A 288,358-nucleotide genomic window follows, 5' to 3' on the forward strand; every position below is an offset into this window, starting at 1 on the left:
AAGTAATTGAAATATAAACTGAAATTGGTATTACCAGTAGGGTTCATGATGCTCTGTGGGCTGTTATTTCTTCGGCTCTTTTCAACATCATGTTTGATGACTTAAATGCGGTCTATAGAAATGAATTTAATTTCTGCACTCGACCCCTTCAAGGTCATCAAAGTTATAATATCCTTTTCTTTTCCTTCATACCTCTTCAAACAACTGTATCGGAGAATTTTATAACTACGATTTTTTAAAGATTGGAAGAAATCGGCATTTACAAGCCATACATAAAACGATCGATACAGTGAACGATCATAAAATTTTAAACAGAATTTCACTTCTTAAATTTTTGTATTTATTTCCTGCTCTCATCAAAATGGCGCAAGAAATTCCTTGCATTGACAATTCAAAGTAAATTCAATTTCAAAGAAAAAGAATACGCATATTGTTTTAGTTTAAATTCTCTAAAACTGGCTCATTGATCTAAAAAACGTCAGAACTCTCACTGTTTGAAGAGAAATGTTATTTTTTACTGTTTACAAAGAGAAATCTTACCATAAAAAGTCGACCCTCGAAATTACAAGGAAAACAACCATTCTTTTCAAAATCCAGGAAAACTCAAATAAAATCGAGCAATTAGAAGATGATAAACCTTATTTGAACACACAATCCTTCTGCAATATAGGTAGATGGTCCATTTTTAGCGCTTTTTCTTGTAGAAAAAAAAATTGTGCGCAAAATTGCTCATTGCACGGTTTTACCCTTTTCTCCCTTATTGATTTTCATTCATCGATGCCTTTCTAATGCATTAATGGAAAATGTCACTCCAAGTATATTTTTTCCTACTTGAAATTCAAATCGCCTAAAAAATATTTGTCTTCTAAAATAAATTATCTCTTTATAATATGAGCAGAAACAATTTTTCTCATTTATTTTACAGGAAAGATGCTTACCCACAAGTGGATTTAAACATCAGGCCAGAACCTTTTTTTATTATTTATTTATATTATTAGTTATGTAGAATTTAAGTTAAGTTTATAAGTTTCAAAATTTTATTGCTGCATTGTTTTCGGCTGCTAGATTATTTTTACATATTACTGCAGCAAATATTCGGCGAAAAAAAGAAACAACAAAATTTAGTAAATTCGGACTGTAGATTTAAGTATATTTAGCTTTTAAGTAGTTTTATTCTTAGCTTTTAAGTAATGTTAGCATATTCAGCATGTAAGAACTTTCAGATTTTAACTTATGGTAATTTTCAAAATATTTTTATTCATTATTCTTATTAACAAATCTTATTTGAAAATTTCAGACTCCTCTTCATCTCATGCATCAATATTTTTAAACAGATCCAGATATTTCAGCTTTTCATATCTTAATTCCTCTTCCATTGTCTCACTTCATGTCTCCTATTCTTCTGACTGTTCTTCGAATTCAATTATGTTATTTCTCCCACTGATTCTGCTTCCGTCACTTCACACTGGTTTATTTCTTGCTCCAATTCTGCTTCGCTCACTTCACATCTTCCTCATGCTCCAGCTGCTCCTCGACTGCAATTGGTTTCTTTCTTCTCGAATTCTGCTTCCATCACTTCTCCCTTGCTTCTCCATGCTCCAAGTGGTCTTCTTGTAGAATCATTTGAAATCTTGTGCTGCTCTGTTCTTTCTTCTCTAACTGCTTTACATCTTTTACCAATAATACCTCTACAGCTTGTCATCTTTTTGTAAATGCCACTTTCAGATCCCTCTCTTAGCAATGCCAAATTGCCATCAGCATGAAACATCTGCAGGGCCAAACTCTCAACAGCATTTTACATCAGCAGGGCCAAAATGTCATCAGCATTTTCCTTCAGCAGGGTCAAAATGTCATCAGCATAAAACATCAGCAAAGTCAAAATGCCATCCGCATACAACATCAGCAGGGCCAAAATGTCATCAGCATAAAATAAATATTAGCATGGTCAATATTCTCATGAACTATTTCAGACTGATATCCCGCATATTTCAATAAATTAAGTGACACACTTTCAAAAAAAAAAAAAAAAAAAAAAAAAAAGGTTAAGAGGAGAGACCGCGTTTTGCATAACATTTGAATGCATCGCTAGATCGGTCGTGGAGGGTGAAAAGATTCTTTAGGTGACTTTGTATTTTCAAAATAGAAAGTCACCTTATAGAGTGTTATTTACCAAAAAGAAATACTAGGATTAGATAGCTGTTTGCAAAGGAAGCATGGTATCCTGAATTAATTATAACTTGAACGGGTTTCTCCGAAAATTATATAAATAATAATAATAAAAAAGAAATTGATGAATATTTTTTATAACTAAGAAAAGTAAATCATATAATTAAATTTGGTCTTAAATTCCTACCGTTTATTCAAAATGATTTTTAACTGTATTAAATGATTTTCATTATGGTCATTCAAATTTGGTCTTAAATTCCTACGGTTTATCTATATACTTATAATGAAGCTCAATGTGTGTGTGTGTGTGTGTGTGTGTGTTGGCGCTCTGTAGGCCAGGTCATTTCATACCTTAGAGGTCGGGAATGTGCACCTGGGGTCCCTTCTTTTGAAATTTTAATTATTAATTAAAAACTAACTTTCCCGCGAAAAAAAATCTTCCATTTTCCCCACCGCCAAATGAGTAAGGCTTCAGTTTTTTTTTTCTCTCAATAGTAATGAGGCTAGGGTTAAAATTATTCGGCGGATTATTTCAAACAATTCTGTTTATTTTCTTAATGTTTTGTGCATTTAAAATTAAACATTGTTAATTAATCCATGTTTCAGATTCATTCTGAAATACTTTTGAATTAAAATAACACAGAATAAAGGAAATTAAAAATGTCTAATCTGCATAGCGTTACCCCAGCTGGCGTAGAAAAATTCACGTATTTGCGTTAACGTAACTAGCGAAGAAAATTCACGCGTGCACATTGTGTTCTGATTGTTGACATGGCAACCAACTTATGATTTAAATTATTTTTAGGTTAGTTGCATATCACGCTATGACTGAAGGCCTTTATAATATTATGAGTGAATTATATGACTATCAAAATTTAAAGTTTTAAAATATTTTGCTGAAGAATCTATTGAAGTTGGAATTGCGTAAAATATTTAATGGTACGACCGGAGTTTAACCCCCTGCTTGGCAAATTTTTAAAAATCGTCATCAACTGTCTTGCGAAATGTTCAAAAGCAAAGGAGCAGATGTTCAATTATAGTGCATAATAAATATTACCAGCTTTGGCGCGTTATCGCAACTTGGCGAAGCAGGGGGTTAAACTCCGGTCCAACCTATTTAATTATTAAAATTTAAACGAACATTAAGATTGGCGAACCGGCTAGTCGCCAAAGGCGGCTAGTTTAAAATAATTTTTGACTTTATTAAATGATTCTTTAATTCTGTTAGAAAACAGTCTGTGGATGTTTTCATAAAAATTAAAAACCTTTAAATAATTCATTGCATTGCTCATCTTATCGAAGAAATGTCAGAATTTTTTCGTTTGGTTCAATTTCGTTGATTTTCTTTATCACATTACATTAATTCAATAAAATATCTACATTTAAACATTCGCACTTAAAACTAACTAAACTCTTATTAATTTAAAATGAATTAGTTTTAAAAGAAAATCCATTAATCTAAATCAGTTTTTTAAATGAAGTGCCTTGCGTTCACCTCAAAAGCTCTCTCTTAGTCCAGTCGAATTGTCGTGAAAAATATGAAAAATACAACAAATAAAAAAATTTCAAATTTGTTGAATTTAAGGTGTTTGATTGGCCATCCAAAACCAAAAGTGACTACTTTGTTCTGCACCGAATATCGGTTGAAAAACCGTGACATCGGTTTTTCGCTGTTAAATGAAAGCTGTTAATCCGGTAAGAAAAGTAAGTCCGGTAAGATAAATAATTTTACCACGATTTCTTTTCGTCTAACGATATTTATAGGAATTACAAAATTTCACTCAAACTGAAACCAACAATAATGATAATTTTCTAAATATACGTTTCGTATAAAATTTACTTATTTCTTCTTAAAACTATTTTAATGATTTTAGGTTTACTTTAAAAGTTTTTTCAATACCTATAACAGTTCCAGTTAAACTTTTCTTACCAAATTAATAGCCAATTTTTCAAAAATAAAATTATTATAGTAATAGTTTTATCCCTTATAGAGAAGACATTTTGTCTTAACTAATGCTTGTAATCTTGTTTTAAACAACCTAGAAAAGAATATTCAAGAAATATTAGAATACAAAATTATTTTAAGAAATGAAATATTAGCTTTACCACGAAAAGTATTTACATTTACTAGTTACAACTTTCCCTTTAATTATTAGTAAAGTAGTAGATGGTAAATACTTCAACCACTCCTCTCTTATCCAATCAAATATCCGGCAACAAGTACCACTTTAACACTAATCCAGCAAATTAAACCAATAAGCTTATGTATTGTTTCTAGGACAAAGAATAATTCGTTTGGTTTATTAGATACTAGCCGCCTTTGGCGACCAGCCGGTTCGCCAATCTTAATGTTCGTTTAAATTTTAATAATTAAATAGGTTGAACCGGAGTTTAACCCCCTGCTTCGCCAAGTTGCGATAACGCGCCAAAGCTGGCAATCTATATTATGCACTATAATTGAACATCTGCTCCTTTGCTTTTAAACATTTCGCAAGACCGTTGTTGACGATTTTTAAAAATTTGCCAAGCAGGGGTTTAAACTCCGGTCGTACCATTAAATATTTTACGTAATTCCAACTTTAATAGATTCTTCAGAAAATATTTTAAAACTTTAAATTTTGATAGTCATATAATTCACTCATAATATTATAAAGGCCTTCAGTCATAGCGTGATATGCAACTAACCTAAAAATAATTTAAATCATAAGTTGGTTGCCATGTCAACAATCAGAACACAATGTGCACGCGTGAATTTTCTTCGCCAGTTACGTTAACGCAAATACATGAATTTTTCTACGCCAGTTGGGGTAACGCTATGCAGATTAGACATTTTTAATTTCCTTTATTCTGTGTTATTTTAATTCAAAAGTACTTCAGAATGAATCTGAAACATGGATTAATTAACAATGTTTAATTTTAAATGCATAAAACATTAAGAAAATAAACAGAATTGTTTGAAATAATCCGCCGAAAAATTTTAACCCTAGCCTCATTACTATTGAGAGAGAAAAAACTGAAGCCTTACTCATTTGGCGGTGGGGAAAATAGAAGATTTTTTTTGGCCGGAAAGTTAGTTTTTAATTAATAATTAAAATTTCAAAAAAAGGGACCCCAGGTGCACATTCTCGACCTCTAAGGTATACATATACCAAATTTGATAGCTGTATGTCAAATGACCTGGCCTGTAGAGCGCCAACACACACACACACACACACACACACACACACACACACACACACACACACACACACACACACACACACACACACACACACACACACACACACACACACACATTGAGCTTTATTATAAGTATACAGATGTGCAAAGAATTCTAAAACAGTTTTCTTTTTAATATTAAAAAAAAATTTCTCGAAATTTTTAAAAATAAAAACACTAGTATCTATTATAAGACTAAAACTAATGTTTATTAACAACCCACCAAGTTCCCACCTCAGGTCAATGCTGGTCACCAAGTTTCCTCTGCAGGGATTGTAAAAGGGGGGAGGGAGGGCGAGGAACGATGATAGCCCACCTCCTCGTGGTGTTCCTCGGGCAACACTCTGGCTTATGTCAGAAGTGGCAAAGAGGCTACCAAGAATCCATTCTTCAAATCATATTTATACCCATTTTATTTTCTTGAATAGAAATCATAAAAAGGGGCAATATTGTAATTCTAAAAAAAAAAAAAAATTGTTTGGGATATTGATGAATTCTTAAAATCTAAAATACGCCTTTTTGGAATTAAGATTGTCTAATTTTATAAACTAGGGCGTAAAGTTAAAGGGAGGGAATATTTCCTTATGCGTTAATTATTGTTTTGGTCTAAGTACTGGTGATATTTCGCATATTCATATCGAGATTTATTTATTTTCCACTTTGTTTCTTATAGTTTATTTAAATTACCTCTTTGTATTTAGCATAAGATGTTTTTTTCAAATAAAATTATTATAGTAGAATTTGTTGGGAAGTGTTTGTGGTGGTAACATTATAAGCCAGTTAACAACTTCCGGAGAAGAGTGTACACTTTTGTCTAGTGGATATGTTACTCGGCTACGAACCCTAACGTTGCGAGTTCGAACCTCAACCTGCACATGTTTGTCAATGCTAGGACCGTAGGTAGCACAACCTGTAATATATAATATTATTCAATATTAAACAATACTATACTATATTGCGAATGTTGTTTTATATCATAAAATATTGTACATTATATGTGTGTTACTAGGAGCTATAATCTTTACTAGAAAATAATCAAGCATCTGGTGTCAAGTTATACAGCAAAAGATTTTATTCAATTGGAAAGTAAATGCAGGAATTTCGAAAAATACTGGATTATTTGATTGTGAGAAAAAAGTTATCGATTTTGATCGGAAAAGGTGTATTAACCGAAAAGTTGTGATTATTATATAGGAAATAAAGAAACAGAAATTCTAAATGGAATCTAGCTTTAGCATGGGTTAAGTTATCGGATATGCTATATAAAGTTTGCAAATCCGCTTTGGATGTTAATTTTACTATTCATTTTTGAAATCAGAAACACTTTTGCGCATGCGGAGTTTGCCGTTTATTTCGCCAAAAAAGGGGTAAGAGGAAAGACGAATGGAAGAGATGTATGCATTTACCAGAAAAGAAGACTAAGATTATTTGCAGAATTAGGAGTCTTAAGAATCGCTCTTCTTTCTGTGTATTATCTCCTAAGGAAATAGAATTGTGGAGAAGTCCTGAAACTGACATTACTCATCCAGGAAAGAAATTTGTTGGTATCGTTGAAGAGGTTTATTGTAATGCCAACCGTTGTATTGAATGATTTTATGCAAGTAGGGAATTCTATTACAACTTCAAAAACAAAGCAGAACGATGTTAGAAAGAGGTCTTTAGTAGACCTTTAGATATAGATATAAGATAAATAAGCGGAGAAATGAGTTGAGGTGCACCAGAACAGAAACATAATCTCAAGAAATTTCGCGGTTAGTTTCAAATTTCGGGAGAAAAAAAAAAATTGGACACATTTTTATAACAAAGACTATTTCTCATTCAATTTTTGCCAGGGTGGAGTGCAATTTATTTTAAAATTGTTGTACAGTATTATTTTAAAACATAATAAATGGACAACCTGGACATTAAAAATGATATTAAAAATGACATTAAACATGATAAAAGTGATATTAAAAATATTGTGTCCTTGAAGGGAACAGAATCCTCCCTTACTTATACATTAATTTTTTTTTAATTTTTTGCAAAGTGTGACAAATCAACCCAAATATTTTTAATTTGGTTTGGTGGGATTTGTAAAAATGTTACATACCAAAAATCAATAGTACAATTATTAATTTTTTTTGTAGATTAAAATCCATATGAATTTTTTCAGGAAATGATACATTCTTTTAAACAATAAATTTATAAAATCCAAATATGATTTTCAACGTAACTTTTAATGTTGCAACAATGTTTTAGAGAATAGCATACAATTTTTTTTTTCAAAGATATTTCATATATTTTCTTCTTAAAAATATTTAAGTCACATCACAATTTATTAAAGGGATTTCTTTCCATTTATTTGCTATATTTTATAATAAAAGTGCATTAGATTTAAGTGTTTTTATTAGTGCTTGAGAAAAAAATTAAACATTTGATAAATTAATATTTTATTTTAAATCATTGATTCCAAGAACAATTTTGATATGGAAATAAACCTACTCTGGAGTCTTTTGGCAATGCTATTTTTTTCAATGCTTATAAGAAAATTAAAATTTCTTCCTTATAATGTATTGCCAAATTTTAAGTATTCTGTTACACTCATTCTAAATTAGTTATCTTATATATCCTCACACACTGTGTTTGAAAGGTGCTGTAATTAGTAGTAATTGCACCATATTCATACATTTCTGCATAACTCAAAATTTAATCTTGTCCAAAAATGAATTTTAAACAATTTTATTAGTTTAAAAAAATGTCAGATTTTCCCCCTGTTGTTGTTTTAATTTTCATTAAAAATTTCATTTTGTAATAAATGCTTTCAATTATTTTCCTTGCATTTCTTATTTTTGTCTGTAAAAATTTGCATATGTAAAGATGAGCAATGACATATAAGGTTAAAATAAATTTAAGGAAATTATTATGGCGAATAACATACAGAAAGTCTTATAATATTTTTTTAATTTAACATTAATCATCCTTTATTTATTCTGAATTTTTTTTAATGTAAATTTTTCCGAGTGGAGAAACAATCTAATTCTCTTTTGTGCAATCTTTGGGATTGCACTTTTCTATAGTATTTGTTTTTCTTCACATTATCTAAATGAAGGAAATTGTGTCTTATATATATATGTGCACCATAAGAAAAATGGAAATTTAGGGAATTACAGTCTTCAATTTGAGTAAAGAGAAACATCCCTTTTTTTCATGGAGGTAAAAAGTAAAATTGCAGATAGGTATAGATATTCCGTGGATATTTTAAAATGTTACTGACTATAAATTTACACATTTAAATTCTAATTTTTTTCAAATATTCTCATAATTGGAAAAGTCTCATCTCTGTTAAGAATGAAGAATATATATGTGTGTATGTGTATGTGTTTTTGCTCCATAAGCCATACTATAATATGAAGGACTTCTAAATATGACACATATATAGTTTGTAGTGTGGAAATGTGTACCTTGTAATGATTTTTTGAAAATAGAATTTGGTGTAATTGTTAATAAGGAAAAATGAAGCCAAATATGGTCAGTTTGATCATTACTGTCAAAAATATAGCATAAAAAATTTTATAGCTTAAAATTCCAAAATTTTATCTTCTTAATTATACCAGTTTAATTGTTATTGAATTTATTGTTTTTAATTAATTTTTAGAAAAATTTCAAAGCTTATTTAAAAAATATTTCTATTATTTTATGTTGTCGAAGAAATTTTGAAGATCAGTTTATTTTTCAATTTTTAGTAGGTTTTTATATGCTTTTAATAAAATCTTTTAAATTTTTACTAAAATCATAATGTTTAACTTTACAAGTAAACAATTGTGAATTTTTTTTTAATGCATCCACTTTTAAACATTTCTTTTGTTTCCTTTTATATAAATGCAAGTAGAAAAATACTTGTATATTATTATTATTACAGTTTGACAATTGCTTTCTTAGGATAGTATATATTGCCAATTCTTATTTATTTGTTTTGAATGACAGAAATTATTATTGAATAATCCACTGAACTATTATTCAAATTGCTAATCATATTCTTTAATTCACATAAAATTACAATGGAAAACAATTCTATTTTCTTCAGTAAGTCATGTCTGCTTGAAATTTTAGGTGAGATATCCAGAAAATCAGGGAGATGTACAATATTCTATTCATTATGCTATACAACTCCTAAAATAATATGAATCACATGTTTATCAAACTTTGAAATTTAAAAATGCTTTGTTAAGGAAATTATTAAGAGAAAGTTACAAATTTTTTTAAATTAAAATATTAAGAAGCCATGAATCCTAATAAATTAACTGGTTATCAAAAGCTGGTTGTGAATTGTAAATGGTTTTTGAAAATTACAAGAAAGACTAAACATATGAAAACAAAATATTGAAATAAATTTGAAATAAAAAAAAAAAAATTCAAACAAAAATCTGAAAATTGCTAACTTTGCCTTTTGCCCAAGTTCTTTTGAATATTCTTATACTGTTCAAATATTTATACATTCCTTTGCAGATACAATTTAATCAAATATAGTTTTTAAAAACTAAAAATGATACATTCTCTTAATACTAGACAACATTATCTATAAATTTCAAATTTCTTTTTATTTGACTTAGTGTATTTTTATTCCTACAGAAAATAGTTTCATTTTATCTAATTATTAACCTGAAGTTTTTCAAGTGCTTACTATACATAATCTCAAAAATTCCATTTGTATGGTATTGTTATTTGACATAAGCTGATGGTTTGCTAAATGATACAAAAAATTCTAACTACAGGATGTTTTGTATAAATCATAATTAATCAAGTTAAAACTCTCAAAATCTGTCAGAAGCTTTAAGTGTTACCTTATTTAGTAAGAAGTAACATTAATTTATGAAAATCTTTCTTCTTATTTAAGATCAGTTGCATTTCATTTCTATCCTTAAACCAAATGCATTCATTGTTCTTTTTTTCCCCCTTTTGTTTTCACAATCAATTGAAATTTATATTTAATGCTATAATAAAATGATTGAGTTAAAACAATTTGTAACGGAGGCGGCAAGTTTTAAACTACATGCATTTTTATCTTATTATGGCCCAATTTAGAAAGAAACTTATTATTAGCCTAAGGTGACCATTCGTACTGATTTTACCAGTACAGTACTGCTTTTCAGGGCATAAGTCCTGGTTAGTCATTAAACAAAACCAGTACACGAAAAGTACTGGTTTTAGATTAGAAAACATTAAAACAAAAAAAGTAATAAAATAAAAATAATAAAATTAAAACTGGCAACCCTGATAATTCCATGTGATATCGTCAGGTGTCACATGAGCAGGACCACCACGAGATAGGTGGATTGAAATTTTTAAAGCCTTTAAAGAAAATGATGTGTCCAGTAATATTGGCAAATTGGTAGAGTATTGCCTCTGTATGCCAGGAACTAATGCACCGACCGAACGGGATTTTTCTTTATTAAACAACATCTGGACTAGCGAGAAAACCCAATTGAAAGTGGAAACTTTGAAATCCTTGTTGATTGTCAAAAATAATTTAAATGCAACCTGTATGGAATTCTATGAAATTATACAGGAAAACAAAAATTTGTTAAAAGCAATTCATTCCTCAGAAAAATATAAAAAAACAAACTAAATTAAATAACTCCGTATGTTTTATTATGTTATTATATTAGGTATGGCTTATCATGTTATGTTTATTATGTTTTATTTTTATATTGTAAAATCATATTTTAGTTTTCACATTTCTTGTGTTTAAATAAACGCAGCATTTTTTGATATCTAAAACTTTTTTATTTACTTTGGTATACAGGTTGGCCGTTGGGTGAATTTTTGATAAAAATTTATAAAATCTGGGCGTGACTGGTCAAAATTCATGTTGTCCTGGTTTCAGATTTTAAAAAAATGGTCACCTTATATTAGCCCAATGAACAAATATTTTTATTTTGACATTTTAAGCAAAGTATCCGAGCATTTTAGAAATTTTCTATTATAAACTGTGTCATGACAGTAATTTGAAGAATACCGTTATTTGCTGTTGTAAGTTCTCTATCACTGCAAAGATGTGATTGCTGTCCAGGTTAGATTAAAGCACAATTTAAACCTTAATCCCTTTGAAAATGACGTCGACGCTCATAAAAGAACTCTCATAAAATAAAAGCTCATTTAGTGGACTGTAATTCACTTTTAATCACAACAGATAAATGGATAACAGCCGATGATACAAACATGTCTTCCCAGCTGCTCGCCGCTGCTACACACTGTTTTAACAACAAAACTTTTTTTTACCCCTACAGATGGCGCAATGGTTGTGAGCAGATACAGAAACGTTGTGGTAATTCGATGTAAGTCAAATTGATTCAGTATCGTTATTATACCTTGATGAAGTCTAAAATTTTATGAGAATGTCTGATAGGTATCAGAAATTATTGTGTGGATCTCAAAAATGTGCAATAAACCAAAATGTTTATTTTTTTTATAAGCGATGTCAGATGCTATCGCCACCTATTTAAATACTATTTGTAACCGAATATAGATGACGCACTGAATCCATTAAATGAGGTCTGGACAGTAAAAAAAATGTATAGAATGCTAATTTCGCTATTTATCAAGGTAATAAGATTATATGGAGATTTCTAGCACTGATTTCTTAACAATAAAACATTCTTTTCATAAGAAAATGTCTGAAATTACTGTAGATTTTTTTTTTTTTTTTTGCTTGTCTCATTATCTATCAACCTTAATGGATACTCTCACTTCATTAAAGAGATCTGCCCAGGTTTTAAGGATTGATAAATATGCACCCTCCTTCTTTCAGCAAATGCTGTCATCTGTCCGAGATTGAAAGATAGCCAACCAGTATTTATTTTCTGTGTGTGTAAAGTTTCTGTCGCATGAACGAAGGAATTAAGTTGCAGAATCAGATTTGACTCAAACTTTTCAAATATTTGACTTGGTAGCGCAATAAAAATGTTCAGATAGTTTTTATCTATTTTACTTTATTTATACAAAATTAAATATTGTAAATAATAAACATATAGATCAAATTGAAATAACTTAGTAGTAACTGATGTATCTTTAATTGGCGAAGTGTTCGTAAAAAAAATCCATAAATTAAATAACTTTTTAAAACAAAAACAGGCACAAATTTAATGGGAATTTTTTTTAATTACTACTCAGTATTAATTATTACTTAATAAATAATTGTAATTGTTTTCTTAAAACCTTTTTGAAAGCTAGGAATACAGTAGCATTCAAAATTTATTCTGAACTTACTGTTGTTTATATTCATTAAAAGATTTCAAAAATAATTACAGATAATATGAAAATAATGTTAAAAAAATTTCATGTCTCATCTCAAACTTATATAGGTAAAACAGTATAATAATAATAATCCCTCTTTATTTTCCATCAACAATGTAAATAAACGCATAATCCTCTAACCAATCACCATCCAGGAAGCAAGAAACCACACAAACGGAGAAGCCAAAGCCTTTGATTGGACTCAAAAAGGTTGACATTAGATTGTGTTTCGTTCCACCATTGCAATGGCTAATTCCCAAGTTGGATTATTAGATAGATGCTGGACTGAGAGAGGGCTATAAGCAAGGCGATTAAAAACTTTACTTCCTTAATTGCCTAATAAATAAGCTTGTAAAAATTATAAATTCTATGAATGATACGATATTATTACAATATTAACACTTTATCACATATATAATTGGTCAGATTCCTATATGTTTCAATATGTTTATTTATATTTATTCGAATATTTATACAACCGAATATCTGCTTCAATAATATTAATATTAATATTGTGTATAAACGTGAATGCAGGGCAATCTCAAGAATCATTTTGAAGCTTTGAAGGGGAATGGGCTGGGGTGGGAGGTTCTATAAGGATTTTTGGAGACTACTCTGCAGAGTAGAAAATATACGGCTATCTAAGGAAGATCAAGTGACCATAATGAACAGTGGTAAATAATTGTTCTGCCCATTATCCAGACAACTCTGTCTCACCTGGGAGGGTGATAAACAGCAAAGAGACAACTATTGCGCGCAACAGTTGGCCTTAGGTAAATGCCTGTTGCAGGAATAGCTCTGACGTCATCTTTAGTTTATACCCGGATTTTTTAAAATAATGTCCGTGCGTTTCTTTTCAATTGCATAAATTAACTAAAATAATATTTTTCATAAAATTAGCCTTAGTTTCATTAGAAGTTTCCGTGCTTTTCTGTCGAAGTCTTAAAATTAAGGTGCGTAATATAAATATATATGTAAACCTACCGATTCTATGCGCCAATAAAGGGGAGGGGGAGTCAACCTGTGATGACGGAGGAGGCGAAATATTGATCGTTTTGCCGCATCCTCAGAGAAGGAGACCCATCTTCTCCATCTTTGCGGTTGAATCATTGTCCTGTTGTAAGTATCGAAATAATCTATATATTCGTGGTTTGATACGAGAAATTATTTATTTAATGGATTTCACTTTTAGTTGTTATCAATTATTTCTTGGTTTTTATGCGTGAAATTCTTATTCAGTAAAAATGGTTAAGTTAGAAGGTGTTGAAAAGTGTCAGCCATGTCGGGGACTGGACACTTTGCTAGAAAATACAGTAGCGTCCATTAAATCATTTAGCAATATGTTTAATTCGGTGTCAAAAGTAAATCTACCAGTCTCGGCAAATGCCAGGAAAGGTGCTGGATTATGGGGTTTTGAGAAATTAAGAGAACCGGAAGATTTCGAAGTGTTCTTTAGAAATTCTGTTAGCAAAATTGAAGTTGTAATGGATGAAATAAAGTACTTGAATCCTGATTGCGATCTAGCCATGGTATGTGATGAATTATTTGACACATTGTATAAAGTTAGAAATTCAGCAAAGCTTGTTATGTTAATTCATCCGCAAAAGGAATTTGTCGATGTTGCTAAACGGGTTTATTATGATGCCAACCAGTATACTATCAAATTTTATACGAATCACGACTACTACTCTTGCTTGAAAAGGGCAGCAGAAACTAAACGTGATGTAGCAAGAGAACCAGTTGATGATTTTGTTATTGAAAAGTTCCTCCGTGCTTTTGAAAAAGGCGAAAAGAAAATGATTGTAAAAAATGTGCTCTTAAAATCTTGCAGAAAAAGACAGTGGTTGCAAAGATTATTTTGTAAAAGACCAAATGAGTGCTATACAGTTCTTCGCAAAAGATTAGAATTGGCCCGTTTATATGGTTTTGATACATATGCTGAATTTGCTTTGTCAAAGAGTATTCCTGGCACACCTGATTTTGTCATGAGATTTTTGCACAATTTGTGTGAAAAGATGAAGCCTGAGATTGATAAAGATATAAAAGAAATTGCACAAGACAATCATTTATGCCCTATGTCAGTACTTCAGTCTGGCGACATTGCATCTTTAATTTCAAAATCCAAGAAAGATATTTTGGATGTTGAATCCAGTGTGAAAAATTATTTTTCATTAGATGCCTGCATTGATGGACTCAAACTGATTTTGAAATGTTTATTTGATATTGATTTGGAACTTGTAGAAGACCATGACATAGTCATAGAAGAACTGTGGCATGATGATGTTAAAAAATTTTGTATTCAAGAAGGGAATGAAATTCTCGGTTACATATATTTGGATGTTTATGCACGACGTAATAAAAAACCTTCTGGAATTTATTTGATTCAGTTTGGCAGGATGTTTGAAAATGTCATTTACCAAAGACCAGTCTTGGTTGTTACATCATCCCTTTCAAAGCCATCCAATTCTAAACCTACATTATTAAATATACTCCATGTCGATACTTTCTTTCATAAAATGGGCAAAGCCATTCATTGCATTTTGGGTCAAAATAAGTTTCGAATGATTTCTGGAACTAGATGTTCCGATGATCTGTATCATATTCCAGGTACTCTTATGGAATATTTTGCTTCAGATGCTAGAGTATTGCAGAAATTTGCTAAGCATTATGAAACCAAAGAAGTCATACCTGATGATCTTATTGAGAAACTTGTAAAGTATAAGAAGAAGTTTTCTGCTTATAAGACTCAAATTAAGATATTTAATGCTGCATTTGACCAGGTATGCCATAGCCAACAATTTCTGTATTTCTCTGTATCTGAAATATTTAATACAACATGGAGGATGCATTTTGGTTCATATAGCAAGCCTAGTAAGGATGCAGAGTATAAATTTCAACCCATAAATCAATTTCTTCGTGAACAGAGGGCATTTGCTTATTCTCGTCTGTTGTCAAAAGCCATAACATCAATGATTTGGTCTAAATATTTTAAGGATGATCCTTTCAACCAGATTGCTGGTAACCAATTCAGAAATGAGTTTTTGGTTCCAACTGCTGTGAAGCCTCCTCGAGACTTGGTAGAGGATTATCTACAAGTGAAGTTAACTCCTGACTGCTTAACAAAGGCTTTTTTTGAATAATTTTAAAGACCAATATAATTTTAATGAAAACTGAATGATGAATCATCAGCATTTAACGTTTTAAAATGTTCATTGCTTATTTTCTTTTGATGTATTATTTTAAAATTAATTCTTATGCATTATTTTGATTGCAAACAAACAATAGTTTGATGGATACGTACTGATATATAGCATGCTTTTTTCTGAAATTTTTTCTTGGAATACAAAATATGCAAAATAAGTTTGATTTCAAAATATATAATTTAAGTTTGATTTCAGATATAAAAAGCTTATTGAAACATTTTCAAGCATGTTATTTAAATACAATTACTGATTTTATTTATGGATTAAAATTCATATGAAAATATTTTAGCAAATGTTGCATTTGTTCTTTTATGCAATGAATTTACAAAATTTCAAATTTGGCTTTCAATGTAATCTTTAATGTTGTGCTATTATCTTATAGAACAGTGTAAAAATATTTTATTTTCACCCCCAAAAAATCTGAGGTACGATCCTTTAAAATATTCATGTTTCATTATATTTTATTAATATAAAAATTGCTATTTGTTTGCTGTATTTTATGATAAAGTGCATTGGGTGTCTTTTGATAACGTTTGAGGGGAAAAAAATGAAAAACTGCATAGATTATATTTCTGTTACAAAATCACTATTACAAGAATCAGCCTTGAACAGTGAATGTGTATTCAAAAATATTATTATTAATATTTTGCATCTTAATTAATTATTATTGAAAATCTTTTCTGCTGAATAATAGTTATAAGAGTAATAGAAAGTTAATTTTATGCAATATTTATAGAATTATCATCTGTCAATATGTGCTTTTTGAAAAAAGTTGTTTTATGATGTCTCTAGATTATATAAGCTCATTCTGAATATAATTTCTAATATAACTTCAGCTGACTTGTAGCAGATGCTCTTGATTTGCAATTGTGGTAATTCTGTATTTATTAATATTGCATTATATTGTGGCATTTCTCTGTTCAATTTTAATTTCATCATTTTTAAGCTTAATTCTTAATAATTAATTAGTAAATTAAAAAATGGCAATTTTTAAAATTTGATATAAAGAAATTTTAATGATGCAATAACTAATTTAATAACTGATTTTTATTTTAAATCTAAATTTTTAATTCTTTTTCTTCTATTTTTGCTTTTATTTATAGAGATTAACTCTAATGTGGATGAATGATAAGAAAATGATATGTGAGATTTAAGATAAATGTAGGGAAATTATTACATTTTATTAAAAAAAAATCTTAAAATACAATATATTTTTGTAAATTTTATTATAAATTATCTATCTTTTTTACTTATTTTCAAATTTTGTTCTTGCCAAACATTTCCCTATCTCCTAATCATGTGCTTGTAATTAAATTGTGCATTACTATTGTGTGTGATCAACTAAAGGTAATGATAACCAAAGAAGACTGTAAATCTTCAATTTCTTTCTTTCTTTCTTTCTTTCTTTTTTTTTTTTTTTTTTAAATTTTATTGAAGAACTTTGAGAATTTCTACCCAGAATTACAGTATACTATTTTCTCCTGCATTTCCCCATGAGAAGTGCCAAAAGGAAAATTGCAGTTATTGGTGATGAATTATAATATTATATGCTGAATATAATAAACTAGTAATTAAATATCTGCATTGACTTTTTTTTTTTTAAAGAATATTTTCATTTTTGGGAAAACAAATCTTAAGTGTAATTGAAGAATTAAACAAGTCTTTCAAAATTTGGACAGTGTTTTCAGTTAAAGATTTAAGTTTTGGTTATGGGACTGTCGAGTAATGTGGTTATTTTTTTGTATATTAAAGATACTTAGCTGGGAATATTCTAAATTCCTTTTAGTTGATTGATTGTATTTTAACATTTATATTTTTAAGTTTTTTCTTCTTTTCTACATATGCCATTAAATCAAATTTATAAAACATGATTTTTTTAAAAGCTTAAATATTGTCAACTTAATGCTCTGTAACATTTATGTATAAAATCCTTTTTCTTTTTTTTTTTTTTCAGATTATAACAATTTTATCTGTTTTAGAAGTATTTTTACTATTTCTGTTTTCCATTATTTCATTTTATTTAATTATAAATGGGAAAAGAGTTATAACTTTTTGATATTGCATAGTTCATCAATTTTCAAATGCATAATTTATATGTTCTGAAGGGTTCAATTTTTTAATGCATCATTATTTCAAATAAAACTGGATTTGATATATGAAAAGATGTGCATCATTCTAAATACAGAATGCTGTATAACACTGCATAATTATTAAATTTAAAACATGTAATATTTTGCATTAAAAACCACTTAAAAAATTTTTTTTTCACTCTTGAATAGATTGTTTTTCACTTATTCTAATCTTTATTTCTTTGTATTGTATTATAAAAGTTATTTTTTATATTTTTTTCTCTAATTTATTTTTCTCTAAGATTTAACTAATTTTATTGATTATTGTAATTGTAAATCAAAATCATTTACTTTTTCTAAAATTATATTCCTGCATCATTTTTTGTATATATTGGGTTTAATAAATTTATTGTTTCATAGATATGTTTTAATTATTATTATTGGTTTTCTGATTTTAATCAATTGATCTGATCTTAAATATTTTAATTGTCGTCTTCTTTTCTGTGGGTTATATTAACATTCCTTTACTAGACTATTTTTTAAATTTCTCATCCAGATCGAGCATTTGAAATGTGTCAACAATACCTTTTCAGCATAATTGTAGGGAATAACCGAGATTCAATTTCTCTATTTCCTGATACAAAAAGATGTATGATTCAGCTGCCAGTCATAAATATCCCATATGTCACATAAAAGACTTTAATTTCTGTTAGTTCAGGTAGTATTTTTTTTTTTTTTTCTTTTCTCATTCATGAAATATTTTTTAAGGTTTAAAACAAGTAAGAAAACTTCAGCATTAAAGTAAATAATTGTTCTAAAAAATATTTGTAAACAGGTTTTGTATAAAGTTTATCTGATTATTTATCTAAATATATCTTTACCAAAATTTTTAATTTTAAAATATATCTTATTCTGTTTTAATTTTCTTTATTTAAATGAACGAATAAGCAATGGTTTGTATTTTTTATTCTGAAAATTGTTGCTAAAGACAACAGAAAATTAGAGGCTATTGGAGTACTATGGTTTGATGTGACCTTTTATACATTGGAAAAGTATCATAAAGTTATTCATTATCTGATATTTGCAAATAACATTCTTAGTCGTTGTTTTATCATTTCAAAACTTATTGATATTTTGTTGAATTGAATTAAAATTCTAATTATTATTTCTAAATTATATTGCTTATTTCCAAATTAGAATTTTTCCTGTATATATCCTGTTATACTGTAATCCTGTTATAATGTATCTGTTATATCAGATATTCTGTTATACTGTAATATAATTAATAATAATTTACTTTGATAAATGTTATGGGTCTATTTAAATTTATCAAAAGTAATGAGTAACATGGGGCATTTTGATAATTTTTGTTTCTTGAATATTTATTTTTACAAACATTATATTTTATTTGTTGGAATTTGACAAATAATCTGTTAAGTGAAACAACTCTTATCTGGCATTTAACTTTCTTATGGATATATGAAAATTTTCATGTTGGGAATTTAGTTTCCTTATCTAAAAAGATAGTTTGCATAGGAATATTTTAAACTTTACTCATTGTGATTGCAAAGATATGCCACAATTTCATTTAGACGGAAACATTTTTTTTTAATTTTAAATGTCTGTATCAGTAAGAAAGTAATTAAATAAAAAGTACATGCTTTGTAATTAAAAAATATATATATCCCTGGAAATGTTTTCTTCTTTTGTTTTATCTCGTTAATTAAGGAAAATATCTATCTGTATATCTTGATACTCTACTGAAAGACTACTACACCAGTGCTATAAAATTTGGCACAAATGTGTTTTAGAAAGTAAGAATATATATACCTTCTCATCATAATGCAACTGAAATGTAATAAGTTCCAAATAACTTATTTACTAATACTTTAAAAATCAACATTTGCATGACAATATGAAATAAGAGTGTTATTGACATGTTTTATTTCCAGTGTTTCTCCCTTCTAATTGTTATAAATATATGAAACATATATAAATGTTACATATATAATGACATAAAAGTATTGTATAAAGATACAGTTGACTCTCTAATATGATACATGTGAGACTGCAACCTGTCTGATTACATAGAGTGTCCAGACTGTATAGAAGCATACAGGCACTACTGAGTTATAGAATAATGCATTTTTCTATGTGCTGGGAACAAGCTAGCATTAAGGAGTTGAATAGGAAAATTTAAACAGATAAATTGTATCTATCAACAAGGAGGAAGGTTTCAAGTTTTAATAGGAAAGACTGACTTATTATTAAGCACTGTCTTCCTACAGTTAACAGGAGTGTTGGAGTATAAAGAATGATAGACTGGAGAAAGTCTGCTATAATTTCTTTTTCTTCAAATGTGTTTCAATGTAATTGTGTGTATGTGCATTTGTGCATGCAGTAATTTTTAACAATTTTCTATTCTTGAAAAGATAAATGTGCAAGCAAGGACTGTGTTCCTGCAGTTAATAGGAGTGTCAGAGTATAAAGTGACAGACTGGAGAAAGTCTGCTGTAATTTCTGTTTCTTCAAATGTGTTTCAATGAATTCATGTGTATATGTACATTTATGCATGCAGTACTTTTCGACAATTTTCAATTCTTGAAAAGATAAATATGTAAGCAAAGACTGTGTTCCTACAGTTAATAGGAGTGTCAGAGTATAAAGTGACAGACTGGAGAAAGTCTGCTGTAATTTCTGTTTCTTCAAATGTGTTTCAATGAATTCATATGTATATGTACATTTATGCATGCAGTACTTTTCGACAATTTTCAATTCTTGAATAGATAAATATGTAAGCAAAGACTGTGTTCCTACAGTTAACAGGAGTGTCAGAGTATAAAGTGACAGATTGGAGAAAGTCTGCTGTAATTTCTGTTTCTTCAAATGTGTTTCAATAAATTCATGTGTATATGTGCATTTATGCATGCAGTACTTTTTAATAATTTTCAATTCTTGAAAAGATAAACGTGCAAGCAAACACTGTGTTTCAATGTATTCATGTGTATATGTGCATTTATGCATGCAGTACTTTTTAACATTTTTCAATTCTTGAAAAGATAAATGTTACTATGATGTGTCATTAACTTGTGATGTTTTATAATGTAAAATAACTAACATTTTTTAAAAGATGTTTGCAATGATATTTTGTCTCTTTTGATAATTTTTTTAAAAAGTTCCTAAAATATCTTTTATTGAGAAGATAAGAGATAAGCAAAGAATAAAATTCAAATGCTTGGAAATTAAAACATAAGTCAGTTAAAATATGTAATGATGAATTATTGTGTGATAAACATATAAATTCAGCAAATTCAATTCATCAATTAGTTGGAACTACTTTTTTCTATTTTCAAGTACTTATTCTCGATTGACGCTGTTTTCTGTATTTATAATGCAAGCTATAGAAAATGGATCATTTGTCATTGATTAAAAATTGAAGTTTTTTTTTTTATTTAAACTTCAGGAGGACTATGGTCTGATTAAAAGAAATTTCAGTTTATGAATATAATATAATACAATATGATTAATCGGTAGAAAAAATGTTAGGTTTCTTAGAGTTTCTTTTTAAACTTATTAACTGTATTTGGTAAAAAATCACAACAACACTTTGTCCCTTGAAAAAACTGCTTTTATTTTTAATCGTTTTGACAAATCTGAAATCTTCTCTCTGTTGTTTCTTTATTAATTACTTAGCTAAAAAAAATTATGGGTTATATTTCTTGAAAAAAAAATAGATATTGGTATCTTTATTTATATCTTAAAATATTTTCAATAGATGTTAGACAGAAATTAATTTTGTGCATTTTATTATTTTTTATGTTAATGTCGATATTATGCTAGATTGTAGAACACCCGCCCCATTAAAAAAATGTCTGCAATTTCAATAATAACTGGTATATTATATTCGTGTTCGTAATGTGTTTAATGTTTGTTCCGAATTCTTATGTCTTTGTATTCGTGTTTACTTGTGCTTTACTATATCAATGATCTTCAATGGATAATGTCTATTTAATGTGAAAAAAAGTGTCTGGTGAAATAAGAATGTGTTGTTATTTGCTGTTTGCTATGTGTTGAGCTTACCTTTGTTGCAAATATTGTACATCGTAGTTACAGTCATAATAACAAGCTGTTTAATTAGCTGAGAAATTGTTTTATGGACTGTATTTCTTAAAAAAAAAAATATTTTTTGGTATCTTTATTTATATTTTAACATATCATCAGTAGATGCTAAAGGCTGAAGTTAATTATGTGTCTGTATTCGTGTTAATTGTACTTTACTTGCCTCATTGATAATCTTCAATGGAAAAAAATGTTGACTTAATGTGATTTAATGTTTATTTATTGTGAAAATTACTTTATTTACATCATCTTCAATGGGGAAAGTGTTGACTTAATGTGGAAAAAAAAAAAAAGTGTTAGTTGACAACTAAGAAAATTTTGTGAATTGTTGTTTGCTATTTTTTGAGTTTAACTTTGTTGCAAATGTTATACACTGTCGTCGTAGTCATAATAGCTGGTTAATTAGCTGGCTGAAAAATTATTTCATGGACTATATTTCTTCAAAAAATATATTGGTATCTTTATTTATAACTTCATCATTATTTTTTTATATGAATGTCAATATCAATCTGGACTGTAGAACATCCCCTGCCTGGCATAAAAAAAATGGCTGCATTTATGTGTTTCTATATTCTTATTCATGATTCAGTTAATGTTTGTTGCAAATTCTTATATGTCTTTGTATTCGTGTTTAAGTAATTCTTTACTTGCATCATTGATAATCTTCAGTGGGAAAAAATGTTGATTTCATGTGTACTTAATGTGAAAATTTATTTATTTACATCAATAATCATCTTCAATGGAAAAAGTGTTGACTTAATGTGACTCAATGTATACTTGATGTGAAAATAAAAAAAAAAAGTGTTTTGGTTTACAACCAAAAAAACGTTGTTAATTGTTATTTGCTGTTTATTTTAGTTTGTTGCAAATATAATCCACCCTAGTTACAATCATAAGTTAGGATTTCTACTATTGCACGAGTTGTATTAATTGAATTAGTTCTAATTATAAAAGTGTGAACATACATTTACTGATTATTTTTTGAAATTTTAAACAGTTAAAAAAAAGACCACATGTCGGGAAGAATATATTAATTTTATCATTTTTGCTACCTTTTGTATTTATCTTCGAAATAAGTCCATGTTCTTTTAAAAGTTTTCCCATCCACATAAATATAGGTTTTATTTCTTTAGCCTGTATTAGCACTCAAGTTTGATATCCTTCATTTTTCATTAAAGTAGAGCCCGTTCCCTACTGCATATTTAAGGATGGTAAAAGGAGATGTTTATTTATTAGTTATTTTTGTTTTGTTTTAATGTTTCCTGGAAGAGCAAAATGAATGAAATGGAGAATTCTTGTAACAGTAGTTTTTATTTTCATAGTTAACAAGAAACCGACAACAGTTGGTTAACTCTTCTCAGTAAACATTTGCAAGGTTAAACATAAAAATTAAAATGATGCTTGCAGTATGATAGTAAGAAAAATCTTTGGGAAGGTATGGACCCAAAACCATCGGTTTGAAACAGTTGTTAGATATACAATACATTGAAAGGCTGGTTTTGTTGCTCTCTGATAGAAAGCATTGTTGGGGTGGCCAAAATTGACTTGTCCGAGACGGTGCATTGGAGAAAACTAAATAATGCGAGAAGCACTCTTTTTAGGAATGTTCCACAAACTACTTTACCTTTTAAAAAGTAAACATTTTAAATTACTTATGTATAATTCTGACATGTTTTTATAATAGAACTGCTTTTAGTTAACATGACAGGCTATTGTCTAGAAAAGGGGGTTCTCAAACTATGAAACATAACGACCAAATTTCCGGTTCCTTTATTCAGAAACTGAATTACCCTTTCTTCGTTACTTTTTTGCAATCAAATCTGTAACTAACACCCTTCATCGATTTTTTTTTAATTTAAAAAAACAAAAGAGCAGTTTGCTTTTTTTTTCTGGAAGTATTATAGATTGAAAAGGAATTTTTAGTAAGAAAAAGAACCTTTATTATTGAATATAATAAATTTTAAACCAATGATTACGTACTGTTTAGAAATTAATGTGTACACAATTTGAACTAAATATTTATTGTGAAAAGTAGATTTTAATGAACTGGGTAGGATTTGTCCTTTCAGGAGACTAAAGTCGTTTGAAAAAAGTCGTGGAAAGGTATGTATATATTCATTCAAGAGTCTCTCGCAGTTTGCACTCACAGTTTCAGAACTTCAATATAGAGTTTTGTTTGATAAAATATCTGGCGTTGTTAATGAGACCACTTTAATAAGAAGAGCTGAAGATGATTAATCCATCTGAGTGAAATCATTTTTCGCCATTTCAAACAAAACTGCAGTGCTTTGGGCTATTTTCATACCCAGGTAGGACATCCTGTTGCACAATATTATACATTATTGTGCGATGTTATATTATGTAATTTAAAATGTAACAATACTATACAATATTGTACAATATATATGTGCTACTAGGGTATTCATACACCTGGCTGTGGTATAAATTGAAGTATTAGTAGTATAAATAATTTTGTAGCAAACCATAAGAATCTTAGCATGTTGAATGCTGTTATTTAAAAATGATGCAAATAGAGCCTAAAGCATTAGTAATTATAACATAAGAGATTATACATGTTTGCTTTTATTTGCAAAAGAGTAAAAGTAATATACCAAAAGTAAAAGATCTTTAATCTTAGCATTTGATTGGATTTTTTTTAAAGGGGATGGGGCGAGGGCATTTATATAAAAATAACAAAAATAGAATACTTGTAATGCATTTTATGCTGGTTTTAAAATTAATTCAAACTATGTTTTTTAATTCCCAGATATACAAATAATTGGCTAGTGTAGTGGTAAGGAAATTTTCCCGCCCTCTAATAAAGTATATAAGCTTAGGAATTTTCTCGTAATACTCTTAGGGAAAAAAAAAAAAATGGATTGATTATGCATAGTTATGAAGTGATTCAAATCAAAGTGGAAAATTTGTAATTAGTTTCTTTTTAATCAATGTTGAGGAATTGAATAGCAGCATAAATTTTAAAAAATGTAACGATTACGTCATTTTCTATGCAGTTCGATTTTCGACTATTTATAGTTTGAAATAAGAATCTTTTGATTAGTAACTGCAAAGTAAGCAATTCTTTTTGAGATGAAAGAGAATGTTCTGTTATCCAAACCAATAATCTAAATTCTTCCTTTCTTTTTTTTAAATGCGTGCTTTCAAAACTATATACGTAGGATTATCAGCCGTAATGAGTCCATATAAAGAAAGTGGCAACAAGTAAAAATGACCTAACCGTTTACAAAATTGCTGTAAAATTATTATTTGAAACCGAGTATACATTGCTTATTTGCATGGATGCGTAAATTTCGGGTAGCTCTTTATTCCCATTATGAAATCCGTAATTCTTTTTTGTTTGTTTGTTTGATTTAATTTCAAACAGAAGGCTTGAAATTATTCAAATTTTTCAGTTTTTGTAAGTTTACCTACGTATAAACTAATGACCAATTGCTTGCGAAGGTGTACCTTGGTAGCCAGGGCCGCCGCGTGGGGATGGCAAAATTGACACCGCACAAGGGCGCCTGGGCCAGGGGGACGCCAAAATTTATAGTACTTATAGTTTTTTAATTTAATGTTACTTTAAATAAAGTTGTTAATTATACGCTTGCAATTGTGCATGTTTTATATTTTCTAAGCAATAAAATGAGATTTTATTTTATATTTTAATATTATTTTATTTTTGTTTCCCTTTCTGTGGGTTGTTTTCTTTTGTGTAAAACAAAATTTGATTGCCAATACGAACAATAAAAACTCTTTCCGTGTGGAGTTCGCGCTACCACACGGAACGTGTTAAAATCTAAGAATGTGTAACATGTAACAACAGGAATTGGGAATGTTTTGTATCGGCATATATTTATTCTTTATGTGCTGTGAAGCTGTTGCGGCTCAACGTCGTTGTTTAGTTTGCTTTCTTTTTATGATGGTGACGGCGCCACCGTGAGTGTGCCCTTGAATTAACAGGGAATATCTTTATTTTTAATCATATGCGTAGTCGCTGCTCATAAAGTGCGTACATTCTGTGAATTGCTTTGGATGCAAAGTAGTGTGATTAATTGTTTTCAAATCGTTTTTTGTTTATAATTGCTAAAAAAAATAGGATTATTATTTAGAGGTAAATGAACAATATAAATATATTATTAGTATTACTTTCATAGCAGTAAAAATTCATAAAAAGAAACAATTCATTAAGAAAAACTTTTATCTTTGAAATTAACAAAATAATTCAAAAAGCAACTTTTTATTTATCTCTATAAAACCCAGATAAATCTTACCCTTAATTGGGCAGAATTTGATTTATCTATTTCTGATATACAATTACAATTTCCAAATAATCGAAAAAAAATTCTAAAAAAATTACTAATAATTATAGCTTTTTTTCATTAAAAGTTTATAATGTACCTGAGATATTTTCAATATTTCAATTCTTATAACAAATGCTTTTTAGTAATTTGTATTAATATTGGTTTAATTTACTTAAATATTTTGAATCAGCAGAAAGAAGAAAAAATTTCACATTAAATTCTCAGAAATAAATTTTCCCGCAAAAAAAAAAAAAAAAAAAAAAAAAAAAAAAAAAAAAAATGTTTCTAAAATTTTAGTTAAATTAGTTTTGTTATCTGAATCTTTATTTAGTAGCAAAGGACATAAATGGGCTTTCAACATTCAAATAGTATATTGAGAGAAAATCATATGATTCAGCACATATAATTTGCAGCAGTGCAACAGAACCCCATAAAGGGGTGCCAAATTTCCATTTGAACAAGGGCGCCTAATACCCACGCGGCAGCCCTGTTGGTAGCACAACCTGTTGCACAATATTATGCGATATTATATTTTATTATTCAATATTTAATAATATTATACAATATTGTCTAATATATGTGTACTATTTAGAGTAAGCTGTTAAATTTGTAGCATCAATTCAACCGATAACGATAAAATTAAGTATTGTGTGATGGTACGAATTTTCGTAAAATTATTTATCCAGTGAAAGCCCCCATTAAAAAGAAATCAGATTTACTCAGTTAACATTGTTAAGATTGGAGGTGAAAGTGCTGCATCTATATTACAGTGTACTTATACATAATTTTTTTTTCTTTGAATAAATATTTTCAAAAAGTATTTAAAAATTCTTGCGAAAAAATATACTGTAAAGTTTTCGCATTTTCAACAAAATATGCTATTAAGCTGACTTTAAAAACAACAATTCATCAAGGAAATTTTAAGGTTCAGATTAATTTCTTTATTAATCTTATACAAATTAATATTGGAAATTTGTCTATTATATTCAAGATAAGAAAGGTCAACTAGTTCATACCGGATATGTGAGTAACTGGTCTATTATATAATGAAAGTGCATGAATAATATTTAATTAAATGAATTTTATGTAATTGTTTGAAACCTTGCCCATATTAAATTCATAATTAATATCATTTCACATGTAATACAACTGATGTGGGGAAGCCTTATAACTTATTGAAGCCTATCTTCTCTTCGAAAGTAAGTGTTAATAATTTGGCTTAAAGTATATCGTTTTACTCTTAATACTGAATGATCTATTATGCTTGGATTTATTCAGTGATTGCAAAATTATTTAGGGGCATTGTTATATTTTCATTAAAAATTAATGGAAATCTATAGATTATATTTTCAGAATAAAATTGGAAATCCATAGATTATATTTTCATTTCAGAATGAAAATGGAAATCCACAGATTATATTTTCAATTCAGAATGAAAATGAAAATCCATAGATTATATTTTCAATTCAGAATGAAAATGAAAATCCATAGATCATATTTTCAATTCAACCTCTCAGTTAATAGCAAAAGAGTGCTCTAAGTATCAGTTTTGAGATAGAGCAGAGTGAAGATAAAATATTAGTTTAATGCTTTCATTTTTCGAACTTAAATGCAGTCGGCTGCGATGGAGGGTTAAAATGTGCGGTTACAACCTATCCTTGCTTTGCCTTGAAGAAGGAGAACTTATAACACAGGAGGATAAAGAGGGTGGGGTGGGGGTAAGGACAAAGTATTTAAAGAAATACTTATTGAACACAAAATAAGAGAAAAAAAGCCTATGTTAATACAAAAAAAAATAAAAAAAATGAAATTCATATTTAAAAATAACTAATTAGATATAAATAATAGAAAATATATTTTGACATTAAATTACGAGACCTTAGTAGCACACATATATTATACAATATTGTGTAATATTATACAATATTGTACAATATTATACAACATTGTGTAATATTGTTGAATACTGAAAAATATATAATATTGAACAATATTGTACAATATTGTTTCACAAGTTGTGCTATTTATGGAATTGTTTAATTTAAGATTACATCGTATGTAGTGAAAGACAGAGAAATCTACTATAATGAAAAATTAGTTTGGATTTTTTTTTCATTTTGTGTTATATTTAGAAAACTTCCTATATATATATATATATATATATATATATATATATATATATATATATATATATATATATATATATATATATATATATATATATATATAATCTTCTTGTACACCTTTTTCCGATCTTTCCTAGAGACCTTAAAATTTGGAAATAGTAGTTTTGTTCTTGTTTTTGCAAACATCCTATCTTGTGTGGGGTTTTCCCATTCTCGTGCAGTTTCGTTGTTGTCCAACTTTACTGCCATCTTGTGTTCTCCAACTCATCCCGGACAAGTTTTGAAAACTCTGGACTTTAAACATGAGTTACAGGCTAATGCAAAACTAATCAGCATTTTATAAACAGGATTCTTTATTCATTTTGCACAGGTATAAGACATAACAGGCTAAGCTCAACTTTGCTAGAGCAGTTTCTCTTATAGAATAATCTTTTCTAAGTATATACTCTACTTAGCGTTGGCTGCTAGAGTTCCTCTAAATATATACACTAAATATTGCGTTTGAATATAGTTAAAAATTGAAAGCATTGGTATATATATATACTTAATTGATTTCTGCAACAACCAGAACTTAGCAGAGAAAATCCTTTTGGTTTGTACTCTTGGCACATGTGAGCACTAAGCGGTAGTTTGCTTTTAAAGCTTAAGAAAGACAAATTTAAAAAAACCAGACTTTGTAACTTAAAACATTTTGGTTGAAATTTGTCATTTCTATTAGTGTAATCTTATAATACATGAATTACAAATTCGACCCGAGAAATACAAAGTTTATTCTGAGGACGAATCAACTCTTTATTCACACTAAGTTTCAATATATTTCATTTATTTTATTTTGAATGCAAAATTTAAGAGATTACTTATAAAACATTTCGAAAAGTTTATATTTTAAAAGAGATTTTAGTCTCTATTTTATTGCTCTTTAATTAAAGCAATTAAAATTATTGATCTCAAAGTGAGAATTAAGAAAAAAATGATATGATCACGTCTTATGCAGTGAACTTTCAATTAATACAAAAATACTCTGTGGAAAGATAAAGTGAATACAAATTCATTAATAAAATTAGATCTTTTAGTATTTAATAAAAATCGAAATTGCTGTTGAACAAATCGTTCTTTGAAAATGATGGAACAATGAAAATTATATGTTATTGAAAAGCAGTCTCATCTCCGATTTGCAGCTTAAAAACTTTTACAAACTGCCATGTGCTCATATTCGTTGTATATTGACCTCGATGTTTTCAGGAATTCCATATATCGTATATCTGTTTATTTTATAACCTTGCTCTCATAAAAATGTAGTTAATTTTACGATAAATTTAACGATATGCATTGTCATTTTGATTTTCGTTTAAGAGTTTTTAAATTCGAAACTTAAAGACAAATCTAAATAAATGTTAACACAGTGTTTGAAATAGCTCAGAATCATTAGGTAATAACCATAGTTTATAATGCAATGCAGTATTTTGATGAAATTCAACACACAAGAAGCCTGGATAACTTACAAGATACTGAGAGAGGAAAAATTAATTGCACGGTACTCAAATGATCGAGTTCTGTAATAAAAAAATATGATCTCATGTATTAGATTTCAAAATATATCTTCTGTTTCGTATATTGAAATGATATTATAAAGCAGCAGATTTGAGCAACTTGCAAAAAATGTTTCGTTAGCATACCGAAAAAAGAGGAAGTTTTGGCATGTAGCCAAAAACTGTCCCGTTCATCGTTGTCGAATAGTACAGGCAGACGGAATGGTAAAGGTTTGCCGAGCAAGTTCTGGTTTTGCACTTAGCTGATACAATGCAATACTCGAACCTAAATGATCACCGATCAACTACAACGAACATTGGTTGGATATCAATCCATCTCTAGGCACTCATTATTCGTGTTTATATTATAACAATTGTGTTACCTCTCGTTATAATATAGGCTTCATATATAATATATCTTTTATATATTCTTTTATATATATTTTATATACCAACCATCTAGCGATTTCGACTTCTAAACTTTTTTCCTAGGGCGCGAGAAATACAAAAGGTGTATGTAGCAAGGAAAGCATCTCGTTGTGATTGGGTTCCTCAGGGGCCCGTGTGTTGGTTGATTGGATTCTCGACGATGTGGACTTCCTGCCTGTGGATGTAGGTCGTCGTCGGGTTGGCAGTTGGGCTTGGTAATTGGTTTGCTTCGTAGTCGAAAGATTTGCGGTAAGCTTGAAGTACTTTGAAAGCTAAATGGAGAAGAGAAAAAACAACCTCAATAACACACATTTATTGTACAATATTTAATGATATAAAACAATATTGTATAATATTGTTTAATATTGAATAATATTATATAATATCGTACAATATTGTGCTACAGGCTATGCTAGATAAGAATATAAATAAGTTATCTAGTTTACAAAAAGAAGGTTTGAAAGTAAACGTATCAATTATCTTAGTATATTTCACAAGAAATATTTCGTTTCTGAAGTGAAATTTCCAGAACGAGAGCTGTAATTATGAAGGAAACCGAAGTAAAACATTAAACATCAATATCACGATGAATTTTCTTATTTTGCCACAAATTATGATATAATTTCACGCTAGTTTAAATGAGAGGAATTTTTTGGATTAATGAAAATCAGAAAAATATCTGTAAATATTTATAAGGTGCGTTTTAATTAAAAGAAATTGGATTGAAACTGTCAGATTAAGCAATTCTATTTGAAGACAATTTTGAAATATGAATTTGTTAAATCTACTCGAATCAAAATCTAAGACAATTTTCAAATACAGTTTGAGTATGAATCTATCCCTCCCCCCCTTTTTATGTGAATGCGAAATTGAAGAAAGAGGACCCCAAACTTTTGACATGAACTTTTGTGACTTGAAAATTTAAAGCAAATTTGGACCTCTAATCCAAAAATTTGCAAAATGATAAAATATTAGATTTGATACGTTTGTTGCGACATAAATTATAAATATTTCATTTAAAAATAATTCACGAGTAGTTTAATAATTATAAATATTATTTTGTAAATAGTTGTTGTTTCTAAAGATACACCAATTGTTGCATTCCTGTCAACAAAATGGAACGCATACAAATTTCTTATTAAACGAAATCTTACTATATTAAAAATAATATTACCAAATTAACATCAACTTATTCTTTATTCAAATTTTTAAAAAATTCACTTACATGTAACTGTTGCCAATCTGAATTAACAACTATTTACAAAATAATATTTATAATTAATAAACTACTCGTGAATTACTTTTAAATGAAACATTTATAATTTATATCGCAACACGTTTATATTTATTTTATTTTTCAAAATTTATTTGATATAAAATAGTTATATTCACGTGATAGGAAATTCTAGCAGCAAAACATTGGCTGCATTAACCCCTTCGCATATACTGGTGTGTCTGACACACGCATCTCATTACTGAGTTTTTAATTTTAAATCTGCAAGGTGAAAATATTAAAAAATTTAAAATTCAAAAATTCCTCAGAAACGCTTCAATATTATTATAGGAATTAAAATGGCAATAAATGTCTCAGAATATGTCATCTTATTAGGAAGTTAAAAGAATTCGTATGTCAGGAGTTTAATACCAGTATTTTTTCTGGTCTCCTTTCTAACGAGCTGTAAAATACTTATCTCTGACTCGTTTATATTGGAAATAATATTAAAAAATTAAATTATCTCTACTTTATGTTATTTTTAATGACTTTTAAATTCCATTCTAGAATTATAGATGCATGTTGATGCCATTTCTTCTTAAAAATTGAGATTATAAGATCCTGTGTAGAATTTTTTAAAGATAAATTTTGGGAAGAATATTAAAAAGGAGAATATAATAAAAATTTACCATCGTTGGTTGTGGAGGCTGCCGAAGACCGTCTTCGATATTGATTTACAGCTGTGAAATAGAAAAACGAATTATTTAATTCTCTGTTTGATATAAAAATGAAAAGTCAGTTTCACAATAGTATTAAGGAAGTATAATGATAATATCTTTTGTATTATACGTAGATGATAGTGTACGATTTCTTCCAACAAACGTAAAAAAGAAAGAGAAAACGCTTACCATAACCTAATCCTTGCAAGAAGAGATATAACGCTTCACGCACTTTGTTTGGCCTTTCTTCCAAGGGCATACCGCAATCGGAAACCTTGAAATAATAAATTACACATTACTGGAAAATCACACATGAGATTCGACATTTCTTTAAAGCTTACTCTTAGTATATTTTCAATTATAGTTTATATTCTCTATTAGCAGAAAAAAAGTGCCGAACAATATTGTTTCGATATCTTCCCGACATTGGCCGACATACAAAACGTTGACAAAACATGTTGGAAATACTGTTCAATATCTTGTGCTAATAGTGTTCGTAATATGATTGCATAGTCCAATTTTTGTAGCAATGCAGTTACTTATTACCGAAGAGTCGTTCTCAAATTCAGGTAGGCTACAGATTTATTCTGAGCAGATAATGTTTTGTAATCTTAAATATTTAAGGCTCAAGAAACACAAAGGCAATAACTGTGTAAGGTGGATTTAGAGGAAGTAATTATAAAATGTATTTTAAGTATAAAATATCAGTAGTGTCAGCAAGAATCTATGATTTAAACAAAAAATAAAACAAAAAACCCCATTTTTTTAAGACTACCAGATCAACGAAAGAAAGATCATATATACTCTTATAAAAGTGATTCACTAATTCAGAAATAATGCAGAAATAATATTATGCATATTATTCAATAATGCAGAAATTCATAACTTCGGTATTTGTTTGAAGGATATACAAACGATACTACTTTTCTCTGTTAGCACCTGCTGCATTGATTAAGGTTTTAACCCTCATTCAGCTAAGCTTTTCACTAAGCCTAAATCGTCATTTTCTTTGCACACAAGTTATATAGTATAATGACCTATGAATTGGCCCAAAAATATAAGAATTTTTTTTTAAATATATATATAAATTCGGGGGGGGGGGGTATGTATAACTATGTTTTTTTCCCAATAGTTTACTGAATTTTGATATAAATGTCTATAAATAAATAAAAAAAATACTTTACGAACTGCATTTTGCCTCAGTTCAGTTTGTCCCATATTATTTGAAATCTATACTGTAATTTTCAGGCAATTACCCTAATTTGGATTTGATTTATCGTGTTAATGGTGAGGGATTTTTTAAAAATACGAAGTGTTAAGAAAATTACAGTTAAAGATTTCCTTTAAATTAAAAACGTGATTAATGTAATCACAGGAGCTTAAAATTTACCACACGAATCAATTTCAATTAATTTGTCAAAGAATCTGACCTTTCTTATTTTAGAAATATTACTTTTTTAATGGATAAAAATATTTTTGGTTGTGTGTTTGCTTTTGGGGAGAATGTTTTTATGAATCATTAATAGCTTGTTTTAAATTAATCTCAATCTTCTTAACATATAACTTTAAATTTTTAATTTTAAACTGATTAAAACTGCCCTAATAAAACTTAACTAGCTTTATAACCTTACTTAAACTAAAACACATGTATAAATGACCCTAACTGTATAGTTTTTAACTTCACAAAATATTGCTTTGGAGTTCCATAAAGTTTTAGTTAAAATATTCAATTTTATTTTAATTTCTTTTTTTAGATACACTTATACAGTAATTTTTTATAGTAAATTTCTAAAAAATAGGCCTTTTTACATCCATTATATACTATAGGGAGGGGGAAGGTCTTCTTGACGAACACCTTGCTCATTGCACCAACCCTCAACATCTTTCGAACACTGGCAATGAAACAATGAAGAAACATTGCAAAAACAGCACTTTGAATATCTTGTAAGTTGCGGTTGTTCTTACGAATTATAATCGGTAGTAATTTTGCAATTTGTCAATGTAGCGAAAGGTCAGTGTTCATTTCCACTTTATCTTTATGTATATTTTTCTAGATTTTGTAGGAGAGTTCCAAACCTTTGCTATATAAACCCAATGTATTCTGAATTTTTCCCAAAATTCACACCATAAATGTCCTTTACTGCATTATATGCAAACACGCAGAAAAATTGAAAAATATTACATGTTTAAGGCCCTTTTCTGTTTCGGAATGCTACTTCTGGTTTGATTTTGATTCATATAAAGCCTATAATAATTCATCATTACTTCATTAAAAATATACTCAGGACAAAAAGGCAAGCAATTTTGGAAAAAGAAGAATGTGATCAACAACTAAAAAGTTCTCGCCAAAGTAATCGAAAATCCGTATTTTCAATGTAGTCAGATACCTTAAAGATATCAAATTTAGCATGTGATTTTGTGACTACAAGTATCATTTTGCGTCCATTTTTGTTTCAATCAATTGGGAAAATTTCGGTCTTTGAATGCTATTAACCGCATGTCAGGGATTAATCGCCAAAAAATTCACCAAGGATGACAAGATGGATTCAGTAAAAATGTTAATTTTACGCCAAAGGTTAATATTTCGTAACATTAAACCTTGCAAGGCATTCTTTGGGATAACCTCTGTATTAGAAGATGCGAGAGAAAGTTTTGGGAAATGCCTGCTAGTTTTTAAGTAAATTGTGTTTTATTATTATTCTGATTGAAAGCAATGTTTTTAAATGCTTCCCAATGATGTATTCTACCACATATACCCATCATTGGGCAGTCTGGCTCGGTGAGGTTTAAAAAGAAAGTTTCTGGCCTACAATTACCTACATAATGCCCTGCTCCGAGGTGAGTGTGCTAACGGAATATTTGGAAGACACAGAGGTGAGATTATGGGACGTTAAATGGAATGGAATAGAGGGAAAGAGGATACCAGAGAGAAAGAGAATACCAAAGAGGATTTTCCTAGAGGGAAAAATCCTCTTTGCAGAAAGAAATGGATCATTTCCAATGAGAATTTCTCTTGGTAAGGATAGTTTTATGAAGGTAACCTCACCAATTTCATACAATATCTTCTTGGTGTAGGATCTCTTTTCTACCTCCAATATATATACTTCAATCTTATTACACTCACTTCCACCGTTAATATATATACTTCACCGCTACTCACACATCTTGTGACTAGTTTCTTGAAAATTTACTTTCTGCAGTCTTATTTTTAATTCATTCCTTTTTGCAAGAATATGATGACCATAAACTATCTGCCAAATTTTCAATTTGCATAAAATCTTAATTAGAAGAAGAATTATAATTAAAAATTTATAGTCAAAAATATTTTTAAAAATTCAGTAAATCCTGTTATATTGTGGTAACATCTCAACTGATAAAATGGAAGATGACTAATTGAAGTAGAAAATTATTTTACAGAACCTTTTACCCAGAGTTTCAATGAATTAGTTGGTTAGTTAATTGAAAAGTATTATTGAAAAGTTAAAATTCATGTCGACCCTGATTGATATGTTCACGCACACGCACACGCACACATACGTTACCAAGGAAACTGTTGAACGGCTACGCCTCCAATTTTCAACCCTATGGCTCATATATATAAATCATTGTTAAAACCTTATGGATATGCACCTCTAAAGTTTGTTTACTTATATCTATACCTTCACAATGACTTCCTGGTGTAGGATCCCTCTACCACAGCCAATATATATATTTCAATGCTTATTAAATCTTAATTAGGAGAATTTCAATTAAAACTTTGAAATTCATCTCGACTCTGTCTGGTATGTTCATATACACACAAAATGAATCGGTAATTAAAGGTTTCAATTTTAGACTTATTGTTTGCTGTTTCCAAGTTTTAATCCTATGATTCATACATAAACCTTATGAGCCTTAAACCCTTGATAGTTAAAACCTTAGGAACGTGAACTTCTCAAGTTTTCTTACCTTCATCCATGTGGAGTTGGATGGATCTAGCCTGCCGTTCATCGTGACGGTATCCTCTAAATGAGGAGAGAAGGCACCACACATTACCAAGACGTGGCATCTGAAACGAGATTTAAAAAAATCATCACTGGGACGTTACATTCACACAATGCTGATAATCGATGGTCCTAGTATTCGGATTCAGAACAATGTAGAAAAATAATCTTCATTAGGACCCGAAATCTCGACAGTATGTATTTAGTCATGTATTAATATGCATTCAGCATACACGATAGCATGCATTGAGCATACAATGATGAGTTTGAATCTCACATCGAATTACAATTAATTTTTACTTTTAAATCTGCAATTCAGTGAAAGTATAAAGCAATTTAAAATGCAAAATTGCTTAGCAATGCTTCAGTATATCAAAAACACTTATATTATTACAGGAATTAAAATAATAATAAATGCCCCAAATAGGATGTGTCATCTAATTAGGAAGTTAAATAAATTCGTAGATCAAGGAATTAAGAAAGAATGGAGTGAATAAAGAAACAAAAACACAATTCTTAGCATGAACGGGATTTAATGGTTAGCGTGCAATTCAGTGAGGTTTGGTTGATACGAAGCTGACGAGCTATAATAAGAATTTGATTGATTAAAAAATTCGAATTAAAAAGAAATTGTGTTTTAACAGGAGCAAATCAAAGAAATGTGATAGTTTTTAAGTTAAAATTAGCAGTAAAGATTTATTTTTAAACTGTAGCAGTTTTAACATAGTGTATAATGAATAAGCATTGATTAATTTCAAATAAATAAAATAATTATAATTATTATTTCAAATTCCGATATTTTAAAAATATTTTCAACATAAGTAGGTAATTGTGATAATTAAGCATTATATTACATCATTTAGAATACAGCAATTATACAGCAATTCGATAATAAAGAATGCATGTAATTTCTAAAAGATTAAAAAATCTAAAAAAAAAGTTTTTATCGATTTTTTAAAAATTTTATTAAATGCTTCATCATTTAATATGTCTATTCGTATTCTTCGAAGTAGATATGGACTATACAAAGCATGGATGTATATAAATAATTCAGTTTTTTGCTAATAAAAACCAGAAGTTTTATGAACGTGGGATTATGATGCTGCCTGAAAGATGGCAAAATGTCATTGATCAAAATGGGCAATACATTACAGAATAAAGTTATTTAGTTCCATGAAAAAATTGTCTTTGATTTTCTAAAAAAAATCCGCAATTACTTAGTTGCCAACCCAATATTTGACTTCGAATTAAAAATAAGGTAATAAATTCAAAATATAGATGATGTTATAAAATCATTTTCATATCAATTATGAATTGTAAGTGACAAATGAGTGAAATAGATACTAGCAAATATCAACAATACTGAAATCTCAAGTTAATAGATAAGACAAATGTTTCCCAAAGGAACAGATAAGGTTTCATCTTCTAGAATGAGCTCAGCAATGAAATTTGCGAATCTACTCCTGAAATGAACATTTCAAATGAGATTTTGCCATTGTAAAGGGATTTATTTCTTCTAGCGATACTATCCATAGACCTTCTGATCATCTGGTAAATACAACCGGTGTTAATCTTGTAGGTTCTACTGCCTCGAGCTCAATAGGAAGCTTTCCAATCCTTATGAGTCAAATTGACTCTATGTATGAATCACAATGAACCAAAGAAAAAGATTTTGCGTTCCTAAGAATAGTCAGCAGAAGTTTTTGTTAAATAATTGGTTGACGCATCAAAGAATACAAATAAAACCTTTTAAAGTTATTTTTGACCTCTTTTGTCTTTTTTATTGATGTAGTTTCCTATTTTTATGACGAGAGATATATCTTGAAAATGATAAACTAAATAAACTACGTAAAATTTATATGAAAAATCATTTAAAAAATTAAAAAAAATCTTTCGTGTTTCTAAATTTATCGAATACTCAAAACGCTTTCATATTGGATTAATTCAGAAATGGTGTCAAATTGACCACGATTGCATCAAACAATCAAAATAATGATGTTAGTATTCCATAGTTGTTTTCGCATTCGGAGAAAAGCATTGTACTATACATAACGGTGACTGGATGTAATATTTCTTCACCTTCCCCTTGTCGGTGTTATCGACTTAAAAAGTAAAAAGCGCAAAATTATTTTGTTTTCGAATCGGTATCTTCTTTGCTACGCCACTTTCTACACTTTTTTTTTTATTCCTTATAGTGAATCAATATCAAAAAGACACGCTTTTCTTTTACTAACGTCGAATGGGTTGTAACTATAAGACTTTTGGCAAATGTTTTTTGTTTAGAAATGTAAATACCTCTCTTCTATTGTCAGAATTCACCAACATCTTATAAATTGAAAAAGGTATATATTTAGTGTCATTTTAAGCTTGATGGAATAGAATAGTTTTTTTTTTTTTTTCAATACCCACCTGAAGTTTCGTACACATCTCTTCTTTGAGGGATCAGTTTCTCGAACGATCTGTAGGTCAGTACGGCTGCAAAAGGAGAAGAAAAAAAAATACAGATTTGATGAAAAAAGTAGCATTATCTTAGATCTTAAAATTTTATTTTTCCTGCCATGAAAGAATTATAATAAACAAGCTTTGTCATTTTTTAATTTTAAGGTTAAATGTTCACCATTTCTTAATTCTAGAAATGTTTAATTTTTTTTAGATTGACTGTATAAATATACTAAACGCCTAATATATTGTTTAATGTTTTTATCATTCACTATTTAATTCTAAAGTGCATGACTTTTTATTTTTTAATAAAAAAATGTGTTTGAATTGCCGATATAATTCAAGAAATTATTTTAAAAATTACAAATTATTTTTATTTTGTAATATTTTTTTTTTAATTAAAATGTTCCAAATAGTTACATTATAAATTAAACAATATCCCTGTGACACACATCACATTATAAAAATTCTGCTATAAAAAGAAAAGTCAATTTTTACCAATATATTTTTTAAGAAGCAAAAAAAAAAAAAAAGATGTTTTAATTGTAATTTTAATGGTAGAATTATTCATACAACAGCCATCCTAGTAATTTTCCAATTTTTCAGTTTGAATATAATTCTAGTACCACTACTATAATATGTAGGTCTTTTCCACAAATTTTTATCAAAAAGGATTTAAAAAAGGATTTCGAAGCATTCATTGCTACCCTTGGAACAATCATGGGAAGTTTATAAATGGAAATAAAAACATGTAGCTTCATGGGTACATAAGGGCTAAAGCCTGTTGCTTGTTTGATACTCATTTTGTATTTGTAGGGGTTTTTTTTATTGGTGTTTTTTTAAATGAATGAATAAAGAAGGAAAGTTTAATATTTTTTCGGCTTTGTTAAATTAATATGTATAACCTTCTTTCATATAGAATATGATTTGACTTAAAAAGTTGCGTTTTTTCTTTTTCATGCATTCTTTTCTACATAAGTCTAACTACCTAAAGGTGCAGTTAGAGTTTCCATGATTTTTGAAATCTGATCAATTCATTCATTGATATATATATATATATATATATATATATATATATATATATATATATATATATATATATATATATATATATATATATATATATATAATATTAAATTAAGGTGTTTCCTAATGTACTGGTATCTTATAACTTCAATAAGAGATAAATTATATGAGACAGAAATCCAGTTTTTTGATCAATTTCTAATTGTCATTTAAAAATATATATCATTGATTCAATTTATATTTAAAAACAATGGTTTATCCACACTTGGGGTAATTATATCCTCTCTCCAAACAGAACTCAGGCACAAAAGAATAAAAAAAATAAAGCTTCTATGTTGTGTGTACAAGGTTCTAATCGTCCTCATAATGGAGCATTTCTAAATTATTAGACATAGGCATATAGATAAGTAGTACATCGCTAAATGGCATAATGACTGTTGTTTGAGTCAATAAAAGAAGTGCTCAAAAATAACGATGTATACATTCTTATTCAATTTACCTATTAGTCATATTTAGTAAAATAATTTTAACATAGCAATATTTAAAAAAATAAACATCTTTTGTGATTAAAATTTATTGAATTTTTCTTACAATATTTTAAGAAAATCAGTGGTCATCTCGAACAAATGCTATCCACTGATAGGCTTATTTTCCTCAAAGTGACCCTTGAAAATGATTCAAAATCGTCTAAAAACATTGAAATTCAAACCTCAAAGTATTTTCAGTTTTTGTTGTATAAAAGGTTTTTATTGTTTAAAATAATGTTCAAAATATTTTACTACATATGGATTAATAAAATCGTAGAAGCTATAAAAATTTATATTTTGGAATTTTTTTCAGAAACGCATTTATCGACTCCAAGAGCATAAAATTTTTTAAAAACATATAACCCGAAAAAATATCCCTATCTCTACAGATATAGAAACAAACTATTGGAGCCAGGTTAGAAAGGACACACTGTAAGTTTATTTAATATAATTTTCTGACTTTTTCAAATTGAAAGAGATTCTTTTATGATTTACAGTTCTAATTTGGAATATGATTTATTATTTTATTTATTAAGATTATTTTAACTTTAGCTGAAAGAATCTCAGTTAAATTTTATTTATTTAATTTAATTTGAAACTAATTTGTCATTTAGACTTGGAAATAAAAAAAAAAACAACTCTAAACTTATTTGTCGATAAGCAATGATATGATTTGTAGGTGCAATTCCTAATTAAATATTATAAGTATATTCAGCAATTTAGTCACTGTATGTAATTATATTTGAATTTATATTTGATTTTTTTATATTTCAATTTTTTAGTTGTCATCTTAAGTAATATCATAACTACTTTTAAAAAATCATAATTACTTATTATGATTTTTTAGTAGTCATAATAAGTAGTCTTAACCATATTAAGTTAAAGTAATCAGCAGAAAGTAATTACTTTAACTTAATATGGAAGACGCCAAATACATGTATTTAATTTCTGAAATGATTAAAAATGAGTTATAAATTAAATAAATATAAATTATAAATAATAAATTAAATGAGTTATAAATGATTTAGTTTAGTTTGAATGAGTATGAATGATGACTTTAAAATTATTTATTCGCTATAAAACAAAATGTCTACTTACCGAATAAAAGAATCTATAAAAAGGCCAAGGTTAGCGGGATTGACAGATTTCTTGAAATAGTGCCGGAACAACTGTATCAAATCATAACTACGAGTGGGCAGATTCTAAAAGGAACCAATAAGTGAAACGTCATTAAAGAGTTTTTAGATGCAGAAAACTTACATACAATGAAATTATCAACGCAAACAAATTAAGAAGATATTAGAAAGAAAAATCAAAAGTCAAATTCAAAAATTACTTGCTTGCCCAAAAAGAATTTTTTTTTTCTCTTTGAAACGTTGCTAAATATGGAGAATTCAAAACAATACTACTACTACTTATAATACATCTTCGATTGAAGCAAAGTTTTCGCAAGAAATGGTGAAGCACATTTTCAAAAATACTTTCTTCATTTCTATAGCTTACAGCTGTAAATAAAATTTGACAGTCGTAATGAAGAAAATTTGTGATATTCGTTAATTAACACGGTTAATCATTTTTTTCGATTGGAATATATTTGTTCATTGGAATTATTTTCATTGATATCTAGTTTATGAAAATGTAATAATAAATAACAAAATTACAGAGGTTTCACTTTTTTTTGACAAATGTACCTAATAACAGAAATTTATTGATTAAATGAGCTTTGGCGTTCTGTCGTTACAAGCTGCAATAGCGCATTTCCTATTACAGTTGCTAGATTCAGGGAGAAAGTCAATTAAAAATATATTAATCATGAGTTGCTAAATGAATAAATTTATAAAAAGTACAAACTGTATGAAGTATAACATATTAGAACAATATCAATTTTTATCGGTCAGTCCCTATTTATTTCTTTACATTCTTTTATAGACACCAAAATTCTACGTAAATAATTTTGGATATCACCTGATTATGATTCATATCATAACTAAATAAAAACATATGCATTTTCATAAATTTACTAAAATAAAAAGAAATCTAAACTAAATTATTAATTTGATATTAAGTTAAAAAAATGTGTTAAAATGTGAAACGAAATTGATCATTTTGTTAAAATAAGGACCCTTTAATGTGCACTGAACTGGACACAAAATGCCTGAATCCCAATTAGAAGGTTGCATCATTCATTCATGAGGACCCAAATCCGGCGAGAAATTCTCAAAATACTCAAATCCGTTCCAAAAGTACCCGAAACCGAAGACCCGAGAGATTCGAAAATCTAATTAATTTGCACAGTAACTGGGAAAGGGTCCTTTTGTGAGTATAGTTGTTAGAATTTAACTACATAAGCATCTGATTTGGTATCCCTGAAGTTTGATATTAGATTTAAATACTGTTCCAGTCTATCTATACAATTTTGTACATGCCTAGATACAACTAACCCGCACTTTCCATTTTTTTTGCTGAGATATTTTGTTATTGATTAATATGGAGAGAACCGATCTGATAAAAATTTGTAGTTAAGTAACACCCTATTGGTTTACATAGAAATCACAGAAAGAAGGGAAATGAAAATAATACAAAATACAATACAGCTTTGACTGACTGATTTAAATTTTCTCTCTCCACTTAGAATATTTTTTATTTTGGAATATAATACCAAAGAAAAATTCAGAAATATAAAGAAAATTTTATACTTTTTTTTTTCTAAAAGGGGATTTGAACTTTTCTTTCAAAACATTGTAATAAGAAAATTTAATGCTTTGCTCTCCGAAAAGTAATTAGATCCATAATTGTACATATCTTAGTACAAAGATACTTTTCAGTGCTGAGGAAGCTCAAAAATAAAGTTATAAATTGGTTATCATTCCTAAAATTTAATGAAAGAGTTTTTGCTATTTTATACCTTTCATAATAAGCATTATCTAAGAAGAATGAAAACCATGTATATTTCAGAATCACGAATGAGATTCGATATAGGAGTGCAAAAAGCGAAGAATTGATTCATTGTGAAATAAGTACATAAGAAAAGGCATCAAAGACCGCCATCCTAGACATGATTCATCTATCTGCATTTTATTTTTAAGATTTATTCTCAATTATATAGCAGCAATAGCATGCAAAGAAAAAAGTGCTTTTAACTCATTAACTACTAAATGTTTTACAAGATAAGTGATATATATATGTATATTCACGAACAAATATTTGAGTAACAGTATAATGATATTCAAATTATGTTTTGTTTTAGAAATATTTGATAAGGGTATGGTTGAAAAATGGTTGGTTATAAAGAGACGAATAAAATAATTTCAATAAAAAAACAAAAGATTGAGAAATTGACAAATCATTTATATATCCTCAAAATTATATATTTATGCACGGTATTTCATTATAACATAAGAACTAAACTAAAAAAATATAAGGCTTTAAAAAATGACAATTCTGTTCCGTTCAACTTACAGACGAATTTTAATTTTGTTCGGTTGTTGTAAAGAAACAAAGCTCAGATCACTCACTCACTCACACTCACACTCACACACACACACACACACACACACACACACACACACACACACACACACACACACACACACACACACACACACACACACACACACACACACACACACACAATGAAACTAAACTGTCAAGTGTATCAAATATTTTTGGGCGCCGAGTGGTGCATGTAAAATTCTATAATCCCTAATTCTAATCCCTAAAAGTCTAAAATAGCATAAATGCATTAATGAAAAGCGTTGATGTAAAATATATTGAAATATATTTTTTTAAATTAGGAAAACTCGAATGGAAATAAATTTCATTTAACTGGAAAGTTGATTTTTTTTTTAAATTTTAAAGCGTAGTAAAAACGGTTTTCTGCTTTTCTGCTAAGAAAATTTTTAAAATTTTAATTAATTTTTTATTAATAATTTAATTAAAATTTTGGAAAATCCTGTCATACTGAGAACTTACTAGGTAAAAAAGCAATAACGTACAAAATTTAATATGTCTAGAACAAATAGTCTGCACTATAGAGTATTTTGAGTATCAGAAAAAATGCCAGTTTATAGAAATTATCAAATTAATATGAGCCAGAATCAAAGAAAGGTGAAGTTGCTCAATTAAGAGAAGTATTCAATTTCAATGTTTTGTATTTGAAATAATGTAACATAAGAATGTCATAAAGTTGCTTAACGTGTATAACAAAGAGTTGAAAGTAGATGAGTTCATAGAACTGCATGACGAAATTTCAAGCAAATATTCACTTGAGAGCTTGACAGAAGATTTTGGCACACTTGGAGAATATTTATATTTTAGAGACAATAGGATTTAACGAAGAACGTATTCTGGCTATAAGGCAAAGAATAAAAATGTGGTAGCTAGTTACAAGAAAATTTCATGTGGCACATCAGAGAAGTTAAATAGATTTTTGAAGCCAACGGCTTTATAATCAAATACGACTTCATGCTTCAAAATAATTGCATGTATTTATATACATAATTAGTAAATATCATATTAATAGGCGTCAAAATAACATCTGAAAAAATTAATATAGAAAATTATTCTCTTTTTTAATTTTCTTTGTAAATTATAATAATACAATGCTGAATAACAATTCTCTGATGGTATACTAAAATGGTAGCTCATTATTTTCACGTGAAATAACCTTCAATAATTCTTCGTTCTTCTAGTTTATTAATCGGCGTTTTATGATCCAAGTTTCAAATCTGAGCAAACCTCTGTCATGTAACTCATTTACATCTTAAAAAATAAGCCGTGTGTCAGTATAAGATATTTAAATGAATCACAAAATGTTTTAGGAAAATGAAACACTCAAATCATAAAGAATATGTTGAATTAATAAGAGAGGATATATACCAAGAAATGTTCTAATTTTGAATGAGTAATACCGCAGTACTTAATTCTACAATTATTAAAATTGGAATTAAATTCTAAATATTTTCATAAATGTTCATCTTTGTTTCATGAAACATATGCAGCTAGTGGTATAATATAAGTGTGAAAATTTATGCATATACATAAGAAAACCAAGACTTTCTGGACTAGCTTGTAAAAGTGCCAATAAATCACAGTGTATGATTATGTACAATATGGACCTCAAATCTTTATAAAATCTTGTGCTAAATTTCATAATTATTTTGCATATTCGATTTATTACAAAAGAGGCTTTTGTGTTGTGTTATATTCTATTTAAAGTAACACTTTATATTGAAATTTGCTTACATTCTATGGTCATTGAAGTTTTTGATACACGTGCATTATTTTTAGGCTATCTTTTTTTCGTCTAATTAGATTTTTTTTGTCTCATGTGAAAGCTAAATAAGGTAAGCTTTCCAAACAGTCTTTCAGAAAAAGCAATTGAAAAAAATGCTTTACTTTTCCAAAATGATGCCACATGAGATACTCCTCCGTCGACTGTGTCATCCCAGAGCTTCTCAGGTACATAGCGTTGAGCTTCTGGTATCCCCACTCGGTCCAGCCGGCGGCCGTGGACGTGCAGTTGATCAAGAACAGACCGTCCACACAGTGAGGGTACATCAACTGGAAGAAATAAAAATAAAAATAACTGCGCCAAAAAACTTCAGAGCCAAAAATGACACAATAATTACTAATACAATGTTGTGTTCTTCTAAGATTTCTATGGGAGGCAATTAAAAGGCTTGGGCAAATTTTGTATCAAGTATATAAATCATTTTGTTGATTTGTAAGTGTGCATCTTATTTTCACTGATGCCATTCATAAATGTGGGTGGTATCTACAAACGAGAAATGAAGGGATGCAAGCGTTGTTTAATTTTGTTATATTAATCCTTCGTTCCTTCGCCATCCCAGAATTTATTGGATGTTTATAACGCTTTAATGGTTGCATTTGCCGTTAAATTCCCTAAAAGACAAAAGTGCACTTTGACGTGCAATATAAATTAGAAGTAGAGATGTCAGTAAAGGTCTGCCTATATTATAAAAATTTAAAAAAATGCATAAATGTGTTTTAAACTTGAAGTATACATGCAATCCTGGTGGGGGTATCTATCCTAGCGGTGCAGGGTAGTGCTTAAGTTTAACGATTAGAAGCTATACGAAGAAACTGATTAGATTTCGTTCGATTACTTACAAATTAACGCTGTGGATTGTAAGGTTTTCTTTTTCACTAATACAAAGGAATCTAATATAAAGGATAAATGTGAATCTAATCAGTTCACTAATATAAAGGATAAATGTGAGGTTTTGGGGATTCGTAAGATGTAAAACCGAAAACATCTGAACGTGAACAGCTCCACCAGTAACGAATTTTGGAATAAATGTAAGAGTTCTTGTGATTCATAACAAGTTATACAACATATAGCAAACTTCCGGAAATATCCGAACATGAATGGCTCGATCAATCCCAGATTACAGAATGAATGTGAGTTCTTCTGGGTTCATAAAATACCGTATAACTTCTAATGAACATTTAGGTTACAGAATGTATGTGAGTTCTTGTGGATTCATAAAGTACTGCATAACTTCTTATGAAAATTTAGTTACAGAATGAATGTGTGTTCTTGTGTGTCCATAAAATTCCATATAACTTCTAACAAACATTTAGGTTACAGAATGTATATGAGTTCTTGTGGATTCATAAAGTACTGTATAACTTCTAATGAACATTTAGGTTACAGAATGAATATGAGTTCTTGAGGGTTTATAAAATACTGTATAAACTTCTTATGAAAATTTAGGTTAAGGAATGAATGGGAGTTCTTGTGGCTTCATAAAATACTGTAAAACTTCTAATAAACATTTAGGTTACAGAACGAATGTGAGTTCTTGTGGGTTCATAAGACGTTTTGTAATCGAAAACATCCGAACTTGAACGCTTCAGCCAATGTTAAATTATCAAATAAATGCTAGTGTCTGTGAGTTCATAACATGGTGCATAACCTATTAAAAAGTATCCGAAAAACTTTCAACATTTACCTCTTTATCATTACCGAATTACGGAACATGCCAAAAAGAAGAATGCCGGATTGAAAAGTGTCAACTGATTCCATTATATTTCGGCATTTTATGGAACTGGTCATATATATTGTTCCAATATTTAACAGTCAGTTCCTTAAAGTTTCAAAAACGAAAGTCATCGATAAATCACTGCAGTGGGTGAAAAATAGAAGTTTATTTTGCTGCCCTTATCATTTTTTGAAGACCCATGTATTGAATTTCAAATGCTGAAGCTTTTTACCAGTAGAATTCATAAATTCGTAAACAGACTCGAAAGAAAGTTACTTTTCTTCATATAAAAAAATATTCTAAAATTGGAAATGGTTTCTTTACTAGAAAATATATTTAACAGAAATCCAACTTAAAATTAACTTGCATGCTGATCTGTATTTTACTAATAATGGAATCAAATATGGGGAAAAATTTTCCTGAACTTTTTCATGCCGTTAAAATAAAACATATTTTATGCTGTTTCAGTTTAAAAAACATATTCTGCTTCTAGAATTTAGATTTTATAAAATCAGATAGCTCAAATCAAGTAAAAGCAAAGGCAGTGAGATAGATAGTAATTAAAAAATGATATAACAAGAATCAAAATCCGCCGTTTTAATTTAGAGAGTTATTAAGAATTAGTCGAATTCTCGGGAACCGCCAAAATATGCCACACCGCCAAATTTCATGGTGCGTCAGCAAGAAATGTGGCGGCTATTTCATTTTGCAACTAAGCTGATAATCGTGTTTTCAGCATAGATTAAAAATTCCACAATAAAGTAAACTCTATTATTGAATGGTTGCCACCGCAAAGAAGTTTGTCTCTTCCTTTTTCACCAATTATTGTAATTATGAATAGATAACAAATTTTTGCAAATTTTCTGAAAATTATATCAATTATATTTTCTGTACATATTTTTCATTTTTGACAAACATTGTATATATATATAATATGATTGAAGAACATTTCAGTCTTATTTTTCTTATTTTTTAAATTTAAAATTCAGGAGATCATGAATTGCACTCTTTGATTATTAATAAACATTTTCGAATTCTTTGAAAATCATTTTGAATTTAAAAGAATAACTGAATGTATTTAGTACTTTTAAATAATAATAAAAACTTACCGCAAAACGACTGAGAATATTAGCTCCAGCACCAACACCAAATCCAATAAAATGTTTTAACCTGAAAATAAATAACGATTTAAACATTTTTTAAAATTATTTATGAAGTAAAAATTTAATCAATATTTTATTAGTGGATTTGCTGATAAAATAACTTTTATAATTATGTATTAATAAGGTTCTTAAAAAATTTCTTAAATAAAAAAATAACTTAAGTGAATTTTTATTATTATTATTGAAATGGATAAAAGGTTAATTTTAACAACAAAGTTTGTCGTCCCTAGTGCTGGTCACTCGGAGTTTATAAATATGAAAAAAACTTCAGCGAACGAAGAAAAATTTGAAGAAGGCGTTTATGAAAAACAGTTTTATTAAAATTTTTAGAGACGAAATTTCTTGGTGATTAAAAGTAGGCTTGTTCCAAAGATACGTTCTTTGAGTTGAGTACTTCAAACAGTGCACGATAATATATCAATGTCATTCTCTTGGCTTCAGGAGAGACAGTCAGAGTTATTATAAAGTCCAAATTTGTACAGTAAAACTGGGATGATGATTACCCACGTAATTCATTAGACGTATATCTTCTCTTCTATTTCTAAGCCATATAGAAAGAATGTATTGAATATCACCTAGAGTGTTTTGATACTTGCTATTTTGACGATAATCTGATGCATATTATAAAGTCCAAATTTGTACAGTAAAACTGGGATGATGATTACCCACGTAATTCATTAGACGTATATCTTCTCTTCTATTTCTAAGCCATATAGAAAGAATGTATTGAATATCACCTAGAGTGTTTTGATACTTTCTATTTTGACGATAATCTGATGCATATTTTGAATCGAGGTGTTTTGAAAACAAGAGATTAAATCTAGATTAAATCTTCAACAGCTATCTACTGAAAGTATGGATACAACACTGGGACCATTCTTGTGAGATAATCGGCCTTTTCATTTAAGTAATGTTTGAATGTCATGGAATCCATATTTTGATTTGATTTTGATAACAGTGTATATTATTTATATGACTTTAGAATTTTCATATTATACAGGCTCAACACATCTATGCTTTTCTTTTATCAATGTTTCGTTTTCTCATGCACAGTAAAATATCGTTGTCCATTATAGAGCGTATTGGATTTACTGCTTACCACCGGATGGGTATTTGGTAACATTGCTATCGGGATTGGGAAGTGCGCAGTATATAGTATTAATAAGATCTTAATCGAAGATGGCTGAAAATGGTGATCTGATAGCTTGGATTAAACATATGGGAGATAATTTAAAGAAATCTATGCAAGCAAAAATACAAATTAAAATGGAAACTGGGAAAGAGAAAAAAATGCAAGAATAAATACATACAATATATACATTGCATATTATCATCAGTGATGAATTTTCTTAAAGATAAAGGAAATTTCATTCTTTAACAAAGAATTGAGTTCAGTCCTCTACATTTTGATTCCAGATATTTAAAGATTTTCTTTTAAAATAATTTTAAAAAATTAAATTAAATAAGTTCATATTTGTAAGTGTTTGAAATAGTTAAAATGTTAAATAAAAGCAATATAAAGAAAAGCAACTCTTCCTTTTCTTTCTCTAAGCGTCGGTGTTATACCTATGTGTAGTTGTTACAGAGACATTCAATTATTCAGAGACATTCTATTCATTTCAATTGTTATATATATATAAAAAAACACTATGTTAGATCATGTTTTATTCCATAAATAGAAAATGGTGCAGATCTAGAGGGGCTGTTATACTATTAACCAGTTAAATGTTTTGACCTCTTCGGAAAATACATATTTAAATTGTGCTGCACAAATTTAGCGATGTCAATACTTATTACTCCTGATGAATAAACTCATCATAACTCAAAATGGACTTTCTCTATGCCGAGTATACTCGTTAAAAACAGTTAACTGGTTAAAAATACACTAATTGCACTAATTCACTAAGTGATTGTAAACAATCTCAATGGCAAAGTGCTTAAGAAGTTTAAAGAAAATGTCGTTTGCATTGCACTTTAAAGGTAAATATAAAATAACATTAGAAGTAAACAATAAAGGCCCGGAATTTTATGAACTAAAAATCCGCCTGGATACTCAAATCATAATTAATCACTAAAAAAAAAAGATCAAAATAAATAATGATATCTACTAACAGAAAAAAAATGCAATGCCAAATATAAAATAAAAAAGCGCAGAAAGAAAATATTAGCAATTACTCTAAATTGTCCGTGAGCGGAGAATACAATGAATCAGTATAAATACAAAATAATAAAAATTGCAGATCTCATCTCATTAATATTTGTTATAATCCAGCATGCAACAATATAAATAAAATGTGAAATTAAGATCTCATAACTAATTTTAATTCACACTTAGTTTTTTAGCACAACAATAAATAAGTCATTTGAAACATAAAGAAAACTCAAATATCTCTCAGAGTTGCTTGATGCCAAAATAGAGGTTTGGATTGGCGTCTCTATTGATGACTGAGATAAAAGAGGTCGGGAAAAATTTTAATTCCATCCGATCTTTTAGACGGTGCTAGAGAATTATGCTATAATATTCATTATGATCACCAAAAACTAGAAATGGTGAAATACTGTTTTGCTATCATAAATTACCCGTAATGTTCCAGAACTGCAAGTACCATTTCAGCAAGCGTATCCATAGTAGGAAAAGTGTACCTGCAAAATAAAAGGCATTTGAGAGTATCTGTAAAATGGTTGAAACAAAGTGAAGTTTTTATAAGGCTTCAAGTTATACTGTTAAAGATTAAAGTGCTAAAGTATCTATACATCATTCTAACAATCGAACTCGCAACTTTTAAACCTTTTCCCATGGTTGAAAAAACTATATCCCACTATAATCCAAAGGAAAAATTTAGAGTAATGATTTGATCATTATCTTAAATGATAAGTTTATTCATAATTCTTTACAATGAATATTTTATTAACCTCTTTTACGTGCTGACATCTCTTATTTTCGTATTTGGGTTTATGGTTTCCCCCCCCCCCCCCATCTGAATGTTTCATTGAGATGGGGGAAAAACCGGTCGATGGATGGGGGAAAATAGCGGTCGATGCAAGAGCCAAAATCAAATTAAAATAAAAAGACTAATTTTCAACAATTTCTGTACACGATGAAAAATTAAGGATTTTCGAAATGTAGTGAAAATGTAACGTTAGAAGTTATATTAATTAAAATTCAAGTATCTTTTTTGTTTTCATTCACTTTTTTTAGACTGGATTTGTTTCCTTTTGTGGAGAAGGAATTTTTGCAATCGACTTCTTTGTACTAAAGTTATTGTACATTTTGTACACTTATGTTTGCACATAATGCTGTTCTTGAATTAAAGAACAAGTGATGAATTCATTTATAAATATTTTATAGTTGTTTTAATGCTTACTACTGCGAAAGCTTATTTCTAAGTTCAGGAACTAGGGAAATATATTTCTCAAGCCATCTGCAAAATTTTAGCAAATCATTTCGCAAACCTCGAAATTAAAAGACTTTTGCTGCATACCTCTTTAGAGCACATTTTTTATACCTTTTTTTTGTGCATTTTTCCAGTTTAAAAATCTGTTGTTATTTAACTAATACACTAATTTATTGCATTTTATGCATTTTCAATGTTTCACAACTTAATATGTAATGTAAAATGTAATTTTTAATTTAATTTTAAAAATGTTTTTTTTATTTTTTTTCTGTACCAATAAGCGTTTTCTCTAGAAGGTTCTTTATTTTTTGCAAGGATCCAATGTCATCGAGTGTAGTTTGTTCCTTCGTGCTATGTGGGGTTGTTCTTCGGCGGCCCCATTAAGTTTCCCGCATGGTTTCTGGCTAGGTCGGAGTATCGCACAGATATTTCGGTTCAGTTTTTAAATATTTTTATGCAAAATTCAAAAGTATGAATATTTTACAGAATTTTTCAAAAAAAAAAAAAAATTCATTTCAAACATAATCACATATCTTGATGAAATTTATTTTGAAAAAAATAAGCAAGATATTATTTATTTATTATTTTAATATGAGTCATGACGGCATGACGTCGACTTTATCCAGAATTATATTTCGAGCTAATGCTTGCTTTTTGTAAATATTGTAATAACTTAATGAGCATAATGAAACAAACAAGAACCTGAGCAATTATACATGACAGTGTTAACATTATCGTAATAATTTATAATTAATATTCATAATTTCCATTTTTTTTTACAATTTATTTATTTAGGATCCAGTCATTTAACATTTATGTATTGGTATTTCTGCTACCTCTCTCTGCTCCGCTACCTTATGCAATTGCCTAGTCTCCATAAAATGCGGGAATTTCTTTTAGGTAGAGATAATTCATCATTTCAAAGTTTGAATCTACAGATTCAAACTTTGAAACAAAAGATAATACCGTCCCGGAATGACACTCAGAATTTTTAGAATTGTTTATACCAATCTTTACAAGATAAATGGAAATTCTTACAAGATCTGTGGAAGACATTTAAGGTATTTGAAAAGTAATGACAGTACTAACCAGCGGGAGTAGTCTTCACAAAACTTTCTCGCATACTCTCTAATAGAGGCGTTATCCCAGAGAATGCCTTGCATGGCACTAATGTACAACAGTTATGAACTATTTACCTTTGGCGTGAATTTGGCATTTTTACTGAATCAATCCTGTCATCCTTGGCGAGTTATTCGGCGATTAATCCCTGGCATGCGGTTAATAGTATCCAAAAATCAAATTTATGTTTTAGATGCGTTTTTTTGCAACCGATTCAAACAAAAATATGACACATAACTACACTGCCGAAGTCCTGGCATAGAAGTAGCGCATCTTCCCCGTGATCTGTGCGTCCCGGTTCTTCTCTGTTCTATCTGTGATGTGTTTGAGTGTGCCCCCCCCCTGTAAAAATGAGTTGTGCAAGCGAATCTAATGCATGAAATAGCTTAGTCGTATTCTTGGCCCTAGTTGACACTACTGAAAAAATAAGAGACGCTCATTCGGCTTAAATCGCTGACAGAAAACTGTCAGCGGGCTTGTAAAGTGCCATAAGTCACACCACCACCAACAGAACTATACTTGTAGTCACAAAATCTCATACCAAATTTGATATATTTAAGTCATTGCATTTTGAGCTCTCGAGATTACTTGTTTCTGAAAGTACAAACCACCAGATGGTTAACCTCTCATTAGATTTGACTACAATTATGATAAGTATCTATACTGTAGATTTTAAATATGTATTCTGAATTAAATCTATCTAGTTATTTTCGTTTTGTAGTTACTGTGAAGTCATCTGCAAGAAGTAAAATTGAACATAAGAATGAACAATCATATATTTCATTTATCAAATTCCATTTCTTTATTCCAAATTGATAAGTATCGTGATCAAAATGCGAAAAAAAAACGTTAAGTATCGTTTGTAGGGTGGCACTTACCCTTGTGGCAGAGTGGAGGCATCTTCTTCCTGGCCGGGGGCATTGATGTGGTAGACGCAGAAACTCTGCATCAGGACTTTCGTGTCGAGGTGATTGAAGAATGCAAGGAAGTTAGTGACGTCTGGATAAAAAAAAAATACATACGACTATATTAAGTAAAAAAGTACTACTTCCAGCAATACACCATGAAATATTAGAAAGGTTTCATGCCGAAACTGTTGTTTGAAAGCAATTTTTTAAAATGAGAAATCATATATAAAACAATAGTGCAACTTCGTCTATAATTAAAATAACAGAGGTCTTAAAAAATAGACTTTTCAATCATAAAGATACATTTGCTTTTCTCTTGACGGAAGAACAGAAGAAAAACTGTTTTTTCGCCAACTATATTTAACAGAAGAAAAGGCGAGTTCGCAAATTGTACAGACTAAGTCTATGGCAAAGGATACCGACGTGCTCTGATTGGTTTAAGCCTTGGCATCTTTTTGGCAATGTTTTGCACTCATAATAGTGTATTTTTCGCTTATTTCACTCACACCTTGTACCTTTCATTAGTTTTATGGAAGATACGAGTGAATATCAACACGATCTAATTTTTATTAATATAACTGTTTTCTCTAAATATTACTAGTAATACTACTAATACTAATTAATAATAATAATGATAAATATTACTAATAATACTACTAATACTAATTAATAATAATAATAAATATTACCAATAATACTAGTAATACAAGTAACTAATGTTGTTTATGCACAGAAGTATAAAAACTATATGAAAGTAATTACCCAACATATGATGCAGCAATTAAATAATTCTTATTTTTCTATGATTTTCGTGCCTTTATTTGATAATTTATGTAGTCATTGAAACTTGTTGCTGAACATTTGTTACTTTCCCATCAACTACATATGGGGAGATGATTACTTAATTCCCAAAACGTATAAATATGTAAGTAATTCCCAAAACGTAAATAACGGAATATGTGATTTCGTAGTTTTTTTTTAGTTATATTAAAATAATATTAAGAAGAAACACATAAAAAATATTTTTAATAAATTGTAATTTTTATATTTCCTGAATTTAGGTTTCAGGATTTGATCTTTCCTGCTCTATATGTGTTCCAGATTAATATTACATATAAACCGTAAAAAATAGGGGGGGGGGGAGGGATAAATTTACAGATTTTATTTATTTTTATAAAAATATATTTCGGCATGGCATCTTTTTGGCAAAACATTACCAAAAAGATGCCAAGGCTTAAACCAATCAGAGCACGTCGGTATCCTTTGCCATAGACTTAGTCTGTACAATTTGCGAACTCGCGAAGAAAAGTACCTAAAGTTTGACAAACGTTTCCATGACATAACATATTTCAAGCATGAAATTGTACTTTTGAGATCGAAAAAACTGTTGGCATTCATAGAGGAAAGATGATGAAGTGCTAAACTAAACTAAAGATAAGCTAAAGTAAATAAAATAAAATAAAATCTCATCCAAGTACTCGTACAGTCAAAATATTCACAATGAAATTTGTTTGCCATTCGAGCAAGAGATGCGAATTATCGAATTTTAACACTATAATTAATCCAACTATAAAGCAAAATAGTTAAGGAAAGATTAACTAATGGCAATTCATCTGAATTGTCACCCATATTCTTAATCTAAACCAAAATAAAGAAAAATTAACCTTCTCCCTTTCCCTTCCAAAAATTCTCTAAATAGAATGACTTAATGGCTAAGCAAATTCGTACTTCAAGAAGATAATTAGATTCAAAACCTCACATCTCCATAATTCTTTACGTTCAAACATTCAATTTCTCTTTAGTAAATTAGAAAGGAAAACGCGTAAACAAAGTTCCGATAAAACAGAAATTACATAAAAACAATTTCAGTTCTGTTTCTTTCTGCACTAAAACTCTTACACTTTATTTTCCTTTTCTATCATAAAAATAATTATGTGATTATAACATTAAACAAAACACCTTTTTGCAACTACAAACACCGTGTGGATGTTAATGATTAATTTTATAATATTCAGATATTTTTAACGTACTCAACGTCGTTTACAACTGGAAAATTGAAGTACTCATATACAACCATATTTTGACCCTTTCACGAACATTTTTATCAGTCACGGGATCCTGTAGCTGTGCCTCTGCTATAGATGGTATTATTTCGGCACCGATGGTTTGAAGTTTAAGTACTACAACATAGTAAAGTGGGGATTGTCCTAGTTGCCCTTAACGCTCCAGCTGCGTATCCCGCGATTTCCGTGGGTTGGCAATCTGTCCATTTTCTGTTGCATCCCGTGTTTTTTGCAGTTTAAAGTGCTTATTTTTAGGATTACATTAATTTTATTATATTGTATTATTATCATTTTCTTTGAAAAATATTTGAACCTATTTGCAAACATCGCATCTAAATAGTGTTTTGAAAGAATGACGCAGTCAGAAGGTTAATCAATTTTTGAAAATGGGACAAATGAACACCCCTTTATAATATATTTATGCTTAATAACAGCAACAAAAAAATTGGAATCCGATAGAAATTGAAGATATTTAGTATAATTTTTAAAGTGATTCAGATATTTTTATTGTAATTACAAAATTGAACTAATCAGACTTGCTTGAATTCAAGTAATGTTTCAAATTGTAAGTAGTAAAATTTCTTTAAAAAAAGTTTCCACGGTGTAAAGATGAAATGCTCCGTTAGAGTAAAAATAGACAAATCCTAAATTCTAATCTGATTTAATTTCGAATGTTTTCTGCATGTTTTAATAATCTTATTGAAAGCAATGATATAAACATTCTGAATTGTATAAGTTACCCACAACTTATTTTTTTTCTGTATTAAAGCAGTTTATTCTACCTGAATGGAAGGTGAAAGGCACGTGAGTCTACATGCCCCCCTCCATGCCCCTCGGGGGGGCACCTCGAAATGAGGATGAGATGCTTCCGGCATGGTGGTTGGATCTCGCCACCCTGGAGGGTACACTAATAGGTGGGGGATCTGGCTCCCCCCATCGATGACGGGACGTACTTCCTTCGGGGAGGGTTGTACCGTGGCCGGTGACGGCCCTTAGGACTCAACCACAGTTCCCGCCAATTGCTGTTGCGGCGGTCCGGTCATTCAGTTCTATGGTTTAAATCCGTGTGCCTTAGGGCGGGTCGGAGAGTTAGATGGTTGACTTGCCCCCCTCCATTATGAATATTTTCCTTTTATGAATATTTCCTCTAATCAAAAGTGACAAGCGATCTGATGTTTATTTACATTTTAGAAGGAAAGGCAAAATCGGTGTTGCTAATGCGTAGTTTGAAAATACGTGAATCTATTTGTCCTGCATTTATATTATATTCAAGAAAAACTGAAGGGAACATTTCTGTTATACTTTTTACGAAAAGACATTTAGAACTTTTCATAACATAGAATACAATTTCTCTACATTCCCTCTGGAATGAACAAAAAAAAGACGAGAATTACTGATGTTTGACCTCAAAATCAAGGACTTTGTCCTTTATATTCATAATGCGTGAGTTCCAAGCTAAAAAGCAAAGGTTTGGTTACCAAGGTGACATCAAAGAAATCGGAAAAACTCTTTGAGGGTTTCTGAGGCGAGCAGAGTGAGCATGAAACTATCTTAATTTCAGTGACCCTTTTCATGCATAAAAAAAGAATCAAGAGAGAATGAGGAAAGAGTTGAGGAAAGACTCACGGTTGAGGCCAATGTCGTGGTAGGTGAATATAGCTGGCTTGTTCTTATCACCATGGACGGCTACCACCATTGTGCCTGTATCTGTCATTATTCTGTCTTCCTGTGAAAGAAAATATGAGATTCGTATAATCAGTGGCAATGTGTGCGCCTAAGGATACATGTTATAGACTATAACATTAGCGTATAGTATATAAATTTGTTTTAAGGAGAAAAAAAAAATATTTCAGAGTCGAGTTAATAATTTGTCGAGACTTAAAACTAAATGAAAATGTTGAGGTTAGTATAAAAAGTGCGTTGCTAAATTTAACTCTTTGCACTCGGAAAAGCAATTCGATGCATAATTAATTATCTAATGCAAGAACAAATATGTATCTCAAAACAAATATATATATAAAGTATTTTAAGTTGAATTTCTCCGAAAAATAAATCAAGATCTTCTTACCACTCTGTAAATATTTTTAACAATCCAAATTAAAAAAAAAAATAATAATAATACATAAAAATGATGCACCTTCTTGAATGGTGCCTAAGAGGAGATGTCTGAGTTTAAAAGTTTAAAATGTGCATTTGTATTGGAGGAAGGTATTAATTAAATACCTTCAAATATACGTTTATGGTTCAGAAAGTAAGGTACCAAATCTCTCGCTGGTGCACAAATTATCGGTGTGAATTAATTTTCTTTAAATAAAATAGACAATTTCAGCATTCAGACACCATCGGTAGATAAATCGTGCCGTAGCGCTCTAAAATTTCTGTTAGAAAGTGGAGTTGACAGTTGGAGTGGTCGGAGATTGAAATGCAAAATGTAATAAATCAACTCCCAGGAAAACGCCCGGGACTATTCTTAAAAAGAGTCCTGTTATTGCACCACAACGTCCAAATATAAATAACCTCGGTTAATAGTAATTTGTTGTTTCCGATGTAATGTATTGGAACTTCACTGCAGTTTATATCTCGCACCATGCAATTTTCCTCTTTTTTGGACCATTGAAGAAGCACATGGAAGATTACTATTTCAGAACCAATGTTGAAGTTGAGGTAACCGTCGTTATATGGAACCGCGACCTGAACCCTGAATTCTTCTATGCCGTTGCGATAGATTGATTTAACTATGGTAGAAAGGATTCAACAACCATGGTGACTATGGGACAAAGGAATATATATCAGTGTTTTTTACTTTTATCAATTTTTTTGATTTTATGAATAAACCTTTATTGTGAAAGGATCAAAGGACTTGTTATCTTACTTTCTGAACCATCTACTAAATGTATTATAATAAAGAGTCTTCTCGGACAAGTTCTGCATATGTACAAAAAAAGTATCATTAAGTGTGCTTGCAGAGTTATTGATCTAGATAAAACTCACAAGTAAGACAATAACTATCTCTATTATAATCAGAAAAGTAGTTCTAATGAGAAATTTGATTACCGCGAGCGCATGCTTATAGTTTGTAAGCATGCGCTCGCAGCCTATTGTGGCCTCGTGAGTGAAGTTTGATCATGATAATATCATTTCTTTTATTCTTTTGAAGAGTAAACATGGCAGCACTGCACGCAGTATGTACCAAGTAGAGTAGCCGTTTGTTTATTCCAGTTGGAAGTTGCTACAGTGATTTTCAAATGGGACGGGGCTTTTCGCATCTTGAGATGTGGAATTTCGTACTCTCTACCATGAAAACTTCACGTCTCAAAGATGAGGACATCGCTTTTCGTTACGGAACAGTATATGAAAGATAAAGCACTTAAGTGGATAGCCAATCAATTAAACACTTTTTTCCCAAAGAATTTGCAATGTTATATACCTCTGGAATAAATGCATCAGAAAGGTAAGAGATTATGTCAAGAAATTTTGTCTTTACCCAATATCTAACTTTGCTTGTTCAAAAATAACTAATCAACTATTGTTAAAAAACAAAGAATGGGTAAGTTTTGATTTGCATTCATAATATACCAATTGCCACTGCAATATTTACAGTGGAAAATTTTAAGATCATTTTTATATAAGTGGTAGTCTATGATTGTACAAATGTATCAGAAAGCTCCAGAATTAACACTGTATAGAATCAGCAAGTAAAAGCAAGAAATTATGCTTTTGGTGATAGTGACTTGCAATTTCAATAACAGAATATCCAAATAATATTATTTTAAGATTTCAAACTTCAAGAATTATTGAACAGCCATCAAGAAAATGCAAGCAATTATACACAAATTATCTTTACACTTGGACACTGCTTTATCTAGATTTCCAAGTCACTATATCAGAAATAAAAATTATTATGCTTTTATTGATGCTATCGAGATAGCCCAGGAAATTTTTTGATATACTTTTAATAAGAAAACGAACACTTCAATGGAAAAATACTTCTCACCTACTGCGAATAGGAATATACAATCCTACTACTACATAGTAATCTATACAAATCGAAGTGAATTCTTTTCCCAAAAAATGATGCACATTTTAATGCTTTTTTTTAACAGAATTGTTCTTTTAATATTGTTTTATTATGGTTTTATTTTTGGATGGCAGAATGCATGCATTTATATGGAGTTTGCAATTGCCGACTTGCCATTTATTACACCCAATTAAAAGTAGAGTCATTTTAAGGAGGGAGGGGGCTATGTTTAGTAATGTAATGTATTTACATGTACAAGAAATGCCACCTGTTTAGTGACTTTGAAGAATGCCTGCAATTTATGAACAGGCGGCAGATGATGAAAGAGAGAGAGAGAGAGCTTACCTGTGTGTAGCTGGGATCGCTTTTGGACATTCCCCGCATGAGCGGGAACTGGAGGTCCACATTTCGGAGCTCCGTGTCCTCCGAAGTCATCTTGAGCTCGCTCGCCTGGAATGCAAGAAACGCTCATCAGATTTTTTTTCCTCAAAATTTTTTTTCATTATATGCAATACAAATAAATTAAAACTTAATTAATTGACAATAACAGGAATGCTCGTTTTGTAATGAGTGGAACTTATTGGTTTAGTTTAGTTATATTAACGTCCCGTTGGAAAGCAACACGAGGGCTATTTTGGGACGGACCTCGTAATTTTGAACCAATGATGACGATATGACGTCAGATGACGAGAATGACACCTGAGCTGCCCCCCCCTCTTTACACCACACCATCGGAAGAACTTTGGTATGACGGATTTAACGTGCAACAGACCCCCTTACACGACGGTTCTTCGGTGGAATCGGGTCTCGAACTTTAAACCGTACGGTTCACAAGCCGAAGCCTTACCACCAGACCACCGCAGTCCATGGAACTTATTGGATCGTTAGCACTTCACACACACACACACACACACACACACACACACACACACACACACACACACACACACACACACACACACACACACACACACACACACACACACACACACACACACACACACACACACACACACAACGTTTATAAAACAAAAACAGTCCCTATTATCATAATATGCCCAACAACATTGTTGGAGATCTTTATGATATTGGCCGGCATTCAGAATATTAACATCGTGGAAATATCGTATAATATCTTGTGCTAAAAGGGACGAGTGGTAAATGAGGTTTTGATAGGTTTGAGGATAGCATCAGAGTTCTCAAAAGAATATTTGTTGTTCATATTGTCTTTCGATCGTGCCGTATGGAGAAAGAATTTAGAGTGCCATTCGGTATGTGAATATTCAAATAGTTCTTTTAAAGAACAGGAAACTGTGACGTAACAGAAAAAGATAGGAGGGAATGAGAAGTAGGAATGTTTTAAAAATTTTGATCCTCGAAACATGGAATTACTGCCTTTTATTTTAGGCTGTTTTAATGATGCCATCGAGTAGATGGCATTTACGAATAAAAACTTTGTTACCTTCAAGCTTGTTATTGTTCGAGCAATTCAGTTACTGAGCTACTCTGCATCTCTCAATACTTTAAGAAAAAACAATAATCTTCCATTTCACATTCACTCCGGAGTCCCAACCGCTAAAGATTTATTCGTTGTGTTATAAGATTATTTTTGTAAAGGAAGTTTCAAAAAATGAGAGATACAAATATTTATTACAACAAGGGGAAAAAGAACTACAGATATACCGAGAGAAGTAACTTGAATATAATATAAATACACTGTGTGAGATCTGTTTTGAATGCGCATTAGCACACTGGAATGTGATTCTATCACACATCCAAAAAGGGAAAGATCGACCTTAATGTTAAGAGCTTTCCTAGTGCGACTATCATTCGTTTAAGCATCTTTCAACACAAAATCCGAATGTATCTATGTATGTATGTCTCTACTTTAAACCGAAAGTTTCTGCTCTACTTATGTATCTGGGAAATTGCTAGAACACAATCCACTTTTCTTATAAGTCAATCTATTCATTTTCCCACCCAGCTGGCGTGAATTATTCCCACGCGTACTTTGTTTTGGATAAATGGGATAAACTGAATCATCGGAGCAGTTTATTCGCACCACTATTACCACTGCGTGCTGCAGATATGCAAATTTATCATACACAATCCAATTGTGCAAAACGATTGAATCCAGCGAAACACTCTGTGATAATCAAGGATTCGAAATATTGTATTGCCCGCAGAAAAGACAATGATAACTAACAACAGAATAGTTATTATTAAAACTATCGAAGATATTCTTCTTTGATCTTCTCGAGTATTTAAATAGTATGATAGGTTTTGTGTTCATTTTACGTCATATGGTAAGATGTATTTCATTGTAGTAATTCTATCTTTGCTCTATTAAAAAACTAAGTTTCATATAGATATTGTATATAGATATATTTTATATAGAGCTCAAATTTAATTGATATATTTTAGATAGAATTTGATATAGATAAATCATGTGAAAGCTGCTTATCCGATTACATTTTTGTAGATCAATGCATTCATGTTAACATGGTCGCATACAGACTGACAAACCGGGGGATAGCCAAATAGTTTGAGATTAATGATCGAATTTGACGTAGATCCATAATTATTGCGATAAAACGATGTTTTAAATTCTATCCTTCTAACTTGTTCCTTTTTTCAGCTATCTTGCTCCCTTGCATAGGTAAATAGATTTCGTTCAAAATCGTTTTTTCGTTTCACCATATTTCAATTGTATAAACCCTGTTATTTTTGAGTCGTCATGTTTGCATGCAAACATATTTCCAAAAATATCCCCTCCTCCCTCTTTTGGACTGCCGATATTTTAAAATGTGAAGATTCGTCGAAATCTCGTGCGTTAATATCTTGAAGATTTTCGTACTTTATCTTTGTATTTTCCGTACCTATTAAAACTGTGTGAAAAACCTTGTTCAAATACTAAAACTCTGTTCCTCACGTAATACTAGACCCCATTTGCTTATACAGAACTTGTTGAATACCTTATAAGAGGCATGTGATGGTAGCTCGTTTCTCTTCCCTTCTAGTTCTAGAAAATGCGACCGTCTAGATGGCTATTATCCTGTTTACAATATTACACATCTGATTTTCATAAATTAATTAACGAAAGCTTTAATTGAAATCCCATGCTCATTGACAATATGCTTAAAAAAGAAATATATAACCAATCTTAAGTAAGAAAAAGTTTGAAAATGAAACTAAAATGAAAACGAAACAAAAACAGTTTCGAAAACGCAACTAAAATTTATAACCTATTTAAACTAAAACCAAAGAAAAGAACTTCATAGTATTTAGAGAGCGCAATTGCAGCTACTTCTAAAACACAGATGAATTAATACAAAAGTATTAGAACCAAGCTAATAGGAAAAACAAAAATCAAAAAAATTAAACCAAAAAAATTATAAAAAATATAAAAAAAGAATCCGGCCTGAAGACTTTTTCAAGGGTCACCCTCAGGCAGGGATTCAAAGAAAGGGATTTTTTCTGTGAGGAAAAACAGACATTGTCTAAAAATGATTCCTCGTGACCCGATAATCCCCTGAAATTATGCTCAAGAGATATACGATTTTAACAGAAAGGAAATATAAAACAACAAATAAGAAGAAATTAACCACAACAAAGTAAAAATACAATAACAAAAATAACAATAAAAACAAACAATAGCACAAAATTAAAAATTAAAAACGAAAAGGCCAGTACATACCATTAACAGTCAAGAAAACTTTAAACTATTGATTGTGATTCCCTGTTTTTAAAAAACTAGCGGTAAATTATGTAAACAGATGTAGGCTCCCAGCGCCATCTATTGAGTAATCCAATATGCAAGGAAAGTTCTATTTTTATTTAAGCCAAAGGATTAATCCCAAACCATACCTTGTTTAATTAAAAAATTGACATTACAGTAATTTCTAGGAAATTCATTTTTAATTAAATTTTTAAGGAGGTTGTTTGATGCTTCAATATAAGAATTTTTATTATTGCAAACCCTTTTGATCCTGTTAACTTGTGAGAAAATTAGATTTTTGAAAATTTTAGAGTTTAGATTGGAATGGTAGTTACATAGTTTTGTTATTTTAAAGTTGAAATCATCCCTTTTATCGTATATACCAACTATTGTTTTATCATTAGCAATTTCGATTTTTAAATCCAGAAAGGTAGCCTCAAGTTGATTTTTATTTGTATCTTTTAGAATTAAATCTTTTGGATAGCAATTAGTAATAATATTAGTATTGTCGAAGTTAATCAAAAGTAGGTCATCAATATATCTCCACCCGTTTATTAAATTATATTTAATTATTTTTTTCTCATAGTAATGCAGGAAAATAATAGCTAAAGCACTTGAGAAAGCTGTTCCCATTGGAATGCCCTTGACTTGTTTATAAAAATTAATACCATTAAACACGTAATTTTCAGTAATATTAAAATTACATAACTGAAGCCAGTTATTTTTAGGAATGATATTTTCATTTAAATATTCGTCATATATAAAAGTGCAGACCTTTATTAATTTTTCATGAGGTAGGTTAGTGTATAGATTTTCGAAATCAAAAGTATTAAGTTTATTAATGTTGTTATCTTTAAGAAAATCCAATACTTCTTTGTTACTAGAAATAATAAAGTTGTCTTCATTTTTTATTTTGTCCAGGATAATTTTTAAGTATTTAAAGAAATGTTTACCCGTATAGTAATTATAACTGCCAGTGCTACAGGTTACGAATCTGAATTTTAATGGATTTTTATGAAATTTAACTGTTGGGAATAAATAAGGATAGTTAAACCAAAACTAAGACTTGCTCTCTTTTTTTGCGAAAGCTAGCATTCTTTTATCTAATTCCTTTTTCCCGGTGTTCTTTAACATATAAGTTGCATTAGAATTATATTCATTAATTAAAAGTTCTTTATAATAATATTTACAAATTAAACAGAAATTATTTGCTGATTTATCTATTACTGTAATAACAAATTTTTCTTTTAAATTTTTTATTTCGTTTTTTAATGTTTTACTAAAATAAATCCCACGTTCTTTAGATCTGTCAAAATCAGTATTCATTTTTAGTTTAATTTCCTTTAGAATTCTCACTTTCCATTCCCCGAAACCTTCCGCAGGCCAATGGTATTTTCTAGATAATTTGGCAATAAAAACATCCAAATCATTACCAATAGAAATCAAAATTTTGTTATGTTTTATTTTTTCTCTTAATCTAAATTTTGTTCCTCTTCCCATCAAATCTCTTAAAGAGTTGGATTCAATAATTTTTAAATTACCTGTAATAATATGACCTTTATCAATATCTATAAAATCTTTATATTTTTCTTTGTTACAGTAACAATCTGTTTTATTTATTTTATCTAAATTTTTGCTATAGTAATTATAATTACAAATTTTTTTCTTTAAAGTTGAAGTGTAACTAAACGCTATTGATACAGTTGTTTTATCTGCAAGAGGAAAAAATATATTATTATTATGTATAATTTTGGGTAATTTTAGATATTCGAAGTAAATATCCAAGAATTTAATCACACAGTATTCTTTGAAAACATTATTTTTATTATTAAAAAGTAAATCGTTTTTTCCAATGTTAAGTTTACATTTAATAATTTTCCTGCATTACTATGAGAAAAAAATAATTAAATATAATTTAATAAACGGGTGGAGATATATTGATGACCTACTTTTGATTAACTTCGACAATACTAATATTATTACTAATTGCTATCCAAAAGATTTAATTCTAAAAGATACAAATAAAAATCAACTTGAGGCTACCTTTCTGGATTTAAAAATCGAAATTGCTAATGATAAAACAATAGTTGGTATATACGATAAAAGGGATGATTTCAACTTTAAAATAACAAAACTATGTAACTACCATTCCAATCTAAACTCTAAAATTTTCAAAAATCTAATTTTCTCACAAGTTAACAGGATCAAAAGGGTTTGCAATAATAAAAATTCTTATATTGAAGCATCAAACAACCTCCTTAAAAATTTAATTAAAAATGAATTTCCTAGAAATTACTGTAATGTCAATTTTTTAATTAAACAAGGTATGGTTTGGGATTAATCCTTTGGCTTAAATAAAAATAGAACTTTCCTTGCATATTGGATTACTCAATAGATGGCGCTGGGAGCCTACATCTGTTTACATAATTTACCGCTAGTTTTTTAAAAACAGGGAATCACAATCAATAGTTTAAAGTTTTCTTGACTGTTAATGGTATGTACTGGCCTTTTCGTTTTTAATTTTTAATTTTGTGCTATTGTTTGTTTTTATTGTTATTTTTGTTATTGTATTTTTACTTTGTTGTGGTTAATTTCTTCTTATTTGTTGTTTTATATTTCCTTTCTGTTAAAATCGTATATCTCTTGAGCATAATTTCAGGGGATTATCGGGTCACGAGGAATCATTTTTAGACAATGTCTGTTTTTCCTCACAGAAAAAATCCCTTTCTTTGAATCCCTGCCTGAGGGTGACCCTTGAAAAAGTCTTCAGGCCGGATTCTTTTTTTATATTTTTTATAATTTTTTTGGTTTAATTTTTTTGATTTTTGTTTTTCCTATTAACTTGATTCTAATACTTTTGTATATATATATATATATATAATATAATTTATAATGATAGATATAAATCTATATTAGCATTAAAAGTAAACAAGAAAGACACGGAATTCAATGAACTAAAAAAAAATTTCGCGTACATTTAAATGAATATCAAGCAGTAGAAAAGTATATTGAAATAAACAGAAAAAAAATGCATTGCCAAACGCTAAATAATAAAAAAAACCCTGCTAGAATTAAATAATAGAAATAACTTTCAACTGCCCTGTGAATTGATAATGAAGTGCGTTAGCAACAATAATAATTGCAGACCTCAGTTCATTGATCTTTTCTATAGTCTACAAATAATATAAATAAAATGTGAAGCTTACAATCTCATAATTAATTTTTATTCGTACTTAGCTTTATTTACGCGTTGATATATTAATCAATTTAACAATTAAAAATCTTTCTCGATGGCTGCATTCTAAAACAGAAAAGATGGAATTTCGCATTTGATAATGACGCAGATCAAAGGGGCGGGGGTATTTTTTAATTCCCTCTAGTGTTACAGAAGGTGGTGAACGATTATATAAACCGATTCGTTTGAAAACGTTATCTTTTTAAGCTATTCCCCGAAAAAAAACATTTATACTATACTTAAAAATTTATAAATATTGATTTTTTAAAGGTAAAATGACAACCATTATTGTTCCTTTGACCATTGATAATTACCACTACTGCTCTCCGAAAACCCCCACTTCGAAATTCTACTTTAAAAATTGTAGGACGGCTAGGTTAGATTCATCTGGTTAAAATGAACCAGTCTTTGAATTCTGTGCATCAAACAGTTTACAAGAAAGAAAGCGTATCCGAATTATTTATCTGTTCGTCTATTTCATAGAAATTTTTTAGTATAACGATTTCTTTTCAAGTAGAAATGCACGCCTAAAAGTCGTGACTATTCTGCCTATGGCATTTTGTTGGCATAATCCTTTTTTTTTTTGGTGGGATCAAAAGGTCTGCGGTTCAAGAACCGATTCCATCAAAAGACCTATTTCACCATGAAAGTTATTTCCCCCGAGCAACCGATCACCCGATGATGTGGTGCAGAAATTTATAGAAAGGGAAAGTCGATTGAGGCACCCTCCTTTTCACTCAGAATTATGACCCCCCCGCCCTCCTCCCTAGCTCCAAAAGAGACCTCGAGCAGTTTTTAAAGTGGCAGGTAATTTATCTAAACTAAGCTTTTAAAACTAAGTTCTAAAGAACTTTAATTAACATTGTTTTATGGACCGTCCTAACGTAATTCGAATATAATGGAGCAAAATTTTTATTTAAATTAAATTGAAACTTTATTCCATTATCTTGAAAATTAATTTGAACTTTTATTCGCACACCCAAATTACCAAAGTTTTATTTTTAGACCAACTTTTTTTTTCCTTCAAAGAGATATTAGCAATTTTTTTCTTTCCTTGTCATCAGAAAAAATGATTAATTTGAACACAAAATATACAATTTCTTTTCCCTGTTCTTAGTTTCAAGAAATAAAAATAAAAACGTCTTCTTTCTAATTCTTTTCTCGCAGACGATGAGCAAACTCATGGAGACGGCGCCGCCTCTGCTTTTCGATTAATACTCTTAAGAAAGTTTCTCTTGTGAAAACTGTTGAATTAGCAGAACTTTTTCTCTTTTTATCGCTGACAGAAATGGTAATGAATTTTATTTGAAACTCAGTCGATTTTACCTAACAATTATACAATGTTTTTGCATTTTGCATATACGAAAGTAAAGTAAAATATTCTAATTAAATTGAATTAGTCTTTATATAGATTTTCATTATTTTTTTTACGAGTGCATTACATAATTAAACTAGTTGATTCCATTTCCTTAACTCTTTAAAGGGTCATTTTTTTCTAATCATATTATGTTAAAATATTTTTAGACTTGAAATTAGAACAAGAAAAGGGATTCATTTAGCTTACTTATAAATTAAATTAAATTATTTAATTAATATGGTTAATTAATAATTAAGTAACAAATCATGGCACATCATTTTGTGTGAGATAAAGAACTGAAGCCTCTACGTTTCTGTCTTTCTAAAAAAGCGTGTCAGAACTTATGCAAACCTACATCATTTCATACAAAGATTGATAAATTTGGTGGAAAGCATACTTCCCACGGCCCTAGAAAGGGTTAACTTATTTGCGACGATAACTTAAAATCTAATAATTTCTCGGAAATTTAATATATAGCAGATTGGTAGAATCACTGAATGTCGAATTTTTTAAGAAGCTGTGTTATAAACCTTGGTACTTCAATAAAAGCATTAATAATCGTGCATTCAATTATGAAATTTCTTCATTTAAGTACCATTGTTTTAGGATTTTATATTTACTTACTACAGTGATGATCTCATATATAGTGATCAAAATAGTCAAATTCGAATCTGGCATCGAAAATTCAGGACATTTCAGAATTCGCTGAGTCCGACAAACATAATTTTGGAACTTTATTTGATTATCTATTGCTCTGCATGTGAAATCGATAACTCAAAAACCACTTATATTTTTATTTATTTTAATTACAACCAGTCACCCCCTTTACCACAAAACTAAACAGTATAAACAGGGATTATTGTGATTTGATGTTATACTTTTTAACTATCCAAATTTTTGCATAAGAAAACAATGGCGAACTAACGTTCAAAGAATCTTCAAACTGGTGGTAAAAGGCCTAACATTTTTTCCTTCAGTTTTTTAAATATTTTTTCCAGGGTAGGCTCAAAAAAAACCCCTTTGAGTTAAGAGAATGAAAATGGATATATGCTCATTACACCAACTGTGTAGATTTCTCTTAAATTTTAAATGAACATCATTTAGAGGGACTCTGTCTGTTCGGCTGTCCAAGTACAAGTACAAGTGATGCAAAATGTTAATACCTGGATAAATAAAATGTGATGCACAGGTTTAAGATTTCAAATGTAGTTCCGCATTACGTTTTAAACCAAATCTGTCCAAAGCATGATTGTCTATCGGATGTACTTTCGCGTATATGTAAATGTAATGACTTAAATAAAATTAGGTATGTTATATTGTGACTACAATTGTGGTTCCGTGTTAAATTTTGGTTTCATTTGGGCAGAAAAAATGATGTCCAAAATATATATTCAAATTACGGTGACTTTTTTACTAACAGAAGGTCGGGAATTAATCGCCAAAGATCACACTGGATTCGTAAAAATTCTGGATTCACGCCAAAGATCAATATTATAGAACTATTGTTAGACAGTGCCATGTAAGACATTTGTAATTTCATGGTACTTACACAAGCTCCTAAAATTAATGCGGCAGACCAATTTAACAAGGGATAACACTTTTATTCGATAGCAAATGGGAAAGTTTTGTCGCGCCTACTGCCTACTACTCTTTTAAATTAATTGCTATTTCTGCAGGCGTCCTGGTATAGGGGTAGCGCCTCTTTCCCTTGATCTGGGCGTCCCGGGTTCGAATCCCGGTTCGGGCATGGTTGTTCTTAATATGTGTTCTATCTGTGAGGTGTGTAAATGTGTCCTCCTGTAAAAAGGGGTTGTGCAAGCGAATATGTGCGTTTCATCTTCATATGAGCTAGAAGTCAGACTTCTGCCCTCGGGTGCTCAGGGGTCTTTACCCTCAGAAGCTACTACACCCCCTTTCCGTGGTAAGGCGGACACGACATCATCATTAATCTATTTTTACACAAATGCAGAATTAATTAAAAAAAATTCTGTAATGCTTTCCACGAATCTGAGCCTTCACTTTTTACCAAATGTCACCTGTCTAGTTCAAAGCTTTTTTGAAGTATCTTGTTCATAGATAAACATACAAATTCCAAAATTAATTCTAGTCTACAAAAATCATAAACGTGATGATTCGTTAAAATATTTCATATTTTAATCATTTATTTATTACAAATGCCCAGAAGATATGCTATGACGCCATTAGATCTCTTGCCTTCCAATATTTCTGAACTCTACAGTTTAAGAACAAAAGAGCAGAGCACGATTCGATATCATACTTTAAATATCAATATCATGTAAAATGTCTTTAAATGCCAATACAATATAATATTTTAATCATACTTTAAAATTTATGCAATTAAAATTGGATGCTGATGGAATTAGAAGTGCTTTAAATGAAGGGAAAAAAGAAAACAAACATAAATATGTCAAACAATTTTTCAAAAGCATACTGTTTGTCAGAAGTTTGCTAAACTATCTCATGAATATTCAAAAAATGCTTCCTTTGAAGATAAATCTAAATGGTTTTTACTTAGCAAAAATTTTTTTGAATGGCTGCACATTTAGAACCGTAACTGAAGAATGTAGAGTTGACAGTTCAGCCTGATGGATGTTTTCAAATGATTCTGTAATTCACGGAGGCTTGAAGAAAGAGATAAATTTACCTTTGCGGACTCAAACACTGATCTTTCTCTGTATTCCAAAAAACAGTGTCAGCAAGAATGCTTTGAAAATGGATACATAAAATTCTCGAATATGTCAGCTGGCCGGACTGCAATCCAGATCCATTTGGCATCATTACTCATGTATTCTGAGAGGAGTTTGATTCCCAGAAAATCGTCCAGTTTTACCAGGAACTGCTCAAAGTTCTTACCATTAGTATTTATGTATGTTTCATAGTAACTATAAGTTTTTGAGTGTCCTATAAAATTTTTAATTAATTAAAAATTAAATGAGATTTTGGCATTTTTTCCTCGATAATTTCCAAAAATATTATCACACAAAATTAATTGTTACAAAATTTAAGATTTAAAAAAATCAACCATGCGGTTTTCCCCTGAAGTTCGACAGTTTTTTTAAACTTTTTGTTGCATAGTTTTCAATAATATTTTCATAGCTGTAACGAAATTTAAATGTTTTCATCATTCCCTCACAACATTTAATCGTGCGAATTTCTTTTAATAATAAGCTAAAGTAGAGATGATGATGTTGTGTCCGCGTTACCACGGAAAGGGAGTGCAGTAGCTTCTGAGGGTAAAGACCCCTGAGCACCCGAGGGCAGAAGTCTGACTTCCAGCTCATGAAACTCACACACATTCGCTTGCACAACCCCTTTTTACAGGGGGGAGGCGCATACACACCTCACAGATAGAACACAGATGAAGAACAACCATGCCCGAACAGGGATTCGAACCCGGGACGCCCAGATCACGTGGAAGATGCGCTACCCCTATGCCAGGACGCCGGCAGAGATTCATTTAATTTAATTGATAAAGTGGTTAGTATCTAATAATTATAAATGCATAAATATAAATGTTGTGTTTTCATTTTTGCTTTTGCTTTTTTATCTACGAAGTGTAGACATAGTTTTGTAGTCGTCGAAAACATAGAACTCGAGATTTCGACGGATCTCTCCGTTTTAGATCTTTCTGATTTTGAAAAAAAAAAAAAAAACATATATGGCATTACATCTATCTCTAACAAAGATTACTCAAAAACGCGTTTAGCTAGATTGGTGAAATTTGTTATATGATCTTTACACAAAATTTGTAGATTTCAAGTTTTGAGGGACATTCTTTCAGAGGAAGTCTGTATATCCGGCTGTCTGAACATAAATTTACCAATTAATTACAAAACGAAAAGAGCTAGATGGGTAAAATTTAGTATACAGATTTAACATATAAAATGTAAATATCTATCAAATTTGGAACCAATTCTGTTAAGGAATGGACTTTCTGTAGTCTGTACTTTCACAAGAATGTAAACACGAAACTTAAAAACGCATTGACTTAAAAAAGTAGTAGCAGTACTTAATTGGTAGTAGTTTCGTGGCTACAATTATAGCTTTATGTCAAAACAACGCAACTAAAACTTTCCAACTAAATATTTGGAAACAACGTATCTAAAGCACAAAGTTGAATTTCATATACTTTCATATGCCAGGGATTAATCGCCAAAAACCTCGCCAAAGATGACACGATGGATTCAATAAAATTGCTAAATTCGCATCAAAGTTTAATATTTTCTAACTACTGTTCACTAATGTCATGTAATGCATTTTTGATATTATGTAATTTCCACAACCTTATGTGGAGGAAGTTGATAACACCTTTATTAATGAGTATGCGAAAAAGTTTCCATCCCTGCTGGTTTATAATACATTTACGCCAGTTCTCCTGAGTGTTTAATGCATAAATGAATTTGTTTAAATAAAATGAATCAATACGTTGAAAAATATGAATCTTACAGACGACATCTAAATCGGAGTAGAACTCAGTTGTAAGAAGAATACTAAACTTATAAGTGCAGCAACATATAGAGAATACTATGATAGATTCGGTACAAAATTTAATATAAATCGTCCATTTTAGTGATAAAAAATATGTCCATACAGTTAATTTAGCCTTGGAATTAACGTCTTTACATGCAAAACAGACGGATACATGAAAAGCATTGAAAATAACACGTATGGCTTTAATGTCTCTTTATATCATAAAAGAAAATCAACCCGTTTGGAGCACAACTGCAAGAAAAACTTTGCCAACCTTAAAGATCTTCAGTACCAAACTACAGGCAGAGCACTAATGTTTGCACAGAAATGTCTTCCGGTTTGTCCTTAGGGAACAACAGCAAGATCGTCGCCAATGATTCGAGTCTCGTAGCTTCAGCACGACATTAATTCGACAACATACAATCGATATCATCAAAGACGGCCAGATCAATAAAGCTGATTGTGTCTCTTTCAAGAGATAACTTTTGGATCCCTTTTTTGGTCCCAACTTTGATAAGGAAACGAATTTTTTTTTTCTGTTATCACCCCTTTTAGCCTTTCTAACCTCGCCGTCTCGGAATGGGTTCCAAAGCTTCTAGCCTAAATTATTTTTCCAAGCCACATAACTTACTTTAGCTTCTATATCTTCATCTATATATCTAGCGTCTGCGATGTGCTTTCCGTTTGAGTTAGGATTTTATCGACATTGGGATCTTGCATTGTATGAGAAAATTTCTATTTTATCTCGGAGCGAAGACCTGAATATGTAAGATAACTTTAATGATAAAATCTAGCACTGGAATTTTTAAAGTTAACTAATATCTTTAAATTGTCGTCCAGGTTGATTTGAAAAATGAGAATTTTTCTCTCTATCTAAAAATTGCTTATTAACTCAAGCAGCAGGAGTAATTTCCCTAAAAATTTCTGGCATGTCTTCTAATAAAGGTGCTATCTCCCCACGTTCTTGAGTAAAATTTGAGAAATGGGAAAAAGCCTTAGAAGCCAAGAGTGCTCAGATTTCAATTTTCAAACTTCCGTAAGTGAGAGCTGGGTACTTCGAAGTAGTACTGTAAGTCATATCACTGACTCTCCGATCCATCCGAAGGCACACGAATAAAGAAAACTGAATGACTCTGCCGCCACAACAGCAACACTGGCGGGAACTGTGGTTGAGTCCTAAGGGGCATCACCGACCACGGTACAACTCTTCCCGAAGGAAGTAAGCCCTATCATCAATGGAAGGAGACAGACCCCCCCCCCACCTTTTTTTGTACCCTCCAGGTTGGAGAGATCCAATCACCATACCGGAAGCATCTCATCCTCTTTTCGAGGTGCCCGCCCCGGGGGTGAAGTATTATTGTAAAGAAAACCGATACTTACGTACTTTTAACCACGTGTCTTTAGCGTTAGCAAATAATCGGTCTGAAGGAGTCTATTAACGCGCGTTCTTTGGCAATATTTTTTGGCGATTAATTGTTGGAATGCACTTAATATATAAGTATTAGAAAACTCGAATGTGTATTTCGATGCTTTTCTCCGACTGATTGAAATGAAAACTTTACACAGAGCTATAACTGAAGAAAGGATACATGGTAATTTCCATTTATTAAAGCTAATTTGTTTTTGAATTACCATGCATGAGAAGGTACAAGTCGATGCATAGTCAACCTTTTGAAGGATTTGGCTCGAAATTGGATCTGGATTTACATTGTAGGTACTTAATTTATGTATTAAATTTTATTCATATAGCCTTGAAACTTGTAATACAGTGTGTCCGCTGAACACTCTATACACTTTCAATGGGTCCCCTCACATGTTGGCTTAAATGGTAATGAGATAGCGGATAACGTAGCCAAGACTGCCTCAGCTGACATATTTCATGGTGATGCAACACTAACATATTCTGAAATCTCCTCTATAAAAAAGATGAAGTCTAGTGCACTTTGGGGAGTCCCACCTGCTCACCCTTGGTAGTTTGGTATGAGTCCTGGTTGGTGTCACCACCTGAATATCTCCAGAAAACAGCAAACGGCTCTCTCTCGTTTTTTGAGTGAACACACCAAATCTCTTACCTTCCAACACGGACGGAGGATCTTTGCTGAATGTCCTTGGTGCAAAGCAGATCAAGCCTCCCCCAATCACATTCTTAAATGTTTAAATTTTGTGACTTTTGAGATTTTAATGGATCCGCTATTGTTTTTGGACTTTTTAGAAATCTTTGGTTTTGTGAAGGTGGTATAGCGCAGCTATAACACCTGGGATTAGAAACAACAACAACAACTTGTAGTACAGTGGTCGGTAAAGCCTCTTAGGTATCAACCTCAATTTCTGCGGTCAGGTCTTTCATATTTATCCATGTGCCTCAGGGCTGGTCGGAACAATCAACTTGTGATTATTCGAATAGGCTGTGGTGAATAGCTTATAAGCCAGTTAACAGCTACGCTACACGGGCAATTGCTTTTGTATTGTGGTCATGTTACTCGGCTGCGAACCATAAGGTCCCAGGTACTATCTTCGCGCGTCACAATCCGCTACATTGGTGACCTCGGATGATGAACCTTCAACCTTCGTACAGCTGTTGTGACGCCATCTACCCACAGCAAACCAAAGTCGTCAGATTCACTTGATGCAGCAACCCAAAGTCGTCAGACTCACTTGACGCAGCAACAGAATCATCTACAGCAACCCCTCACCCACACACGCTCGCCATAATGCTTGACGCTACTCAAATGGGTACATGCGCATTAGACTCGACAGCTAATACATCACCACTCAACACCCATATCGTTCGTCTCACATCCGACTCACTGGAGGGAGAGTCTGTGGTGAATAGCTTATAAGCCAGTTAACAGCTACGCTACACAGGCAATTGCTTTTGTATTGTGGTAATGTTACTGGGATGCGAACCACAAAGTCCCAGGTTCCATCCTCGCTCATACCAATCCTCCACAAGGCGATCAAACAGATTTACTTTGAGTAAAATTTGTTCACAACTTGAAAGAAAGAAATCTGTAAATTTGGCATAAAGTGCACATATCGAACTTCATCCTCCATCTCAAAGTGTTTTTGAGTTATCTCTTTCACAGACAGGCAGACAGAAAGGCCTCATTCCAATAAGCGGGATTGGTCTTCCTCAATAACCTTTTTGGGTATCAAAACTCTCTAATAAAGGTCTATCCCCCCTCCCCCATGGAAAATGCCTACGCTGTAGATGTTAAACCTGTGTACTTGATCATTCATGTGATACTTGATCATCCATCTAGCTATCTTTGTTTTTGCAGTTAACGTGTTAACTTATATTCTAACAGCGAGATAAATAGACTATTTCTGAATGGACTTTCTCCAAGATTTGATATGAAATTAAAAATGTGATATGAATTTAGTGTAAATTATAAAATATAACAAATTTCATCTGCTTGTCTCAAATAATTTTTTAAAAATATTTTTGTTGCATACAGGCACGATATAACTACAAAGAAAAGATGTGTTTTTCAAGCCCAGGGACGTCAGAAACGTGGAGATTCGAATCTCGAATTCGAATTTCTTGATGATGCAATACTTTATATTTCGTATACGAGAAAGTGAAAAAGGTATTCCTTGGAATGGGACTCAAGGAAGTTCTGAAACATGGGGATTCTTCAAATACGAATACCAAACTCTCAGCTACCAAATTTGGTACATACATACCTTTAAAGATGAGAATATGCATATCGGAGAGATTTTTAAAAAATTTTAATTGGTATTTTAATAGCTTAAAAATGAAGCTGAATGTTGGTGTTCTCCTCTATTACATTCGAAAATAATATCACACAAAAATGAATTTTTTTTCTCCTTTTATGATATTAATTTATTTCTCCTTTTTATGATATTAATTTAATAGTTGTGCGATTTTTCATTAAATTTTGACAATTAAAAAAAAACTTTATTTTTCTTAATTTCGAACAACACATTACATTGTTGCCCTAAAGTTCAAACCATTTATATTGTTTCATCAATTAATTGATCGCGTGATTTTCTCCCATTATTTAAAGTTAAAGAAGAAAGGTTTTGTTTGATAGCTCTACGAGACAGATAAAAAAGTTAAGTTTCAATACTGAAAAATTTACAAGACAGATAAATGAATCAGACATTTACCTTTTTAATAGCATTATGATATCATGGGATCTATGTTAGAAAGGGCCATGTACAAAATAAACAGAACATTTGTAAGACAATTAAAATAACGTAACTTTAATGTCCAGCAATTTCACAACATTTGACAGATATTAATGAAGAACAATATCCCTTTGGCAAAGCTCTCTAGCATATAATATTGCATAGCTTATTCTAAATGCATTACTGAAAGGTTTCATTTCGGACAATTTAACTAGTTGCTTAAAGTTTGCAGGAATTTAGCCATTTATTGATAATTTTAGAAACATTGATTTCAAGCCCTCATCAGTAAACGATTTGACAAATTTCAATGATGAATAAATATCCTTCTAATAGAGAAAAGGCAGTTACTCCAGTACAGTCAAGGAAATAGCCAATAGTTCGTCCATAATCCCAGGTTTCAAACTTCTAAAGCCATTTTCTGTTCATTCTGAAGATATCCTATCGTATTCAAAAGCAAGATAGGAAAAACAGACCTCGTCAACAGAAAACGCAATGCTGACTTCCATGTTTTTCCTGTTTCTGGTGATTGTTATTGACATACCAAACAAAAATCAAATTAGAAAAGAAAAGAAAAAAGGGTTGTGAAGAGCTAACCAGTAGAAGCGAGAAATTGAAGGTTAAAAGAGTTAATTTTCTTTATTTGTTCCACATAATAGATAATAAAAGCTGAGAAAATAGAAAACTGTCGAAAATGGAATTGCAGGTGTTAGAGTCAGATTTTGACTACTCCCCGAAATAAAAGATATGTATTATTTTCTCTTAAATAATCCAAGAGAATATGACTTGAAATTTTCTGTGTTTAGTCAAACTTTTTGTATTTTAACTGAACTTTACAAGAGGTTATAATATTGAAATTTTAGCCACAATTTTCCTATCAAGAGGTAAAGTGTTCCTATACTTTGATTACCTTCTCTAAACCTTGGGTCAAGTTTCCTTTTTTCTAGATATATTTGATTTTAACTTATATCATAAAATAAGTTTAATTTATCTATAAGTGAGTTATTAATTTACGATGAATAAACTTTTTATTTTTCTAAGAGTTTTATATTGCTAATGACCAAAACGTTCAAAAAATATTTAGAAGTAATTAAATTTATATCCAAGATCTTACATTGCGCTCGTAGGAAGACAAAGAACCTTTAGCGTTATACTAAAATCTCTCTCATTTTGCTATATTAGGGCAAGTAAGTCTGATATAGTTTATGGAAGAAGTGTCTTTAGATTAGGGATGACGAATATTTTAAGAGCGGTTATTACGTAACCAATATCAAAAAGTCACAAATACAAGTGATCAATACTTTTCAAAGAGGGGTGTGATTCAAATCCTTCATACGATCTTACTGATGATATTTCGATTACAAGTTTTAGATCACGATAGGAAGTAACAATCGATACGATATCACTGAAATTTGCCGGAGTGGTGACTTTACTGGAAAGTAACAATCGATACGATCTGTCCAATGGAAGCTCTCGAAAGAAATCTGTGATTGGATTGAAAAGTGAACGGACCGGTTATTGGAATTATCGTATCGTATCATTGAATTGCATATCACTGAAATTTATCGGAGTGGTGATTTCACCGGAAACTGCGAAGTCACCGCTCCACTTTACGGGAGTGACCGATATTCGTATTTGATGATGCGCTATTCCATACAGATCATTTTAATTGCTCGTGACATGATTGACTTTGATTACATGTACTCTGTTTACTGCTGGCGCCATCTATTGGTAGAATATAGGACTAAAGTAAACATTTTAAAGAAATGACATATATTTTTAACTCATCTTTTCCAGAAAATGGTTTACTCTAATAAATAAATAGTTTTGAGAAAAAAATAAAATTTAAGGAGTAAGCTGAAACAGATCAATTAATTCAATCACACGTTAATTAAATTAGTAAATGAAGTATTAATTACAATTAATAAATTTTATATTTAATATTAAGTAATAATTTTTAATTAATAATATGATTGAAATAACAGATATTTGGAACAAATATTTAAAAATAACAATAGCAATATTATTTGTTATTCAAAAAATCGTGGATTATTCATCTCTACTTTAGATTCTGAATCTCTTCTTAATTTTACAGATGAAAATGAAGATTTACTTCCATACATAGGTAAAAAAGAATAGTTTGTTTATAATTGGAAGATGAATCTAAAAATGGAGTCCAGAATGATATATAATAGTGTAACTGCAAATAACTAAAAAATAAATAGGATTTAGTGAAAAAAAACCATTCCATTTCAAATATTCTTCATTCTGTAATTCGTTTCAATGCGCCATGTATGTAGACGCCAAATCCGCCTTTATAATAACATATTCTTTCCATTAACATTAATAGTACGGATATATAGGGTGTTCATTAATTATTGTCGGGGTTTCCGTACCTCATAACTTTCGAATAAAAAATATTACGCAAAAACCGATTACGTATTCGTAAATTACAACTCAAAGAATTTTATTAATGATATTAAAGTGTAAAGCTTGCACAATTTGCACTTTGTAGGCATTCAGCTGAAGACGATTATGTATTCGTAAATTCGCTGAGCAAATTTTGACTTTTGATAATCGTGCGGGTTCTCCGAGCCCCATATTCTACAGTTATGTTTATTCACTTTTTCTGACACATGAAAAGTGGATTCGTCACTGAAGAACCATTTCCGAAGGTAATTTTCATCATCCTCAATTCGAGTCAAAATTTGTTCAGCGAATTTACGAATACATAATCGCCTTCAGCTGAATGCCTACAAAGTGCAAATTGTGCAAGCTTTACACTTTAATATCATTAATAAAATTCTTTGAGTTGTAATTTACGAATACGTAATCGGTTTTTGCGTAATATTTTTTATTCGAAAGTTATGAGGTACGGAAACCCCGACAATAATTAATGAACACCCTGTATTATTTTTATGCTATTCTGTAGTTAAACATCTAAACGTTATTACAATATCATTGTATTATTACATATTGTTATTACAATATGAATTTTATAATAATAAAATTAAATTAAAATCATTGTTTAATAAGAGGATAAATTGTTTAATAAATCATTCTTCTTACACTTCGAGAATTATTTTATATTCGAAAACATACTGATATACATAATTAAATTTCACCTATTCATATATGTCTATATCTGAGATCATCAGAAAGTTGTGAAATTTGGAATACATCATAATGAAAGGATAGTTAAAATATTTAATCAAAAAATATTATAAATGTGGCCATTAGATGGCGCTTCATGGTAAAACTTAGAATATGTATGTAGCGAATTGAATTGAGCGAGGGTAGAACCTGGAACCTTGTGGTTTGCAGCCGAGTAACATGACCACAATACAAAAACAATTGCTCGTGTAGCGTAGCTGTTAACTGGCTTATAAGCTTTCACCACAAATCCATGGAAATTTTAGTAATCTCATAGTATATATATTGGAGCATAAAGAAAAGATGGCAGAAAAAAAAATCATATTACAAATTTTTTTTATTCTAATGCATTTTTCACGAAAAATGATGTTCAGCTCACAAGATCTTGTGTTTTCATATTGGGCATCATATAATAACGAACGCATTTCAGGAAATATTTTTTTTGGAAGACGACAGAGAAATAAATTTAAATTCCCTTTATTCAGTCAAGGAAGTAAGTTATAGATTTAGTCATCAACGAGTCTCATACATATTTGAACAAGCTTGCATGGATATATTCAAATGTATGGGAATGTTATGAAGGTTTTCAACCAATGTGACGTTCAGATCGCCAAGCAATCGACATATACCCGCAAAATGATCGTATTTCGTATATATGGTGGAGCTTTGCAATCTTGGCTTAATCCTAAGGTTGCCAAGAAACCCCGGAGTCCCTAAAGTGCGTAAATACCGTTAACTCAAAAACAGTAACTTAACATGAGGTCATGATAAAAAAAAATATTTTCTTCTAATATGCTTTAAAATTATTTTATTGAATTCATAATTTATTATATTAAAAGACTATTGGAAAATTATCGGTGAACAAATGAAATTGGACCGTGGTGAAATAACGAGTGCGACACTTAAAATAATAACTCTGTCTTCAAAACCCTATATTTCATCAGAGAGTGAAAATTTACATCATCATATTTTCTGTGACATGAAGACCAGTCAGATTTTAATCGATTCTAGTGATAAGACGAAAACTTATGAGGTACCAGGTCTGGAACAGGTTATCTTATAGAACTGAAATTTAGATTATACAAGGATGCAGTTAAGATCATGTCAAAAGAGTTGTAGACTTGTAAATAAGAGTCATAGAATGAATGTAAATATATTAATTTGGAATTGCTGATTTCGTTTATTTGTTTGACAGAAATAACATTTTGAAAGGTTCCTTTAGGCGAATGGTATAATTTTGAGCCGTGGTAAAATGACGAGAAAGCAGTTGACCTGGCACTGTGCAGCTCAGATTTATGTCCGTCATGAAGTTGAAGGTGAGTTTTTAGGGGTATCGAATTTGCAGCCATCTGACCTGGAATTTAGAATCTAAATATACGAATATGCATGAATAAAAGCATCTTTATAACCCTATTAGTGCAAAATATTGTACGATATCTCCATTATGTTCTTCTGTATTCGAAATGTTGGTCAATATCGTGAAAGTAACAAAGCAATGTCGTTGGGCATTTGGTGCTAAAAGGGAATATTATCAAATTTGCGTGTTTCTGTATTGATAATATTTACACTCGAGTTATAATGGTTAAATTTGTTTCGAAACAAAGCAATACTACAAAAAATATTTATTTTCCCTTTATGTCCGTGAGTATTGCAACATTTCATTATTAGTATTATTATTCTGTCCGATGCATGCTAAAAAGGAATTACTGGACCGAAAAGTAATCTCAATGTCTGCTTTTGACATAGTTCTTGGGAGTGACATCTCCACGTGATACTTAGATATACGATCGATGGGTGTTGCCAGGTGCAGTAGCTTTATTTTGCCACGCTCAGTGAGGGGTGCCACGGAATCACGTGATCCAGGAGAAAAGTGATTTCGGTGAATCATTAAATGGGCAGCACGCGCGGGCCAAGGACATTTTCGTAAAAATTTTTCGCCGTGCAGCAAAATTCCAATGGCTTGAGGAATGTGCATATTTATAGATGCAGGCACAGGAATGCTGGCGAAATGAGCATTTTGCCGCCAGCGAATGAAAATCGTTTTTCTCTCATTTCCTTCCCTCTCCTCTCCGGAAAAAGGTAATTTTCCCGTTTCGAAAATTCCCCTCAATAAACATTCTAATATGTGGTTGTGTATGTATTCATTCACTTCTCTTCTGTGTTTTAATGCCACGCAGATTAAATGGAGGTTGCGTTTGTTTTCTGGCGGAAATATCTGCATTCAGTCCACGAAGCGAATGACAATTCTCTGAATGGTTATGGCAGTTTAAGAAGAGGAGAGGCTGAAAGCATAAAAAGAAATTGAAATTTGTGGTAATAATGAATGCGAAGAATTTTTCACAAAATTTTTAGCATATTAAATAATTTCTATAAAGGAAAAAAAAACTGCTGTAGTGAATTCAGGAAAATAAATGATTGATCTTCTGTCCACATGGCAGTTAATTTAATCATTAATACCTCGTAATAAAGCAAACAAAACGTGATGCGAGTTCATTTGGTACAGTATTACACCCATTTATGCATAAAATCTAAGATTTATTAGTTAGAGAAAAAAAATGGAAGATTAATATGGAGAAAAAAAATATAATCCAAAAGAACATTGATTCTTCCTGTTTGGACAAAAATACATTTGGTTTATTGGATTGTTGATTTAGCAAACGTCATCCATCCAAAATTCCAAGAAAGAAAAACTGAAGTTAGAACGATTCATTGTGCAGCCCATCAAAGCCCATTGTGCATACATCTCATTGATTAACTTGAAAGAACTCAGCAGTTTTCATCTCTATTTGACTGTTTATGAGCATAAGATTCGATTATTCCTGTTTGGACAAAAATACATTTGGTTTATTAGATGTTTAACGTTGATTTAGGAAACGCCATCCATCCAAAATACCACAAAGTGATCAACAAGAAAGAAACACGTAAGTCGAAACGATTCGTCGTGCAACTCATGAAAGCCCACTGTGCACACAGCTCATGGACTGATTTGAAAGAAAAAACTACTCCTTTCTTCGTTTGAATTTAGAGAGTTGGATTAAGATTGCTATTCTTATTGCCTTGAAAAAAATACACCTGCATTGTTGATTAGTCATTTTCTTTCGTTAGAACTCATACTTCGAAAAAACGCATGTAGATAATTTTCTAAAATATAAAACTTTTATAAATAGGTATTAATTATCATTAATTATTGCCAGCTCAGGTGTCGTCCTCGTCATCTGACCGCGGTTCAAAATGACGAGGTCCGTCCCAAAATAGCCCTTGTGTTGTTTCAAACCGGATGTTAATATAACTAAACTAAACCTAATTCCTATGTTGAAGAGCCGTCACTGCTGTCTAGCACACTCTTATGTTACTTACATTTCAAAATGAATATGAATATTTTTTCGTTTCATATTCAATATATATGTGTTTCAACATATATATATTCAAACATATATGAATATATATGTTTCAATAACCTGTCGCTTATTTTGGGATTATCTTTCATTAGATGTGTTTCCATGCTACAGAAATATGGTGTTTTCATTACTTGTTTCATATTCTACTGCGTAGTGAATAGAGATGCTTTAATTTTAAATAGGCGATTTATTTTTAAATTTCATTTATGTAAAATTTGTATAGTAGAAGCGAAGAGACTTTTTATAGATTAGATATTTTTTTATTGATGTTTTTATAGATGTTATAGAAATAAACTATTACCATATAGAAATTCTGTTGAAATGTGAAACTAAACTTCATTAAAAAAGGAGCCTCCCAATGTGCAATGCCTAGGGACGCAAAAATTAATCTTGCATCAAACAAGATGGAAAAACACATCTAAATGATTTTGAGAAATTATAATTTCATGAAATATCCCCGAAGACTATTGAACTGTAATAATTCACCATTTTATTGCATCATTCAAAAATAACGTAGATTTTAAGAACTACTCCAAATTTTTTTAGATAGTTTCAATGTTAAAAATATATGTTTTAAGACATTGGTTAGAAAAAGTTGCTGAATTAGGTGTAAGGGAACTTTATTTGTTGAAGCCATTGATGATTATTAATTATAATAAATTTATTGAGAATATCTGCGTTTTAGCTGAGTAGATAAGCTTATTTTATGTATAAAAGTCACACTAACTGGCTTATGATCAAAATGTCTTTTCATAAATCTCATCTGTCGATGAGTTTACTCATATTCGGACATTTTGCCTCATCTGAAATATTTCGACGGCGCACAAATTTACATAAATGCTCATATGCTTGGAATATTTTTATTGGAATTTTCAGTTTTTATGTATAAATTTTGGATTCAACTTTATATCAGCAAAACAGTTTAAGCGTTAGCTAGATTTATGATCTGGTTTGAAGATATACGAGGGTTATTTTGCGAAGGACTTCATGCATTTAAATGGGATTAGAAAACTCCTGGACTATCAAAAAATTATAGAAGGTTTGAAATAGCTACTGTATTCCAATTTCCTATATATATAATTTTCAAATTCTGAAACATATACATTGTTAGAATGCTTATATCTCAGAAAATAATGATTTCAATAGTCTTACAAATAATAATTGAAAGTCATAGAACTGTTTGATGTTTTAATTTAACTTTTTTTACTTTCACATATAAGTTCACATTTGAGTTCGAGAAATACATTTTAGGAATAATGTCTGTCTGCCTGTCTAAACTATTCTCTCATAACTGTAATACCTTGCAGAACCAATGAATAAAGCTCTCACAAAGTAAAAAAGAAACCAAAACCACAAGACCCAGACAGAAGCTATAGATTTCTGATTTAACAATGTTTATTTATATGTTTGTGCATGTCATATAGATGTTTGCAATGTCATTTGTTAATTTTTCCTTCTTTTTCTTTTTTCTTCAATTAGTAATCGCTATATAGTTTACCCACAGCTAATGATCTCAAAAATATAAAGAAATTGCGTCTGTAACTATCAACATTTCTCTGTAAGTGCAACCCATTGTCACCATTTGTTTTTAACTATTCTTGTTCTCTTTATTTAATTATTACTTTTTTCATAACAATAAATATAACCGTGTAGGATTTGACAACGATGGTAGATCACTGACTGATCTCTGTGGAGAAACCATCCACTGATCTCTGTGGAGATCAGTGGATAGTTTCTTTCTTTCTTTGTAGTTTCTTTCTTTCTTTTCTCCTCTTTTTTCCCTCCTATCTTGGGCTCATCCAACTGGTTAACTCAGTGCTATCGGCAACAGGACCACAGAGTAGCGCTATTTTATGTGAACACGATGAATCAAACGCTTTAATCTAGATGGATGAAATGTGTATACGGTCATTATATCAAATTTGTAGAACACTTGCAGAAAGTAAAAAAAAGTGTAACGTGTATTTTTCGGTTGAAAAAAAAAGATACTAATATATTTACAACATAGATTACACGTTTGCGAAATTAAATATTCTATATAGGCATATATTAATTTTGATTAACATATGCCTATATTAAATTTAGATTTAGAAAAAAAATTGTAGCTGTATCTATATTATATAATTATATAAACCACGATGCATCAGAACTTGTTACAATGCAAACAACCAGTGCAGTTAAATTCTGTGTTTAAACGGTATTTTCAGTTACTTTCATCAAATGGTTTTGATGCCAACTTTGAATAATTGATCAGAATGCATGCATGAAACACAAACACTAAATTTCAGTTTCAACAAATTCCAACAAAATGAAACTCCCCGCGTTTCTTTGAATATTTCAGCGAATTCCAGAATAATTTAATTCTGTGCTTACAAATTGCTGTTCAGACTTCCATTGCTTTTATTACGCAGAACAGAAACAAGTTGTAGAATAACCATTAAAAATGCAACGCAACTCGCAACACAAAAGGACTGAGCTGCATTTCCAAAGTTTTCTACTCAAACCTCTTATTAAAGTGCCATAAAACAGCTTTTATAGTTTCGGCTGTGGGGTAAATGGAGATCTTGACCAAGAAGAAAACATTTTCTGCCTCCTTCAATCTAAACGCGAGTTTGCCGATACTCTCTCTGAAAGAGAGAGAGAGTCAAAAAAGTGAATTCTAACCATTACTCAACAAAGGAAAAGAACATGACTTCCCACCATGGCTCCCAGCCAGAACTAGACAATAAATTCTGCTTTGCACATTAGAAGAGGTGGAAATACAATATCATAAATTTGTGCTTATCTTCCCACTTTTCGGGGTAGAATTTCCCACTTCTTTTTCGTTTTCTTCTTCTTCTTTTTTTATTTGTTCTAAAATAACTCCCGATTTGCCATTTTGAATCGACATTAAATCGACCTAAAAAGTTGAAATCTATTTTATTAGTGTAAAAGCGATACCTGGAATTGTTCCTGGAAGTAGTAAGCTTCGAAAATATAATAGCTTTAAAAGTATTTAGTCCTCTATTGATTTTTATTTTAGTTTGAAACTAATAGTTTTTTTTATATCATTACTTTGGTCAAATATTTAATCTTTCTTTTGATAAACTATTTATGAATTTAAAAAAGAATTCAAATGCTAATAAGAAAAAGTTCACTATCTGCAATTTCAAAGCAATTAAATTAAAGACGTGTTTTTTTTTTTTTTTTTTTTTTGGATTTTCAAAAATTATTAAATTAAAGGGACTGTGGAATTTGAAATAAGCAAAAAAGGGACGAAAATAGGAAATTTTATTTTTATTGTTTCGTCACCAAAATATGTTTATATTCAACTAAAATAGCGTTATAAAATGCATAGTTAAACAAAACAAATATTTGAAGGGTCCAAATATTTTTATGAATGACTATAACATGAAAAAAACATTTTTATGACATTTCTCAAAATGAGATTTCAGTTAAATTTGAAATGATTCAGGTGTCTTAATTGAAGGAAATGAAGTAGAATTGAGGCTTTTAATCTGAGGAAATTAAATGGAATTGATAATAAAGATTTTGACTGAACATTAAAAGAAAACGGTACATGAATTTTATGTTTTGCGTTTTTTTAGATAGTTAAAAGTTAATTTGAATTCAGAAAAACATAAAATATTTAAGAAAATTTAGTTAATATGGATAAAAATATTTCTAAAAATTTAGCATTTAATTGGAATTTCAAAATCATATACAATTTTGTTCCAAATATATATTGGGCAACGAGGATAAAATAATAGAAAAAAATTAGACACCTAGAGTAATTTTAAATTGTTAAAAATTATGTCTTAATTATATAGTTTTTTCAAAGATTTTTTATAAGTTATAAAAAAGTTCACTTAGGGTTATAAAAAATTTTATAGTCCTGGGTGTATAATTCTCGAAAGTGTATAATAGAGTCTACCTTTCCCGTAATAATCGATCTTTTGATAAAATTATCATGCATTAGAAAAATTGATTTTAATAATAAACAATAAAAAATGAAATTAAGTTATCATATGGAAATATGAATATTTATTGTTATTAATGGATATTTTATTTGGATTCGAAGTTGATCATGTGTTTTTGTTCATCTATCTGTTCATTTTAATCGTGCACCATGACTCGAAATCCGTGATTATTCGATTGCGATAGAATCAAGATTTATTTCTTAGAATCTATCAATAAAAATAGTCAAGGATATTCTCTTTTTCCAACTTCTGAATTTAACTGAAAGAGAAAAAACGAACTCTAAAAAAAATAGCTTTTTTATTGATTCCTGCTACTCATTTCGACACTCTCGCAGTTAGTATTCTTTTTAAGTGTATTGTATATTAAAATCAGTTACATATAACAAAAGATATCTTTTCCCCCAGACGTCTGCTTGGTAGGGACTACAAAGTTCGGTTGTTTGAATACCTTATTTATTGTAACATGTTTTCTCTATTATCATTTCTAAATGACTTAATTTAGGCATTACTATAATTAAGAATAATAAACCTTTCCGTGAAAAGCGGAACATATTTTCATTAATGAATAGTTTATAATAAGGATATTTTTATCATTTCCCCGAGTAAATCTATCATAAAATCATGCAGACTAAAATTAATTAAAGTAGTTTTGTCCAGATTTCCATTAATTTATTACAGGAAAAAAATATCTTACGAAAATAAAAATTTTGCTCTCCGTGTTATATTTGTATTGTTGATTGGCATGTTACGATAATTTAACTGCCCAAAGTATTGTTGATCCTTTCCAGGGAGAATAAAAATGATTAAGTATCTGAATTATTAACCATTTGCATTCGATTTTTTTCTGTATTAATAAATGACTCATTTCCTTTGTTCAAAATAAATATAAAATTTATAATTAATCTAAAAGAAGCACACACAGAACAGCAAACAATTACACATAAATGTTTTTTAAAAAATACACTCAAAAGAAATAAACTTTTTTTGGCATCATTTAATATTTCGTTTTCCATCAGTCATTGCAATAATAGTTCGGATACTGATTTATGTTGTTGCCTTTGCAATAATTCCAGATGCACTATATTGCTCCATATCGATAATTTACTGGGGCCATTTGGTTCCCTTCATTACGTACTCTAAAGGTAACCAGTAGCCAATTCCATGAAGAACGGAAATCCTCGCACATAAATAAATATGAAAGCTTTTGCGCTCACTATTTCTTAGCATAGCTATTTCTAAGAATGCTGTGTTGTTTCAAAATTGCGCTTTTATTTACCCCTGTATGTATTTTGCAGATCCAATTTTGGGTAACAATATTATTGAAAAGTGTTTCTTTTTTTATAATCCTATTGATTCATATCTTTGGGCAAATATTTATTTGCTAAGCAAAATGTTTCTTTTTTATTATAAAAACAGGGATATTATTTTGCTCATTTGGTCTCTGGATTCACATAAAATTTAACGGTAGATCATATAGCTGATATTATATTAAAATGTCGTATGTTAATTTTCCCCAAACACTTGTGTTACTTGTATATCACCTGAACTTGTTTTCTTGTGTATCTACACTTGTATATCACCTGAACTTGTTATCTTGTGTATCTACACTTGTATATCACCTGAACTTGTTTTCTTGTGTATCTACACTTGTATATCACCTGAACTTGTTTTCTTGTGTATCTACACTTGTATATCCCCTGAATTAATGATGTGGTGTTGCAGCTTGAAGACGGGGTACCAGCTCAGGTTTTGTTATAGTCATCTGATTCCGATTCAAAATTACGAGACAAATTCCCAAATAGCCCTAGAATTAATTTAAAAATGAGCTTAAATATAGCTAACATATACACATTTATAGAAGTATATGGATTAATGCTCATCCGATTCGTTAAGTTTGTTTCTTACTCTTTTTTCCATTCGTATCTGGCACAAAACTATTAGTATTTTTTGGAATGATTACTACGTTTTATAATGTTCATATTTCATTGTGTAAAAGAATTTAAAGTTAACTCTGCTCTAAATAAAGAGAGGAAATTCTAAAAAAGAAGACAAAAAGTCTAAAATGAATAAGGATATTTATGAATATTCATTGTAAGGACAAATCCCATATTAGAATTTCATATCATGTAATAAAAACCATGCATGTGACGTACAGCTAAAACGGCTTAGTGATGTTTTGTTCTAAAATTTTAAAAGAATAAAACCCATTAGATTACGCTGTATACTCGCTATAGATTTAAATGCAAAATAATAAATGTGTTTTCTTGAACTGTGGCACCATCCCACCGATAAAACCTGATTTGTTTCTGGAGGAGAAATCATCATCCTGCCTTTCATTTTCTGTTATCCTCTACCCTAAAATACAAAAATTTCTGCTGCGTGTGATTGAGGATAGCCACCCTTTTTATTTCACATGTCCGCTTAGGTCTTCCGACTTAATCAGGCTTGAAAAGAACTCTAAATTTGTATATTCTATAAATTTTAGGAAATTATTCCTTCAAGTATTTTCGTAATAACTTCTCAGAAATGATACCACATTCTATTAAAGTTAATGGATTCACTATATTTTTGGTCGCAGATTTATTGGTGTGGATTAAAAGTTTTTGGCAATCGCAATTTTTGCTTCGTTTTACTGCAATTTTCGAGGTGAAGTTTTTGTCAAACAATTTGGTTGGAATTTGAATAGTTTATCTCACCTCTATTTAAAAGGAGGACTACACAGCATCTACAGTTCAAATAAAGGGTATATTTTTATACAAACTAAGAGTTTTAAAATTTATCATCGTCAGAAGTAATGCACAAAGAGAGGCATGTTGGATGGACAGGTACTTAAAATGTCTAGACAAAGAATTACTAGTCGCTTTGTTCCGGAAGAATACTGACTGCTGCGCTTTGAAAACTTTTCAATTCAGAATAACTTTTCCAGAAATGTACTATATAATAGGAAAAGCAAGTTCAAAAAAATGGATGGCAGAGAAATGGAACGAAAGTTAAGTAAGTATATTCAATGTAAATTCCCAAAGTTTTCAGTTATTTTCTTTCAAACCCTTAGTTATTTTTTATAATATCATATGCGAAGGAAAAATATTGTAATTTTTCAAAAAGTCAAATTCAAGATTTGACAAATCTCTTTCTCCATCTATCTGTGTCTGAAAAACATATTTTTGGAATCTTATTCTCTCTGTCAGTCTGTGAACACAGTAATTCAGAAAAGTTTTGAGATAGATGCATGGAATTTAATGTACGTTCTTTACATGTAATTTGAAGATTTCTATTAAATTTTATACAATTTAAGAAGTTTTAAATTAATGAAAATTAATAAAAAATAAAATTTAATCAGTCCGGTTGTCCGATTATTTGTGAACACGATAATTAGAAAATGAAAAGAGCTAGATACATAAAATTCGATATGAAGGTTAGAATCTAAAATATGGATCCATATCAGGTTTTGAGCCAATGCCAACAAAGGGTTAACCATCTGTCTTTCTGTACTTTTAGAAACATGTAAACGCGATAACTCAAAAATACAATGACTTAAATATATCAAATTTGGTATGAGATTTATAACTACAAGTGCAGCTTTGAATCAAATTTTTGATCCAATCGGTTGAGGAAACGCGTCTACAACACAAATTAGATTTTCGAATACCATTAACCGCGTGTCAGGGATTACTCGCCAAATAAGTCGCCAAGTATCACACGATAGGTTCAATAAAAATGCTAAAATCATTTGCCTAAATACACGCCAAAAGTAAATATTTGTAATTATTGCACAACAATGTTTTGCAAGGTGTTCTCTAATCTAACACTTTTATTAGAGAATATGCGAAAAAGTTTAAGGAAGAAAACTTCCGCATGTTTATTAGAATCGTACCCTAATTTAAGAGTTTGAGCGAAATAAACTACTGATGATTATCTGTCGATAAGTTTGTTTATATATAAGTGAAAGCAAAAAAGATAAAAGAGTATATTTAACATTATATTAAAAGTAAAGATATATGTCTAATTTTAGATTATATCTCTCAGCGGTTAAAATAACTTTTTCTGTCTGAGTTTTTGTGAAGAAAATATCTCAGAAACACAACAAGTAAAATAATTTAAACTAGGAATGTGGTTTTGATACAAATAGTTTAGAGCTCTCTCTATATATATGAAAGTTTAGGGAAAAAATCCAAAATGAATATTCGATTTTCTTTAGTGTACTACGAAGCAAAACACAAAAACTTATCATACTGTGTGGGCATTAGAAAGTGGAAGAAAGAACAACTCTGCTGGCTCAAACGAAGAAGAGTTACACTGATATAATGCACTGAAATAATTTTTTAAAGTTTATTAATTTATTATTTTATTTATTTTTAAAGTTTAAAATAATTTTTTATAGTTTGCAGTCAAAGCTTGACTGTAAACTATAGCAATTAATCATCATTTAATAAATTTGTATAAATTGCAGTGATTATTTTATTCGCACTTAAAGAATTCAATTTATCTTGATACTAAATTATGAGTAGAAAAGGGTGCAAAATGTTAGAAGTGTTCGTTTTAATTCTTATAATTTATATAAAATTTTAGAGAAGAGTTATATGTATTAGAGTATATATATATTAGATAGTAGTATAGTAGTTATATTTATTAGAGTTATATATAAGTTTCATAATTCTTCATAAATTTTTAGACTATAATTTCAGTCTGAAATCGCCTGTTAAGTTTAGTTTGGAATAAATTCATTTTCCAAGGTGACACATACGAAATGCCGGATGAACCATTATGATAAATTGCTACAGGAAAACATTAATCATGATGTTAACGATTACAACTGATTTTTTTTTTTCATTTTGTCTGACTTGCTTAAAATACTTAAGAATTTTCCAGTCTGTTATAGAACAAATATTTGTATCATTTTAATAGTGGATACATTTTTTATAAAATTCTATTAGATGGCTTTTAGATTGTTTAAATCTCAAAATGGATTATCTAATGCATTAAAACACTGTTAACAATTTTTAGTTAGTTTTAAAAAGGTTTTAAACTTTTAATAATTAGCTAAAATTAACTATTCAATGTATTAATGTTGTTTTAATACATTTTAAATTATTTTAATTGCTGTTTTATTTAGTGGCCATTGCGTTCAATGTAACCATTTAGCTTTTCCATTAAAAATTCTTCTAAACATTTAAGATTATTATTGAAGATTTCTTTTAGGTTTCAAATATAATAGCTTGAATAAAAAGGACTTTTAACCCAATTTTAAACTTCACATCATTTTAAATAACATAGCAATCAGATGTAATTTTACAGTATTTGATTTTTAACTGATTTTTTTTTTCATTTAATAAAAATATAGTGAATTATTGAATCATAAACAAAACTTTTTGGTATCTGTAAGGCGGAATGCTCATAAAATTTGAGTTAAACAGTTTTAATTTTGTAATTATTTGTAAAAAATATAATTAAATTGGACGCATTCTCTTTTTTACTTTATTTATAGACATTTAGCTTAAAGATTACAGAGTTATTATGACTCAAGATCTCTCTGCAACCGAGATTAAATTGTTTTATTTAGATGGCTTCTCCCTCTGCATATAAAACTGTGACCCCCGAGAGTGCTCAGAATTTTATTTTCAGAGTATCACACAGGAGAGTTATGTACTTTGTAGCATAATAAATAAAACGGTACTTGTATATGACTTGTATGGTATTTTTTGGCAAATAATTACGAAATATCGATCGTTCAGGGAATCTAGAATGAGATCATCGAAATTTTTTTGGTGATTAATCACTGACATGCAGTCAATGTACAAATACCCGGAAACCAAATAGTATTTTGGACAATTTCTTTGGACCGAATGAAACCAAAATTTGATATAGAACTACATTTGTAAATACAAAATCACATATCAAATTTCGTTTTTTAAGTCATTATGTTTTTGTGTTAATGCGTTTAAAAGCATGAGGGAGTACAGACAGACAACCTTAGACGATATATGTCCAAATTTGATATAAATATACATTTTAAATAGTAAGTCAATGAACAAAATTGTATTTATCCCAGCTTAGTACTTTGAACGCCAGATAGGCAGACAGACTTGGTACGAATTTAATTACAGTTTTGATGAAAATTTGCAATTTACTATGTTTTTTAGTTTATGCTATGTTTTTATTTTAATAATTTTTAAAAAAATATCTTTAAATATCTTTTACAATACATTCCATTGTTACAGCCACTCATACGCGCTGCGACCATGTTAAATATTTTTTTTTCTGCTTGTACTTCTCTGTTACTTTAATTACGAGAAAATTCGAAAATAATATAAAGAGATATTAATCAAATTCAAAAATTATCACATTACAGGATTTTCGGACCATCTGTTCGAATAACTTTTAAATTTTTTACTTTAAAAGCATCTTCTTTACACTAAAGAAAAGCGTAAAGTAAACTTATTTTCTTAACTAAGAAGTCAATGCATTTTTATAAAGAAACAATTAATAACATGCTTTTTTCTTTAAGAAAAGAAGAAATTATTTTCTTTTTTATAATTTCTCTGAATTCACAAGTTGTGAAGAATATACTAAGAAAATTTCTTAAAAAATTATGTACCTACGCAGTAGAATTTAAGACTACTTTGTAAAATCCAAGTAACTGTCAGGCTTAGATGTATTACAATGAATTTCCTTATCATTTTTCAAAGTTCTCAACTTCACAGAAAGAAAATTCGCTTTATAAATAGAAAATTCTTATTTAGAAATAAAGAAGGAAACAAAAAAGAAATCTATTCATCAGGTAAATTATTTTCCTACTTCCTAGTTTACTCACGGGATTTGTAAAATCTGTGCTTCCAACATCAGGAAAATTATTCATCAGTTTCAGTATCATGTGATAGAATTTATTTTAGGTGCTTTTGTTCGAAGATGCACTTCTTGATCTTGTAGCAAAAAATTAATTTCATGAAAAGATTACTAAAAATCGCATTTGTACAAATGTTTGAACAAAAAAAAATATATTGATCAGAATTTAAAAAAATAGTAATAGTCAGAAATAATTTTATTACAGTGGACTCTGTTAGACACTTTTGGGAATTATTTAGTAAGGGTTATGGAATTTTTTATGCATATGTTATTAAGATATAAATGCGTCAAATTTCTTTAAAAAACATTTTAAAACAAAATATATTATTTTCAAAATAATTAAATAATATAATTTTTTTTAAAATTTAAAATATTCCAGGCGACTTAATTTTTATTTTTTTTCTTATTACCCAATGTAAATTTATTTAGAACAAAATTACTTATAATTTTGTAATTAAAATTAAAAATGCTAATTTTTTAGAAATATTTTTATACACATTTACTGACTTTTCATAGGAATGTTATGTTTTTCTGAACTAAAAATGACTTTTAACTATCTAAAAAAACCTCGAAACAAAAAAATGCAAACCTCTTTTCTTTTAATGTTTGATCGAAATCTTAATTATCAATTTAATTTAATTTCTTCAAAAATGAAGACACCTGGAACGTTTCAAAGATATTTAAGTCCAATTGCAATATCATTTTGCGAAAAGTCCTTAAGATTCATTTTTTCCCTCTTAACCCTTCAAATATTTATTTTATTGAACATTCATTTTATAACACTATTTTAATTGAATATAACCATATATTTTGGTGACGAAATGATTAAAGTAAAATTGCGCGTTTTCTTACATTTTTCTTACTACAAAGTCCACTCCCCGCTTAAAAAGAATAACAGAACGATAGCCTAAATAATAATAAAACTTGATTCCATTTAGAGAGAGAAAGATGAAAAAATGTGATTTAATCTTAACTTTATTTTTTATTTTTCATCCATTTCAGTTTTTACTTTTTTAGAAAAAAAGTAAATTCGTCAGTTTATGCAAGCCATTTTGACATTATGTGTTAAGAGAAACTCCGTTTCTGATATAGAAACCTAAAACTAGACTATTATAAAGTTAAATAGAAAGTGAATTGTGATCTCTTTGTTGTGAAGGACTGCGCTGAAGTACGAGAAATTCAGATTTATAACAAGTGGGAGTTGTGTTAAATTAACCATTTTGACTCAGAACTCCTTCTTTATCACGGTGAGGTGTGGATATTTGAAAACTGAATGAGGCAACGTTTTTAAAGAATCATGGGTTTTAAACGTCGACCATCATCTGACCACGTATCAAAATTTCGACATCTGTCTCAAAATAGCTTTAATAAGTGAAAGTACTCAAATTTTAACAAATCATCTGCAGTCAGATCTATATTTCAATATTGTTAATATCGGATGAATTTTTTAAAATATGTAATATTTAAATGTTTATTATCATGTGTGAACATGATGTTGTTTTGGTTAGGGGGCTTTGAAGCTCGAAATCAAATAGGCAATGAATAATGAAGCTCGAAATTGCGTAGGCAATGAATAAAGCATAAATGGCAATTTTCATCATCTTTTAATCGCATATATTTTTTTTACCTGCTTTTACCAGTATTGCTTTATTATTATGTATACTTCTTTGACAGCAGATGCGTTTTTAAAAGGTTGACTTAGAACTATGACATCATAGCTGTTATTTCATCTCTAAATCGCTCGAACTCATATATATATATATATATATATATATATATATATATATATATATATATATATATATATATAGAGAGAGAGAGAGAGAGAGAGAGAAGTCTCGTGATTGTTTCAAACCGGTTTAAACTGGTTAATGACTTAAATTAATTAAGACAGATAATGACTTAAAAATAATAATATTCTCACATGATAATTTGAAATTTGCGATCGTAGATTTCATTTTCATTTTTATTTATGTTGTGATGTTATGTTTAGAGTCCCTTTTTTTACTTTCTCGTAAATGAAGGATGCAAAGAGAAAGTATTGCAATTGTCGAAAAATTCAAACTCGGGATTTTGAGGAATGTCCACGTTTCGGATTTCCGTGAGTATGAAAAACATATTTTTGGAATCATGTCCTAATATGATATTTACAAATTTCTAACAGATTTTGAGCGAAATCCATTCTGAAGAATTCTTGCCCGGTTGACCGATAATTGCCAAACGAAAAGAACAAGTTGGATACAATTTGATATCTAAAATATAAAGAAGAATCATATTTGAAACCAAATCTGTCAAAGAATACATTTGCACGAATATATAACGGCGATTCAAAAACGCAATGATTTAAATAAATGAAATTTGGGTCGTAATCGAGAGACTACAATTGCAGTTCTATGCTAAATTTTGGTTTCAATCGGTCGGATAAAGATGTCCAAAATACAAATTCAGCTTTCTGTTGCCTGTAAATTAATTGAATTCCAGCGACGTAACGCCAAAATAAAAGTCGCCAAAGATCATATGTTAGTAGATTCTTTCGCAGCCATTATTCGACAATGTCATACAATTAATAATACACAAATACCATTTTTCTTTATTATAATACCAAAATTCATACACTTCTCATGTACGAGACTCTGAAAATAAAAATCTGAGTACTTATGGCAATCACGGTCTTGTTCAAAATCTGTTATTTTGTATTGGGACTGTGAGGCGGAAAGAATCTTTATTGGTGAGTCTGCGAGAAAGTTTCATTGACACTATTCAATATGATTTTCTTAAGGATAAGTTATATTAGGTACATAAACCTCTTGCTCATGGAAAATTCAATTTCTCATGAAATCTTCGATTCAACAGAAATCGCACAGAACGATATTTTCAGTTAAAATCTGATTTATTGTCAGAATTTGGCTTATCCTTTTATTATTCCATTCACACACAAAGCAAAATCGTTCACATTTAATTGAAATGATTCATTTTACCATACAATCAAAATACAAGAGCATTTATACAGTTTTTCTTCTCATGAATAATTATTCAAGTAATTTCCAAATGAGCTTTGCATCCGATCTTTCCAAATCATCAACTTCATTCACAAAAGGCTTTTACAGTTTCTGCTATTCATAAAAATTGTAACTACATGACGAATTTCCATTAAATCTATTCGACGCTACTTAAACATTTAACTGCAGAGTGCTTTCATCTTAATTGCAGGATTTCTCCTGTTTCATTTCATGCTCTGAATCATCTTACTCCCCGCGGAAAAATAATGAACTCGTCTGGTTAGTATTAAATGCCCGGAATAAAAGACATAATGGCTCAGCTAAAACTTTGGTTAAGTGGGTCTATTATTCTTTTATTTTGCGGAAATACTTCAACTTTTGCATGAATAGATTATATCAAAGACTAGAATATATCAATATATATATTCCATACATACACACACTTATATATATATAATATGTAATGACATTTTAGTCTAACTTAAAACTTAATTAATTCTTAATTTAATCATAATTTAGCCCATATTTACTATATTCTAAAATGTTCTCTTATTTTCTGGTCCAATTCTCGCTTTTTAATTTAATTAATTCTATACGCGTTCTAGAAAACTGTTCACTTCAGCATTTTCTCGCACAACGAGTGAAGGGATACAAATCCTTAATGTTTACAACATTCTTTTAAAGATACCTAAAATTACCTTATTCCACCGAGTATCAAAGAAACCCTTATCAAAATCTCTAGTAAAACCACTGAAGGGAAAAATTTTGCTCTCTTCTGCTCTTGTATGGCGATGTAGACTGACGTATTTCTTACCACCTTATTCTTTGTACGTAAATTATGCCTCCCGTGGTGAAATAAATCTAAATTTTTAAAACTTCGTTTATAGTGTATAATTTTTTTAAATATCATTTTGAAATAACATAATTATTTTTTATAATAATAATGATAATAATAATAATTTTTTATATATATTTTAGCCTTTAATTTAAATTTTATCATTATAAATGTATAAATGATAAATGGAATCATGACGTAATTTTTTTTCTGACTTTTAATAATGGTGGAACTTTTCCGATGTCTAAATTTAATTAAATTAATCATTTAATTGATAATTAAGTTTTTAAGATATTAAAATTTTGTATTATCATGGAGAACACACATTTGTATAAAATTCTAGAACAAACAAATGCCAAATTCTATTTTGGTAGACATGAAAAAAAGTGAAATTAAAAAAGGCATGAGAAAATAATTCCATTTTATACATTATTGAGCAAAACTTCGTTGAAAATTACCAGTTAGGTATGAAATTTACAGTAAAGTTACCTTCCAGTAATCATCATCAGAAATATTGATGAAAAAGAGTGAAACATCGATTGCAGCATTCAGTTTTAAGAAACACGAAGCAAGCGATGTAAACTAAAATAGTGTAATTACATTTCAGACCACGTGGCATTTTCTTAATCGTTTTTCTTTTGAGTGGTAAATAAAAAAGAATTGTAAAAGAGACTTCCCGGAATTTCAAGGGTAAAAAACCATTTCACAAATTGATGAAACTTCTCCGAAGTTACTGGGAGGTTTAGCAATTAGTTCAGTCACTGAGCCAGATCCGCAAACATTTTAGTAAAGGATCCCTGGAGCTACAGAAACCAACTTTGTAACATAGGGATTTGTAAGAAGGAATATAAATGGTCCGGATATTGTAGTATTTATCGTTTCTTGCTTTTTCTTATCTACATATAATAATAAAAAAATTCTCTAATTGTTCATTCCTGCAGAATAGACATCCCTCTAAACGGCTAATGCTATTAGGTGCTTGCATGTATTTTAATCAGCGACATCTATTGGCAAACATGCGAAGTATATATATATAAACGATAATTATTTGGAGTTTTACCAATTTACTGTTATTTATTCTTATCATTTGAAAGGTATCTATTTAGCATTATTGAGTTATTCAGTGTGTAAAGACACCAAACATGGAACGCTCCAAATTGTATTTTCGACATTCATTGTTTTTTATTTGTTTGATTTGAAGAAATCTTCTGCCGAAGCCCCTTAGACATATTTTAGAAACTTATGGTGAGGCTGTTTTACATATCCCAATTGTAGTTTTGGTTTCAAGGATTTAAGAGTGGTGATTTCGATGTCAGTAACAAAGAATGGCCTGGAAGACCAAAAGAATTCGAAGACAATCATTTGCAAAACGTATTAGATTAAAATGGTAAAAAGTTATAGAAAATGATGGAAAATATTTTGATTGATATATATTGTACCAATTTTTCTCAATAAATGCCTTTTTAAAGAGAAAAAAATGATCAAAATACATGCAGGCATCTAATACATTTGTTTATCTCGAAATATTTGGTCCACAGATATTATGTCAAAATAAATTTTACGAATACTACTCGAATCCTCCTAAGAAGCAAGGATAAACATTTGTTCAACAAAATTCACTCTTTCGTTTATTTGGTATTGAGCTTTTCATTAATAGAAAAGGGAGAAAAAAAATGGAATTATAAGGTAGATGCATACAAAAACAACTCTAGAATTAAAATCGAAATTAATCGTACATTTCCTAGCAATAATCCGGGCAATAATTTCAGGAAAAAACAATAATCCCGGGCCTCTGTAAAGAACGCAGATTCAGGTGATTACTGTGTACGAAATGAGAAATCGTTTTCGCCGAAGTTTCTCTCTCTCTCTCTTTTTTTATTCTGAATGATACATAGTAATTTTTTCTTCTTTTATCATCTATGTCAGGTAAAAAATGTTATGTTAATGCGATAACAAGAAGTTGGAAAAAAATTAGATGGAACTTTTGATGTAGGAGAACGCATATAACCAAAATCAATAGCTCAACACTATTTAGAGGGAAATGACGCTATTGACCATTTTTCAACAATTACCTACAAATCAAATAAGAATTTATTTTTCCATTGAAAACGAAACTGACAGAAAAAAAACTATCATAGAAAAGAACTGAAAAAACCAAGTAAACACAAATTGCATCTTTTTTTCTTTTTTTTTCAAAAAATATTAAGAAATCATAGAATAAAGAACTTTTTCCTTTTTATTTGTTTCAAAATTCAGAGCATCAGAATTAATGAATTAAGGCTGGCATTAATATTTCACTTTCTTAAAAAGAAAAAAAAAAACCTTTAAGGCATCTGATTCGCATGGAATGGGAGTTGATTGCTATGGAGTGGCTTCCTTACAGAGCATTTATATTTAAATTATGGGTGGAAATATTAAATCAGTCTTTTAAAACACGAATAGAAAAAAGAAAAATGCTTTTCCATCTTTCGAGCTATTGAAGGATAAAATTCTTTGCTCCTTGAATCCTGATTTATTTATTTCTTAATAGAATAAATTAAAACTACACAAGATGATGCGATCGAAGAGAGAAGTGAAATCAACACAAGTTGATTAGAGGACAAGTCTATTAGTTCTAGAGTTGGAGTGAATTTTAGTAGTTTAATTGAACATTATTTTTTCCAGCTCGGACGTGGAGGCAAAATTACATTGATACAATATCCGTACCTTCCATAATGAAAAATTCATTGATAGCTAATTTATTTTTGCCTGATTTACTGACAAATTATTTTTTAATTAATAAGATTAATTAATTAAAATTAATAAGTTTAATTATTTTTTAACTAATAAGAAGCCGAAAATGTATCTGTTGTTTTATAAGAATCAAGGAACCGAATTTAATTTTTTTAAAACATTTAGAGCTTAATTTTCTAAACAATTTTGCAAGCTAACATTTAGAGTTAATTTTGTTCTTTTCGATATTTTAAAGAATTAGAAAATTATATGAGAAAAATGAAAGCCCGCCGTTAAAAAAAATCTATCCAATATCTCTCTTTTATCTAAGTATATATTGAAAGCGGAGAAATGCCACGATTGTATTGTTAGCTGAATTATTAATGTACTTATTGTACCCATTTCACTTCTTGTTCTTCAGTCACCCAAGATTAATTTCTTTTTTTGGATTCACTTCATTTTCTAATGATACTAAATGTGTACAATGTGATATTGTTGTAATTTTGAAGAAGAAATTCCTTATTTTCAATATTAAACGAGTATAATTTAATTAAAATTAAAATTCTGTTTAATATTTCAAATCAATTGCTATAATTTTTACGTCTTAAAAAGTTCTATTTGCATTTCCATAGTGTTAAAGTGTACGTTGCCATTTTTAATAACAAATAAAGCCTAACATTTCATTGAAATTTTAAAAAATGAATCTGAATATCTTAGTTGAATTGGTTTCAATATTAGATATAAAAACTTTGCTCTCTCTTTTCTAATGAAATTAATCCCATTTAAAAAAATAGTAAGACATATATTACATTTTTTTTATTGAGAAAGCATATGTATCTTTATATGTCTCTCATATAAAGCTCTTCGGATTGACCAACACTGAATTTGCATTACAATATAAAGATATTCAAAAAATACTAAAATAGAAGCGAGTAAATAAAAAAGTTGTTATATTCTTCAAATATTAATTTTATTTCGCATCAATATAATTAGATTTGAAAATTAGGTGTTATTGTACACGCGCAAATAACCGCAAGCTGATTTCTCTCAAAATGAATAGGGCATTTTCGAAAAAAAAAATTATTGGAAGATTTGACACAGCAATTTAATTGTGAGAACACAATGAGAATATTTAAGCAGAAATTATAAAGCGAATAACTATTCTATGCATACTGTGAAAGCCTGTCTATTTAACATGTGCACCAACTCTCATCGATCTTTACTTCACTTCAAGTCATAACAGATATTCATTGATATATATATATATATAAATATATTAAAGAACAGTTACTTTTTTCATAATTGTAAATGTCAAAGAATTCTTGTGTATAGACATTGTGGAATTACAATATTCCCAAATTGCCTTAAATTATAAATTCCATTATTGATTCATTTCAGTATGCACGCAACATTCAAATTCATCACCAGCAAAATAATATAACTAAAGAATCGTTTTTGAGGCTCTCACTGGCAAAAATAAAAAACTGTTAATGGAGTTGTTTTCGCCATAGCTTTCTTTTTTACGCGTGGCGCATGCGCAGTAAAAAAAAAAAACAGCCGATTTTTAAATATTTTTTTTCTTTGAATCATTCTTTTCTCGGCAGCAAATTAAAATTGATAAGCTTCAATATTTGCCTGAAAAATTTCTTTCCGGTATAGATATTATTAGGAAAAATTTAAATTTTTGCCTTCGCGAGAAATTATTCCCTAGTTCAAAATTTTAAAATAAAAAAAAAAGAATTTTTAATCCAGAGCAAATAAAATATTAATATAAAATGTTTTTTTTTATCCTAGTCTAATTTAAATGAACTTTTTAATAATGCAAGAGATTCCACGATTTTTTTATTTCTCACTAATTTCAAAAAAATTGAACGAATATGATTTGAAAATTGGACCCAATTTTATACTGTACGAATTCATTTGAGATTGGGATTAATTTAAGACGTACTGCGTGGAATAAAACTCAAAAAGTTTCAACGAAAGTAACTATTTAAAGAATATTAACAAATGTTTTCAAAATTAAGCCTATTATAGAACATCTGTAGATAGGTATAATGGAATAAATTAATAATTCTTTCGTCTACCCAACACCTATGCCTGTACCGGAGTCTACTTTTCAACATTGAAAAGAATTAAACATTCTCTTAGAGACATAATATTTTTCAAGAAGGAACATTTTTCACACCATCTGAATCTCAGCAACTACCTAGTTTTCCTAATTAGAAATTCGTCACTGATATCATTATATTTTCTAAATACAGACAAAATTATGAGTAGTTACTAAAAGAGGGTTCTTATAATGTTCATTGCCTCGTGGCGCAATATGTTGCATCCATCATTCGTCTCTAACCTGCTACCTAGTCTTGGCAAATAATCTCTAATTTCATCATAATTTCTTAAAATAGACGGAATTACGACCAGTTATTAAAAGAAGGGCTTCACAATGTACATACAAAATGCTGGAATCCACCATTTGTCTCTAGACTACTACCAAGTTTTTTTACGTGGTAATTCGTCCCTGATTTCATTATTTTTTTTAAATACAGACAAAATTATGAGTAGTTACTAAAAGAGGGTCCTTATAATGTTCATTGCCTCGTGGCGCAATATGTTGCATCCATCATTCGTCTCTAACCTGCTACCTAGTCTTGGCAAATAATCTCTAATTTCATCATAATTTCTTAAAATAGACGGAATTACGACCAGTTATTAAAAGAAGGGCTTCACAATGTACATACAAAATGCTGGAATCCACCATTTGTCTCTAGACTACTACCAAGTTTTTTTACGTGGTAATTCGTCCCTGATTTCATTATTTTTTTTAAATACAGACAAAATTATGACCAGGTATTAAAAGAGGGCCTCATAATATTCATCGTCTAATAGCGCAATAAGTCGTCGCAATAGCGCAATCAGCGTCTCTAAGCAGATACTGAGTCTGCCTATTTATAAATTTGTCCTCATTTCATCTTATTTTCTAAATACAGATAAAACTATGACTAGCTATTAAAAGAATAGTATCATAAAGTTCATTGCCTAGTGGCGCAAATTGCTATATCCATCATTCGTCTCAAGGCAGCTACCTAGTCTGCCTAGCTAAAAAATCATAACTGATTTCACCATATTTTCTAAATATAGACAAATTTATGACCAAATATTAAAAGAGGGACCTCGCATTGTTCATTGCCTATTCACTTTGGTACAAAATGCCGAAGTCCGCCATTTGTCTCTAGGCAGCTACCTAGTCTGCCTACCTAAAAATTCGTCAGTGATTGCATCATATTTTCTAAATACAGACAAAACTATCACCTGTTATTAAAAGAGGGCTCATAATGTTCGTTCCCCACTGCAGCAATATTCCGAAATTCACCATTCGAGTCTAGGCAGCTACCTAGTCTTCCTAGTTAGAAATTCGCCCCTGATTTCATCATATCTTCTAAATATAGACGAAACTATGACAAGTTATTAAAAGAAGAGCCGCATGATATTCATTGCTTAGTAGCGCAACATGCCTAAATCCACCATTCGTCTCCAGGCAGCAACCTAGTCTACCCACTTGGAAATTTATTCCTGATTTCATCATATTTTCTAAATATAGACAAACCTATGATTAGTTATTAAAAGAGAGGCTTCATAGTATTCATTGCCTAGGCAATATGCTGAAATTACCAATTATTTCTAGGCAGCTACCTAGTTTGTTTTCTTGGTAATTGGTCTCTGATTTTATCATATTTTCTAAATACAGACAAAAGTTATAAAAAGAGGTGCCTAATAATGTCCATTGCCTAGAGGCGCAATAGGCCGAAATCCACTATTCTTCTCTAGACAGTCACTTAGTCTGCCTATTTGGATATTTCTCACTCATTTCATCATTTTCTAAATACAGGCAAAACTACGACCAGTTATTATAAAAGCTATCTCATAATGTTCATTGCCTAATGGCACAATACTCCTAATTCCACAATTCGTCTCTAGGCAGCTACTTAGTCTGCCTATTTGGATATTTGTCTGATTTCATCATATTTTCTAAATATAGACAAAACTATGACTAGTTATTAAAAAAGGGTAATCATAATTTTTCTTGTCTAGTGGCGCAAAATGCCGAAATCCGCCATTCGAGTAGAGGCAACTATGTAGTCTTCCTAGTTAGAAATTCGTCACTGGTTTCATCAAATTTTCTAAATATAGACAAAACTATGAGAAATTATAAAAGAAATGGTCTCATAATGCTCATTGCCTAGTGATACAAAATGCTTAAATCCACCATTCATCTCTAGGGAGTTGCTTAATCTGCTTACTTGAAAATCATACTGACTAAATATGGACAAAACTATGGATTTTATCATTGCCTCATCTTGAAACTAAGTCATATTATCCCTTACATTTTTAGAGCTCACTTTAGTCTTCTTTGAAACATTTAAGCAAGGAGCACTGGAAAGAAAAAATCCATCCAAATTGAATCAGGGGAACAGATGCAGCACTTCTCAACCCCCGCCATAAAGTCAGGCGTCTCCAATGAATTGCTTCCGAACCAGAAACATCTTTTTCCCGGGAGCATGCAAATGAATTCGCTGAAAGTCGTTATTCTTGGGAGAGCTGTGAGCAGCGACTGATGTTAATTTATCAAGTTTTATGAATGTTTGGAAAATGACCGGAGCTAAATCGATTGTAATGTATTTCTTGGAAGCAAGGATCCGTCTGAGCGTCGCTCGGGAGAATGATTTATGGTCTCAAATTAACCGGAAGCAAAGGATTAAAAATAAGATTTCAATTACACAAATAGTTTGCCCCCGGACCAAATCTTTAATAGATATTATAATTTAGTATTTTCCCATTTGATTTCGAGTTTTGAGTGGTAGACTATTACAGGTCCAAAAAGAAGTTTTGCATTAAAGTTCCATTCTTAAGATTCGCATTCCAGCTTAGAATGGTAACTTAATTTAGCGAAATAATTTAGGTTTGCCTTAGGTTTGAGAACATATAGAGTAACTAATCTTGGCTACGATTTGTTAATAACTACGATTTCTGAAGAATGTCTATGATTTCTATGATAAAGAAATACCCATGATTTCTATGATGAAGAAATAGCTATGATTTCTATGATGAAGAAATAGCCATGATTTCTATGATAAAGAAGTACCCATGATTTCTATGATGAAGAAATAGCTATGATTTCTATGATGAAGAAATAGCCATGATTTCTATGATAAAGAAATACCCATGATTTCTATGATGAAGAAATAGCTATGATTTCTATGATGAAGAAATAGCCATGATTTCTATGATGAAGAAATTGCTTATATTTCTATAATGAAGGAATAACCATGATTTCTATGATGAAGAAATAGTTATGATTTCTATGATGAAGAAATAGCCATGATTTCTATGATGAAGAAATAGCCATGATTTCTATGATGAAGAAATAGCTAAGATTTCTATGTGGAAATAGCTATGATTTCTATGATGAAGAAATAGCCATGATTTCTATGATAAAGAAATACCCATGATTTCTATGATGAAGAAATAGCTGTGATTTCTATGATGAAGAAATAGCCATGATTTCTATGATAAAGAAATACCCAAGATTTCTATGATGAAGAAATAGCTAAGATTTCTATGATGAAGAAATAGCCATGATTTCTATGATGAAGAAATAGTCATGATTTCTATGATAAAGGAATAACTACGATTTCTTAATCTATGCTATTTCTTCACTTACAAAGGTAAGAGCATACTTCTTATTGAAAAAAATACTAGCCCTATTAGCACAAATACGGTTTCTCCATGACGGTGTCCGACATTCTGAAGGCCGATCAATATTGTGTAGATATCGTAATAGTATTATTGGGTAATTTTGCTAATAGGGATAGCTGCCAGAAAGAATTAAAATTTTGCCAGCCTCTTTTGGCGACCAGCTTGTTCACTCAGATTATTGACTTTTTAAACTGTTAAAATTAATGTGGATTGCACATTTTGTAAAAAAAATATAACTCACCTTGTTTTTAAATAATACCGAAAAGCATGAACTTAACTGAAAATAAATTAAAACAAATTTAAGTCACGTGCAAATTAAAAAGCATATAAACGAAATAAAAGAGGAAGTAAAAATCTTGCTTTGGAATAATATCCAATGAAAGAATTATTTTTTAAAATATGGATTTTAATATTGACAAAAAGCACGCGATTGAATATTTTGTTGGATGGCATAACATTAAAAATTAATTCTTACAAATTGTGTATTACATTAGACTCATTCATAAATTTTATGGCTTTAAACTTGTTACTATTGCTTTCTTTATAAATTTTGCTCTCTTATCAGTACAGCTGCAATAAAGAGATGCATGAATGACGCAGTATTTTTTTCTGAAAAAATCCGAAAATATTATTTCTTCTTCTTTTATATTTGAACTATTTCATATCCTGTCCCCTAAAATTTTGCTTTGGCTAGATTCTATGTTTTAGGCACAATTATTTTTTTGCTAATAATGTAAATTATAAAATGATAAAAATAAATTAGATTTATTATATGCAGACTTGTAGTAATCGCGTACCTAAATAAGTTTTCATAGCAATTCGGGGGCTTATAATAAATTTCATTTTAAATCTTAATATCCGTTTATAAAACATATTCAATTAAACGTTAATTCAATAAACTACGCAGCACGTGAGAATACAGTTGTTATTCTTCAAGTTTTACTACACACCAGAAAAGGAAAAAGACATCGTTAAAAAATTCAGTATGTTGATATTCGTTCCGCATCAAATCAAAGAATTAAGGCAGGATCACGTCAAATCTTTCCTTGCATTGCACAATATTTTAAGGCGCGACTCGGTTAATCCCAAATTCAAGGCAATTACGTGTTTAAAAATACGTTATTCTGTAATACTTTTAAGATGCCTTATTCATATATTGTCTACATAAGTATCTTTTTTCGCTGATTTCGCGTGTCTTGATTATCTATTTCCTGAGCAAAATTTGGTGCCTTAATTAAAGGAAATGAGATATGTAGGTATAAGGAAAACTTGTAAGTTTACATGTCAAAAATTTGTATGTGGGATGGAGGGGGGGGGGTGACATCTCTGCAGGAGGTTAAGGAGCATGTAAAAAAGTTCCCAGTTAGATCACACCAGCTAGTTAACACTGATTCCATATACCTTGAATATCATTTAAATTGCTGATTCAGCGATTCTCTTATTTACTTTTTCTGCAATATTTTCTGTTCCAAATTAGAGAATCTCCCTCCTCAAATAAAAGCATATTCCAATATTTCCTGCCAATACCAACTGTCTTCCGTCCACGTTTTATGATATCCGTTCGCTGGTATGCACGCACGCTGCTTCTCCTGAAGACGATTGTGACTCAGATCCATTTTAAATAGCTGGGTTTAAAATTTATTTTTAATTATTTACAGAAATATGTTCAGAGATTGAAATGAAGTGATTGATTGTTTTCAATTTCTTTCGCTATATTTAATTCTATCAATACTGAATGGCCCCAAAAGCTCGTTCAATGTGATTACGGTGAACGCCCGAGAGACTTGGATATCAGTGCTGATTCTCCCTATTTCGTTAAATAGGATTGATCGAATACTTATCACAGACACTTTGTTCATTAGAGATACTTGCCCAGATGGGTTTGGAAGACAGAGAAATCTGACAATTCTCAATAGATGTTCTAGCATTTATTTACTTAATAGCCATTAATTAATCGGTATCCTATTTTGTATATCAATTCCTTAAGAACACGGGATTCATTACAGTTTCTGAGGGGGTAGGGAATTTTCTTATCTTTGAAAGAGAAAGCGCAGTTGGCTACTCCAACCCGCCACTAAGACAGGCGGAAAATTTTAAATGACCGAACCGCCGCGACAACATTGGCAGGAACTAAGGTTCAGCCTTAAGGCCCATCACCGACAACGGTACAACCCTTCCCGCAGGAAGCACATTCTCTCCTCGGTAGGCAATATCAGACCCCATACCATTTCTGTACCCACCTGGGTCAAGAGAACCAATCACCATGCCGGAAGCTCTTCAAACTGAAATCTGAGTGGTCCCCGATGGGATCTTTGAAAAATAAGAACGGGCATTCCAGTATTCTGATGTGTTGAATTCGAATTCTCTTAGAGAAGAGAGGGTTAAAAAAAGTTGAGCTATAAAAGCTATTGCAATAGTTAGTATTCCTAAAAGGAATTTACCAAAAACTACGTATCCATCATCTATATCCTGACCATAGTTCATGCGCTTCCCTAAATTGTTTCCGCTTTTCAGAAGAGATGGTACCCAAAACCAAACACTTCCTATCTGCACACCATTTTCGGGCGAAAAGAAATCTGACGTCAAAGGGAGGCCGTGAGTCACGAGACACCATTCCGCTAAGAGCAATTACTGATTTCCTTTCTCCTCATCTTTCCAGATGGGAAAAGAACAATTATCATTAGATCAGGAATATTTGTTTCTTTTATTGATCAGGGATTTTTTTTTCTTCCGGTCTTTCTTCATTTGATTTGGATAATGCTGGGATGGTTTTGACTATTTCCCATGGATTTCTTTGGACTAAACCAAATTAATTCAGTGCATCAATTGATGCAGATGGAAACGGGAATATTTATGCTGTAAGAAAGTTGAGATGTCCTACGTTTTCTGGAATAAACTTGAAACAATTAATCTGTAATCATAAAATACAAAAAAAGTAATTAGTTTATCATGAGTTTAATTCATTTATATTTTTAACTTCGAATTTTATTTGAATTTATTTTTTAAGAGTCATTTTGAAAATAGTATAATTATATTTATATCTGAAGTAACACGAAGGACTATTTGGAAAGGGAATCTTCTAATTTCAAACTATATATATATATATAGTGGAAAGGAATTGCCTTTCTGGAGATTCAAAAGCCACTGTTCCCTTGTTATATTTTGTTTGAACTTAGCTGTCTTACACTCCTCTCGGTCCTAATAACTAATTCATTGCTAAAGCTCACATCAGTTTACCAGTTTTTAAATAGTGTTTATTAAGAGCATAGTTTGTTATGAGAATACCAATTTTTCTTCCTCTAATTTTTGTCTCTAGATAAAATTTTTAGGTTTCACTGGAGGTTCTGCTATAATGTAGAAATTTGGACAGAAGGTATCAAATGAAGTGTTATCATCGGCAACTGATCACAATTCATGATATCCTTTGCTAACTAGGCATCATGTAATTGAAAAAGAAGATTAATTTTAGAAATAAATCACACAATTAATTAACCTATGTTTGTTGCTGACACTGCAAGCACTTGGATGTGTTGTTTTGACAGTAATGCAACGGTTTTCGTGTCATATGCTCGTAAAGCTTTCAGCCAATCAATCAACCCATTAAGCACTTGAAATGTTAAATGAATTTTATAACAAATCTCATGTTTATAAAACATCTGTCTCTCAGTGCGAAGGCGCGATTTTAACCTTTTGTTGTTGCGTTGCGTTTAACTCTTAAGGTCCATTCATCAGACACATTCAGCGAAGGGTGTCAAGGCATGAGACATCTGTGAATCGATAATCATCTATATATGGAACAAATCAAAGAACCGTTTTATTGATCATATTATACGGATCAATGGTCACTAAATCTTTTCTCATCCGCGTTCTTCATTAGGGTCAGAATCTCCTCTGCTTGTTTTTTATCCATTATCTGAAAATAGATTCCGATCGATCTGGGCGATGTTTGCATTTACGATGACATCATTTATCTTTGTGGGGTCGAATTAAGACGTTTAGTGCCTCGTACAACGCACTTGACAGAATGGCGTCCAGGGCAGAATTACGTGTTATTAGAACAAGTAAAACAACATCAGTTTGCTCTACTGGATTGGAAAGTCCTGGTTTGCTATCTAATGGCACGAGTGATGAATATGGCACGTCATAGGAAGTGAAGAAAAACGCGTCATCGCTCTTAATTAAGCGTTATTGGAGAAACCGATTTCAGAAAAGAAAGCTGTAAGTGTAGATTTGTACTATTTGAGGGCTGTTTGCGGATTTCAGCATTTTTTTCATATATCTTAAATAATAAGTATTTTTAAAATATATGTGCAATCTTGTCTTTATTAAGGTACTAAAATAATGAAATCATTTTTTAAATAGAAAATCAGTAATTAGGAGCAAAAATCATAAAACTGTGAAAGTATGTTCTAAATAACATAAATTAAAATTTTAATTGTATTCACTACGTATTTCTTGAATTAACAAGAATTTTCTCTTTTTTTTTTTTGTTTTTATTGTGATTTAATTTTGTATCGTAGTTAACAACACATTCTGCTTTCCCTTATTTTTACAATTTTGTATTAGATCAAAACTAAATGAAATTAAGTAATTAATTGATGAACAAAATGTGGAAATATTAAATATTGAATTATCACCGGAAGCATACAACTGAATATATTTAATTATACCAGAAAGTGAGTGAAGAATCAATAATAAATTTCCAGCATTTTTCATTATTTTTATTTTTTCTTATTTTATAAATAATAAATATTTTTAAAATATATCTGTAAGAATGCCATTCTTAAGATACTACAATAATGGATTTTTTAAAATAGAAAATTGGGAAGTCGGAGCAAAAATCGTATATCTATGAGGGTCTGTTCTAAATAACATAAAATGAAATTTTAATTGTATTGATAATATATTTCATGAATTACTAAGAACTTTCTATTTTATTTTCATTGCGATTTACATTTTTTATCGCAGTTTGCACCGCTCTCTGCTTTCCCTACTTTTGATTTACAATTTTGTATTAAATCAAAACAAAATGAAATCAAGTTATTAATTGATGAATAAATTGTGAAAATATCAAATGTTGAATTGTTATCGGGAACATACACTATGTACTTTTAGCATACCAGGAAATAAGTGAAAGATCAATAATAAAATTCCATTTTTATAGAAATGAGACAAGATAAATATGATTGTAAAATCAATTATTTTAATTATAAAAGTTCTTATTTTATTTCTTTGTTTCCAAGGATTTATCAAACCATTTTATTGTTGCCTAATAAGAGAATAGTCCTATATTTAAGATTAAAAAACACATTAATGTTTGCTTTAGAAAAGAACTATGACAATTCCTAATAATTTTGATATGCTGATTTCAGAAATGACAACGAATACCTCAGATTAGCTCGGATTTACCAGCTATATAAACTACAAGGGGGGGGGGGCTACTAAATAATGTTACAAATATTGAGTCATTTTATTCTGCAGGTATAAAATAGAAAATGATAATTATACCAAAATGATGTGCATCATAATTGAAAATTTAACTTCAACTGATATTATACGAATTAGTCGCTGCAATTATAGAAGACTAAAGACAATCTCTTGTATCACTGCTCCCATACAATACGAATCATTTTAAAAGATGATTTATCCCATTCACACAGTAGGGAAGATTTAAGAAAAACCAGATTCTGTTCCATTTAGTATTTCAGCATCTAGCGGATTTAGGTTCGATGAAGAAGGTACTCTAAGTTTTTCTCAATAAATTCTGGACAACTGAAATAGCGGCAAATCTATGTTGATTTCACCGTGGCGATAGAGCAGAATTTTATTGAAACATCCAGTTCTTTCTGGGATGCAATTAATCAGAAATTGATAATAAATGCGTAAGTTAAATAACCACTTTCTAAAATTAAACTCTTTATTCTTATAAATAAATTTCGGCGGGAAAATTCCATTGTTTGAAATTACCGCTTAAATACCAAAGAATTCATGCTATGAGAGATATTAATAGTTCGAAAGTTCCGGGTGTTTCTTAGAAATTTGCTGAATATATCTTTTTATGACATTATGACATTTTTCAGCTCGACATAGCCTCTCATCGGAAAGTATTATTCTGTCAACTCTTTGCTGCCATGCTTGTTCAGCAGTTGAAGAATAGGCAGGATAGCAAAATTGTTGACAGGATCAAGGATCTTTGCGTTTTTTTATTATTTGTGTGGCAATCAAATCTTGAAATTTTTTTTTTCGATAAGGCCAAAAACCCACGTCTTCATTTATAATAGCTTGCTTAGTTCTATTACTTACATTGTCCTCTTAATCGTTTTATTTGTAGGATGTTGAGAATTTCACCATAATTTTTCAGAATATTTTTGTTGTGTTTTTTGATATGGAATCAGCTTGAATGTCATGCCTATAGGTTGATACTTAAATTAATATTTAAATATTTAATATTAGGTATTAATTATAGATAAATATTTAAATTATTACATTTTCATATAATTATGTATTTTACTTAAGTATTCGATAATTCCTTTATAGTTTTATAACATAAATATACTATTAAAATTAAGACAATTAAGACATTTAATTGCTTAAACATTTTACTAGCAGAAAATCCACGATTATAAAGTTCTTTGACCATTATTATTTTGAATTTCATTTTTTAAAACAATTTATGTTTACGGAAAAAAAATCGTCTGCATTTATAGAATATTGCAAGTTGCACAAGTAGAGAAAAAATGTTTTATTAAAAAAATTAAATTAAATTTTTATTTCTTAGATTGTTACAATATTTAATAGAGTATTATTAAAATGAAAATACAAAGACATATTTTATGTAATACATGCACTTGCATCATAGGAAATGTCAATATATTTTTCTAATTATGAAGATACAATGTATCTTTTAAAAATACAGTATTATAAGATAATATAGGCATGGTTTATGCTAATCAGCGAGTTTAGAACCAAAGCGGCTCTTACTTGAGAAGTAATATTTCGTTTTTGCGAGAAAAAAAATTGAACTCTCAAAATGTAATAAAAATTATCGAAATAATTGATAAGAGTGCTCAACAAAGCAAAAACTAGAACAGTTTAAGAAGTGAATATTTTCATATTTTATTAAAAACATCTTCCTGTTAGCTTAGGCTTAAGTTGCAATCATAAAATTACCAGTTTTCAAATGAATGTAAAGTTCTTTTAATACACATAAAATCTTATTTTCCTTAAAATCTTTTCAAAATAAGAAAATCTTATGGAAAATATTAGAAGTAAATAATAAAAACTAATTTACTTTCGCTCTTAAATTTCATAAATTAAATCGAATATTAATGACTACTCTATACTTTCATCTGCAATAATAATCTGTAAAAGTTTTAAAAATTTAAACAATTATAAGGATAAAAAAAATCGCATTCTCAAAACATTTCCTTTTATAAAAGTTATATAAAATTTAATTTTTTGCTAATTTATTATATATCCCTTCCTTTTAAATTTCATATATTAAATCAAATGTAAAAGTCTCCTCTGTATTATCGTTTCGATAACAAGTTATAATTTTTTTCAAAATTTAAATAATCAGAAGGATAAAAAAGAAAATCACATTCTCAAAATATTTCCTTTCATAAAACTCTTCAATGATATGTTGAAGAGGTTTTGGAACCCTCGTATTAAATTTTCCCTAGAAGAATATATTCAACAATTAACCCTATCCTAGTTTCGAGCTAAAAATTGCTCTTCAGATAGTCTAGTAGGTTCACACGCTAACTAGTCATTTGTTATGACAGGGTTAATGCCTCTCTAACTATCGATTATGATTTTTTTCCTTCTTTGAATTGTATCGATTACTTTTTACAGTATCCAACTAGAAGCAGACCAGGGAGCTTTTAGCTAGATTGTTTAGTGGAAAGATGGACACTTCATTCAAGGACACTCGAATGCTTTATCACACTTGCTTTTATTTTTATGTTTTACTTATTAACATAGTTAGAGCCCCAAATGGCTAGCCGAAGAGATTAATCATTTGAAAAGGAAATTATATAGGTAGAAAGCTTTTCGAGTGAAAGTGTGACGTATTTTGTGAAAGTAGAATAGCGGTGCATATAAGCATTTTGCTGCTAATGCAGTAAGCATTATGTTGTACTTCTTTTTATAAAAAAATAAAATAGTAAACTTAATTTTACATTTAAACGTATTTTTAACTTAATCAAAATATTAGTAGTGCATTTATTTTAGAATTTTTTTTTATCTAGCAACTTTGGAATACATAAATAAATGAAAACGTTCGAAATTGCCTTACATATGTTCGGTTAAGTGTGCACATGAACCTTTCTGATGCAGACCAATCGTATGACATTATTAAGCTAATTAATGTAAATTGAATAATCTACCGTTTAATTGTCACCATATTGTAACTTCAGGTTTCCACTCGCCGTGTAAACTACACAAATATTAAATAGAATCTGACTTCTTCAACTTTACAGTGGAAGAAAATCAGGTGATTAAATATCCGATGAAACAACGAAAATAGTCTTAATTTCAGCGAAGCAAAAAAAATCTATTAATGGAAATTAGGCAAAACAATATCTTTAGAAAATTACCAAATTCGGAATTATTATATTGGTATTATTGAAAAAACAATTTTTAAAATTATCTTGAACGGTGTAAAAATTATTTTTGTGTGGCGATATTTTTGGGAGCACTATTTTTTAAAACCGCTAAAATCTAGTTTAAATTTAATTAATCAAAATTCTAATTAAATTTTTTTTAAATTCGAGATGCAAATTCTACTCTCTAAGGTGCCGAATTTGGTAGTTATAAGTTTAAAAGTTTAACTGTCTGCCATGTACAGTTCCAACATAAACGCATGCACCTTCATCTGTATTATTGGTAAAGAAGACAAGTGTGTCTGTGTATATTTGCTTGTATCTCTAGTTAGTGGACCACAAAATATTTATCAAATAACGATTAAGATTGAGAAACAAAATTATGTTTCCTTCCATACACTGTTCTGATTTTTTTTTTTCATTTTGTTTATAAAAAAAGTTACCGCCATTTGTAATTTGTGCAATTCTTTTGAGGAAGGCAATCGAAATTCAGTTGAAATATAGTGATGATTTGATTGCTGGCTCTGAAAAATAATAAAATACTGAACTGCCATCGAAATCACACAATTGTATATATATATATATATATATATATATATATATATATATATATATATATATATATATATATATATATAACAAAAAGTGTTCAAAAATTTTCATACATTAAAGGGTTTTTTTTCAACTTATATTGAAATTAGTCGGGAAAATTGTAGATTTAAACAAATTTGGATTTTTATTAAAATTAATTTTTTCAGATAAAATTATGAAATTTCTATAAATAAGACATATTTATTTTTTTAGATGAATGAGTTTAGTAAGTTTTCTTTGATTCATTTTCTTCTTTCTAGGAGTTAAAAACGTAGACTATATTCAAAAGTTGCATTTACTCAACAAAAAATAGAGATATTGAAAACATAAATTTCATGTCTTATTAATGTTATTTTGAAAGTACATGTCTAAATTTTTCGACAATCATTCTTTTCAATAAAATCAAGGAAAAAATAACCTACTTTGACAATTTGTTTATTTGTTGTCAGAAATAATAACATAAATAACTTTACATTCATCAAAAAATTCAAATATATAATTTAGATTGCTTTCCTTTGGATTCCTTTGGAAATTGATTTATCTAGTTCGTTCTATTTTTATGTTAACATGCTGACATACACATGAACAGGCAAATGATATATCCAAAAGAGATAGGTCAAAATTTGACATATATCTGCAATGTTGGTATAAGGATCACGTACTAAAATCCATTCATCTGGCTTATTGAGTTTTCGAATTTTCTCGCTCATTTTATATATATATATAGTGAATTTGATAGACAGCCGAAACTTTGACGAATTTCGTTCAAACATTCATAGAAAACTACGATTCTGAGAATAAAAATAAGAACCAAATTACATCCATCTAGTTCATTTTATGTGTTTTGGAATTATCATAATCACATGAAAGGCACTGGATTCGAAATACCATGTTCATATGAAGCAGACAATTTATCTTCATTTAGTCTTTTGGAAAATCTATCTTTTCACACACTGAGAATGAAACTGTAAAACATGTTTTCCTGCACACGAACTTCGCAGGTCATGAAAAAAAACATTCCATGTTAAATTTCGTGATCAATGATTTTATTGTGTTAAAGGACTGTAGTTCATTCGTTCTATTATTTCAGCCCTCCTCAAAATAGACATTGATTGCACCAGGGATACTCTTTATTCCGATAAAGCTGAAGATGTGGCCAGAGCTGTCCTGCGTGCTTTCAGCCCAATCTAATTGTCCCCCTCTCTCCCTTTCCCCCCTTATTTTTTATTGCACTTGTCATACGAAAACAACAGCAACAACTGTAGTCCATTGTAAAAACCAAGAATTTTCAAATTAAAGTTTTGATTTTTCTATCAGGATTTTTTTTAAATCTTTCTTATGAATTCAAATATTTTTAGAGAATGAAAACAAGAAACGAATAATGAAAATCGTATAATTTCAATAAATAACTGTGACTAACTTAATAATGAATATTTTAAATATTTTCTTCTAATTTTCATAAAAATTCAAAAATAAAATGTTACTAATATGATAATTTATTTTATTAAAGGGCTGTAGTTAGTTCATTGTAAAAAAAACACACCTTGAGATTTTAAATTAAAATTTTGATTTTTCTATTCGAATTTTTTAATCTTGCTTGTGAATTTTAAAATTTTTAGAGAAGGAAAACAAAACACGCACGATGAAATTCGAGCCATTTCAATAAATAACTGTGACTAACTTAATAATGAATATTTTAATTTTTTTCTTCTAATTTTCTTAAAAATGCAACCATAAAATATTAGTGAGATTGTAATTTTTGCAATTTTAACTTTTAATATGATGAATAGATCCAGGCAAAGAAAATTATATTCAGATTATGTGGCCTATTCCCACTTGTTATTTCGCCTAAATAAATACTTATTTATTTAGACATAAAAAATAGATAAAAATTGCAAACGATTTTTGTAAAAAAAAGTGCAAATAATAATTCGTTTTATTATTCTAAATTAATTAAATCTAATACAGCTATTTTTTTAACATTTCCTTACTACAAAATCAATGGCTATTTTTAATCCGTATCAAAAATAATAATGATACTATATGTAATTTAAATGTACTATGCGTAATTTAATTCTGTGAATACTGAATTTAACTAAAATAATTCATTATTCACAGAATTATTTTGGTTTGAGGACGTAGTTACAAATTAATTGTTTGAAATGATTACAAAAAATAGCCTTTCAATAGTGAAATTATAAGGTCCCAAATAAATAGTTAGTGTTTACATATAATATAGTTTATGAAGAATCAAACTGTATATATAAAAAAAGAGTAATTCGGAGCTGCAATCCCAAACAACGTAACATTAAAATAATTCTGGCTAGGCATTTAGTTCAAATGTATCAGTCGAAAAAAAACTGATGCAATTTTTGGAAAGGAAAGCAGTCTAAAACATTATTGAATTAAAAATATGAAATTAACATTCTTAGAAAACACTATTTTTTATTTATAATCTTACCATTGAAAAAATGAAATTAAAATAAATTTCATTATAATAATAAAAAGCACAATTACGTATCGATTTTTAAATTAGTTTCTTAAGTATATAAAACTAAAAGAGAATCATTTCACGGAAGTAGAATTGACATTGTTTAAAAATTAATTTTCTAACGGCGTAAAAGTGGTTTATATGCTTCCAAATAATATAGTTGAAACTAACTTTTTGTTTAAGTAATTAAAATTTAATCTTTCCTTTCGTAGACATATTTAAGTAACCACGTAACAAATGCAGCAGTTCCTCGTCTAACTGTTTAGCTTATAATGTGTTGCATTTTTTATATTACGATTTCATATCATGCAATTTACAGGAAGAATGCCGGCCTAAAAACAAATAAACTAAACAGAAAATTTTCTTTTTAGAATTATGTTTTTATTAAAAAACAACAACCTGGGATTCAAAACAGCCATTTTTGAATATACATATGCTGATTGTTCAAGTTCAAAATTAGGAAATAAGAAATGAAAATAAAATTGAGCTATGATTTGTAACTGAAAAATAATATTATAAAAACTAGAGGTAATAGAAATAATGTTATAGAAACTATTTTAGAGGCACATTATTTACTATTGAAAAAGAGATGAAAATGGCGTATGTACATCATGAATTCTTATTTTTTTTAAATCCCATTTAAATTATTTGTAAGCTTTCCCAAATGTTTTGAGAAAATACTGTTATATATGAATGTATATTATAATAATATATTGATTCTTTCTATTGTCTCCTTTGTTAAATTCTTGACAATTGACATTATACTCTTCTATAAATGTAGAAAATAATTTCCATATTTCTGGACTGAAATAGATGACGAAAAACAGTGCCATAAATAAATGTCGTCGTTTTGTTAGGATGAGGTCTTTCCTATGAATCATGGGCAACTTAAAGGTCACCACCATCATAAAGATTGCGGAAAAACAGTGAAAGAGCCAGAAAGCATCGTTAAGGCAACAGTAAAAGATTAGCTAATGGCTGCACTGCATCGGATATTCAGGAACAAGTATGGATTTTGGGTATTTTGAGGCGTTTTAGTGGCAGTTTATATATGCTTATTGATCCATTTTTTGGGTAATTTTATGTAAGAAAATGAGGGCAAAACCAATCTCTTAGGATTTATTAACCCCTATTTCTTTGTTTTATTTACAAATTGTTGGTTCCAAAATCTGAAATATTTCGAACATTCATTGTAAACTAATTTATAACTGCAACATATATATATATATATATATATATATATATATATATATATATATATATATATATATATATATATATATATATATATATATATTTACTTCGGTATAATTTTTATTTAAAATAAAAGTTTAGTTCGTAAAAGTTTAAAATAATGTAATAATGTAATTTTTAATAATGATTTATTCATTATTTTTTAAAGAAAAACTCTTCCATTATAAAATTTACATGAGTTAAAAGAAATATTTGATTAAAAATTGGAATTTATTTAATGATTTATTTAAAAGCTCATGTCTTCTTTTCCTTTTAGGAAATCCAACGGAATAGTAAAGAAAAGGAAAAAAAAGGATATGTACCAAAATAATCCGTTTACAGATAAAAAAAATATATTCATTTAAAAATTCCGAATTCATACCACAACTGTATAATTTAGAAATGATATAAAAAATGTGTGAACCATAAAACAAACAATATTATTATGTATTTTTAGATATCAGAATATCTAGAAAATGTTAGACATTGAAATTGTTTATCTATTAAAAAAAAAGGATTCTGAAATTATTGATGGAAAGCAATTTATTTTTTGCTATTCAAATGCAGCAAAATTGCGTTTTTTTAAATCTGTGCATAGTCCATCAGTGGTAGATTTCCGACTAGGTAGACTAGACAACTGCCTAGAGTCTCTGACCTAGAATAGGGCTGCAGGCTGGTGGATTAAAAATATTATTACCCAAGTTGCCAAATAAAAAGGTATGTAAAAAATCCCAATTCCTTTAATTATAATAGAATAACATTAGCATTTTATCCAATATAACTGGTAATGTTCCTATTTGTTTTAGAGCATTTATTTATTTGAGTGTTTACAAACACAAAATGTCTACTTAAATATATTGTATATAATCGTAGATGCCACAGGATCATGAGGTGTAATAAAAAAATAAATATCTTCATTGGTTTACTTATATGTAATATCAACTTAAAATAAATCAACTTCATGCTGGTTAAATTAAAAATGTGTTGAAATGTAAAAATAAATTGATCAGTTTAATGTGCACTGACATCCCCAAAATATCTGATTCCAACACAATATTTCTCGATTCATTTTTAACCATTATAATGATAAAATACTTTGTTTAAATGACGCAAAAAAGCAAAGTTTAGATTATAATGCTTCCATTCTAAAACTCACAAATGTTCCGCATGAATCATTTTTTCTCTGCCCCTATTAACTCTTTGACTACTAATAGGACATATATATTACACTCACCTTCTAAAAATTACATCAAAAATGAAAGCTACTTTGAAGTTCATTAAAAAGTATCAGAATTATAGATGAAGGACAAGTTTACTTATTTCATGCTTAATCACTCTTTTTTCTCTGCTTATTTTCCAACCAACAGTCATTGTTTATTGAAATTTTGTGGTCTACTTATTTCTCACCGTTTTTTCTTAATCTATTTATTAGCACCGTACATTTTCTTGGTCTAAATCTTGATTAGATATTATAAAAATATTAAGAAAACGTGACTTCTTAACAATTAGTTATAATCAAATTTTATTCTTAAAAAGTATTTGTTCTCTTTATGGGACATTTATGTGCCGAAACCAAAAAAAAAAAAAAAAAAAAAAAAAAAAAGGGACTCTTTTAATTATAAGTTTCGAGGTCAAATTTAAAAACTGCAATTTATTATTTATTATTCTTGCCTTCATATCTGTATAAATTAGATTATTCTTGAAACTTTTGTGCACTTTGAAATTTTTTAATAACAAATAAAATCTAAAAAAATTAAAACTTTTTTTAAACATTTATACATTTCATATTGATGCTATTCATATGTTCTTCTAATACATTATGTAACAATAATCAAGTGTCGTTATTAATATTCTGAAAATATATATTGGAAACTTCAACGAAATATAATTAAAATTTGTGGAGGTATTTTTTTACGACTATTGAAAAGTATTCACGAATCTTAAACAGATAAGCGTATTTACATTTTAGAAGAAAAAGAATCTTATTACTTTCTCTTAAATAAAACGCTTTTAATGTTAGCTATAAGAGCGTGGGAGGAAAAGTCAAACAAATGCAAAATGTGGAAATCCTTTTTCCATCTCATTAAATTATATTTCTGATTGACATTTTGGAAGAAATGAGCTAAATTGAAACTTCTCTCAATTTGACAGTATTTTAATGTTTTCTACTATTGTTATGCCATATTGCAATACCAAGGTGTCTAATGGTATATTAAACACATTGATATTCATTTTTATTTTTCTTATACAAGTACATAAAATAAAGTATTATAATAATTAAAAAAAATTCGAACTCGAGATTTTGACGAATCTATATTTAAAAACATATTTTTTAAAAAAAAATGTCCGCCGGTCTATCTGTGACAAAAATAACTTAAAAATGCTTTGAGCTAAATGGATGAAATTTTTATATATAGTTTTTATACCGAATTTGAAAATTTCTATCAAATATTGAACAAAATCTATTCAGAAGAAATCTGTCTCTCCGACTGTATAAATATACATTAGTAGGATAAATAAAAAATGATGAGAACTATATCGATAAAATTCGAGAGATAGATTTATCTTCTATAATATAGAAAAATATCAAATTTTGAGTCAAATCTAAAAGGGGTTGAGCGTCTATCGAACATCTAGGAGTATGCAATAAAATTTCAGGGAGACGACTTCTGTATTAACTTTCTCGTAGACGAAGTATGGAAGAAATATTGTAATCGTCAAAAAAATTCGAACAATGGATTTTGACGATTTTTCGTATTTCTGACCTTTATGAGTCCCTCCCCTCCATAAAAAGCCATTTACCTGTTTGTCTATGAAGATGAGAACTTAAAAATGCCTAGAGCTAGACAGATAAAATTTGGTGTGTGGATTTCTGACCAAATTTGTAGATTTTGAACGGAATCCATTCACAGAAAACTTGTCTGTCAGCTGTCCGAGCACAAGGGAATTCGATAACTACAAAATGTAGAAATGTTAAATAAAATTTGGTACACAAGTTTAACATAAAAATTATAGAATGTTAACAAAATTTGAATAAAATTTGTCAAAGAGTTGTCCGTCTGTTTGTCTGTACTTTCGCATGTATGCAAAAGCAATAATTCATAAATGCAATGTCTTTAATATGTGAAATACTGCATATATCTTGTGACTACTACTGTAGGTTCATGCCAAACTTTGGTGTCAGTCGGTCTATAAGAAGGCATTCAAAATGCATATTAGCAAGATAAATCTGTAGGAATGTTAGTTTCATGCAAAACATGTATATTTCGTAACTACTTTTCACCAATGTCATGCAAGGTATTCGTGGATTTTTCCTAGTTTCACAATTATATGGGGAGGGGGGGGGGTAAAAATTTATTGAAGAGTATGCGAGAGAGTTTCGGGAAGACTACTCCTGCTGGTTTTAACCTTAATATATCCTCTCCGCTTAGTTACAAAAGCCTTATTTGTGAAATTTTTCGAAAACAATTTTCACTCATTCCGAGATATTTATTCCATTTAATATGTTTAAGGGCTTGCGAATGCGTCGAGCGTCTTGCAAGAAGAACATTATATACGCAGAATCCAAATCGTGTAACAATGGGTGGCGATAAACATTCCCATTCGAGTGAGTGAGAGAGGAGGGTTAATGATTTTCTCCCGGCCCTTCCGGGGAAAAACTAACGAAGTCGAAAACGAGCTCCAATTAAGTCCCCTCTCCTAATTAAGACCTCGAAATGAAGGATTTATAAGTTTGTTGTTGATCGGAAAGCAAAGTCAAAAAGGTCGTTTTAATTGTCGCGTTCCGGTGGGTCTAAACGCATGAATTCTGAGAGGTCGGGATTTAATTTATATTGAAGTATAAATAAATACTGGAAATGAAATTCCTGTGGGAAAAAATTATCATTATCGTCTTTTTTTGTTTGTTTGGTAATTTGCTAATTCCCTTTTTAAATAACAAATTTTAAAGGGAATCTTTCAGTTATAAGAAAATAACAATTACTACATAAAATTTTTAAATGAATAATAACAGTATTTAAATTTATTAATTTAAACAATTTAGTAAATTATTCGTTACAGCTGACTAATATTTCTTAGATAAATGAATACTTCATAATCATCTAGCAACATTTTTTTTCCAAAGTTATGTAGTAATTGTGATCTATATCTGCTGATCTATAAAGAAATTATAGATGTTAAAAATATAATAATCAATAACTTTATTCGAATTACAAATAAAAAATATTCTGGCATTAACTGTTTGGAATCAAAATTATTTCCATGAATATTTGATTGATTATTGAATTGATTTTGATATGAATATTTCGATGATTATTTTTTATTGAAGCTTTTATGTTTAAGAAAAACACATTTAAATATTTTTCTTGCCTAAAATAATAAAACTGGTAATCACTAAATAAATAAGTACTCATTTTAGTTAGTAATAATTACTTTCTTTCTATTTAATTATATGGGAATTATTTAATAAAGGATCCCAAGAACGACTTGTAAATTTACATTTATGTTCAATGCCTGAATTGGAATATGTATCCTAAATAAGGCGATTAAAATAATAATTCATTTTTAAGGACATGTTTCTTAACACCCATAAATCCAAAATGCACAATTAGACATTATTTATTAAAATTGAATTTATTTAGCTGATGGGTCACAAAATTCTAGATAAAGCACATGATACATTATAAAGACGAAAATGCTTGAAAACATATAAAACAAATAAAGAAATCAAAGCTCATGTATTTTTCCTTTAAAATCCTAAGATTGTATAGTTGCAGTTGGGATAAAATACAATTATTTAAATATTATTTAAATTGGAATTTCAAAGAAATATTTCATTAGATATTAATTTTTCCATGAAAAAAAAACAGCAACAATTTCTATGCCAAAGGTTGAAATTATTAACAACATTAACAGTTCATTATATTTTTGTGATAAAAATAATTTGTTTCTTTATTTTATCTATTTCAAACTTTTCATGATTATTTTGTGAATGACAAATCCCTTTTAATGAAAAAATATTTTTCTGGTACTTTGGCAAAATCTTTTTCATTTAAAAATTAAAGATACAAAAATCTAAGGATTGTGTCATTAAAAAAGAATTTTGCATAAAACTCAATAATATCTAAGTGAAAATGAATTTTTTATTTCGAATTTAATGCTCCGAAAATACAAAGCCATTTCTAATGAACAGATCATATTCTTTACATTTAGGATGAATGTTTGGTTTTGTATGAAACAATGAGCAAAATGATAGAACTATTTACAAAAAAACATTAGTAAATCATGATTTCTAACTCTGTCAGTTAATCATTCAAAAGTTTTGTTTATTGTAGTTACATTTTAATGAGAAATGGAAAAATATAAATAATAAGTACGTATTTTATGAAATTTTATAGCGAAATTTATCCAACATTCTAATTTAATATGATTAAATATACGAGTAACCTATTGCTTAATATGTAAAACAAATAAACGTTAAATAAAACCGTATATAGAAATAAGTAAAATAAAGTATATAGAAATAAGTAAAATAAAGTATATAGACATAAGTAAAATAAAGTATATAGACATAAGTAAAATAAAGTATATAGACATAAGTAAAATAAAGTATATAGAAATAAGTAAAATAAAGTATATAGACATAAGTAAAATGGTACTTAAAATAGAAAAATAAAAAAATATTTAAAATGAGAAAAAAAAATTAATGCAAATTCTTTTTTTCAGTTTCAAATTTCGCAGAATTTTATACTCTACAAATAAATTTCGACACAGTTTATACCTAACTAAAGGCTGCCAAAAGAATTTGACTTCTATTGAAATTTTTGCCCCCTCTTTTATCGATCATGTAAATATTGGTTATAGTGACACAGCTCAGAAGCTTAGTGCTTTGTAAATAAAAGCGTCGTGAAAATCCTAAATCTTTACTTCTCAACTTGGAACGAATATTTGCCTTGTGAATAAGTACACAATACAGATTTTAGGATACCTACAGAAACTCAAAAAGTATGAGACTTAACTTATAGTACATGCAAAGTTAATGCTTATATCAATTATCCCCTATTTTTATCTAATAAATATCTAATATATATATATATATATATATATTTACTGATATTCCACAACAACATTTGCCAAACGATTTTCGCCCATTGCCATAACATTGAAAATTACGTATATAACAATAAGTTATTATTTATATCATTTAATCGTATAGTTTGGCACTAATGAAATATTATTTTTATAAGCTGAATTATAGCAGAAAATGTAAAAATATTGCACGGGAAGCATTCTATTTAAAAATAAAGAGCTTTAATTTGAAAATAAGTTTAAGGTTACTAATATTATTAAGTGCAAATAAAAATATAAACAAGATGTCGGCAAATGGAATTTTTTACAAAAACAATTTGGGTCGAAATTCAAAAGCTATTGAAGAGTATAATTTCTAATAACATCATTGAAAAATCATATTATATGAAATAGAATTTAATTATAAAGTTAGGGAACATTATCAAATACAATAAATAAAATATTAAAAGCTCCAATAAAATGTAAGGTTATTAAAATGAAATCTCTCAAAAGTAGATCAAAATTACTCCAAACTAACATCTTAAACAAGAGTAGTTTCAAATTTTATAACATAAATTCCCTATTTTCCCAATTATAAAAATTTAGCCCTTACTGAATAGATAATTCTTTCAATTTTGTCTTAATTACTTACATATTCAATTACTAGTGATTAGTTCCAAATACAATTAAATGCGAATTAAATTAATCAAATTTCAAATGTGAAACCTTCATTCTTAGAATTTATATTTTCCTATATTATTTAACTCAAAAGCTTTATTTTTCTGCAAGATTAAGTGCTTAAATAATATTATTTTGTATTCAAATTTTGATTGTTATATTAAATTGAAATGCTGTCCTTTTCTAAAATTATATTTTCAATTAAAGTTAGATAAATCATTTTAACTTGAGTTCAAAGAAATTCGTTCATTTTTAGTATTTTAAATAATTTATAAATATTCATAGTGCTTTATGAATAAATTTCTCAACATCCATATTAAAAATCTCATCTAAACATTCAGAATATCATCCAAAAATTAGCAGGAGTAAAATAAACAGAAAGATCATAATTTCATAATTTTGCAAAAATTTCAAAGTGAAATAAAGTTGCATCTCTTTCCGGGAACTAATTACCCAATGTTTTAGTATACAAACTAATTATTAGGAATTTTACAATTATTTTTTAGATTCAATAAAAAGATTTGATTTGAAGACATTTTTGAAAACAAAAGAATTAACAAAGTGTAATTAAAACATTTTTTAATTTCAAAATTATTACCAAATTATTTTCGTAAGCTTAAAAGATTGGATGGAAACGAAGATACAACCAGTTTCATAGGAATCAGGAAATATCGAACCCAATTTCCTTATATACAGCTTTTGATTTCATTTTTTAATTTTTGTAAATAGCATATTGCGATATTGGCTGTACAAAAAAAAAAAAAAAAAAAAAAAAGGCATGTTTTATGTTTCTAGAGATAAAATTTTATGATCTTTTTTTTTTCGCTTTTTGAAATTTTCGCTTTTTTTAAAAAATTATGTATTTTTATGGTTTTAATTGAAAGGCATTTATTTAATAATTTTAAAACTTTCTTATAACTATTACTTTTAAGCAAGTTGGATTTTTTTCATTTAGATAGTGTAATGATATATTCAAAGGTATCACATTTGACAAAAAATTTAATTCCACGTTCCTTTTATATTTAAAATAAAGATTGAATAGGTAAAGAAGAAATATTTCAAATAAAAGAAATCTGCACTTGTTACACTCACTAAAAGTGTTTATAATTATCTATATTTTCTGTCAAAAACTTTAAATAAAATAGAAGCTTAGTAATAAGTTAAAGATTCAGAATTTTAGCAGGAAAATAGCCGAACTAACAATTGTAATACTTTTTATACAATATGGTGTTGTATAAAATTATTTATAGAGAATAAGAAGCATAGAATTTGTCGAATATTGTGGCTTTTTTGCAGTTTCTCGGTTTTAAAACCAGCGGTTCTCGAGTCTGAGATCTGATTCCAGGAAAAATTTATGCGATCGAATCTGTGTAGTTACATATTAAATCTATTTGTGTCGACTGCTTCACAGGTATCGTTGAGTGAAAAGCTGCAGATGGAGATGCAGATATTTCTGAGTAGATAAGGTACACTCATAGAAAAATTCATTGAGGAAAAAATGTGTAACGACTGCTTCCATTTTTCTAACTCCATTTTAAACTATCCTTTATGAACTAAAAACTCTTTTTTTAAGCCTGATTATTTTCGGAAATATAGAACTAGTGAATCATGCATATGAAAACTCGTAAGAGTTTACGAAAGCTCAGAAACATTTAATGAAACTGCATGATTATTCTTATATAGTATAAGGAAGTTAAAAATTCATAATCCTTTATGGAATTAAAAAAACAACTATAGTTAAGACAATAGTCAATAGTTATTCTTGAACAATCAAGAATAATTTCTCTTGCAATTATAAAATGCACATTCGTCTAAAGAAAATTATTTCACTTTCTTTTTCGATCTAGAAGAAAACTAATAATATTTTACAAATTTCTTAAAATTAATTTATAATCTTGAATAAATTCGAAGAAAATGTTAACGTTATTGTGTTAAATTTTGTAAAACTGTTTGCATCGAACTATTTGTAGCTATACATTTATGTATCATACATAATTTATATATATAACATTTTAAAATAAATAATATTAATAACACATAAGGGCAAAGGTTTCGATCCATGTAATGCTCAATATCTGCTGTATTATAGATAAATTAATGCAAAAAAGCTAATTTTATACTTTAAAATAATAAATTATGCTTAAATTAAATTAAAATAAAATTAATAAACACTTTTGTTATATTAAAAATGATTTATAATATAGCAAACTTATAAATTCTTAGTTAGAACAAAATTGCAATCAATTTTCAGAGCTTTCAGTCTGAAACACTTCACTTCTTTGCTCTTTTTAAATATTCTTTTTGAATCTTGTTTATTCTGTGTTTCAAGTTTAACCCTCCAAAGCCGAATGAAAATTCTTATTCTTGAATGCATTTTGATTATCTCTTCTGACAAGCTTCGAAAACTTTTCTTTAAGTTTTATAAAAAGATTTGCAATTACATTTTTCTCAGTAGATAGATGGATAGTGCTTTGCATTTCGAGAAAAAATCTGATTAAATTTTTAATCTAGACAAATCATTTGTCATTTAGAATGAGATGCCCACCTCTAGAAAAGATTTCAATGGAATTTTTTTCGAGGATTTGATTATGAGAATTTGATTGGATGGAATGACTAGGTATCCATCATTATTTCTGCATCTACGTGCAAAACTATTTCAATCCTTCAGTACTGAATCAGACGAAAAATCATCAGAAGACTGTTCTGAAAAATTAACGAAGACAGATCAGCCGAAAAAACTTCATTTGAAGTTATTTCTAGGACTTTGGACTTGTTGTATTATCCAATGAAATTTTAACATATGAGTAAGGAATTAAGCTGAAAGAAAAGTCTTATGATGCAGTTGCTAAATTAGAAATCAGAATATCATTAGCATTTTTCTCAAACAAAAACATTCGAATTCGGTGCTTTACTTTAGATGGAAATGGATCATTATAAAAGTGGCCAATTTCAGGAATTTTGGAAAGGAAATATTTATAGCTAATCTTAATTTGGATATTAAAATGAATTTAATATTAAAGGATTTTTAAAATCCTCATATGAGCCATGAAATGATGTAATTCATTAAAAAAATCTTTCTGGAAAAGTAAATAATTTGTCTTTTTCTTTTCGTTGTCTTTTATCTTTTCCCCATTTCCAAAAAAATTTGAAACATTAAAATTTCAAGAAATTTTTTTAATGTATTTATTATTGTTATATGATTCTCCAGATAATTTATATAATATCGAACTAAAGATCTGTCACTTTTGAAACCTCTAGCATTTAAAATGCCAAATGTGTCATTCATTAAAGATAAAATAATTTCCCATTTTATTTCGACACAAATATTAGATGGCTTTTATAAAATGATTGAAAAATTTAGGTTGCTTAAAGCAGTCTTTAACTGTGATGTCCTTGATTGGTATATAATGGATTTTCGGAAATAACTTAATTTCATTTAAATCCAACTTCAAAAATATTTCTATTTATTTTTTTTTGAAATTCTATTCCCATTCAAAATAAAAAAATTATCAAGAAAATGATTCCTCATTAATTTATAAAGATCTGAACATCGACAAACATCCAAATCTCTTTAAAAGAATAAAAAAGATTAGGTATGAATTTAGATACTTTCATCTTATTTCAAATTGAGCAATTCTTTCCACCTTGATACGAAACAGCAGCAAAAACTTTAAATACAGAATTTTCTATTGGAAGCCATTAATTTTGGATTGATTTAACAATTCTGCTATCACATGAACTCGAAATAAAAATTAATTATTTGTTTTTACGAGAAGAACAAACACTGAACCATCGAAATTTGAACATTCGAATAAAGGCCATCTTCTTGATCATAAGAAATCCTGCTATCTTATTTTGTTTCAAAACAGAAGACACGATTAGTTAACAAAAAGTCTTTTTATACTTGGCTCAACATTTACATTTCATAATCAAAATAATTTTGCAATATGGAAAAGAAACATAAAATGCATTATATAAAACTTCTATCGAATGAAGCAATTTTTTAAAAAAGAAACTCAGTTATAATATTAAACGTTAAATCTTTGAAAACGAAACAATAAATTTTTTTTTTATTAATTCAATAACCTGTAGAATATTAAACTATTTTAATAAAATCATTGACTAAAATTTGCCATAAAAATTAAGAACGAATTTTATAGTTTTAATATCGTTAAAATAATACCATATTTAATTAAAAAAATGAAGACTTTTCTTGATTTTCAAGTAATTCAAAGAATATCAATACTTATGAAGTCTTAATAGAGCAGGAAAATGATATTTCATAAATTTAATTTAAAAAGGGGATTTATCAAACGTTAAAATGATTCCAATCAGAATTTAGAATTATTGTAGTAATAAATATTAATATAAAAAGCAGATCAAGGCAAAATTTTGTAATAAGAATGGGATATTTTAAAAAATACTTACTTTCCTCAAAAGTTATGTCACATTCGAAATTTTTATTATGCTTGATTAAACTTCAAATCAAAGCAATTAATAATTAAAGAAACAGCAAGTTAAATCAATAATAGTTGATTTATGAATGTGTGGAATTCTTTCAAGAAAATTTATTTTTTTTTGTAAGTAATATTGTTTATTTTAATGGTATTATAGATTTAATTTATAAAAATACACAGATTTCCAATTGAAAATAAATTATACTATCTAGAAACAATACTCTGCAATATGCTATACAAAGTTAGCTCTTTTGGTCATATTCCAAATAGCTCTCTTTGGATTTTTTTTTCTTTTTCAATGCATTATACAAATATTTTTGAAAAAAAATCTGGGGAAAAAAGTTAATTTTGAATATTAACCATTATTTAAATTTGTAGTAAAAGTTGTATTTATTACAAGAGTATAATTATATCAGATCACCTTTTCTAACTTTTTTCGAATGATTCGTATAATTTTTGTAAAAACTAACCACGAATATTTTTTAATAAATAAGTTCATTTTTATTTGGAATTATATTTAAAAAAATACTTATCCCTAGAATTTTTGAAAGTAATCATTGCTGTTTTAAAAAAACTAAATAAACTTAGCAAACTTATTGAAAATGATTAGTTGATATCGATTTACTAATTGTATTAATAAAAAGGCATAATATAATTTTCTTTTTGTATTTAATTAATACTGCTAGAATATTAGCTAATGTGAAGAGTTTAAATTAGTTGATGTAACTTTAAACTAATTCAGCTTATTATTAGAAATTATTCCGTTATATATTTATATTTTTTAAAATCTGAGATGAAAATGTTTTAAATGAATGTAGAATTATGTTAGAATTTCATAAAATTAAATTAAAGTTTTTTTTTATAATTTGCTATTATTATTTACAGGCATTAGCATTTGCTTTAAGAATACCAAAAAAGTGTCTTTCTTTTGCAAAACTTTTATGTTAAAGTCTAAAATTTTATGGATTTGTTTTTTAGTTTTAATTTGCTCGGTAAGAGAATTCTATAAGGAAATTTCGTAACGGAAAATACAGAAAATGCTAAATACATAATTCACGTTATTATTATTATTATTATTACCTTTGTTTCCCGCCATTATAATGCAAAGCCTTGCATAATATTAATTGTGATAAAAATGTAAAATACCTTTAAAATCGTGATAATCACGAATGAGAGTACATATAATTAAGATAATTTATCAAGATAATTCGAATAAAAAAACTAAAATTTTTTAGTGATCGAAGTGGATTATAATATGGTAGATTAAAAACGAGTTTAATCGATTAATTGTTTCAGATATTTTGAACGTAATATGAAGTTCTATGAAGTGTTTTGAAAATTTGGTAATCTGTAATTCACTTAGCCAAATACAATAGTAGATAAACAAATTTATTCATGGGCGAACGAAAAGCCATTTCGAAAGAACTATTTCTAAGTGATAGAACCTTTAAATTAAAAATACTTTAACTACTTTTACATCACTTGATTTAAACATAAGGTCATGAGTATAAAAATATTTCTTTTATTTACACTTTGAGAAGAATTTAGGACGATTTCCCTTGGTGAATTTTGATTAATTCACATCTGTTCCTCTCGATTTTTATTCTATTCTTCATTACAATTTTAAATCGTCAGTAAAATAGTAATTAAAGAACATTATATACACATTAAGAATCTTGATTAAAGTTCTGCATATTTGTACAATGAATGATACTTTTATAATTCATTTTCAAAGCATATCAAACTCTTTTACTTGCATGCAAATGAGAAAAATGGTATATTGTATATAAACATCTTTTCGGAAGTTAGAAATAATATCGATTCTGAACAGCTGATAAACCGAAATAGATCATAAAAGTTAATAAAAATTTTCAAAAAAAGAATACTGAAACTATATAAATAACGTATTTCCGTACAAATTCTTTTTCTTTCACTTAATATGATTTTATTCCATAAATATCGAAATTTTTAGAAAAAAATCAAAAGATATAATGTTTTTAGAGAAAATAAATATAAAAATGCATTATTTTAAATAAAAAAATATGCTTTATATTTATTTTCCTATATGAATAAAGGAAAAAACCTGTATGTGTGTAAATATAAACCAGATCAAAATCTATCTGAATCGTGGATAGTTTTAACTGACATCATTCAGTAATTCGATTCTTGATAGTTTCTACATGTTTTCAACATCTCAAATTGAATCTTTTAATGATCACAAAATATCCGAATGTAGCTAATTTTTTTTCTTAATGTCTGTCATTACTAAACAGAAATAATCGACACATGAGCAATTTGAATGTGTTTTTCTAAGAATAGATACTCATAATTTCAGCTAATTATTTTGCTGTGATAATATTTTTAGGCTGACACATTATCGGTAAATCACACAATGCAAAACACTCAAAGGAGCAGAAAGTGTAACTCAAAGTTACTAACTTTGAGATGTAATTACTTCTTGAATAATAGATGCTCAACAAGAAGAGTTTTTCAACATCCCTATTAAATTTATAATTAATTAAAAAAAATTCGTTATTTTAGAGCGTTTTTCACAATATCGTTGAGGCATATTGCTAAACAAAAACCATTTTTATAACGACATTTAAATAAATAATTATTAAGCAAAAATTTTTATTTTCATGAAATTTTTTTTTTAATTTCACTATTTTTTTTTTTTTTTTTCTTATTCTGCGTCGTCTAATGCAATAGAGTTTCAGTATTCATACACTATTGAAATGCTATGAATCTCTTTAATTGTGAAATAGTCTTTCAAAATGCAAACTTCAATTCAGGAAATGGATGAACTTCGATTCAAGAAACTGTTTCAAAAATATTTAATTTTCAAAACTTTCTATCATATTTTTATTTCAAATTTGATGGATGCGTCTCCATTTTGTATCATTTTAGAATAATTTTATGAATTTGAAGAAACGATGGTGAAATTAAAATTATAAAAGGGCAGACGATAAAATAAATAATGCTTTTCTGTATGATATTGTTTTAGAGTGGCATTATTTCTGTAAATTGCGTGATGTAAAACTTTTAACTCGTAAAAAGTAAGACTGATGAATTAAGCGGAAAAACATCTATGATGTTTCGAATCTTTACTTATGAATTTATTTTGCTGATAACTCCATATCTATTGTTTCTAGCTCAATTAAGCTCAATTTTTTAAACTCTAATAATTTTTAAAGTCTTTTGTTGACGAATGATTCTTCTGAATTGTTATCAAAATCGAGAAGGCAGCAATGTATTTTAAAATTTCAATGTCAAATTGCCATTTTTAAAACAGTTTTTAAATTCAATGTGCATTATTAAAAACGTATACAGTATTTTTACATTGTACAAATGTTTAAGTAATAGCTACATAAATAATGGCCCATTGAACTTCCATGGAATGATTCCAATTCTAAGTATGGTGTGTACGCTAAAAATTTAATATGCGGTTGTTGTTGTTTTTTTGTTATTAATAATAAAAATGAGAGAAGACGTCTTCAGAACAGACCATTAACTTCCCTATATCTTTTTAGGCCAATAGAATGTAAATATTACAGACTCTTACAGAAATTTATGTGAATATGAATAATGTTGATTGAAAAAAGATATTTATCAAAAATAATTTAATTTAAAAAACTTATTTACAATATTTTAAAAATAAGAGTTATATATTGAAATTGAAAAAGAATTGCTATAAATATAAAACCTATCCCACTCAAAATATGCAGACAAAATATAATTATATTAAATTATATAAGCGAAATTAATTTAATTATTAACTTGAATTAAAAAATAGAAAATGGTGGAAAGGACTATACAGAGACTAAATTAGAATAAAGAAATTTTTATCTCCATTTTTATTCCTATTTATGCGTGAATGGACATAAAATTATTTTTAAAATATCATAATATGTTGATTTTCAAATTAATTTTTAGTTTGTGACGATATTACTGGTACTAAAGAAAATACGCCGTAGGCTATATGTATCGAATGAGTGTTACTGTATGCACAGGTTAAATACAACTCATAAGATTTATTATTAATTAAAATGCTTTTTAGCGATTTTCTATGATTGAAGACATATTTAATTTTGCGCTTGAGTTAACAGTATTGGTTCGCATTTTTATTAGAATAAAATGATAAAATATTCATCAAAATTTCTACTATGCTTTCGAACATTTTCCGATTAAAACAAATTTTCAAATTAACTATGAAAGAGATAATATTAGTTTTCTAATAAGATTTAATGCATGTAGCAAAGTTATAATTTCAAATAATTTTATAGAAGATACAATTACGATAATTATGATACCTAAATAATTATTTGTATTCTGAGATATTTAATAAATAATCAAAATAATATATTTGCTTGAGGGTGGGAACCGATATACATAAAAAAAAAACAGTTTATCATCTTGTCGGAACTGCATTGTAATAGTTTGAAGGAAATGGGTTAAAAATGATGAGAGTCCATTTTTGTAATCTCTGCATTTTCCTCCGATTTTGTTAAAGTACCAAAAACATTTTATAAACAATAATTTTAACAATATCTTAAAAAAAAACTTTTATAAACAATAATTATAAACAAAAACAATATCGTAGAAACATTCTATAAAAAGCTGAAAGGACATAATTTTTAATTTGTTTTGTTTTTCACGGTTTTTTTTTTTTTTTAAATTCCTATTTGATGGGAAAAATTACATGAATATGATATTTGCAATGAGTCTTTTTCTGTGTTTTTCTAAGTCGACTTTTTGTTAATATTTTTAGGATTTTAAATTTTTTCTTTTAGAGTAAAAATAAAAGAAAATTATTTTAGAATACTTTAAGTCCAGAAATGTAAGGCATTTTTGCAAGAAAAATCACCGTGTTAGGATGAATATGAATTTAATAAAATACAAAAAAATCTTAATCTTAAATTCTTTTTCTTAGAGAAAATGTATTAAATACAAAAAGGAATATATTAAAAAAGCTGTAACATGGGTTTTAAAAATATCTTTGAACTTTAAAGAATTTTATAGAATATTAAAATTCATATTTAAATCATTTTCTTAATTCTTTGTCATTCATTTTCTAACCTTAAAATGTAAAAGCTAAAAAGATTGGAATTTATTTCAGATAAAGACTTTCAAGAAAAAAAAGCAGCATAAAAATGAATACAAACTAAATTTTAAAATAACACAAAAATTTCTTCTTTAATTTTTGGCAGCATTCAAATTCACATGTTCTTCTGACCTCCTGACCCACTGTCCTGTGAATTCCAATTTCCCTACTCATTCGAGAACTTATGCACACACCGAAATGAAAACACCTTTGAAACACGTTAAAAAAATTCACACAATCCCGTAACAGAATACCCCCTAAATTTATATTTGTTCCCTGGCCCACGATACACCTCAATGTCAAAAGGTGAACTTACAATTCCAATGCAGGACGAAGATATTTAAAACAATCTTTAATTTTTTCTCCGAGGTCGTGCAACATCACTGAAATAAGATCTGTTCTAAGAGACAACAAAAATAAAAGCAGCGAATGCGAATCAAAAGGGAGAAGAAAAAAACGCAACCGCATGACTTACCTTCGACGGCTAAGTGCAGGGAAAATGATTTTTCCTAGGCGCTGTCCCTCCTGAACAGTTTTCGGACCCTTCAGCCGTTCGCTTTTGACCGTTTGCCACTGAATGTGAGAGGTTCTTCGGAGGTTTTAGCCTTTCGTTTCCGCGCATGCCCACTGCCTCCGCCCTGCATCCAAGCGGTTACCAAGACGACCGAATCAACATTCGGGAAAGGTTTTACTGGAAGATTGACTGATTGCCCAAACGTGGTTACAGCTACCGGACGATACGGTTCCCGCACGGGCCGGTCCGGATTTCGAATTTCTATTTTCATGACAGCAATATATCTGTTCCAACTAACATAAAAATTGGTCCTAAATTGGGTTCCATACTTTCTATTTAAAGCAAAATTCCTTTTAAAAGTGGTTGGTTCAACCCTATATACATAATTTAAACGCATAAGAGATTAGTCTTTACTTGCTAACGTTCTGTCTATAGAACATTTGCATTTCATGTTTGTGACTAAACCAATTAGATTTTTTTTTTACAATTCAATATGTTTTCAAACTCCTGAATAGTTTTTAGGAAGCCTGTTCTGGTCATTAGTAAGATTTTGAATCCAGGATGTCATCATTTGGAAGATTTTCTTCCTTTTCATTTATTTTTAAAACAGTGCTAAATAAATGGAAAATTTTTTCTATATATTTTACTATATTTTAGAAGTATATATATATATATATATATATATATATATATATATATATATATATATATATATATATATATATATATATATGAAGATTTTTAAAAGGGGACAACTCCTACTATAATTCATACAAAAAAACCGAACAACAAGATATCCAGTTAATGGCATTTTACTCCGTAGTGATCTTCTTAACCTTGTTATTTTCAACTGCATTTAAAAGTTTTTTATTAAAATTTTTGCATTAAGTCTAGGAAATCATACTTATTTGAATTGTGTCATAATTAATTTACGTCATTATCTTTAAAAAACAATTTATTAAGAAATAATGTATACAATGTAGAAAAAATAATATTACATACATAATGTAGTAAACACATCTACAATGTTTTGCTTTGTTAAAATAGCGATAATCGGAATTAACCCTCTGAAATTAAATAGGATTGTTTTTGGTTAATTCTTTTATGAATTAATTCTACGTTGGTTTAAAAAAACGAAAGAGACGATGTTCTCATTGAAATTCATTCATAATATAAGAAAACATCTTTTATTTTATTATCTTAACACATTAATGTTTGAATGCTTGGAATCAATTTTTTTTTAAATTATCTCTTTAGATTTGTCTATTTATATTTTAAACTGTCGATTCTCAACAAGATGGAAGATTAATTGATTTTAATACGTTTTTCAAGAAAAATTACTAACAAAAAAATGAATAAAGAAATGCAGAGTAAAATGCCAATCTGAAGCTAAAGAACTTATTAAAAAAATAAACATTTCTTTATTCTTCTTCGTTCTCTTTTCCTTACATTAAACGACAATGATTAAATAAATTTAATACTAAAAATAATTATTATCATTAGTAAAAATTTAATTAACTGTTAAAAACAAATTTAATTAAATTACTATTAAGACAAGCAAATCATTAAGAGTTTTTAATTTGGGAAACAAAATGAAGAGAAAAAGATATTCCATTTTATTAAGAGAGAAACAGAAAGAAATCAAATTATGTTCCTATTTCCTGTTTGTACTAGATTTTAAACACAAAACAAATAAACAATACTAAATCAAATGCTGAAAATCTTATACGTAGTCATTCATTTTCATCTTGATCAAATCAGCAGCAAATTTCCAATTAGGCAGATTAGGCAGCTGCCTAAAGCCGCTATAGCTAAAGGATACCGCAAATAAATCTAATAAAAAGATGATATTATCCTGGTTCTCAAATAATTACATTTATAGAAAAATAAAACTCGTACGAGTCTTAAAACTTTCAAATTATTGTAAAATTTTGTCAAATATATATGATAAAGTTTCCCTCTGTTTTCATTACGTTTATTTATTTATTATTATAGTATTTAAAAACAGCCAGAGTCTACTTATAAAAAAATATCATACGCAAACAGGGATGGATTCTGTGTAGTCACGAACATAATAACTATGCAAGTAAAAACATATGCATTGCTCAAAGATATCAAAATAAAAAAAAATTAACTTAAAATAGATAATATGCATGTTGGTCAAGATTCATGTTGAAATGTCAATGTAAATTGACCAGATTATTAAAAGAATGATTTCATAATATGCACTAAATAGGGATGCAAAATTCCTAAATTCAACACTGTATTATCTATAAATCTTTTACTTATTTCCGGTAATTTTGAAATAAAATTGACTCATTCATTTAAAAACAGTATGAAGTTTTGTTATGACTTTTACATACAATGTTGGATTTCCAATTAATTATTTCATAAAACGTAGTAATTTATTTTCTGAATTCATTTTCATCAGTTTATTTTTAATAATGTAATGAAATATCTTCTCAGAATTTGTAAAGCAATATGGATATGCAAGATTTAAAATTATCTCAACACTGTTAAAAAAAAAAAAAAAAACTTTTGTGACATGGCTCTCATATTGCAATATTCATATTTGATTTATTGCAGCAATAAATTATGTCTCCGTTTCCCTTTCTTGTATATTTTACAACACAGACCGTTTCAAGTTGTGCTTCGTCGCATAATAAAGATAATCGAAAATTCATTTTGTATTAATTAACTCTGACCCAATGATATATAAGATTTGATTCAGATGTACAATTCTGCTGTCAAAGTGACATACCAAATTTCATGTCTCTAGATTGTTGCATATTTGGTGTTCATAAACACACTAAAAGACACACTAGCAGACAATTCAAAATTATTCAAAGTATACAATTTGGTGTGTAACGATCATGTACTACAATCACTCATCTAACTTGTTGCCATTTTGAAGTAACGAGTTCATATATCACTAAATAACACGTCAAAACATTGATGGATTAAAAATTAAAAATTGATACTTCTTTATGATGCGAAATTACGAACACATAAACAATGTTGAAGACTACCGCTAATTTCATCTAGAATTTAATAGAATTCTTCATTTTTTTTTCATATTTAAATCAGCATACCAGATTTCATTGTTCTAGTTCTTTGCATTTTTCAAGTTATCGCGTATTCAAACAGATGAATTTCCAACCATGTTTTATTCAAAGTTATAAAATCTTCCGAAAATATTGATTTTTAATTCTTTTATGGAAATCTTATTCTTACTCAAGAAAAATTTTGATTTTTTTTTTTTGACGATTATTGTATTTTCTCTTACTACACGTCATAAATAATAAATGAAAATCTAATATGGAATAATTTATTTAGTATTAACGGGAAATTAATAGCCAATAACTTTTCTTGATTAAATAAGACCATTATTTTTTGTCTGGTAAACTTCAATCTCCATCAAGTGAAAAATAATGAAAGCTCAAAGTATAATATTGAACGGTCTACTATTATTTATATCATCCTATTGATTTAAATAGCATCCATTAATCTGAGTTTAAACTAAAAATTATAAATAGAAATCCTTACTTAGTCAAGAGTGATTCGGATTAAATGTCAAAAATTAGATGTTGAAAAACAAGAATGATGTGAAAAAACTCTGTTATTTTAATTCCGTATATGAGAAAAATAAACTATTATGAGATAAAGTAAAGAAATGTAATCTCGTTTCTTAGAAATTATTCCCCAAAGTACTATTATTTAGCGTTGGAAGACATTAGATAGAACGATGTTATATTAAATAATGCGATATTTTAGATAAAATGTGTATTTCAAAGGTTTATTTAATCATTACAAAAGTCATTCTGTGCTTCTTACCGTTTTCGGGTCTAATTTTTCTAAACTTTTTTCAGTCGTGTAGTTTCAATAATTATTTCTTTCTGGAACCAGTTGCTAATATTAGAAATAGAAATATATTGTGATCATCTCTCCTCAAGTTTTTAAATAAAGTAATTGTGCCTCATAAATTTATTTGTCTCTGTCATTTTTAACGAATTTTTACTAAACGGTGCTTTGTATAAAGTTTTAAATAAAACTGAAGAAATGTAAACCTTTCAGATTTGATTAATCTATCTCATTCAACACTAGTAATAAAAATGAATGGATTAGCTCCAAATATGATGGATTGTTATATCTATTCAAGATTCTAATTAAAAATTAAGTGACATTTTTTGGCATTTTCCCCTTATTATAACGTTCTATTATAACCCCCAAAATTATTATAATAGAAAACTTGTTTTTACTACAGTTTAAAATTAAAAAAAAAAAATAATGATATCAATCTAATTGCCCGGCAAATTTTTTCAGGACAATTCTTTTTTGAATTTAGCTTTAAATCGTTTTCATTGTTTCTTAAAATATTTAATCATGTGATTTTTTTTTCACTTTTGAAAGTTAAGAAAGAATAATTCTGTTTAATAGCTGTATGATTCGCATAGGAAATGAGAATATAAAATTGCTATAGTCCCGAAAACGTTAGATGAACTGATAGTTACGTCTTTAATAGCACTTTGATGTCATGAAACTAGAATACATTAGTTGATGATGATTAGTTAGGATGAGATGCTTCCGGCATGGTGGTTGGATCTCGCCACCCTGGAGGGTACACAAATATGTGGGGGATCTGACTCCTTCCATCGATGACGGGACGTACTTCCTTCGGGAAAAGTTGTACCGTGACCGGTGATGGCCCTTAGGACTCAACCACAGTTCCCGACAGTGTTGCTGTTGTGGCGGCAGAGTCATTCAGATTTCTTTACCCGTGTCGGCGGTCCGGTCATTCAGCCTTATGGTTTAAATCCGTGTGCCTTCGTGGCGTGTCGGAGAGTCAGTTGGTTGACTTACACAATGAATAGAGTAAGTATAAGGCTATCAAAATAACACAATTTCACTCTTTGCTGACCTGTCAATATCTGAAATTTATTTCTTGAAGGAATCATAAACATCAAGCTACGCATAAGACATTTAATTGATAGTAAATAAATCAGTATTTCCTGCGAATCAATCGACTCCCAAAGGTGGCTAGTTAAACTCTTCTTTGTTGGGGGGAATTATGTCTCTTCGTGGACAAGATCAATCAAAAACTCTTTTTGATAGACTGGTGAAATTAAATATGCGATCTTTGCGCCAAAGTTATATGTTTTTGTCAAATGTTGCATTCCCGTATCCATTCACATGCATTCCAAGTATCCACTTGGCGCAGTTTAGCCAAGGTTGGCTCTTGCGCCACTAAAACTCGTAACCAACCAACCAACCAACCAAGTATCCACTCACATTTTTTGTGTTCCATACTTCTTGTATCCTTTCATAGGAAGTATGTCTATCTGTCTGAGAGCAAGTGGATACGATAACTACAAAACATATTAAATGTGTAAAATTTGATGCACAGTTTTAACATCTAAAGTATAGATGTGTATTAAACTGTCAACTATTGAGAGGACGATCGTCTTTTAATCTGTACATCTGCATGCATGTAAAAGCGATAACTCAAAAATGCAATGATTTAGATAGATAAAATTTGGTGAATGATCTTGTTACTAGAATTGTAGCTTGGTGTATCAAATATACGCTTAAATTTATAGGGGGAAAAGGCACTGAAAATGCCTACTGGCTTCTTTGTTTATATTACGAACCACTAAACGCTCATGAACGAGGATATGGAAAAAAATCTGATTACTCTTGACGGTTACAACTTATCCAAGTCTTCAATTTTATTGCAGGAGAAAGATGGGATAATGGAGAGTATGCATCTCAAGGTTATTTTTTTCGCATAAATATTAATAAACAATGCATAATAAAAGTGTTAAGGTATTTTATATATATTATTATATTAAGGTATATATTAATATATATTATTATTAAGGTATATATTAAGGCAAGCTCTTAGGTAATATATTTTTTTATCTTCATTCAGTTCTTATGTCAATTACCATTTAATTTTAGTACAAGTGGAGGATGAAAGACCTTCGAGTCTAATGCTTTATTGCCTCTCAAGACCCCGCCTCCCTCGAACTTCCACCCCTATTGACCAGTACTAGGGAGTTTCCTATCTCTTTGTGGAAACCCATGCTCTAATTTCGTGGCAACTCTGCATCTGTTTTGGATTGTCATAATGTACGGGGTAATTAAGAAATAAATAAAAGTCAACAGCTTTTATTTTATTTAAATCCACCTATTAAGTATCAATTGCTGATGGCTATGTAATTTCAATGTCATACGTGCAAAAGTAAAATGTATTTAAAATTAGGCATCTAAGGAATGATAACTGAAACTAAATAAATGTATTTCGTAAAACATAAAAAACAATTCATTACTTTTAATGTAAAGTATTCAAAACCATAGTCGGCTAAAACTTAATTTTTAATTAAAATAAAAATATCATTACCACTAAATGAGTTTAACAGCTAGCGACTTCTCAAAATAACTAACTTGTAACAAATTATTTTGTTAACTACCAGAACCCATTTTTTTCTGCATTTATAAATGTTTTAATGAATGATACATTTTAATAAATGTAGCGAATAGCATTTCGGAGGCGAATGAAGTAATTTGAAAAAAATAATATTTTCATTCGATAGGAAGGGCAGCACGAAAGATAAAATAGTACTTTTTAAACATATATACGCATAGTTTTTGATTAATAATAAAAAACTAATTAATCTCCACAAAACTGTCATTAATATCCAACTTTTGTTTCAAAATATTTTGCAAACATGAAAAATAGTTTCTAGCAATTGAATTTGGTTTAAGCTTTAAAAAAAATCACTTTTTGTTTTTTGTTTTTATTTTTTTCTAATAGAGTTACTGACATAGTTATTCGACCATTTAGGCACCTCAATCGGTAAGGAGAAGTAAGATGGTACTCTGAAATATGATCGATATTTAAAGAATTCTTTTACCAAATTAGAGAAAATAATGCTGTTTTGTTTATTTTTCACAAGAAATTCTGTATCTGTAAAGATCTCATAATACATCGGTGGAACTCAAAATAGAAATACAATAGTGATACAAATACAACATGATATATCCATTGTTTTGTGGCCGTATTGTTTGATTGTATTATCTGAGAAGATAAATTATAATCCTGGTAGAGATCCCATTAGTTAGGCACGTTGTAAACTAATGTTATCTGTAATGGTACTAATGATAAACTGTGAGGCTTGAATTTCTCTCAGTTCATAACTCTCTATTGCCATATATCATGGAGGACGTTTCAGTTTTGCATAAAGTGCTGCAATATGTCCTGAATTCGAAAATTAAAGCTGCTATGGAAATGCAAAGAGAGGAATACCTAATTTGTCTTCTTAATTCTGTTAAATTTCATCTTCATTCATTACTATATAATGTAGAAAAATTAAACAAAATTAAATCGACTTCTTCATGATGTATTTTGAATATTAAGAATATAATTATAGTCAAATATTTCTCATACCCATAAGAATTTTCTTTAGAATTTTCACAAGTCATAATTTTAATGACTTGGGATTCTTAAAAGGGAATTATCTTCAGATTTTCATTTTTCAATTTTCCGTCAATTTTTAAGATTTAACATCCAAATAACGACATATTCTACCCTGAAGTTTAAACAGAATGTAATAAGTAAATTTCATATCATATTGTTACGGATCTGTGATGCTGTTTCCCAGCATAGTTGGTTCCATCATCAGAAAGACCGTTTTACAGTCATCTGTATTGGACGGGGTCCGGGTGTTGCGTCGGAAATTCCAGAGCTTGGCGACAAACTTGGCGACCATTTGGCGACTTGGCGACGAATTTAGCGACTTTGGCGCCAAAATAGATTATACCCGAAATATTGAGAATTTTCAAGATCCGTTCATTAGGAACCGAGATACGCCTCGAACGTTCCTGGTTGGTTGAGAGGCTTCTAGCCCCGCCTCCTGAGACCTATAAAAGGAGGCAGTCTGCAGCTGCCAGAGTAGAGTAGTCGGATTCGACGGTGAAGAACGAGTCTTCCAGAAATTAGCAGAGAAGCGACGGAGTCAAGCTAGTGTTGAACTAAGCTGTGCGCTACTGTCTGCAGTAAAGTCTTATTGTGAGCACGTCTCGGCTGAAAATAATTGTCTTTCCTATGCTGCATATAGTTGTCGTCTTTGTGCTGTCCTGTGTGTCTTCGTGTAAATAAACGTCGTTTTTTTGCTACTGCTGATTGGGCGTTCTCTACACCATTTAACTTCCACTATCCAAACGAACCCGGAAATTTCGTAACAATATTGTTAAAAAAAAAAGAGAGCAGACGTATGCATATTTTATCCAAGTGCAACACTTTTGATTATATACACAGTTGCATGTATCAGAAATGTAAATGGAATTGATTCCATTCTATTTTAAAATCGAATGTTTTTTTTTTTAAATTGATTGCAATTTATTTTGTTGCAATTACTTCAAATGAAATAGCAGAATTATTTTGGGAAAACTCATTTATAATATTTAAATAAACACATTCATTTTTTTTTCAAATAAATATTTTTGAATAGTTTATTAATTTTTTTCGGCAAAAATGAAGAAATTTAGATAGAAAATATGCAATTTTTGATAAACTGACAATAACCGGGAAACGCTACATGATTCCTTTAATTCAATATGTTGGTATTGAAATCGATTTTTTTGTCGAATAAATTAAACGGATATATTTCTATTTACAATTTTTTTTTTCGGTGGAGAGCATTTAAAAGAAGAAAACTAATGCCATAAATTGCATCTTCCCATAAAAATGCATATAACACTAGTATATTAATCATAATCATTTCAAAAATTGGCAGTGATAAATTTAATATAAGTTAAATTTAGATTATATGAATTTTTTTAATTAATTAACTTTCTAATTAAAATTTTAAAAAATCGTTCCTAGATATACGCTCCCAATTACTCGCTCGTTATTTAATGTTACTCTAAAGATTAGATTACTTCCTCTTCCATTAATTAATTTTTAGAATCAGTTTAAAAAATTTTGAAATCAGTGAAGAATTTTTAAATTTCAGTGACAAAAGTTTCAAAATTGGCGTTGTGTTGAAGTTTAAAAATAAAAACGAATTAATAATAAATAAAAAAAAATAACGAAAGGAAAGTGTCCAAAAACAAAAATGATAAATTATTTGGGAAAACAATGCTAGTATAAGGACATGTTGAAGACAAATGTCATTTTTAATTTCTTCGAAATTCTTAAAACACTTGATTGATCAGTCAGTTTAGTTCCTTTTACTGGTAAAAAAATGGCATTAAAAACGAATTATTTTTGAAAAGTTTTTATTGCTGGCATTTGCTAGAGTTGCCAAGCCATGGATACTTCCATTAAACAGAATAATAAAAATTCACTTCGTAGAACTTTTTTCTACATATTATGATAAGAAATATTGAGATTGAATGCTTCTATTTCATTTTTATCACTGTAAGAATATCTAATGAATGCTGTTATTTTTTTTTAATTGATGTTATTCGAAAACATAAAAAACGAGGAATATAGTAAATAAAGATTGAAAATATAGAGTTAATTTTTTTATTTCTGACTCTCTCAGGATTACTGTTTATAATAAAAGCTGAATCAAAAAATGTTATTAAAAAACAGAAATCTAAAAACATCCTTTTTTGCAATCCACCTTTTAGTGCACCGAAAATGTAGATTAATTAATTATTTTCTTTTTAAAAAATTATCAATCATTATTGTAAGTTTTCTATAAGTATTAAATAATGTTTTTTTCTCAAAATCACTGTTAATTGGCACCAACATCGAGGAATTAAAATTTATTTAAATTGAAGATTAAGTGAAAATGACGTTCTGAAGATCTTAAAATAATGTTTTTCCTTTGAGGTTAGACAAAAGTATAGAATTTTCAGGAAGTGGATGAAATATCTATTATAAATATCTAAATATCTATTTTGTTGGGAAAACTCGGAAACCGTTCAATTTACTTACTATGTGATATTTCAAAGCATTTTTTTAAAGAATTTTAGTCACTCATAGAGAAAGTATATGAAAGGAGATTATTGAAATGATCAAAAAATTTTGACATCGATATTTTAATGATTTTTTCCAATTTGAGTTACATAGACGATTTTTAGAAATATATATCTCTGTCGTCTTATTTATGAACATAATAGCTCAAAAACGAAATAAGCTAAATTAAAAAAATTTGATAAAAAAAACCTTTGCTCTAAAATCACAGATCAGCATAAAGTTATCGGCGAAGTCCGATAACTTTAAATCAGAACAACCATTGTGGTGGTAGCTTCATAAGCCAGTTAACAGTCTTTGCACAAGGGTGATCACTTTTATCTAGTGGTTATGTTATGCTACTACGGACCCTAACGTCGCTGGTTCTGTCCTCGGGAATACAATCTCTAAACCATAAGCATTTGAACAAGATAGCTCAAAAACACAATATGCTAGATGGAAAAAATTAAGTAATCATATTTTGATATAAATCCATCAATGATCTGTTTGTCTGGTAATTTATCTATTCAAGCGTGTGTGAATGCTACGACTCAAAAATGCAACAGGTTGGAAAGAGGAATTTTGGTGCATAATCATTTATGTATCTGTGTCTGATTTTGGACGCTTTATCAACGAATAAAATATCTTTGGCATGTAAACTTGATAATTAAAAACCATAATAAAGTAGATATAACGAAGCTCGTGTATATTGTCTATAATTATAACACTGTTTATATTTCCCTTAGGTCCTATTGAATATCTTATTTATTCAATGTATTTTGAACATATAATGTTTTATTTTATTTTATATTTATTTATTTATTATTTTTATTTATTTATTTATTATTTTTATTTATTTATTTACTTTTATTTTTATTTATTCATTTATTTACTTTTATTTTTTATTTTTATTTATTTATTTACTTTTATTTTTATTTATTTATTTATTTATTCCTTTGCAAAACGAGATCACATTATTCGGAAAGTGAAATGTGAGATAATAAATGATTGATGTTTGTCTCCGTGTCTAAGTGCTGACTTTTTCCTTTCTTGGACCCTTTTGTAGCAAAGGGATTGGGAAAGGAGCAATGATTGGAATGTGTACAGATGTTTGTTGCCTATGTATTGTAACAAATCAACCACAGACTACCAGACTTCTTAAAATATCAGCTATTTGTAATTTTCCTCTGTTGTTATTCGGTTTCTATTTCCTCCCTGGAATTACAGGGAAGTAAACCGAGTATGAATTTTCGATACTTTTCCATCTACCATTGAAATAATGTTGGTTTTAAGATCACATATCAAATTTTATTTAATTCAGTTATTTCAGCTATGGCGTTTGCTTATATGCTAAAGAACAGACTTTACAACGATCAGTTTGACAGATTTAGATCAAAATCTAACAAGAATCTGCATTTTAAATGCTAAATCTGTGTACCGTATTTTATCCATCTAGTTGTTTCCGTTTTGTAGTTATCGCAAACTCGGGCAGCCAAACCGGAAAGCTTCCTCTGAATGGATTTCACTCAAAATTTCATATTAATCTCAAAATGTTGGTGTAAAGAACATGTAACATATTTCATACGTCTATTCCACAGGGATTTCTAGTCATCATTTTTTCAGGCATATATACTTCCAAAAATGTGTTTTTCGGACTAAGAGAGGTCTGGAATATCCAGATTCCTTAAGACCACGAATTCGAATTTTTCCTCGTTTAGTATATTTTCTCTCTGCACATTCTTATGTATGAGAGATATAAGAAAATTGTTGTATTGAAGCATTTGAGGCTGCGGCTGGGGAACGAAATCTAACTTTCTAGAATGAATCAAGCCATTGAAATCAAAACACATGATTAACGAGAGTCATAAATACGATACGTGTCTTCATAGTTGCGATGCGTTGATTCTCCCGATGCAATGCTTTGGTATCACGTTCTTTCCTTCGTGCAGAAGGTGCCATAGTTTTTTCTTTTTTTAATAAATAAATAAAAGCAAAAGAAACGCAATCAATTCTTCCGAGCTATTGTCCAAAGAGGTAGTCCTAATTTCACAAATATAGAAGTTAATAATAGGAAATCCAATGTCGATAACATATGACTATTAGACCAGAATTTTTACCGGTAATTCTAAGTTGGCTTTATCGGTAATTCGATAAATATAGTCATTGTGGAATTGATTGAACTTATATGTATATGCAGCAAGAAACGATGCACATACTATGGTCAGCTGGGTTGCAAATAGAATTTAAAAAAAAAATTGCAGATTCCCAAAATTCGGTAGTGCAATACTTCGACATATATAATTATTTTAATCGTATGCAAAACAGTTATTGTCAAAATTTAAATACAACACAATAAGCTAGCTATGACACAAAAAAAGTGATTTAAAAAAGAACTGGGGCATCTACAGAAAAAAATAAAATGAAATTTTTTTTAATCCGTCTTGTGGGTTCACAATACAAGAAGTTCAGCAAGCTCAGTAACTCCTTCCACAACTGAAAATGAAATGCTGATAATAAAGCACAAACGCAGCATACACAAAGACAGCACTTGCAAAAAATCAGCAACGCACATGCAAGCAGTAAATTGTTGATTAAACAACAGAATTAAGGTCGGCATTCCTACTCGCGATGCTTTCACTTTAAAGTGGAGAATTCACAGAACAGCATCTTGTATTTATAAAAGTTTTTTTATACGAAATTGAATTTTCTAGAAAGATCTTTTGATCTCGTCTTATAATTGAGATATCGCCATGACTCGTATTTATCCCAATCTTTACTTTTGTCGGTCGAAAATCACTACCAGACATTAAAAATAACTGTATATCCTCAAATAACGAATCAAACCTAAAATATCATGATCTGATATTTTAGATTAGAGGCTCTGTTCTCTTTATTCCTTTATTCCTTAATTATTCCTTTTTTTAAAAAAAGAATTGCTGGAATAAACTGAAACTAGTTATAACAAATATAGTGCAAAATTTTTCGAAGTTAATTATAGAATAGTACAGGCAGAATCAAGTTCATACGGTCATCATTTAAGAAAATTTCAAAATGCATCCACTATTCTATGATTTTTAAAAAAGAATTTTTTTTTCTGTGAAAATATCGTCGTTATACTGTAATCTGGATACCGTACATTGAGTTTTTAAAGCAAGTTTTATTGCTATTTTAGCCTTTTAAGATAAATCTTCTTACCATAAGAGGTAAAAAAAGCTTGCTAACTAAATAAAATCTTTATATAAAAAAACAACATATTTCATGAGCAAATTATATTAAGTGGAAAATACCTTGTATCAAATTAAACTCAAAATTATTCTAAGATGAAATTAAAAATATCTTTGTGCAGTAGGAATAACAAGTAACAACTAACTAATAATTTTAATTAAAATTTTTAGTTTTAGGGTAGACGAGGATTTTTATATTTTCTGTTAGATCTCTTAATGAAGTTCAACGAAGCGATTTTATTTTATGTATTATTTGCAAGATTTCTTTTCTAATAACACTGCAGTTTTTAGAAAACATCTTTCAACCCACTCATTTTTTTATTTATTTGTTTCTATTATTTATTTATCTATTGCACTGGGACCAATATATTGATCACACTGCACCAGACTAAATAGAAAAAAATAATACCATGAAAAAAAACTCATTTACAAATAAAAAATAAATAAATAATGTGAAAATTTTCCCTTAAGAGTGAAAAATGCCTATATCAGAGAATGAAAACGAAATAATAATATAAAAAGAATAAAAGAATAAAATAAATAAAAATAAAAAAGAAAGAATGAAATTCCGGCATTTCAACCCACTCATAAGAGGAGAATTAAATGACTATAGATAGGATTGAAGTCATTGTAGTCTTTTTTTCCTTTTTGAAAATCTGTGCTCCATATTTAGGATTCCTGCATCTACATTTTTTTTCGCTTTTCCTAAAACTCTTTTCATAAGAAGCTAAAATATTGAGCTCTTTCCTTAAAGCTGATTTTCCGTTGATCTGATATTTTCGGTTGGTAGATTTATCAAACTTTAAGGTTCCTCTGAAGAAGAAGGTGCTGTCAATTACTTTGTTTAAAAATCAGTTTTATTATTATTATTATTATTTTACACAATATCTTAGGTCTTCATAAATTGCCTCAGTATATCAGGTGTCTCCATTTTGCATAAAAATTTCCAGCATTTTTAATTAACCCATTGCACATTCTCAAAAAATGACATTCGGTCAGAGTTTGATGAATATATTAACATGAAAACATTTTTAGACTTTCATATTATCTGTAAAATACCTCATGGACTCTCTAGGTACAAAACTCATTCAAAACGATCTACAAAGCCTTAGACTTATTAATATAATTATTAAATTTGGCATGTAGTTAGTTGGTGAGTAGCAGGTTGATAACTATAACATATAATTGCACGAAAACATTTTTAGACTTTCATATTATCTGTAAAATACCTCATGGACTCTCTAGGTACAAAACTCATTCAAAACGATCTACAAAGCCTTAGACTTATTAATATAATTATTAAATTTGGCATGTAGTTAGTTGGTGAGTAGCAGGTTGATAACTATAACATATAATTGCACGAAAACATTTTTAGACTTTCATATTATCTGTAAAATACCTCATGGACTCTCTAGGTACAAAACTCATTCAAAACGATCTACAAAGCCTTAGACTTATTAATATAATTATTAAATTTGGCATGTAGTTAGTTGGTGAGTAGCAGGTTGATAACTATAACATATAATTGCAGGAAAACATTTTTAGACTTTCATATTATCTGTAAAATACCTCATGGACTCTCTAGGTACAAAACTCATTCAAAACGATCTACAAAGCCTTAGACTAATTAATATAATTATTAAATTTGGCATGTAGTTAGTTGGTGAGTAGCAGGTTGATAACTATAACATATAATTGCAGGAAAACATTTTTAGACTTTCATATTATCTGTAAAATACCTCATGGACTCTCTAGGTACAAAACTCATTCAAAACGATCTACAAAGCCTTAGACTTATTAATATAATTATTAAATTTGGCATGTAGTTAGTTGGTGAGTAGCAGGTTGATAACTATAACATATAATTGCAGGAAAACATTTTTAGACTTTCATATTATCTGTAAAATACCTCATGGACTCTCTAGGTACAAAACTCATTCAAAACGATCTACAAAGCCTTAGACTTATTAATATAATTATTAAATTTGGCATGTAGTTAGTTGGTGAGTAGCAGGTTGATAACTATAACATATAATTGCAGGAAAACATTTTTAGACTTTCATATTATCTGTAAAATACCTCATGGACTCTCTAGGTACAAAACTCATTCAAAACGATCTACAAAGCCTTAGACTTATTAATATAATTATTAAATTTGGCATGTAGTTAGTTGGTGAGTAGCAGGTTGATAACTATAACATATAATTGCAGGAAAACATTTTTAGACTTTCATATTATCTGTAAAACACCTCATGGACTCTTTAGGTACAAAACTCATTCAAAACGATCTACAAAGCCTTAGACTTATTAATATAATTATTAAATTTGGCATGTAGTTAGTTGGTGAGTAGCAGGTTGATAACTATAACATATAATTGCAGGAAAACATTTTTAGACTTTCATATTATCTGTAAAATACCTCATGGACTCTCTAGGTACAAAACTCATTCAAAACGATCTACAAAGCCTTAGACTTATTAATATAATTATTAAATTTGGCATGTAGTTAGTTGGTGAGTAGCAGGTTGATAACTATAACATATAATTGCAGGAAAACATTTTTAGACTTTCATATTATCTGTAAAATACCTCATGGACTCTTTAGGTACAAAACTCATTCAAAACGATCTACAAAGCCTTAGACTTATTAATATAATTATTAAATTTGGCATGTAGTTAGTTGGTGAGTAGCAGGTTGATAACTATAACATATAATTGCAGGAAAACATTTTTAGACTTTCATATTATCTGTAAAATACCTCATGGACTCTCTAGGTACAAAACTCATTCAAAACGATCTACAAAGCCTTAGACTTATTAATATAATTATTAAATTTGGCATGTAGTTAGTTGGTGAGTAGCAGGTTGATAACTATAACATATAATTGCAGGAAAACATTTTTAGACTTTCATATTATCTGTAAAATACCTCATGGACTCTCTAGGTACAAAACTCATTCAAAACGATCTACAAAGCCTTAGACTTATTAATATAATTATTAAATTTGGCATGTAGTTAGTTGGTGAGTAGCAGGTTGATAACTATAACATATAATTGCAGGAAAACATTTTTAGACTTTCATATTATCTGTAAAATACCTCATGGACTCTCTAGGTACAAAACTCATTCAAAACGATCTACAAAGCCTTAGACTTATTAATATAATTATTAAATTTGGCATGTAGTTAGTTGGTGAGTAGCAGGTTGATAACTATAACATATAATTGCAGGAAAACATTTTTAGACTTTCATATTATCTGTAAAATACCTCATGGACTCTCTAGGTACAAAACTCATTCAAAACGATCTACAAAGCCTTAGACTTATTAATATAATTATTAAATTTGGCATGTAGTTAGTTGGTGAGTAGCAGGTTGATAACTATAACATATAATTGCAGGAAAACATTTTTATAAGATTCTAATAAGCTTTAAAAAATAAGCATTTTAACGCTACCAGTTATATTCCCGGGCAATGTTATTCTCTAACTTCATGAATTTTCTAGAAATTTCTTAAATATATTTTGCAGCAATGCTTTTCATTGTTTTAGTATTTGCATTTATGCCAATAAACGATATTAAATGCATCTTTTGCTCATGCTTTATAACTATTGCGTAATGAAGAGTAAATTTTAAAAGCAAAATAAAGATAGTGGAAATGAATCTAAAACATTAATATCCTACCATGTTGCGGACTAGACTTCGACATTTTCCTTAAAAAATTTATTACTATTTTAATTAAGGAAAGGAATACATAACAACTGATACTGTAATAAATATAAAAAATAAATTTTAAAATTTAATGAAAAGTAGTTGATACTATACGCAACTATTTATGACATTCTGAGGTCGAAGCTGAAATAGAAGATATAAGATCATTTTATTAATCAAAATTCGCCAATTTTTTCGCCAATAGTAATATGAAAAATGCTTTGCTTATTCGCATTTATGTTACAATATACTTGAAATCTAAAAATTTACTAAGCACTTTAAGAATGAATTAAAATTATGAAACTCAACACTATTACTCAACTCTTTAATATAAAACTAGGCATTTTTAATAATGCAGATATTTTCAGTAAAACGATGAAAGAGTAAATTTGATGAAGATTTTGATTGATTGAGTGTAAATATTTTCAAATATCATTTTATAAATCATTAAAACAGTTTGAATAAAATTATGGAATAAAATATTAAAATAAAACAAATTTTAATTATTCTGCTTTAAATCTGTCGAATGATTGTAAATTCTAGACTAGATATAAGGCGATAGTCAGATATCTATAACAAAAGTGCCTTTACTATTCTTGTGTCAAAGTTTCCGCATTTTTCTCCGATGTATCTATCGTGGTGGAACAAATGGATTCCCCAAATTATGGTCTGTTGATTTCTTGAAAGCTTTCTTCTGATGAAAATAATGAAAATAAATTTTACTTTTTATCAGTCTTTTAAGAAATTCTTAAGATTTATTTCTATTTAATTTTTTTAACATCTAATAAACATTCGCTTACCGCATCATTAATCTTCTAATACAACACTGATCAAACTTTTGTATTTTACTTTTCCAAAGCTCTAAAATGTTAGCTTTGTAAATCTTATATAAAATTTCTTGGGATTTTATTCGAGTTTGTTTCTTATTTACAATTGCATGAAATTTAAAAGAGGAATTTTTTTTTTTTTTTTTTTTTTTTTTTTTTTTTTTTTTTTTACTTCTGTAAAGATTTGTTCCTCCAGATTTTTGCTGAATTTTAGATTCACTGCGCCTCCCCCCCCCAAAAAAAAAAGAAAAACCTACCGCATTTATATCTCTGTTATGCTAATATTTTTCTAACTGCATTTACTCTCCCTTTAATTCGTCACAATGCTTTAAATTATTTATCGTTGAATTTTTCTTTTATAAGTATCAAAGCCTACTTTTCTATTTCCCAGAAGTTCAAGGAATTTTAGTCAAAGCTTCGCTATTTTTCAGAAATTTTCATTTCTTCCTATTCATTTCTGACTCGCTCAGTTAGATACCTAATATTTTCACTATAATGTTCTTTTCGCATTTTAGTGTCAAACTAATAATTTTGCTGGCAGTTTTTCTTCTTTTTTCTTACTGATGTTTTTTTTTCTGTGAATTCTTTTAAGTATCACATATTACTTCTTTGCTATTTTATTTCTGTTGTGTTGCAGATTCAACAGACTTAAATTCACCAGTTGCACTCTTCTCATGCGTCTTATGCTTTGCCTTATTTTTGATCTCCTCTTATTTCCACATGCCATCACTGGCCCAACTTCTTTTTTTTTTTTTTGCTTCTTTTTTTTTAGTATTTTCTTTCCTTTTTCCTTTCGGCGATGAGATGTCTCTCTATTCTTGCATTCGTACACAAAACAATACAAAATCGCAACAAAGAAGTTGAATGGATTTTGGTATGACATCTTGATATCAATTTTGGATTAAATCTGTTAAAGGTTGACTTTTTTGTTCATATGTAAACAAGATAACCAAACAAGCGAGACGAATGAAATTTGGTGAGTAGTCTTAAATAAATTGCCCATCCGCATCGAATTTTGTACTCGGTCATTCAAAAGGAAGAAGATCAAATGGTCACGTACTCTATTCTTTTCACTAAATTGACACAAAACGTGGTACATGAAGTTAGTACACATGAAAGCAGTGAAGGAAATACTGCAATGATTTATAACGTATTGTTACGAAATTTCCGGGTTCGTTTGGATAGTGGAAGTTATATAGTGTGAAGAACGCTCAATCAGCAGGCGGCAGTAGAAAATAAAACAACGACGTTTATTTACACGAAGGCACACAGGACAGCACAAAGACGACAACTATATACAGCAAAGAGAAGACAATTATCTTCAGCCGCGAGACGTGCACACAGCAGCACACAACAAGACTCTACTGCAGACAGTAGTGCACAGCTTAGTTCAGCACTAGCTTGACTCCGTCGCTGCTTTACTAATCTCTGGAAGACTTGTTCTTCACCGTCGATTCCGACTACTTTGACCACTCCGGCAGCTGCAGACTGCTTCCTTTTATAGGTCTCAGGAGGCGGGGCTAGAAGCCTCTCAACCAATCAGGAACCTTCGAGTTGTATCTCAGTTCCTACTGGACGGATCGGGAAAATTCTCGATGTTTCGAGTATAATCTATTTTGGCGCCAAAGTCGCCAAATGGTCGCCAAGCTCTGGGACCTCCGACGCGACACCCGGACTCCGTCCAATACAGATGACGGTACAACGGTCTTTCTGATGATGGAACCAACGATGCTGGGAAGCAGCATTACAGATTCGTAACAATATACATGGAATATTTCAGCTCTTCCTGTTTTTGACTATCTTAAGAGGCTCTTGCATTAGTCAAAAGATAATTTTTAAAATTAACAAAGGAAATATTTTTACAAATTTGAAACAAAGTAAAGGACATAAATTTACAAATATATTTTACAATGCAATTAAAAATGAGAAAGCAATAAGCAAGTTATGAGGCAGAACCAAGAAGTTTAAAACGTTACTTCTAATCATTTAAAAACGTATTTCTGACTTGGCAGCGAGGCAACTACAATAAAGCCGCTAAAATGAGAGAACCATCCTAAAAAAGCAACGATATTTGCTTGTACAAATATGTATGTAAAAAAAAAAACGTAGTAAATAAATTAAGAAAATAAATACATTTTTGTAAATTTAACCAAACAAAACATTAATTTCAAATAACACTTCTTCATTAACTTTAACATGTTGGTGAAGTAAAAAATATATAGAAATGTAAAACTAAATGGGCCAGTTAATTAAAAGAGGAACCTCATAATGTGTACTACTTCGGGTCGCAAAATATCTAAATTGTCATTGAGCAGACTTGACTCCAAAATGCCAGCCTCCAAACTCACCCTAAATAAATTAATTAATCCAAGACTTTTCACTAATTACCTTTTATCTTTGAAATCATGTTTTTGTAAACCGTAAGATCTTCATGTACATTTTTTTTAAAAATTCGATATATATTAATGTTTTGTTGACATATTTGATGAAGTCGCCAATGGATATCAGGGAAACTTCAGCAGGAAAAGATTGATATTCTGCTGAAAATATTTACCCTCAAGAGACTGCATCTTATGAGAGAATCAGTTTTCTTTGATGCTAGAGACACTCATTATAATATATATATACTCATTAAATATAATATAATCATATATAAGCTTTATAACTTATCAGAGACCTGAATCAATAATAAAAAAATATATATTTATTCTAGTTGAACGTGAAATCTGCTTTTGTAGCTGCATTGTTTAATACCAACAATCTTAAAATTGTTTAAATATTTGTACTTTAACTACGCGCTAACCATTAAAATATTTTTTGTCTTGAAAAATATACATTATTTCACAAATATTGGTACCTTTCCTATAATGTACGTAACAATCTTCAAATTTATTTTCATTCAACATTTTATGTAAATTTCTTTTTTTTTAACAAATAATTAAATATCTTTATATATATATATATATATAAACCAGCACTAAGATTTCATGAAAAGCTCGGTTTCAACCGCACTGCATGATGGGAAGAGCTGCACTTGGCAAACAGTAATTATTCCATTCGAACTCAACCATTCGAAATCGAAACGTCCAGTATTTCACACAGTCTCTCATGACATTGATTTCACAATGACGAAAATCTAGTGCGACTTATGCTACCTAACGAAAGCCACATTGGTGCCTCGCAAAGAATTAATTTTGAGTCAAATTTATGAACTTCCGCTTTTATTGATGCTGTGAAAAGAGCAAGCGTGAGTTGGGTGATTTATTTATGGAGAACAATAACAAAGGCAGATGATTTATTTAAATTTGAAAACGCAAATAGAGTTCTATGTAGTTAGTTCAAAAGTAAAAAAAAAAAAAAAGAAAGAAAGAAAAGCAATCACTCATGGCCGTTAAATGTGCAAAAAATATGACCTCTGTTTTCGGAAGAGGTTCCTTTCTCTTGCTCATACGTAAAATTAATATTTCCTTTGTGCACTTCTTTAGTTAATTATTGTTTAGTTATTTTTTAACATCATTGTTGAATCTATTTTAAAGAATATTTAGCTACGAAATCTTTCATGAAGCTCAATCTAACTTAATTCATTTTCTTTTTCGTTTATTAAACTGCGTATTTCCTTTTTTGACAAAGGCAAAGCTTACTTCTTCTCGATATTTTGTATTCAGATGATGTAAAAAAAATTGACGTTTACAGGAAATCTAGGAGTTTTTTTCAGGTGATATTATCGAATGAATTAAAATCACTTAGTGAAAAACATATATCTTGAACTTGAGTGTAAGCAGTATAGAATATAACGACAAAGGCTGTTATCCCCTGTGTGACGAAATATATATTTTCTTATTATATAATTTTTTTATGTAAACATTCGTTTTTATTCACTTTGTGATTGGTAGACAGTGAGTCACCGGACCCATGAGATTTGAGATTTGTTTTACCAGTATTATTTGAATATTTAACAAAAATTATCATTATGTCGTAGTAAACATTTATATTGCACTTGACGGTAAAATAGTGACAAAAAAAAAGAAGAAGAAAAGTAAAACTTTAATTAATACTAAATTAAGAACAAATGAGTTTAAAGCAATGTTATTTGTTAATTCTACTTTTAGACAAACCGTTTGTAGCAATATGAATGAATAGCTCTCCAGTTTTCTTGCCTTTTCCGAGTAACTTTAGTTTTTCGTCTCTCAGCTAGCAATCGTCTAAATACTTAAGCAATATACAGTGAGAGTCAAAATAAATAAATAAATAAACAAAATAAATACCCATGACTGATTTAGTTTATGTGTAATTACAAATATATTATTGACTTACAATATAAAGTTGATATATACAATTATTAACTTATTTAAGCAGAATTGAATAACTTATAAACATTCAATTAAAATAAAATGCATAAAGAAATAACTTAATTTAAACTTAAGAACATCCAATTTTATGCATAAAAAAAAAGTAAACACTCATAACTCTTTCTCCTTCAAATGTTTTAATTTTATAGATATTATCACTTTTTTCTTAGAGTTTGATATATGTTAAAGTCTTATATTCTGCCTCAGCTTATGTAAATTTCTAGAAAAATCTGGGAGTTTTTTCGAGGAGAAACAAAAAGCACGAGAAACGGGAAAACTGATAATCAACTTAAAGGAAAATAATAAATCCTTACGTGAAATAGAAAGAAAAAAAATGCTTAAAGTAGCCATTGCATAGTCAAGAAAATTCTTGAAAAATATTCTAAATACAAATAAATTAAAGATTTTTAGAGAACAAGACAACGAACAGGGAGACCAAGATGACTTACTGATACAAAAGTGAGAGCAATAGTATAAGAGATCGAAGCTAATTCAATTGCAGGTGCTGTTAAAATATCTCAAAGCATCTCACAAAGATCAGCGAAGACTATAAGTGTAAGCATTATAAGGATTACTCTTCATAAACATAGGTTACATGTAAGAAACCATTCATCACGAAATCGAAACTAGAAGAAACCTCTGCTGTTTGCCAAAAAGTACCTTAATAAGGATTTAGATTTTTGTAATAATATTTTATTTAGTGATGAGGAAAAATACTTAATTACTTGGCACACAGAGGCTCGCAAAAATATGGAAACCAAAAAATGAAGAATCCAGTTATAAGCATTCAGTTAAGACAATTAAACATGGGAGTGTATCCGTTAAGGTCTGGGGTGTATGGTGGCAGCAGGAGTCCGTAATTTAGCATTTGTAGAATCTGCAAAGAACAAAATGGATAACCTAAATATTTTAAAAGATAATATTGCCCTTAGTGTTGGGAATTTGGGATTGTTACAAAGATAGATCTTCCAACATGATAACAATCCCAAACACACATAAAAGATTTTGAAAGAATGGCAACTCTGTCGTGTTGCAGAGAGCTTGGACCATCTTCCACAGTCACCTGAATTATATTAGTCACCATTTAAAATTTAGACATATCTTTAAAAAATGTAAGCCAAAGGAAAACGCATTTCTAATAAAGAAAATTTGAAACAAATTGCCATTGAAAAATGACAAAAAATCCCCCACGATTTGAAAAAAAAAACTTGCCACAACTATGTCTAGACAATTAAAGGCAGTGATAAAATCTAAAAGACTGTAGGCAAATATTAATATTACAGCTTTAATTGTTTTTGACAGTGCCAGTGTTCTCTGTTTACTTTTTTTTTTTTTTTGACGCATGAAATCTGACGCTTTTCTATTTCAGTTGATTTTTTTTTCTTTTCTTTTTTTTTATTTTGATTTAATCAAACGTTTGCAAGTTGTTACATCCTACATTAATAAGTTAATAATTGTATACAGCTACTTTATATTATAAGTCAATAATATATTTGAAATAAAACATTTTCTATATCAATCATGGGTGTTTACTTGCTTTTGACTCTCTCTGTATATGCTAACCCTGCATTGATTATTTTTTAAATTTGAATGTGGCGTTCAGTGATATCAGATAAAGACAAAAATTAAAAGAAAGACCGAGCGAGAATCTGCCGATTTGAAAAGAAAGGCTGATCGGAAAGCTGCTGCGTCATCTACAAAATATGAAAAATTGAATTAATATTTAAATATTCGAAATATGAGCAAAGAATGTTTCATTGTGGGACTTTTGAAACGGAAGTAGGCCGATAGACAAATGTTTGTTGTGAGCATGGGAAGATTAAGTCACCAGCATTGAACGAATGACCAATGAAATTTAGATCTTGCTAACTGGAACTAGAGATGCATAATCCACGATTTTTTGAATAACAAATAATATTGCTATTGTTATTTTTAAATATGCGTTCCAAATATCTGTTATTTCAATCATATTATGAATTAAAAATTATTACTTAATATTAAATATAAAATTTATTAATTGTAATTAATACTTAATTTACTAATTTAATTAACGTGTGAATGAATTAATTTATCTGTTTCAGCTTACTTCTTAATTTTTTTTTCTCAAAACTATTTATTTAATTTATTTATTAGAGTGAACCATTTTCTGGAAAAGACGAGTTAAAAATATATGTCATTTCTTTAAAATGTTTACTTTAGTCCTATATTCTACCAATAGATGGCGCCAGCAGTAAACAGAGTACATGTAATCAAAGTCAATCATGTCACGAGCAATAAAAAATGATCTGTATGGAATAGTGCATCATCAAATACGAATATCAGTGACTTCGCACTTTCCAGTGAAGCTGAAGCCTCGCACTTTCCGGTGAAATCACCGCTGCGATAAATTTCAGTGATATGCAATTCAATGATACGATACGATAATTCCAATAACCGGTCCGTTCACTTTTCAATCCAATCACAGATTTCTTTCGAGAGCTTCCATTGGACAGATCGTATCGTCACCGCTCCGGCAAATTTCAGTGATATCGTATCGATTCTTAGTTTCTATCGTGATCCAAAACCTGTAATCGAAATATCATCAATAAGATCGTATGAAGGATTTGAATCACACCCCTCTTTGAAAAGTATTGATCACTTGTATTTGTGACTTTTTGATATTGGTTACGTAATAACCGCTCTGAAAATATTCGTCATCCCTAACTGGAACTGACGAACATCGGATATAGTATCGGGCAACATCGGGGTTGGCGAACGAAGCCCTTTAATATATATACTTATACTAATAATAATATATATGAGTATTAAATATATATTGGTTGCAGTTTTTGTCCAGAACCACTAGATCTGCCTAAATTGCCTAGAGCGAAAGTTACCAAACTTAGAACGGTGAAGCAATTTGTGCTCAATGTATATGTCTCTTTCCACACATTTTCAAAAATATGACGTAGAGTAAAAATTGTCATCAAGCCAGAAAGAAGTATATTTTATAAAAAATATATTTGATAATGAATGTTTTTTTCCCCTTGTAATTTTTTTTTCAGAAAGAGCGTGTGCTGTTCACCTCTCAAAAAATTCAATTCATTGAATGTAAGTGAGGGGAGTGAGTAAGTGTCTGGGAGTGATGTAAATTTTTAAAAATTTAGCAATTCCTGGTCTAAAGTAATTTTCTGATAGATTTAAATTGGGAAATAAATCTAAAAAATCAAAAGGATTTTACTGAGTAGAAAGAAACAACAACATTAATTAACAATTTTAATAAGAGAATCTTTAAATATATATACTCATGTTAACTTTGTTTTTTAAAATTATATACTTACTGGAGAAAATAAGATCTTGAATCAAGCAAAAGTACTCTAGGTCATAATTGTAAAAGTATTTCGTAAAAAAAAATATTTATATTTTATCTGCAAAACGAAAAATGAAAATTAAAATGACTAATACAAAGACATTTCTAAATGAACTTTTGTAAGCGTTCATAAAAGTTAGCAATTTTTATTATAAAAATCACAAATCAAGCTTCAGTCGTTTAACTTGTTCTTTTTTTAATAATTTTGCTGACAAATAGGCAAGACTTTGAAAATGGAATTTTAAGCACTTAGAAGGATCTGAAGCCTAAAAATATGTTTAATTTTTTTGACGATTACGATACTCTCTTTTTGAATACTTCATATATGCCAAAGTAATGAGAATGTTTGTTTAAATGGATTAAAAATTTTAGTCTCAGACTTAAATGATAGACAATTGTCATCCTTTATTCGAAAACATTTTGGAATTAATGTTAACATCAAATATTTACATGCTTTTCAAATATTTTATAATTAGAAGGTCTCATTTAAAGTATTAAAAGTGTGCTTTTAGATTTTATTTTTTATCAAATTTATTATGATTAAATGCTTTTTTTTACTAAATTCAAACTCTTCATCAAACTGTAATCGCAATGCCAAAAAACATCAAGTACACATTTAAATTAAATCTTGTAAATTAATTTTTACTACTAATAAAGATAAATGTGTGTGTGTGTTTGGTGTGTGTATTTGACATCAACAGAACAGACTATTTGATTTACAGTTACCAAATTTGGCGCATGTATACCTTGAAGGTTGGAAATGTATACTTTTGAATTATTTTTTACAAATTCTTTTTAGAATTTTAATTAATTAACTGAATTTTTACGTTATTCTGCAATAACTTAATAGATATTACTGCAAAAAAAAATCTACACAGTTTTAAAACATAAAAAAATGTCTTTTTGATTATATAAATTTAAAAATCGTGGGAGTTTTTGCTGAATTTTTTCATAAAATATTTTTTTAAATATTTTTATTTTTATTTGTTTTTATTATTATTATTTATTTGTTTGCTTATTTTTGCTTAATTTTCAACAAGGAATTACTTTGTTCCTTACTATTCAAGCCGTTTTTCATTGTCTCATCAGCTATTTAGTTTCGTGATTTTTTATCCATTATTGAAAACCAGAGCACAAAGTTTCTGTTTAATATCTGTGTAGTTATCTGTGTAGACAATGAAAATGACGATTGTTCTAAATTCCTAATATTCGAAACTTCAGGACTCGATAAAATTTGATCGTAGAAGATAGAAACGTTATTTATTTATTCATATTTTTATTTAAAAGCTTAAGTGCCGAGAATATTTCATATTCTTTATTTTATTTGATTCCTTATTTAGCATTATGATTCCTTAAGATCAAAGTATTGTATATAATTGTATATAATTTTTGATATATATTTATTGATAATTTAGGTATATTTATTGATAGAAACAAAATAAAATATTGTTATTTAAATTAATGCTAAGATATTAATTTTTAATTGGTTGTTGTTAAAATTTATATTATACTATTTAATAATAATAAAAACAAATGGTACTTTATTAAAAAAATGTCTGATCTTATTATTAAATATTATTGAAATTGTGTTAAGAAGAAATATTCTGTAATTACTTTATTACTTTTTGTTTAGAGTTGCTTTCAAATTTCTGTTGTGCGTTTTTTTTCAATACACGATACACTGAAATCAACTTTTTGTAGGAAAGTGATCTGCAATTAAACGTTCTGGAATTATAAAATCTGGAATCAATAAAAAATATTTGGTTTTGAAAATTTGGAAGGGAAAATTGACCCCAAATTATGCATTATGCAATGACCCCTATGAAGTTTCATCCTATTCTACTGATTTTATGAAAATCTAATAATCATATGATCCTGCAGTTTGTTAAATTGTGCTACAGAAAATTCGTTCATTGAGTGTCCAGCAGTGGTAATTTAAAATATTCATCAAGACCATCGACATTGTGATCCAATCAAGATTGAATGTCGCTAATTAAATTGCAAACTAGAATTCAGTTATTTAAAAAAATGAGGAAAGGGCAGGCAAGAAATGCGGATACTTGTAGTGCAATCACGCTCTCTTAACATCATTCTAAGACATATTGATCTTGTAACAAAGTCTTGACTTTAAAATTTGAGGATTTCGGATTTTAGATTGGATTTCAATGAATATCTGGCGTGTGTGTGCATCTGATGCTCAACAAATATATCAATGATTAAATGCCATCTCTGATGTGAAATGAGAGATCACAGTGGAAAGATGCTAGTTGAAGCGTTGTCATTATCTTCCGATGACGACTCAGAATTAATATCAGAACAGTCTTTTTGAAAACAGACATTAATTAGTTAAATAGGAATGGCTTGCTATTTTTATCCTCTAAAATATCTTTCAAGTCCAATTAAATTAAGCAAAATTGCTAGATTACTGACATGTTTTATAAAAATCATTACAAAAAAAAATAAAAGAAAAACTTAAGAAATGTAATGTTTGTATAAATTTCCTCTAGAATTAAAATGAAATTTGTAAAAATATATATTGGATAGCCTCTGAATGTGCATATTAATTTTAAACTAACAATCATTTTGTCGACAATGACAGACGAATTTCAATTCTCATTTTATAAATGATTTTGGCAACATAAAATGATAAAAACAAACGCGCTTGTTTTCGTTTTTTCAATTTTCTGTTGTAATAGATTCAACTAAATTAGTCTATTATGTGTTTTACTGCAAACTTTGCTGTCCATTTCGATTTGATTTAAAGTTCTGACGTAGTGGAATTGCTGCGTGAGTTCAAGAGAACTTCCAAATCGAAATTGTAAAAATGGCATCTGCATCAATACCTGGATTAGACTACGGTCCAGTAGATGAAGTAGCTGCAACTCCTGAAGTTTCGGGAATTGAATTAATGTCATTCAAATGTGAGCCTTATATGGTTCCAGCTCCTCATGGGGTAATGAGTTCAGTAATTTTTTATTATATTTATTTATTTGTTTTGTAAATAAATATGGTAAAATAAATTTTACCTTATGATAATGACCCTTGATAAGGTCTTTTTCCTTATCTTGTATAGTTGTTTAAAACTATATTTAACCATTACATTATTTTGTGTGTGTGTGTGATTAATTTAATTTTTTTTAACGAAAATTATCTATTGCATTCGAAATTTTTCATGGAGGACCCAGCTACTATACCATCTCTTAATAAATTACTTCTGATAAAAAAAAATTCAATTCAAATATTATAAAAAAATGATCAAACTTTATTATTAAGGCTTCTGTTTTACTTATCAGATATGAATTTTAATAAGTATTTAAGTCTTCGGACATATGGTTCCATGGTTAGTAGAGATTGCTTATCTTGTCATATCAAAAATATCGTCATAAATATGTCCTACACCATATCAAATATGACTTAAATTTATAAAATACATCCTACACAAGTGGCTTTTCAATTTCATTTTTTTTTTATTTTCTGCTGCAGAAATAATAATAAAAAAAGCCATGTGAAGAAGAGAAAATCAGTGGCATTCTACATTTGCTTTTAATCAAAGAATTAAATATAATGAGTATTTTCTTCTCAATTATACTCAGAAATTTAAATCTTAATAATAAAATGCAAACTTGTTATAATATATATGTTGCAAAAAATGAGAAATAATGCATAGTAACAAATATTATTGTTGAGAATGCAATGAATCAATTTGTTTCATTATGATAATTTTCAATACATTAAGCTCTGCCTTTATTTATTTCAAATGAGATTCAAGTTGTGATTTTGTTTGATATATATCAATTTGATTAATAGTACTGTTGAATATTTTGTTTTGCATAGTTATATTGAAAAACATGAAAAAATATTTATTTCTATTATTGAAAAATACTTAATTGTAATTTCTTTTTTAAATAAAAATTTCTTAGATTTTCTTTTTTTAACCCTGTTTTGTTGTATGAAATATCTAAAAGCTAATCTTTATTTGAAATAAAATATTTCTCATTACTTAAAATAGAAAATAGATCTTTCATTCAGTTCTCTTTTCCCAAATCTTTAGAAAAGTAGAAGGACACTTATTAATAAATTTCTCTATAGCTTCAGTTAATTATTTAGTCAGTGACAGATTATTTTGCTGGGGAAATTTTTGTATCACATTTTAGAGAAACATAAATTTTTTCTTTTAATGCAGTAATTATTAATATTAACCTCAGAACTGTTACTTGCATATGACAATTTCTATGTGTACATTTATGAAGCAAGTACCAGCAATGCTATATGTAGATATAGATAGAGATGAGCTAGATAAGATATAGTATCTTATAGCTAGATATATATATAGTATCTAAATATATATATATTTAGATACTATATATATATATTTCAAACCTAATTTTGCACTTATGAGTTGTTTTTACTTTAATTTTCATATCTCTTATCATTGTCTTTTTTTCTGGCAAATAGTGTCAAAAAATAAGCATATTTTTTAATACAATATTATATTTGAATTGATTGTATAAACTTGGATCAGCTATAAAACTACTATAAATATTGGATTTTTGAAGCTATGCTGATTTTTATGTACACTATGATTTTACTTAAAGTTGGTTTTTTTCCTACTAGAATGGCCACTTTGTAGAATAATTTTTTTTATTTTACTTATATTTAATTTTTTTTTAAATTTAGCTTTTTTTAAATAGTAGTACAAGTATAGTCCAATATTGCAATTGGGATAAAAATGCCTTCTTTCTCTTTTCACTATTTTTCTAAAATAATTTCTTTTCAAGCAGTGCTTACCAATCTCAGTTTCTTGTTAGTGGGTAAAACAACTTTAAAAAGATGTGCTTTACTCAGCCTACTTTTATGCACATCTCGGATGTATTTTATTTTAACTCCAAATTTTAAAAAAAGCATTTGGAACATACAATACATCAGACTAGTGGGAACAAAATATGTGTCTTTCCCAGGTAAAAAAAAAAAGACAATAAATCTTGTTATATTTAAACATTATGAATTAGAAACATGAAAAATGCAGATAAATCAATAATTTGAAAAGAAAAATAAATTAAGAGAATTTGCTGTTGGGCAAAACAGGGAAGTCCCACCTCCTACATTCAAATAAATAGAATTGTTTTATAATAGAAGTGATTAAATAGTATTTAGAAAAGTAGAATGGGAATTTTTCTCACTATTATACAATATAGGTTACAGGCTAAAAAAAAAAAGAACTGTTTGATTCTGAGAATTATTACTTTAGTTAAAGTTTCTAAAAGTAATCATAATATTATAAGTTTCATATAGTTTTTATGCATTTCATTTTTAAAACATGAGAAACCATTAGAGTAGTCAGGAATTTTAAGAAGGGTAAATTGTAGTGTGCATGCTGTGTAGCAGTTTTTTTACATTTTAAATCAGAATTTGAGCTAAATTTGATTTTTATGATATGCCCTATTCAAATAAATACCCAGCTAAAATGAGTACTGAGACATTGTGAACATATCATCCATTGAAACAAATAAATGTAGAAAAAAATATTTCATAAATTTTGATTAAGATAATTCACAACTTTTAAAAATGCCTTTATTTATTTATTTTGCACATGAATTAAGTTTTAAAAGGCTGCCTTATTTTTTTAAAAAAATCAGCAAAATTGTCTGAAATTATACAATGGGGCAAGTTATAACATTTTATAAATTGTGAGATTTCTCTTGATTTTAGTGCGATTTATGTAGTTAGATGTTTTGTTATCAACAAGCACCTTCAATGATCATAATTTCTTTTAATAAAAAAATAAATAAATAATAAACATTTAAATTTAAAAAAATATTTTTAAAAATTCCTTTGTTTACCTTATAAGGAAATAATAAAGGAAAAATATTATGGTATAGTTAATAAGAAACAAAAAAAAAGAAGAATGGATTAGGAAAAGAGTAAAAAAGTTAAAAGAAAAAGAAAAAAAAAAAAAAAAAAAAACTGAAAGAAAAGGGATGAAGATTTTAAACTAACAATTAGGTTCTGGAAAAAAAAAAAAGAAGTTTTGCTTATAAAGATATGTGCAGTAACTCCGGCATTATATTATTTTACTGCATATTTTGCAATGAAAATGAAGTAATTTTGAGCAACAGTCAGATGGTAGGGATGGCACCTGGATAGGTGCCTCTTCATTCCTCTTTTGTACCACACCAGCGGAGGGAGACATTCAGCCCCGAAATATTTAATGCACACTAAACCTTCTTACGCAGTGATTTTTCAATGAAATGAGGTTTCAAACCAGTACCATTCTGACCCTCAGACAAAGGCATTATAAACAGATCACTGTGGTTTGCAAATCTGATGAAGAAAATTGGATTCAATGCTTAATTTGTAAAAATAAAGGTACAAAATGGATGCAACAGAGAATAGTCCACTAATTGCTTGAGTTAACTGCAACTCTGACACAGATTTATTTTTATGATGATTGGCTAAAGAATTATTTTTATTTTACTGTAAATTACATTATATCATTTATTATCATCATTCATTTAATAATAATTATCAAATATATTATGTGCTGTAATTAATAAAATAATGTTGATGAGAAAATAGTTTTTAATATTTTTGCTTTTATTGTTACAACTTACCCTATGTCTGCTGCAACTTGCTTCATATCTGTCTATTATAATTTGCCACACAGCAAGCTGTAATAGTTGGCAAGTTTTGAAAAAATATTGCTGGTGCTAAAGTCAATAAAATTCTTAAATGTTTTCCTGATGCATTTTATGAATGAACTAGTTAAAACTATAATAAAAAATAACTATAATCAAGAAATCACTCATAATTAATAAATATAAACATTTTTTTTCCAAAAGTTGTTACAACTAGTCCTAGTCTCCCTGACATATCTATATTAGTTATGTTTTATAATATTATTCTATATAATCTGAATTACTAGGTCACTATAAATTTTAATCTAATAGTGTGGACTTTATTAATTTTTTTCTTAATTTATTATTGCAATAAAGATTGAGACAATTGGTTTATCAGAAAAGATGAAAAGAAAATGCTCTGATAATTTTAATACTTTTTTTTTTTACAAAAATATAAAGAAAGTCATAAGTTGAGAGATTTTTTATTAAAATTGATTATATATCAATGTCAACATTTTTTCAAATAATCTTATCAGGCAAAGAACTTTCTCATAATAAAATTGTTTTGTTTTATATTTTTAGTTTGGAAAATGTCGTCTTATAACTGAATTTGAGAAACTGTCATATATTGGAGAAGGAGCATTTGGATCAGTTTGTAAGTTGCTGATGTATTGATGCTTTTATTTTATCATTTTTGAATAGATTATTTGTTTATGTATTTTTAAAAATATTTAATCTTTTATTTTTATACTTAAAGTAATCAACTTAATTCTGACAAAAAGTTTTACAATTTACCTTCTGTGGAGGTTAAAATATTTCCTTGACCACTGTATGTTATTTATTTTGTAGAGTATTACTTTTAAGTATTATTTACAAGCATTTTGGTAACTTGTGAGTTTTCCTCAACTGCATGGTATTGTAGTTTTGGTGCATGGTATATATTTATATATCTAGCAAATAATAAAGGAAAAATGATGTTTCATTTAAAAATTCATAGTTCACATTGATTTCTTTTAAGCTTAGAGTGTTTTTATAACCAATGACAGAACTTACTTAAATTGATGGGATTTTTTCATTTAATGTTGAATTTGTTTATTCTCCTGCTGTTGGCAGGGTTTGATATTTTTGCATGAAATAGAAGGGAATATTAACGAATCATTAGAATAGTTTAATGAAGGTTTCTAAAACAGTTCCTTTGATAATCTATGCATGTTTTAGAAGTGACATAGCAGTTCATTTTCACACCTAGCTTGAAGCTTTTATAGAAGTATAGTTCTTATTACCAAAGAATTTTTTAGATTTAGACCAATGAATAGTTTCTTATATTTATGTTAGTAACCATGTTAATCAAAATGTCACTCTCATTATCCAACAGTCTGTTTTAACCTACATGATGAATAAAATAAAATTCATTATATGATTTTTGTCACTGTTAAATTAATGTTTATTTTACTACTTGCATAATATCAAAGTCAATTGGTATGTGATGATGCTTCACTGTACAGTAGGGTAAAATAAAAATGTTCATTAAATTTCTTAAGATTTTTTATTAGTATTAGTGGGAAAAAGTTGCCTTTTAGGTTCAAATAAAATAAAAAAAAAATGGTTACATTACAATTTTACATTATTTTGAGTCTGCAAAGAGCTTGCAGCTTGTAAAAAAATTGACAAATTTTAAAATGGGGCCTCTAAAAAATTTTCTTAGATTTTTGTTTGGTAATAGTGGGAAAAAAATGCCTTTTAAGTTCAAAAGGAATTTAAAAAATTGGTTGCAATACTAATACGTCTTGAGATTCTGCTGAAAGTTTAAAGTTTGGTAAAAAATTGAAAGATTATAAATTTTGATAAAATATATTTTATAAATTTATCATACATGTAATGTTAGAAAAGATAGTTTAAATACAATTGGGAAAAATTATTAATTACAAAATATAATAATAAAATATTTTTAATGTCAAATTTTTTGTTTCTTACTTTTGTATCTTTACTGATTACAGATATTACAGCTGCAGAATGTTTGTTACCATATTAAACTTTCTTTTCTCTGATTAAATTTTGGCATTCATACAGGAGTCAATTTTTGCTCTTTTACATCCTTCTCTTGCAATTGAACCAAAGACATTTTGAGCTGATTCGGCCGCCAGTTTCACAGCTCTTTCCATTGCTTGTGTGTGACAGATAAGCCGGGGAAAGTTGATAACCAAATCTACTATACTATTTGGTTCAGCTTCAGATGCCTTCTGTATAAAGTCTTCCATGGAGTCACTGGAAACATATTTTAACAAGGGAGGGGGTGTTCAGTTATGTCATTTTCAAGCCACGAGATCCTGCTGATGCAAATTCTTTGCATCAAAAGTTTATCTTTTTAACTTCAAACTTCCTGTCTCTGTCTCCACTTTCTGTTCTTGAATTTAAAACACACCGTAAACCAAATTCTCTTTGAATTTTACATATTCATTACTTAGCATGAACAAAAGGATATTTTCTGTAACAGCAAAGTACCCATTTCTTTGAATAATTGGGTATATAATGTTCTTGAAATTGGCAGAGAGGTAGCGTGAATATGAGATAAGATTAAACAGTTGTTTGGAATTTTAAGTACATGATGTTAACTTAATATTAACACACACAAGCACCTGCTAGTTTTATCTCTTTTTGTATATTTGAGGGATCTGGTTGATTTACCTCTTCTTGTAAAAAACACTCTTGTTCTTCATCATTGTCATATTTAGTAATAACTATTTCTGATAAACTAGTATTTTTTTTAATCCATTCTTGATTAAACTGAACTATTTTCAGTATTTCTTTAATTTAGCTTGCTTCTTTCTTCCTCAAAATGCTTGTCGTGTCTATATCAATATTACTTATAACCATTTTCCTGCTAGAGCATTAGAAAATCGTATTCCATAACTGGTACTTTTTTTACTTTTATACAAGTACACGTGTTAAAGTCTACGTACCTATCGGCAGGAATATCAAATAAATGTTTAGCTTCTCTAAATTTTATGAGGTTAAAATCAAACTTATCTTAACATTTTCTGCTTTTAGACTTTAATAAATTCCTGTATTTAGCATGATAATCTTTTATCATTCATAAAATTCTTTTGCTAGAAACAACAAGAATAGAAGCTCTCGACTATCTTTGTTCTATTATGGGAACTAAAATGTCACATATTTCCCTTACTGAAGGATCCTTCTCTGAAGAAATTTTGATTACGTCTGATATAACAGTAATACTTCATAACAGATTTGTAAGTAGGTAGTTCAAGCAAATCATTAAATTTCTTCAAAACCTGACACCAGCTCTGTGCTTGTCATCGGGTGCAGACAAATCTCCGCCTCCCCTGAATAATACACACTCCAGTGCTATACTGATACAATAATAATTTTTTTCTGTTTCTATTCATATTACAATGTCTTTTTAAAGGTTTTTATTTCATAATCAAGGCACACATAAATCTGGAAAAGTTCCCAAAAGTGTTACCACCCTACTGTACAAATAGTTATGTTGCAGACTCTAAACCACATAGACTGCTGTAATAGTGGATTTTTATATTAATCTTTTGTGGAGGTTTTTTTGTTTTGTAACATCATTGCCATATTTTCCTTTTGTCATTATTTTTTATGTGGTTACTAATTACCCTATGAAATTGATGCTATACATCTCAGTAAATCAAGCAATAAATATCTATAGCTTGATTATTGTAGTGTTCAGTCGATAAATCAAGCTATAGATATGACCTGTGCTATGTCAATTAAAAAAACAGACAAACGAACTGTACAATAGTCAACTAACAAAAACCTCAATGCAAATATGATGATATATTTATTGAAAAATTTGAAAATAGATTTTATATAATTTTATATGGAATATGGAGATTTTTATTGATTTTATTTGATATATTTTGATGATAAAATTGTTAATGTAAGTGAAACTCCTTCGGATGAAACTAAGGGTATAAGAGTAAAAGTAAGGATATGTAAAATCTGTTTTTGATACATTTATCTTGTTTTGAAATGACCTTCATTTATCCTCATTAAGGGAAATATTATTTTCCTCTCTATGGTAAACTTCAATATTGCAGATCAAAAGTTGATGAATGATTGTTTCCTTTGATCACTTATCTTTTAATATTTAGTTTTTATATTATAATGTTAATCAATTTACAGAAGATTTTTTTTTTTGCTTGCTATGTTTAATGAAATTACTTATTGGACTTTATTTAAATATTTGTGAAAACCTTAATTTTTCTATTTTTATCAAAATATATCAGATATGATTTTAATATGATTTGATACTCCGTGTCTAACCCATCTTACAAAAAATTTGATATAAATATGACAAATATTTGTGATGATTTTTCCAATGCATATATATTATACTATAAATATTTGTCTTCTTTCAATCAGTCTCATGAGGTGGCCAAAAGAAGTCAATCCTATCTGTGGGGTTTACTTGATAATAAAATGAATTTTGTATAAATTGTCGTTTCATTTACTTACAGTTTTGCCACAGTTTATCCATTAAAACATAAGTTTTATGGCTTCTATAAATACTTTATGCAATAATAAAAACAAAAATTGAACATCCAGAGTCATGTTCAATATCAAATTACATCTCTTGTTACTACATATAAAAATGTTTTTTAATTAAGTTAATAGTTTACATTATAACTATATATTATTAAAAATAGATTTTAAAAATAATCTTTATATTGAAATAAAAAAACAAACATTGGAAACAAACAAAGACACATTTCAAAAATATTAAAGGGTTTTTCTGAAATATATTATAACATGAAACAGTACAGGGCCAGTAATCATATTGACGATTTTTTAAAATTATAAATGTGTTGTTTAGATATTAAATGCCACTGTATTTCTTTTGCTTCAGTTAGTGCATTTTAATAACATCATTTTTATGTGAATTATTTAAATAAATTCTCTTTATAATTCTAATTATCTTCCTTTTAAATAGAATACATTTGTTCAGAAACATTGAAAAACATTATTTTGACTGCAACTTATTATATTTTCTGTATGTATTCATCACAGAACTGTTTTTAGTAGTATTTTTTAAAATTAATTCATTTAACTCTTTTTCAGATAAAGTCAGAGATAAAAAGTATGATATAACTGTGGCTCTAAAAAAATTAAAAATAGAAAAAGATGCAGGTATATATTTTTCTCTTATAAATTTGTTTAATTGAATTGGCTGTAATTAAAAGTGAAGTTATGGATTTATCTATTTAATATAACTTTTTATTGCCTTAACTATTTTAGATTTAGTAAAGTATAAATATAGGAATTTACTTTCCTGTAACAGAAAAAGAAAAAGTCTGAAATATTTATTGCTTTTTAGAAAGTTAATGAATATGTATTTCTACTTATGTATAAGATTGAAGTCATTTTTGTGTCGCACACCAGATGGTGCAATTTTGTGTTTTATCGTTGTTTTCTCCCTTTTCCTTGTACATATGTAAATAAATAGTTTCTCTTCTGCTTTATAAAGGTGCAGTAGTGTTAATTTTCTTTCTCTTCTTTAATGTGGCATAATTTCCCTTGAACAAGGGGCCGAACTCCCACTTTGCTATGTATAACAAAAGTATTTAAAAGAACTCGGATGTGTATTTCTGAATTTTTAAAAAAATTAATAAATTGAGTTTCAAAGTTAATTTTTATTTCTAAAGTAATATCAAATCATTGATATTGTCATTCTCATTTCGGTATAATTGCATAGCAGGAAATGATTGAAGATGTTCACTGCATTATTGAATTTAAATCTGTGACAAGAGTGCATTTTAAATTTTGGATGATGTAACTCAAAGTGCACTTTCAAGATTGGCACTTAATTCCAACTGCAGTATCCATCAAAACAATTTATTTTCTAATACTTCATTACATGCAATACATGGTGCCTATTTTGAAATGTTCTGATTGTTTAAAAAATAATAAAATGTGATAATTTTTTATTGAATACCCCCCCCCCCCCCGTTGCCAAATATTTGTACATATTTTTTTTATTTTTAATGAATTTTTTTAAGTTAAAAGATATTTTTTAATGCCCTTTGTATGTATTATTTTGCATTATATTCTAACATTTGAAATATGAATTTGGACTATTAAAATTTACTGAGTAAAAATATTTTTAGGTTAATTCATTGAATTATAAAATTAGTACTCAAGATTAGAAGGAAATTCAAAAACAAATAAGACAAAAGCAAACAAAAAATAAAGCCATTAAAATATATTTAGAAAGCTTTTTTTGGGTAAAAAAAATTATGATTAGAGCCCACAAATACTGGAACATCTATAAACAACAGATAGCATATAACTTATTGCTAGAAAAAAAATCCCTAAAGATTAATGTATACAATAACTGATTAAAAAAAAAAGACTAAAAATATATACATAAAAAGAAAAATAAATCACTTGCTAATAGAGATTCACCCCAGGGATTTTTTTTCTTCTGTAAAATGCCTCATAATCATATAAGAATTAATTTCTCAAAATTTGGATATATTTATTGCTAAATTGTAGAGAAAATACCATTGGCCTCCAGATGAATTTGGTGAGTGGAAGATTAGAACCTTGGAGAAGATTGCAGCTTATTTCTAATGTGAATAGTTTCAGGGAAAGGGTATTTTTGTTAACAATTTGTTAGAGAAATAAAAAATTTAAAAAGTAATTTTATTATTACTTTTGTAGACAAGCAGCAAATAATTTCTATTTAATATGCAACTATTATTGTAAGGAATTCAGGGGTGTTTGTGCTCCGGGGAAACCCCGGAATTCCGGGGATTTTGAACTTCGATACCCGGAAATTCCGGGGATCGTCGTTCAAAAGGAAGTAGGAATAATAATGAATTATTTATTTTGATCTGGGTAATTTTGTTTGCTTTGAAAGCAGAAAGCGCAAGGTCAGTGTGTGTGGTGAAAATTTTTCCTTTCTTTCTCCAAAGGCAGTGATAATGCGTGAAAAGGGGGGAAAAAACTTCTTTTTTGTTCTTTCCTTATTGCGAGTTATGACTCATTCCCCCGGTTCTCGGACATTCTCTTCTGGATTCTTTTCGGCAAGTAGGCGCGGCAGAAAAAAAAGGGAGAGACTTCGTTCGACCAGATGTGCGATCACGTGACCTGGGTTCAAAGGTCTTAATTTTGCAAAAAAAGTAATTCATTGAACTTTTATAATTAGGTCATTCAATACTTAATAATCGTAATTTTTCATTTCTCTCCCCCCCCCCCTTCTCGAAACTGCAAAATGTCGGTAGTAAGTCTGTAAAAGTTTCCGGGGATTTTTTGGGGTCCCACAAACACTCCTGGGAATTATAGATTAATGAATATAATTCTATTGTAATGTATGTCATTAATAGTGGTGGAAAAAAGAATTAGACAAGAGAATGTTAGCTTTTGTTAAAAAAGATTAATATTAAGACTTATTTATTCCTTTAAATATCCATATTTGCTCTCAAGAATCTAGTTTCACAAAAAACCTTTAAAAGTTCATTTTGTTACTTGCAGCACTAATAGTTACAATTATTATATGGGGAAACATTTCTTTAAATCTTTGAAACTTTTTCTTAGTAAAATTAAAAGGTAAAATTATAATTAATAGCAGCAAAGAAATTTTGGTTTTTCTAAATGAAAACAATATTATTAAAATTAATACTTACGACTATGAAAACTTGCACATTAATTTACAACACAAAAAATTAATAGAAGTTTGAACTATTATTTATGACATGCATTTGAATAAAGATATTATTACTAAAACTTGGATTGAATTATGTAAAGTTAATATTTTAGAAAATTATATTTTTAATGGGATAATCTTTATAAATAAGCAAAAGGGATTCCAATGGGAATGCCTTGTCAACTGCATTAGCTAATATTTTCTTATATTTTTATGAGGGAGTAATTAAAAAAGTTTTATAAATGGATTCAGATATATAGATGACAGTTTTGTTAAATGTTGTTAATTCTGATTTTATTATTAATGATCATCCAAAAGAATTAAAACTGCATGTTTTTAACGAAAACCAGTGGGATTTGGATATTAAAATCGAAACTTTTCATGGTAAAACCTTGGTTATTGTTTACAATAAAATTTAAGAGTTTGATTTAAAAGTTATGAAACTATATAATTTATATTTAAATTCTGAAATTTTCATTTTTTTTTTTTTTTGCAGTTTAACAGAATTTTTAAAAATTCTAATAACAAAAAGTCTATAAAGACTGCAAATTATCTTAAAAATTTACATATTAACAATTTTCCTACGAATTATTGCCATTTAAGCTAAGGATGTAATTAGGAATGGTTTGTCTGCTTATTGATAGCTTTTTCTAGATTCCCCTGCCTTTTTTTTTAGTGACTCAGTAGATGATGCATTATGGGTTTTCTCATTAATTTTTCATTTTATTGAATGTGAGTAATATTTTTAAATGCCCCCTCCCCCTTTTTTTTTCAAATGGAAATTTTCTACTCCTTTATTTTAAGGTATTGTTAAGTCTTTTTTCTACTTGCCATTGATCTTTTTGTTGAAGAAATATTTTTAAACTTCTTAATAAAATACCGCATTTGGAAAAGTTTACTTTTTTTTATATTAAAAATATTTTTTTCATGTTTTATTATTTCTACAGTTTTTTAATGCTGTGATGCACATTACACACATGTTTTATATGCACATATTATAGTATGTTTTTTCCCCTTCTTTTTGGCACTTTTCTGAGTTTTTTGACAAATAGATATTGTTAAATTGTTTGAGGTATTTTATTAATTATGGATGTTTATATTTTTTTGTTATTGAAACAAAATGAATTGCCAGACTTAAATTTGGTATTTCTCCTGTTCTTCATAGCATCTTTTTGTTGTTTTTGCTTTTTCTAAATTTTCAAAGTTTAAATTTCTGAAATTTTGGGAATTATGCATGTTATTCCTCCCCCCCCCCTATTTTTGTGTTGCTTATTTTTTTTTATTGCTTTTTTGAAAATCTGAATTTTTTTGAGATTTTGGAGTCATGTGAAGTTAATTTTTGAATAATTGGCAGGCCCCTTAAAGAAAAAAAAATCTATGTTCAGAGGTGACCATTAATTAAGCCTTTGAGTTAGATTCCTTTTTCTTTTATTATTATTTTTTTTCTATTCTTATTTTTTTAGTGTTTTTTTAACATTATAATCTTTAGATTTTTTTTCCATAGGAATAAATTGTATGCTCAAGATTATATTATATGTTATTACTTTGTTAATTTCATTGTTTTGTTAAAATCTTAATTTTTTTAAGAGATGCTATCTTTATCTTAAGGTTTTCCTATAAATTTCTCTCGGGAAATAAATTGTCTGAAACTAGTCGAGCATGATAATATTGCAAATTTACTTGGAGTTGCTGTGGGTAGAGTCTTTGAAAGGTAATTTTTTTCTTTAACATATTTAGCTGAAGTAATGAGTAATACACCTAATGTATGTAAAATAACAACCATTAATAATAAATGTGTGTAAAAAAACTATTATTACAATTAATTTCCCTTTTCAGTTTTTTTTCATGTTGCTTTATAGACAACGAGACAGTTAATGCAGGGTGGTACAAATAGTTTACTTATTGAATTTTTATTGTTTGTTTATTAGCTGATGCATTTTTTGAATGCACATATGAATTTCACTTCCTTTATTCTCTTCAGTCACTGGATATGTAATTGCAGAATGGCCAGCCAACTAGAAATCATAAGGGAATTCCGGGTGCTTGGGAAAATCAGGGAAATTCATTAAAAAAACTACAAATTTTTTCATAAATCAGAAATTTTTATTGAATGTGATAATTTTCTGGCATTTTTTCTTAAGTAAAATGAAACATTATTGGCAACTAATGAAAATCAAACTTTTACTGGTAGTCTTAAACAAACCATGGAAGAGAAAGATTAATCACCAGACCTTATTTATTATTTATTTGTATAAATATATATTTTTGTCAAACGTTTTTATTTGCTTGCTTTCTGAATGCAGAGTTATTAACATAATTCGCAAAAATGGTTTTGTGTGGTGTGGAAAAAGGCAGTCTTACTAAAGCCCAGTTCTTGTTACTGTTACAATTTTAAGCATTAGTGGGTTTCTTTTATTTAAAAAAGTTATATATGGAGCTATCCCCCCTCCCACACACAGTTTTCTTCTTCCAAACATCAAATTGATCATACTACATGTTATGAGAGCGAAAATCAGAATTTTGTGTATTAATATTCAAAATTGGATATAAAATATTGACCCATTATTTTAATTCCAAAATAATTTATTTTAATTGAATAAGTGTTTTATAATAATTATTTTCTTTTCCTCATCTTGGAGATCTTTTTGTTGAATTATGAAGTATTCGACATTATTGCTATTATTTCTGTAAAACATTTCTTTTATTATTATTATTATTTTTCAACATTATGAACACAGATTACGAAATTTTGCATATGAATGGATGCTATGGATGACATGAAATGACGTTGTTATTAATATTTTCTTTTTAACATTTTTTAAAATTTTGTGTTCATTTAAAATTCTTCATATATTCAACAAAATGCTCTGATTTTAAAATATTATTAAACACGAGAAATATATTTATTTGATACATTATAGGTATACATGCCTCTTGTAATTTTTTTGAAATTTTTTTTAAAAAATAGGAGAGAAGCATTTTTTAACGTAGTTTGATATATATGAATCTATTTTCCACAAAAACTTACAAAATTCATCATACTATTTTTTTAAAACATTTTTTATTTTATGCAATAAAGAAAGAAATTTATTGTCTAATTTTCAACTTTTTTCTCTATTTTCTAGTTAAACCATAAAATGTGATGATGATATATATAACTATATGAGCTAAAAGTCAATGCAATTTTGATATCATTGAAGAATTTTTCTTGTTTTGATGCAGAGATTTCATTTTGTATTTGTGAATGATTTTTTTTTTTTTTTCTGTTTAGTAAGATTATTGTTCAGTTCTAATTGGCCTATTGGTAAACAGTATGGATAGCGTAGTTCTATTGAAAGGAAACAAATCATTTCATTCTTAGCACTCCACCAATGTGCATATATTTTTTTATTTCATTTTTCGTGAGTAAATTTCGCAATCATTTCTGAAATATTTAAGGTTGCAATCATTTCTGACGTTTTTTAAAGGTTGTTTTCGATAAGTGTGCATCTTCTAGTGTTGGTTTATATATTAGCAAAGAAAAAAAAAAAAAAAAAAAAAAAAACAGGGAAGAGTTTTACATAACTTGAAACTTATCTGAAATTCTAACATAAGTGCTATATTATGTGTTAGCATAATGTTTTGTTTACACTTTTCTCTCTATGAATTCAGTACAAAGATTATTTGGTCATTAGAAGTAAAGTTTTTAATTTAGAATTCTTCAAAATGAACTAAATTTTTAGTTATAAATTTTATCTTTGTTGATGTTTTTTTTTATTATTAGGATAGAATGTACATACCTTAACATATATAAAATATGATAAAACTTTTTTTAAAATTTTAGTATAATTCTGTGAATTTCTGTAATTTTAAAAACTATAAACAAATAGAATGTAATTGTATATATATTGTCATTGCATTTCTAGGATTTCTAGAAAGATAATATCTAGAAATCCTACAAAAATCCAGCAAGAGGGGAAGCCATATATCTACTGTTGAAGGTCAAAATCTGTACCAGCTAATAAGGAAGCATTTGCACCATGTTTTTTATATTCCGGCAGTCTTATTCTGGTCAACGAGAAAAATACAGTTCTGTGATTAAAGCACAATATGGAACATGAAGCTGATATTTTGAGTAATTTTAATGCTACTTTTTTTATATTATTTAACATTTATAAATCCTATTAAATTTGTATTAAAGCATTTGTACTAAAATGTTTTTTTTTTTTTAATGAATTTCAAATGTATTATTTGAATTATCTGAAGGTTAAATTTTGTCCCATTTGGACCAATAAAATGTATTCCAAAGCCGTCTGAAATGGGAAACTTATTACTGGTGAATCAAATTTATAGTTATTAATTTCACTTGTTTTACTCCATTACTTTAATATGTAATGAAATATATTGTTTTTGTATATACTGAATGTTATCAATGGTGGTGTAGCTTCTGAATAATGCAATTTTTTTTTTTTTTTTTTACAGCACCTATCTTATTTTAGAGTATTGTCCATATGATCTTTCTAAAATTTTAGATGATGAAGAAATAAAGAAGGAAATAAATCACACACATGTAAGTTTATTTTCTGATGGAGTTATTGAATGCTTTGTATTTTTATGATTACATTTGTGTTGTTATTCACTTATTCATTAGAGGAGATATTTTAATTGATATTTTACTCACTATTAGAATGAAATTTTCTGTAGTATTTTTTATTTGAATTTGTTTTGTTTAATGTTTGTAAACAAGGAATACGAGACTTTTCTTTTTTGAGGTTCTTTAATAATAGGGATACAATTACTTATACAGTTATCTCTATAAATAATGTATTGTTATGGTAAATATTAATTTATAATCCTGAATATTTTGCCTTTCATTATTTGGTGAAATGAAAATGCATTTTAAACCAGTTTTTAGAAATTAATATTGATGATGTGTTTGTGTAATTAAAGTTGTTATAATTCTTTTGCTTGCTTTTAAAATATTTTAATACTGCTAATATATTCATTTAGTATTAAATGCAGAATAGTAATATAATTTTATATTCATTCTACAAAATTATTTCTACATGGATTAATAGTTGCTAATTACAATATCTTTTTCTTCAGTTTGATATCATTTAATTTTGTTTAATTTAATACTCAATTAAATTTATTAGCTTTATTGCATTTATGTTAAAAATTTTGCTGTTATTTTTAGAAACCTATATTATACAACTTTAGTTCTGTTTAGTTTAGCTGCAATCAAATTTTCTGCATGATCTTTCCTTTCAAGACAGAATATATGTATGTTTCATATAAAAATAAAGTCAATATGCAATCAAACTGAATGAAACTTATTATACAGGGTGGCCTTAAATTCATGAGCCGAACTTTAAGGATCGATAAAATACATTTAAAGAAGCGTTTTTTGTATATCAGAAATGAAAAAAATTGCTGGCAAAAACAAGAAATATTGAAGAATTTTAAGAAAAAAAAAACACCTTCTTTATTTACATAATATTTTTAGAACAGACATTATACAAATTTAATTACATAGCTTAAATAAAGATTCTTTTTCGGGAAGAAAAATATTGAATAGTTATGAAGATTTATTTAGTTTGCATTATCAGATTGTCGGTAAAACAATTTTATTGGATTTGAATGGTTATTGCATGAGCTTCAAATGGTTCTTTCCTGTTAGAAAATAGTTCTGTGAGGTGGAGTAGTTTTCACTCTCTGAGAAAGCATGCATTATATATATGGGCTGCAAATTGTAATGGAAGAGAAGCCTTGTACCAAAAATGCTTCCTTTCCTTTCAATGTTCACTCTGGTTTTCATTTTGTGTCAAAAAACCGAGTGTGTTCTGCCTAGTCCTCAGAATTTCTATTTTTTCCCCCACCTATATCTTTAATTTCTGATCCCAAGATTCTATACGAAAATAAATAAATAAATAAAATAAAAATAAAGCTTCTTTATATGTATTTTACCTACCTTTAAATGCTGAACCATGAATTCAAGAACACCTTCTATAGATATTATTAAATTTTCCCTTTTCTTCTAAAATTATAGCTTTGTTATAGAATATTGTTAAGTGTTTCTTATTAACTAATAATTCTTTGTTTTGATAATAGATGTATATAAAAAGAGTTTTTCTTCATACTTCTACCTGAATTTTCTATTCACTTTTTTTTTTTTTTCTTTTTCTTTTTCCAAGCGGATGCTTTAATTTTTGAAATTAATTATTTCAATTATTCATTTCCAGTAAATGAATTTATACATTTAAAAATCGTTCATTATTTTTCTGTCAATATTTTTTTCCATCCAAAAAATAATAAAAAATGCCATTGTTGTTACCATTGAAAAATCCACTTTTTCATATTTTGAATTTTGCATATAGCTTTCTGAGTTTTATTAAATGACTTTGTACAACAACAACAACAACTTTGTAGGATGGTCTGTTTATAAAAATAAAGATTTTTTTTTTTATTTTTTTTAACCAAGAATTAAAAGTAAAAATTTGGGGAAAAGAGAGGGTTTGATAATCTCTTGCTGCAGCAAATTCTTATTTTTAATCATTGTTCTGACTTTAAAAAAATAACAGATAATATCATAGACTTGTAGCAGAAAGCAATTAAAACTGAGTTTGAAAATTAGTTATATAATAATTTTTTTTTTTCTGATTAGAACAATTCAATGTATACATTCATACAATTTTTCTGCATTTTATTAAATACTTTATTTATTTTTTAAATTATTTATTTAATTTGTATTTTAAAACTGTTTTTTTCTATCATTTTTAAAGAATTTTACTGTAAAATATCATTTTCATGCTATAACTCTTTATAGAAGTAAAATAGTACCTTGGAACTTGATTTTATGGTGGAATTAAGTGTAAAGAAATAATTTCTGTCTAGGAGAAATAATTTCTGTTTAGTAATAATTTTTATGTTTAAAATGAAATGCATGCAATAAAAAAATTAATTCAACTTAAAAGAAAATTATATTTCAGATAAAGTCTATTATGCATCAACTTTTTACTGGATTGCAAGTTCTTCATGAAAACTTTGTTGTGCACAGGTATGATATGCCTTATTATTATTTTTTTTCTTCTTCTGCAATTAACAGTATTTGAGGGAAAACATTGCTTAATCATATTGATTGGTTTATTTTTGTGACAGGAATTTGACTATGACTAGCATTCTTTTTTCTGAAACAGGAGTTTTGAAGATAAGTAAGTTCTTTTTAATGATATTTAAGCTTTAGGTGTGCATTTTTTCATTAAAAACATATTTATTATTTGTTTTGCAATTTGTAGATTTGACTGGAACTGTGAAACTTATGTAAATTAATGAAGTAGAACTATTTACAATCATAGTTTTGTAATACATTGCTTAAGTGAAATATATATTATTTGTTTTAATTATTGCCTTTGATATTGTAAACACAGATTATTTATTTACCGACACTTTTTAAAAAAATTTTATTTCAAAATCTTTTTTTAGAAGAATTACAATTTAGATCCTGAAAATATGCCATTCAACAAATTATACTGACTTAGCTGACTTTTAATTTATTTAAAAAAAAAACTTTTCAATTGTGTTTATACAATTTTTGCTATTTTAAAATTATATTGTTTGCAATATGTTTAAATTTATACTAATGTCTGAACATTTTTTTAAACTAAATTCTATCCAGATGGTAAAAATGGTTTTGAATTGAATACAAAATTCTTTATTTTTTTATTATAATCCTTAGAACCTGTTCTGATGCTTATGAATACCCTTCTGAAACTAATTCATTTCATTGTAAAGGCAGTGAAAGTTACAAAATCTTGCATCTTGATAAAACTCAATTGCAAAATTTTAATAGACTTTTTTTCTTTGTCTTTAATATGTCCTTTCTGCCTATAAAGATAAGGTGTGTAATAATGGTGACAGGAAAAGCAGGCAAATGGTCATGTTTATTAGGTTTAAAGAATAGAAAAAAAAAAAAAAAAATCATAGCATACAATTATGAAAGTTTTCCTTATTTGGTTTTAAATTTATAAAATATTTTCTTTTCTTTTCTTGACAATGAAGATATGGTTGTTGAATTGAGCATTTGCATTAATTTTAATTTAAATAGAACTGCTGATATCTTTTGAGAACTGACAGAAAAATACTCAGATATATCTTACAAATTTTTTTTCTCCCATTTATAATATAGAATATCATTTTAAGAATGCTATTATTCTGAAATGGTTGTATAATGTTATCTTTTTAAATCCTTTGTAATTAAAGGCCATTTTTGTTCTTTTTTATAGATCTAAAATTTTGCATTAATTAATAAATAATCAGAAAATTCATATTCTGTTTCATTAAATAAAAAATAAATAATATTAAATAAATAAGTATAAATAAATTTATATTTATTTAATATGCTAATAGCTGACTTTAGCAGTAGTCGACAGTTTACAAGACGGAAAATGACTCCAAATGTAGTCCCTAGATGGTAAGTAAATGATGACTTCATTGATTTTCTTTATTTAAATAAATTATGATAGAATATTGCAAATTATTTTATAAATAATGCATCAGTGGGATGTTTATTTTAAGTAAATATTCCTCGTTGTAATTGTAGTTTGAGAAGTAAAATGTAATAGTAATGACAAAATGTTATGTTTTTTCAGCATTATTCCTTAATTTTTTTAAAAAAATGGCACAGTGAATTTTTTCTTCTTATTGCCAATAATAATAACACTTGTTTTAGTTTTTGAAATCAGGAACACTGCTATATTATAAAGATAAGTCTTATTATTGAATTAGTTTTTCTTCATACTTTTCTATACATATTGTGAGTTGCGATAAAAAAAACCCCATAGAAACTTATTGTGCATATTTATATTCAGCAATGAAAGTATTTAACCTTTTAGTGGGCATGTGCATATAGTATACTAGAGAAGAATTTCATTTTTTTTATCTTTTTAATCACTGGGTGCTATGAAATCATGACTTTAGTTATTCATGCAGTTCCTTTAACATAACTTCTAGTTAATGTTTGGAAATTGTGGTGCTTTTAGAACTCTATTATTTGTATTTAAGAGATATGCAAACATATTCAAGTAAGTCCTTGCTATATCTTCTTTTCTTTATTGGTTTAAAAATAATGTTGCTTCAATCAACTATTAAATTTTTTCATTAGACAAATATTAAATGAAAGCTACTTAGATGAACATTTTATTAGAAAACTTTCTTGTGAATGAATAAATTTAACAAGCAGTACCAATCTCTTTATAAAGCGAGTTAAAACTCAGTGTTGAAAAGAGAAGTGAATGATGTGTCATCAGGTAAAAATGAAGTAAACCCACCAAATGACTAGGATCACGAAGTTTAGCTGTGAAGTTTTCCAAAAATTTATATGTTTGGAGCATTCTAAGCATATTATTGCAATGATGTTATGAAGTAATGTGAAACTGACTTCCTTACTTTTTATAATTAAATTGAGATTGGTTTTTTTATTTACATATTTTTCTAAAGTTTGATATTACAAATTGAAATATTTTGATTGGCATATTTGCAATTTATTTTATTTTATTTTCAGGCCATTCATTTAATTCATTGATCTTTTAATACTGTTTTTGTATTTTATGTTATATTGTTTCCATTTTTTAAAAATAATTGTTTAAAATAATTTTTCTTATTAGCTTTTATTCAATTGCAATTCAATTTTAATAATTCAGCTCTTAAAAATTTGCATTTTACAATGTCTCTGAGAAATATGTGCGACTCTTCATGTTAGTATAGAAGGTGTGCCTGCTGGAAAGTTAATAATTATTTATTTTTTTAAGTGAAATTTCTGGTATAAACTTCTATGTTCTTCATGGCAATATAAAATTATCTAGTTTGTTTTCTGTATTACGAAGAGCATATATTGAAAAACAGTTAAAACCGAAATGTTGATAAAATGTTGATTTTTTTTCATTTTTATTTGGTGATGAGAATAAGGAAGCAATTATTATTATTATTATTTTAATGTTTAGTGCTAAAATGAATTTAAAGTCCTTATTGTACAAGGAAATGTAATTTATTATTTGTGGTAAACTGTTCAATCTTTGTCTTTTATATCATAATGTTTGTTGATTTTCAGGAATATGAATAGCAAACTTTTTTTTTTTTTTTTTTTTTAATAAAATGTTATACAAAGCAAGAACTAAAATTAAAAACCTTGATAATTCAACTTGAGATTTTGACTTGTGTGAAACTATTTTAGGATTTTCTACAGAACTTCTAAAGATCTAAATTATTTTTAACTCGCATGTATAACCATTATATAAAATTACCTTGGACTATGTCCTTAAGCAAACAAATTTTTTGTTTTGCATTGGTATACAAGAAACTAAGAGAAACAAAATGACATCATTGTATCATAAATGAAATTCGGTGTTAAATGATAATTTTAATAGTTAAATTAAGAAGGTATGTTTAATTGTTTTACTAAATGTAGATTTAAAATTCTAGTTAGCCAAACTCATACAATTCTGCTACTTAAAGGGAAAAATCTGAAATTAAGTTAAAAGGATATATTCTAAAATGTAAATAATGATATGTCATAACAAAAATATATAAATAATGCATGTGTTACTTTTTATGAAATTTTTTTTTTCTGTTGCTTTACTCTGTTACCTTTTCTTATTTTTGAATCATATAAAAATTTATTTGGCATTATCAGTTACAGTTAAATTTTATATTAACTATATGACATCAGATTTTATATATATATGAGAAATGTAATACAGTGATTTTGCTCATTATATTCTAGAGATCAGATTGATTTATGGCAATAGATAAAAAGAGCAGATTATGTGCAAAGAATTTTACAGAAAGAACTATTTACTTTATTATCTTTATATTTCAGTTACAGAGCACCAGAACTATTATTTGGAGCAGAAGTCTATTCATCAGCCATTGATATATGGTAGTATTTGCTGTATATTATAATAATGTATTGTCATATATTATATAATAATTATATATTATAATGCATTGTCATCTGTCATTATTTATATACATTGTTATATGAAAATATAATGTGCTGTACCATAAAAACTTTTTCTCCTTTATCCAAAGTTGCAATTCTAAATTATATTTTCTTTTCTTATAAAAAAAGGACTAAGCATATAATCAGTTCATTCTTAAGTTTGTAATTTTATTTATTTTTTAAAACTTTAAACTATTTCTAAGGGATATATTTTATGCTAAGGAAAACATAAGCCATTACTGTCAAAATGATTTTACTATATATAACTGCTGCTTTTTTGATTCAGAAATGAATGCTCATTATTTGATTTTGCACATTGTCTTTGAAATTTAGTTTAATGAATTAAACTAATGAATTAAAAGTTTTATGAATCACCATACATATCTATATGTTAATTTTCTTTTCATGTACAATGGTTGTATCTTTTTCTAAATATAATGTTACTTATGTTTTTTTGTCGTTTAGATAATACTCTAGAGGCTGAACATATGTCCCATATCAATTGAATTTACTATCCATTTTCATTTAAAATATCTATGACAATTCTTTAAAAAGGCTGTACATAATATGCACTAAAAAGAAGACTCAAATTGTGTAAAAGAACATTATTTCTTGGTAAACAAATAAAAATTAGGTTATATAACTTTTAAGACTTATCAACTGAACCCAAAATATAAATATTTATTATTTTTATTCATTCATTTTGAAAAATAATTTGTTACTTTGGAATAATTGTTGGTTTTATTAGTGTAAGATGATAATTTATCTGATTAACATAACTGAAGGATGTCAACATTGTATATTTATATGAAATGAGGACTTAAATATAAAATTCTTTATATCAGAGTAGAGTTATCTTTTCTGGAATTCTCCCTGCTATATGATAATCAAAAATTTATTATCATTTATTTCCTTTGCAATTTTACTTATTTAAGTGTGTACCATCCTTAGTATTGTTACTACCATGATTGCTAATATTATTAACTCCACAAGTTTCAAGATTTTGCGTTAAAGTCTAATATTCATGGCTAACTAAGGTAAATGTAAAATTTGATATCTCTCTATCAATTTCTTGTAAAAAAATTTTGCTGTACCTATCGATGTAATTTTATCTATTATTGTGCTTTGTATGGGAAACAACTTCTTAAAACTCATATATTAAATACTTAATATTATTGCCATATTCGACATGAAAAATACAATTTGTTTTCATATACAGGAAATCAATTTTGTGAGAATGAAATAGATTTAAATTATTTTTGATAATTTTTTTCATGCTACATCTATTAACAAAATGTACAGAAACAAAAATCAGCGATCAGTAGATTAAAAGTTCGCTATCAAGATGAAGTATGCAATAATGAATTTTGGACATGAGATCCCATTACTACATGGGCAAATCATTTTGTCATTCACTTATGGCCAGTTATTAGGAATTTGGCTTGAGTGTTCATATTTCTGTTTAATAGTTTTTAACACTGCATTCTATTTCAGGTCTGCTGGTTGCATTTTTGCAGAACTCCTATTGAAGAGACCTCTCTTCAAAACTGAATCTGATCTTGATGCGATTTCAACGTTAGTAGATTTACTTGGAACTCCTACTGAAAGTATCTGGCCCGTATGTTTTTTCTTCTTATTTTGTATTGATAAATGGTTTTGTTGATTTATTATAATTTTTATATAATTAATGTGTTTATTTTAAATTTAACATTTCAGAAAGGGAAACAATTTGTAATATAAATTTTATACGTGAATTCTAATTAATAAGATGCTTTTAAACAAAAATATTATTTTTCCTTTACATTGGAATTTCTGGGAAGCCGCACAGAATTTTCTTTTTGGCAACTGCTGTAATTTGATTTGTTTTAGTGTGCCCAGTTGTGTAATACTGCTTTTAAATTTAAATTTGCTTTATCACTCTGTAATTGTTTTTTATCCAATCTGCAAAGGAAGCTAGTTTGGTGCAAATGTCAAACTATGTGTTTGCCGATGACGTAACTAGTTTGTGACAAAATAGCCAGAATCCCCTGCTCTTAAGCGACCTTGGTGCAAGATGTTATAATTACATTCGTGTATGAACTGCTACAGTCCTTGTTTCCTCCCAAACTATTAAATAAACCTGATCTTAAACGACTGCTGTGAGCCCTATGCTATCTAGTTTGCCGAGTGCATTTCATTCAAAAAGAACTACTGCTAATGATTAATTTTGTGCATAACATGCAACCATTTCCCTCAGATCTACCAAAATGTGGCAAATGGTCAACTAGTATGTTATTGCAAACACCAGAGATTAGAATGCTCAGCCTTATTGGTAAAAAATATTCGCTATTAAAATATTAAATTATTTATTTATAACCATATTATTTAAAATAACTCTCTTTCTGGTTTTATTATTTATTATTTTTTTAACTGTTTTGGGGGTGTTCATGTCATTACATCATATTAAATTAAGCTTATTGGTTGTTTTTTTACTAATTTTTATTTTCTATCTCATTACAAGCTGTTATTACTGAGGAGTTAAAGATTCTTATTGCAAAGGATTTAAAGAATTTGTAATTCTCATTACCAATTCTTTAAATCCATTCCAAATTTATTATGAGAGTACTATTTATCTTTCACATATACTAGGCCTTCTGTAAATTAAGGAATATGATCCACCAGTCTGAAATCTATTTTTGAAGGGTTTTTTTTTCTTGTGAAATCATAAAAATATAATCAAAGATTTTATTATCATAATGAGTTACACTCCTATTGCCACATCTGTACAATTTTTTTTCATTTTTAAATAGTTCTTGTTATAACAAAATTAGGATTTCTTCTGTAATTGGATTTTTTAATATGCTTTTGATTGATTATTATATAATACAATTTTGAAATGCTAATTTTTTTTATTTCTAATATTATTTATAATATAGAATCAAGGCACTTAAAAGCATTTTTCTTGGATTTGTTTTAGATATATTTATTATGAAAAAAATCCCACTGTTCTACCAATCTAAAAAAAAAATTCACTATTTATAAAAGAATCTAGTTTCTCATTTGTTGAATAATGTGTTCTTTTTAAACTGAGCTATGCCTACCTCAAAATGGCAGGATGTCATTTTTTGATGTTTTATCATTAAATAAATAAAAAATTCAGTCTTTGATATTTTGTAGTTGTGCAAATTATTAATTTATGAATATTTTGTATAGTGTATTATTCATTTTTTTCAATTGAAGCATTTTAAGTGTATTAAAATGGTGAAGCACTTAAGTGCTTTAAAATTACTCTTTTGAATTATGAGTCTTTAAGTGCTTTAATGTTTATGCTCACAAAATTATGTATTTAAGAATGTGTTTAAATGTTAGGAAATAATGTTAAATACATTATTTCATATATATTAATAATTTCAATAATTTATTTTGGAATTAAATATTTTCATTTGTTTCAAAGCACGAGAAAAATATATTATGCAATAATTTGATACAGTTTATCCCCCATTATAAATTTTTTATGACATTACTATCTGAAATAAAGTTTGATGTTTATTTATTTTCCCTAGGGTTTTTCGGACCTTCCTCACTTGCAGAACTATACACTTCGAGATCAACCGTATGTGTGTTTTTAATTTCTGTTAAATCAATATGATTTATTGCATAAATAATAATATTTGTTAAATTAGGATATGACTATTAGCATGCCTCAATAAAGAAGTCCATTTCAATTTGAAACATAAGAGATTTTCAAATGTTACAACTGTTTTGAATAAATGTGGAATTTAATGACATGAAAATATATCTTGTTTCATAATAAGTTTTTTGCTTTGAAATATGGTGTCTTGATATTTTATTTGAATTTTATTGTAATGTAATAAAACCATGAAGGCTGTAAAGAGTTTTTAGCATCCTAAAATGAATCATAGAATATTTTCAGTTTTTTTTTTCTTTTTGAGAATTGTTGTCAGGGGGAGAAAAAAAATATTTTTAGCCCACTATTTTTTAATCAAAAATAATTTTAAAGTAATTTTTAGAAATAGTTGGAATATCAATGAACTAAGAAACTACAAATAAAAAATCTACAAATTTAACATAATTTTAAACAAATTTAACATTTATATACATAATTCTGTCCAATTGTCTCTTGTTGTCAAGTTAAAAAAATTTTCTTCTTAAAGCAATCTACTTTTGCTGATCGACAGATACATGGTGTTTTACAATTTTCAGAAGATAAATACTAAGTTTAAATGTTTTTGAATTCTGAATCTCTCTCTTCAGGCATCCTTAACTCTTTTTACTTGAATAGTATCAAGTTTAAAATTTTTACTTACCTTGAAGTAATATGTTGTTGAAGATTATGTTTTACAATTGATTTTACTCTTCCTGATGTTTTAAAGTTCTAAAAACTCTTTTAAGCATTTTTAAAACTTTATTCTATTGATTAACATGAGTAAATTTTTATTTTAGTGTTACTTGATATGAATTAGAAAATCCATTATTTTTAATTTTGACATTTTTTATAAGTAATTGCTAACTAATACCAAACAAATAATTAGAATAGTAAAAAAATAAAATAATAATCTCCAACTAATAAAATTGTTATGTAAAACCTTTTTATTAAATTAACTATAGAGTAAAATAAAATACTGTGTATAATAAACAATTTATAAACAGAAAAAAAATGGCTAAAACATTTTCAGTAATATTTTTTTCTTAGTTGTAAATTTAATTTAAAAAAAAATATTTGATACTCTGAATAATCAATGCTTATGGATGATAGAGAATAGACTTTTCTTCTTGTTAACGTGATAATCTTAGCAGGCAAAGGATATGATTAGACTCATCAATTTTATATGCAATTTATTTCTTCTTGTTTGAAATGACAAATCAATCATTGCTGTACTTTGATTGATTTCCTTGTGAATTTTCAGCACTTTTATTTTTGTAAATGTTGCAGAGTTTGCTTCTGCTTCAAGACTTGCAGTAATGAACAGTGAAACCAAATAGGAAATTGTGTCTCTTATATTAGGACCACTTATCCTAATAATTTTATAAACTTGCATTTCCTTTTTAAATATTATTTAGTTATGTTTTGTCAATAGGAATTCAAATGAAAATTAATGTAAGTGATAAAAACGGAAAATGAAGGCAGATTTTCAAAAAATTAATAGATGGAAGCGGCATATGATTGGGTTACACAAAATAGCTCTAGAAAATATCTACATTTCTTCATGGACCACCACATCAGAGTTATAAATCATTAAGAAAAAAAGAAACATTTCCTTCATTTGGATTTATTTTTGCTTGAGTTGTATTTTCGCTCTAATTTAGCTATTAGCCTACTAATCATCCCTGCACTCTTACCTCCTTCACATTTGTTTTCTTTCATTTTATTATAATTTCTGCTTTCTTTTATTTGCTACCCCCCCCCCCTTTTCATTAGGATGTAAATTCGAGGAGAAGCATGCAAGTGACTTGTTGTTTATGTACTGCGTGCAATATATACTTTTTCTATGTTAGAAGTGCTCAAAAAAATGTATTCCAATAATATTTAAAAGTTCAGTTTAGATAATTACATAGAAAAATTTTAGGTTAATTTTAAAATTCTTCATATTTTAAAAATGTATTCTCTTGAAAAATTATTTGTTGCAACATCCCTAGTTTCTAAGTTAAAATTTTGCTAAAAATAGAATAACTAAACCCTTAAAAGTGCTATCACTGCACTTATCTTAGAATTTCTTCTTCTCCTCAGAAGTAGCCTAACACCCAGAACATGGCTGAGGAAAATGCTATTTTTTGCTCTTTGTTTTTATACTGTAAATGCCTTTACTGAATAAAAATACTTTATTTTAAGTGAATATACATGCATTTTAATATTATTAAACTGTTTGTTCTCATCCACTAATTCAAGTCAAAGTTAGGTGCTTTCATGTGTTTGAAATATAGTTCTAGCCATAATCATAAGAACCGTTTTTTTTTATTTAAGGAATATATTTGAAATTTATCATGTACATGACAATATTTTTATACAATTTGGATAACATTTATCAATTGATTGAAGATGATCTTCTCAAATGTTGCAAATATTTATGAGATTTTGTTCGTTTCCATCAATTTATTTTATGAAATTGTAATTTGTCTGTGAGTTTGGCTTTCCAGGATCATATATTATAATATTTCTATAAAATAATCTGAATTATAGCTAAATTTTGTCTATGTTCTCAGAATTATATTGGGTGATCAATTGCCTTATAAAATCACATTGAATCTTGTAAATTATAGTGGTTATCACTGCATCTACATTAAGATCTATATCTAGCATCAAGCAAGAATAGTTTCTTAACTTAAGCATTTTGAGCAGCAAATTTGAAATAAAAAAAATATATTATATTTTTAATATTATATTTATTTAATATTTATATTTTCAATGAATTCTTTATAAAATATATAAGCAAATGAAACAAAAAATCACATATTAATTTATTATAGTAATTTGCATTTCGAATTTTATTTCAAAATTTTATGGAGCTATTATTTTTATTTAAATAATTACCAATTATTTGTATGATTAAAATATTAATTTTATCAAAATGATATGACAATTTGTCATTTTGATGCATATTTCATAAATCTTTATTACCCAATTTAGTAATTATTCATAAATTATTATTATCTACATTATATTACATAAATTTTTATTATTATAAATAGAAAATTGCATCCTTTTCTATTTATCAGAAACTAATCATAAAATGCTGTAATAAAGATGTATTCATAAACATAATTACAGCTTTATTACATCTTATTATACCATTTTTGTTAATTAATAGAAAAATACGAGTATTTTTTTTGTGTGTGAAATGTGTTTCAAGGCCCCTTTTCAGGCCTTGTGAGCAACCAAAATTACATTTCTCCATCTGAATACTCAATATAATCTCAAAAGCTTGATCCTTATTTGTAGGGTCAATAATGAACATTTAGCTTGTGATTAACTAAATTTATTTATTTTATTTGTAGGCATAACAAACTGACTTTGAAGTTTGCTGAACAGCCCACTACCTGCATTGCTCTATTACATAAAATATTCATATATAACCCTAGTAAAAGGTAAGCTTATCCTTGTCTTGTTTACTGCACTTAATTCTTTGCTGAAAATAATATGTATGAAATTAATATCTTTTTTTTTCTTTCTTTGTAGGTTTTCAGCAGAGAAATGTTTAATCCATTCATATTTTAATGATAAACCTTTAGGTATTGCCATATTTTTGTTTATAAATATTTTTATAGATTTAATTCCTATCTCATGCTGAAATTTTATTTTTATTTTTGACTTGTGTATTATAATATTAAATAGTCATTTACATAAAAAGCCTTAAGGATTTAGAAGTACTGTAATATTACATGCTCTAATAATTCCTTATGAGGTTTTGTGAGTGTGTGTGTGTGTGTGTATGTGAAATTAATCACATTCATCGTTAAAGGTTTAAGTGAAATCCATCGCTGAAGCAACAATCAGAATTATTCCATTAAATTAGTAAGCAAAACTGAAGTTAGGCATGCATTTATTAAAAATTTTGATTTATTTAAATTCCAACTATGGTAAAAATATAAAATTTTCTTAAATATTTAATTACCACTTTTTGTTTTAAAGATAATATTTTTAAACACCAACCACTTTTTTTTCTTTTAATACATTTATTCTAAAATTTAAAATGCTTTGTAATTCACTAACAATGTTTTGTATTTTTACTTTAAAAAAAAAGAAAGCTTTTAGATTCTTAGCATATTTTCTTATTTACATTAAATTCTGTTTTGTTTCAACAACATTAAATTTAATTGTAAATGAATGTATTCGCTTTTAAAATAAAATAATCCTAATTATATTAATTCAAAAATCAGACTAATTTAATTTCTACAATGAATTGGGTTTTTTAAGCCTAAAATTTTATATGTAAATAATTGAATTTCAACTGTAGGGCATTTAATGAATTGTACTGGTATTTTCATATGTTAAATAGACTCTCAGAATTTTGAAAATTCTTTTTCTTGTAGCATGCAGTCTGGATACCTTTTTGGCTCTTTTGAAAAAAGTGAATGAAATATAAGGTAAATGCAGAATTGAGAAAAGGACATTATGGAAAATTTTCACCAATGTATTTATGCATAATATGACAAAAATGTGTACAATTTTGAAAAATAAGACAAGTGCTGATCTCAGAAAATTTTTCCTTTTAACATATCATGATCCATAGACAATGCTTATTTAAATGTCAGGTGTTTTTAAAACAAAAGCTATTATTTTCATTTATGCCAATTATATCATTGTTTATTGTTACTTTATGTACAGTTCTGTTTCATATCATTCATTATGTATGATATTTGCATTTTATGTGTTTATGAATAAAATCAACCCTCTATCATTATTAAGAATTTGTTACTAAAATAGTTTATAATGTTTCTAATATAACAAGCATGCAGATCATTTATAGTCAAGCAACTAATAAAAAAAAATGGATGATTCTTTGGAATAATTTTAATTTAAGTTTTATTCACTTCAGTTATACTTAGTTTTATGTTGCTAACCTAAATTATCCTTTTTTGGCAAATTGAGCTTTGTAGGAATGAAGTGAAATGCTCCCCCATTCCTAGTTTTCCCTAGATTACTGGAAAAAGAATAAATTCGATCCTAAAAAGGATTTGTATAAAAGCTGTAGAGCATTAGAATTGGTATGAAATGAACAGCAATATATATATATATATATATATAATTTTCTCTGCTGCTGTAAAAAAATCTTAGCTGTAAAAAAATCGGGTTTTTTCATCTTGATTTTGATTACTAATTCCAAGGAGAAGTTCTCTAAATTTAGAATACCAATACTGCCTCCAAAATCCTTTCTAACTAAAAGGGGAAGATAGTGTTTAAAAATTACTTTTTGGAACAGGATCGTTTCATGACAGAAATCGCCAGGAAGTTGTTGATATGAGTAGTTAGTCCTACTGGATAATTAATGAAGGGAGCTGTTTCTATTTTTACTATACGACATTGATGGAATTCATACCCTATTGCACTAACATTAGGGAGCATAAAAGGATTGGTGTGTCCTGACTCTGTATATTTTCAGCTTGCAGACACCTTCTGAAACACATCCTCCTCATCTGACTGTAGTTTGAAATTAAATGTTCAATCTCAAAATATTTATCTCCACTTTCGCAGCAAGTATACAATCAGAACAGTGCCGATACATTTTAATATGAAATAGTGTAAATAATATAATTCCTAAACATGTGTTCGAAATTATCAATATATAATTTTGAACAAAAGCTGCCAATTTTGGTCAACTTATAAGCTTCCTTAAATATAACATTGAAGGATAGGAAGTTGCTTCTTGGAACGATTTTTTAAAACATTTTAAGTTTACTTTTAATTACTTAAAAATTAATACAGAATTTGGCATTTCTCCCTATACTAATATTGCACAAAAATGAATTTTTACACAGTTTAAAATTTTGAAAATTGTCATTTTATTAATACTAAATTAATTGGCGAGCAATGTTTACTTAAATTTTGATGGATTTAATTTTTTTTAAATTTTTCAACTAAAGATTTCATCGCTGTAATGAACTTCACACTTTTTTCATTAGGTATACAATGGCATGATTATCACCGTGTTCTAATTCAAGTGAAAGGTACTAAGTCAATCGTAATGGCTGCAGTTCAATTCTCCTCAATGTTCAACTGAAATGAGGAAGGATTTGAGTATTGGTGTTATCGGCGAGAATCTGACCCATCTGCATGCCTTCTGCAGTCCATAGAATCGGACATGGTAAATTGTAGTACTGTATATGAGCTCTGAGTATTAAATATAATTCAATTTAAAATATTGTCATATTCAATCCATAAAATATGAAATTGCAGTTGTATGAATTCTGAACATTAAAACTTCAGAAGAAACTCATTTCGTTAAATGACAGTTTTTGTTCATAGAATCAGATATCAGAAATAGTGGAATTGACGAAGAGCTGGGAATAAGATCTTTTTTTCCCATTAACAGACCTGCCAAGTACTCCGATTTTTATCAGTTTACTCCGGTAATCCAAAAATTATCAGAAAACTCCGATTTTTTAAAGTTTGACGGTTTTATTTTTGTATTCCCCACTCTCCCTATGTAATTTGAATAATCTGCTTGCCAAATGCAATCTTTTTTTTAAAAAAATACTGCTTTCTGTTTTGAAAAATTATCGCTTCCGATACTGAATGCGGTTTGCCTTTCGTCAGTCGCTAGACTTGCGCTTAGAACACGAACGCGCTCTCAATGCGGAGACATATCACTTCTCTGCCACGACGCGGATGTGAAGATCCTCCACGCTTTCCCCGCGAACGAAATCCTAACCAAACTGGATTCGACCGGATTATAGCTTGCCACCTGACTTATACGCGCAAGTACATGGAGCATGGGAGGGAAAGAAGGGGAACGAATATGATAAAGATTTTTTTTTAAAAAAGCAAAGTCTGCTACTACTGTTGCATTAAATAAATAAGTATTGGAATATTCATAGTTTTCTTTATTTTGTGTTTATACTTATTTTTAATGAAGCTGGTCTTTTTTATGAATCTAAAAATTTCATAGAAAAATTTTTCACTTTTTCCTTTAGAAAAAAAAAAAAAAAAAAGATATTTTGTAAATATTTCTATAAAAATATTTTTAGCATGATTTGGAAATCTCAATAAAAAGGTAAGTCTTTGTAATATCAATCAAAATTGAAATGTTTAGAAATTTATTAACTACAGTAAACTTCTTAAATAATGCATAGTAAGAAAATTTACAGCTAAAGAACCAGTTTTTATATTTAAGAAGTAAAGTTATCTATGTGTGTACTTCATATATAAAATAATTTTAATTTGTTTATTGTTGTTGTTTATTTAAACATTCTTTGAGTTTCATTGCTTTAAAGAAATCTATGTCAAAACTGTGAAAATAAGGGAGTACATGGGAATAACTAGTAAAAATTTGGTATCGTAGATTTGCTTCTATTTTTTCTTGTTTGCTCCTATTTTTCTAGTCTTGTGCTCCTAAATTTTTTTTTATGTGGTGTTGGCAGCTCTGCATTAATTGGAATCAGTATAAGTGCCCTTTCCATTCCTTATGAATACTGAAATTAAGTACGGATAAAGCATGTATTTTCGAAATTCCAATAATGCATTTGAGCAAGAATGGAAGGATATTTAGCGCAAATTAACCCCATAACTTAAACAGCTAATGTTGACCCTGATCCTTTGCAGAAGTTCAATTCAGATCCAATTATTTTTAGTTCATAAGATCATAAATACGAATGTTGATATTGAGGAAGCTTTGTGAGTAAAACAGTTTTCACAAGAATAATCGTATACATTACTGCAGGCATTTTGCTGCATTATATTTTACTATTTCAGTCACTTTTATGATGTATTAGAAGTCCGATTCTATTGAATTACTTGGAAGTTGAATTTGCTGAGAATGTTGCGAAATTTCTTTTGGTATTTCTGTATGGTATTAAAGCATATTCTCTTATCCATGCAATGAATAAAATCAATAAACGTTCGGATATTTCTTATTATGCTTATATAACGTACCATGTAGTGATAATGTTTCAGCAGAAAATCGATCTCTGAACATATTTTTTTTTTCTCAAGTATATCCATTCTTGAGTGTATTTCAAGGCTAGAAATTATAGAATATTCATAAGACGTTTGAAATTGAACCTTTCAGTTTATACAGGGGTGTTTGTGCTCCGGGGAAACCCCGGAATTCCGGGGATTTTGAACTTCGATACCCTGGAAATTCCGGGGATCGTCGTTCAAAAGGAAGTAGGAATAATAATGAATTATTTATTTTGATCTGGGTAATTTTGTTTGCTTTGAAAGCAGAAAACGCAAAGTCAGTGTGTGTGGTGAAAACTTTTCCTTTCTTTCTCCAAAGGCAGTGATAATGCGTGAAAAGGGGGAAAAAACTTTTTTTTTGTTCTTTCCTTATTGCGAGTTATGACTCATTCCCCCGGTTCTCGGACATTCTCTTCTGGATTCTTTTCGGCAAGTAGGCGCGGCAGAAAAAAAAGGGAGAGACTTCGTTCAACCAGATGTGCGATCACGTGACCTGGGTTCAAAGGTCTTAATTTTGCAAAAAAAGTAATTCATTGAACTTTTATAATTAGGTCATTCAATACTTCATAATCGTAATTTTTCATTTCTCCCCCCCCCCTTATCGAAACTCCAAAATGTCGGTAGTAAGTCCGTAAAAGTTTCAGGGGATTTTTTGGGGTCCCACAAACACCCCTGGTTTATAACACCAGAAAACGAAGTATGATAAGAACAATAATTTTTTTTGAGGGGGGGGGGGTAGAGGTGAGCGCGCATTCAAAAGCCTGTTGTTTTTTCTACTTGATGCAGGGAATGCAATTTCTGAACATTCTTCGCACAGAGGAGCAGCGTCGCCGAAACCTTTTACCCACCCTCCTTCTGAAGGTTGGTTCTTCAATTTGATGATGATAAATCGTCGGGCCATAAATGCTCTCACTTGTCGATCTAAAAAAAATCGAAATGTTTTGATAAATTATAATGGAAATGATACTTCATACACTTACTCCATATCATGTTTTATCGATCAGCATTTACTCCATCATGAATAAATAGATATTAGGTAATATGTGTGAAACTAATTGCATTTGACAAAAGATTAATTTATTTTTTGAATTGGACACAGCAAAAGGATTTAACGTGTTTTGTCGAGTTGAATTAAAATACTCAGCTAAGTATATGCACAGAATATTAAAGGCAGTGTATTGACAAAATTGTATTTTTAATTTACAATAATTTTATGTATTCAGTGTTGGTTGCCAGAATTTGATTTGTCAGCTCTGGTAATTGATAAGAAATAATTAATTTATATTAAATGGTATTTCTAAAGAATACATATGTTTTGCGAGGCTTATTTGTATCCAGGATATCAAAGTTATTTATGAAAATAACTACGGGAATTTCTTTCAGCGACAACCGTAGATTTACTATTCCTTTTTGAGATTTGCTATTTTGCATGGGAATATTAGTTGTTTTTAACTTGAATTTCACATGTTATGTTTATTCATTTTTTCGTGATTACTCAACAAAGTGGTTTGGAGTTTATATTATGATAGATAAAAAAGCCTCGTAATTATATTAGCACTGGTCTCTGAACCTTTCTATTGATATAAATATTTAAAGCAACTCATATTAAATCAACCTATGTATTTTATCATCTTTAATAAAATATTCGAAACATTTGGAATTTCTTTATAACAGTCAAATCCGTTGTTAGAAATTATGTTATTAAATATTTTTAAAAATTGTTAAAGTATAGCAGAAGTGTGTTTATTTATATTGATAAAATGAATGAAAAAGGATGTAAATTTTTAGACTCATTTTTTAAAATTTTAAAAAGATGAAATCAGTTTTAAATAGTAGATTTTACAGAATTCTTGCGATAAAATTCCAAAATCCCACATAAATTTGAATTGCATAAAATTACAAAAAAAAGCTTGGAAGTACACAGTTCCATTTTAAAATATTTGCATGCAAAAATTTCTGCTTTGTAGAATGGCAATAAAAAGATATAAATAGGTATTTTACTTTATTTTTAGTCTATATAAATGTGTGCATTTTCAAAATACCAAACACAGACAACATGGATAATGTAATTGTCCCGTACAACCATCACATATGTGGATTCTTTTATCTTAAAATTTAAAAAAGCTATGTGTTTTTATTGAACACATTATATTATCGCAGAAGTAGGAAGAAAATTCTATCCACTAGAGTTTTATTCATAGGTGGCAGTATCTGTATTTATTATCTTTATATTTCTTGTGAGTATATGAAGATTAAGAAAGGAATTGATTTAGATTAGTTCAAATTTAGTCATAATCCTTTTCAGATGAATGTTCACTAATTTGAGAATTAGTGAGACAAGATAGGTGTAAGATTCTGAAATAGTATGAATGGAATGTCTGTCAGCATTTGAATCTAAAAAATACTCCTCAAGTAAAGTCATTAAAAAGAGTTGAAATTTCTTTTGTTGCAAATTATACCGGCAGATCAGCTGTCTGCCGAATGTTGGTAGAAAATAAACATGATTTAAATTTATTGAATAATTATTTGATTGGACTGAAATGCGATTGAATGTATATAACCATTTTAAAATATTAGAAAAATTCTTTTGTATTTTTACTGCTTTATTTAAGAAGTATCTGATTAAAATATTTTTTGAGAACTTACTTGGGCGCTGCCAGAGTGCGTCAACATCATTACAAACGTAATCCCCCTGCCCAAGAAATTAATATTTCATGCCAGTTTCAGCCGTGATTCTTGCAGATGGATCGGATTTGAGGAATGAATGTATAAAGTCAAGAGCAAGTTTTACATCCTCATTAGTAATTTCCACTGCAGGGAGTGCTGTTTTTATTTTATCTGTGAAGGCCTCTTCCTTAAAATGAAAGAATCAGATTTAGATTATCTAAGAAAAGAAGATTTTATGGAGAAACGGTAACATTTATCCTTTTATTGTAATTTAAAGAAGATTATTATAAATTTGTCATGTAAAAAAAGAAACTATCTGTAACGAGATAATCGTTCCAAATGCTTCTAATATTTTTATAACTTAAATGTATGTGTAATTCGATAATAATCTTCAGATAAGAAATGAATGTTGTTCATTCATCATAAAAATTTAAAATCTGTAAAATTATTTATATTTTTTATCTTGTACGGTTTTGGCTATCTTTCAATGCTTCCTACTCCTGAAAAGGGGGGGGGGACTTATTCGTAGCTATCAATAGCATTGGGAATCAAGAGGAAGAAATTGAATCGTTTTCTATTTTGATTTGTTTTAATAAAAGCGTATGAGATTTAGCCAAAATCGTGCTAAATTACATCAGCTATTTACATCTAACAAACCATTTAACCATGCATCGTCTTTAATGTGTACAAATAACTGGAATACCACTGTAATTGCTGCTGCAAGCTGCACTAGTGCTTGATCTGTGTCTATTCGTTCAATGAAAAACACAATAATAAAGAAAAGAAAAAACAAGAAGAAATAATCTTTCCAGTCGTACAGTTTCTAATTGGGCAAAAAAAAGGGGGGGGGGCAAAAACTATATTTAAATTAACCTGAAAAAAGGGATTAGAAATCAACTAAGGTAATGATATTATTGCCACTATGAAGGTAATGTTCTGAATTTTAGGATCTTTTTTATAGCTTAGAAACTTTTAAAGCTCATTTAATCTATATACTGAAGAATACATGTGCTAAATTTTGGTTTAATCCATGAAGAGTTGTGGAATTGTGTAAGGTTAAAACAAACGAATATTCAGTATTAAGCACATTGAAAAACACACACAAAGAAATTGGGTACATCTACCTCATATCGTGTGTGGCAACCTCGAGGATGCAGAATTGTCGAAACACAATTGGCATAGACTAATGTTTGAAGGTGAATTGGAATTCACACCATGAATCCTGCAGTGTTGTCCACAAATCCAAGAGAGAGTGAGGTGGTGGAGATCTCTTCTGAACAGTTCGTTGCAAGCCATACCATATAGACTCAGTAATATTAATGTTTGGGGATTTAGGAGACAAATGTAAGTGACTAAACTCAGAAGAGCATTCCCCCCAGAGCCACTTGGTAGAAACTATCGACATGTGGGGTGCCGCACTATTCATCTGGAAATGTCAAAATCCATTGGAATGCTCATCGGACATGAATAGATACAAGTGATCAGACAGAAGGCTTATGTGCCCGTCACCTATCAGAGTCATCCCCTGTTCCCATAATACTCCAACTGCACAAGCTCTCATACCATGACAGTGCCTTCTCCACCTTGAAGTTGCCCGTTGACACATAGGGTAAGTACATGGATTCATGAGGTTTTCTCCATACCCGCACACGTTCATCCGCTGGATACAACAGGATGTGAGACTTGTCAGACCATGCAATGAGTTCCCAGTCATCAACATTTCAATATAATTTTTGGTGGGCAGAGACATGATGTAGCTCTTTGTGGCATCCAGTCAACAACCGCATAAAAGTAGGCTTGCGGCACCGAAAGCCCATATCGATAATGGTCCGTTGAATAATTCGCACATTGAAATTGGTTGATGCCCCAGCATTGAAATCCTAGGCTATGTGAGGAAGGATTGCTGGTATTTTATGTTTAATGATTTGTCGTTGGTCCTATTCTTTCACGATTCTCTTTTTTCTTTTTGTTTCTCAACCGCAGCGATGTCAGAGATTTGATGTTTTATCATATTCTCGATATTCATAGTACAATAGTAAAATGGTCATCAAAATTTTAAATTATAACTCGGTGATGCTATGTCTCATCTTTTGCACGCCGAATATAACACTACGTTTAAACTCACTTAAATCTTGATAATCCGATATTTCAGCAGCAAGAGCTGCTCTAACAACTTTAACAACACTCATAATCTTATATGGGTGCTGCTGACCACATCTCGTTACTCTGATTGTTTGCATATCTTTGTTATTTGAATAAGCACTCCTGTAGCAATTTTTCTGACCCTTGAATGTACGGAGATAAAATCTTTCAGGTAAATAAATGGAATCAAATGTTTACACTGAACAAGGCATATAACCACGCATTCTTTTTATTCTATACAATTAACTTAAAAACACCAAGGATTCTAGTTTTCTTAATTAAATTCAAAGTTAAGATAAAATATTTATCTGACTCAGCTATTTTGCCCGATCCTCTTTCGGAATTTTACGTTTGAAATATGAATTGATTCTATTTGTTAATTCAATTATTAATCATTCTATAAAAATCATTCAGGAAATTAAACTTTACAAAACTTTAATTAATGTAAAAATTATTATATTTGCTTACCTGCAAGGCTCCCCTTATTGAAGCATGCCGAAGTTCTGCGCCCAAGTGACGGCAGCTGAGTGACCGCACCATGTGGAAATTACTGAGTACCTCGAAGGACATGAGGCCGTACGTCCATAGGTCAAAGGCACGACCATCTATTGATTCGCCCTTTTTAAGGGCACGAAAGGCTTCCGGTGGCTGATGCATAATTGGCAATTGGAAACTTATTAAAAAAGCAGCAATATTAGAAAGAAAATTTTAATTTAAAAATCAATAAATATATTCCAAAAATCTTTCCAACAATTTTGTTAAAAAAACGTAATGTGTGTGTCAAAATGAATGTTCAATAAAATATTTAAAATTTAACGCATGCTTCAAGTGAATTTATACAATTTAATATTTTAATTTACTTATAATGAACATTTCTTACCTTCCTATGCGGGTTGTTGTTCTATTGAGGAAAGTAAAGTCAGCTATCATTGCCCTTGATGCTTGCCGTGATATCAGTACTTTATCGGACTTCAGAGCTTCTTATAGTGCAAAAAGTCTAGCCACATAATACTTGAAATAACCATATTTTTAGTTGTTTAAGGGATTCTGAGTTTCCGAGGTAATCATTGGAGGTTACTGCTTTCATTAGGTTATAAGGATAGATTTGCATTTCAAAGGAGGCTACGTTGAGCGTTGGGAACATGGTGAATCTTTGCAAAGGCACGATGTTTTCGTGCCGCAACCGTATCCAAAGTTTTCGCTCTCCCTCATTCACCTCGTCTAAATACAGCAATTTGATGGCTACCCCGTCTTCGTTTTTGGGATGGTTAAAGCGAATCACCGAGCCAAATGACCCTTCGCCAAGAATCCTGGGGTGAGTGTATCCAAAATGTTTTTTCATCAATTGCGTCGTCCTTAAATATGCTATTCCCGGTTCACGAATCCGGTCCAAATCCTCATATAAATCTTCAGTAGACATTGCAGATGTGTTAAATTATCCTTTTGAAATCGCAGATAGAAAGCTTGTTTAACTTTATGAATATCAAACGAATATTAACTCTATTATCAGAGCAACAGGGAATGAATCGCAACAATATTGTATCGCAATATTATTTTTCATTGCTGAAATTCTGTTGTTAAAATTCTTGAAACAGATAAGCAACCTTTTAACAATCGCAACAGCAGAATATTTTGAACAGAATCTTCTAATGCATTTGTTTAAAATATTGTTACGAAATTTAGTGTTATATTCGTGATTTGTTGACATATTTCTAAAGAGAAGAATTTTTTTTTAATGAAATATAAAGAATCAAAAGAAAAATCACTGAAGTTTTAGCTTCCGAAAGTAATACTCTAAAAAAATTTATGACATAAAGAAAAATTTAAAAAACTTTTTATTTTACAAAAATTTGATTTTTTTTTTTTCCTTTCTCGAAACGAAGTATAGAAAAAGCACTGCATTCGGAAAAAAAAATAATTAAAATTTGAAATTTTATTGAATTTCCATGCTTGAGACCTCCCTGATTTCGAAAATTCCATTTTTAGATCCATTTCTCTCTCTCTCTCTCTCTCTCTCTCTCTCTCTCTCTCTCTCTCTCTGTGTGTGTGTGTGTGTGTGTGTGTGTGTGTGTGTGTGTGTGTGTGTGTGTTATAGTGTAAATCAAATCGTTTTCCATTAGATGAAACAAACTTGATAATATGAATTTCATGTAAAATTTGTATATTTCTATCAAATTTTAAACAAAATCCAACCATAGGTAGACTGTACTTTTAGATAACTGCTAAATGTTAAGATTCAAATAAATGGAATTTGGTACACAGTTTTAGCACTTATAATGCAGATTCTTAACAAATTTTGAACGGAATCTGTCAAAGGATTCATCGTTTGCTGGTCTGTAATTCCCCGCATAAATAAAAACATTTATCATAAACTTGATGACTTAAATCGATAAAAATTGATATTATTTTTTTAATTCCTATAAATTAAACACATGGTTTTTATTTATTATACACTTATAATATTGTTACAAAATTTTTTCTTCTACAACAAATACCGCTAATCAATTGCAATAGCGCAGCACATTTAATTGCTATAGTTCAGCAGCTTTCTTGCTGTCTAATCCTCCAAGACCTCTACGTGTCGGCGACTCCGACTCTCACCACACACCGCCTCTTTTTACGATCCACACGACTTCGCAGCTTCTGATTGCAGGTCTTTTATAGTTCCGGGAGGCGGGGCTAGAATCTTCTGACCAATCAAGGCGCATCTGGCTGTACCTCGGGTCTTACTAGATGGATCGTGAAAGTTCTCGAACTTTCCGGTATTATCCCTTTAGTCGCCAAACTCGCCAAATTTATCGCCAAGCCGCCAAATGCTCGCCAAGTCTGTAGCCAAGCTCTAAGTTCATTGATCTCAGCACGTACAGGACCGATCGTACAACGGTCTTTCTTACGATGACTCGATTCGTGCCGGGTAGCAATATTATAGGTTCGTAACAATATAGATTAGTGCCTCACTTATAACAACTAATTAAATGCCTCGTTTTCAATAATCTTATGAACATTTCAACATTTAGTAAATTTATTGTTGGCTGATGTGAAAGTTAAAACCAAGGGCATGTAGATTTGTTACGAATTGAATTTATACATAAAGACTGCGTAATTTTAATAAAGTATGAGGGTAGTTTGATGTGTTCGTTAACAATAATGTACAGTGTTTTTCATGTATAATAAATTATTTTTAATAATAACGAGATGCTGCATTGATTAAATTATTTAATGAATATTTGAAATATCTGCTCTGTATTTTCTCTTTTTGAAATTTACATCTCCTACTAAGATTAAGGGCAGACTCATTCTTCAAAGAAATCCTAGAGTAAATTTTCAGTGTCCAATTGCAGGTAACATAAAAGGAAAAGTTGGTGAATCAGGTATCCATATTTCAAAACACAACGCTTTAAATTATTATTTCAATGGAATGTAGATATGAAAATACTTTTGACTGGCAAAAAATGCTGAGATCTTATTGAAAATGAAGAGCCGTCAGATGGAAACAAGTAAAGAATAGTCGAGTAGCGAAAAGAAAGAGCCTACACCATTGTTCGGCGTTTTTATGAGGTGACGTCACCTTCAGATGTCGCAACTAATTTGCCGTTTGGTTTCTTACTTTTAATAATTAATCTCGAACCAGAAAGAATCGCGAGAATATCATTTTGTGTTTTCAAACTTTTTTTACGTTTTAATTATCGTGCCCTTGTAACGCGCGTTTTATGTTTGTTATTAACGATTTTGTGTGTCCTTTTTAAAGTAATTTTGCGACTTTAACAACACTCTTAAGAATCGCAAGTGCTTCTGCTGTAAATATACTCCCAGAAAAACATATTTAATTGCAGATACTGGATTTTAGTGGTTCATAGATTGTACTCCATCAACAGTTTTACTTTAAAAGGTATTCATGCTACATTTGCATTTTACTTCTTAGCTTCATTACATTATGTCTAAGTGTATCTTTATATTGCTTTGAAATGAAAAACACCGTTTATCTGGATTTTCTAAATTTTTTAAAGAGGGGAATATATTTTATTTTTTTCATATTTTAAACAATGTCTTATTTTCAGGCTAGATATGAAAATAGTTATTTATTAATGGTTAAAAAATCATTTTCCCATTATAAATTATGAAAAATTGAGATAGACAGTGCCGATTGTTAAGTAGTTATATATAACAATGAAATTCTTTTGTAAAGCTTCAAAATTCTATCCCAGTTTGTACAATCTTAAATGGTGCTTGAGTGGAGCTATCCGAGAGAAAATGCTTAATAAAAAAGGACGCTTATGTGTGATTTGGTGTTCGACCGTTTGACTTAGCTCGATCGAATTTAATACAAATATAATTTGAATAAAATCTTTTTTAGTAATTAAAAAGTAAGCAAGATGCAGGCATATACAACCTTATTTTTCCAAACATTATTGTACAAAAATAATTTTTGTGCCACTCTGAATTTAAAGAAATTATCCGTTATCGATAACAAATTTCTAGTAAGGTAAATGCTTCTTGAGTTTGAAAAATTTTTGAAAACATGTTTTATTTCATAATTTTCTACAATATGATTTCCATGAAATTGAAATCATTTTATCGTTTTATAAAATTTTTAAACTGTTTGCGAGTTACAGAAATATTCTGCTGATATTATCCGTTCCGTTTATATGAAGAATAAAAAAGAACTTACAGTATCGCGAAAAGCTGCAGGTAATTAGATGACAAATTTGTCTGACACCTAGGTTTTTATTACATTTCAATGCTGTGAGACTATTCAATTTGGAATTTTCATCTACATAATTAATAGGTAAAGTGTAAGAATTTCAAATTCATATAATTAATGTTTATTGTAATTTGAAGCTTAAAATATTTGTGAAAGTAATGAATATTCAAATTATGCATTAACCTCAACAAATTTATTTAGCTTTCTAATTAGATGGCACATTCTATTTTTGACATTTATTGTTTTTCCAATCCCTATAATAACATAAAGATTATTTGGGATATTGAGGTAATATATGCGTTTTAAATGACGTAATACTTTCACTTAATTTCTGATTTAATTATAAGCATTCAATAATTCAATGCAAGTGTTAAACATGTCTTTATAGTGCAAGAGGTTAAGAAGTACAGTAAAAAATTAAAAGCAATTTTTATTCCGAAAGAAATAGCTGATAGCGAATAGCGGCTAGTAAATAATAAAATAAGTCATTGTTTCGTTTATATATATATGTCTATCAATTCGAACTTTTTAATCTGCCGATGCTACATGTTTTAAATTTAAAGTTGCTTTATATCTGTAGATCAAAAATGGTCTACTGCAAATTTAAAAAATAATGTAAAAATTTAAACTGATTATGATGAATTTTTATTTAAAAATTTTGATAATATTGCTTTCAATTATTTTATTGTTTTATTATGAATTATTTTGATCTTATAAACTTTTAAGGGCTTACTACAGAAAACGTTAGTGGAACACCCTTTATATTTGCATGGATTGTATGCGTAGATTTGCATCTTCCTTTGATCTACCAAGTTTCAAATAACATTATTGATGTTTAACTTATATTATACGAAACACTTTATTCTGTGATTTTATGCAGTTAGTTTATGCTGCAGGAAATATTTAATTCAATGAAGTTTTAAGTAAGATTTAATAATAAGTTGTATTGATAGTTAAGATAAAAAAAAAGAATTAATTGCTGTAACAAATGAATTATGGAGGATAAAAATATAATAGGTTATATGAAATATGAAAGAATTAATGTTTTCATTTCTTCTATATTGTATTTTGTCTTCTATATTGTCTATTTGTACTATGTGGATCTACTTGAGGAAATCGTAGCTTTCCATATTTACACCAATGTACACAGAAACAGACTGCAAGAAAATGATTCATTTTTTTTATTTGCATTCAGGGTCCAACAATTATATTTTATTGAATAAGAATTTAAAGTGCTTAAACAATAATAATTAGAAAAATAAATAGTATTTTGATATTGATATTTCACATTAATTAAACAATAGTTTGTAGAGCGTTGATTAATTGTTCTGCTTCCTTTTCATTTAATGGTTGGTTGGGATAATATATCCTGTGGACTGAGATTTTGCTCGAACATATCTGAAAAAAGAATTAAAATTGGGAATAAACACATAAGTTATTATAATTTTAAGCAATGATTTATAAGCTGTATATTATTCAGCGTTTTTAAGTATAGTTTAATATCTTTTCCTTCATAGATTATAAAAATACTATAGAGGAATAAAATAATAGATTTTTGACAAATAAATTGTTAATATAGATTAATATTTACCAACTCAGTTGAATTATAATAGTCTTAAATTATATAGTTAATTAAATTATATAATTATACATTATTGAATTTTAATAGTCTCATTGTAACTGAAGATGCATGGTACGAGCGTATTTATTTAACAATGATAATTTATATATAATATAATTTCCAGTTTCAGCTGCAAATTATCAAATGCAATTAGAATTTTAAATGACACCTCGCAATATAAGGGCATGCTTCATGATGTATTTTTAGATAATAAGACAATGATTTTTAAAACATACTGAGGGCATTTAATTGAATTAAGAAAATGGAGGCTATAAGTGTAGATACATTCACAATTCCCATAAATAAATATTTCTATTTAGTTGATAATAATAAAGTCAAAGTTATTAACATATAGAATAAAAATTAATAGGTGATAGTTTATTGACATATAGAGTAAGAATTAATAGATAATGATTTATTGACATATAGAATAAAAATTAATAGGTAATAGTTTATTGACATATAGAATAAGAATTAATAGATAATGATTTATTGACATGTAGACTAAGAATTAATAGATAATGATTTATTGACATGTAGAATACGAATTAATAGATAATGATTTATTGACATGTAGAATAAGAATTAATAGATAATGATTTATTAACATATAGAATAAGAATTAATAGATAATGATTTATTGATGTATAGAATAAGAATTAATAGATAATGATTTATTGACATATAGAATACGAATTAAATTATGGAATCATTAGAATTAAATAGCAAAAATGAATTGATATTTACCTCAGAAAACAATTCTTTGACACCAGAAATATCATTTGCTAAAAGCTTTGATGAATCCTCTATGATGTTAATATCTTTAGAAAGTTTCGTCTTAGGAATGTAGGATTTAACGAGATTATATTTTCTTATGAAATGAGATGCAGCTTCGGAGATATCGCCTTTATTCACAGTTTCACTCGAAGAATTGGTTATATAATTGAGAATAGTTCTTATCCTCTCTTCTTGGCCAGTTACTTTCTTCAGTTCGTCTTCCAGCTGTGGATTTAAAATTTAAAAAAAAAAGTGATATGGTTATTCACTTTAAATACAATGTGTCCTAAAAATATTTTGAAATACTATTACATAATAAATCAGTAGGAGTGGTTTCTTTAAAACTTTCTTGCTTACTCTCTTTTAAAAGTGTACCTTTACCCTCCCAGCAAAAAATTATGGATCTTAGAAAAAATAGGGAAAGCTTTGTATGGCATTGGCGTACAATTGTTACGAAATATTAACCTTTGGCGAGAATTTTACTGAATCTACCGTGGCGAGGTATTTGGTGATTAATCTCTGGCATGTAGTTAATAGTCTGGTTAATTGTAATCTGAAAATCGAATTTCTGTTTTAGACGCATTTTTCCAAAACCGTCTGAAACCAAAATTTGAAGCAGTACTACAAATGTACTCACAATCTCGCATACTAAATTTAATATACTTAAGTCATTGCATTTTTGAATTGTTGCTTCTGAAAGTGCAGATCAATAGGCGGTCAACCCCTTGTTGGATTTGGCTCAAAGTGTGATAGGTGTCTGTCTGCACTATAGATGTTAAATCTGTGTACCGAATTTTATCCATCTAGATCTCAGCATGTTGTAGTTATCGTACCGGCAGACATAATTCTTCTGGAGAGATTTTACTCAACATTCGATAAAAATCGACACATTTAGTGTGAAGACCGTATATTAAATTTCAGACGTTTAGTTCAAAACGTTTTTGAGTTGTCTATGTCTTAGACAAACAGACATTTTCTAAAAAATGTGTTTTCGAACACAGGGAGGTATAAAATGTGGAGTTTCGTCGAAATCTCGATTTCGAATTTTTTTTTGACGATTACAATTGTTACGAATCTGTAATGCTGCTTCCCAGCATAGTTGGTTCCACCATAGGAAAGAATGTTTTACAGTCATCTGTATTGGACACAGTCCGTGTGTCGTGTCGGAGGTCCCGGAGCTTGGCGAAAAATTTGGAGACTTGGTGACGAATTTGGCGACTTTGGCTCCAAAATAGATTATACCCGAAGCATCGAGAATTTTCCCGATTCGTCCAGTAGGAACCGAGATACGCCTCGAACGTTCCTGATTGGTTGAGAGGATTCTAGCCCCGCCCCCTGAGACCTATAAAAGGAGGCGGCCGCGGCTGCCAGGGTCGTCGTAGTCGGAATCGATGGTAAAGAACTGGCCTTCCAGAACTAAGTGGAGCAGCGACGGAGTGAAGCTAGTGCTGAACTAAGCTGTGTGCTACTGTCTGCAGTAGAGTCTGTTGTATGCTGCTGTTTATGCTGTTTTGTATGCTGCTGTGTATGCTGCACGTCTCGGCTGAAGATAATCGTTTTCTATGCTGTATATAGTTGTCGTCTTTGTGCTGTCCTGTGTGTCTTCGTGTAAATAAATGTCGTTGTTTTATTTTCTACTTCCGCCTGCTGATTGAGCGTTCTCCACACCATATAACTCCCAGTATTTCGGAAATTTCGTAACACAATACTTTCTCTGTACTTAGTAGGGGAAAAAGTTGATACCATATATAAGAATTTTCAAATTGATCCATATATTGTTTATGCTATGGGAATTATTGTATTAGTCAATATGCTTTCTGAAATATAATAGCCTTATTATTATTTATTTATTTATTTTTGAATTCTGATGAAGACGTTGCAAAGACTGTACATTAAATTTCGTACCCCCCTTTTTTTTATCGAAACTTCCGAAAATATGTTTATAGCTTAAGGTTAACAACGAATAGAATGCAGCCATTAATAAGTTCGCTGAAATGAATCATGTCTGGGATTAACCCTACCATTTAATAAGATGCTTACTTCTTTACTATCTCTTAGTTGTAGTATAGAGGTTAATACCTAACTAGATAGTAGTCGCGAATCACAGGTGATTCACACGATGAATAATAGGATAAAACAAGGAGATAGAAATTAAACGTAGGCATATTTATATTTGATATTTAGGTTTACTAATTTTAGTTATAAGACTTTGATATATGTCCTTTATTTTTTATATAATGGATAATCAAAGTTGTGCTTACATTTTTTGAATACTTTATATGTATGTTTAATTGGAAAAATTTTCTGTTTGAAAATTAATATAATATTCTGTTAATTTTGCTAAATATTTTAAATTGTTTGTTTAAATGCATTGTTCTAAAAAGTTTATTTGTACAAAATTTAACAAGGGTACAGAGCAAGCATTTTTCTAATCGACTTTTTAAAGAAAATAAAAAAAAGAAAGAAAATTATACTTTAAATATAAAAATAATTATAGATTAATTTAAATATGTTAATAAATTAATAATAAATACGTTTTGTGAATTATTTTCTTTTATTCATATGAATTATATCATTTGTTATTTACATTTGTTTATTAATTATTTCTTTTATTATTTCCTTTTTTCTTATTAAATTAAGTTTAGATATCAAAATACATAACAAAAAGTTAAAGTGAAACCATACCTAGAAACTAACACTAAAAACTTTGAAATAAAATTTGAGCAATTAATAACTTTAAAAAAAATCTTTTGCTGGAAAAGATTATTATATGAAATAACATAGCAGAATTTCAAAGTAAAACAAAACCTTACCCTAGGAACAGCTCCTGACACGAATTGTTGAACAAATCTGTAAAGAGCTGTGGCTTCAGGATCTTTCTTTCCTTCAGTTTCTGCATCTTCTTTGTTTAAGAAGTCCAGGAGATCATCTGAACCATTCAGAAGTGTGACAGATTTCAAATTAGAACGCCGTTTTTCACTTTGAAGAGCCATTTCGAAAGCTACAGTTCCGCTCAGTGAATGACCGACGATGTGGAAAGGACCAGCTACTGTCTTTTGTATGAGCTGGAAGATAAGTACATAGAAAATCACTTGAAAAGCATTAAAAAAAACTTGTGCATTCCGAGATGTTTTTTATTATTTGAGGAAAATAAATTTAATGCCCATACTTACAGCAGTATACTAAATTTAATTATCTGTAGATACAATATCTACATGTTTGCAGTGCATTGCTCCCTTGTTTATTCAAAGATTATGAAAAAACTGAATGTTATAGATATTTATTGTACTTTACTTATAACGTAAAGAGGCGAATATAACACTATTTTGAGAGACAGATTCCCAGCTCTGGTGTCTCCCTCGTCATCTGACCGCTATTCAAAATTACGAGGTCCGTCCTAAAATAGCCTTAGCATTGCTTTTAAAAGAGGCGTTAATATAACTGAAATGAAAAAAAAAAAAATCGTCCGAAAAGGACAAAAAGAAATGGATATCCCTAATAAAGAATAATATCTCCCTTCTCAATAGTCATTGTTCCACGTTTCATTTGTAAAATTAATGTGAATTTATTGTCTAACAACTGGGATGCACATTTCATGTCCGTTAGTCGTTTATTTATTTATTTTAGCGTTTTCATAGCCGTTGTTAAATATATACAAGCAGAAAAATTTCCTTCCGAAATCTTTCTTATGTTTATTATATCCGAAGAATGTATCGATAGATTTTGGTTCAAAATCAGACTCATAATACGATGCAAGGTAACATGGCAAATTTCACTTCGCTTATCTAAATCATTGCATTTTTGAGTTATCGTATTTGTATGCATGCGAATTTATAGAGTGATAGACAGTCGGTTTTGGGCTTATTTGTTTCAAAATTTTAAACAAATGTGTACTTTTTTCCTTGCAGCATGATCCGTTTTGTAGTTATTATACTCATTTGTACACGGAACTGGCAGACATGGTTCTTGCGAATGGATTTCATTCAAAAATAGATAGAAATCAACAAAATCTTTTTAAAGACCACACACCAAAGTTCATCTGACTAATTTAATGAACTTTTGTGTTATATACAAGGCGGCAAATAAGCACAAATGCATAATACGTTTTGCTAATCTAGGAAATCTGAAATGCGAATATTCTTCAAAATCTTGAGCTCGGATTTTTGGATGATTATACTGTTACGAATCTGTGATGCTGCTTCCCAGTATAGTTGGTTCCATTGGAAGTCCCAGAGCTTGGCGACAAACTTGGCGCCAAAATAGATTATACCCCAAACATCGAGAATTTTCCCGATCCGTCCAGTAGGAACCGAGTTACGCCTCGAACGTTCCTGATTGGTTGAGAGGTTTCTAGCCCCGCTTCCTGAGACCTATAAAAGGAGCTACAGCTGCCGGGGAGTGGTGGTGAATTGAGTAGTCAAAGGGTAGTCGGAAGCGACAGAGAAGAGTGGTTGTGGACCAGTGGAGTCGAAGAGTCGTCGTTCGGAATCGACGGTAAAGAACTGACCTTCCAGAGATTAGCAGAGCAGCGACGGAGTCAAGCTAGGGCTGAACTAAGGTGTGTGCTACTGTATGCAGTAGAGAGTCTTGTTGTATGCTGCACGTCTGGGCTGAAGATAATCGTCTTCTGTGCTGTATATAGTTGCCGTCCTTGTGCTGTCCTGTGTGTCTTCGTGTAAATAAACGTCGTTGTTTTATTTTCTACTGCCGCCTGCTGATTGAGCGTTCTCCACACCATGTAACTTCCACTATCCAAACGAACCCCGGGAAAATTTCGTAACAATACTATCAATTTTTCTTTATGTATCTCGTACACAATAAAGAAAAAAATTTACAAAGCATTTCGATTAGTTAAATCAACAACATGCCATGGTTTGTCAAGAACAAAGAGATAAAAAAAGATGTCGGAATATTGCAAAACTTCCACAAGAGACTCTCAACATGCTTTTTTTTTTTTTTTTTGAAAAAATCGACAAAAGCGATATTATCACAATTAAAGAAATTGAAGATTACGACTCATCACTTCCAAAAAATGCTAAATTATCTCATAATCTCCTATATGCCTAGGACTACCATCTACTTGAGTCTGGACCGAATATGCCAAATTCATTCATGTAACTTTTTTACTTCTTTTCTTTTTATATTTTCCCTCATTTATTAGTTGTTATCTAATAAGTTAATTGCCTTTTTATCTTGCACAACCACTTACTAAATAATATCATTGCCATGTCATTACATTATTCATTATCCGGAAGTTAAGAACCTTGAGTTAAGCACTCCGTGACACTCCCCTCAAATCAGCACATCGAAGCCCTAATCGAAACCCTTTGAGCAATTTCAACTAAGTAAGATTATGAAGAAGATATCTATTTTGACAGAAATGGAAACTTACTTGAAGGTACCACGATGCGAGAGATTCCAGATCTGAGGCAGGTGCATCTTTGGTCCAAACCAGTGCATACACGGGTCTACTGAGCCCTTTTGCGAGAACCTGGAAACTCTTTAAGTCTGTTTCGCCTATGCTAACGATGAAGATGGGTTCACCTGTTGCATCTTTGCTGAGTGGGATAATGGGCTCGTTGTGCAGCAATACCGGAGGAAGTTTCACGTTTGTGGTGGCTAACAAAGCCGGGGCGTCATTGTCTGATCGTTCGCTGTCCACTTTCTCAAACAGAGCTTTGATGTCTTCGAGGGTCATTTCCTGCATTTCTTGAATGCTGACGGTAACGTCGCTGTAGGATTCGATGATCTGTTTGATCTCGACGCCTACAATGGAGTCGAGGCCGACCTCACCCAACGTTCTGTTCATATTAGTCTCGTTGTAGCCTGAAATTTGGAAGAGATTAGACACAATGAATGTGATTTATTCGTCATATTTACATTAAGATGCGAATAAAAAAGTATTTTCTTTGTAATGGGCTGTTATTAAAATTCCATGCTGAATATTTCGCTCTAGACAGTTTTGAAAAAACAGTTTATTAGATATACTTACTATTAAGCTGATTATTAATTACTATTAAACTGAAATATTTCAGAAAATTTTGAATATTTTATCATTTCCAGCAGGAAAAGCTGGAAATGACATAATTTTATTTAAAAGACATTATGTAGCAGATTAATTAAAACAAATTTTATTCATTTCAATTACGCACAGCGAATTTATGATTACAAACATTCAAAATACACATATAGAGGAAGATTAAGTCTTGAGGACATCATCATAATAAAACGCCAATTCACAGGCATTTCCTTATGTTAAATACTTTTCAAAGCATCGAATTTCAACAATTTTACAACCAGCTTATATCTCTGAATCCATTACATAAAACTTTTTACTCCCTGTGAGGAGTTTGTTTAAGGATCAACGACTCTCAAGTTCCGAAGAAGTGCAATGACGAGGGCACAGGATAATGTGGCATAAAAAGGCGTTTAATCCATCTTTTCAATTTTGTATGAAAGATGATAAAAATATAGTTTCCTTTTCATAGGATAGTTACTTCTAAAGAAAAACTAAATCGATGATTTACTTTTGGAATTCATTCTTTAGTAATAAAATTAATTTCTGCATCTTCTTGAACACATACAATGGACAAAAATATATGGTTTCATGGGGTAATTACTTCTGAAAAAACGAGTGATTCTGAAAAATCCACGAGCTTTTTCAGAATTCATTTTTTAGAATTAAAATTAATTTCTGGATCTTTTTGAACACATGCAATATAAATCTCTTTAAAATCGATCGAAAATGAGATCAAATTTATGATTTCGACAATATTAGTTTCATAACAATATGGATGTTGTACTGAGCTGCTTACAGTTGTGATAAAGTAAGACTGTACGAGAAAGTATTTTCTCATTTTTTTTAAAGAATCTCCAAGAAAAACTACGAAGATAAACATTTACATTATTTACAAAGCAAATAAAGTATTAATGGTTCTTTATGACGAAGGGAGAATTATGCAACGTCTGATATTTGATATAATCTTTCTCTTTTCAATACAGCTCCATCGAAGGGATGGCGTAAATTTTATTTAAACTAACCATTCGCTATTACAAAAAAATATATGCACTTGAAATCAATTTTTTTTCAAATTCACTACCATTTTATATTATTTGTATGGAATCAAAATTTAATTTATATTTATAGATTTAATTCATATATCAAAATTTAATTGTTTGTGATAAATTTTGGCCATCGGGAAATATGCCGATATTCCAATAGCGAAACTTTCTGTATTTAGAAATATGAAACATGAAATTAAATAAAAGCTGTGATAAGAAACAACATAATCTTACCGATACTCTTGATGATTTGCTGCAATGCATCGTTTTGAACAGATTTCTTGGTCTGCTGCGCTGTGACATACGTGGTCACCACAGGGCTCTCTTGTTGACAGAAGGCGTCCATCGTATCCAGGCACGATTTCACTTTTTGGGCCATGACGCCTGCGATCATGGCATCGTCACCCATGTGTCTGTGTACTACTCCGACTTCCCCGATAATTCCCCACTGGATGGCCAAGCCTGAAAAGAAAAAAAAAAAGTTCTTAGGATGGTTTTTTTTAAAATTCCCGTCACTGTTTGTGAATCTTAATGGTCCTATATTTTTTATTTACTTTTTATTCAATATCAGCACCGACCCAGCCTACTTGATTGGGTGAAAGACTCTTAGCAAGCCGGTTAAGAAACAAACTTCTCAATGAGTTTTATATCATAGCTGACTATTCGAACCCGACCGAATTCACACAGATATATCTGAGCGAGGTAGCATAGGCGGGAACTATGGTATCACAAGGGACATAATCGGTCACGACATAACCCCTCCCGTAGGAAGCAAGCCCTGCCATAGATGGGGCTAGTCATGTCATTCATTGAGAATCAGCCACCATTACGGAATCTCCTCATCTCCATGTCTGAAGTCTGGCGGATCAATCGCTATTGCAAAATCGGCACTCTTTCTATGATTTAATATTTTCTTAATTTCAATTTTAGGCAATCTATGTTTTTTTCAAACTTTTTAAACTCTTTGAAAGAATGAAGAGCTCGGATTGAAAAATAAACAATGTATCTTAATGCAAATTGAACATTTAATACTAGAAGCCGATAAAATTTCTTCCCAATGATGTCATATTCATTCTGTAGGTTTTATATTTGGGAAGAGGAACGTCGGCAATAGAAATAACATATAGGACTTTTTTTCCACCATATAATATTACATTTTAGCACAATTTTTAGCGCAATGAAAAAAGAATGACAATTATAAGACTCTATTTTATATTTTTATAGTTTTTTTTTTGTACTTTTTTATTTATTACCATTTTGATTGTGCATGTTATTTTCGAATATTTTGCACCATATGAGATATTCTTACACGTTTTAATTCCAATATGTGTTAAAATCGGAATACACCTCCTTCTCGAATTACAACCACAAAATATTAAAAAATTTAAAAAAAAAAAAAAAAAAACGCATTTGATTTTCAACAAAATTTTTCGCTTAGAGTGCGCATTACATATATATTTTTCCCAAGTATGTAAGATAATAGTTAATTGTACTAGGATTGGTATGCACTATATAGGCAGTTCTTTTGAATGAAAAAAGTTTTCAATTACATAAAGCTGACAATTTCTCAAATTCAACGGAATTTTATATAAGTCGAAAAGAGCCTCCATATTATATATATATATATATATAGAAACGACATTTACACAGTTTGGCGATTACAGCGGAGGAGTTTTAAACGTTTGAAGCCAATACTGTCTGTTTTCAAGCGCAAAAACTTTGATGCTTTTGTGCATGCGCCAGACGGTTTTGATTTTACCAAAATAAGGGCGAGATGAAAGATGGCAGTGGGCTATTTATTTATTTTAATGAAGCAATAAACAAAAGCTTTACAAAAATTTCGAATTGAAACAAAATAGTACAACTCAAAAAGTTAGTGAAAAACAATATCAGAAAAGAATAATTAATTTGAAAAATACACTTTGCAAAAAAATCCGAAGTAGCAGTTCTCCCTCTCACTAAATATCATTTTTTTTATGAAATAAAATCACCACCAAAAATTTCCAAGTGATGGATTCTGAAATGGAAAGTACCGAAGTTTCGATTAAATCTCTATTCACTATTAAATTTTAATTTTTGTAAAATTTAATTTTCTTGCAGTCATCCTCTACAATAATGCTCCGATCTCTGAAATCCATGCGATATGTTGAAAATATTTTTGCCTTCATTTTATAGTTAGTTTGACGTTTATGCAGATATTGCTTGACGAAACTAGATCTCTATTAGATTTCCTTTATCGACCATTTGCATTCTGTGCCTAAGTTGGAATTTTCTTTTTGATTAATATAACTAATTTTTCTGATTTACCATGCAATCCAACGCGTCTTCTTTCTTCACATATGCGCTCCATGACAGAGTTTGCATATCCGTAGTTAGTCTGTCCGGCATTGCCTCTGCCGCAGCTGATAGACGAGAAGCAGACGAAATAGTCCAGGGATGGACACAATTTTCTAGATAGCTGGTCAAGATTCTTGGACGCTGCAGCTTTCGGGGCACACACCTGCTCATAAGTCTCCGCTGTTTGACAGTCCATGAAGGCATCTTGCAAAACCTGTGGAAGAGACATCACTTTTAGTACAAAATTTATGCATTTTGTTTAACTGCAGATTGTTCAGAAAGAATCTTCACTCGTGTCGGCTTCTTTGTATTCATTGTCTATATTTTTTGAAAACTTTGAATATTTCTAACAATTCACTTAAACATATCAAATTGGTAAGAAACTTTTATACGTTGATGTTAGAAATTTTGTGAAATAGACAATAATTTGTTGCGTCATTCATAAATTATAGATTTTGACTGATATTTATTATTATTGTCGATATTATTTGATATCGGTCGTTATCGATATTATCGGTTTGCTTCACGTATACTCAGATGAAATATCAGTTCATCCTGATGAGTGGTTATTTTTTACAGTCTTTTGAAAGTATAACTTTAATTATAATTACCCGTATATTATAAATAAACTAGAACAGAATTTACAATCTATTGTATACTCAAAATTAACCCTTGATTCCTCCTGGATTTCGAACACATACTTTGAAAATTTAGTCTATATCTGTTTTACAGAAGTGAATTCGATAAACTCGCAGCAATTCACTGCAGTTTTCATTGAGTGATATTGAAACCAGGGTGGTAATATCAATGACATGAAGCCAGTACCAGGTAGCATAGAATATTATACAATATTACGCGATATTATATTACTCAATATTTAACTATATTATATTAAACTGTGAATAATGCTTTTCATATAATATATGAGTGTTAAGTGACTTGGCCTTCATTGGCGATATAAATTGGTATCGACTAGTTGATTTCAATCGAATTTTTGATGATATTTGGCATTTCATCAACGCTATCAAACACTGCTATTTCCAAAAGATTTCGCACTTACCACAGCAGAATTGAATATTCCACCAACAGGTCCAATGCGAGAAGCCTCCTTCAGAAGCTTTTCAGCTTCATTTCGGATGGCCACATTCAGAGTGGACACTTGGACATTGGCTCCTTGGTTCTCCCACTTTTTCAGGCAGAAAAAGTGATAAGGAGTTCTGGCACCATACCTTGACGTCAGGATAATATTGAATCCACCTCTGCTGATGATCCATTTTGTGACCTCCATACCAAAGCCGCCAAGTCCACCGATGATGATATAGACTTTATTGTGATAGAATTGAGTTTCTGGAACTGCAGGTAACATCAGAACCTTTGGCGAGATGATTTTGTTCTGTTCTTCCTCACGAATCTGAATAAATACAAAGATAAAAAAAATTGAAATGAGGAGCAAATACCTTTTTTTTTTAAAGAATGAATATGCATCCCAGACCAAGTAAAATTACTAGTATATTCCGCATTTAGGCAAGCAAACATGAGAAAAGTAGCTGAGTTTTCTGAAGATATTTAGCAGAGTATTGATACTAAATTTTGCATTTTATAAAGATTCAAGATTTTAAATTAAACGTTATATTTTTGACAAAAATAATCTAAAATTATTTGTAGAGATTATCATTCTTTTTTCTGAAGCTAAGTCTTTAAATTGTTCTATCCTTAAAATTTTAAGCTATTTAAATGGGATTCATTATTTCATCTTTTCAGAGACTAAAAGGTCAGAGGAATAATTATTTTTTATGGTAAAAACAGCTTGCCTCCTGGCCTAGGGGTATCGCGTCATCCCCGTGATCTAGGTGTCCCGGGCTCGAGTCCTGGTTCGAACATAGTTGTTCTCTACCCTGTCTTCTATCTGTGAGGTGCGTGAATGAGCCCCCCTGTGAAAAGGGGTTGCGCAAGCGAGTGTGTGCGTGTTTCTTCTTCATATGAGCTAGAAGTCAGACTTCCGCCCTCGGGTGCTCAGGGGTCTTTACCCTCAGAAGCTACTGCACCCCTCTTTCCCCGATCTCTTAGACTCGGTTTGAATCGGTGTTCAATCTGAGGGGGATGGCTTAAAATAGTCACACGACAAAAAAAATGGTAAAAACAGGATTAGCTACTAAGCCATATTTATATTGTATACAAGAACATGAACATTAGTTAAGAAGTCCTGCGGTATACATGTGCAACATCCCTTTTGTTTTTATACAGAATTAGTGTTGTGGGTGTAGCATACATTTGGAGATGCGCCTTAAATTTCCCTTGAGAAAATGCCCTATCAGCCATTAATGGAAAAATCATGTATCATTTGCGGACAGCAAAAGCAAAGCAGTAACAAGCTTCCCAAAGGAGATAACATGCCCTAAACTTGTAAGGTTGCAGACAACATATATTTTATTGTAATGACAACTGTTAACCCTTTAAAGAGCCATTTTTTTCTAGTCATATTATGTTAAAATATTTTTAGGCTTAAAATTAGAATAAGAAAAGGGATTCACTTAGTTTATTAGATAAATTTAATTTGATTCATTAATTAATTTGGTTAATTAATAATTAAGTAGCAAATCAAGACACATCACTTTGTGTGAGATAAAGAACTGAAGCATCTGAGTTTTTGTCTTTCTAAAAAAAATTGTCAGAACTTATGCCAACCTGCATAAATTCATACAAAGATTGATAAATTTGGTGGGAAGCATACTTCCCACGAACCTAGAAAGGGTTAAGCGGTTTGGCTTGAAGGCATGTTCTGGATTTAGATTGTGATACCATTTTGAATTAAACGGAACTGGTAAAGTCTACAAGGTGAATAAATCATCACCCATTGGGCACGAGTCTTCAAAGTATCAGACAGATCTTTGGACTTTGAGAGACTGCTTTCTAAAACTGGGAAGATTAGCGAAGCTCGCTATTGGTCACGAAATTGTTACTTATGAACTTATAAAAGTAGTTATATATATGTGTGTAATGATATTTTAACTCTAATTTCAATTTAATCCCCTTCGATAGGGATTTTCAAGATTTTATCTTAATTTAGCCCATAGTAACTTCATTCTAAAAATATTCTCTTATTTCGTGATCCAATTCCACTGTCTCTACTTAATTAATTCAAGAGAAGGTTTGTTAAATTGTTGAATCAGCTAAAATCTAACTTTCCCACACTACGCGTGAAGAGATAACATACCGCTGATCAAGCAAATTCTTTTTTAAAATCTCCCTGTGTTTCCCCTACCTTGTCCACCCGTGTAATGAAAATCCCTATCGAAATCTCATAATACATTAGCACTGTAAAGAAATATTTTCCCTATCAAAATCATAGGTTATATAAGACCAGGGATAAAATGTCCAAGAGCTTTTTCCTCATTCCTTTTTGTGTCGTTCTGTGAGCTGGTCGCTTGTACATATGCTTGCTTCTTCAAAATGAAATAAAACGACGTCATGAAATTAAAAGTATCTTCATTGTCTTCAAACTGCATCATGCTTCACAACAAATAATATTACATATATATTTACCATTTAGAAATTTTCGAGCAAAATATTTATTCTTAATTTAATTAGCTGTGCGTACTTCCACGATTGAATTCTTTAAAACATAGTACTCGAGATGTAATAATAACCTAAATATCGATTTGTTTTACTGTTAGAAGAAAGCATATTAAGTAAAGAAAGATTCACTATTCACAATTAAGATTGTCAATTATTGATTTAACTGAATAATATTTTTATATTAGGCATTTACGCAATTACCTCACATTTTTGTTCAAATATTTAAAGATTTTGTTTTAAAAGATTATGGTTAATCTATATTAAAAGCGAAATTAAAATATATTTAAATAAAAAAAATTGAAAGTTTTATCAAATATATTACACTAAATTACAAGAATTTGTCTTATCATCTCCATCTTGGAAAATTTATTTTTATCTAAAAATTTTCAAACCAGTTAAAATTTTCATTTACAGTCAATTTAAAAATGATATTAAATTATTTGAATTCTTTTCTTCAATTTGATTAAATATTGCTATTTAAAAAATTTTTTGTGAAACATGAAATTTATTAATTCTTACTTAATTTTCATGCTTAGACTTACTTTTAATAGTACTTTTCCAACATGTACACCCTTTGACATGTATCTGAACGCGTCTTCGATGGCGTTTCTGTCGAACACTGTTCTTTCGAGTGGTTTAACAACTCCACTTTTTATGCCATCTGTGATCAATTTCATGACTTCTTTAATATCGCGGACTGTTTTCGGGCTCGAATCAAACATTTGATCCAAAAACACCGCATGGAATGCGATATTCTCGAGGAACATTTTGAGTCCTGAAATGAAAATTGATATTACTCAATTGCGTACATCTGAGAAATCTTTAAGGATATTATTCTTAAACTAAATACCAATGATATTTTCCATACTAATAAACTAAAAGGAAACACAATTAATTGAAAGATTGTTACTAGAAATTAATACTCTGTGAAATTCCTTGTGATATACATGTTACGTAAGCATGTTGCCCCGCCTCTCACTTGTAACGCCCTCTAGCGGTATATGTAAAAAACCGTCAGTCTTTGTAACATCATCGGCGTAGGCAGCACGCCGAAAGGCAAGGCTCAAAAAAACTCCCGAAAGCGGAGAAACAATAAAATCTTTAAAATACAAAAAAAAAGGTCCGTCATTATTGTCAAACCTCTCCAATACAAACGTGGTCTAAGGAACCCAACATCTTTATCTATGCGTCAAAACATAACTCCTGTTTTTTGTGATGTTAAGTTGATCGAGATACCAACATTATATAAATTCTTTCTTATTCTTCTTGCATACTTTATGTATGGAAAGGACTTCAATTTTATTAATTATTTCAAATTTTTATATGCTATTACAAAATAAATTATTGCATTATTTGATTAATTATTACAAAACTTTAATAACTAATTTTTTTTTTCAGAAAAAGAAGGCTTTTGAATTCTAACTTGTTTTATTTAAAGATACGAAAGTATAAGTTCTCAATTTTTCAAAAATTCTTCCATTGAAAACAACATTTATGAATTTAAATTTCATATTTATTTTCAAATATTCTTCAAAAAATGCAGGATAATTACAGAATAATAATTATTTTTATTTGAGATGACTTAACTTTCAAAATTTTAATTGACTGTTCAATGCAGATCGGAGAAGAAACAAAACAAATTTAAATTTTCATGTTTTCTTTTTCTGAAGTTATACAATACAGTCACACTCGCATTAGGTAATAAAACTGAAAAAGAGAGATCCAATGTACCACGAGACAATGGAAAAGACCATGTGGTGCTAATAATTTATCAATTTTTAGGTGCCTTCAGAAGTTCTCATATCTTATTGCCTGCGATTTTTTACCTTTAGTATTATATTGCAATCCTCTGAGTTTGTTCTCATTGCCAGCTCCATTGAATGAGCTCCAGAAAAATGTTACTAAACATAGACATTAGCTTTCTCCTTTGTTCGTGGAGAGAATTATATATAATATACCCAAATTTACTTGTGAAATTTAACAATAATTACTATCAATGTTTGTCTATCTGTTCTGAAATGTTTGTTTGTCTATCTGTTCTGAGAAAGAACAAATAATTACTTACCGATTTCTCTGTCTAGAGCTAAATCGTATTTGCCGATTTCGACAAATCTACCACTTTTGGCGACGCATCGAAGACTTGCTTTGAATTTGTCATCCGCAAGGGAATTCAGGACAACATCAACACCTAGAGATAAAGAAAACGGTATGAAGTGATTTTGACATTCTGTTTGACTTTTACCACTTCTTTTGTAAAGCTTTATATCTTCAAACAAATCTAGAGTACGATGGATCTTTTAAAAATCAGATAATACCTTTTCAGGATAATTTTAAATACGTCACTAACAAATTAATCTTATAATCTATTGCGTATCTTGAAAACAATAGGACGTTACAGCAAAGCGTAATCATATAAATATTTTAGATAATAAATGGCATAATCATGTGATTACTATACCATGTGTAAGGATTAATTTAAATATTCCTGTATTTGATTAAAATATTAGGTTGATTACCTATGCAATTACTTTTTTCCTCTAGACTCTCCTAAGGGATCTTATAAAAACTTGGAAAATATAAGAAAGGGTCGTTTTAGTTTGAAGACAAAAACCGCTTAGAAAGAATCCTTTTCAATTATATAAATATAGCACTGTTTAACTGAGTATTAACACCAAGTAAATTTTTCTGTATAATTAACATAAGATGTTTAAAAATATGAGTTGTTCAAATGCCAATTCGTTTAAGTCCCTGTTTTAATCTTTCCTGTTTTTGTAAATTTTGATAAAAATAATTACTTTTAAGTTATTAATAGATTTATAAGTTGTTTTACTTTGTCTTAGAACAATATGCATTAATAATAATAATTATATATCGATTAATAGTTGTTAATGCATTAAAACATTTATATTTCAATCTAGTTTCTGACGACTGATGTAGACTTTAAGGAATTTTCTTAGACTATTTACCTCTTCCATTGGTGCGTTCCTTGACCATTTTCTCGAAAGAAATGTTGCGAGAATTTCCTATGTTTTCATCTTTTAATTGGGGGAACTTTTTCTTCAGGAATTGCTTTTTTTCATCGTTACCTGCGTGAAAAAATAAATTTCCTCTTTTAAGCTACAAAATGTAATAAAAATTTTAAAGTAATTTAGGAAAAAAATTAGAATTCTTATTCTACAAAAGTTAAACAAAAAAAAATTTGTAAAATAAATTCATCATTATTAAAATTGTTTTTTTATATACATAAATTTAATATTTTACATATCAATATGAACAGAGTTATTGATCAGTGAAGTATTGTTCCTTTAAGAGATTTTTCTATCATAATTTTTGATATTTATATAACCCAAATCGAGACCAACTCGGAACCGAGTGGTTTTATTCTGCACGAGAATATTTCTGGCGACAGTTAAGTTTATGTAAGCGATGATACCCTTGGATACAAAGAAATATCCTTTGTATCCATAATTGTGAATATGGATACAAAGAAATCTGTATTCACAAACTGCTTAAAGAATCAATGAATATAGGCTATAATATGTATGGTAAAATAATATAATTACTTGAATTTTGTTCTTACCGACAGTTGTAAATACTTCACAATTCAAACTGAGGGCTATGTTCAAAGCCGCAATTCCTATGCCACCCGTTCCAGAATGGATCAGAATGCTTTCGCCGGGCAGTAGTTTTGCTCTAACGATGAGGGCGTAGTAGCAGGTGGCGTAAACGACAGGCACCGTTGCTGCTTCTTCTAATGTCCAGCTTTCAGGAACGTCCAACAAGTACGCAGGTTCGGCCAATATAGCCGTAGCCATTCCTCTAGCAGACGCAAAGCCACAGACTCTTTTACCGGTACCGTCTTCTCTTCCAGAAAATTCCAGACCGAGCACGGCATTTCCTTGTCCAAGATCTAAAAGACATAGCATAAAAATTTGAAATTTTTTGAAACATATGGAAATTGTTATCCACCATAGAGACCATATGAAAGGTTTTGTTTGGTTTCATTGAATTTTTTGGTGTAAGAGCATTCCTTGGTTATACTGCTCTATGTATATGATCAAAAGTTAAAAGCTAATGACATAATCAACAATAGTTACTAAAACCAAGTGTTGGAGCAAGTACGAAAATAGTGATAATTTGTCAAGAATGCATGAAATGGAAACAGATTGAAATGCAGAAAGAGGATGAAATATAAGTGAAAAATCGAATGGCTTTTAAGAAATTAAAAATATTTGGATGGTATTTTTCATCCATCAAGTCTCGCAAAGTAATAGACGGGGAGTTAAAAAAGTTCAGACGATGAGAATTAAAAGTAGGACATTCGATCAGAATGTGTTTAACGATAAAATTAGTATGACAAGTGGGATATAAAAGCGCATTCTCTCCAAAAATGGTATTGTTACAAATCTGTAATTTTGCTACCCGATACGAATAGTGTCATCCTTGAAAAACCGTTCAAACTTTGTAAGATCTGTCCTGTGCGTACTGAGATTGGCGACGAATTTGACGAGTTTGGCGACTAAATGGATCATACTGGAAAGTTCGAGAAGTTTCACGATCCATCCAGTAGGAACCAAGATACATTCAGATACGCCCTGATTGGTCTAAAGATTCTAGCCCCACCTCCCAGAACTATAAAAGACGGGCACTCTGAAGCTGCAGTGAAGAAGTCGTATGTATCGTCAGAAGTGGTGTGTGAGAGTAGTCGGAGTCGCCGACACGTGGAGAAACTGGAGGATAAGACAGCAAGAAAGCTGCTGAACTATAGCGATTAAATGCGTTGCGTTACTATGATTGATTTTGTTGTAGAAACTTTTTTGTAACAGTATGCTTATGAGTAAAATGCGTATGTCCTATACACAGATAGAACAACATGATGCACAATATTGTGGGATATTATATGACATTATTCAATATTACGAATTTCACCGATCAATATTACGAATATTGATCCATGTCATACAATATTGTACAGTATTTGTGCTCTACTAGGGTATGGAAGAGAATCAATTTGACGTCGAACTCTCGTACAGGAAGAGCAGACCCCATTCGAATGGAAGATTTGATAGAATGTAATTTATTATGGATCTTCAGATCCCACTCTCCTGCGAAGTAAAAAAAAAGATATCTGATTAATACTTTCTTGGCATCGACATATGGTAATTCTTGCGATAAAAGAGAAGAAGCAGACTTTAGCATATGGAAGGATAACCACCAATATGTTAAAACTTTCTTTTTTACAAATTGATGCTGACATTTTGTCCAGTGTTCTCGTATATTTCTTAACTTTATCGAATTTTGTGGCTGTTTAATTATATAATGTCATGAAACATGTATGAAAAGCTTTCCTCAAATAGGAATAATTTATTTTGCAAATGCGAAGGTATCTTAGAAACTTGAAGGCAAGATTTCTGTAAGTATGTATCCTAAATTTTTTTTAACCCTTCAACCGGCTGGAACGTAGAAAGTCGCTCCAACGTGTCTCTTGAAAACCGGTTGGAACGTAGGAAGTTGCTTTCCGAAAACTGCTTTAAACCCGGCTGGAACGTAGGAAGTTGCTTTCCGCAAACTGCTATTAACCCGGCTCCAACGTAGAAAGTCGTCAATGCTTTCCCCCTTAAATGCAATAAACGCGGTGGGTCATCTGCTTGTTAAGGTCATTTTATGGTTTTCGCTGACAGTTAGAATTTGGGTGGTCTCTCTAATTAGGGGAATGAACTCCCGAGAAGAGGAAACAACGTTTTCCGTAAGAATTCACGATTGCAGGATCGATTGGTGATATGAGCTGTATACTTCATTCCTGATTTCAATATTTCATTATTTAAATTTAATATCCAAATGAAAACTATTATACTTATTAAAGGTAGGGAATCCCTCATATCTACATGTCATAATCATGTATAACAGTTAATGATTGTGATTAGTTCACAAAAAAGTACGTTTGAACTTTTAATAATACTTTTATTAAAATGCAGTAAAATATAAAAAAAATCCTTATATAAAATTTTTAATTTTATTTTCATCCCGATTATTTAGCGAGACAAATATTAATTTATAAATATAATTTTAACTATTGCTTAAGCTTTGCATATAGATTTTGGCCAAGCATTTAATACGTAATGAAAGGCAAATTTGAAAATTTTTTGGATATAATTATTTATTTTTTACTGTTTAGAGTGAGTTTTTAGTAAAAGCGTTTTTAATTATTTTTATAGACGTTTTTATTTAAAGTATGTTGATAAATGTAGTTACTATTATTCCTTTTTACTGCTTAATATTGTATTTTATTTCATTATTTAAATACAAGCGTTCTTTACTGCTTTTTCAAATCATATTTGTCTTTTTTTTTCGGGGGGGGGGGAGGCTCAGGTAGGAAAAAAACCCGCTTCTTTTATAAATATAAAAAATATTTTTTAGAAATTATATATTTAAAATATATAATTATATTATTAATATATATTTAAAATCTCTATAAAAAATCAATGCACATTCAAATGGGAGGAAGATTTGTGTCTTGTGACGAGCTGCGAAAAGCGTAAATGAAAAAAAATGACTTAGTAATAATAAAAACTATTAAAAAAATATTTAGCATATGAAAGAAAGAAAATATATTTAATAAATGGAAAACATTTATTTATATTCAACAAAAGTAGATGATGAGTATGATATTGCTTTGCAGAATAGAATTAATAAATGTATCTGTGCAATTATAATTATTGCTTTGCATTAAAACAGCATTGGCTATTTAATGAAATTAAATAAATGCATTAAAGGCTGATACGATTTCTAACTGTTGAAACGCATCACAAGGGTGTGGATTCAGAACTTTTTTTTTTTATTTTTGGATCTCGGTTCCTTTCAATTGCTAGTATTTGGTAAGAAAATCCATGTGTTTCTGTATGTGAAAGTAGTTTTTCGGCTTGTCCACATTGTTAATAGAAGTTTTACGATCAAATCAAGCAGTAAAATGTCAGTAGGTTTAGTGCTTAAAATTGGCCAAGTTACGTTACAAAGGGAAGTGTTACATCTGGTGACAACGGCCTATTCAATAAAAATTAGTGTCTCAAAATGGGTTATATAGAACATGCACCAGGCAGATTGTACAACAGAAGTACTTTTAATACGAATCTCGCATTGAAAGGGAGGGTATTTTCCCTTGCTAGGCATTCAGCAAGACAAGAATGAATTCTTGAAAGATGTCTGAGTAGTTCTTTTAATCTTTACCATTTTTGAAATCTATGAGTCTTGGATGTAAAAGATTAATTCAGCACTCCTGAAAGCGCTGTTCTTTTTATAAAATTAACGTGGGTATTATGGCAATAATCTCTGAAAAAAAGTTTTTAAGCTTTGCTCTTTAATCAGTTTTAGATTTTATGTCAAACAAAGTGTGTGCTCTACTATTGATTTGATTTTCATATCCATTAATTTTTTTTTTCATAGAACATTTAAAGACGTACTTCTTAATATATTTAATAATAATTAATGACTAAAAAGTAAAATAAAAAATTCGATTTCTCTGTTCATTAATACAAGGCAAGTTGGTTTTCTTACTAAATTTGTTTATATTCTGGTTGAAATTCGGCTATTGATCAGATACTACTGAATATTGTTTCCATTAAAAAAATTGCTTCCTTTAGGAAATTTATTTGTAAAGCACCTCCTAAGGCCAATCCTAATAGCAATTTTCAAAACTGAGCTAAAAATGTTTCACCAATGCTTGATTCTGCACTTGAACTTTATCTAAAATAAAACAAAATTTTTAACAAAAGCATACCACTGAAACATACTCAACATTAAACAATTAGTTGGATCATATCTTGATATCAACAATGGAAAAAAATTAGGTTGAAATGATAGAAGCAACAATGAAGACAATTTAATTTCACTTCCATCATGAAATATATTGATGTAAAATATACTTAAATTCGATAAATTAATATACAAATGTCAAATTAATTAATTTACTTTCCTTCGAAATACCACGGGAAAATTTTAATTAAAATTTTTATTATGCTTTAAAAATTAATAATTTACGAAAATATTAGCTTTTACATTTTTTAAAAACTATTTATGAATATTATTTTTGCTTTGATAAGAAATGGTTACAGATGCTAAGAAGATTTTAACATCCTGAGACCCCGATGAGTCATCTGTGACTAGACCACCAATAATTCGCTGCTTTACCACACCAACATGATTCTCCGACCCAGTCTTTGCTAATTAATTCTATGACATAAAAATTCATGCTTCTCTCTATTTTTCTTATATATATAAAATAAATTATACATATATTATTTCTGATTTAACACAACCTTCTTAATATGTAATGTCATTGTTAAGCCACTTTTCTTCCATCCAATTTTTGTGACCGGAGGATAAGATCATTTAAATGAAAAACTCTGCCCTTCCTCCACAAACTGACAAAATTATTACAGGTTCATTAATATCTATAATTTGTTTTATTTTAATTAATGTACCAAAATTTGTAGCAAGTATTTTTATTGTTGCAATGAAATAAAAACCTTATTTTTCACTTACGGGTTTTAAACGTTGCTGAAATTATGATTACTTACTCTAGATTGTTTTTCTTTTATTTTATTGTGCATCCATCTTTTGAAATTCACATGCAGTGAAATACCTTATAAATATTTCCAATGAAATTCGTTTGAATTGTTCAGAAATTAAGAGCATGGAAGCAACGGTCTGAAAGGGTAATTCTTAATTGCTGGACACATGCAGCTAAGTCTCGTTTTTATCTACGAGATAATTTACGAATTTTCATAAAAAAATCATAATAGTGTAACTTAATAAAATGGGTACAATTGAAATTTTGATTTCATTAATGGAGTAAGATGAAGGAAAGATTCTTCGCAATATTTGTCAGCAGAAAAATGTATGGATTTATGAAAATATTTCTGCACTGACTATAGGTCCTTCTTATCAAGATTTGTGACAAGATTAGGAATGATATAAGAAATTGACATTCAAAATATTCACTTATTAAATATATGAATGAAATGATGATTTTTATCAGATATAAGCCTCGTGAGTAAATGGATACATTAATATGTTATCTTATTTAAGTATTAAAATTAACTTTAAAAATTTATTGTTTCAACTTATTTTTTTAATTATTTCAAAATAAGATAATAAGTTAAAAATATTCAAGTTAATAATATTTTCATCAATATATTATCAATAAAATATTCACCCACTATATATTGACAAAGGATTGCTTTATTATTTTCAGAACTTAAAAAAATGGGATGAAAAACAAAAATCTAAAAACAAACAAAAAAAATAATACAAATATTTATTTATAATTTTCAATAACAGATTTATATCCGAAATGAATGTAGTATTTTTAAATTATTAATAATAAATTTTTATAATTTATTTTAATCAGAAAACTATATATATTCATCCATTATATATATAATATGCGAGTAAAATGCTTACAACTAAAAATTAGAAAAAACTTAATTAAAATTCACTGAATGTCAGTAAAAAGAATGTATTATATTCGTAATGAAATTTGATGAATGATAATTCCTTTTAAATAATTTATTAAACAAATTTTTCTATTACTAATAAAAATTTATAAAATCATATTGAGAATTTTTTTTATATTTATTTTTGAACAAATTCTATTTTCTGTAAACATTGCAGATTAAAAGACAAGTTCTTAGTTCTCAGAGCGAAAACCAACTTCTTAGTTGAAAAACCGCATGGCAATTGCCCTGCCTCGACAGATTTATTACTTGATTGATCAGTCAGTACTATTCAAAATCCCCGGTGTTTAGGGGGGGGGGGGGTGATGGTCAAGACGCGGGAAAGTTTACCCCCTGTTGTTAATGGTCAGGGGAAAGCAAAAACATACCAGGCCGGTTTACGAACGTTCTGCCGATTTCTTATCTAGTAAATTGTGCTCAACCTTCATTTTGACTGCGGCCGTTTTAAGAACATTCTTAAGCTAGACAGTCGGCGCTCGATGGGTTAAGACATCTGACAAATATTAAGATTTAAAATGAAGATGGTTGTTTATAAAAATATCAAAGATATATCGCCTGCAAACACTTACGTCTAGTTGTTGCAATGGACAGCTTTCCAGTGGCAAGCATAACATCCCTAAAGTTCAGTGCAGAATTGTAAATGTGGATGAGTTTTTTATTTTTTGGGTTGGTATATTTAACATTCGATTCAATCCATTCGAATGTGGACAAGTCGCCGTACTTCCTGCAGTTCACGTAGCTGTATTCAGCAGGTCTTGGAATTTTTGCTAGAATAAAGAAAGAATAAAAATGACACATTTAGTGAAATCTTTAATTTATTAGCAGGAATTTAAAATTTGTTTACTCTTGGCTAACATAATAACAGATATAATATTATTTAAATTTATATTGTAAATTAACGTTTTCAGTTATCAGGATGTAAAAAAAAGGCGTAAGAAATTTAAATTATCAGAAAAAAATGATTACAGATTATTGTAACATTCCTAAAGAATTTAAACTAAAATTTAAAATAGATTTAAATTTCTAGTCCGAAGTCTCGTAGCATGATAATCTTTTAAGCTTAAATCTTCTCATTTTCAAAATTTCTTCTTAAATATAACGATCTTCTTATTGATAGCATGCACACATAAAAATTATTTAATATTGTCGCAAAGTAAATTGTAATAAATCCAATAACTAAGAAAATGAGAAGTATTGTTGAAAATATATTTAAAATATTTTTTAAATTTATAAAAATTAGAGAAAAGGGATATAAAAGCAAAATTTTATAACTGCAAAGAATTTTTTTTTAATTTTAAAAGGAGTAAAGATGGTATCATGCCGTTAACTCCCACGTAGCTGTTCCGGCCTCGCGGCAAAAAGGAGATGAAATAAAAAGAGAGGAACAGTTGCGCGGAAGTGTGCAGTTGATACCGGGAACTCCGGTGGTAACTCCGAGAAATGAATTTAAATTTAAATTGGAGTTGAATTGTATATATATGTAAATATTTATCCGTCATTTAATCCATGAAATATTATAAACTTGTATTGCCAAGAAAAATTTCACCACTTATGTCAAAGCCTTAGGCAGTCGGATTTTGGGCTTCGATGTGCCTTGAAGTAGAAGAAAAGCTTTAAAATTTCAATTCATTTCAAATTTAAAAGGAAATAAAATTTTCATAAAACTCTGTCTTAACAAACCTCTGATGTCGTTTGAAGGCCAATAAATGAGAAAATATTAGAAGTTTCAATAAAAAAGAAATTTTAATAAAAAAAAATTATTTACTTTCTTTAATGAGTACATGTCTGAAGGAGCCCCAAGTTTCGTTTTTGAAGACGTTCATCACTAAATTTTTAGTTACCAGATGATTATAGAAGGGGTTCTCCAAGCTGAAAGCAGGGAAATTATTCTCTTGCTTCTTCTGACAGATAAATACACACCTTGAGAAAGAAAAAAATAATTAATGTAACAAAATATACAAAAAAAGAGAAAAGAAGATCCCGCCCATCACAAAATTTTTTTTCGCATTTAATTAACCGATAAATATTAATGATATTTGGCAAAGGAGATTTTAGTTTTGAAATACAAAGTGAGTACAAAGTTTTAAATTTTCCCGTTATAGAATTTCATTATCCGTATTATATTTTAAATGATACGGTTTCGTCTTATTTAATTTTTTATGTTTAATATAATTATTTAACTTGTACGAGACTTGAAAGATCGAATTTTTAAATAATGATAAACATTTCTTTTAATTTAATCTGAAATACTGCAGAGTAATAAAAATTATTAGAAAAATTATTTATTTTATCATTACTTTTTTTATATTATTTCGCCGGCATTTGCAAATCTAGTTTACAAATTCATAAATTATACCAAAATAAAGCAAAAATTATTCAATTTAAAATAATTTTAAATGTGAAACAAAAGCATGAAAGAGAGTCATGAAACTCACCTACTTTTTGAAATATAAATTTGCAAGTTATTTTTAAAATTGAAACTATACTTTTGCAAGCCGATTCCGCAATTAAACAGCGCTATCGAGCATTTTAATACAGAATGAATGATAAAATTTGTTTCATCATAATTAATTTTGGAAACATTTTTAAAATTAAAGAAAAAAAACATATTCAAATAAAATTGATGTTAGTGGAGAGACAATTTTTTAAAAATTTTCAATCAAGTGAAAAAAATGGTTTTTTATGTAATAATATGGCTTGTAGTCATTGTGAAAAAAACCCTGAGAATTTCAATAAACTTTTAATTTGATGAAACAAAATTTAAAATTTGAAATCCCTTTTTCAATGCCATTTTCGATTTATTAAAAGATCTAATTTTAAATTTTGAAGCCTCTTTCATAATGAATGCTCTTAAAAAGTAATTTTGTGTAAAATTTGGTTGCTCAATATTGAACTGTCTATTCTACAGGACGTTTGGAATAATTTTAATATCGCATAATTTCAAGAAAGTCAGTCAACCTGAATATATTCTTCCTCTAAAATTGAAATTCGGAGACTCACCCGAAGCTAAAGTGCGTTTAACAAATCCATTGATCCTTAAATCTTTAGTAATCCATACTTTTATTTGAGATAAATATTTGCATAATGCAAAAACTAGTTTCAGCATTGTTCTTACCGGATTTATCATGTTAATAATCTGCTTTGAAATTCGGATACTGTATATTTACTATCAAGAAATTTTCAAAAATATAATCTGTACTATAATCTTATGTTATGCACTATACAGAAACTTTTAGACTTTCAATGAAATGTAGATATATAAGTAGATAAAAATAAAAATAAAAGATTTATAGCCCTAATTCTAAACATCGCATCATGTATTATTATTGGCTTTGCGTCAAAACTATACAGATAATATTCTAAGATTGATCCATCTATATGTAATTCAAAAATTTACTCTGAATAGCATAGAGCCAATAATGTGCATACAAAAATTATAATATCGCCGCGAAATGAGTGACCAGAAATCCTGGAATTAAAACAATGAAAAGAATTATTGAAAAATGTACAACTCTAAAAAATATTAAGATTGAAGGAAAAAAAGTACTGAAATAAAGTTGATATACCAGTGGAAAAAAATTTATTCTTTAGACTTTAAATTTTTGTAAAAAAAATTTGTGTTTGAAAATAGGTTTTGAAGTTATTGAGAAAAACGATGTTAAATTTCGATTAATTTTTAGTTAAAAATCTGATTGGAATTTTGAAACACTTTTTTAGTAAACATCATCAACTATTTAACAATGCTTGGAAAATTTGTAACTATATGCCTGCCGTGTAGAGAGGATTGAAAGATTTTTGCTTCACAAAATTTACATACAGCACCTTGGATTATATTCATTAAAAGGAAACTAAAATTTTAATTACGAATTTTTATACCTGATTCTTTCACCTCCTGGCTCCTGTTTGAGACAGTTCACCATCCCAATAATTCCATTAGTTGGACTATCTTCAGACACAAGCCAGACCATGCCGGAGTCTTTTTTAAACAGTTCCTCTTTGACTTTTTCCACCCAGCCGTAGTTATCTTCTGTGACTTGTAGAACCTTTTGAGGTGCTACCAGCGACGGTGAACGAAGAAGATACACTGAACCACCGAAAGAATCAGAAATCTTGCTGAGAATCACAAGATTCTCTTCTTGTAAGAATTTTTCCAATACCTCTTGGGAATGTATCGTTATCTCTTCACCACTGATGGAAGATATAAATTGCTCAGCGCAGTTGAGTTTTTCTTTGAAGAACAGCATAATAAAACCATTTATTTTGGTGACCGATGTTAAGGTATGAAGTAGGTTCTTAAGTTCTGATGGTGGACCACATGCGAAGGAACTGATTGCAAGATCTTGTGCCTTATCCTTAGAAAGACCTTCCAAGGCGTCTTCTTGCTGCAGCTGGATGCCATACTCGTCTAGAAGTTCTTGTTCGACGACAATGCTTTTGGATGCAATCAAAGTGCTCTTTTTGAATTTGAGATGAGAATATTTACTTAAGATTTCTGCTGCAGATGCTAGAACTACAGGGAAGTTGCGATTGATTTCTAAGACGCTTAACTTTCGGAATGTATTCTCGACAATGATCTCCAGCATTATTCGCAAGGAATCTTCATTTACCATGGCGCTGTTTAGCATGTCTTTACTAGCAGAGCGATAGTAGTTGGCGAACCATTCTTTCCTGTTCTCTTTCAAAGCGTCTGCGTTGGTAACTGCAGCCTTCAAACTTTTCAATAAATGCTGGTTTTCAGTAACATCTTCAATGTATTCTTCCAAGCAGAAATCTTCTTTACTGTCAGTTGAAAACTGGAACTGCTTGACATCTTTCTTCAGTGATTTTCCAATTTTGCTTATCAACTCGTTGCATGCTTGGAGGTAAGTAGAAAATTGACTGGCGGTATCGTGCTTCGGAGTATAGTTGGTTATATAAGGGACGAACGTATACTCCTCAATGGTTGGATTGTCCTCTTTTCTGCGTTGGGGAGCGGGATCTAGGACGAGGTTTGAAATTTCTATTCCAACTGATCGACATGTACGTGTACGTTTGTTGTATGTCACTGGAATATCTGAGAGTAGATGAAAACAATATACTTAGAATTACTATCAGATAAATGTCAAAAACTCAATATTAAAGAACAACATTAATAATTCGGACAAGTTACATTTTATTATGACTGAATTACCTAAGAACCCGGCTTTGTTAATGAAGTCATATAATATAACAAAATCTCTGATAAAATGCATCTAAAAATTGAAAATGTTGTACTGTCGAAAGTATTTAAAAGCTAAAGAAAAGCGCACAATCAAGAATGATAAGAGAACGTAATATAAAAAGAAGAAGTCTTAATTATCCATGTTTAAAACATTGTAGAAGATAAAAAACATTGAGCATGATGAATACAAATCTAAATGATATGCATTTCAGAATATGGGAATTAATCAAGACATAAAACGCTTCATTTAAACCCATGCTGGTGAAGTTATAGATTGCCTCGAAGAAAATTCACTCAACATTCAAGGCACAGACGTCACTTGGCCGACACCTCAGGCCGGCTCGTTTACATTAAAAATACTCTCTGGAAGGATGCTTATGTTTCAGGTCCAGAAACCTCCATTACTTGAAGCATCCATCCCAGTTATCTACTGTTTAAATTTTCATCACCACAGAGGAAGTCTTAAATTGCTATAAATCAGTTTATACCTTTTTGTTTATTTGATAAATTTCTTATATTTATTCAATATTTTAAATTATTATTTTTAAAATGTGTACATTTAACACAGTGCAACAATGAAGTGTTCAGTTCAAAAATTATAATAGATACGCCGAAATTCTTTGCATTTTGAACACTGAATATTTCACCAGTCTACTCTAGTCATCTGTTTTCCTCCAACCTGTTGATCAAGACATCCCTTCTTTTCCCCAAAATTCACAGGGAATCAGTGTATGTTCAATACTACAGGTTATCTTTTATTACATAAGAACTTGTTTTTCTTCCAAAGACTTTTGTATTTGAAATGAATATACCATGACTAGTATCAACTTCATTTTTATAGAATCTGTATTATTTCTTAACTCTTTATTTATGTAAAGAATTTTTTTTGTCCTTATTAATTTTAAATCTTTTAGATATAATTTCATGTCTATGATTCAGACAAAAAATGTGTCAGACAAAAAATGGGCTATTTTAACTCTTACATATATTCTCTTTAATGAATATGTGAACATTTCTAATTGAGACTAGACACGACTACGTTATTAAAATGTAAATGTCCGGTTCATCTATATTTTACATTTCACGATATTGTAACCTCACTTATTTATTTGTCTTGGAGGCTTAAACAGATATTAAACAGGATCCTTTAGCCTTAGCTTTTAATAATGAAAAGGAAATCATTTAATCGATTAAATCGATTAATCGATCAATTAACCGATTAAAACTTTTAATCCCTTAATCGACAAAATATTCGATGAGATAAAAGAAGCGATTTGAGTTCCAGGACAGCATTGTAATCTGTTATTGAAAATTAGGCAAAAAAAAAAAAAAAAAAAAAGGAGAAATAGCCAAAATTCTAGAAAAATTTGTACGACTAATAAACTGATATTATTAAAATGAAAATAAGTGAACATCAAAATTTAGCTTAATTATTAATTAAGTAAAATTTCAAAAAAAAATATTAATCATTTTGAAGTGCCCATTTCCTTCTTTCAAGGTAAATATGTCCACATTTTTAAGTTATAGGTCCCTGCTGAGCACCAACCCACATGTGTAATGGAAACCGGACGGACACACATTTATCTTTAGTATAAGTAATAAAGAGATTCGTATTAGTACAGTAAGTAATTCATATACTTACTCTGAACTACATTTTCCTCTTCTTCATTTTCAGTCTCCTCTTTAGGGCGGATGTTAGCTGCGAATACAGTCGGATCAATTTTGAAGTGCAGGGCTCCCGTCGGTAAGCAAAAGCCCAAATCACTAGATAGGATACCAAAGAACAGAAGCAGTGAATCCAAAAACGGAATCCATTTACCACGCCACTGAACTAAACCAGCGGTACCTAGAACAGAAGGTCTTTATCAGTACGATAAGCAGATGTTAGACATTAAAAATTGAAAAGATATTTTAACATCTAATCGCTGGTTACAGTGATGGACAATGGAACTTTTATTCGTGCGTGACAAATAAATCCCACAAGATTTACATTCCTAATTAAGAAACTAATAATATTGGATTGCATTGATTAATCTTACAATTAGATCATGTTTGTATCTGTTTGTCACGCAAGATGTGACTTGCCTGTAATGTAAATGCATACGCATGCGCAGGAGAATAATAAATTAGTTTCATGTAGAATTTTAACCCGGGAAGATGCACATCGAGAATCTGAGACCCAATAACTTTAAAAATATATCCCAGAAAATCTTTTTTTTTATTGAGGGAAAACTCCTGTTTCTCTGTATTCATGGTTATTTGGAAACTCATCCCATACATACTTGAAATTTCCCCCGTTTTTTTTATGGTGGAAATTAGATGCTCGAACCACAGAAACCAGATGCCCTTTCCCTCATTTCAGAATTAAATTACTTAAAAAGAAAATAGCAACTAACATTTCGAATTTAGCAGTTTAATTTTATATTGTTATCATTAAAAAAGGATTTTAAGTTGTATTTTTTGGTTTTTAAAAGGCAGTAAGGCTTAAACGTCTTTTTAAAAACTTAAGCCTAAAAGGCTTTTGAATGAGAATTTTTAAAAATGATAACTAGTCTGAAAGTATTCTTTTGTATTTTATTTATACAACTGAAGTTTTTAATAGCATAAATGTGATTTTTATTGTGTTTTGTTAATCAAAAAATTCTCTTGGCATGCAAGGCCCGATGTGGACCTTTGAATAGTTGTAACTAGCATCAATTGAATGTAGCACAGATACACGTAAATCTTGGATGTTGATTCTAACGTTGCTGTAATTAATCTATGGAGAGCTGTTAAGATCTAAAGTGACATAGTAAAAGTGTTTCCTTCAATATACATGAAAATAGTTATTAAAAGCTACACAATAATCAAAGATGTTGCCATGCATGATTTGTAAATACAGGGTGCTTATAAAGTCCCGGACTCATTTTGATGTTTAATAACTCGTAAAATAATAAAGATATAAACAAACTTATGGCATTTATTGATGGAATAACTCATATATTTTCCTTTTCAGGTTTGAATATTTTTACTTTTGTAAATATCGTCTGCGCGTGTGGTTATTTTCAGATAATTTCATTTTCCAGTCTAAATATCTGTACTTTTCTAAATATTGTCTGCTTATTAATTGCATTTTTCTCTCTTTTGTTTTTGGCAACTATTGCAATGTTATGTTTACTTTTGATGTGTTTGTTCTATGTAGTACTTTTGTATGTGATGTTTTACTCGAGTGGATATTAAGGAGAATGCGTACACCACAAGAGAAAGCACAGATTTTATGGTGGTTCATAGAAATGAAGTCGATAGTGCAAGCACAGAGAAATTTCAGAAGAATTTACCAAAAAGATCCTCCATCCAAAAACTGCATCTTGCGGTGGAAAAAGAATTTTCTAGAAATTGGAAGTATCGAAGATAAGAAACATTCCAGACGTCCTTGCACAAGTGATTTTGATGTTGAGCGTGTCAGAGAGACATTTTTACACAATTCTAGAATATCTGTGAGATCAGCGGCAACAGAATTGGATATGCCAATTTCGACGATGTACAAGGTTATTAAGAAAAAATTAAGACTTCATGCATACAAAGTTCAAATTGTTCAAGTTTTGGAACCGAACGATAGGCCTAGGAGGATGGCCTTTGCAACAGATATGCTAAGGAGGATAGAAGATGCTGCTGATTTTCTGAAGAGCATAATGTTCTCCGATGAAGCATCCTTTCATGTTTCTGGCATTGTTAATCGCCATAATGTGCGCAAATGGCTCTGTGGATGCCGACATGCTTGTCGCTACCTGGCGTGAAATTGACTATCGACTTGATATTCTCCGTGCGACGAAGGGGGCACACGTGGAAGTTCATTGACAAGGGTCATGTAACTTTTTGAGTCTATTTAACCATTTATGTTATTAATTTTAATCTATCTTTATTATTTTATGAGTTATTAAACATCAAAATGGGTCCGGGACTTTATAAACACCCTGTATATCCAGAAATACAAGAAACACCCGTCTGAGGAAATAACAGTTTGAAAAGAAATAAGCCTAATAGTTCATTGCCAAGTTAATTCGGGAGCTATGTCGGCCATTTTAAAAGAAATGAGGGAAACTGAACACAACGAACTGGCCCATTGACCATACAGAGGCCGCCAATACTGACATTGGTATGATTATTTCTGGATACTTATGCAATGTATTATGAGTTATCACAGGATTTTATTGGATATGACAGGCTTGTATTGTTCTTTCTACTTTATTACTATTATACATGCCGGCGTCCTGGCATAGGGGTAGCGCGTCTTCCTCGTGATCTGGGCGTCCCGGGTTCGAGTCCCGGTTTTGGGCATGGTTGTTCTTCTGTTGTTCTATCTGTGAGATGTGTGAATGTGCCCTCCTGTAAAAAGGGGTTGTGCAAGCGAATGAATGATGCGTGAGTGGCAAAGTCGTACTCTTGGCCCTAGTTGGCGCTGCTATAAAAAATAAGAGACGTTCCCCTCAGGCTTAAATCGCTGTCTTCGTAACAGCAGGCTTGTCAGTGGCAAGTGCCATAAGAAACAAACAAACAAACAACAAACTATTATACATTCTTCTAAGAATATTCACTGTATTAAAGAGATGAGTAATTGGATTACATTCTAATACCAAGCACCTTTTATTATGATTTCTGTCCTACATTGTCAAGAAAAATCTACAGCCTTGGATTTGAAATGCACTTAGCTCAATTTTATAGAATTTGATTTGATTTTTTAGTTTATAACTCACATTTAAAACTTGAAAGCTAGTGAGGTATAGTGTATATCTGACAATCTAAGCCTTATATAATGAATAAGCATTAAGTCTAACACTTTATGAGCTGGATTTTATTTATTTAGCTCAGCATGTTTGTCGAATATAGGGGAAATTTTCATAACGAAGTATTTCTGCACATTTCGTGAGCACATACCCTGTGCTCCTGCACAAGCTCTTCTCTGTGTTCTACACAAGAAAAATCAGGGAACAGTTTTCTTGATTAATCATCCATTTATTCACATCGAGTCACTCATTATGTTTTATACAATTTCCGATAAGCAATTCCATATTACGATAACGAATATTTCTTAAAGACAATAAAAATTATTTTCTTCATAAATTACTAATACTCGTAATTACTAATACTTCATAAATTACTAATACTCGTAATTACTAATACTTCATAAATTACTAATACTCATAATTACTAATACTTCATAAATTACTAATACTCGTAATTACTAATACCTCATAAATTACTAATACTAATTTACGCAAGAAACTCGATGACTTTCCGCGTGATTGTTAAAATAAATTTGCCTTTCTTCGCAAGCTAATGATTACTCACACTTCACGGGAACGTCGCCTTTTCTCGACTGCTAAACAAACAAGAAATCTTTTCTGCATAACTTTCAAGACAACGTGAATGTGCTGTCATCTGGTGTTAGGAAGATGAACTAATTACGACAGTGTTTTTAATTTATCATTTTCATATACATGCAAACAAATATTCTTCTAAAATGCCCCTTTAATCATATCCATTCTATAAATTTACGATCTTCAAAAAATCTTATAAACCATCAGCTAAAGCTGCTTTAAAGGCAGTATTGTGATTAAAATAATTTATTTCTTAAATATACTAGCACTAATGATACATTACCTTCGATGTTGGTTTCGACCAAGCCTTGGAAGTGTGGCCCATACTCATAGCCGGCTCTTTTGAGTTCTTCGTAGATGTCTTTACTGGACATTGATACATCGCTGCTGGTGTACACAGGGGGATCCTCTTCGAACGTCATATTTTTGCATTCGTATGCTATTCCACTGGCAACCATGGACTTTCCTTCGGTAATTTCAAAGCGACCCGAGGCATCCAGTATATTGACGTAGAATTTCGTCAAAACTAGATGTTGGAAAAAATGAATTCAAGGTAACACGTTTTAAAACTCTAGATTAAATCAAAGAAGCATTTTTAATGTTATTGAATTATATGTATATATGAGAACATGATGATGTAGATTAGTTTTGACGTATTTAGCTGAATCGTGTGTCGAAAAAAAGAGGAAGTGTGGCATTTTCTATTGGCTAGAATGGTGTTTACTTGAGGTAAGTTACAAATTAGTAGCAACGATTCTGATCTCCAGCGTATCGGGCTGAATCCATGCACGGATAAAAAAAAGGGAGTATGGCATTTTCTATTGGCTAAAGGTGGTTCTCACTTAAGGTATCAGTCTCATTGAGCTTTAATACATGATGATAAATTAGGAGGGCTGCTTCAACAGCCATCTCTATCGAAGTATACAGTTTATTTCTGAAGCACACTTCTATCTACCATTTTCAAATTATGTTAGTTCAGTATAAAAATAAATTCTCTGATTACTTCCCTTTAATCAGCCAGGTCCATGATTAAATCACTAAATTCTGTGAAAAAAAAATGAGCACGCAAAAGTAGTGATAAGTTACGCCAACCAATTTCTGTCTTTTTATACAGAAATATTTTTAAGTTTAACATCTTATATCATTGTCTTACCCAGCAAAGATTTCAATTGTCTTCTGCTACAGTGCAATTAACAACTTTTATATATTTCATAAAAGAAACAAAAGAAACGATTGTAACTGTTCTGCACAACGTATTTAAATTAATTGGTGACTGGAAAATAATTGATTTTTAATAAACTCAATTTAGATGGATATCTTCAGGAACTTGTGTTTCGAAAGATTGAATTTCACAATACATGACTACTAATAGAAGTAGCAGATGATCTTAATTACAACGAAAAACAAAATATTTTTTTAAGATGTTGGAAGCATTTAGTCCTAAAGGTTTATAATAATATTTAACAGACGCGATTTTTCTTGATTCGACCAAATTTAATTTCTTCCCCCTGATATTTTACCACTGCCGAACTTGTGATGAAATTCACAACCATTTTTTTTTTAAGTGGATCCATATCGAATATTGAAAATAGAGAGACAAAATGAATGTGCTGGTAAAGTTACAGTTGTAATCAGTGGTATATATATCTAGTGTCTATTCTCAACACCTGCCCCTAAACGGCACTTTGGGACGGAGTATTTATATAGTTCCCATGATGCTTTTCAGTTAATAAATAAGACATCACTATTCTGTGATAGTTCGCTAACCAACTTGAAACTATGTGATATTTCATTCTTCCATATTAAGTATGTGTGGGCAATTTGATGTTTGGTGTGTCTTGTGATGTGGAATTCTAGAAGAAATCTCAATAAAATATGATTTCCAAAAGCCGGTGTTTTCATCTACACAACAGTGTAGCAGGATTGCTATCGTGAATTTTAGAATAAACGAGCATAATGCAGGATCACAATAATAACATAGAAGGGTTGCTATCAGAATTACTTACTTATCCACGCACAAAACACCTTGACTGCTGTCAACAGGAGTATAGCAAACTTGCTCTTCTCTCCTCGTCAGACACCTGGAATCAAGATGAGCCACATTGTCTTTTACTGGTCATTAGGCTTACGGCGCAGGTTTTTACCTTCTTCGGAGCCGTTTGTGTTATGTCCCACGTAGGGCTCCATTTGGAGTAAAGAGAGAGAGATTCATGGTGTTGTGCAGATAAAAATACTGGCTTTTGGGAATCATATTTTATTGAGATTTCTTTTAGAATTCCACATCACAAGACACACGAAACATCAAATTGCACACACATACTTAACTCGGAAGAATAAAATATCACATAGTTTCAAGTTGCTAGCGGACTACCACAGAGTAGTGATGTCTTACTAACTGAAAGGCATCATGAGAACTACATAAATACTCCGTCTCAAAGTGCCCTCTAGGGACAAGTGTAGGAAATAGATACCATATATATATACACCACTGGTTACAAAGTTTGTTTTCTCTAACAGCAATAAAAAGATGTAAAATTATTTCATTTACCCTGAGGAGTAATTACTGTCGCTCTATGAATCTTGAAGTCCTCTATCACCACTGACATTTCATTAACATTCTTCTGGAGTTTAGAGGCCAAAGCATCCCACGCTAAGAAGGCATATCCAGTAGCCGGAAACAGCGATCGTCCGTCGATTTTGTGGTCCAGAATGTAAGCTTCAGCCTTGTCAAATTTGAATTCCTTAGAGTACTCGCTTGTTTTGAGAGTGTATCTGGGAACTTTCAACGAATCACTGTGGTTCCACCTGATTAGATCAGCGATCATTGGAGTACCTCTGGGCACGGGAAACTTAACGGGCGGGTACAGTCGTTCAATTTTAGGATTGAGACCTTCATTGTATAATCTAGGAAAGTCAGAGAATTAGAGATATTATATTTTGAAATTCGAAGCAAATATCACTTTAGAAATAAAAATTAAAACACTTTTCTTTTATAGTTAAACTAGCAGAACTCGCACAGCGTTGCCCGCGGCATAACATCCAAGAGGAAAAATTAGCTTTAAGTTTAAGTCCAGCCTCCACCCGATATGACGTGGGCATGTCACGCAACATCAAACAAATATAAAAATATATTTAGAAATCATCATAAATAACTACAAAACAATTTTTATAGCACACATTCAGAAATATTTAAACAGTTAAAAAGGTAAAAATATGACATGTTCTTAAGCAAAACAATTCACTAAAAATATACAATAGAAAAGCAATTTTAAAATTTGAAACTATACAAATAAGTCATTGCACCCACTGTTCTACAACTGCTTATCAACTCTCCACAATCTGATATGAAAATAAAATTCAGTTTGCTCCATAATAATTCTTTGTAAACTATATTGGCTATTTTTCCTCCTGGTGTCAAGACAAAAAGTCAATTCCAGCATAATGAGTTTTGAATCGTTGTTTAAAATCAGGCGTAAATAAAGAAATGTATCGCAGATGCACAACACAGCTGCGCACGCGTAGTTTGAGGTTTTTGCACATGCGCGGAGAAGTGCAAAGCACAGACTGTTTTAAGCATGCGCGATTCGTAGTAGAAAAATAATTAAAATCACAATTAGAAAACTCCCTTTTTTTATTTTGATATGACTTCAACATACTAAAATCTTTTCCAATAAAAACCCTACAAAATGGTGCAAATAGTTTTAATATCAATTAAGTATTTCTCGAGTTTTTCTCTTTCAAACATACAGAAGCTTTCAGGAAACTTCATTTTACTTATTTGCATTTTTTTTTTTATGCATAGATGGGTGAATAAACTTTTAATGACAGGAAAATGTTTCATACTCTTAGATTATGAATTTATCAAATACCATTACCAATTGACCACTATCATTCGTAAAAGAAATACAAGAAATAGCAATATTCAAACAAGAACTTCATTTCTTTTATTATCTTTGTGATAATTTCAATATGTTCCGATCAAGACTGAATTAAACCTTGAAAGCAGAGTAAGATCCGAATACCCATTTCTCCTCTTCAACTTTTAAAACCTCCTACTTTTTATAAATTTTAATTTAGCTTCTGTGTGTGCCTTTTTTATATATCAAACATTATGACTAAATTAAATAACAAAAGTCTTAATTACAGCCCACTCTTAAAAGAGTTGATATTTGTGTGCCACCTTTAAAAAAAATATAAACATATTAACATTTTTTTTAAATATTGAAATAATTAGAAAACTTTTCTTGCTAGTTTGCCAGAACTTTTGAGATTCGATTCAGTCAACTAGGTACAAAGAAAAGAGCAGCACTGTAATTAAATTTGAAGGCATGAAAAACAAATTCTAAAAGAAATTTAAGCAATATTTGATTCTAAGTTCGATTAAATCTTTGTTATAAATGAAACGAAATTACAAAATTATATTGCTCTAAATGCAATGTATTTAAAATTTCTTGGGATTCCCCAGAATTGTAAAGCCCTTATGCAATTTTTTATTTTGCCGATTTCATAATGCGAATCCAATACTGATTCTTGTTATATTTCAGTTATAAATTAATCATAGATTGTAACTGGATGTTATTATTCATAGCTTCATTAACGTCATAGATGTAGGAAAGGATAATTAATTCTGCAATATTACGTAGCCTCTAAGCAATTGTTTATTTTGCCTATTGCAATCGTAGTCATAGTTTGTAGGAAGGGACAATTGATTCTGTAATACTAGGATAGACCTTGTGCAATTGTCTACTTTAGATCTTTCATAATGCAAATCCAATACTGATTCTTGTTATATTTCAGTTATAAATCAATCATAATATGTAACTGGATGCTATTATTCATAGCTTCATTAACGTCATAGATGTAGGAAAGGATAATTAATTTTGTAATTAGGTAGCCTCTAAGCAATTGTTTATTTTGGCTATTTCAATCATAGTCATAGTTTGTAGGAAGGGACAATTGATTCTGTAATACTAGGATAGACCTTATGCAATTGTCTACTTTAGATCTTTCACAATGCAAATCCAATACTGATTCTTGTTATATTTCAGTTATAAATCAATTATAATATGTAACTGGATGCTATTATTCATAGCTTCATTAACGTCATAGATGTAGGAAAGGATAATTAATTCTGCAATATTACGTAGCCTCTAAGCAATTGTTTATTTTGGCTATTTCAATCATAGTCATAGTTTGTAGGAAGGGACAATTGATTCTGTAATACTAGGATAGACCTTATGCAATTGTCTACTTTAGATCTTTCACAATGCAAATCCAATACTGATTCTTGTTATATTTCAGTTATAAATCAATCATAGTTTGTAACTGGATGATATTATTCAAAGCTTCATTAACGTCATAGATGTAGGTAAGGATAATTAATTCTGTAATAGTAGGTAGCCTCTAAGCAATTGTTTATTTTGCCTATTTCAATCGTAGTCATAGTTTGTGTGAAGGGACAGTTGATTCTGTAATACTAGGATAGACCTTATGCAATTGTCTACTTTAGATCTTTCATAATGCAAATCCAATATTGATTCTTGTTGTATTTCAATTATAAATCAATCATAGTTTGTAACTGGATGTAATTATCCATAGCTTCATCAACGACATAGTTTTTAAGAAATTCTTTCATATCGAAACGATAATTAATTCTTTAATACTAGGTAGATTTCGATTTGGCGACCATTGGCCCATCGGGAATATTGCTTACATTTTATTTCAAATAAATCTTTTAGATATAATATCAAGCACATGATTCCCACAAATTATTTGTCATTAAAGCAATTTTGGTTTAATTGCCTTACTTTTCTGTTTATTGTGTAAATGAACATTTCTAATGGAGACCAGCCTCATGACATCAGAGTACAATTATAAACGGAAATGTCCGTTTCATCTCTCTTCCAATCTTCGCGATACTGAATCTTCACCTTTTTATTCGTCTTGTAAACTAATAAGAATCCTTTTTCTAACTTTTAACAATGGAAGAAAATCACGCGATTAAATATTTGAAATTGGTTTGGATTTCAGAGTAACCATTTTGGTATATTGTATATAATAAATATATTGTTGGAAATTAGGTAAAAAATATTTTTAAAAAAATCGCAGAAAAAAAATCTCCAGTAAAAATTTGTATTTATTAAATTGGTGTCATTAAAAAGACAGAAATATAAATTTTGAAATCATGTAAAATGTATTTTTATCCAATAATACTTTTGAAAGTTATCACGGAAAAACCCCATCAAACTTTATTATTTTTAATTAATTTAAATTCTAATTAAAATTTTCAAGCAATAGCCCCAAGGTAAACATTTTTACCATTCAAGGTATGTATGTGCCAAATTTGGTAGCTGTATGTTAAACGGTCTGGTCTGTAGAGTGCAACATGCACTACATCTTTATTAATAGTAGATATTCACTTGCAAAGAGCCTTCTTTAGAGCTCCACCTTGAATTTTTCACATTTTTCTAAATTGTAAAAACGATTTTTTCTTGTATTCCACAACTTTGCACCACAATTTTAGAGGCGTCCTTGTCTAGGAGCAGCGCATCTTCTCCGTGACCTGGGCGTCCCGAGTTCGAGTCCCGCTTCGTCGGACATGGTTGTTCTTTACCCTGTGTTCTATCTGTGAGATGTGTGAAAGACCCCCCCCCCCCCTGTAAAAAGGGGTTGTGCAAGCGAGTGTGTGAGTGTCATCTTTATATGAGCTAAAGTCAGACTTCTGCCCTCGGGTGCTCACGGGTCTTTATCCACAGAAGCTACTGCACCCCTCTTTTCCCGGTCACTTGGACTTGGTTTGAATTGGTGTTCAGTTCAAGGGGGGTAAGCAACAGCAATCTTAGAATTGCATTGTATATTCTATGCCCCTCCCTGATATTCTAAGGAACTAAATATAAAAATTGTAGAGGGGAAATATGCGAGTTAAGTCAAAAGTGAACTTCCACTGTTTATTTTTCTCTTTGCCCTAAGATCTTGTGGTGTGACAGTCTATTTTTAGATTCAAATATCACCTGCAAAGTAAAGTTTACAAATTTTGCTACCATTAATTGCATTAACTCTCTCTCTTAAACATGGAAATTGCTCGTGGCGGCGAAAATATTTCAGAAAAATTAAAAGAATTAAAGTCTTACTTTCCAATGGAGTCCATGATAAAGTGTAAGTTATCCGGGTCGTTCCTCTTCATAAGCCCCGCGAAGTAAGCTTTGTTCCCAATGCCTCTTTTAAGAATGGACTGCAGGAGGAAATGCGGCCCGATTTCAATGACAATGGCATCTGACGGGATTCTCTGTATGGCGTCGTTAAATAGGACACTGGACATGAGATTGTGCACGAAGTATTCTGCAGAGGCCATTTTGCACTCTGGTAAGTCCCATTCAGATTCTGGGTAACTCGAACTAATCCAGCGCTCAGATCTGGGCTTTGGATTAGTAATGACCTACAAATGTACAGAAGCGTAAGACATAGTTTTATTTGATACTCTGTACTTTCATTCATAATTTATTATAATTTTTCCAAATAATTATTGGAAAATGCGATAAAGTAATAAAGAAAACTACAGTCTTAAATCAATAAAACATTGTTCGTGTGAAAAATAATTACATGCCAAACTTACTTTTTGCATATGCTTCCTGAGTGCTCCACTTGCTTCATGGACGTATTCACAATGGAAGGCGAAACCATGAGAATTAACAGCTCGAACGAAGATGTTTTCTTGTTTCAATTTTTCGATGAATTGTTCCAAAGGCTCTTTTAGTCCGGATATCGTGACCGAATCGCTTGCATTATCGCAAGCTGGGTAGATGCCCTCCGGACACATCTTTTTCGCCTGGCTCCAAGACAAACCTGCAAAATTTAATAAAAATGTTAACTTATACATTGAATTTCATAAAATATAATTTTCAGTTATTGTATAAACAATTAATAACATATACTTTGTAGATGTTATTAATTGTTAAAAGATGAGATAAATAAAATGTTACAATGAGATAAATTAAAAGTTGTATAACTTATCGCATTGTTATTTCAATGGGAATTAGTTTAATTGTTATTTTTTTATCTAGGAATTAATTAGTTTTCTTAATGAAATTTTAGCAAAAATAAGGTCAGGACGAAGTTATGAGTTCCTCTTGCACTCAAAAGAAAATGAAAAGAGAATATTTCCAAATGCATTATTGTTATCAGCAGTTCTTGGTCAATAACAGTCAGTTTCTCAACCGATTTCCATAATTAGCAATGCATTATTTAATTTAACTGTGAAATTCTCCATGTTGTAGTACTTCAATTGTTTCAATATATGTTTTGGTATATTCTATTTGATAATCAGTTATACAGAGTATTTTAAAATTACTGCATAAACTGTTAAAAAAAGAAATCATTTTGTATATTTCTGTTGAAAGAATGAATGCTTCGAACCCAGATTAGAAAAGAGACACAATTTGTTGCTTTTTTCATAGCTTTTGAATATATATTAAAACAGCAATGCAGGATTAGATTTAGTTCAGTTTTGTATAATCATACCTTTAAATGCAAGACAACCCTTCTGAACTGTCAATATTAGGCATTTTTGTATCGCTGCTTTCAGCCAGCGGGAGAGGTCCCCCTGAATGTCTCGCATACTGTCTAATAGAGGTGTGATCCCAAAGAACGCCATACATGGCATTGGTATAATAGTTACGCAATATTAACCAAGTTACGCAATATTACAATATTATTGGTATAATAGTTACGCAATTCTCGTTAATTTAACATTTTAACTGAATCTATTGTGTGATCCTTGGCGATTGTTTTGAGGATTCATCCCTAAACATACGGTTAATAGTTTCCGAAAATCGAATTTGCATTTTGGACGCGTTTTTCCCAATAGATTAAAATAAAAAATTAACCCGGAACTACACTTTTAGCCATAAAATCACACACTAAATTTGATATATTTAAGTCACTGCGTTTTCTGCGTTATCGTGCTTATATATTTCTGAAAATACAGACCGACAGACGGTCAGCCACCTGCTGGGCCGCGGTGGCCCGGTGGTAAGGTCTCGGCTTCGGAACCGGAGGGTTTCAGGTTCGTGACCCGATTCCACCGAAGAACCGTCGTGTAAGGGGGTCTGTTGCACGTTAAATCCGTCATGCCAAACGTCCTCCCGTTGGTGTGGTGTGGAGAGGGGGGTGCCAGCTCAGGTGTCGTCCTCGTCATCTGACCGTGGTTCAAAATGACGAGGTCCGTCCCAAAATAGCCCTAGTGTTGCTTCAAACGGGACATTAATATAACCAAACCAAATCAGCCACCTGCTGGAGTTTCCTCAAAATTTGATTGGTGTCCACACATTAGATGATAAATCAGTGTTCCAAATTTTATCAATATACTTCTCTTTGTTTTGTTATTATCTTGTTAACTTATATTTTAACAACAGGTTTCCTCTGAACGGATTGTTTTCAAAATTGGGAGAATTCTATAAATTTGATATAAAAACAATATAAGAATTTCATATGGCTATCTTAAAGCATTTTTGAGTTTTCCTTGACACAGACAGACAAACGGACATATAATCATTTCCCGAAAATAGAAGTTTAGAACTCAGGGAAATCAAAAACGTGAAAATTTATCAAAATCTCAAGTTTAAATTTTTTGAGGAATACAATACTTTCTCTATACTTCATACACAAGAGAAAAAATGGTTATTAGTAATTAGATATAGCGTCATCATTTTATGAGTGTAATTTTGGCGAAGTGTCACCCTCTGAGAAGAAGTGATCATGCTTCGGTAGGTTTACGGTATCTTCTACACATAAGCATTTTTAATTTCTCATATACGAGGTATGTAAAGAGAAAGCATAGTCAAAAATTCTGAAGACATTATGACAACTCTCCATATTTCAGACTTTACTGAGACCGAAAATCTCATTTTTGGTATTATTTTTCTCTGTGTGTGGACTCAGCAATTCAGAAAGATTATGAGTTAAGCGGAGGAATTTTAGTATGCAAATCACTACACCAAATTATCATTTACACCAAATATTTATGAACTTTTGAAGAAATCCATATACGGGAAGTTTGACTGTCTGTCTGAGGGTAAACAAACTCGATGACTATAAAATATAAAAAGTTAGAATGATAAAATTTGGTCTACAAATTTGGCTTCAGATTTTGAACCAGATCCATCCAGTGAATTACTATCTGCAGGTCTGTACATTCACATGATGTAATACAGCAGCGATTTCGATAAATTAAATTTAGTATGTAATCTTGATATTAAAAGTGTCATTTTGTGTCAAAGGTTTGGACTACATTGGTTGATGAAAAAGGATAAAAAATACATATTCGGCTTTCCTGGCTATATTTCGTAGCTGAAAAGCTCATGTGTGGCTCTGAAAATAGGAATCTGAGCACTTGTAACATTATGCTCTTGTTCAAGATTCCCAATTTTTATACTGGGGAAGGGAGATTGTTTCTGAATTAGGGACTGAGCTAGAAAGTTTTAGGGCCTGTCACTGATTTGACATGTTACAAAAATTGGAAAAACTTTGAAAGCAAAACACATTATCATACCGGTAGTAGGATGCATAATCCACGATTTTTTGAACAACAAATAATATTGCTATTGTTATTTTTAAATATGCGTTCCAAATATCTGTTATTAATTAAAAATTATTACTTAATATTAAATATAAAATTTATTAATTGTAATTAATACTTAATTTACTAATTTAATTAACGTGTGATTGAATTAATTTATCTGTTTCAGCTTACTTCTTAAATTTTTTTTTCTTCTCAAAACTATTTATTTAATTTATTTATTAGAGTAAACCATTTTCTGGAAAAGATGAGTTAAAAATATATGTTATTTCTTTAAAATGTTCACTTTAGTCCTATATTCTACCAATAGATGGCGCCAGCAGTAAACAGAGTACATGTAATCAAAGTCAATCATGTCACGAGCAATTAAAAATGATCTGTATGGAATAGCGCATCATTAAATACGAATATCGGTCACTCCCATAAAGTGGAGCGGTGACTTCGCACTTTCCAGTGAAATCACCGATCCGATAAATTTCAGTGATATGCAATTCAATGATACGATACAATAATTCCAATAACCGATCCGTTCACTTTTCAATCCAATCACAGATTTCTTTCAAGAGCTTCTATTGGACAGATCGTATCGATTCTTACTTTCCAGTAAAGTCACCGCTCCGGCAAATTTCAGTGATATCGTATCGATTATTACTTTCTATCGTGATCCAAAACCTGTAATCGAAATATCATCAGTAAGATCGTATCAAGGATTTGAATCACATCCCTCTTTGAAAAGTATTGATCACTTGTATTTGTGACTTTTTTATATTGGTTACGTAATAACCGCTCTGAAAATATTCGTCATCCCTAACCGGTAGCCGTTGAAAATAAGAACCTGAGAATTTGTAACGTTATGGTCTTGTTCAAGATCCACATTTTTTATACTGTAGAAGGGAATATTTTTTATACTGGAGAAAGGATTTCGATAAATGAAATTTAGTATGTAATATTGACATTATTTTAGGAGTACAACTTTTGCTGGTTTGACATATTATACGAATTGGAAAATCTTTGAAAACGAATTGTATTATCGTACCAGTAGCAGCCATTCCACCTTCTTTGAGGTTTGAGGTTTCGATTGCAAGTCCCCTGTAATATGAAGACAAAATCGTCTGCTCCGCCGTGAGGCAGCCATCGGCATATGCGCACAAGAGTTCTCCGGTGCTGTGTCCGACTATTCCATCGGGAGTGATGCCCAAGAGCTTCAAGACGTCGATGAGGGCGATCTAAAAATTGAAAAAAGTATTACAATCTTTGAGCTGATTGTAGTAATTAGTTCATATTATTGATAATTTAATCTTAGACAAAATTTGGAAAAGCTTTTTGAAAAATTTTTCAATACTTATTTAAAATACATCAAAGAGATCAATCATTCATTCATTTTTTTCAAATTGCCATGGCATCAAATCTAGAGCTTCCGAATTTAGTGTGAAATACCTATTGAGGAAATCCAGAAACAAATCATTTTTAAAATTGAACTTCTGCTGCTGTAAATTCTTGCGTTCTCTGTTCAAAAATGTATTAACATCATCTAATTATAGTATAATTCAAAGGTACTCTTTATATCAAAGATCCACGGTGAATTTCTGAAAAATAAGACTCATTTTAAAATTATGATTCGCATAATGCCGTTCTTTTTTTAAACAAAAAATGAGGAAAAGTGGTTTACAAAAATTAAATAACATTCTTTCATTGAATTCGAAATATTTTGTAATCTTTCAAAATTTATATTGCCTTTGTTTTTATCATTTGCAAAACTGACACATTTTGAAGGATTGGATTTATAAAAGACTTTAAAATCGAATGAAATGATCAGACAATGCGCAGATATCGAATCCTCTTTCTATCTAGATTTATTTATATTTCAACATCAAGTGGATAGAGTGAGTCTTTGCATTTTTGTCTTATATAAGAAGAAGAGACAGTATTGTAATTGTGGAAAAATATTATCAGGATTTTGATTAATCTCTAGTTGAGAGACCTATCTAAAGTCTGTGGGCGCTATAACTCAAATTTTGAGGTATAAACTTGAAAAGATATGCAAAATTTATTTTAAATTCCAAATGGCAAAGTCAGTGGAACATGGAAACAGAAAATAAGCTACGATCTATTAAATCATACCTACACCTTCGTTGTCTTAAATGTACAGAAAAAAGGATATTTTTTAACTATACTAAGAATTAGTCATATTAGATATACGCATCGCCATCTCCGAACGAGAACAGGCAACCTAGTGCTCCTAGTGGAATTGCAGCATCTCTATTCACCACATTGTGACTCAATGTCCGAATTTTAACTCTAAACTCTTGCAATTTTTTTTTAAGATGAACTCTGTGGATTAACCTATTTTAACTGAGGAAGTTCCGCCTCCTCATCTTTTTGGGGTTTTGAAATCCATCGGTTTTTACCTATATATTTACCCATATATATTAGTGTTTCTAACTGCAATTTTTAAAATCTGCTTTGCGTTCATTCAGTTTACACTTTTATTTAAATGGAATTTCACTTAGTCTGGCGCAGCATGGTCAAATCTATCGTTCATGCTCCGAAAATCCCGAAATCAAACCAAATATAGATTTCTATTAAATATTAGACGAAATCCATCCAAAGAAAGTTTGCCTGCGTCTCGATTGGTTCCGGTATTAATGAATATCATAATTACAAAATTACATAATTACAAAAACGTAAAGAGTTAGATAAAATTCAACAAGAAGAATTATTTCAAAAAATTAATACATATAACAAAATTGAAATTTGGTCATATACATTGATTTAAGCCAAATAGGCCCTTTTAGGAAATCACATAAATATAAAATGTAGTATTGCCCTTAAAAAGCGTATCGGTTGTTCCATTATCGAGGTACTTGCATACTACCGCAACCATATTGGCGATATATTAAAATTCCCAATTCAGCGCCTTAGAGACACCTGCCAAATCAGGTTGCCAATTTGTTGAGTTATCCTGAAAATTGGCATAGTTGTGATAGTATGTAAGTACCATCCATCAATTTTTGTGAGCGAATATTAAATATAAAATTTTATTTACTTGTATAGCACATATGCTGACAAAGGAATTGATGATCTTCCGGTGCAAGCTCAGAGAGTTTGAATTAGGTTGTAAAATCGCGAATAGATCGACTCCATAGGGTTTCAGAATTTCAGCTGATTTCTTTAGTGAATTGGCGAATGTGTCAATCTTCATCAACTGCAGCCCCATTCCTGGCCATTGGCAACCCATGCCAGTCATCACATACCAGACTTGGCGCTTTTTCGAAGCAACCGGCTGTAAATAAAAACAACAACACAAATATTATCAGATATGAAAAATCCGTTTAGGTTTGAAAATACAATTATAGTTCCTTTGTCAATAGCTTGCAAGTCATGAAAAAAGCCATGACGCATTACACGCCATGAAATAAAGAGCAAATTTTGAGAGTTAAAAGATAGAGTAAAAGTTTAATCCCCTGAAAATATTAATCGATTTTATAATATTTTGCACCTTTTCTTACGCAACTTTGTAATTTACAGTATATGTCTGTGATCAATATTTAAGGAATAAAAGTCGCGGTCAATGTTTTTGAGACATCCTGTATAATAAAATATGTTCTGTGCCATCACTGATTTTTTTTTTTACCACTTGAACTAGCCATATAGGCAATCAATATACAATTTTGACTTACAATAAAATAATACGACTAAACAAGACACGAGTTCACATACACGTTTAAAAAAAAAGCAGAATGATAAAGTATCTAATGCCTCGGAAATCAAGGTCAAAGAATGAAAAACTCCTGAAATGCGCCCATCCTTCCTCATCTCACCCCTTAGATACTTTCGTTTGGAATCGTCAAAAAGTGGTAGTCTGGGATACTGAAACGAGCAGTATCTGTGTCTCCGATATTTATTCTTTTCTTTTATCATAATTCTGATTAATATGGTTACCTAAAACATTTATTTTTATTTTATTTTATCAAAGAACTTTTCATAAATCTAATATATAAAAATGAATTTTTGGTTGTTCGTATTTTATGCGCTGCCTTACCGTTCATCTGATTGCGATAAAATTTTGCCAGCTTATTGCTTGCACTTGCGCGAAGGCTATTGGTATAATACAACTAATATATAAAAATAAATTTTTGTTTGTTCGTATTTTATGTGGTGCCGTACCGTTCATCCAAGTACGATAAAACTGTTTATTTCACGCATACAAAATAGAATTATTGTTATCGATACCGATCGGGGTAAGTTGTATATCATAGAAATTTTTCAGTGCAAACATTAATTTTTCTATTTATGCAGTGAATCGATAAACGATACAAGCGTATATTGTGTTAATTGCTTCGTCAAAAAATATTCCTCCCAAACGTTCGTAACTTAATAACTCTACCAGCGCAGCATGTAGAAATAAGCAAATTCGAGCTTTTTAAACAAACAAGGAACGACGAGCGAGCAATGAAGAAAATTGTTTACGAATTGCAAATTCACGTGTTTTAGAGTCTCAAAATCAACATGCATCAAAAACAGATGCAACTACTCTTAACGAAAAGTGGAATGGAGAAAATGCGGTCATTCCAAGCATTTTTATTACTCTCACCGACATGCCTTTTGATTTCAAACGACTGCAGTTCCCCATTCGATTGGTCTTAGTGTCACGACGACCCACCTACCCGAAAGGATGCAAGTCCCTGATGGTCGTCGGAGAATTGGTGATTGGAATTCATTTCATTCTCGATGATCATCAACAAGGCGCAAAGTCAATCATTTCAAGTGTGTGAATTGAACCTAGAAAATTCGTTTTTTTTTTTCCTCCATATGGCCAGTTCTATGTTGAATGCTCACGAGTCGAGCAGCCATGAAATTTATTTGTTTTTGCTAAAGACGCAAAAAAATAAAAAAATAAACCATTATCTACCTAAAGCATTTGAATAATAAAGTAAAAAAATATATATAAAATAAATATTATTTATACTTTGCCTTTATATATCAATCAATTTCAATAAATGTCTTGATTGTCGATAACAAAAACGAAAATCATTCTTTCTATCATTCCTAATTAAACAAGATAGCTATTTCAAATGATATTTCAAAAACTATTTCTTCTGCGGCAACCGCGCATCGGGTACCAGCTAGTAATATTATAATTCTGATTAATATTGTCGTGTGGATGAAGTTAGCTTAGTTAAATCGTGTGTTAACTAAAATCAAAGATAACAGTCGCTAATCTCAACTCGAGATTAGATTTTATTCAAAGAACTAAACATTACATCTATTTTTATCCTCAAGACGAAATGGCTCGAATCTTCCAGATTTAGAAAGATACAGAAATTATAAGACCATTCTCGAACAAACGAGAAATACATAAAGTAAATCAATAACAAAACAATTTTTAGGTAACTTGCCTGCAGTCGGATAGTACTGTTGCGTTCTGTTAAATAGTATTCTACTACTGAGCCATGTAGTCGGCGCCAAGTTAGAACAAATTTTGTTACAATATGATTGCCCAAAACATTGATTCTTATTTTTATTTGAATTGATTTAATCAAAGAACTTTTCATAAATATCTAATATTTTCAACAAGAGAATCTTACCTTAATTTCCTTTACAGGACTTTTGTCTTTTGGGAAAAGAGCATACCCTCTGAAAGCCTTGAAGGCCGGATCCCCAAACGACAATTTGTTTAATAGCGCGAAGAATTCATTAGGAAGGTCTGGTGTATTCTGCACATAATCAAAAACTGTGGAAATAGCCTCCTCAGTAGTGGCAGGAAACAGAACCAGTCTTGGTAGGTCTATTTCTTGTTTCTTTTCTCTTGGTCCAATGGGATTTTTCTTCAGCAGAGTCTGGACAAGCGTTCCACCGAAGCCCAGGGAGTTGATCGGAATGTAGTCTTTTTTGTAAGGAGTTGGTTCGGTGGGAACAACAAGTTTTCCTTCCAACAAAGCTGGCGAATTTGGATTTGGAATTTCATATTTGATATTAGGTGCGATAGATTCACAATCCAAAATAATTGAGGATTTGATTATGCTGCAAATTCCTGAAAAGAAAGCCAGGAGTTTTAATCAGGTTGATTTTAATATGTTTAAAGATTTAAATAAAGTAAAATGCATTGCGAATTATTGGATTCTAAAACCCTCCGCGCTTTTGCGCATTCGTTAGGAAGGATTTAATTCAGTGAAATAGGGGTAAGAGGAAAAAGGGAAGGGGATGTTTACATTTAACAATAAAGTAAATTCCGGAAATGAAGCACATCCTTCCGTGTGTCACCCCTTAGTGAAATAGAACCGTCGAAAAGTGGTGGTCTCGGAACACTGAAACGAACAGTACTTGCGTGTGAGGTGATTATAATTAAACATCGTTGTTTTCGCTGTAGAATACGACTCATTTTATCTTATTTCATCTCTTGTTTATAAAGGTTTTGTTTAATTTAAATTCTTCCTACTTGTAAATCGGAATTTCTAACCACTTTCTACTTGTAAATCGGAATTTTTTATGCACTTTATGCTCAAGAGCTTTGTGCGCTGGGATGTGTATGTAGTCCTTGCAACATAAATGTAGATTTCTACCAGATTTTTGAAGAAACTCTTTCAATGGAAACCTGTCCGTCCGTCCTCATGCATTACAATATAACATGAAAATTATAAGAGGCCGAAAGATGGAATAGATGCATCAAATAAATTCAATGTGTATTTTGCTTGCCGGTTTCGTGATCATAAAACTCAAAGCTGGAAAATACAAATTAGACGAATAAATATTACTCAGTCTACTCTAAAATTGTAAACGGATGTTTAATTTTGGGTAATAAGTAAGTAATCTATCCATGTTTATAAAAACATGCGAGATAAAAAAACACGAAGAAGCGAATATTTAAAATTTAGAATGCAAACTTGATTTCAATATTACAGATCTGCATTCTATTTTAAATGGATCTTCGGTTGCTCTCTTGACATTACCGAAGCCGAAAATGCCTATATTATTATCTTCATTATACTATGATGTTTAAAAACTGAAATTTCAAATTGTACTGAAAAATAAAGAACTTTTGTGCTTATTTAACCATAATGTTTTGAATCGTCACTTCATTTAGCGCGTTTTCTTTTCTTTCTTGGATACTTTTACGAGTTTTATAAGCTCGCCAATTGTTGTATCCAAGCCAATTTCAGAACTCTTGAATAGATCGCGTTTCAGACATTTCCGCGCATGCTCAGTACGTGTTTAGCTCCGATTGGTTCAAATGGAAGAGAAAGTTATTTCGAATCGTTCGATTGTTATACTTCGCCTGAGCCGATAGTAATGGATAACGTTTTATCAGGTAAATTTCTTATTCTTAAAAAAACAATTAACAGACATTTTTAGTGATTCTAGTGATATTCGTTTAGTCTTGAAAATATGAATGCATGCATAATTAAGTGTGCTGAATATTTTGAAAGTTTCTTTTTTTGTCACGTTGCTTACTTTAAGGAAAGGAAACTGTATTAGAATGATATACGAAAGGTGATTTAATTTGAAGATAAGTGCATCTTATTTCGATATGCGGTTTTGAAAATCGCATCAAGCAGTGGTCAATTCTTCCCTTTCCCAATGCATGCTTTCCAAGAATACTCCTTAAGAAGATATAATTTGTTATTTATTTCAGAATTTCTTTTTCTTGCATGAAAAAAAAAATAATAATAATGAACAACATTCAGAAATTGCATTTTCTGGAATCTCGCTTTTATGCGCCTTTTGCGAATTGAACTATACTCCCATTTAATAAACACTTCCCGAACAAATAAACGTGATTTTTTCATTGAAGATAGAAATGAAAGGAACTTTTACCCAACACTTAGCTTGAATATCTACCCAAAAGCATTAAAGCAATTGTTCGTGGATTTCGAATTCTGAATCTGTTCTTTTAGGTAGATTCTTATAGGAATATTACCTATTGCAATGGTCTCATAGCAAGACTTTGGGAAAAATTCTTGATTTCTTCATCGATTATGGTCTCTAGAACCCCAAACCACTCTTCGTTCAAAAGATATATATATAATATGCATATAATGCTTGCCCCATGTTATCTTCTTTACAGGATAGTTAGAGTAATTATATTTGGATTTTAACGACCTAGAATGTGTTGTTAGAAATGTGAAAATCTCGGAGGAGTTCGTAAATGGCCCATGTAGCTCAAAGAGGGTGGAAATAGAGGTGGGGAAGTTGAAATTTACATTTCGCTATAACTTTCTTAATATTGAAGATAGAAAAATAAATCCAGTTAGCCGAATGAGTGCCTCATTAGGACGAACGACTTTCGTATTTAAAATTCTTCGAAACTGCAATACCTTAGAAGTAGGGGCTGAAAAGTGATTTTCACGCTCTAATTTTGACTTTTTCTAAGATCAACAATTTATCTTGCCAGATGTAATCTACCTTTCACCACCAGCTTTCCGACATCGTCTTTGGTGGGAATGACATTAATATTTCCTTATTCAGTACTGAATAAATGAATCTTATGAACTTCAATGCTGAAGTTTTCATATTTCGATTTTTTTTCTCGTGAGCCTTTATTTGGATATATAGAGGCTCGAACATTCAGTGATGTAATGGAAATAAGTGGCATCCAAGCTGTAATATGAATTATTTATTTTGCCATCAGTGGCTTTGTAAGATACTAATGGTGTCAGTAAATCTTAAATTACTGAAAGACATGGTTTTGAATTTTGACGGTTTTTTGTCAAAAATTTAGAGTTTAAATGTGCTTGTCTTTCTTCTGTTGTGAGACATACATTTGGAGGAATGCAGATAATTTTGAGAAGGTTTTCTCAAAGTGTTGACTTGCTGCTCTTAAAACAGGGTGACAAATGTAGGGAAAGGTCAGATATTGACCACCTGTGGTTTAGGATCAACCGCTTCGAAGAGGATGCCAGTTCAGAGAATTGGTCAGTAATATGGATGAATTATGTTCAAGACAGCAGTCGGCCACAACAAATCCTGTCGATACTGCTTCGTTCAGTGGTGGCGGGGTGGTTGGCTGTACACAAGAAGTGACTTTGTAGGTATAAATTGCACTTAGGGTGTGATATTATTTCCTGCCCTTTTATCCTGTTTTTTCTTCAATATGAAATGTACACATTAACTTTTCGTATTCAGGTGCCATTTCGTTTCCATTGTGCCCTAGAGCCTCTATATCCCACCTTGACCCCCGATCCTAATTCATTTCCAGATATTGAGATTATTATAAATCAGGCAATATAATGATATAACAATTCTCGTTTTTTAGGAGCATGTTTGCATTTCTAAAAAGACTGATTTCAATGAAATTCAATTAAGTGAGAGACTGAATTGATCAAAAAAGAACAGTAGTGAATTTCTTTTGATACGAAACTTTTCATCTGTACTATTAAATTCTTAATTTAAGAGTATGAAACTTTTCATCTGTACTATTAAATTCTTAATTTAAGAGTATGAAACTTTTCATCTGTACTATTAAATTCTTAATTTAAGAGTATGAAACTTTTCATCTGTACTATTAAATTCTTAATTTAAGAGTATGAAACATTTTCCTGTCATTAAAAGTTTATTCGCACATCTATATACATAGAATAAAATGAAGTCTCCTGAAAGCGTCTGTATGTTTGAAAGAGAAAAACTCGATAAATACTTAACTGATATTGGAGATATTTGTACCATCTTGTTGGGCATTGATTGGGGAAGGTTTTAGTATATTAAAGTAATATCAAAATAAAAAAAGAAGTTTTATAATTGCGATTTTGGTTATTTTCTTACTACGATTCGCGCATGCATAAAACAGCGGTATCTGTGATCTTTTTGTTTTGGCACCAGGAGGAAAAACAACCAATATAGTTTACAAAGAAATATTATGAAGCAAGCTGAATTGTAAATTCATTTCAGATTATACAGAGTTGCTAAGCAAGTGTGCAATAGAGGGCACAATGATTTATTTGTATATTTTTAAATTTTAAATCAGCTTTTCTATTGTATATTTCTAGCGAATTGTTTTGTCTGTGAACATATATAATCTTTACTTTTTTGACAGTCTACATATTTCTAAATGTGCTATAAAATATTGTTTTGTAGTTGTTTTTTATGATTTCTAAATATATTTTCGTATTTATTTGATGTTGCGTGACATGCCCACGCCATATCGGGTGGAGGCTAGACTTAAGTTTAAAGCTAATTTTTCCTCTTGGATGTTATGCCACTGGTAACGCTGTGAGATACTTCTAATATACTTCTAGTATATTCATATATGATTCAATAATGAATATACTTCTAGTATATTCATATAAAAATCCTTGCAATTTGATTGCAAATTTAAATATCAACAGCATTTGTCAACTATATATTCTGCATATTTCAAACATAAATTGAGTTTTTATAATTACCTGAGCTTGCTTCTGTATGCCCGATGTTACTTTTTATCGATCCGACGTAGAAAGGAGTGTCTCTGTCTTTACAGAATGTATCAGCGATGGCGTTTAATTCTATTTTGTCTCCAACTTGAGTTCCTGTTCCGTGGGCCTCCATAAAGTCGACATCATGGATGGTGACATTCGCTTCGTTCAGTGTATCCATCATTATTGTTTTCTGCATATCATATGATGGCACATTGATTCCTGATAGAAAACCAGAAAAAAAAATACGTGAAGAGGTTTTTAATGTTTTTTTAAGTGAAAAATGATTCTTAACAATAGCATTATATTTATAATGACTCTTTCAAGATTTTTTTTATTTCACTAATCACAGAAATTATACATTTTCACCATTAAGTTTATTAATCATTAATATTTAAGGTATCTGCCTACGTTTAAAAGGAAATTTTTGATCAAAATTCGCAATTTTTTTTGTTTCATTTTAAAACCCATTTATTTAGGTTTCCAAATCTGTGCTTGTTTAAATTCTATGTTAACTAGAAACCGAGATATGTGATTTTTTTTATGAATTACTGTAGCTGAAACCGAAACCGGAAGTTGAATATTTTTTAATATTATGAAATATGGGCCTCTCTGAATTATAATTTATTTTATATGTTCTATCAGCAACCCACGCCTATTAGAATACGTTTTGAATAGATTTATGCCGAAAGGATTGGCGATTATATGTTCTTTTGCATATTTTTTTATGTTTACAAAGCATTTTAAGTACAAGACAAATGAAAACTTTAAATAAATTTGTTGAAAAACTTGGATTTTGTAAAAAATTTCATACGTAAAACATGATATTTCAAAAACTTATAAATATATTACCTTGAAATTCTGCATATGTTATTACCTTAAATGTTCCAAAGGCAATGAACTAGGGATATAACTTTAACTGAAAATGTTTTATTTTAGAGCTGCATAATATAATTTTCAACAATGAATTTTGTGAAATGTTCAATTCAGAAATAAGAGCTATCACGTTTTTGAAAATACATTATTTCTTGTATTCTAGTTCATTTCCTTCACCACGGCTATAAGTATGTTGTGTATAAAAGTAATGGGAATATGTGCAATAGAATCCTTTATAGAGTGTTTTGCTTTTAGTTAAATTGTCACTATTTTTTACACAAATTGACCCATTTTATAGAATCTAAATTAACACTGAATTTTCTGATCAATATTTTTCATTATTTGCAATCACACTGATCCAGAAAATAGCTCATTAGAAGGATTTTTTTTTTTTTTGAAAAATTTGTCTCCTGCTGGTAGACAAATACCTTAAGTTACTTTTCAATTAAAGAAAAATTGAAAAATAAAGGCAATCTGTATTGGAAATAAAACAAAATTAATTCCTAAAAGCAGTTTTTTGAATATCACTGAAATCTTTCATTGCGAGTGAATTGCATAGGGATATAGCAATTTCTTCATACTTTATTCACGAATAATTAAAGATTATTTTACCTTCTAGAACATTTCCCGCAGCATAAAATCTTATAGCTGGAATAGATGCATAGACTCTTCTTGCATGTTTTGCTCTCTGCAGAAATATAGCAGCAACAGCTTCGGATCTTATCATGCCGTCACCTGTAAGAAAATGCGTTATGAATTTTCTAATGAATTTATAGAAGTTCTTAACAAAACTTACTCCCATTTTTCGTATAGGGTTTAGCGTTTATGCTCAAAACTTGTCTAAATAATTACGGCAGTGACGAGGTTTGACATTATGATGACTTGTAATAAGATTCTCCATTTTATCCACAACTAGATTATACAGAGTGTTTCAAAATATGTTGTTGTTGCTTATTCCCCTTGGATTGAGCACCAATTCAATCCAAGTCCAAGGGATCGATTCGCATGATAGGATTGTAAACTGACTCATCCTCATTCACCAGCTGTCTCACAGAGGCGTCAATACGGTCAATGATAGGGGGGGGGGGAGAAGAATCGTCGGCAAAGTACCGGCAAGGGGTATACATCTTTTGGTCTCTGATGAAGAAACTATTTTTTAAATGGCCAGACCTGAGCCTAGATAAGAGCGTTTGTACACTCCTTGGACTTATGCACGCCAGACACTTATCGGCATACCAGTCATGCTCTGAGGGAATCCTCCATTTCGTTTTAGTTCTTTGTTTAAACAAGGCATAGATCCCTGCGGCCTGAAGTCTATAAGAGGGGGATTGGGATTTAGGCTTCCTTCCTTGGCCAGAGAATCTGCAATTTCATTTCAGTGGAAGTCCACATGAGAACGGATTTATTGTATGCTTACTGAGCCGGTCCCTGCGAATGTAGTTAATTCAGAGATAATGTTTTAACGCAACTTGCCAAGAATCCTTCCCAAAGTGAAGCTAGGCTGCCTCGAAATGGCGGGAGGGTGTCCCTGGACTGGTGGACGTGGGGAGATTTTCTCTCGGTAAGGCCACCCAAGGCGTAACCCCCCCCCCTGCCTCCTTATGCCCAGCTAATGCTTAGCAGGCACAACGGGGACAAGTCGGACTTATACCCTTGAGGTTCCTCATATGCACCTTTCCATGGATCAGTCAAAAATATTGTTCACGAATTATAAGTTAGTAAAACATTCAGGAACTAATAGTTTTTAATCAAAATTAGATATGGGTTTTCAAACGGTAATGTATTATATTTTTTATAACTTTTCAAGTTAGTTATATAAAACTTAAGAAAGTAGATAGTAAGCACTTCTCAAAATTTTTACCACTTATACGAAATTAAGAAAATAGACAGGAAGTACTTATTTTAAAGCACCCCAAAGGTTTCAGATTGATACTGCATCATTGAATCGTTCAGATTTGCAACCCTCTTATTCATGCTATTGTATTATTTTGCTTTTGTGAATTTGCATCCCATTAATCCGGCACTAGGCATTTTTTTCTGTAGTATCATCTTTTTTACTTAACTTACCACGCTCTATTATATGAATAATTTATTTTTATGCATTTAATATATATTTCAAGTTTGTAACCGACTTTTTGGGATTCCTTGTAAATGTATCCTAACTTTGCTGAAAGCAATTCCATTTTCTCGAGTTGTTGTTTTTTCAGCTTTTTTGCGTTTAATTAAACCTTAGCGCTTTAGAGATTGTGGGGGCGATTATACTCCAATCAATGTGGCTGCCTTGGCCTGGTGGTAAGGTGGTCTGCTGGCATCTGAGAAACCGGAGGGTTTCAGGTTCGAGACCCGATTCCACCGAAGAACCGTCCTGTAAGAGGGTCTGGTGCACGTTAAATCCGTCGGGGCCAAAAGTTCTTCCGCTGGTGTGACGTGGAAGTTTGGATGGGGGGGGGGGGTGCTAGCTCAGGTGTCATCCTCGCCATCTGACCGCGGTTCAAAATTACGAGGTGTGTCCCAAAATAGTCCTAGTGTTGCTTTAAAACGGGAAGCTAATAAGACTAAACCAAAATCTCTATAAACGTAAAGCCTCATGTGCGCACTGCTATTTTTTTTTTGTTACATTTATTTTAATCTTTAGAAAAAAAATAGGTAGACTTATTTTGTATAATTGGACTTCCAGATTTTAAATTTTTGAATGCCTGAAAGAATAGAAGCACAGAACAAAGATTGCAGTTTTCATAATTCTAGGTGACTCGTACGATATCACAAACTGACAATTGTCATCTTGAAATGACGACATAGCTCAAAATTCTAAACTAGATAATATTGTAGAAACTCAGAAATATGTTAATTTGAGAGGAAAATGACACTAATTTAGAACTTACTCCTCGCGTCGAAAGGTATACTGTTTCCCGTAGGTGTAACGATCCCGGCTCCTAAGTAACCGACGAGCATGCACGGATGCAGATTGACTTGGCATCCAGTGACGACACAAGCATCCACATGTCCCATCTTCATAACATTGATTGCATTCCAAAGTGCAATGGCTGATGAGGCACATGCTGCGTCTATGCCGTAGCTAGGACCTTTGCAAGAGAGCAAACCAATTATTAGAATTCTTAATTCAGCAATAAAAATACAAAAATAAAATAAAATTGAAGCATAAAAAGAGAATATTTTTATAATAGAATCAGAAAGATTTAGTAGTTATTGTGATGAAACTTGTTCTAACTTAAACGAACTAATTGGCTCAGTGGTAGACTGCAGGTAAGTTGCCTAAAACTTGTTTTGTTTGTTGGTTTATTTTCTGTTATTACTCGTTAATTCTAGAATGTTCTTATAATTTCTGCATCTTTCTAAATCTGGAAGATTCGAGTCATTTCGTCTTGTGAATAAAAAGAGATGTAAGGTTTAGTTCCTTGAATAAAGTCTCGAGTTGAGATTAGCGAGTGTTATCTTTGATTTTAGTTAATACACGATTTATTTAAGCTGACTTCATCCAAACGATAATATTTTGAATAAATAAATGCACATAACATATACATCATGTAAAATATTTCTGTTAAATTGTTGAGATAAAATTCGGTTCAAATTTTAATTCCCAGTAGCACACAAATATTGTACAATATTGTTTAAGATTGTGGAATATTTTTTAATATCATATAATGTTGCACAATATTGTTTAAGATTGTGGAATATTTTTTAATATCATATAATGTTGCACAATATCGTTTAAGATTGTGGAATATTTTTTAATATCATATAATGTCGTACAATATTGTGCTACAGGTTGTGCTACCGGGGTTTCCATAAAATTCATTTATGGAATTTTCATTTTATGGCTGCTATTTTTTGAAAATAAAATCCATTTATACTCGCTTGGCAAGGAAATATTATCAAATTTTAAAGCCACTATTCATCATAAATAATTGCTCATAATGTTAAAAACAATTCTTTTCATGATTTTAAATAATAATTTGTTTTTTCCAAATAATTCTTCTGTAGAATAATTCCAGATCATATATAAAAACTAATTTTTATAAAGATAATATTTTTTATTTTAAATTTATTTGTTATCTTTTTATTTATATTAGAATCCTTCGTCATCGTTTTAGCAATGCTACAATAAGTCTTAGTTTCTATTAAGGAGACGGTGGACTCTATAAGGTACACGACAATAATAAAATATAATATAAATACGTCAAATTTCTTTTTAAAAAAAAAAACCTTTAAAGGCCATATTATATTTTTAAAAAATTAAACGATATATATTTTTTCGAAATTTTAAAATATTTCATAAGACTTAATATTTAATTTTTTTCCCATTTTTTTTTACCTAGTATTAGTTTTTAAAAATAAAACGGTGCATGATTTTGTAATTCCAATAAAATGCAACTTTTAAAAAATATTTTTATGCACACTTATTGAATTTTCATAATAATTTTGTGTCTTTCGGAATTAAAATTAACTTTTAACTATCCAAAAAAAACCTCGAATTATAAAATGCATACTGTATTTTCTTTTAATATTTAACAATCTTTATTATCAATTCTATTCAATTTCTTCAAAAATTAAGACACCTGGAACATTTCAAAGATATTTAAATCTAATTACAAGGCAATTTTGTGGAAAGCAATTAAAATGTGTTTTTTTTTCCTCTTGACCTTTGGAATACTCATTTTATTGAACAATATATCTTATAGCACTAATTTAGTTGAATATAGATGTATATTTTGGTAAGGAAACAATAAAAATAAAATTTCATGTTTCTGTCCATTTTTGCTTATTCCAGAGTCCACTGCCCCTTAACGCTTTATTATATATAACAATTATATATAATTGATTTATAAATAGTAATTTATACATATATAAACTATAATAAGTTAACCTTTTGCAGTCGAATGTCTCTTCTCAGGCACCATTCAAGACTGTGCATCATTTTGATGTATTGTTTATTTTTTTGATTTTGATTATTAAAAATATCTAATGAATGGTCAGAGGATCTAGACAATTTTGTTGAGGGTATTCAACTTAAAACTTACATATATATCCTAGCAGTAAATAAGTCCTTGTATTAGGTTAATAATTATGCATCGATTTACTTTTCCCAGTGCAAAGGGTTAATTGAAATAATTTTAGATTTTTTAAAAGTAAATTTATAAGCACTATACAATTCAGATTTGAAACAATGCAGTTAGTTACATTGTATAACGTTGGTTAAAAAATTCTAATCAATTTTTTATGACTTTTATTAATGACAGACGCACGGATTAGTCGCATCCGATTCACCCACCGACATTTGTTGATGGGGGAACCAATACCATTTTGCTTAATTTGTAACAGTTTGTTTTACACATTTTTGTGGAATGGTCCACGATTTTCTTCTCAACGTCTTACCTTTTTTCAGGAATCTCAACCTGATTTGGGCGAGTCGCTTTCCAAAACTCTTTATGGTAATCTTTTTAGTTCTTTTTAAATGCTTTTTATAATAATTTATAAACATTAGCCACGCATTTTAGTACTGTTCCATATTTTACATCACTATTGGAATTTTTGATGACTTACGTTGGATTTTGTAGACATTTCATATTTCGGTTTTATTATAAATTGATACAAATATTTTAATTCCATGAGTATGACGTAGCTTAGCCAAAAATGGTTATTGTGCCATAAAACTCAAACAAACTTAGTGACATATATGCACAAATGATGCAGAAATTTGCTTAATTGACAGATTGAATTACTTGCATCATGTGATTGTAATGTCACATGCATAATTTTATAGAAAATATCGTCAGCAATATATTTTATTTTGCAATTTGATGAAAGAAGGGACATACTTACCAATAAAATCCAAGCAGTACGATGTCTTGTTTGGACTCATGGAACGTATACTATTTAAATTGACGAAAGATTCGTCGGAAGTGTTTATTTTTACCGTGTCTTCCGAAATGGTGGCATTAATGACACCGATTCTTTGTCCTTTCAAATCAAGTGCGTCGACACCTATAACAGAAAATACAACTCTTGAATGAAATGCAATCACAAGACAAGGCAGAAATGAAGATCTTGACAACAGATAACATATTGTGACAAATCTTTAATGTTGCTTCCCAGCACTGGATCACTGGAAAGACAGTTTTACGATCAGCTCGGTTGGATGCTGATTGTTGCCGAATCAATGATACCAAAGCTTGGCGACCATTTGGCGACCTAACCGATAGTACTGAAATCTTGCAGAAAATTGGATATACAGCCAATAGGAATCAAGATACGTCTGATTGTTCCAGAACTTTCTTTGTCCTGCTCCAGGAACTATAAAAGGCCGGTAGAAAAGCTGAAGACAATCGTGGAAAGAGTCGCAGAAAGTTTTAGAGTCGCATAGCAAGTCAACGGCGAATTAGTTGGTTCAATCCAGCGAACTCAAGCGTTGTGTAGAGCTCAAGCGTTTGCTGAATTGAGCTGTGTGCCGAATCCTGGTATTTATTATAGTAGCAGCAGCTTTATCTTTTGTTTTATTTGTCTTAAATGAGTAATTTTCCTTTGAATTTATATTCGCAAGAACTCATTTTTTTAATATGATGCCCAAACATATAGAGGATCAACAAGTCTAAGATTATAAATAAAATGGCCCTTTAAATTCCAAAATATTTAATTTTGATGGAAATAAAACGATAGATTAAAAAATGGTTAAATCCATCAGTACACAAGAAACTCAAGCATATTAAAATGAAAAGAATAAAATTTTGAATGAAGGTTGAATTAGAAATCTAATTTCATTGGAACATTAATATTACTTTGCAAAAAGTAATATCAATAAATCACCGTAAAAATAAGTTAATTATTAAGCTATCGTCGTTTTTATTTTCCAGATGACTGTAAATTTTTCAGTCTAGATAAAATCAGAGTGCAAATTACCTCGGAATTTAACATTAAGGCATTAGGCATATGATATTCAACCGACTACCGCACCTATTGCTAAACATTTCGATTCTTCATCTTTTTACTGTCTCGTATGCAAAGAATAAAAAAGGTATAGTAATTGTCAAAAAATTCAAACTCGCGATTTTGACGAATCTACACGTTTTGGACTTTCCTGTGTTAAAAAACATGTTTTTTAGAAAATGTCCATCTGTCTGTCTGTGTCAGAGATAATTCTAAAACGCTTGGAACTAGATGTTTGAAATTTGGTATACGGTTTTTACACCAAATGTGGAGATTTCTATCAAATTTTGAGTAGTCTGTCTGTCCGGCTGTCTGAACTCCGGAAATCGAGAAAGGTAGATAAATAAAATTAGTTACGCAGATTTAACCTCTACAGTGTAGGCATCTGTCAAATTTTGAGCCAAACTCAACCGACAGGTTGACTATTTGTCGGCCTATACTTTCACAAGTATGTAAAAGCGATAAATTAAAGGGAGCCGCGGTGGCCTGGTGGTAAGGTCTCGGCTTCGGAACCGGAGGGTTTCAGGTTCGAGACCCGATTTCACCGAAGAACCGTCGTGTAAGGGGGTCTGTTGCACGTTAAATCCGTCCTGACCAAACGTCCTCCCGCTGGTGTGGTGTGGAGAGGGGGGAGCCAGCTCAGGTGTCGTCCTCGTCATCTGACCGTGATTCAAAATTACGAGGTCCGTCCCAAAATAGCCCAAGTGTTGCTTCAAATGGGACGTTAATATAACTCAAACCAAAAAAAAGCGATAAATTAAAGACGGCATGACTTAAATATATAAAATTTGATGAGTTAAATTTTTGTTTCCATCGCTCTGGGAAAATGCATCTAAAACATAAATTTATTTTTCGGATATTATTAACAACATGTCAGATATTAATCACCAAAATGACTCGCCAAGAGTGATACGATAGATTCGGTAAAAATGCTAAATTCACGTCAATGGTTAATATTTCGTAACTATTAAACACCAGTGCCATGCAAGCCGTTCGCTGGCATGACAAGTTTATTAGAGAGTAGGCGAGAAAGTTTTGGGAAGCTGATGAAATGCTCTAGACGATCGATTTTTGGAGGAATATTAAATCAAAATCTGTTTAAAAAGGGAATTCTTTAAATTGACATGACCTTACCTGCATCTGCAATAGCTTCATAAGTGACTTCCAGATGCAACCTGCCACCTGGGTCCATTTGCTGAGCATGTATATTAGCAATACGGAAAAAGTTCCAGTCCAGCTTGTCTAGTTCCCTGATGCATCCAGGAGAATCGTATGGAGCTTTGTATGCACCTGGGAAATAACAGAGTTCAGTAACATTCATTATTTGCATAGTGTGCAATGTGGCTAAAAGAACAATTATTTTGAAGTCAATCATCACGGGTTTTTTTTGTTGTTAACTACAGTAAAAATCATTCTAATTCTTGCTTCAGAATGGTAACTTTTTCCAGTTCCCTCAGTTATCAAATCTTATTATATTTTGAATATGAGTTGTATGTTAACTAAATCTTATTCATTGAACTTACACTATCTTCGTGTTTTCAGAAATCATTTGTCCATTTATTTTCAGTTTAATTTTGGGTTCGATACAGAGGCGTCACCTGGTTGTGGATTTCGATAACAGATATCCCAAGATTAAGCTTTTCAATATTTGGAAGACCGAACTTGGTTTTTCTTCTCGTAAAGTTGTGTTTTTTAGGAGAAAATATTTAGATATCTATCACATATTGATTAAATATAAATATTTTTCAGTTTTACCTACATATGAACTGGTCATTTAAATAAAAAAAGTTTACGAATGTACTGAGTTGAACCTGTTATTCAAAACAATCTGCTATATTACAGTATTCATTTTTACAGTTTATCTATCAATACTTATATTTTTGAATTTATAGTTTTGTCGTGGTGAAATCAGTCCCGAGATGGCGCCATATGACATTATCAGCATGACTGCGGATAGAAAAAAAACTCTAATAATTAGTTATAAAAGATGTTTTTTTTTGTGTGTGTGTAGAATAGCGTTATTTTAGGAAAGACACTTATATAGATAAAAATAAAAAATATTAAATATAAATTCATAAGTAAAAAAAATAAAGCAAAAAGCGCGACTCGAACCGAGAACCCGCAAACACACGCGTCATTCATGTTATTTTGATCATTATACTGCACTGCACGTACTTCGAGGTGGAAGTTCAGCATATTTATTATATTAGTTAGAAAATTTTAAAAAATGTTCTTTTGAGTGTAAAATTACGTTTTTTTCTCAGGGAAGGCACTTATGTAAATAAATTTACAAAGCAAAAACTTATCTAAATACAAAATTTTATCTAAATGGTTAGAGCTGATTAAGTAGGAAGTCAGATGAATTATTCATTAGGTAATTTCTTTAAAAAAAAAACTAATCAAAGTGAAAAATATAATAAAATAATCAATTTGCCGTTTAACCCGCTAGTAAAAATGTAAAGTTTATTATTATTATTTCTTTACTCTCTTACTTTTTAAATTTAACCGAATATTTTAAATACATTTTTAAAACAATCAGAAATTGCTTTTGCTTTTCACCCTTAAAGTTATTTCTTAAACACACTTAAAGACATTGAAATGGGAACAGAAAAGTACCTTTTTCAAATCGCTTGTCCGTAAACACGACGAAATTTTTCTTATTGTAGAGCCCCTCTTTCAACTCTTTCACGCTGTCGCTCTCCGGGAAACGGCCGGACATTCCACTGATGACGATGTCTTCCGGATCGAATCCCCCGGTGCAGTACTCATGATGGTCTGAATTTGGATCCATGTTTTAGATCGGAATCTAAAAATAGTTTCAAAAATTTATATGCTTTGTTTAGTTGTAAAACTGTATAATCGAAGTATAAGAAATATCAGAAGAAAAAAAAATCAATTCCAAGTTTATGTTAACAGTTAAATATTTAGAGTTGTTTTAATTTTTCTTTGCAATGCAAATATGGCAGTGTCAGATAATCAAGTAGATATAATAAGCAACTTGGGGACTTCCGCGGCTTTGGGATGACTTCTTTCTCGGTATTCTCAATTTTGTTTGCTTTATATTTTCATTTGATCTTATAAGATTGATGTTTTCAAACTTATTTAAATTAAAATCTGGTATCATTCAATTCCTACTAATATTTTTTCTCCACTCTGTTGTTACTTTTTTATTTTCAAATACGTCTATAACTTCATTTTTACTTTTTCATAAACGGAATATAAAGAAAGTATTGTAATCTCAAGATTTCGACGAATCTCTACGTTTCAGATTTCCCTGAATGTTCAAAAATGCATTTTTGGCATTATGACTCGCTGTCTGCGAACAATAACTCAAAAAAGTTGTGAACAAGACGGATGAAATTTGATACATGTTCTTTACACCAAATTTGTAGATTTCTGTTGAATTTTGAATGAAATCCATTCAGAGGAAGTCTATTTGTCCGGCTGTTCACAGAAAAGTGAACATAATTTCAAAACGAAGAGAGCTAGATGGATAAAATTTGGTACATATTTTGCATTTAAAGTGTAGAATATTGTCAAATTTAGATCCAATTTGACAGATATCATACTTATTTGACTTTTTGGAAACCGTTAAGAAGTTGACCGTCTGTCGGTTTATATTTTCTCAAGCATATAAACTCAGTAAGTCAAAAAATTCATTGACTTCACCACTTGTGGATGAAAGGATCGTTTTTGTCACAGAATTGCCACCTTCTTACTACATAAGTCAGTAGGCAAATGCCACAGAATTTTAAAATGATGTAAAACCGTCGACCGAGTTTGTTTGCTGGAACACGGTTTACAGGAACACAGTTTTGATTTCAAAATTAATTCATTTAGTGGATACAAATCCTTTTCCGATTTCTATAAGGCATCGAATGCTTTGTGTGGTCTCGCTGCAAATAGCAGTGGACTGTTTTGGCACGCGTTTTTGTGAATTTCTTGCCACCTCAAATAGTTAAAGATATAAAATTCAGTATGGGATTTTTTTACTGCAGTTATACTCTATATCAAATTTTATTTTCAATCGGGTGGAAAAAACGTGTCTAAAATAAAAAAAATCGAGTTTCACCTACTGTTAACCTCAAGTAGGAATTAATTGTTAAAAATCGTCATAAAATTGTGGTTAAGATTGAACGCTGAATTACTTTGTGGTGAATTGCATATAAGCCAGTAACAGCGCTTCTACCCGAACAACTGTTTCGGTATAATCGGTTAGTTACTGGACTGCTAACCCAAAGGTCCCAGGTTCTATCCTCCCGCGTCTCTTACCTCTAAATTGGTGACCCGGACGTGATTTGAACACGCAAAAACTTATTTATCAGTCTGTCTATTCGTGTTGTAAATTTATGCATAATGCAATATATATATATATATATATATATATATATATATATATATATATATATATATATAATATAGATGGTTGAAATTTAGTAAAGGTGAATTTTAGTAACACTCAAGTTAAAATATTTGTGCTTTTTATATATAATGTGTATGTGGTCCCGATTTCTATCTGAAATCACCTATTTATAGACAGTTCATTATTGTGTATATAACTTTAAAACACAAGAAGCAAGATGCGTAACGTAATGCATGTGGTCTAGAAATCGGAGTTCTGTATTAGTCTCTAATTTAGGACTCTATCAACCAACAAAAAAAAGACGTTCAAAACAGAAACTCGATTGTTTTTACTATAACATTGCTCCTTGCTATATAAATATATTATTATTAAGATGAAACTTTTCCAGTTATATTCAGAATAAAACTATTTACTGAAAATGAATGATAATTTGCTAGAAGTGGCTACAGATAAGAAACTGAGAAATCAGCATATTTCCTAAAGACAATAAATACCTAAAAATTTCTAATAAAATGAAGTAATTGCTAAATAATGTCAAGTAGTTAGGCTACAAAATAGATTTACTTTAAAAGTTTATTTTTTTTCACATTTAAAGCAATGCTAAAAATTATCAGTGCGTAACCACATTTTTGAATTATTCGTTTGTAGATGGTTGAACTTTCTTACACTCATATTTGTACTAACATCTTGTATTTGTATCGTAATTCAATATATATATATATATATATATATATATATATATAATAATAATAAATAAGAATAAATAGGGCAACAAAAAAATTAATCATTTTCAAGCAATCGAGTTTCGGATTGCATGCCAAATAGATAAGTCACTGCGACTATTTAACATAGATAAGTCATTATGACTAAGTAAATAATACAAATGATATGTGTGATCACCACATTTTATTGTGCTAATTACAATGAAATTTTGCACATTTATTCTTTGGGATAAGAGAAGAAATATCGTCTGCTTTTTTAAAGTGCAAAATTTAATTACATTCAAATAATTGAATTATTAAAACTTTTTCTGCAATAACTTCGGAGCAAATTATTTTATAAGAAATATTTTAATATCACAAAATTCATAATTTTGCATTTTTTAAATTTCAATTTCCTTTGTTTGTCATTTTTTCTTCTGTTTTTATTAAAATTCAATGAAAACAATTTAGAAAGAACACAAAGATTATTATCTATTCCATACTTTTTAAAAATTTCTATCTCTTATCATTTAGAACTTTTTATATCGGTTTAAAGTAATAATTTAATGGCGTCTAAAAAAACTGAAGCTCTTAACTAAAGCTCTGAAGGACACATCATTGAATCTAGAATTATCAAATTAGACATTCAGTTACTTCTTAGATATGGTAATCATTGATACATGGCTTTTGAAGCTTAAATTGTTTCTGATTCATTAAAATTTCAGGAGCGTTTTAATGCTTTTCTTCTAACTGTGTATAGTATTATTGCACAAAAAAAGTGTTTTTATACCGCTTTAAAATCCGAAATATTCGTATTTCAGCGTTATTAATTTTTTTAAGACTCTTTTCTCTATTTTTAATAAAGTTATAAATTAATGTATCCAATATTTATAACAAGCTGCATTATTTAAAACATTTAAATTCAAGCTAATCTGTTATTTTATCAAATCTTCCAATTGCATTCTTTGGCCAATATTAACGTTATGACAAAAGAAAAACTATTTGGAATATTGACTACATCAAAATAAAATTTTCACTTAGCATGGTAATATTTTTATGCTTAATTTTTTTCTATAAATTTTGAGGGGGTAATAAAAATTGCACACCAAATAAAAAAGCTGATACAATAAAGTTAATGTAAAAAAAATGCAGTGGAATTAAGCCTAAAATATTATTATAATACAATCTTTCGAAATACTGGCTCGAATTTCTTTTTTCCCTTTTGCTTAAATATTTGCATAATTTATTGTTATTATTTATATACCTGGATATTATGTGAAAATAATTTTTATATTCCTTTAACTTATCTTTATTTATTTTTTATTTTCCATTTTATGCAATACCGATAATAACCATAAATTCCTAGTGAAAAAAAAATAATTCATTTGCTCAAATTTTGAAATTTTTCGCTTAGCTTTTATAGCAAAATATTTTTTATTGGAATAGTTTAGATGTATGAATGCTTCCTCTAATACTAAAATATATTATTTTTCAAATGATAAATTTGTGTAATAAAGTATTCAGCATAAATCTTTATATTTGGTCAGGCATTTTTGAAAACGATGACCCTCTATATTATTAAGATTTAATATAATATTTGTTTTATTTACAATTGTGTAATTTTTTAAATAATTCTTTGAATTGGTTTTTAAAATTAAAAATCCTATGTTAAAAATCCGCGCTATTTTTTTTAGAAAACCATTTGAACCCTTTTTCAATTATTGCAACTTTTATCCGTTTTTATTTTATTACCACCAATCGTGTTTAATCTGACTTTAGATATACTGACTCCATGATTTTTAAATCGTTCTTGAATAACAGATGAGGAAAAAGAACGAAGTCATAACTATTTTTTGCTTGCTTCTAACCGCCATTTTGTAATTAAAGAAGATTTTGCAAAAACACAATATCAGACGATAATTTAAAAATGAATTCAAATAATTCATAATAATAAAACTGCTTTAAATAAAATGATTATTAGTAAATTTATATTAAGAATATTTAAAAAATATAAGAAAAGTTTCGGTATATTATAAAAATAAATAATTAATTAATTAAAAATTAAATAAAAGCATACTTTGAAATATAGCTCTAATAATGGAAGCAATTCTTTCATGGAATTACTTCTGAGAAGAATCGAAATCTACTTACGGAGTTAGGTAGGAGCAGCAATGTGAAGATTCACGCTTTCGCCGTCAGATGCGAATGGTGCTTGTAGTGTTCATTATTTAAAAGATTCGAATTCATTACTTAAAAGCACACTTTCCCTGTTATTCAGGCGTTGTCTTTTTCAGACCCAATCACAGCATCATCATGCCATGAGGCGATGTGAGGAGAACGGTTTCCCTAGATCACGGGGTAATTAGAAGAAAATAATACCAGGAAGTATTTAGCAGTTTTGGAGCAGATTTTCAAAGGACAAGAAATTAATAGATCTTCTTCTGCGATTGACTTTGAGACAAATTGACATACAAAAATAAATTGCTGCAGTTGTCAGCTTTCCTGCACGTGAACATGTAATACCCCAGCACGTGGATATATTTATTACATAGTTTTTACTTATACTTATATATAGAGAAAGTATTGCAATCGTCAAAACATTTGCAATCGAATCGAAAATATCGTCGTCGAAAAATTCGAACTCGAGATTTTAACTAATCTCCACGTTTTTGACCTCTCTGAATTCGAAAAACTTTATCAGACAGACAGACATTTTTGGAATACGTCTATCTGTGACAAAGATAACTCAAAAAGGTTCTGAACTACACAGATGAAATTTGGTAATGGTCTTTACATCAAATTTATAGATTTCTATCGAATTTCAAGCAAACTCCGTTCAGATTAAGTCTGTCCGTCCGATTGTTTGAATATAAGTTTCCCCGATAGCTACAAATAGCTACAATTTTGACTCAACTCTATAAAGCAGTTGAAAGTCTGTTGGCCTGTATTTTCAGAAAAATGTAAACACAATGATTCGAAAATTCCTCTCGAAAAGCTGGAAGGTAGTAGATTTCTTTTAATTTGAATTATTATTTTCTAATTCTTTTCAATCCTTAGACAAAAATTATGCAATATTAAATTTTAAAGCAATCGTAGATAATGAATTTATTTCTTCACACAATTCTCAATATTTATTGAGAAAGAAATAATACTGAGGTAACAAGTGTTAAAAATAATAAAAAATATAGGCTACAAAATTTATATTATTAGAAAGCTTAAATGTTTTTAAGAAAACCCCAAAGAGTTGTAAGAGTTCAAAAAACTGAATTTATCTCTGCATTTTAAACATATTTGAAGAAATTCCCTATCATTTGCAATTATTATTCTTTCAATTAAATACAAAACGAATTTATCGTTTGATTCTTCAACTAAATTGAAAGGAAAAAAATTGTCTGCTTTTTAAAATTAATGTTGGAATTAAGATCCTATCTCTCGCAGTTTTGAATATTTCAATTAAAACTATAAATTGGAGTAAAAAGAAGTTTTTGTAAATCATTTCTTTTATAAAAAGTATACTTAGATTTTTTTATGTACTAATTGCACCTCATTGGCGAATATAGTCAACAAATTAACATGATATCTTTGGCGATCGTTTTGGAGGATTAATCGCTATTATGCTTTTAATATAAGTACCTATACTTGGATAAAAGCTATAATGGTTGTTTTTTCTTAATACAACTGTTTATTTCTGTTTTTTTCTTAATAACCTACTTTTCGTAAGACAGCTGACATGAAACCAAAAGACATAAAATTAGGAAAAGTTCTGGAACATTGAATGAATTTAAATAACGAATTTGTTAATTGTACAAAATATGCAGGAATTTATAGAAAGGTTATTTCTCATATAATGAATATTTCCAAACGTAATTCAACATTTGAGTAGCATTCGTTTTTTACACTTAGGCAAGATGATTGGCTTAAGGTTAGTAAATTGGTTGATTATTATAATAATCAGTTTCATCATAAGTATTTTCTTCCGATTGCAAAATATAAATTAAATATTTCTAATAGTATTTAATCACATTTAATGAAGAAATCTTTGACCCAAGAAACACCTGAACAAATTTCAAATGAATCTCTAATGGTTAAAGAAAACCCTAATCAGTAAGTGCTGAGTGATTTTTCGCTTTTATGTATATTGTCACGAATAAAATACATTTTAAAAATATAATTTAGTTATATGAAATGAAGAAATAACGACACAAAGTATTGGATACATAGCAGTGATATGATGCCAAATTGGATTTTTTTAAACGATAAGTCACCAAATGTGTTAATTTTTAATTTTTAAAATTATTTTAAGTAGTTTGACGAGTTTAGATAGAAATGGGTAGAATTCTTATTTGAAATCCCGTAATCAATAAGTGTGTCAATAATATTTCGCTTTTATGAATATTGTCACTAAGGAAATACAATTTTAGAAAGTAATTTTTTTATTGGCCATACAAAAAAATCGGGTACATGCTGACGTATGGCGCCAAATTGTTTTTTGAAACAGTAAATATATTTATAAGAATTAGAAAACATATAACTTCCGGAAATTTTTTAACTGATTATTTTTACCTAGTGTTTGCCATTAAATCTTCTTCGTTTTAATTTAATTAATTATATTTAAGTTTTTAATCTTAATCCACGGCACTTAAACAAGTTCAAAGTATCGAAATGAAATAAAATTATAAACTTTATTCCATTTTTTTTCAAAACTGGCAAAATAAATTATTGAATTAATAAACTGTGCATTATTAGGATCTTTAAATCATTTTTAGCCCCTAATATCTAAGCAATTGCATAAATAAAACAAACTTGAAATACAGAATTTGCTCATCTCAAAGAGGCGCAAATTCGATTTATTTTTCCATCTTCAATATTAAGGAAGTTATAGTGAAATGATGAACAGCGATTACACTTTAGCCTTGATTCGTCTGCCCTAATAAATATAATAATAAATCATATTCATAAATACCAAGACCTCTTCAAGACTACACAATAACTGAGACCAAAATGCAACTTGTCAAAAAAATCAATTAAATTATTCATTCAAAGGTGCAGTTCTCACGAAGGAAATCAAAACACAGGACCCTGACGGACTATTGTTATTCATATTTTCTTTTATTTATATTTCTCCCCCCCCCCCTTTATTTCTTCCTTCCATTTTGTACTCATCCAGTTGGTTAGATAACTTTGTGTTATAGGCACCGGGACACAGGATAGCTGTTATGTTATGTTATTCCCTAATAAATATAAATTTTTGTATCAATCCTTCCACAATTTACAAATAGTATGCCGATGTAAAAACATTTTTTTAACTTAATATGTATTTCAAGCATATCTATTTCTATGCATTTTATTTATAGACTAGCCGCCTTTGGCGACCAGCCGGTTCGCCAATCTTAATGTTCGTTAAAATTTTCATAATTAAATATTTTATGCAATTCATACTTTAATAGCTTCTTCATCAAAATATTTTTAAACTTCAAATTTTGATAGGCATATAATTCACTCATAATATTATAAACGCCTTCAGTCATAACGTAATATGTATTTCTCTCATTTTCTGTTGGCTCCCATAGAATTTATACTTTAAATTAAAGTGGAAAGGATTAATCTGCAATTAATATAATAATATTTTTTACTAAAACAAAGTATTTTTTTTTTGTAATATGATTATTGAAAACAGTCACTGAGTGTTTAAACTTTATGGGCACTAAAGAATATCTTTCTTAATTTATGTAATATTTCAAAAATTTGTCAACAAAATTTTCTCAGATTCATCATGACCAGATTGATTAATTAACAATGTTTAATTTTAAATGCATCAAACACTAAAAAAAAAAAAAAACCAATCGTTTAAAATAATCGGTTGAAAACAGGTTAAAAAAAACTACTTAAAAGACGATGGTCTTAAAACTATAAGCATACACAAAAAATATATAACTAACATAAATACACTTTAATTACAAAAGCATACAACTAATCTAAAAATAATTTAAATCGTCCGTTGATATTTGTTGTCATGTCAACAATCAGAACACAATGTGCATGCGTGAATTTACAAAGCTAGTTACGGTAACGCAAATGCGTGAGTTTTTCTAAGCCAGTTGGTGTAACGCTATGCAGATTAGACATTTTTATTTCCTTTATTCTGTTTTATTTTAATTCAAAAGTATTGCAGAATTAATCTGAAAGATCAATTAATTAACAATGTTTAATTTTAAATGCACCAAACATTACGAAAATAAACAGAATCCTTTGAAATAATCAGCCGAAAAATCTTAAGCCTAGCCTCATTACTGTCGGGGAAAAAAACTGAACTCTTACTCATTTCGTGGTAGGGAAAATGAATAATTTTTTGTCGAGAAAGTTAGCTTTTAATTAATAATTAAAATTCTAATTAAAAATTCAAAAAAAGGGACCCCAGGTGCACATTCCCGACCTCTAAGGTATACATGTACCAAATTTGGTAGCTGTAGGTCAAATGGTCTTTTCTGAGGAGCGCCAACACACACAAACACACACACATTGAACTTTATATATAAGTATAGATGTTTTTTTAAAGCAAGCGAAGAGGGGAAAATAACTATTCTAAAAAATTGGGTAAAGCAGGTGTTCTTATTAAATAAGTAATTTTTTTTAAAAAAATGAAACGAAAAAGGGGAAAAGTTATTCTATAAAATTGTGTAAAGCAGATGTTCTGTATTATAAACTTCTTTTCCCTTTGCAGCTGTGTTGCCATAGAAACCGGCGCACAGCTGTTTACACGTTTATGTTTATCTATTCAGATTTTGTAACATCTAATCAGAGTAACGGTGAATATCAGTGTGTCCGTGTTCGTCAATAAATGTTAATTTTTTTAATAACATGATTAACGAAAACAGAGTCACTGAGCATTTAAACCTTATGGGAACTAAAAAATATCTTTCTTAATTTATGTAATATCTCAAGAATTTGTCGACCAGCCGGTTCGCCAACCTTAATGTTCATTAAAATTTTTATATTTAAATATTTTATGCAATTCCTACTTTAATAGCTTCTTCATCAAAATATTTTAAAACTTCAAATTTTGATAGTCATATAATTCACTCATAATATTATAAAGGCCTTCAGTCATAACGTAATATGTATCTCTCTAATTTTCTTTTAGCACCCGTAGAATTTATGCTTTAAATTAAAGTGGAAAGAATTCATCTGCAATTAATATAATAATATTTTTTACTGAAACAAAGAATTTTTTTATAATCTGATTAATGAAAATAGAGTCACTCAGCGTTTAAACTTTATGGGCACTAAAGAATATCTTTTTCAATTTACGTATTATCTCAAGAATTTGTCAACAAAATTTTCTTAGATTCATCATGAGCAGATCGATTCATTAACAATGTTTACTTTTAAATGCATCAAACACTAAGAAAATGAAACGAATCGTTTAAAATAGACGGTTTAAAACAGGTTTTAAAAAAACTACTTAAAAAACGATGCACTTAAAACTATAAGCATATACAAAAAATATATAACTAACATAAATACATTTTAATTACAAAAGCATGCAACGAACCTAAAAAAAATTTAAATCCAGTCCGCATCAGTTGATAATAATTCGTCAACACAATGCGGAATTCAGAACACAAAGCGCATGCGTGAATTTTCAACGCCAGTTACGTAACGCAAATACGTGATTTTTTTTTCTGCGCCAGTTGGGGTAACGATATGCGGATTAGAAATTTTTAATTTCATTTATTCTGTTTTATTTTAATTCAAAAGTACTTCAGAATGAATCTGAAGGATCGATTAATTAACAATGTTTAATTTTAAATGCATCAAACATTAAGAAAATAAACAGAATCGTTTGAAATAATCCGCCGAAAAATACTAACCCTAGCCTCATTACTGTTGGGAGAAAAAAAACACGGAAGCCTTACTCGTTTGGCGGTGGCGAAAATGGAAGATTTTTTTGGCGGAAAAGTTGGCGGTGGGAAAAATGGAAGATTTTTTTGGCGGGAAAGTTAGTTTTTAATTAATAATTAAAATTCTAATTAAAATTTCAAAAAAAGGGACCCCAGGTGCACATTCCCGACCTCTAAGGTATACATGTACCAAATTTGATAGCTGTATGTCAAATGACCTGGCCTGTAGAGCGCCAACACACACACACACACACATTGAGCTTTATTATAAGTATAGATATAGATAATAACTGTACATACATGAGATAGAATAATTTTAATTAGCTTGATTCAAAAATATAATAAATAATGATAAATTTCTGAAGCAAAATGAAAGTAACAAATAGCCACTATCATATGTCACAGTTACTAATTTGCTTACCAGTGTTTGTGTATCTAATGAAGAACGCGGTGAAACAGAAGATATTAAAGGAAATCAACGGGAGTGTTCTTTCGGAAATTATCTCCCATGAACTTTATTAACTACACCTCTCTTCTCCTCGATTAAATTGTAGACCTTAGGTACGGTCGCAAATATCTTACATGGCATTGATAAACGATTGGTATGGAGTAAAGATATTTGGCATGAATCTAGTATTTTCAGAGTCAATAGCAAGTTGGACACCTTTTTGCAGATCGATTGTCACAAAACTACAGTTGTTGCCACAAAATAAAATGCCAAATTTCATTGATTTAAATCATTGCTTTTGTCGACATGTGGTCAGTGCTTCGACAAATTTGGTTAAAAATTTGATTTAAAAAAAATCTGTTTTAGATGTTAAATCTGTGTACCAAATTTTATATACCAAATGTTTTGCGTTTTGTTGTTATCAAATTTTCTTGTACTCGAACATATAGACAAACTTCCTGAGAATGAGTTTCATTCAAAATTTGATAGAAATCTACTTATTTGATCGTAAGTCCATGTACCAAATTTTATCCTAGTTTAAAGAGTTTTTGAGTTATAGTGTTCAAAAATTGACACGGTTACTCGAAATTCTTCAAAATTTCGAGTTATTATTATTTTTTGATGATGATTGCGATATTTACTCCATTCTTTGTGTACGAGAAAGTAAGAAAAACCAAAGACAAATAAGAAAAAAAAATGACAAAAAGATGATTACAATTGTATAATATTATATACTCAATCAGGTTTTCGACTTAGAAGAAAAAAAATTGCACTCATTTAGAATTTGCATATTCGTCTTTTTTTTTTCTTTCAGTTTCTTATAACTTTGGTTAGCTTTTTTAAGATTGAAGGCTCGTTTTGAAGTTACAGAAAAACTACTAAATTAAGTTTTCAAGTTCTGTCTTTAAAGTTTTTTTTTTATCTATCTACATCTTGGGTTAGAATAGTTTTTTTAGATTAATATTCCCCTTTGAAGTTGTATGAAAACTATTTAGCTTTTTAATTATTAGCTAAGATAGCGGGGGCTTCTACCTCACAACAGAAGATGAGTAACGTTTGATGTCTATGAATTTAGCCTACCTGGCTGAGAATAGATCTTTCGTGAAACCGGGTGAATGCGATTTAATTACTCCGGTCCCACCTATATTTTCGAAGATATATTTAGAGAAAATAAGAGATGTAGATTTACGAATACCAATAAAAATCCATTGTAATTGTTTAATTACAATTGTTAAAAATTACAATTATAATTTTATTTTTTATTATAAAATTAAACAAAACTTGTTTAATTTTGTAATAAAAATGTATAAAATAAAATCATATATTTATACTTGTGCAGTAATTTTTTCCCCTTTGCACAATTATTGATTCGAAATGATTACTTTAAAAAATTGTTTTAATAATAATAATAACTATTATCACCTTGACTGCCGTTCGGGGACACCGGTAACCGGCTGACTATAAATGCGTGAAGAAACTTTGCCTCGTATAGCATAATTTTCTTTTAAATGGTTTCTCTCATACAATTTAGAATTAGGAGAAAAAAAACCCATTGGAAAATACCATGTCTTTGCACTCAGTTTTCATCTAGCTGAGAGATTAAAAATAAAGGAATTCCTTAAAACTACCAGAATCTGATATATTTGTACGTATTAATAATTTAATGTTGATGATAAATCAATGAAAAATAATTCATTATTATTATTATTTGTAAGTCAGCATAATCTAGTTTCTAATATTTCGCATGTTTTTCTGCAGTCACGTGTAAATACCGTCTTGTAGCAGTTGCATTACTCTTATCTTCTCTTTTGGATACTAGATGGCGATACCTATTGCGATTGTAATTAGAATGAGATGTGATGCTGAACTGTGAACCCGCGCGCGTGAATGTCTTTGTGTTTGTGTTTGTTTAGTGTGTGAATGTGATTATTAAAAGAAATGTTCCTAAAAACATTCGTCCTGTTGCTTCCTGCATGGATCATAATAATCTACATACCACCACATTGGCGCCCAACGTGGGGCCCCAACGGAAAAGAATTTGAGAGGAATTGAAAGTGACGTCGTCCCGACCATCACAAGAAAAGTTTCCAGCCACCACAGTCTGTTTTTAGTTACATAATGGCTATTTAATTTTCTAGTTTGCTTTCGAATCCTCAAATTAGCAACTGTCAATCTAATGCAACTTTTTTTTAAATTCTGGAAAGGTTTTCTTTTATCGACGTTAGTAATTCTCAAAAGTATAATTATTCTGTACATATATCGATTCATGTGTAATTCAATCTCTTCAACAAGCTGAAAGGTTTTGTGTTTTATTAACCAAAGAAAAATATTAAAATTTATTATTTTGATTCAAATTTAAAACTATTCCATTAATACACTATTTATAATGTATCATATTGTTACAAATCTGTAATTTTGCTACCCGACCCGAATAGTGTCATCGTAAGAAAGATAATTGTACGATCTGTCCTGTGCATGTTGAGTGGATGCCGCGTCAATAACCTCGGAGCTTGGCGATAAATTTGGCGAGCATT

The 288,358-nt window shown here is 29.5% G+C and overlaps 3 protein-coding genes across 3 annotated transcripts; 1 reads left to right on the top strand and 2 right to left on the bottom strand.

The window, feature by feature from the left end:
- Positions 1 to 29,367: 29,367 nt before the first annotated feature.
- LOC129984432 (protein NDRG3-like) lies at positions 29,368 to 136,450 on the bottom strand. The gene is made up of 13 exons (XM_056094311.1): positions 136,318 to 136,450; positions 60,362 to 60,466; positions 57,625 to 57,724; positions 53,906 to 54,026; positions 51,094 to 51,156; positions 48,460 to 48,520; positions 45,741 to 45,905; positions 41,442 to 41,545; positions 38,761 to 38,826; positions 36,317 to 36,416; positions 32,558 to 32,642; positions 32,339 to 32,389; positions 29,368 to 30,708 (listed from the first exon to the last, which is right to left on the bottom strand). Exons 2-13 carry the CDS (start codon positions 60,449 to 60,451, stop codon positions 30,560 to 30,562), a joined length of 1,155 nt encoding a protein of 384 aa, XP_055950286.1. The 5' UTR covers positions 60,452 to 60,466; positions 136,318 to 136,450; the 3' UTR covers positions 29,368 to 30,559.
- Positions 136,451 to 164,449: 27,999 nt separating this feature from the next.
- LOC129985180 (cyclin-dependent kinase 10-like) lies at positions 164,450 to 195,393 on the top strand. Its single transcript, XM_056095106.1, has 14 exons — positions 164,450 to 164,733; positions 168,980 to 169,052; positions 173,504 to 173,572; positions 177,699 to 177,801; positions 180,552 to 180,639; positions 183,059 to 183,126; positions 183,228 to 183,280; positions 184,476 to 184,539; positions 186,943 to 187,002; positions 188,560 to 188,683; positions 190,608 to 190,657; positions 194,059 to 194,148; positions 194,240 to 194,292; positions 195,094 to 195,393. Exons 1-14 carry the CDS (start codon positions 164,605 to 164,607, stop codon positions 195,144 to 195,146), a joined length of 1,077 nt encoding a protein of 358 aa, XP_055951081.1. The 5' UTR covers positions 164,450 to 164,604; the 3' UTR covers positions 195,147 to 195,393.
- A 13,963-nt stretch (positions 195,394 to 209,356) lies between these two features.
- On the bottom strand, positions 209,357 to 279,710 carry LOC129983957 (fatty acid synthase-like). The gene is made up of 29 exons (XM_056093690.1): positions 279,627 to 279,710; positions 275,028 to 275,217; positions 273,546 to 273,701; positions 271,311 to 271,472; positions 268,352 to 268,552; positions 266,082 to 266,204; positions 264,585 to 264,815; positions 259,794 to 260,239; positions 257,252 to 257,488; positions 255,242 to 255,431; positions 251,245 to 251,474; positions 250,763 to 251,067; positions 246,181 to 246,536; positions 243,916 to 244,158; positions 239,918 to 240,121; positions 236,952 to 238,128; positions 234,841 to 234,995; positions 233,645 to 233,842; positions 227,144 to 227,473; positions 226,530 to 226,649; positions 225,629 to 225,751; positions 224,106 to 224,338; positions 221,048 to 221,398; positions 219,958 to 220,201; positions 217,885 to 218,112; positions 215,981 to 216,414; positions 213,402 to 213,653; positions 210,559 to 210,813; positions 209,357 to 209,588 (listed from the first exon to the last, which is right to left on the bottom strand). Exons 2-29 carry the CDS (start codon positions 275,200 to 275,202, stop codon positions 209,484 to 209,486), a joined length of 7,464 nt encoding a protein of 2,487 aa, XP_055949665.1. The 5' UTR covers positions 275,203 to 275,217; positions 279,627 to 279,710; the 3' UTR covers positions 209,357 to 209,483.
- Between the last annotated feature and the right edge of the window lie 8,648 nt (positions 279,711 to 288,358).

This window comes from Argiope bruennichi, chromosome 9 (assembly GCF_947563725.1).
Source record: "Argiope bruennichi chromosome 9, qqArgBrue1.1, whole genome shotgun sequence".
Taxonomy (NCBI): Eukaryota; Metazoa; Arthropoda; class Arachnida; order Araneae; family Araneidae; genus Argiope; species Argiope bruennichi.

Excerpts from the sequence above, each read along its gene's own strand:
- LOC129984432 (XM_056094311.1), bottom strand. The coding sequence starts at position 60,451 with ATGACTTCGGAGGACACGGAGCTCCGAAATGTGGACCTCCAGTTCCCG. Across the intron at positions 57,725-60,361 it reads GCGATCCCAGCTACACACAG|GAAGACAGAATAATGACAGA; the intron begins GTAAGCTCTCTC and ends TTTCTTTCACAG. Across the intron at positions 41,546-45,740 it reads TGTGGCATCATTTTGGAAAA|AATCTGCCCACTCGTAGTTA; the intron begins GTAAAGCATTTT and ends GGTTCCTTTTAG.
- LOC129985180 (XM_056095106.1), top strand. The coding sequence starts at position 164,605 with ATGGCATCTGCATCAATACCTGGATTAGACTACGGTCCAGTAGATGAA. Across the intron at positions 164,734-168,979 it reads TGGTTCCAGCTCCTCATGGG|TTTGGAAAATGTCGTCTTAT; the intron begins GTAATGAGTTCA and ends TTATATTTTTAG. Across the intron at positions 180,640-183,058 it reads AGGAAATAAATCACACACAT|ATAAAGTCTATTATGCATCA; the intron begins GTAAGTTTATTT and ends ATTATATTTCAG.
- LOC129983957 (XM_056093690.1), bottom strand. The coding sequence starts at position 275,202 with ATGGATCCAAATTCAGACCATCATGAGTACTGCACCGGGGGATTCGAT. Across the intron at positions 271,473-273,545 it reads TGAAGCTATTGCAGATGCAG|GTGTCGACGCACTTGATTTG; the intron begins GTAAGGTCATGT and ends TTTCTGTTATAG. Across the intron at positions 257,489-259,793 it reads GTCCTGTAAAGGAAATTAAG|CCGGTTGCTTCGAAAAAGCG; the intron begins GTAAGATTCTCT and ends TTTTATTTACAG.